This window comes from Stomoxys calcitrans, chromosome 5 (genome assembly GCF_963082655.1).
Source record: "Stomoxys calcitrans chromosome 5, idStoCalc2.1, whole genome shotgun sequence".
Classification (NCBI taxonomy): domain Eukaryota; kingdom Metazoa; phylum Arthropoda; class Insecta; order Diptera; family Muscidae; genus Stomoxys; species Stomoxys calcitrans.
This window is the reverse complement of record NC_081556.1, coordinates 75,331,026-75,619,383: the sequence shown is the minus strand read 5'-3', so window position 1 is coordinate 75,619,383 and position 288,358 is coordinate 75,331,026. Positions and strand designations below refer to the sequence as shown.

The window sequence follows — 288,358 nt, the reverse complement described above, 5'->3', positions numbered from 1 at the left end:
TATCATGTCAAAAGCGGCAGAGAAGTCAACAAAGAAAGCGTGTGTGTTCTTCTTCTTCTTATTATTGAATATGTAGTCAGTCGTCGAATAATCGCTGCTGAAACTCGCCTGATATTCGATTAAAATCTGATACCGCTCTATCTATAAAATAATACGGTTCAACACAATACCAGTAAATATCTTATAAAGACAAACCTCTGTAATTGGTTAACACATTGACATCGCCTTTTTTGTGTAAGGGGACAATAATAGATCTACGGAAGAATGATGGTATAGTCTCGCGAAGAAAAATGCAGTTTAGGAGATGTAAAACCTCTCGGATAAATGGAAGAGGATCGTATTTGTGGGAGCGTCCAATCATTATGCGTATGGTTACCACTTGACAATTACCGACTAAAATATACGCGTATCGAACCAGCATTTAGGTTGTTAGCTATTTTCAGAGGACTGCTCTTCAATTTATTTGCCAGTTACCACCAGTCAAACATCCTGAAACTATTTAAACGCTCAATGTCGGAGTTGTACAATTCTAGCTTCTTCCTATTGCATAGTTTCTTGTAAAAAGATCTGCTTTCGATGTACTGTTTCCTACAGTTCTGATTGTGGAATCTGTGATAGCAGTTTAGATGACTAAGCATACGCCTTCTAGTAGATTCACTTTAAACGTCAAACCATCTATTTCTATGCTCAAAATTTTTACCCATTCACCCCCGGCTGCACTATATACTTAGGATTTCAGAGTGTTGATATTGCTTTCCACATCGGAATGATCATATGGGTAGTCCGAGTTACATCGTTCGGCGATCGCTTTTCAATACATATCACACTTCGAAGCGTACCGCCTTAGTCTTTGTGGTAGTATGTAGGGCCACCCAGAATTTGCTGAGATTGACCTTATTGTGAGTTCTAAGGGCATATGATCCGAATACGGTTTACAAGAAACACGAAAACTATCCAAAAGTTCCAAAACATCCGCTGAACCCATAGCCCCACAAAACGTGAATTCACCCCCTTTGTCAACTTCCATAAAAAATCACTCCACTCAGAACCTGAATTCACCCATAGGAACATTTAAATCTCCGTTTATAATAAAAGGCGTCGGTCTAAGGTTTAAAGGAAATTGTTCCAAATTAGAAAAACTGTTTGCCCATTTATTACAATTCAGATAAAGGGGTTAGAAAATGCATTTTGCTTAGTGTAGCTGAAAGAAAAATATTTAACGATACATAATTAAATTCAAAAGAAAAAAGTTGTTGACTACAGACTTTCACTGCATCTACCCAGCACAAAACTCTCTTTTATCTTTGGTAACATGGGTCTCATATACGAAGAATACATCAAAATTATTAACATATCACTAAAATATAGCTATCGAAGTGTTCATACATCAAAGGTTTAACATTAATTTACGTCGCACTGCATTCAATGGCTGCCACTGATAACTAAAACGCAAGTTCAACTCAGACTGATCTTTGATGGTTAAACATTTTTATACCCTATCCGTCCTCAAATAGCATGTTATTTACCATCTTCCCCATATGCCCTACACATGCTATTACTTGTCGCATTGTTTTTGCATAAGTAAGCCTTAAGTAATCAAATTACATGACCGGCCGTAATTGTCAAACATTGGCATTAAATAACACAAAAAAAAAAACAAAAATGCCTTTTTCAGTTCATCTGTAATACGTCTTCAATAATTGAGCAAACTTTTGAATTTAAAACAGTAGATGTTGTTAATATACGGAAATGAAATAGCGGACGGAAATAATAGCTCTATATTGGCTAAAGCAGCAGTAATGCCAGTGTTCCCAATTTCAGCAGTCAAAAACTGTTGTTTTAGAAAACATTTTTGGGGCCTTGTATAACATATTTGATTGAGTGTAGGCGGTATACCCCCGTAGTTTCGTCAAGAATTGAATAGTGGCTATATCGCCAATACCTGTCGGTATTATTTTATTTAATACCAAAAGACATTAAACGCTTGATATTCTTCTATTCAACTCAACAGAAACATCTACTTCTGCCTTTAAAAAAATATCACGCCTGTGGCGAATGCAAGTTCATAAACATTTGAGGTTCATAAACATCGTTCTACCTATGGCTGATGTCATATATACATGGAACAAAACCGTCCATCCGTTAACACACATACGAGGATAACCTTTTATATTTCGCGATCGGATAACCCTTGTGTTGCAATCTGACAGCGCTATCGTAAAGCGTGACATTTTTGAGGTTATACGTACTCAGAACGTTTTGACATACGACCGCTATTTGTGTGGTTTACAGTAAATTAAAAGATTAATCTCGCCTAAAAAATGGAATTAAATCGTTAACATTTTCGTGCGATTGTTTTTTACAACTTTCGACGCGGATTCACTCAACAACAGTGCATCGTTGAACTTAATTCAATTTTTGGCTACGAAGCTCCATCAAGGACCAGTGTCTATGGGTGGTATGGTGAATTTAACCGAGGTGGTAGTTCACTCCAAGACGAATTTCATGAAGGCCTTCCAAAATCGGTTGTTGTTCCAAAAACCATTAATGCTGTGCGCCAACTGATATTGCAAAATCGTAATGTGACCTATCGTGAGATTAAGACAACCTAAGGCATTAGTGGGACCAGCATACATTCAATATTGCACGAACATTTGACCGTCAGCAAAATTTGTTCGTGTTGGATCCCGCACAATTTGTCAATCGCTCAAAAAAAGGCTCGTGTCGATTGGTCGAAAGAAATGCTCCAAAAATACGGAACAACTGAATTTTTGATCACTCAAAACATCGATTTGATGAGTCATCCACCGTATAGTCCTTACTTGGTAAAAAATAAAATGAGAGAACAACGTTTTTCGACACCTGAAGAAACCGTTGATGCGTTCAGAATGCATATGCTTCGACAAGTGGTTCAAACGCATTCAAAAGTGTGTAGATCTTAATGGGGAATATTTTGAAAAACAATAAAGCGATTTGCGATGGTCAATATTTGTTTTTGTGTTATCTAATCCCGAAATATAAAAGGCAACCCTCGTATTTGTGGCGAAAGAAGGTTCATAATCTTTTGATAACAACACGAATGTACCGAGCCACCTAAGGCTGCTGTCGGTCAAATACACATGGAGCAAAGCCGTCCGTCTTGGACTTGGCTACTTCTCATAAAATCATATCATAGCTATAATAGCAAGCCTAAATGTTTGCTAAAACTGCAGTCATGTCTGCTGAAGATGGGACAGCACATTTCCAGCAGACAAAAACTGCTGCTTTAACACAATCTTTCCTATTTTGAAGTACAAATTTGTGAATGAATTGTTTAGATAGCAAAAAGGGACAGGGTCAGTATTAACTCAGTATGATATCGATAAAAAAATAAGTAAAAGCGTGCTAAGTTCTGCCGGGCCGAATCTTATATACCTTCCACCATGGACCGCATTTGTCGAGCTCTTTCCACGGTATCTCTTCTTAGTCATTGTGTAAAATTTCAGCAAAATCTAGCAATTCTTTTGCGCTCTTAAGGGTCTGAAGAAGTAAAATAGGGAGATCCGTTTATAGGGGAGCTGTATTAGGCTATAAACCGATTCATGCCATTTTCGACATGTATAATAAAGGTCATAGGAGAAACCGTCGTACAAAATTTCAGCCAAATCGGATAATAATTGCGCCCTCTAGACGCTCAAGAAGTCAAGACCCCAGATCGGTTTATTTGGCAGCTATATCAAAACGTGGACCGATCCCAACCGACCTACACTAATAAGTATTTGAGCAAAATTTCAAGCGGCTAGCTTTACTCCTTCGAAAGTTAGCGTGCTTTCGACAGACAGACGGACGGACATGGCTATTTCGACTTAAAATGTCATGTCGATCAAGAATATATATTCTTTTTGGGGTCGTAGATGAATATTTCGTGGAGTAACAAACAAAATGACGAAATTAGTATACCCCCATCCTATGGTGGATGGTATAAAAATATAACCCCAGTATGATGGACATTGGTAAATAAATTTATAAAGCACCTACATGTCTTCCATGGACTTTTCCTGGCTGAAGTTAACGTTCTTATTCGCTTTACTCTCCAGTGATACTGCTAGATAATGGTAAAAATTTGCACATTGATTAAATTTCTAGACATACATATTTACATACCTATTCATTTTAATGCATTTTCTATTCTCGAAGAACTTTTATTTAATAGAAACCTAATGATGAATTGCCATTTTATTGTTTTGTAGTTTGAAAATTCACTTTATGCATATTAAACCCAAAAATGCACAAGGTAAGAAGGTTCTACCCTTATTGCTATTGCACGGCTGGCCCGGCTCTGTGCGTGAGTTTTATGAGATTATTCCTTTGCTGACAACTCCCAATGAGAAGCATGATTATGTGTTTGAAGTCGTTGCCCCCAGTTTGCCGGGTTACGGTTGGTCTCAGGTAACATTTACTGTATATTTCCTGGAAATTCTGAGACAAATAACATTTTCGTTATACTCTTAGGCAGCTTCGAAGAAAGGACTTGGCCCGGCTCACATCGCTGTTATTATGCGTTCTTTGATGGTGCGATTAGGCTACAACAAATTTGTAATTCAAGGTGGTGACTGGGGTTCTTTCATTGGCTCGCATGTGGCTGCCCTTTACCCTGAAAACACTCTCGGTTATCATTCCAACATGTGCGGTACTTCGGGCTCCTTGTCTATGATAAAAATGGTTCTATCCGGTTTTGTGCCAAGCTTATTCTATGAAAAACAACATTCCAAATTCTTCAAACCCTTGGGTGAACTCTTCTCTCATCTAATAGCCGAAACTGGATACATGCACCTACAAGCAACCAAGCCCGATACCATTGGCACCGTTCTTTCTTACAATCCTGTTGGCTTAGCCGCATACATCTTGGAGAAATTCTCCGGGTGGACAAATGGTGAATTCCAGCACATGGCCGATGGAGGCCTTACCAAGCGATTTACCCTCGACAGCCTGCTCGACAACATTATGATCTACTATGTGACCAACTCCATAACGAGCTCACAGCGCATCTACGCCGAACACTTCTCCACGTCTGAGATGGGTCTACAAATGGATAGTGTTGCCGTCAAAGCGCCAAGTGGGTGTGCCCGTTTCCTACATGACTTAGCCCACAGTACCGATTGTCAGCTTAAGGATAAATTCGTAAATTTGATCCACAGCACCTATCATGACGACGGAGGTCATTTTGCAGCAATGGAACAACCCAAGATTTTATATGAAGACTTCATTGAATTCGCGAAGAAAGCAAATTTGTAAATATGTACAGCGTTATTTGTAGATGTTAGTTAATGTTTCTTTTCTTTTCTTTTATATGTGGTGTTTTAAGACTTTTTGTATACGATCGCGTCCCAGTGATTTTAATTAGTTTTAATGAATAAAATTCTTGTTTTGGATACCAAATCTTACCGTATCATCTTTTTCTTTTAACCTTAGCTCTGAACAAGGTAAGTCATAAGAAAAAGAGTCAATGGTGAGTTTGCTAAGATACACTCAAAAACAATTAACAGGCATTTGCTTTGGCTGTGTGGCATAGCTTAAGTTTACGATTTAAAAAGGTCGTAACAAGTCCCCATGGGGTTTTTTTATTGTTAATTGTTAAAGTATGTTTACGCACTGCTCACTGAAAGATGATTTATGACTCATTCGTTATTTAAGTGTTAAATTCCGTTTTTTTTTCTATTGGGATGTTTTACCATGCAAAAATTAATCAAATTTTCGTTGGATTTATTTTTAAAACTATAGACCAACTTAGACCGTACAAGGAAAGATGTCATATAATAATTGGTTGCACGATAACAATTGGATGCACAGGATGTCAAATCGGGAGATCGGTTTATATGGCAGCTTTATTTCTTCGAAATTAGCATGCTTTCGACAGACATGGCTAAAACGACTGTGGCAAAAATGGTCCAAATCGGTTTATAATCGCATATGAAAATTTGCCCATGAACATACCATTAAGGAACAGGGGCAAACTTCTCACATATCAATGAGTGCAGTCCGATTCAAGTTTAAGCTCAATGATAAGGGCCTCCTTTTTATATCCGAGTCCGATTGGCGTGCCTCATAAATGTCACCAGCATTAGGGGGGGATAACCACCGCTGATAAATGTACCAAGTATAGTCTTAATCAGTTTATAAGCTGCCATATAAAGCGATCTTCACATTTGACTTCTTGAGTCTCTAGAAATATTGCACGTAAAGTTTTGATATAGCTTCCAACAGCCGTGCAAGTTTGATCCAAAGAGCCTTAAAACCTGATATAGCTCCCATATAAACCGATCGCCTGATCTGACTTCTTGAGCCTCTAGGGGGCGCAATTATTTTGCTGAAATTTTATAAATGGTGTTTTTTTTTATAACTAAATAATAATAGTCTTGGCATGTACGGTCCATCTGTATCTGTAGAGGAATATCCTATATATTTGAAAAAGTCTTTCAAAGAATATGGCAAATGCGGTCCATGTGTCTCAAATTCGTGGTATTGGTTTGTCATGAATTGGATTAGGTTGAAAATAGGGTGCGGATAAAAATCCGCCCTATGTCACAATGGGCATACACCTAAGCAAGTAATCGACTTGTTATGCACTCTAAATACTAAAAAAGTAACCTCGAAAAAGAAAAAGTCCGGAATTCTGTGCTACTAACTAAACCCCTAATTGTTTACCATGACACGCCACTAAGTCGGTTCATGTCTGGTATTGTGTCCCCACTTATGTACCGGTGTCTGTAAGCCGTGAAAGCCTTGCAATGATATAGGAAATGCTCCAACGTTTCATCATCCTGCCCACATGCCCTACACATGCTATCACTTGGCGCACCGTTTTTGCTCAGTTAGCTCGTAGTCCTATGTGTCCCGTTATGATACCGAAGGCTATACTGATCTCCTTCTTACTTCCTTCCAGTAATAGCCTCGTCTTTTCGTGATCTGGATCTCCCCACAGGATTTTCGTCGTTCTACCAACCGTTTCGTTGTTCCACAGTGTTACTTGCGTTCTAAGTCGTTTCATGTCTGGTATTGTGTCCCAACTAAGTACCGGTGTCTGTTAGCCGCGAAAGCCTTGCAATGATATAGAAAATGCTCCAACGTCTTATCATCCTCCCCACATGCACTACACCTGCTAACACTTAGCGCACCGATTTTGCATACGCTCACTCGTAGTGCTATGTGTCCCGTTATGATACCAAAGGCTTTACTGACCACCTTCTTACTTCTTTCCAGTAATAGTCTCGTCATAACATGATCTGGATGTCCCCACATCTCATGATCTGGTCGTCCTATCAACCGTTTCGTTGTTCCACAGTGTGACTTGCGCGTTCGTTGCCTACGCCCTTAACTCGGACTGCATCGACCCGAAAGGCTTCGAGTTAACCAAGTTTATTGTCAATAGTTCTCTGCCCATCACTGCCAAATCGTCTGCAATTTCATTTCCCCTTTCTCCGCTATGGTCCGGCACCCAAACGATACGGATCGTGCCATTCTCAGAGAAGGTGTTAATCTCCTTCTTACACTCCAAGACTGTTCGTGACCTTACAGTCCTGGTTGTTATTGCCATGGTGGGCAGTTTACTATCCGTAAAGATGTTTATAATCGAGGTCCTAGCATTAACACTACACCACCTCACCCATTCCATGATCGCCCGGATCTCCCCCTGCAGGATTGTATTATGGTCAGGCAGTCGAAAACAGATCTCAGTCCCTGAGTTCTCAATGAAGACCCCCGGAGCCACTCTGTCCTCTGGCTTTGATCGATCTGTGTAGCATGAACTTCCAGAGGGCAATACGAGGGTTCCGTCAATCCAAGACTGCGCCGCTGGTAGCAGTGCCTCGCACTCGACCACAAGTGTCGTCTCAGGTATCCGAACGGAAATCTCTTCCATTATACCGCGATGGTATGACCTATTTATATCCTTTATCCATTCTCCCATCGCCTTAAATCTCATAGCCACAGTGGCTGCCTCACATTTAATCTGTATGTCAATGGGTTGGATATTTAGAATAGTCTGCAGTGCCCTAGTGAGTGTTGTCCTCATCGCTCCGCCCATACCAAGACAACATGTTCTCTGAACCTGTTGTATTGTTGCACTTTTTGTCCACCAAACTACTGAGGCGTAAGTAAGTATTGGCCTAATCACACTCCTGTAGATCCAGTGGTATTCAGGCCCCCTTTCGAGTCTACGGCCCGTCTACACAGTGCCCAATATCTGTGAGTCTTCTCGGTACCCTCCTGCATGTGACGCTTCCAATTCAGTTTCCTGTCCAAGATCACTCCCAAGTATTTGACTTTGTCAGTTATCGAAAGCGTTCCATTGAGGAGACGTGGCGCGTCAAATTGGCCCACCTACGTCTTCCTCGTAAACAGGCAGATTTCAGTCTTCTCTGGGTTAACATTGAAACCCTTAAGTCTAGCCTAACCGTATGCCAGCCGCAAGACCCTTTCGGCCCTTATGCTGATTCGGATCCTTACCCCTTAGGAGTACTACTACAGCATAGCAGACGTGTTCAGATCAGTGTGTTTGTTGCATACGTTTTGGCATCGAAGGATTCTTCAATTTTATGCACAACATCGTGCAAGACAGTCTCCAACGACCATCTCTTAACATAGGCACGCTCTTTACCATGGTATCCACAATACGTTCCATGGTTTAGAGTAGAAAGGACGTAAGCCTTATAGCTCTGTAGGCCTTTGGTTTGGGTATAAATACCATTCTTACCTTCTGCCAGGCTTTCGGAGTATATGCAAGTCCTAGGCACGCTTTGAAATAGCACCCATCCCCGAGATGAGTCTATGCGTGACTTTTCGATATAAGATGGCTCCTATTTAGACTTATTTGCCGATTTGATTTTTGACATGTTTTTTGGAGAATTGTGATCCTGCTACAATAGACCCAAATCAAAAAATTGCACCCCAACACTAACCATTCAAATCTTCAAAGATTAATCTCCATCCGTAGTCAAACGGCAGCGTTTATACTTGTTATACCCACCACCGAAGATGGGGGTATATTCATTTTATCATTTCGTTTGCAACACATCGAAATATCCATTTCCGACCCTATAAAGTATATCAGCGTAAAAATCTAAGACGATCTAGCCATGTCTGTCCGTCTGTCTGTTGAAACCACGATACAGTCTTTAAAAATATAGACATTGAGCTGAAATTTTGCACAGATTCTTTTTTGTCCATAAGCAGGTTAAGTTCGAAGATGGGCCATATTGGACTATATCTTGATATAGCCCCCATGTAGACCGATCCGCCGATTTAGGGTCTTAGGCCCATAAAAGCCACATTTTTTATCCGATTTTGTGGAAATTTGGGACAGTGAGTTATGTTGGGCCCTTCGACATCTTTCTTCAATTTGGCTCTGATCGGATCAGATTTGGATATAGCTGCCATATAGACCGGTCCCTCGATTTAAGGTTTTGGACCCATAAAAGGCGTATTTATTGTCCGCTGTCACCGAAATTTGGGACAGTGAGTTGTATTAGGCTCTTCGACATCTTTCTTCAATTTGGCTCTGATCGGATCAGATTTGGATATAGCTGCCATATAGACCGGCCCCTCGATTTAAGGTTTTGGGCCCATAAAAGGCGCATTTATTGTCCGCTGTCACCGAAATTCGGGACAGTGAGTTCTATTAGGCCCTTCGACATCTTGCTTCAATTTGGACCAGATCGGTCCAGATTTGGACATATCTGCCATACAGACCGATCTCTCGGTTTTAGGTTTTGGTGCCATAAGAGGCGCATTTATTGTCCGATGTTGCGAAATTTGGGACAGAGAGTTAAGTTAGGCCCCTCCACATGTTTCTGCAATTTGGTCTAGATCGATCAAGATTTGCATATAGCTGCAATATAGATCGATATCTCGATGTTAAGTCCTGGCCCCAAAAAAGGCGCATTTATAATCCGATTTAACCAAAATTTGACACAGTGACTTATGTTAGGCTTTTCGACATCCATGTTGTATGTGGTTCAGATCGCTTTATTTTTAGATATAGCTACTAAAAATTGAAATTGAACAATGGCTTGGTCCAAATCGGAACATATTTCGATATAACTGCTATGGGGCATAAGGTATGTAATTTTCACCGGATTTTGATGAAAGGTGGTGTACATATATACCAGAGGTGGTGGGTATCCAAAATTCGGCCCGTACGAACTTAACGCCTTTTTACTTGTTTTTATTCGATACATTCGGTATATCCCTCATATAAACAGGCCTGCGGATTTTACTTTTTGAAGGTACTGATTTGCAACTGTATTCAAAATAAATTTCTGTATCAATCTCGATCTTAAGATTCTGGATTTGGAGGGTACATTTTCGATTCGTTTACAAATTGAAAATATAATTCAAAAGACTTCTAATTATCAAACAACTAATTCCAATAAATAATTATTTATTTTATTCCAGATTAAAGATTCATTTCATGCATATAAAACCGAAAAATACCCAGGGTAAGAAGGTTCTGCCGTTGTTGTTATTGCATGGCTGGCCCGGCTCTGTGCGGGAATTTTATGGCATCATTCCTCTGCTAACTACTCCTAGTGAGAAACATGATTATGTTTATGAAGTCGTTTCCCCTAGTTTGCCAGGGTACGGTTGGTCTCAGGTAATGATATATTAGTCTATCATTTCTATTGAATTCAATAAAGAAGAACACATCGTTTCTTTACTTGCAGGCTTCTTCAAAGAAAGGCCATGGAGCGGCTCAAATGGCTGTTATTATGCACAATTTAATGGTCCGTTTGGGCCACAATAAATTCGTAATTCAGGGAGGCGACTGGGGCTCAATGGTTGGTTCACACCTAGCGGCCCTCTTCCCCGAAAGCGCTTTAGCCTATCACTCCAACATGTGCAGCAATTCGTCTCCCGTGAGCGTTTTAAAGATGGTATTTCACTCGTTTATTCCCAGCTTATTCTATGAGAAACAACACGCAAAGTTTTTTAAACCTATTGGTGAATTATTCGCCCATATTATGGCTGAGAGTGGATACATGCATTTACAGGCCACTAAACCCGATACCATAGGCACAGTTCTTACTCACAGTCCCGTCGGATTGGCCACATACCTCCTGGAAAAATTCTCAGTGTTCACTGACGGCGAATTCAAGCATCTGCCCGATGGGGGCCTTACCAAAAGGTTCACACTCGACAGCCTGCTTGACAATGTTATGATCTACTATGTCACCAACTCGATAACTACCTCACAGCGTCTGTACGCTGAACAATTCTCAAAATCTCAAATGGAATTACAAATGGACCTTGTTGCTGTCACAGCTCCAAGTGGATGCGCCCGTTTCTTGCATGACTTGGCTCACAGTACCGACAGTCAGCTCAAAGATAAATTCGTGAACATGATCCACAGCACTTACTACGAGGATGGTGGCCATTTTGCTGCTATGGAACAACCCAAAGTTTTGTACCAAGACTTCCAGGAGTTTGTCAAAAAGGCTAATTTGTAAGAAAAATACTGAAAGGTCTACTGTTTTCGTTTTTTACGTTGTAAATTATAGGTAACTACTAACTAAGTTCACCAGTTCTTGTCAGAAAAATTTTATATTTGTTGTACCAAATAAAAATTTTATACCATATAAGAGACTATTTTTTTTTTGCAATGTTGGGTCATTACGTTAGTTTAGTATATACAAACTTCGCCATTCCATTTAAATTGAATTTTCTAAAATATTAGCTTTACTCAAACATTTCTAATAAACATTGGTTTAAATTGGTGAACATTTCTGGGTACGCGAACAGACTTAATACTAAGTTTGAGCAATTGAATTCAGCTTCATTAACTGGATTTGTCTAAAATAATACTTTTAATAAACTTTGTGGCAGTGGAGTTTTAAACAGGAAGTTGGGTAATAAAATTTTTTCGAGTTGTGATCTGAAACATAGTCCGGAATTTTTTTGACACATCCATAATAGACAGTGACCCACGGGATATTCCGTCACGGGATAGCGGTGCGCACCACACAGGGTGGAACATTGAGGTCCGATCTGTGTGCTGTCACAAGAAGCTTAGCTGCGAGCTACCGAGCGCGTCCACAGGTTGCGAATAGTAGAATGTTCCATACGGAGTAGCTACAACGGCAGTCGCAGGCAATCAGCGGTATCGAGCGGAGAGCCTCAGTGAGAGGCCGGGCGGCACCGTCTCTTGCATAAATACTGGCTGCCTATGATGCTCGACATGACAAGGCGGGTTGTTGGTGCCTTTAAATAACCAATGGACACCCTGTTTCCGCGGTGATCAGTCCTTTGGAGGGGAAGGAGCTTGCTCAACTACAGGAGCTTGACGAGGATCGCCACCTCCGTATGAAAATGTGGCTACAACAACAGTGATCCAGATTTGACTAACGAATCCGAAGAACGCTTTTGTCATTAAATTCTCAGTGCAATCACATGCATTAACTTCTCTAATGGACCATGGTCCAATAGCCTCAATAGACTAATCTTCTCAGATTTCATATAACCACTGACCCTAAGCGCTTCTTTTTCTCTATACTCTGAGACAGAAAAATCTTCGATCAATCATCAAAAAAATTTTGTAATCGCAACGGGGCACCGCCATCGAATGTTGGTGCGAAAAGCACTAAATTGGTTTCCATCCCCTTCATCCTATGGTAGTGGGAATAAAAATAGTCCAGATCCTACCTATACACAATACATTTTTCCCACCGCATACAAATTTGTCCATAAACACCCCATTAAGAAACAGCGGGGAATTTCTCCCATGTCAAAGGCTATATACCTCATCATTAGTGAGAGGAATCTGTGAACATTTTCTAATGTTTCATAAGCGGACAAAGCGTATGCTGATGACTTTTAGAGATATACTTCAGGAAGTACGAAGCGGACAAATGTCTAAGACGAATGTGTTTTTTTCAACAGGAATAGAAGGAACCTACCGTGGCACCTGTCTCCTTCGGAGAAGAGTCTCCATCCATAGGACTAGTGGCAATGATAGGTGGTATAAACCTCGTGTCATGCGCTGGTTGTGTACTGCTGTCGTTATGTTATACGGTGTTGTGATCTGGTAGACGCTAATACTGTCTATAGACATTGCGGCTAGACAAATTTTTGCTACTAGTGCGTGAGAATATGGGAGCTTTACCTCTTGGCACTGTTTTATTTTCGATGCAATGCCCGTTAACTAGGCATAATGATGGTTGGCATTAATAAATTCTCAGAAAGCCGCGCCGCCATTAAAATATATGCAGATCGTATTTCTGTATTCTAAAACCCCCCTTTGCTACCGCAGAGAGCATGGATAACTTTCTAATCGTATCTCCTATTTAAAAAAAGAGAAAGTGTTTAACTCCGATTTTCAAAAACCTTTCATCTCGGAAATGGGTGCACAGAGAACGAATCTGGTACACCAATTTGATATGAAGTATCTAGGAGACTAACCACCTCAAGAAACCCTCAAGAGAACGTGTTTACCGATATGGGCAATATGGGTATCAAATCCAAGTTATTTACGAGTAAAGTTCACATCTAAAGTCAAAAAATGTAGTCCAAAATGTCTGGGAGTCACTCAACCCCAAAAAAAAAGCCGTATATGTCAAAATGGGAATCAATTGAACGGTCTTGGGGAGTAGACTGTGTTATAAATATATGAAACAAAGTGTCTGTTGGCCACCCAACTTCCAAAAAACCTTCAACTGGACTTGTAGACCGATTGGGACACTTAAATAAAGGATCCGTGACAGAAGAGTACGAATCTGATAATAAATTTTGGGATCAAGTGTCTGGATTGCCGCCCTTAACAAAGAACATCACTAAGCAAGACATGTAGATCGCGCTAATATTGGACTTAAATAAAAGGTCTTCGACCGTAGAGATAATGTTATTTGGTACGTAGCGCCAGGGGGCCAACTGCCTCCATAAAAAGAAAAAAGAAAAGACAACCACCCAACGGACAAGTAAGCCTACCGGGACAATATGGAACCTTGATGAAAAGTCTATGGGTGTAGAATATGAATCCGATATCCAAATTTAGGCAAGTGTTTGGAGTCCGACCATCCAAAATAGTCTTATTAGAGTAGTGTAGAAACTAAATCTGTCGTCAAAATTTAAACAAAAAAGCCTAAGGACGTATACCATTGAAGGGTACAATTTTGAACACCAATTTAGGATGAAGTCAAAACGAAATATCCTGTGGATCCTGCCAGAGTGGCAAAAAGTGCCTTCTGGAAGCTTTTCTGCGAACAGGTGGATAGCGTTATTGCCCACACTTTGCACGATTGTGGGAAATCTTAAAAAATACTATGTGCGAAGTCGGAAAACAATTACGGCTTCCCGAAGCTTCAGAAGTAGAATCGGGATATAGGTTTGTAAGACCGATTTGGACCATACTTAGTACGTATATTGGAAGTTGCAAAAAACTCCATGTAAAATTTCATCCAAATCGGACAAAAATTGAGACTTCTGGTTGCAGGTTGGAGGCCACCTAGGGATCGGTTTATATGGGGACTTTATTCAAATCTGAACAGATATGGCCCACTTGCAATACCCAATGACCTACATTAATAAGAAGTATATGTGGGAAATTTTAAACTGTTATATTTTTCTTTCGAGCGTTATCGTGAGGGACGGACGCACATGACTAGATCGTCTTAGAATGTTAAGACGATTAGGAATATATGTACTATATGTGTCGCAGATCAATTTTTCGAGGTGCTTTATACGGAATGACTAGGCTAGTATACCCCATCCTATGGTAGTGGGTATGAAAATGTTGAAACTCACGTGGTATATTTATGATATGGGTTTGAGAGTAGATAACAAATGCTCTAAACAAATCAATTAATGAGTATCTGAGAGGGAACCATACATAGAAGAAAGTTGGCCGAAAATTCCTTACCAAAACCAAAATGAAGATGCTATCATTCAATTTAATTTCCTATTTACTCGTTTCAACTTTCGATGGATTCTTATAATACTTCACAGGTGACTATTCAATTATTATTTTTATAACCACCACCATAGGCTGGATACATCTGAGGCCTCTAGGTTAAGGAAGATGCTGTCCTTGAGACCTTTTACGGTGGGGTATATTCAGTAGTCAGAGAATGTATGGACAATGTCTAGTGAGGAAACACTAGAACTACTCGTTGATACACATTTCCCGGGAATAGGTTGTCACTGGTATGTATTCGGCGGAGACTATTAGGGACATTGTGTCTGAGCCGAAAATCCTTTGGGCGATAAAAAGGAACATCTCAAGGAGGTGTACTGTCTCCACTACTTTGTCTCTGGAAGAAAACGGTGTAAAAGTGGTCGCGTATGCTGATGACGTGGCAATTACGGTTAGGGGAAAGTTTCTCAGCACTCTAAGAGATATACTTCAGGAAGCTTTACGTGCAACAGCAAAGTGGGCTACCGAAAGTGGTCTAGGCGTAAATCCGTACAAGACAGAAGTAGCTCTTTTCAGCAGGAGATACAAATTTCCTACAGTGGAACCGGTCTCCTTGGGTGGAGAGAATGTTCTATTTACAGAAAGCGAAAAATACCTGGGTGTTTTCCTGGATAGGAAATTGAACTTCAAATCCAACATTTTGGAAAGGGCACGAAAATCAACTCTTGCCCTATACACCTGCAAGAGAGCCATTGCCAAAAGTTGGGGGTTTAGGCCGCGTGTCATGCATTGAGTATATACGGCAGTTGTCAGACCTATAATGCTATATGGTTTTGTGGTCGGGTGGACGGCGCTTCAAAAGTCCACCTAATGTTCAATACTTAACCGGATCCAAATGATGGCTTGTTTGTGCATCACAGCCGCACTGAGGACGACACCATCTGATGCACTTAATTTAATGTTACATGTTATGCTTCTGAACATTGTGGCTGGACAAATTGCAGCGACCACTGCCGTTAGGTTAAAAAGCTTTCTCATTGGTCATGTGGTGGCTACAGACACTGTGTTATCCTTGATACAATATCCGATGTTCCAGGCAGTATGGATTACACCCCACCTGAGCCGCTTTTTGATAAAAACTACTGTACCACTATTCCTGAGAGAGCCGATTGAAACTACGATATCCCTGGTAACAGAAGTGACATGACGGATGGTTCCAAATGAAACGACCAGGTGGGCTTTGGAGTGTACTCTAAAGATCTAAAACTGGTCATATCGAAAAGGTTACCCGACCACTACAGTGTGTATCAAGCGGAGATCCTTGCAATTAAGGAATTCTTGGAATGGATAAGATATAATGTCATTACGACGATGGGCATAAATATCTTCTCAGACAGCCAGGCAGCCCTTAAATCTCTAGAGAACGTATTTCTGAACACAAAAACCGCCCTCGACGGTCGCAGATCTCTAAACGAGACGGCTGAACAGTGCATCTGTTCTGAGTGCCGGGCAACAGAGATATACCAGGGAATTGTAAAGCGGACGAGTTGCTAGGGATACTGGAATCTGTGGGTATGCCTCTAGCGACATGTAAGCTAGTTTTCAGGGCCAGGCCCGAAGAACAACGAATGATAGATTGTCACGAAGAAGGGACTGTGAGCATTCCAAAACAATGTGGCCCAATATAGACTTGAAGAGGTCTACTGCTATGCTGTCATTGGCTAGAACAGTCATTGTGTCCGTCTAATTGGAAAACATGCTGACAGACTAAAAGTTGCATGCAACGACTTTTGCAGAAGCTGTGAGGACACCGAAGAAGAAGAAACTATAGACCACCTTCTGTATGTGTGTCCCACACTAGCAGTCAGAAAGAGTTCCATTTTAGGTTCTCATTTCTTTGAGAACCTGTCTGGTTTAGCGGATTTGAACAAGTTATTAGGCTTTTTAAATCGATCTGGGTGGTTTTAAGATAGGAACTAGAAAGCCTCTTCCTTCTTCTGTTCCTGTTGTATCACCGGCTTAAATCTAAGAATAGAAAAATCTTTGTATCGAAAAATAATATTTGGGTGCAGCAAAACGCACGGCACCAGCTAGTCCTACATCATCTACTATATTGTCATTAAAATAGGACAGACAATGTTGCCTAGTACCTGAAATGGGAATCTAGATGTTCAATAAAACTCTTTTTGCTTTCAAAATCTTAAACCGACATTTGATCTATAAGGTAGATATATCCACTAAATGAATAAAAATTGATTCGCGAGATATAAAAGGCGCAAATTTTTCCTATAACTATTCATTCAGTTTCTTGTGAAAGATGTAGCACAACTAAAACTTCTCTGAATGACAACTATGCCACCAAAGATCCATTAATCACCATTAAAAATGAATATTATTTGAGATTAGAATGTGACTGCTAAACAAAATGATTTGCTCGCATCTCTTTAATATTGTTAGAAAAAATGCACCTTTGGACCACTTGCTTTTCAACTTTTACACAAATTTTACTTTCTATCATCATGGCCTGAGGCTTTCTTTTCACCATAGAGCGAACACATACTTGTGCACACATCATTTTTCGTTAGTATTCTCTCTCTGATTGTTGTATGGAGCTCAATTTTGGTAGTTTCATTTCTATTTAAATATCCATCAATATATTAAGTTGGCTGAGATGTTTTCAAAATTAAAAAAAAACGATTTGAAAAAGTAAAATCGAATTTATTTTCACCCTTACCAAGGCGAAGGTTGTGCATTCAATTCCCAGCAGAGGTTTTGGCCTACCGCTATTGTGGTTTCGATGGTCTAGTGTATCTACAATGGACTGACTCTATAGTCTAATCATACCTTCAAGCCGTGGCTATGGGCACAGAGTGTTGATTATTTTTATGACCAAATATAAGACTGGTGATGAACCCAACATAACTGAATTGTGACGGACCCGCATTAATGTGCATAGCTTGGTTGGGTACAGAAATTTGATGACACAAAACTTTTCAAACGCATCACCATCAGTTGCAACGATAACCTTGAGCTGGAAGGTGCTACTTTGAGGTCAATCATTCGAATGAACGCAGCATAGACGAAAAATGCGTTTAATGAAGAAAACTTTAATAGTGGCCGTTGGCCTGGTTTTGGCATCTATAGTACAAAAATACAGAATATTACAGTACCCGATTGCACCGCCGGAAATGGATTTAAATAAATACTGGGGTTTTGGAAATGGGGCCGGCTACAGAGAAAATAGAGCTGTTGAGCCATTCGATATTTCTGTCCAGCCAAAGGTGAGCTACAAAATTTAATGCATAAGCCCTCTTCTTTTTTTTACAATTTCAAAACCTTTAATTTTATATCATGTCTAAGAAAAAATTAAAATATCTTTAATTAGGAGGGGGGATGTTGAATGTAGACCGAGTCGAACTTTGGATATCAACCACCCAGAAGGCTGGATTAGATTTAACTGACAGCTCACCATCAGACTTACTTAGACATTTTCGTCCATTGTGATGCCCTCTAGGAACATGATGCCCTCTAGTTCATACCGCTGAACCATTCTGATAGCTTTAAAAGGTCAACAACATGCGAATTTTCACTTCGGTTATTTCAGACAATTTCTCAACGAAATAAGGAATCCTTTTCTGCCTACCTATGCATGAAAAAGCCCAACAACTTGCGAATGTTCACATCCAGTTAATCAGAAGTTTTCAAAAACATAAGGACCTAAAGTGGAACTTCCCCTAACTACCAGTGCGACACAAACACACAACAGACGGTTAATGGTCTCCTCTTCCTCGACGTCCTCACAGCTTTTGCAGAAGTCATTACTTGCTACCTTCAGTATATCACCATGTTTACCAATCAGATAATGAGATGTAATGATGGATGCCTGTTCTATCAGCGACAACAAGAATTCTGAAAAAATTAACGCCAACTGTGACATTATATCTTAGCCAAGTGCTTTGGTCGGTTAACCTTTTCCTAGTTCTTCAGAGTAAACTCCAAAACTCACCTGTTCGTCGAGTTTGAAACTATCCGTATAGAAGTCTAAGTAGCTTCAATAACCTTTCGTATTGCAGTTACAATTGGTTCTATCAGGAAGAGTGGGAGGGTATTTTTTATCAAAAAGCGGCTCAGGCAGTGTGTAAACCACATTGCCTCTAACATCAGGCATTGTATCTAGGATAACAGAAAAAGAGTGCTAATTTCGGCCCGGCCGAATCTTATATACCCTCCATCATGGATCGCATTTGTCGAGTTCTTTTGCCGGCATCTCTACTTACGCAAAAAAAGGATAAAAGAAAAGATTTGATCTGCCATTAAAGCGATATCAAGATATGGTCCGGTTTGGACCACAATTAAATAATATGTTGGAGACCTGTGTAAAATGTCAGCCAATTCGAATTAGAATTGCGCCCTTTGTGGACTCAAGAAGTAAAATAGAAAGATCGTTTTATATGGAAGCTGTATCAGGCTATGGACCGATTCAGGCCATAATAAACAAGTATGTTGATGGTCATGAGAGGATCCGTCGTACAAAACTTGAGGCAAATCGGATAATAATTGCGCCGTCTAAAGGCTCAAGAAGTCAAGACCCCAGATCGGTTTATTTGACAGCTATATTAGGATATGCATTGATTTCACCCGTACTTGGCACAGTTGTTAGAAATCATAACAAAACTTATGCAAAATGTCAGCCAAATCGGATAAGAATTGCGTTCTCTAGTGGCTCAAGAAATCCAGATTCAAAATCGGTTTGTATGGCAGCTATATCAGGTTATGAACCGATTTGAACAATACTTGGCACATTTATTGGAAGTCATGACGAAACACATCGTGGAAGATTTCAGCAAAATCGGATAGGAATTGCGCCCTCTAGAAGCTCAAGAAGTCAAGACCGAAGATCGGTTTATATGGCAGCTATATCAGGTTATTGACCGATTTGAACCTAATTTAGCACAGTTGTTGGAAGTCATAGCAAAACACGTCATGCAAAATTTCATTCCAATCGGATAATAATTGCGCCCTCTAGAGGTTCAAGAAGTCAAGACCCAAGATCGGTTAATATGGCAGCTATATCAGGTTATGGACTGATTTGAACCATACTTGGCACACTTGTTGGCTATCATAAGAAAACATGTCGTGCAAAATTTAATTCCAACTTTATACTTTATGGGGTCTCAGACGATCATTTCGAGAAGTTACAAACAGAATGACGAAATTAGTATACCCCCATCCTATGATGGAGGGTATAAAAAGAAATCTCTCTCAGCCGCGTTGCAATGTGTTTAGCCACAATGTCCAGAGGTATAAGGTGTAGCATTAAGTTCAGTGAATCGGATGGTGTCGTCCTCAGTGAGGCTGTGAGGCACAAACAAGCCATCCTTTGGATCCGGCGGATTATTGAACAGTAGGTGGACTTTTGAAGAGCGGTCCACCAAACCACAACGCCATATAGCTTTATAGGTCTGACAACTGTAGTATACACCCACATGATTTATACCCCCCAACTTTTGCCAATGCCTCCCTTGCAGGAGTATAGGGCAAGATTAGCCTTTTTCTTTTTTCCAAAATGTTTGATTAGAAGTTCAATTTCCTGTCCTTCAAAACACCCAGGTATTTTGCGCTTTCAGTAAATGGGTCATTCTCTCATCCAAAGGAGAGTTGTGCCACTGTGGTTATATTTTAATATGGTACAATCTGGACCAAACTTGTCAGGGATGTCAAGAAGTCTAGTACATCTTATTTACTTACCCCAATTCGAAAGATCGGTCTATATGAGGCCTATAATATAAAGCCCATCTTCTAACTTAGCCAGCCCATGAGCCTTGCTCATCTCTTAGTCAGATATAAAAGAACTGAAATATGATAACATAAGATTGGCCCGGCAATTTTTTTATATATATATATTTTTTTTTTGTAGAAGTTCTCTTTACTTGTACTAATTCTAACTACATTTGTATCCATTACAGGTAATTGAAGATCTCAAATTTCATTTGAATAATCCAATAAAGCTGCATGAACCACTGGAAGATGTTGCATTTGAATATGGTTTCAATTCTAATTATTTACAAAGCATAATAAAGTACTGGCGTGATGATTATTTGCCTAAGTGGTCGGAGCGAGAAAGATACTTGAAGAAATTTGATCACTTCCAGACAGAAATTCAAGGGTAAGCATTAAGCTTCAAGCATGACAAACGAAAAATCCTGTAAGCTACTCTAAAAGTTTTGAACGGATAAAGGTATCGGCAATATTATTTATATTAGAGATTTTTTTATTTAATATTTCCTTATTAACGTTCCTGCGCCTTTTTTTAACTTTTTTTATTCAATATCTTGCTTTCCAGATTGAAAATTCACTTTATTCATGTGAAACCCAAACAAGTCGAGAGCAAACGAATTCTACCCATTTTGCTATTACATGGCTGGCCAGGATCAGTACGTGAATTTTACGACTTTATTCCCCTACTTACAACACCCAACGATAGAAGTGATTATGTGTTTGAAGTTATTGCTCCTAGTTTACCAGGTTACGGCTGGTCACAGGTAACCCCTCCAATTTTTCTGGCTAAATAGAATTTTAAAACTTCATTTCTATTCGCTTTTTTAGGCTGCTACCAAGCAGAATTTCGATACTACTCAAATTTCCATTATCATGCGTAATCTTATGATGCGTTTGGGCCACGAAACATTTCTTATTCAAGGAGGCGATTGGGGTTCTATAATTGGATCGAATTTAGCTGCACTTTTTCCAGAAAATACTTTGGCCTACCATTCTAACACGTGTTTGAATTTTAGTCCGATTGCAGCATTCAAAGCTGTGATTTCCAAACTCTTCCCTTGGCTTTTCTACGCTAAAGAACATTCAGTTTTCTTTAAATCACTGGGCAAATTCGTCGTCGATGCTATTGAAGAAAGCGGATATTTGCATATACAAGCCACGAAACCCGACACTATTGGTACGGCTTTGTCCCACAATCCTATAGGCCTGGCAGCATACATTCTAGAAAAATTCTCCTCTTGGACCAATAACGAATTTAAGCACTTGAATGACGGGGGCCTTACCAAGCGTTATACCCTTGATAGTCTTCTGGATAATGTCATGATCTATTACATCACCAATTCCATTACCACATCCCAGCGTCTATATTCGGAAAACTTTTCGACAGCTCATCGGCATCTGGAGATGGACCGCGTTGCAGTCAAAGCTCCGACGGCATGTGCGCGCTTTTTGTATGATGTATGTCATCAAACCGACTATGAGCTCAAAGACAAGTACGTGAACATGATCCAAAGCACTTACCATGAGGAAGGCGGTCATTTTGCTGCAATGGAAGTATCGAAGATATTGTATGACGACTTCATTCAATTTGTGAAAAAGGCTCATCTGTGATCCAGTGCTGCGACAAGTATTTCAGATTTTAATGTACACACATATACACATATTTTGTACACCTAGATAATTTAGTCTTGCCGTTGCTAGTAAACACTTTCTGATGATACTAAATTACAAATTTTCAACTTTTGAATAAAACCATACAAAATTTTTCACCTTTTAAATACCAATTGAAGTATTTGCTATATTTATACCCTACACCACTAAAGTGGTACAGGGTATTATAACTTAGTGAATTTGTTTGTAACACCCAAAAGCACAGAGATAGACCCATTGATAAGTATACCGATCGACTGAAAATCACTTTCTGATTCGATTTGGCTATGTCCATCTGTCTGTCCGTCTGTCCATGTTAATTTGTGTACAAATTTGGTACAGGCATGTTTTTCGGTCTAGAGACGAAGCCTATTGAAATTGTAAAAAAATCAGTTTAGATCTGGATATAGCTCCCATATATATGTTCGTCCGATTTTCAGTAATAATGCAATAAAATGGTCATTTGTTAAACGATTCTCTCGAAATTTGGCTGGAAGGTTTTTCTTACTACTATCGACATTACAGGTGAATTTCAGGGAAATCGGTTTAGATTTAGCTCTCATATGTATATATCGCCCGATTTTAACTTCTAGAGTCACAGCAAGCGCATTTTTTGACCAATCTTGCCAAAATTTTGCAATACACTTTCCTCGACGACTGCCACAGTATCTGAGGAGTTTGCTCGTTTAATATATATAAAGTTTTTCCAATTTGTTAACCGATTCTGTCGAAATTTTGCAGGAAGGATTTTCTTATGACTCTCAATATTACTGTTAAATTTAATAGAAATCGGCCCAGATTTAGATATAACTGTCATATATGTATATAGCCAGATTTTCACCCTAAGAGCCACTGCAAGCGCATTGTTTGACCAATCTTGCCAAAATTTTGCACAACGCTTTCCTCGACGACTACCACATTATCTGAGAAGTTTGCTCGTTTAATATATAAAGTTTTCCAAATTTTGGGCGTACATTTTTTGTTTAACCGCATATATATGATTTTAGTACTTATTTTTTCTGCTGTTATTAAAAATTGATTAAAAATGATCAAGTTGTCGAAATTCAGATAAAATGTTGCGCTACAAAAATTTTGAAGTTTTATGACGGTTTTAGGCAATTTTCAACGTTTTACCTACTTGAAACAGCAGAAAACGTTTGCTGCTGTCTCAATTTTAGCAGACTTTCTGTTGTTATAGCAAACATTTTTGCGGTTTTAACTGACAAATTTCTATGAGTATAAAAATACTCCTTAGGGCCAACCATTCTAGTTCCCTATTTTCCCGTTAGGCCCACATAACCAGTTGAGGTGGTTAAACTTTACATTCTTTGAACATTTTGAGTTCCACTATCCATAACGTTTGTCAAGTCTCTTGGCCATTGCTGTCAATTTTGTCAACTTCTTCGTTCCAATTTTCAATTAACTACTCGTAATTCAGATGTTTTACGCCTTCCATACCACTGTCAAACATTTTCGCGCCACTTTAAGAATTCCGAATTTAGTCGATTTGTTCTACTCTGCAAGACTCTATTATATTTAGCTTTCAGTTAGTTATAATTTTTTGCAAGCATATCTCACAACAACTTTGTTATCATTTTAAAAACAAATTTTTGGATTACATAGTATATTCCACGTAGTCTTCCATTCCAGACTTATCAATGCGATTAACCGATGTTAAATTTTGTTGAGTTATTTAGAACGAGTGAAATTTTTATAACATTTTACAGTGCTGGTCAAAACTGTTGGTCATTGTTTACTCATGGCATCCATAATGATATGGAAAGCGGTGAGTGTGAAAAAAACATTGCTATCTGGTAGTTGCGGTGACGAAGATACACTTAGGTCTAAGCATTGACGACGCCACTCACTATATACCGCGCTGATAAGTTAGGTCAATGCATTACCATTCTTGTACAACCTGGCTTGAAAATCGCGTACCTTGTGATTGATACATATTTTGTCGACTCTAGAGATCTTTCTCTAGTCTTCTTTAGGTACTTTATATTGGTGCAGGACTCTGTAAGGTATCTATTATTGATTGTTTTGAACTGCGTTCCACAATTGTTTTTAACCTTAGAAATAAGGTCTGAATTAATTGAAATGTCATGTACAAAAATCAATTTGTAATTGTTTGTTGGCTTATTTGTATAGATTCAAAAACGACTAAACCGATTTTCTTTAAATTTTCAGAGATCTTGAAAATCGGATAGTGTATTGTTTGATATCTGAAGGGGAGAGAGGAACCTTCCCTTACCCTAATTTTCAAAAACGCCAGATCACAGTCTTGGATAAGACAATTCAAACGAAATTTTGTTTGCGCTCTAACAGTGGCAAATTTGGGGTCAGTTACTTTGAGGGGCCGCCCCACTCCCGAAACGCCTCAAAAGAGTATATAGACAAATCATGACAACATGTAACTCAAATCAATGGTGTTTGAGAGTCGACTTTTGAAGCCCCCTAAAGTTCTCCTAAACCAAACATATTTACCGACTATGGCAATATAAGGCTCAAATAAAAAATTCGGATTAGAGCGCAGGACTAAGTGTCTGGGGGTCCTTCCCTCCCCCAAAACAACCCCAAAACTGTACTTTTTTACGGACCACAGCGCTCTTAATTGCATTTGAGCCTCAATTAAAGGTACTTGGGAGTAGAGCAGGAATCTGGTACGTATTTTTAGGACTAAGTGTCTGGGTGGCCAGTGGCTACCGGACATATTTACCGGCAATGGCAATATTGGGAAATTTGCCCCTGTTCCTTAATGTAATGTTTGTGGGCAAATTTGCAATTGAAATATTAGGGTCAAATGAAAGGTACTGGAGAGTGAAAGTGGAGCGGGCCCGGTTCATAAGTATTATAAAGCAGTCTTTCTGTGTCACATGAAAAAAAGCTTTCACTAAATTTCAGTTAATATATTCGTCTCTTTCTTTGCTAAGTGTGGCTTTTATGGATCGGCGGATCGGTCTATATGACAGCTATATCCAAATCTATTAAAGTAGAATGTCGAAGGGCCTAACACAACTCACTGCCCCAAATGCGCGCAATAATTGCTATGTCAAAAATTATTAAAACTATTAACAATTTGTTTGATTTTGTAAGTCATTAACATGTTTAATCGGTCTAATTTAGGTGTATAGTGTTTCTGTATAGATTCGCAAGCCCAGGTTCGAGTCACGCTGTGAAATTTTTTATGCATTTCTCATTTAAATTTTCATAACCTACACCACCACTGTGGTACAGGGTAATATAGATTTGTGCATTTGTTTGCAACGCTAAGAAGGAGAAGAGCTAGACCCATCGATAAGTATATGGATCGGCTTAGAATCACTTCCTGATTCGATTGGGCTATGTCCGTCTGTCTGTCTGACCATGTATTCTTGTAATCAAGGTACAGGTCGCATTTGTTGTCCGATTTTCACAAAATTTTATCCAAGGACAAACGTTATTGATTTTGAAAAAAAAATCGGTTCAGATTTAGATATAGCTCCCATATATACCTTTTATCCGATGTGCTCTTTAAAGCTGTAGAAACCACAATTTTGGTCCGATCATTACAAAATTTGTCACAAAGTGTTTTTTTTTTGACGTCCCAATATGTGTGCAAAATTTCATTGAAATCGGTCCAGATTTAGATACAGCTCCCATATATATCTTTCATCCGATATTCCCTTTTAAAGCTGTAGGAGCCACAATATTGGTCCGATCTTTACCAAATTTAGCATGAGATGTTTCGTGTGACGTCTTAACCCGTGTGCAAAATTTCTAAATCGGTTCAGATTTAGATATAGCTCCCATATATAACTTTCATCCGATTTGACCTATTAAGGCTGTAAAAGGCACAATTTTGGTCCAATCTTTACCAAATTAGGCACGAAGTGCTTTTTTTGACGTTCTAGTATATGTGAAAAATTTTATCAGAATCGGATTAGATCTATATATAGCTTCTATATATATCTTTCATCCTATATGACCTGTTTAAGCTGTAGTAGCCACAATTTTGGTCTCACCCTTAAAAAATTTTGCAGGAGATGTCTTATTTGACGTCGCGCTACATGCAAAAAATTTCATCAAAATCGAACCAGATTTAGGTAAAGTTCTCATATATATATATATATCTTTTATGCGTTCCAACTTTTAAGGCTGTAGAAGCCACAATTTTCATACCATCATAAGAAAATCGTACAAGGTTCTATTTGATATTTCAATAGGTATGCAAAATTAAAGTCTGACTAGATTTGGATATAAGTGCTATATATTAAGAGTATTACCTAGACTCGTTTTTAAAGTGATTCCTTTAATTTTTTTTATTTAAATTTAATTTCATTGAGAAACTCATTGCTGTGCAGTAATGCTTATTGCGTTATTTTATCATTAACAAAGTGATGTCGGTAGGCTAGAGGATGCGTGGAAGACTACCAAACATAAAATGATGAGTTCAAATCTCCTCGTCGATCACTGACAAAACTTGCAAAATTGTTTAAGTAGACAGATTGGCAAAGAAAAAACCGACAGCTAGCAGAAAAATAAAAAAATATTTTTTCAAACATTAACAAATGTCCAAAGAAATCAATTACGGAACTAGTTTGTTGAAATTAGCAGAAGTACTAGTTCCAGGGCCAACTGGTTACTCATGACAAACCCATGTTAAATTCACTAGTTATTTACACTTAAACAAACTTGAAACTAGATCTGATTACTTTGGAACTAGTGAATAAACAGGTTTCAAACTAGTGGCCTGGACTACTGGGTTACGGCCTTATCACAAAACTTAATAAAGCCTTAAATAGGTTTATTTGACAGTTCTTTCAAATAAACCTATTTCAAATCTATATTAAGTTTTGTGAATGCCGTGTTAATATACACATATTTTTTCCTAGTACGATTTTTGAAAGCTTCTTAGGTTTTTGTTAAGATATATGGCTATCAAACATGTTATATATCAAAATATTTCCCGTAGTCGTCGTAGATATAGGGTGCACCCCGAGGAAGTTGCATAACAGCTAGATGGGCTACATATATACTTTCTTTCTCATTAAGTTCGGAAATCTTGTTACGACCTCAAAATAGTGTTCTGCGAAAAGTTGAGTTCAGTTGCAGTTTCAGACATTTTTATTAGAAAATTGTATACCTTTTTGTACTCCACGGTACAAATCTCGCTCACACCAAAATAAATGAGCACTCAACAAAACGATAAGAATAAAATCTTAAATAAAAATGCTCAGCCTTCGAGTAGAAGTCAATGGTACACGTATCAAAATTCTATATTTCAACCATAATAGTGGCTAAAATTGATAGGAACAGCGTCGGGGTATATTGACGGCGATTGCCTGTAGAGATTGTTTTGGGGCTTAATGCAGTTATCATGCGATAACAATATTCCCATCCAGCTACACCAGTTGAGAGTGGAAAACTGAAACAAAAACAAATATACAAAATCCAGCTAATAATGACGATAATGGTCATAATAGCAACAGCAATCACGGCAATTGTCAAACACATCAGGTGGCAGTCGCTAAAAATACCTGGAGCATATCAGTGGCACACTTCTACGTTTCTTAGGTTCGTAAATCATCTTTAAACACAAACGGGTACAATGTCACCATTTACGCGTGTTTTAATCCTGTTACTCGCCATGGGCGGGGGTATGGTGTACAAGGAGATCTCTCACTTGGTGGGCGATGTTGAAGTTCCCCAGTTACCAATGAATCAGTGGTGGGGCGATGAAGAGGAACCAAAAGATTGGGAAGCCTATTTGGCCAACTCATCAGAAGTTATAGGCAATCGTTTATTGTATCCGGATACGGTAAGTTATTAAAAGACTTAAAATAGTTATCTTGCTAAATTTTATTTTTTTTTTTTTTTGTCACCGGCGAAATCTTCAATGTAGCCACATTTAAAATACTTTAGCCAATACTGCAGCTTAATCCCAATTAAATTGTTTATTATTTTTTTCCATAGACTATCGATGATTTGCGATCGCAGCTCAATCGTACGCTCCACCTTACGGAACCTCTGGAAGATGTTGCCTTCGAATATGGCTTTAATACGAAATTTCTAGAGGAACTTGTCACATACTGGCGCGATGATTATTTGCCCCGTTGGCGTGAGCGCGAAGTCTTTCTTTGGCAATTCAATCATTTTACCACCGATATTCAAGGGTACGTTGCCTAAGGCACTTCACACTGACCGATCTATGCCTTATCACTGGTCAGCATAATGTAAAGTGTCTGTTAATAGTCAATTGTTATCAATTGCTAATGTTTCTCTTACTAATTGATCGAACGTAGTTTACGTATGCATTTCCTACATTTGATGGTTTATGAGGAAAATGCAGTGGGCAAACATCACTACCCGGTACTCCTGTTACACGGTTGGCCTGGGTCTGTTCGCGAATTCTATAACCTTATTCATAAACTGCACCAGACCAAGCTCGACAAGAACAATAAATACATATTCAATGTTGTGGTGCCTAGTTTACCCGGATTTGCTTGGTCACAGGTAAGTGGAAATCCCACTAACTTAAAGTTAAGGTTATGAGATCCTACCTAGGTCAATATATATAAATTCAAGCCTTCTGATAAATAACACACAATCAACATGGCATAAACAATTTAAATTGAAATTAAATTTTTGTTTTGTTTGATTTTACATATCCGGATATAAGCAACCTGACGAGTTTACCATGATCGCCTATGAGAACTTTTGAAAATTTTTCAGTTGTGTTAAATTTCATTAATGTGACAATATTTGTGAAGTATTCGGGCGCAGGTAACCCCTTTCGGACGATAGAAAGAGACTGGCATGAGAGAATGGTTCCTACCTAGATTTTCCCATGAGAGAATGGTCCCTACCTAGATTTTCCCACGAACATTCCAATCAGGAACAGGGGATTCAAGTTTTGATATAGAGCGGGGATAACCACCGCTGAAGATATTTTTTTGACGTTCACGCAGATTTTTAAACACAGGCGTTCGGCGCCATATGCGGACATGCTTACCTCTGCGCCACGCTGGCCTCTGTCTGTCAATACCAGTATTTATTAGATCCATTGATCGTTAATATATTTCCGATAAGAATACTACATAATGGGGTAGCTGGCAAACTACCAAATTTTTTGTGTGAAAATATTTTTTATTGATTCAATTGGTTAAAATGTGTGAAAGTGATCTAAAATTCAGAATCTATTCATTCTAGCTCGATATGATCACTCTTTGCCTTGACTAATCTGCCGATACATTGAGTCTTTCCCCTACAATGGCTTTCTTCAGCGCATCCATAGTGGCATATTTTGTAGTCCTTGCTCTCTATAATGACCCAAATAGAAAATTCCATAGTTATTGACATATCATTATATAGTTTACTAGCCGAACCGGGCCCGCTCTGCGGCGCCTTCTTTAACTCTCGAATGTCTTTTTATGGTGGGGACACTTCGCCCTGAATGTGGATATTGAATTCGTGCCACTGTAGCCTATGTCCGCTAGGTAACGCTGAACGCCTGCGCACGAATCCTGGCGAGAACATCGAAAAAATTTAAAAGCGGTGGTTATCCCCTCTTAATGCTGGTGAAAGTTGCGAGGTACAAAGCCATGTATGACCGTGTAAATTCTCCCGAGAGAGGAGTTGCACTGCGTCACGCCGTTCGGACTTGCCTATAAAATACGGCGAATACGGTGGTTGTGGAACGATATTGGTTAAATTGTGGCGAATAAATGCGGTATACAAAAAATTTTGTGACTTTGGAACCAATCGTGATTTTACTTTTCTTAGGCCCAAATGATCTTTCGAAATGGCTTTCAATGATCCATCCGATATTCCAGTAAAGTCCTTGATTTTATTGACACAATGATCAGAAGTTGATGTTAGTGGCTGTCCTGGACTTGGTTCACGCCCTCTTTAAATAATTTGCACCAATCAGAAACTTTTGCAATTATCGCCGAAGGCTTTTTGCAACATTCTGAACCCTGCGGTACCAGAAATTTCATTCCGCACACAAAATCTAATGGAATTTCTTCGTTGAATAATTGCCCTATGGCACTTACGCAATACGTCTTAGTGATCCTGTGTTCGACAAAAGTTGTCACAGCTATCCTCTCTGCTGCACATCTTCATTGTTAGATTTTCCGCTCTTATTTCACCGATCCGCTTTTCTCGTAGCGCCAGCGTTGACAGCGGAAGACTGTATGCTCTGCATCATCCACCATCTCTTCTTCTTCGTAGAACGGTGAGCTGCATTTTCCCATTCTATGTAGGTACTTGCGGAAGTATCCATGTCCTGATATTGCCTGCGTCTAATAGAAGTTTGCGTCACGTTTCTTTCTACCGGTCCATTGTTTTATCGGGGATGAGCTTAATCAATCTGCCTCACGAGTCATTATTCCATCTTGAGCGCCAAATGCTCAGCGTGTCATGTCAAATATCTTCCAATAGGGACTCCTGTTGGGGGTTCAGTTTGACGTCATACACTTTGATCCGCTCTAGGTCCGTAGGTCTATTGGCACCATCCCGGCAATAACGAGAACTGGGGGTTCAGACATTATTCAGTAAGATACCGTAACTTTTAGAGCGGGCGTCTTCGGTACCGAAAGAAGCGCCTTAGCCCTACATCTGGCCTTTACCACAAATCTCGCTTCCATATTAAATAATACTATTGCAGGCCTCTATCATTAGCTTGTGCCTGACTGTTAGAGGCCCGTCAATGTTCGCCATTAATCGCCCTAATTGGGCCGTTATCTTCGCCGCTTTAGTTGCCTCGTACTGTGTCTGGGCTGTAAAAGTCTGCTTAGTGTCGAGTCGTTCCCCTAGGTATTTTACGTGCCTTCTAGTGGGTAAGAAGAGGACCTCCATCCGCATATCGATCTTTGTGAGTTGTTTTCTCGTGAGCAGGAGCAGCTCAGCCTTTTGCTTTGCAAGCTGTAGCCTGTGGGTTTCTAACAAACGTCTAGTTCTGATCATGACCTGATGTAGTCTTCGTTGCGCCTCGTCCGTAGTTCTTGCTGTGATGACAGCGGCGATGTCGTCTGCGTAACCGACCATAAATGTATTTACCGTCCTCAGTATTCCGTCGTAGCTGACGTTCCAGAGGTCGTGCCCAAGTATGGAACCTAGTGCAGCTCCCGACGTAACCTCATAACTTCCCATAGCCTCGGCGGATGTGTAGAACAGCACCAGGTCTCTCAGATAGCTTCATCTTCATGGCCCGCAAAACGTCCACCTACCTGAGGCTGTTAAAGGCGTTATTGACGTCCAGCGTTGCCAATGCTACAAGAGTTCAGACGTTAGCCTGCTTCCACGAGATTCTTCATCCTACGGCGATTGCCTCCGTGAGTCTAGGCATTATTAAACGTTTCACCAGCTGGCCCGCTATGTTCAGCATACACAGTGGCCTACAAGACGATGACGATTCTGGATCACCTTTCTCCTTACTGATCAAAGTCAGCCTTTGTTGTTTCCATACATCTAAGAATATTCCTTATGACAGACATCTGTTATATATATTCAGAAGCATTTCTGGTCTTTTCTCGGTGATTTATCTTTTCTTCTACTGAGACTCCGTCGTGACTGGGAGCCTTTCCGCTTTGAAGGCTACTTGCAGTGAGTTTGAGTTCTTCAAGTGTGAGTGTAGGAGCTTGTGTATCCACTCCAATGTTTTCGCCATTTGGTCTTGGATCATGTTCGGGGAATAGGGTGGTTACAATAGTCCGCATGGTTTTGTCATCTATCTCCATATTTGGACTTTTCATTCCATAACGACTTTGTATCCAAGTAGCCAGTGGTCTCGGTTGAGATCTTCTCTTAGTTCTTTCCATTTCTCGTTTTTGCTTTTGATAATAGCATTGCCGAATGCATTTTTTTGCCTTCTAATATTGAATATGTTCTGCTTCAATTGAGTCATTCCACCATTTTACTGGGGATCTGGTTGGTTGTTCTCGGGCTCTTAATCCTATCACATCCCTTAGAAAATATTGACATGGTGCGATCCGCAGATATTAAGGTGTTTCCGGATTCCTGCATATGTCGGTCGATCACGGCTAGGAGCAGAAATGGTTCTAGCTTTTTCACATTCCATTTGCATGTGTTTGACTTCGTCCTTTTTACTGGCTTGGCGTCTCTGGGCCAAAAAGAGAAGTCGATGTACTGGTGATCACTTGGAGTGTATGTCTCCAGTACCCGCCAGTTGTCGGTCTTATCTGCGATTCTCTCAGATACGAGCGTTATGTCGGGAATTGTGCATTAACATCCTGGGCGGCTGAATGTGGAAACGCTCCCACTATTGGCCACAACCAATCCCGTCCTTGCTACCATTTCCAATATCTTTCTACCTCTTGAGTTGGTCGATTGCATGCCACTCTACTGTTCGGGAGTTAAAATCGCCTGCCACTAAATGGTCGTCTCTCTCAGTGTATCCTCGATATCATAAAGTTTGGACTGGAATTCGTCAATAGCATCGCTGGGGGTAAGATAACAAATAAACAACCTAAAGTTTATTAGCCTTACCCATACGAATCCCTTGCCCTTTCCACTTTTTTCGGCTAAATGCTTCTTCTGGTTGGAATCCATTTAGCAGTAGTTTCAGTCTCGACTTCGATCCAGAACCCTTAGGCAACTTCTCTAATTTGCTCACTTACTACGGAGGCCACCGTAGCGTAGAGGTTAGCATGTCCGCCCATGACACTGAACGCCTGGGTTCGAATCCTGGCGAGACCATCAGAAAAATTTGCAGCGGTGGTTTTCCCCTCCTAATGCTGGCAACATTTGTGAAGTACTATGCCATGTAAAACTTTTCTCTTAACAGATGTCGCATTGCGGCACGCTTTTCGGACTCGGCCATAAAAAGGAGGCCCCTTATCATTGAGCTTAAACTTGAATCGGACTGCACTCATTGATATGTGAGAAGTTTACCCCTGTTCCTTGGTGGAATGTTCATGGGCAAAATTTGCAAATTAACTGAAAACACCCTTAAACACCTTATTTCTATGGGAATCTATTGAGACATGGAAAAAATTCGTGTCATCAAGAAAATTCGCAAAAACGTATATTGATAAACATATCGCTAGTGGTTGTCTCTGACTTTGACTCAGCATTACTCTTTTTCAACTCAAGTTATTTCATACATATTTAGTACGCTTACATGAAAATTCACTTGCACTATTGCTTTTTTGCTTAACTGGAAATAAATTTTACTTATCCGAATTACGCTTAATAAAAAATTACGAATAAGTGAAACCAATTTAATGCATTTTTAGCGTTTCAGTTATCCGGTTTCGACTGTGCACAAATGGAAAATTCATCTACAGCACTACCCACATTAGACATAGATATGTCCCTATCAAGTCCCCTTCGAGATTCCAATGAGATCTTGAAATATTTATTTTAAACATTTCCGATATTCAAATGCCAACATTTTCTTTTCCAGGGGACATCAAAACGAGGCCTGGGTCCGGCTCAAATCGCAGTTATGATGCGAAATTTAATGCTACGCCTCGGATACAAAAAATTCTTCATTCAAGGTGGTGATTGGGGCTCTGAAATCGGTTCAAATATGGCTACGCTATTTCCGGAAAATATCCTCGGCTTTCATTCCAACATGTGCTTTGTTTCAACACCAAAATCTCTAATAAAGGGGTTCGTTGCTGGAATTTTCCCCAGTATCTTTGCTCCCAGAGGTTATGAAGACTTTTTCTTCCCAACTTCAGAGAAAGTGAGTTACCTTCTAGAGGAAACTGGTTATGCCCACTTACAATGTACCAAACCGGATACAATTGGTTCAGCATTACACGATAACCCCGTTGGTTTGGCCGCCTACATCCTTGAAAAATTCTCAACATGGACAAATGCGTCATATCGCCACTTACCCGATGGCGGCCTGAAGAAACGTTACAAATTAGATGCCCTTTTGGATAATGTCATGATCTACTATTTGACCAACTCCATAACAACTTCAATGCGTATTTACAAGGAGATGGCATCACCAGAGCATAGAGCTCTGCAAATGGAACGCGTACCCACCAGTGTACTTACTGGATGCGCCCGTTTCAAGAGTGATATGGCACACTTATTGGACATACAACTGAGGGATAAGTACAAGAATTTAATCCACAGTACCTACTACAAAGAAGGCGGCCACTTTGCTGCCATGGAAGTACCGAACATTTTGTATCTAGACTTTATAAACTTTGTCAAAAGAGTTGAGGGAATTAAAAAAATTTCCGGATACAAAATGGAACTATAAACGATTTTAAGAAGTGCATTTTTTTTATAAATATTTTACAATAGACTTATTTTCAAAATATAATTGACTTAAGAAAATATATATACATTTTTAATTTTTACATTTTTTAATTAACAATTTTGCAATTCAATATGAAATTCTTAAAGCGAACATATCGAAGTAAGAGGAGGCAGATAAATATGAGCACATAAAAGGTACAACGATTGTGTTTCTTACGTTTCAACCGATCTTCACGGTTGCGCAAATACAAATCAGTGCACGCAAAAAAAATAGTACGTTTGAGATATTTTTACGAGAAACAAAATACTTTTATTACGAATTTTTATACCCTGCACCATAGGGGTATACTAATTTCGTCATTCTGTTTGTAACACCTCGAAATATGCGTCTGTCCGTCCGCCCATCTGTCTGTCGAAAGCACGCTAACTTTCGAAAGAGTAAAGCTAGGTGCTTGAAATATAAACCGATCTTGGGTCTTCTTGAGCCTCTAGAGGGCGCAATTCTCGTCCGATTTGACTGAAATTTTGCACGTGGTTTTTGGAATCACTTCCAACCACTGCTTTAAGTATCGGTGCATGTTTTGATATAGCTGCCATATAAACCGATCTTGGTTTATATGGCGCTATTCTCATCCGATTTGGTAGAAATTTTGTACAACGGCTTCTCTCATAACCTTCAACATACGTGTTAAATATGGTCTGAATCAATCAATAGCTTGATACAGCTCCCATATAAACCTATCTCCCGATTTTGCTTCTTGACCCCCATACAAGGCGCAATTCTTATCCGAATGAATTGAAATATTACACAATGACTTCTAGAATGTTCAGCGATCATTCATGGTCCGAATCGGACTATAACTTGATATAGCTCCAATAGCATAACAGTTCTTATTCAATATTCTTTGTTTGCCTAAAAAGAGAAACCGAGAAAAGAGCTCAACAAATGCGATCCGTGGTGGAGGGTATATAAGATTCGGCCCGGCAAAACTAAGCACGCTTTTAATTGTTTCCTTTATTGTAACTATGTAACGTTTCGCTTCTACATATGAAACGTTAGCCATAAGCATGGTATTATCAAATGTTACTGACTTTGTTTATAGTAACCCCTCTTTTGTTGTAAAACCAAAAACTCTTTAATGGCAAAAGTGTTTCAATAGCCGCAAAGGATTATTCGCTTACCGGACCAAATGCGCTAACAAAGTTGGATAGAAATCAATTCGAACTTGTATATTTCTCCCATTTTTATACCATTCACCTCCATTGTGCCACGGGGTATTATAAGTTTGTGCATTTGTTTGCAACGCTAAGAAGGAGAAAAGCTAGACCATTGATTAGTATACCGATCGATTCGGAACCACTTTCTGATTCGATTTAGCCATGTCCGACTGTGAGTTCATGAATTCGTGTATCAAGGTACAGGTCGTATTTCTAGTCCAACCGTATTTTGCACATGTCACTTTTTTGGCTCAAGGGCAAAGGCTATTGCTTTTGGTAAAAATTGGTTCAGATTTAGATATAACTCCCATATATATGTATCGCGCGATTTGCGCTTAGATGGCCGTAGTAACTACAATTTTCAACAGATCTGCACAGAATTTGGCTCAGATTGTTTTGTTAGCGATATTAACATATCTGCTAGATTTCATGAAAATCGACTCAGATTTGGATATAGCTCCCATATATATGTATAGCCCGATGTGCACTTATATGGCCATACTAACTAAAATGTTTAACCGATCTGCACAATTGGCACGGATTGTTTTGTTACTGATCACAGATTGTGTAGGTTGGTCTGGAAGAAAACATAGGCTAATGGGATTCAAATGAAAGATATTTGAAAGTAGATTACGAATATGACATCAAAATTTGCGTACGAGTTTAGGTGGCGATTTTCCTCCTAAAAAAAAGGCCAAATAGGTTAATTGACCCATTACGATGATATTGTACTGAAATGAAAGATATTGATATCCAATTTTGATTGAGGGTACGCCCTAAATCACCTCCTAAACTGAACTTCATTTCCGACTATAACAATATGGAACTCAAATTAACGGTATTTGGCAGTAAAGACCGAATTTGACATCTATTTTCAGGGCAAATTGCCAGTGGCTGCCCCAGCCCCGAAATACTCACCAAACAGTTCATACTACCAACCATGGCAATAATGGGCTCAAATTAAAGGGATTTGGGAGTCGGGCACGAATCGAAATGTTTCTCCTAAAAAGCACTTCTCATTACCCAAATTTTCAAAAATACCAGATCTCTGATCATAATACATCTGCAAGATTTCATCAAAATCGCTTCAGATTTGGATATCGCTCCCTTATATATTTATCGTCGGATTTGAACTATATATGGCCGTAGTAACAACAATTTTCAAACGATCTGTTCGAAAAAGTCGGTTCAGATTTCGATATAGATCTCATATAAATATATGTATTGCCCGAATTCATAATTGTAAGGTAGATGTAGGATATATTGTAATATAGTCGGTTCCGCCCGACTTAAGCCTCTCTTTACTAGTTATATATGGACCGATTTTCCGTTAAACCGGATCGCAATGGTTTTTTAATAGGTCAACGCAAAAAATTGTATGAGTTTTTAAGTACTTTTTCAGGACCAGGCCCGAAGGACAACAAACTATGGATAGTCACAAAGAGCGGGCTGTGAGCATTCCAAAACTATGTGGTCTAATCTAGACTTAAGAGATCTGCCGCTTTGCTGTCACTGGCAAGAACAGACGTCTCAGTCATTGTGTCCGTCAAGACCAGTGTTGCCGTTTTTGGTAGATTCCTACCAAAATTGGTAGGTTTTTATTCTCTTGGTAGGTTTGTAGGCTGACCTCAATTTTTGTGTAGGTTTTTCCAACATATAAATACCAAGTTTAATACCGAAAAAACCATCGGGGATGACTCAAAATTAATTCACTTCGCGTCGTTTCTGTGTAGTCGTTAAGAGTGCAGAATTAGGCAAAGGATAGACAGGGGCCAAGGGAGTTCCAAAGGGTTTCATTGCTTCAAATATCAAAAAAAGGACGTAAGTTGTAATATTGACCGTAATTGCTGGTACGAGGGATATCTTCCAAACTTCGTAAATGCTGTGTAAATGGCTATGTGCCAGCTGCATACAAATCTGGTATATACAATCTATAGAGTCTTTTGAAAAACTACTTCAGTGATGCCAATAAAATGTTGATGTATAAGAAATACAGGCCTATTTCAATAACCGCAATCGCAATAATTATGCGGATTCAACTTTAATTTATGTTCTGCTATTCGTAAATCGAAAAAATTTTCCGGTTTCAAATCGGCCAGACTCGGAACATGCCTGATATATTAAAAACAGATTTTAAAATTTCAAATTACTACACTGAAAAATGTTTGCCCTGACTTTAAAGATTGGAGCCAAAGATGAAAAACTTAATTATAGATACCCATCTTAATTAAAGACACCCATTGAGAGTCATCTGTGAAGTGACATAAAAATAACAGACAGCCGTCGAAAGCCGAAGCCTTTTTTCAATATTAACTTCATTCCTCCGTTCAAGGAAAATTCTTTAATTATATGTAGTCTTTTTTCTGTGTGTACTCGAAACCTCACGATTCATGAGCAATACTAATTTTTAAATGAGACCGCGACAATATGAATGACAATGGTCTAGCTATATAACATAGACAATAATGTAGCGTGGACAATCCATAATACATTACTTTAGCTATGTATCATGGACAATCCATCAAAGGAAATTAATAACTTACATTGATACGTCTAACCCTTAACCACAAATCAAGATGTATACGGTGAGCAATACGTATTTCCGAGATGGCCTATAATTATTTCGTTAATGCAGACCACATTGGGTACATGAACTCCTATATTAACCAGCAGTGATGCATTGTAAACCAGATACCTAGAAAAACATACTCTTACCAATGAATACGCAAAAAGCCTTAGTGGCTGGGTGTCCACAATTCTGTACTTTGGTCGGGCGGAACTTTAAACACCTACAACATTGGATGTATTTCTAATGTCATACATACATATATGTAAGGCGATCATACCAATTTGCCAATATAGCGGGATTTCCAGAGTAGAAAAGCGGGATTTGGCGGAAAACTATTCTAAAAAAGAGGGAATCCTGAAACCCTCCATATAGAATAAGCATTTACCAAATTTTAACCACAAATAATTATTTGTATACCCTCCACCATAAGATGGGGGTATATTAATTTCACCATTCCCTTTGTAACATATTCGTCTAAGACTACAATTTTCAACAGATCTGCACAGAATTTGGCTCAGATTGTTTTGTTAGCGATATTAACATATCTGCTAGATTTCATGAAAATCGACTCAGATTTGGATATAGCTCCCATATATATGTATAGCCCGATGTGCACTTATATGGCCATACTAACTAAAATGTTTAACCGATCTGCACAATTGGCACGGATTGTTTTGTTACTGATCACAGATTGTGTAGGTTGGTCTGGAAGAAAACATAGGCTAATGGGATTCAAATGAAAGATATTTGAAAGTAGATTACGAATATGACATCAAAATTTGCGTACGAGTTTAGGTGGCGATTTTCCTCCTAAAAAAAAGGCCAAATAGGTTAATTGACCCATTACGATGATATTGTACTGAAATGAAAGATATTGATATCCAATTTTGATTGAGGGTACGCCCTAAATCACCTCCTAAACTGAACTTCATTTCCGACTATAACAATATGGAACTCAAATTAACGGTATTTGGCAGTAAAGACCGAATTTGACATCTATTTTCAGGGCAAATTGCCAGTGGCTGCCCCAGCCCCGAAATACTCACCAAACAGTTCATACTACCAACCATGGCAATAATGGGCTCAAATTAAAGGGATTTGGGAGTCGGGCACGAATCGAAATGTTTCTCCTAAAAAGCACTTCTCATTACCCAAATTTTCAAAAATACCAGATCTCTGATCATAATACATCTGCAAGATTTCATCAAAATCGCTTCAGATTTGGATATCGCTCCCTTATATATTTATCGTCGGATTTGAACTATATATGGCCGTAGTAACAACAATTTTCAAACGATCTGTTCGAAAAAGTCGGTTCAGATTTCGATATAGATCTCATATAAATATATGTATTGCCCGAATTCATAATTGTAAGGTAGATGTAGGATATATTGTAATATAGTCGGTTCCGCCCGACTTAAGCCTCTCTTTACTAGTTATATATGGACCGATTTTCCGTTAAACCGGATCGCAATGGTTTTTTAATAGGTCAACGCAAAAAATTGTATGAGTTTTTAAGTACTTTTTCAGGACCAGGCCCGAAGGACAACAAACTATGGATAGTCACAAAGAGCGGGCTGTGAGCATTCCAAAACTATGTGGTCTAATCTAGACTTAAGAGATCTGCCGCTTTGCTGTCACTGGCAAGAACAGACGTCTCAGTCATTGTGTCCGTCAAGACCAGTGTTGCCGTTTTTGGTAGATTCCTACCAAAATTGGTAGGTTTTTATTCTCTTGGTAGGTTTGTAGGCTGACCTCAATTTTTGTGTAGGTTTTTCCAACATATAAATACCAAGTTTAATACCGAAAAAACCATCGGGGATGACTCAAAATTAATTCACTTCGCGTCGTTTCTGTGTAGTCGTTAAGAGTGCAGAATTAGGCAAAGGATAGACAGGGGCCAAGGGAGTTCCAAAGGGTTTCATTGCTTCAAATATCAAAAAAAGGACGTAAGTTGTAATATTGACCGTAATTGCTGGTACGAGGGATATCTTCCAAACTTCGTAAATGCTGTGTAAATGGCTATGTGCCAGCTGCATACAAATCTGGTATATACAATCTATAGAGTCTTTTGAAAAACTACTTCAGTGATGCCAATAAAATGTTGATGTATAAGAAATACAGGCCTATTTCAATAACCGCAATCGCAATAATTATGCGGATTCAACTTTAATTTATGTTCTGCTATTCGTAAATCGAAAAAATTTTCCGGTTTCAAATCGGCCAGACTCGGAACATGCCTGATATATTAAAAACAGATTTTAAAATTTCAAATTACTACACTGAAAAATGTTTGCCCTGACTTTAAAGATTGGAGCCAAAGATGAAAAACTTAATTATAGATACCCATCTTAATTAAAGACACCCATTGAGAGTCATCTGTGAAGTGACATAAAAATAACAGACAGCCGTCGAAAGCCGAAGCCTTTTTTCAATATTAACTTCATTCCTCCGTTCAAGGAAAATTCTTTAATTATATGTAGTCTTTTTTCTGTGTGTACTCGAAACCTCACGATTCATGAGCAATACTAATTTTTAAATGAGACCGCGACAATATGAATGACAATGGTCTAGCTATATAACATAGACAATAATGTAGCGTGGACAATCCATAATACATTACTTTAGCTATGTATCATGGACAATCCATCAAAGGAAATTAATAACTTACATTGATACGTCTAACCCTTAACCACAAATCAAGATGTATACGGTGAGCAATACGTATTTCCGAGATGGCTTATAATTATTTCGTTAATGCAGACCACATTGGGTACATGAACTCCTATATTAACCAGCAGTGATGCATTGTAAACCAGATACCTAGAAAAACATACTCTTACCAATGAATACGCAAAAAGCCTTAGTGGCTGGGTGTCCACAATTCTGTACTTTGGTCGGGCGGAACTTTAAACACCTACAACATTGGATGTATTTCTAATGTCATACATACATATATGTAAGGCGATCATACCAATTTGCCAATATAGCGGGATTTCCAGAGTAGAAAAGCGGGATTTGGCGGAAAACTATTCTAAAAAAGAGGGAATCCTGAAACCCTCCATATAGAATAAGCATTTACCAAATTTTAACCACAAATAATTATTTGTATACCCTCCACCATAAGATGGGGGTATATTAATTTCACCATTCCCTTTGTAACATATTCGTCTAAGACCGCATAAAATGTATATATTCTTGATCGTCATGACATTTTAAGTCGATCTAGTCGTGTCCGTCCGTCCTTCTATCTGTCGTAAGACGTACATAGAAAAACAAGTAAAAGCGTGCTAAGTTCGGCCGGGCCGAATCTTTTATACCCTCCACCAAGGGTCGCATTTGTCGAGTTCTTTTCTCGGCATCTCTTCTTAGACAAATAAAGGATAAAAGGAAAGATTTGTTCTGCTATAAAAGCGATATCAAGATATGGTCCAGTTCGGACCACAATTAAATTATATGTTGGAGACCTGTGTAAAATGTCAGCCAATTCGAATAAGAATTGGGGGCTCAAGAAGTAAAATAGGAAGATCGATTTATATGGGAGCTGTATCAGGCTATAGACCGATTCAGACTATAATAAACATGTATGTTGATAGTCATGAGAGGATCCGTCGTACAAAATTTTAGGCAAATCGGATTATAATTGCGACCTCTAGAGACTCAAGAAGTCAAGAACCAAGATCGGTTTATATGACAGCTATATCGGGGTAAGTCCCCAGATCGGTTTATATGACAGCTATGTAAGGTTATGAACCAATTTGAACCATACTTGGCACAGTTGTTGGATATCATAATAAAACACGTCGTGCAAAATTTCAGCCAAATCGGATAAGAATTGCGCCCTCTAGCGACTCAAGAAGTCAAGAACCCAGATCGGTTTATATGGTAGCTATAGCAAAAAGTGGACCGATATAGCCCATTTACAATCCTAACTGACCTACATTAATAGAAAGTATTTGTGCAAAATTTCAAGTGGCTAGCTTTACTCCTTCGAAAGTTAGGGTGCTTTCGACAGACAGACGGACGGACATGGCTACATAGATCGACATAAAATGTCACGACGATCAAGAATATATACTTTGTGGGGTCTCAGACGAATATTTCGAGCAGTTACAAACAGAATGACGAACTTAGTATACCCCCATCCTATGGTAGAGGGTATAAAAATAGCAAAAAATGGTCATTTCAAATTATAATTGAAAATAAATAGATTTTCATTTAAAAAATTTATTGATTCAACAATTGATTGATTAAATTTTTCTACCCTCCAGCATAAGATGGGGGTATACTAATTTCGTCATTCTGGTTGTAACTTCTCGAAATATTCATCTGAGTATCTTAAAGTATCTTTTCTTGATCGTCATGTCATTTTAAGTCGATTTAGCCATGTCCGTCCGTCTGTCTGTCGAAAGCACGCTAACTTTCAAAAGAGTAAAGCTAGCCGCTTGAAATGTTGAACGAATACTTCTAATTAGTGTAGGTCGGTTGGGATTGTAAATGGGCTAAATCGGTCCATGTTTTGATACAGCTGTCATATAAACCGATCTTGGATCTTGGATTTCTTGACCCTCTAGAGGGCGCAATTCTTATCCGATTTGGCTAAAATTTTGCATGAGGTGTTTTGTTATGTTTTACAACAAGTGTCTTAAGTGTGGTTCAAATCGGTTCATAACCTGATATAGCTGTCATATGAACCGATCTGGGGTCTTGACTTCTTCAGCCTCTAGAGGGCGCTAAGACAACAATAACAAATCTATAGTGCATCCCTAACTGACACCCGAAATTTTTTGGAGAACCCCCACGGACCTTTGCTCTAACAACGCACCTCAAGTTCTTGTTCCAGGAGATAAACATCTGGTACCAAATATAGAAATTTTTTGGAATTCTCAAATAATTTAACCCATTTTTTAATTTGGTCAATGAAGAAATTTATTGAAAATTTCAAAATTTTCAATAATTTTTTTAATTGGATATAATAAAAAATTATTTGAAAATTTCAAAAATGCTAATTATTTTTTAATTGAATGTGCAATTTTTAATAACTTTTTCAAAAACCGCAATTAATACTATCATTTTCGTAATTGAAGCAGTTTCAATTAGATTGCTAAAAACAGCAAACACTGTCTGCTGAAGGATAGGTTACGTTTAAGTGACAGTCCGCCATCAGATTCACTTAGACGTTTTCATCCATTGTGATACCACAGGAACAGAAGAAGGAAGATGCCTTCTAGTTCCTACCGTTAAATCATACAGACCGCTTTAAAAAGCCCAATAACTTGCGAATGTCCACATCCGCTAAATCAGGCACGTTCTCAAAGAACTGAGAACCTAAAGTGGAACTCCTTCTGACTGCTAGGACTTTTGAACCGCCGTCCACCAGACCACAACACCATATAGCATAATAAGTCTGACAACTGCAGTATATACCCAATACATGACACGCGGTTTTAACTCCCAACTTTTGCCAATGGCTCTCTTGCAGGTGTATAGGGCAAGAGTTTCCTTTCTTGCCCTTTCCAATATGTTGGATTTGAAGTTCAATTTCCTGTCCAGCAAAACACCCAGGTATTTTGCGTTTTCTATAAAAGGAACATTTTCTCCACCCAAGGAGACAGGTTCCACAGTAGACAACTTGTATCTCCTGCTGAAAAGAAGTACTTCTGTCTTGCACGGATTTATACCTAGACCACTTTCGGTAGCCAACTTTGCTGTTGCACGTAGAGCTTCCTGAAGTATATCTCTTAGAGTGCTGAGAAACTTTCTCCTAACCGCAATTACCACGTCATCAGCATACGCAACCACTTTTACGCCTTTTCTTTTTTGACCTTCTTGTCCCTCGATCCCACAGGTATGACATTCTGATACAACCAGAGTATATCTCCCTTAACCAGCGAACCAGTCTATCAGACACAGCTTGTAATTCAACCGGTGATACATCATCAGGACCTTGCGGCTTAAAGAAGTCGAAACTTTTTATCGACCAAAGGATTTTCTGTTTAGACACAATTTCTCTAATAGCCTCCGACGAATGCATACCAGTGACAACCTCTTCTAGCTCCACGTTGTCCGTTGAAGAATTTTCCCGGGAAATTTGTATCAACGAGTAGTTCTAGTGTTTCCTCACAAGACATTGTCCATTCTCTGACTTCTGAATATACCCCACCGTAATAGGTCTCGAGGAAAGAATCTTCCTTAGTCTAGAGGCCTCAAATGTATCCTCCACGGAGCTGCAGAACTCTACCCAGGATTTGTTCTAAGCCTTTCTAAGCTCGCGCTTATTTTTTCTTAGCTCAGCCTTATAGATATCCCTATCGTGTGGTGCTCATGTGGCTTTTACTCTGTTGAAGAGTTTTCTGAAGTCCTTCCTTAGACCAACTAGCTCTGGGGTCCACCATCGAGGTCGCCTTGGCTTCGCGCTAGGACATGCTGACACAAGCGAGTCATTCAAGGCATTCGTGATCCGCTTGACCACTATGTCTATATCCTCCGTATTTTCATTTCCTTTTCTGGTCTACAAAGAAAAGACTTGCAGAATTCGTGCCGAATTTTATCCCAATCTGCCTTTCTTCTGTTTAGCCAAGGGACCACTACTTCAGTATTTTCTCCAAGGCTGAAATTAATATAATGATGATCAGAAAAGCTGTGGTCATCCACATCCGTATATTCTTCCACTTATATCTTCCGATACAAAGGTAATATCTATTGTAGTACCTCTTGCCTGTTTCTGGTAATAAAGGTCGGTTTATCCCCTTTATTACAAATCGCCAGATTGCAACTTATAATATATTCGATAAGCAGCTCACCCCTTACCTTAACACCCGAACTTCCCCATATTTGGTGATGTGCATTATCATCACTTCGTACAATGTGGCTCTTCTTCCCTACAGAAGCGGCTTCAACTAGCGACTTAAGGTTTGAAGGCGGCGTCTCTAAATCGTGTGCCATATATAGACAACATGCTACGGCCTAATACCACCACCGCAGCTATCGGGTCTTTGGAGTCCATTCTAAGCCTACTCCCGGTTTCTAGAACTGTCGCTCCACTGGAAACAGACGCAGATCATCAACCACGTAATGGATACCGCTATCGTAACTATCCTTGAGTGACTTAAATTGTTCTTCCAAAAATAATGACCTATTTCGAGTAACAGGAAAATTCTTGCGGAGTGAAATAACAAGACCTCCGCTCCACTCAACGGTTCAAACAAGAATCCTGTTAAATACAAATATTAGTTAATTTTGCTGCTGCTGGAGGCCACCGTAGCGCAGAGGTTAGCGTGTCCGCCTATGACGCTGAACGCCTGGATTCGAATCCTGGCGAGAACATCATGAAAATTTTCAGCGGTAGTTATCCCCTCCTAATGCTGGCGACATTTGGGAGGTACTGCATTTGGTATGGCAGCCATGTAAAAACTTCTCTCCAAAGAGTTGTCACACTGCGGCACGCTGTTCGGACTCAGCTATAAAAAGGAGGCCCCTTATCATTGGGCTTAAACTTGAATCGGACTGGACTCATTGATATGTGAGAAGTTTGCCCCTGTTCGTTAGTGGAATGTTCATGGGCAAAATTTGCAATTTGCATAAAATGTATCATCCCTGCATACCACTTATTTGTTCTTTTCCTTTCTTTGCATCTGTAGACAGATTTGTACGTTAAAATGCCATATGATTTCAGAGCATGTGAAAAATTTTATTGTACGTTATTTTTTGTTTGTTTTGTGAGTCGTGAGTGTCTCGTGAGTCCTTAGTTTCTCGTGAATCGTGAGTGTCTCGTGAATCGCGAGTGTCTCATGAATCGTGAGTTGTGAGTGTCTTGTGAGTCGTGATTTTCTCAAGAGTCATGATTAGTTTCGTGAGCATGATTTCACTCACTTACGAATCACGTGATTCACGCATGACACGACAACTCACGTGCACACCTCTACTGCACAAATAACAATAATAAAATAAAAAATTTACCATTAGTAATGAGGGAAAGTCCTAGTGAATGAAAACAGCAAGTTTTTTTGCTTTAAAAATTTATTATCTAAAAATGCAACCCGCGAAAAATATCGCAAAAAGCGAATATAGTACCAGCATTTATTTGCCAAAGATGCATTTCTTTGTTTTAACGTACCTATGTATTTAATATTTCTCCGCAAAAATCGTACTTATCATCGACTCTGAAAGTAAACCAAACATTTAAAACTTCCATCTCTGCATGTGTTCTCAAGAGAGTCCTAAGAATAGAATGCATTGAGGCTGATCAGGAGATGGTTTGCATTGCAAAAACCAAAAAGCAAGCACAAGTCATCGAACAAAGGCGGAAAGAGCAACAGTTCAAGCGGATCTGCGGAAGGTACATATGTGCGTAGAATAAAAGGTACATTTGTACTTTTCTTGTTGTGAATGAATATTTTAAATCAGCAAGTTTATTATGAATATAACATTTTTACTCTCAATCAAATTGTGTAAATTAAAAATTTATGGTATATAATCAAACAAAAAGGATTGAAAAAAATCTGTAAAAAACAAGTTGCAATACTTTTCTGAATTGTATTAAGTGTTCTCTGAAAATGAAGTACAAATGGTACCTTTGGTTTTGCAAAAATGTTTTCTTTAATATTTCAAGGACTTTATTTCTCATCCCTGGTAAGAGGATCCATTTGCAGTGTTTTTCATACGTACTTTTGCCGAAAATAAGCAAGTCAAACATACAACTCCGGCTGCAAATTAATTCGAATCTAAACTTATTACAGAACTTGGAGGTTTTAATTTAGTTATTAATTAAAATTAAAACAGTCTTCAAAATTGCCAAAACGATATTAACTTTATAAATATACTCAACAGAAATAGCGGAATAACGTAGCGGGTGGTGTCTACAACTTGCATTTACATTGTGGTTTGTGATACCGTTAGACATCAATCTACAATAAATTTTATATGCTCAATATTTTTTAGAATTTCTGTACGAGCAAATTCAAGGGTTATGCATAAAACGGAGCTTAAGCCAACAGTGGCCTTGACGAGTGCCACCGTGGAAAAAATGTCACGCCACGAAATGCTGGAATGGGTAAACAGCACTGTGCATGGCCAACACAAGAAGATCGAGGAGCTGTGCTCCGGTAAGTCTACATACATATCTATCCACCTTTGCTATGGTTTTCATTTCATTTAAACCTTTAGGTGTCGCCTACTGTCAAATGATGGAGTTGCTTTTTCCCAATTGTATTGGTTTGAAGAGGATAAAAACCACTGCCAAACTGGAACATGAATTCCTATACAACTTAAAACTTTTTCAAGCTGCCTTTATAAAATTGAATTTTGACAAATCTGTGCCTATCGATCGCCTGATGAAGGCAAAATTTCAGGATAACTTTGAATTTCTTCAGTGGTTTAAAAAATTCTTCGATACTCATTCGGCCGGTAAGGAAAACTTAAGGGTTCCCGCAGCCCATGCGGCCGCTGCACAGAATGCACCAAAGCCCATAAGAAAGCCTGGCGCCCAGACTCTCGGTACTGCAAAACCCTCTGCCACAAAACAAGAGCTTCTGAAGACTCCTAAAGGAACCCAGCCACACGAGGAAAGGCAAGTCTCACCATCATCCATACAAACGCTACAGCAGACCCAAGTCCAATTGGCCGAACAAATCTTAACCACGGAACATGAAAGGGACACATACTATAAGAAGCTGGCTGAAATAGAAGCCATGTAAGTTTGTTAAAATCAAATGTCATAATTGCAGATTTAAGATGGTAAGAGCATTGTTATGTGCCGACTAATGTTTAGGATAGTTTGATATTTGAAGATGTTTTAATTTAAAATCGACCCATGTCACTATAGTCATGCACCTAGTTGAACTCCTACAGAGCAAAAATTGATATTCTGAAACCTGTTCCAATTAGATAAGGTTTCTAGTATCGCCTTGAATAGCCCGCGATTTTATGGTCTGCTTCTATTTCCTACCCACTCCCCTAATCGACGTAAGCCAATGCATCTACCTAATGTTCAACTTAATATCTATAGGTCGAACATTCAAAATTGTCTACAGTGCCGAGTAGGCTTGATACTCATCGCCTGGCCAACACGTTATCTTAACCTGTTACTCAGTGTTTCCAATGTATACATCTACACAAGTTCTCTTTAAAATTTTAATTTCGTTCAATTCAAGTTTATAAAGCACCGAGGCGTAAAAAACTAGATATTCATAAGTATTATTCATCGACCCCATATTCCACATAGTTGACGATCATCATTCATTATTCTTACAGTAGAAAATCGAAGTCCATATAATATAAGTGATTAAAAACAAAAAAAACATCCTCTCTGTTTGGGAACAACATTTTCTGCAAATAGAGGAGGAAAGTTTCGAGCACAATTACAGGGACCTATCCCCTTTTAAAATCGAGTCCGAAATGTTGTTGTTGTAGCAGTGTTGTACACTGAGGTTGCAGCCCTTGCCGATGAAGAAATCAATCGGGTCAATCTGGTACGTAAAACCGGCTGGCATGGGAAATGTCGCCAGCATTAGTGTGTGGAAAACATTGTTGAAAATTTCTTCTGTTATTCTCGTCAATCGATCTTATATAATAAGAATGGGCCTCACTCCCACATTTCCCGAACAAAACAAAAAAAAGTCGAATTAGATACCAAAATATCTTTGTATTAATGAAAATAAAAAGTAAACATTTATTTTTCCTTCATCTCTAGCCTTAATGCCTCGCTGCAAAACAATGTTCATATGGATTGGTGTAATCGTGCTTTGACAATACTTTATGCAACAGATGATGGCCCAGCTACCTCTCCTGCAGATGAATTAGCCCACGAACACATAGAAGGCATTTCTTTGGAAACAGATGTGTAGCCTTTGTTAATATTTTTCTTTTTGTATTTTTCATTATTTCTCTGCAACTTTGATAAATAAAATGGAATATTTATTATTATCATAATAGATCAGTCATTCCCATTTTCTGAGTGCGATGAAGGCGACGAGACCGAAGAATTCGAGCTTGCATAGTCACAGACTAAAGATAAACTTTTAGGCAAATCTACTAAGACTGGTTTGTCGTTGGCTAGGCTTAAATGTGATTCATCCGATGTATTTGTCTCCTTTGTAAGCTCGTCTGCTACATTCGGTATTTGTTCATTTGTACTATTTTCATCATGACTGGTTGGGTTTTCGCTTGATGTGGCCTTTCTCTTTATACCCAGTTGTTCATATTGTAGTTGATTATTTAAAGCCTTTTGTCTTTTTAAACCACCAAAAGTGGTTTGTGTTGCACTTGGTAAAGCGGGCTTTAATAGGATATCTAAACGTTTTTCTTCTTCGCGCTCATATGCTGATTTGCTCTGCAGTTTCATTAGGGCGGCCATTTGACGATCCTGCTGCGTTTCTGGCAATAAGGCAATATCCAAACTGCTTTTGCTAAGCAATTTCTCATCGACATCTTTCAAAGCTTTCAGTTCCTTTTTCTTTGTCTAAAATTAATTTTTTTTTTAAGTATTTTTTTTTTAATTCAGCCTTTCTTACCCTAAACTCAGCTCTTAGTTTACAATTCGCTTCGTAGCTATCGTTCCACACAGTTTTGTTACGATCAATCAATTTCTCAAGCATCGGTTTTGCTTGTTCCCCCGCATTAATATCCTTGGCCTGATGCTCCAGCTTATACATGGCATCATCAAACAATCGCTTTTGAACTTCCTTTGTCTCGGGAACAACTTGTTCATTTTGAGTTGGGTCCCAGCGGTTTTCTTGCCTTCGTGCTCCCGATAGTATGACGTAGTCCAAGTTTCCGGGATCAGTTTGTATTTCAAAATGGTTGTCACACAGGTGGCACTTCATACGGAACTTGTAGATGGGCGTGGAGTAGTACATGCCTACTTTAGTTTTTTCCGCATTGTATCTCACACCCATTCCAATGTGATTTTTGCAGCCTTCACACCAGATATTGTAGGGCATTTCAAATCGGATGATCAGGATACCCAGGTGAATTTTCCTCGCCCGTTCGCGAAGGGCATGGGTTCCCCGGAATTTGTTAAGTCCACCCTTTTTTGGATCATAGTCCGGGGGATAATATTTATTTTGTCCTTTTCGTTCGCCCATATTTTCTTTAGTTAAAAATAAATTGAAGAAATTAGAAGCACAGATTGAAAAACAGCACCGAAAAACGTTTGATTGCAGCAAAATAAACAAATATTCGTCCAATCAGCTGTTAAAAAAATTAAGTTAGGCCAATCATTCACATGTAATGGTAGTTGTACACATTGGATTGTACCAGCATATGAAGAAAACAATTCAATCGAATAACACAAGCTGGTTTAAAAAAGAGCGTGTGACAATTTATTGCAATATGAAAACACCACTGCTAAAACGCGGATCCTAGGCAAATTTTTACACGGTAAAGTCATTGCACAACTGATGAAATTTTCTAATTCCAGAGAGAGTGTGCGAAATTTATCCTGATGCAGGGACATGTCGCTACTACTTTGCTCATAGAACTCAGTACCACTTGTACGGAATGTGTTTGCACTATCTTCCTCACCATTTTTTTATAGTGCGTTTTGACAGTTGTTCGTGTGAAAAGTCGAAGTCAGTACTAGGCTTATGTTAGCAAATCCGCAAGACTGGTATTCTGATTGGCAGTTGAAAAAGCATGTTTTTCGCGACTACGTTTTGAAATACTACAAAAATCTCAATGATAAAACCCCGTTTACACTGTTCATCAAATCCGGATTTGGGGTTCCCGTCAGCTGATTTTATAAAGTGAAAACAGATGATCGAGACTTTAAAAAGCAGTGTAAACGGGGAATGTCCTACTGTAAGAAATCAGCAAGTTTTTGCTTCAAAATCGATTATCTAAAAAAGTATTCACAAAGTAAATTTCCGCGGAAAGTGTACATAGAATCAGCCAATCATGGCACGGGATATCTGTGAGATCCACTCAAGCTGGAACGTTGAGATCTGATCTGTGTGGTGTTCATTGCTGTCACAAGAAGCTCAGCTGCGAGCTACCCATGACATGATTACCAGGTAGGGTACCGTCAGGATTCACTAATAGAAGGTTAGGTCACATGCAAAAACACAAAGTGGATAGGCCCCATAAACATCATTAAGGATGTCAAATCTGACGATTGAAAATGTCATCATATAGGAGAAAACGTAAACAAAGAATGAATGTAAAAAGAGAACAAGTTGACATCCTCAATGCCAAGTACTGCCAAATATTAAAAAAAAAGTATATCGGCTGATCGCTTGGCTTAACCTTATTCAGTGAATCCTGGGGTACCGTAAACAGCTGCATTAAATTTTTTCTCGCGTAGTGCACTATCTGTCAACGAGTTTTAGTTGCGTGTGTGTGTATTATAGCTAAATACCATGCCACGCACAAACAACGAAAAATGGAGCGAACTAGTGACAGATAGTGCACTCAATATTTTGTTGTTGGGCAACTGCCACTACCTCTAAATGAATATGACGTGGAGCTACTGGGAGCGTCCAATGGCAACCCTGTTCCCGCAGCGATCGATCCTTTGCCTCGGATCGAGCTTGCTCACCTACAGGAGTTTGATGAGACCGCATGAAAATGTGGTTACAACAACAACAACCACGCTTGTGTTGAAATCTTTATGAGAGCAGGTAACACTACTACTTCCAATTTCATTCACAGGAATTGTTAGCTTAACCGGTGAATGAATGAACCAAGAACAAGACCAATCGTGACATTCGGCCACCCCAATAGTTGCTAAATACTTCCAATTGGAGACGTCTTTAGGCGACTATTTCTCTAAATTTGTGTGGAAAAGATTAATAGAAAGTTAAGTGTTTAGCATCCCCACTGGTTTATAAAGAGACACTATGAAAGTCTATACAAATGACGGGAATCCCTTTGGCCTGAAACTGCAAATGCTGGCCAAATTTGCAAAACGTGAGGTGGTCGTGGAAAAAGTTAACCTAAACGGTAAGTGTGTGTTGAGTGTTCTTATTAGCTCTGGTGGGGATAGGGAAGCATTGCCACAACAAATGTTTGACGTGTGAATAAGTTTTGTGAATATGTGAACCTTCATTCGTATCATTTTAGATGCTAAGGGAAAAGAATTAATGCTATTACCAACATTAGAGCTGGATGGTGGTATACAATTGTTTTCTACCGATGCCGTCGCCAAATACTTTTTTCCCAACGAAGGGCCACTACGAGATGAGGCAAGTATTCAATTAAACTGATGACCTTGAAAAGGTTGAATTTTTAAATATTTTTTTTTCTAGTGGTTGGAGTGGTCAACTACAATTCTGGCTCCTGCATTGGTACATAGCATGGGTGTCGGTCATCGTGCTAACCCTAATGCAATGCCTGTCCTTAATGCATTAGTAAAAAAGTTAGAAGTAACCCTCTCAAAGTCGTCATACCTTGCTGGAGATAAGCTATCAGCTGCTGATATTTCTGTGTGGTCTTTATTAGCTCCAGATGGCACACTTAAGGGAGCTCAACAAATTGACAACATAATGGCGTGGTATCGTAAAATCAATGCTTTGCCTGAAGTTCAAGCAGTGCTTGCATCGGAACCCTTGAAGGATCTTACATTCAACGCATTACAAAATTCAAATCGTTTTGGTGGACTTTATCATGTTCCTCTTAAAGTATCTGCCTCCTCCAATGATGCTGGCAAACTCTTAGCAGATACGGGTTCAAATTTGGCTGATACTTTAACGGACGATGAACTTTCTGCGGCTCGTGCTAATTTTGTATTCACCCCACCAAACGAACGCAAAGAGCCCCGTACCGTTTTGCCTAAAGCTGGGGAACGTAATGTGTTGATCACATCTGCTTTACCTTATGTTAACAATGTACCACATTTGGGTAATATAATTGGATGCGTTCTGTCTGCAGATATTTTTGCAAGGTTTGTATATACATAAATATGTTTGCAAGTAGACTGCTGGTTGAACTTTCAAATGTCATGTATCGAAATGTTGTGAATATCTGTAATGTAGTCCCAAAAAGGCGTGCAAATAGCGATGCATTAACACCTCAGTTTATGAAAATATGACATTAACCAATCAGAATTTAGGAGTAAGAGAAATTTTTTGGTTTTCCTTGATACGCAGGAATTGCGTATAAAAAAGTACAAATAAATGAGGCTTCTAGGGAATCAAAAATTCAATCAGGGAATACAAGTACTCTGAGTGGGCCTACATGAGTTATATTAGTTTGGCTGTCTTGAGTCATATATGCACTACACATTTCAAATACCCGCTAAATCAGACAATATTTAAGACTTCCAAGGAGTTAAAAAGTGAGTGCTTAACCCATTTCACAATTTCGTGACGTGACATTTTTCAACGGTGGCACTTATTGTATCGACAGTTGGCTTAAGCATGGGTTTGATTCCTATGTTTCTTGAAATTCGCATTATATTCGTAGAAATTCTAAAAAAATTGAGCATATAAAATTTATTGTAGATAGATGTCTAGAGGTAGCGCAATATGGAAAGAAAGTTGTAGATACCACCCGCGAGTTGATTTGTTTGTTTTACAAAGTTTTCTGGAAAAGCCGTCTTTGATAAGATCCTTATTAATAGTATGCGTGAAAATGGATTCGGTAAACATTTAAAATTCAATGTCCACAATTTGATTGAGAGAAAAATTTTAATACTAATTTTTAGCACCCCATACCGTCAATATAACGTTTTACAAGAAATGAAAATATGAAAGTGCTTTTGTAGATGATGGCTTAATGTAAAAAGGGCCTTGCTCAATTTTTTGTTTCTTTGCAGGAGAAGGTAAAACTTAGTCCGTTAAATTGTTCATATAACATACATTTTAATACAAATTGCAATAAAAAACCATTAATTATATTTTTTTATTTTATCTTAAATTTTACGGATTGCATCAAGTTCGTTAGAGTATATACAGTGTTGGCCAAAAACTAAGCACCCCCAACGTATTTTTATTAAATGCTAACTTTATTAAGAAAACAATGTTATAATTTTTTTACATTTTTTTACTAATTTATATCTTTATTATTGAAAAACACAAACTTTTGTGTCCGGCACGGTATAGCTGTGAGCACCACAAATGCTAGAAAATCGAGATCCGATCTGTGTAGTGTTCATTGCTGTCACGAGAAGCTTAGCAGCGAGCTACCGTAGCACAGGTAGCGGATAGTGGAATGCTCCATACGGAGTAGCTGCAACGGCAGTCGCGGACAATCAGCGGTATCGAGCGGAGAGTCTCAGTGAGGGACCGGGCGGCACCGGCTCTTGCACAAATGCTGAGTGCCTTTTATGCTCGATATGACAAGGCGGGTTATTGGCGTCTTTAAATAACCAATGGCCACCCTGTTTCTGCAGCGATCGGTCATTTGGACCGGAAGAAGCTTGCTCACCTATAGGAGCTTGACCTCCACATGAAAATATGGCTACAACAAAAACAACAGCAACCAGACATATGGTAGTTTGTATATAAACGAAAGGGGTGAGCTGCTTATCGAATTTATTTTAAGTTGCGATTTGTAATAAAGAGAATAAAGCGACCTTTATTACCGGGACCAGATAGGAGGTACTAGATGTTACCTTTGTATTGGTAGATCTAAGCGGAAGGAAAGCGTCTGGGAAGTGTTGGATGACCACAGCTTCTCTGATCATCGGTATATTAATTTCACCCTTGGGAAATATACTGCAGAAGTGGTCCCTCGGCTAAACAGAAGAAAGGCGGATTGGGAAGATCCTATCCCCGAGACCGATTACAGTGGGATCAATTCAGAAGTCAGAGAATGGATGGATAATGTTGTGAATTATACCTTGGCTGAGCCGCTTTTTGATAAAAAGTATTGTACCACTATCTCTGATAGAACCGATTGGGGCTACTATATTCCTGGTAATAGAAATTCCATAGACTTCTACACGGATGGTTCCAAACTCGACAACCAGGTGGGCTTTGGGGTGTACTCTGAAAAACTAGGACTGGCCAAATCGAGAAGGTTACCTGACCACTGCAGTGTGTAGCAAACGGGGATCCTTGCAATTAAAGAAATGGTGGAATGGCTAAGATATGATGTCATAACGACAAGTGGCATAAATATCTTCTCAAACAGCCAGGTAGCCATTAAATCCCAGGAGGACGTATTTCTGAATTGACTCTGAGTATTCCAAAATGATGTGGCCTAATTTAGACTTGAAGAGGTCTACCGCTTTGCTCTCACGGGCTAGAACAGACGTCTCAGTCATTGTATCCGTCATGACAGGTCTCTGTCTGATCGGGAAACATGCTGACAGACTGCAGGTTGCCAGTAACGACTTTTGCCGAAGCTGTGAGGACGTCGAGGAAGAAGAGACAACATGTGTGTGTGTCCAGCACTGGCAGTCACTCAAGGTTCTAATTTTCTTGAGAACTTGTCTGATATAGCGGATGTGAACATTCGCACATTGTTGGGCTTTTTAAAGCGATTTGGATGGTTCAACTGTAGGAACTCGATGGTATATTCCTACTCCTGTCCTGTGGTATAACAATGGACGAAAACGACTAAGTGAATATGATAGCAGACTGCCACTTTAATCTAACCTAACCAAGCTTTTATATTGGCTATATAAATAACAGGAAGTTCGTGAACATTCTTTTAAACTCATGGCCGAGCTCTTTTCCAATAATTAACGACTTGCACTTGTGCGCCCAATAATGTAGTTGATATCTCTTTACCACCTTATGCCCATTTACGACCACATCTACATGGTATACTCAAGACCAAAGTGCTTTCGGGCAAACATTTCCAGATTCGTTTCCTTTCATTGTTCAAAAGTAATCGTAATACTAGCTCTGAGGTTAGCATGTCCACCTACGACACTGAGCGCCTGAGTTTGAATCTTGGCAAAACCACCAGAAATTTTTCCGAGTTGGTCATCCCCTCCTAATGCGGGCGATATTAGTGGGATAGCAGCCACGTAAAAACTCTCCACTGCGCCACGTTTTATGGGCTCGGCTATAAAAAGCTTAAATTTGAATCGGTTAGCACTCATTGATATTTGAAAAGTTTGTCACTTTTCCTTAATAGAATGTTCGTGGGCAAATTTTCAATCAAAATGTGCTTATACTCCCGGATAATAGAGACAATCAAGGCCAATCGAGTTAATTAAAACAAGTAAGAAGGCGTTAAGTTCGGCCGGGCTGAACTTTGGATACCCACCTTTACTTTACTTTAATTGGCTATGACAGAATATTTGTTCGACTAGCCGAACGTAAAATAGCGTTCCAAGCGCCTCGATCTTCTGCGCTAATTCTAAAATCTCTGACACCAAGTGTCAGAGGTGTCTCCCACAACTTCTTTCCATCGGGTTTTGGGTCTTCTCGGTTTGCGTGTACCACCGTGTTTGCCTTCAAATGACTTCTTTGCTGGAGCTTCTTCATCCATTCTGACAACATGGATCCGTTGTATTTTGATGCGTGTAACTATGCTATCGTCGTCATACAGCTCATACAGCTCGTGGTTCATACGTCGCCTATATTCTCCGTTAACGCAAACTGGTCCATATATTTTACAAAGAATCTTTCTCTCAAATACTCCAAGCACTGCCTCATCTGCTTTCACAAGTACCCATGCTTCAGAACCAATAACAGCACAGGCAGTATCAGTGGCTTGTATAGTGTAATCTTCGTCTGTCGAGAGGTGGGCTTGTTTCTAAACTTCTTACTTAGTCCAAAGTAGCATCTGTTTGCCAGTATTATTCTTCGCTTAATCTCAAAACTGATGTTGTTGTTGTTGTTGTAGCAGTTTATTGTGTACTATCTTTCGTCTGCTTGATTCTGTTGAGTGTCAAGACCCAGGAACTCCGCGACTAAGATGGGGTGCGTCCACAGGGATCTGGGTCTGAGTCGAGTGGGTCTGGCCGGGCAGTTAAACAGGTGACGTGTATCGTGCGGTCCCTTGTTACAGTCGGGACATACATCTTGCACGTCGGCATCAATCCTAGCTCTGTGGGAATTGAGGCGGCTGCATCTGCCGGAACGTAATTGAGCCAGAATCACTCTGGTTTGCCGGGGGAGGTCGATTTCTTCGGGTGCAATGGGTGGCGGTCGTTCTCCAAGGACTACATTCACCCGGTAGCCAGTTAACGCGTCTGCTACCGTGTCTGCATGAATGTTGTTCAGACCCGCTTGATATGCCGCTTGATCTAGAGGTTCTCTCTTGTAGCGCTGGACCTCACGCTCTAGATCATGTAGATCTACCTTAAGGCTTCTGGGCGGTGGGTATCTATCCACAAGATGATGATTTGGATGATTTCTGCGATAACAGTCCAAAAGGTATTGCTTAGACAGCATGTAGTTATGTCTTCGCACTGGTAGGATCTTTGTCTCCTGGTGGAGGTGGTCCACATGAGAACTAAGGAGGCAGCCCGTCGCAGTTCGGAGGGCGGCATTCTGACAGATCTGAATATTATTCCACTGCGTGTCACAAAGCTGACGTGACCACACTGGCGCTGCATAACTTACCACAGACCGGCCAATTGCTTTGTACGTGGTCAAAAAGGTTTCTTTGTCTGCACCCCAAGTGCTGCCAGCGAGTGACTTGAGGACCTTGTTTCTACTTTTGACTTTATTGCAGATTGCTGTGGCATGTGGGGAGAAAGTGTAGGAGCTGTCAAATGTGACGCCAAGTATTTTGGGACACTTGATGGTCGGAATCAATTCTCCATCGACCATCACAGTCAGCTCAGAATTCACCTCACGCGTATTTGTAGTGAACAGTGTGGCTGAAGATTTGGTGGCGGATATCTTCAGATTTCTTGCAGCGAAATATGAGGCAAGCTCGTTGAGGTAGACGTTCAACCTATCGCAGATGTCATCAATGGGTGGGGGGCCTGATGCCAAGATCGTACAGTCGTCCGCATATGATACGATCTCTATGCCGTCTGGAGGAGGTGGGATGGAGGATAGGTAGAGGTTAAACAGAGCCGGAGATATCACCCCGCCTTGGGGAACTCCCTGTTTCACTCTACGGTGTTTTGACTTCTTATCCCTAAATTCCACAAATGACTGGCGGCCACACAGATAATTCGCGACCCAACGTTTAAGGCCTGGCTGGAGGGACGTGTTGGCGATGTCCTCAAATAATTTGGCATGGCTGACCGTGTCGAATGCCTTCGATAGGTCCAATGCCACGAGGACCGTCCTATCACATGGCCTGGGTTGATTGAAGCCACGGCAAATGTGTGTGGTGATGGCATGCAAAGCTGTTGTTGTGCTGTGCAGTCTCCGAAATCCGTGTTGATGCTCGGCGAATGGAAATTCTCCTACGAGGCTCGGGAGGAGTAATGCCTCAAGCGTCTTAGCCACTGGTGAGAGAAGGGAGATCGGTCTGTACGACTCCCCCAAACTCGGGTCTTTACCAGGCTTCAGTAGCGGGATCACTCTGCCCATTTTCCAGACATCGGGAACTATAAGAGTGTTCAATGACAGGTTAAGGACAGTGGTAAGGTACTCAACTCCAGGTAAATCCAGATTCTTCAGCATCAATGTAGAGATTCCGTCGGGGCCCAACGCCTTGGAAGATTTGGCGCCACGGATGACATTCGTAACTTCGCCCACGGTAAATTGTGATGGCTGTTCATCGGCTCGGAGACCACGAATACGGCGAATGGCTCTCCTCCTTGCCCTGTCTCTCTCGGGATGCACGATAAATTGACGGTTGAACAACCTGGCGCATCTCTTCGGATCAGTCACGGTTAACTCGCCAAAAGTGACTGAGGTCCTGTCGTCCCGTCTACCGGGGTTCGAGAGAGACTTAACAGTGGCCCACAATTTGCCTGCACCGGTGCCTAAGTTACATTGCTCCAAGTGTTCCAGCCACAAATTCCGCTTATGTTCGTTGACTACCCTGTTTATTTCCAGATTCAGCTCGCTGATTCTGGGGTTAGCGGGGTCCATAGCACGAATCCCATCACGCTCGTCTGCGAGTACCACTGCTTGCGCCGGGAAATTGGGTCGCACTTGCGGTATTCGACCGGCTGGTATAAAGCGAGCGGCTGCTGCGTTGATGATGTCTCGGAATTTCCTCTCGGCCACAAGCACATCAGAGGGGGGTGGCAGTTCATTGAAGCGGCGATTGGTATACTCTCTGAAGCCAGTCCAATTGGCCTTCTTGTAGTTGATGAACGTTCGGCGCTCAGAGGTTATGAAGTCGGGTGGTCGGTCGATGGTGAGGATTATGGGGAGGTGGTCTGACCCCAAAGAGATGACGGCTTGCCAGGATACGTCACTCAGGAGATCAGGGGATGCGATTGAGATGTCTGGCGAGCTGCTGCACCTCCTCGTAATCCTAGTGGGGGCATCCTCATTCACCGTGCAAAACGTGGAGCTATCTATCTGCTCTGCCAAAGCTATGCCACGCTGGTCGTTGCCTAGGGGAGAATGCCATGACGAGTGATGTGCATTGAAATCCCCCAGAACCAGACGACTATGGCCAGATAGCAACCCACTTATGTCGGGGCTGTAGGCCTGGCCATTAATCGGGACACAGCTGCCAACCGGCGGTATATACACGTTGTATATCTCTATCTCGGCAGTACCAGACTTGACTGCTACCCCCATACATTCCATGTATGGGTCACTAGCGTCAAGCGCAGGCGAGATAGGTCTATACTGCACGGAATGGTGTATAACGAAGGCCAATCCCCCACCTCCATTCCTTGAGCGATCCTTACGTAGCACATTGTAGCCGTGACAACTGTGCAAGCTGCAGGTGTTAGTCAGCTTTGTCTCCTGGATCGCTGCGACCGATATGCTCTTCCGACTCATAAAATCCACAATCTCATCAATCTTGCCTTGCAGTCCATTGCAGTTTAACTGCAGGAACGATACATTTCCCGACACTGGCCTGGCAATAGTAGGGCTAGGGTGCTGTCTTTGCATAAATTGCCGTACGGGAGAGGTCGGGGGGGTCACATAGTCCGACGACGAGGACGCCGAAGGCGACGACGGCGACGCTTGTGACCCACTGCTGGCTGTGTTCGCACAGCACCTAGCGACATAGCCAATATGACTATACTCCCGTAGCGAAGTTAGGCCAGAGCAAGAACGGAAATGTACCCACTCCAAGCACCCGTTACACCTCACCGACACTGACCGATGATGAAGGCGGTTCTGGCAAACGGAACAGAACCAGGGTCCGGGGTTCTTTTCAATCCCGGCACGGACCAAAAGCATACGGAGAAGGCACTCCGGGATGTGCCTCTCCCATGACGAAAAAAGACGAACACGTACACTGAGGCGGCAGCCCTTGCCGATGAAGATTCCATCGGGTCAATCCGGTACGTACAACCGGCTGCCATGGGATTGAAACTGAAAACTGATGTCATTCGTTTCGGTTACGGCGGTGCCGAGGTAGATAAAGTTACTGACTGTCTCAAAGTTGTGGTTCCCAACTTTCTCCATTTTCTTTATCTGCTCGATTGTGCAAGGCTTTTTTGGGAGTTGAAACCTTCCATTTCGTCTTATCTCCATTTACTGCCAGACCCATTTTCACTGACTCTCTTTCGATTCTTTCAAAGGCTGCAGTTACTACTTCCGGTGACCGACCTATGATATCGATGTCATCGGCATAGGCGATTAGCGTGTGTTCTCTTGTGATTAGTGTGCCATATCTATTCACATCTCCATCTCGTATAATCTTCTCCAGCAGGATATTAAAGAGATCACACGATAGGCTGTCTCCTTGTCTGAAACCTCGTTTGGTATTAAATGCATACCCACCACTTCGGATATATATGTATAACACCTTTTGTCATAATTCGGTTAAAAATGCATAATTTATGCCCTCATAGCAGCTTTACCAAATATGGTCCGATTTGGACCAAATTCGACACAGATATTGAGAGGTCTAATAAGTACAAGTTATTGTTCAATTTTGTAGAACAAAATATTGGTCTTTGTGGTAGCCATATCCAAATATAGACTGATCTGAACCATAAACGACACGGATGTTGAAAAGCCTAACATAAGTCACTTTGTCAAATTTCATATTGAAGAGGGATGTCGAAGGGCCTAACACAACTCACTGCCCCAAATTTTGGCAAAATCGGACAATAAATGCGCTTTTTATGGGCCCAAGACCTTATATCGAGAGATCGGTCTATATCTAAATCTGGACCGATCTGGATCAAATTAAAGTGGGATGTCGACTGGCCTAACACAACTCACTGTCCCAAATTTCAGCAAAATCGGATAATAAATGTGGCTTTTATGGGCCTAAGGCCCTAAATCGGCGGATCGGTCTATATGGGGGCTGACAATAATTGCGAGGTACTATGTCATGTAAGAACTTCTCCCAAGGTGATTTGGCACTGCGGCACGTTGTTCGGACTCGTCTACAAAAAGGAGGTTTTTGAATGAGAAACAGGCCACTGAGTGGTCATAATTGGCGACTATGGAAATATGGGGTTCAAATGAAAGGTATTTAGGAGTAGACCACGAATCTGACATCAACATGCGAGACCAGCTGTCTAGGGGACGTCCCACATCAATAACAACCCCCAAATACGTCCGTCGTTCAAGACAATGGATCTCGATATTGATAGTTATTAGGGCCCATACCCCAAACCGGACATATTTGCTGACTTTTGCAATAAGGGGCTTAAATGAAAGGTATTTGAGATAAGAAAACGAATTTGATATCTAATGTCCAGGCCAATGGCAATATGAGGTTTAAATAAATGATATATAGATATATGAGAATAGAGCACGTTGCTGATATATATATATATATATATATATATGTATATATATATATATATATATATATATATCTGATATTCAAATGAGGGACCATGTATTTGGGACACAGCCCCTTTCCCAAAACACCCCCCAAAGGGTAAAAATTTACCCACCATGCCAATATGTGGCTCAAATTAAAGGTATTTGAGATTAGAAAAAGAATTTGATAACCAATTTGTAGCCAAGTGTTTGGGGGGACACCTATAAACTCTCCTTTAAGCAATGGCAATATGGGGTTTAAATAAATGATATTTGAGAGAAGATCACAGGGGGACCACATCATCCCCAGAAACACCCCTTAATCGGACATCATGAGAATATCGGGCTGAAATAAAGTCTTTTAAGAATGGAGTACCTCTAACATCCAAACTTAAATAACATTAAAACCTACGAGCGAATTCGTAGTCCAATAAACATCATATGGGCATTTATATTGTTATACTGTTAGTCAAGCGATATGCACATACTCTCTTTAATATAATAATAACTATTCAATCTCTGCTTATATTTCAATGTGTTGCAAACGGATCGAATATACCACCGTCCCGTACGGTCGTGGGTATAAAAATAAAGGAAAAAAAACAAAATTTTTGTCAATTACAGTTTTTGGATGGTTAGGACTCGCTATTATTTGTTTGGTCGAATTGAGCGAATAAAAAATATAACACACAAAGTTTCTAGATACTCAAGGTCTACTATTGCAATTTAAGTTTTCCCAGATACGAGTTTGTACTGGAAATTGATTAAATCATGTTGTGGTATAAAATACTTTTCACAGATATTCCCGAGCTGCCGGTTATAATACTCTCTTGGTTTGTGGCACTGATGAGTATGGTACAGCAACCGAAAACAAAGCTCTAGCTGAAAACCTTACTCCACGAGAAATATGTGACAAATACTTTGAGTTGCATAATGCCATATACTGTTGGTTTGGCATAGGATTCGATTATTTTGGACGTACCACAACGCAAGAGCAAACAGAGTAAGTAACTCAGTTTATGCGATCTGACATAAATCTAAGGAGAACGTGGCATTTTCTTCGTTTTTAGTATCGTGCAAGAAGCTTACCTTGATGTATACAAAAATGGTTATATTATTACCGAAAGTGTGGAACAATTGCTGTGTCAAAAATGCGATCGATTCTTGGCTGATAGGTAAGTAGTCTGGTGGCCTTCATAAAGTTTATTACGATCATTGCAATTCGGTTTAGATTTGTTGAAGGTACGTGTCCCCATGCTGGTTGCGGTTATGAAGATGCTCGTGGTGACCAGTGCGATAAGTGTGGCAAATTGGTGAATGCCACAGAACTGATAAGACCGCGGTGCAAGGTGTGCAATACAGCTCCAGTAGTACGCTCCTCTGAACAATTGTTTCTGGATTTGCCGAAAGCCGAGGCACAATTACGTGAATGGGTAGATCGGTCGGAGCAAGGATGGACAAACAATGCTCGTGTTATAACGCGTGCTTGGCTGCGTGAGGGTTTAAAGCCCCGTTGCATTACTAGAGATCTAAAATGGGGAATACCAGTTCCCCACAAGGGTTTTGAAAATAAGGTCTTTTATGTGTGGTTCGATGCACCCTTCGGCTATGTTTCCATTACAAAACGTTACACCAAGGAGTACAAACAGTGGTGGCAACCCGAAAAAGGGGTTGACGTTGAACTTTTCCAGTTTATGGCTAAAGACAATGTGCCATTCCATTCGGTGGTTTGGCCTAGTGCTTTGTTAGCCATCAATAAGGGTAACACAATGGTGTCTCACATTATGGCAACAGAATATCTAAATTACGAAGACGGCAAATTTAGTAAAAGTCGAGGTATTGGAGTGTTTGGCAATGATGCCCAGGTAATACTCGTTTCTTAAGCTTAGATGCCTAAGCGAAAAATCTAAATTTAGAATCTAATATTTTAGGATACTGGCATACCTGCAGATGTTTGGCGTTTCTATTTGGCTTCCGCCCGCCCAGAAGGTCAAGATTCCAGCTTCAGTTGGAATGATTTGGCGGCTCGAAACAACTCTGAATTACTCAACAATCTTGGCAACTTTGTTAATCGCGCCTTGGTATTTTGCGAAAAGAACTTTAAAAGTACTGTTCCTGTCATGAATCTCACCAAAGATGAAGAAGTTCTCTTGGCTCTGATTAATCGTGAACTGCGAGGTTATATAAATTCTCTGGAGAAAGCACGTTTGCGAGATGGTATACGTCACCTGCTTTCAATATCCCGCCATGGAAACGGCTACATGCAAAGTCAGCAACCTTGGGTATTGCTTAAGGGCAATGATGAACAGAAGGCCAGAGCTGCGACGATAATTGGTCTGTGTACCAACATAGCTTGTCTACTCGCTAACCTCATATTCCCTTACATGCCCACTACCGCTCGCACCATGTTTGAACAGCTGAATACCAAGCAGGGCAGCATAAATGCAGAGTAAGTTTTGAAACTCGTTGTGAGCTCGGCCTAAAAAAGCATTACTTTTCCAGGAAACCTTTCATTGGCATTCTCTTACCATCGGGCCACAAGATTGGCAAACCAGCCCCATTATTTGCTAAACTGGAACAATCATTTATTGATGAAATGAAGAAGAAATATGCAGGTCCACAAGTTTTGAGCGAAGAAAACAGTTCCCCAGCAGGACCTTCAGTGGCTGACTTAGAGAAGGCAATACAAGCTCAAGGAGATAAAGTGAGACAGCTAAAGTCATCCACGAAAGACAAGGCCGTGTTGCAGCCAGAAATAAATATTTTGTTGGATTTGAAAAAGCAGCTAACTGAGGCTCAAAGCAGGGTTCAACCTTCCGCTGCCAGTGAATCTAAACAAGATGGGTTATCCGTCAAAGAACTTGAGGCTGCTGTACAAGCTCAGGGCGAAAAAGTGCGCCAACTTAAGGCTCAGACAAAAGACAAGGCTGTGTGGCAGTCAGAAGTCAATAAGCTCTTAGAGCTGAAAAAGCATCTGGCAGCAGCACAGTCCAGTACTTCACCTGCCACTGCCAATACCGCTTCGGTCGGCTCTAGTCAAGTAAAGGATTTGGAAGAGCAAATCGCTAAACAAGTAATTTTTTTTAACACCTTTAGCTTTGCAGAATCAAGAGTTCATTCTATTAATCTTTTCTAGGGAGAAAAGGTGCGAACTTTGAAAGCTGGTGGCGATCCCTCTATTTGGAAACCTGAAGTAGAAATTCTTCTATCTCTAAAGAAGCAATTATCTTCAATCACCGGTGCCCCTGACACAAATACTAACCAAGGCAAAAATAAGAAGAAAAAATAATTACTTCCAGATATTGTCCGCCCCGTTTAAAGACTTGTTTCACATGTAATGTTTGTGTCCTCTTTTTGTACTTCGCCTTCACCTTTTTGTATCACATTGAATCGATCACATGCCGCGAAATCAAAGAATTTGTTCTTTATTTCTTTGCGAAAATCTTCACATTTGTATCTGCTGTTACAAATATTTAGTAAATTTATTTATTTTTCTTTGTATTGAAGCCGAAAAGAGTTTCTACTTTTTTATACATACGTTATTTCACTTCCTAACACATGATCTTATTTATTTAAACTCTGCGATTACGTAATGCTCAATAAATATGATTTAAAAACACAATACAACAACACCAACTGTGCCCAATCCCATGGCAGCCGGTTGTACGTACCGGATTGACCCGATGGAATCTTCATCGGCAAGGGCTGCCGCCTCAGTGTACGTGTTCGTCTTTTTTCGTCATGGGAGAGGCACATCCCGGAGTGCCTTCTCCGTATGCTTTTGGTCCGTGCCGGGATTGAAAAGAACCCCGGACCCTGGTTCTGTTCCGTTTGCCAGAACCGCCTTCATCATCGGTCAGTGTCGGTGAGGTGTAACAGGTGCTTGGAGTGGGTACATTTCCGTTCTTGCTCTGGCCTAACTTCGCTACGGGAGTATAGTCATACTGGCTATGTCGCTAGGTGCTGTGCGAACATAGCCAGCAGTGGGTCACAAGCGTCGCCGTCGCCGCCTTCGGCGTCCTCGTCGTCGGACTATGTGACCCCCCCGACCTCTCCCGTACGGCAATTTATGCAAAGACAGCACCCTAGCCCTACTATTGCCAGGCCAGTGTCGGGAAATGTATCGTTCCTGCAGTTAAACTGCAATGGACTGCGCGGCAAGATTGATGAGATTGTAGATTTTATGAGTCGGAAGAGCATATCGGTCGCAGCGATCCAGGAGACAAAGCTGACTAACACCTGCAGCTTGCACAGTTGTCACGGCTACAATGTGCTACGTAAGGATCGCTCAAGGAATGGAGGTGGGGGATTGGCCTTCGTTATACACCATTCCGTGCAGTATAGACCTATCTCGCCTGCGCTTGACGCTAGTGACCCATACATGGAATGTATGGGGGTAGCAGTCAGGTCTGGTACTGCCGAGATAGAGATATACAACGTGTATATACCGCCGGTTGGCAGCTGTGCCCCGATTAATGGCCAGGCCTACAGCCCCGACATAAGTGGGTTGCTATCTGGCCATGGTCGTCTGGTTCTGGGGGATTTCAATGCACATCACTCGTCATGGCATTCTCCCCTAGGCAACGACCAGCGTGGCATAGCTTTGGCAGAGCAGATAGATAGCTCCACGTTTTGCACGGTGAATGAGGATGCCCCCACTAGGATTACGAGGAGGTGCAGCAGCTCGCCAGACATCTCAATCGCATCCCCTGATCTCCTGAGTGACGTATCCTGGCAAGCCGTCATCTCTTTGGGGTCAGACCACCTCCCCATAATCCTCACCATCGACCGACCACCCGACTTCATAACCTCTGAGCGCCGAACGTTCATCAACTACAAGAAGGCCAATTGGACTGGCTTCAGAGAGTATACCAATCGCCGCTTCAATGAACTGCCACCCCCCTCTGATGTGCTTGTGGCCGAGAGGAAATTCCGAGACATCATCAACGCAGCAGCCGCTCGCTTTATACCAGCCGGTCGAATACCGCAAGTGCGACCCAATTTCCCGGCGCAAGCAGTGGTACTCGCAGACGAGCGTGATGGGATTCGTGCTATGGACCCCGCTAAACCCAGAATCAGCGAGCTGAATCTGGAAATAAACAGGGTAGTCAACGAACATAAGGGGAATTTTTGGCTGGAACACTTGGAGCAATGTAACTTAGGCATCGGTGCAGGCAAATTGTGGGCCACTGTTAAGTCTCTCTCGAACCCCGGTAGACGGGACGACAGGACCTCAGTCACTTTTGGCGAGTTAACCGTGACTGATCCGAAGAGATGCGCCAGGTTGTTCAACCGTCAATTTATCGTGCATCCCGAGAGAGACAGGGCAAGGAGGAGAGCCATTCGCCGTATTCGTGGTCTCCGAGCCGATGAACAGCCATCACAATTTACCGTGGGCGAAGTTACGAATGTCATCCGTGGCGCCAAATCTTCCAAGGCGTTGGGCCCCGACGGAATCTCTACATTGATGCTGAAGAATCTGGATTTACCTGGAGTTGAGTACCTTACCACTGTCCTTAACCTGTCATTGAACACTCTTATAGTTCCCGATGTCTGGAAAATGGGCAGAGTGATCCCGCTACTGAAGCCTGGTAAAGACCCGAGTTTGGGGGAGTCGTACAGACCGATCTCCCTTCTCTCACCAGTGGCTAAGACGCTTGAGGCATTACTCCTCCCGAGCCTCGTAGGAGAATTTCCATTCGCCGAGCATCAACACGGATTTCGGAGACTGCACAGCACAACAACAGCTTTGCATGCCATCACCACACACATTTGCCGTGGCTTCAATCAACCCAGGCCATGTGATAGGACGGTCCTCGTGGCATTGGACCTATCGAAGGCATTCGACACGGTCAGCCATGCCAAATTATTTGAGGACATCGCCAACACGTCCCTCCAGCCAGGCCTTAAACGTTGGGTCGCGAATTATCTGTGTGGCCGCCAGTCATTTGTGGAATTTAGGGATAAGAAGTCAAAACACCGTAGAGTGAAACAGGGAGTTCCCCAAGGCGGGGTGATATCTCCGGCTCTGTTTAACCTCTACCTATCCTCCATCCCACCTCCTCCAGACGGCATAGAGATCGTATCATATGCGGACGACTGTACGATCTTGGCATCAGGCCCCCCACCCATTGATGACATCTGCGATAGGTTGAACGTCTACCTCAACGAGCTTGCCTCATATTTCGCTGCAAGAAATCTGAAGATATCCGCCACCAAATCTTCAGCCACACTGTTCACTACAAATACGCGTGAGGTGAATTCTGAGCTGACTGTGATGGTCGATGGAGAATTGATTCCGACCATCAAGTGTCCCAAAATACTTGGCGTCACATTTGACAGCTCCTACACTTTCTCCCCACATGCCACAGCAATCTGCAATAAAGTCAAAAGTAGAAACAAGGTCCTCAAGTCACTCGCTGGCAACACTTGGGGTGCAGACAAAGAAACCTTGTTGACCACGTACAAAGCAATTGGCCGGTCTGTGGTAAGTTATGCAGCGCCAGTGTGGTCACGTCAGCTTTGTGACACGCAGTGGAATAATATTCAGATCTGTCAGAATGCCGCCCTCCGAACTGCGACGGGCTGCCTCCTTAGTTCTCATGTGGACCACCTCCACCAGGAGACAAAGGTCCTACCAGTGCGAAGACATAACTACATGCTGTCTAAGCAATACCTTTTGGGCTGTTATCGCAGAAATCATCCAAATCATCATCTTGTGGATAGATACCCACCGCCCAGAAGCCTTAAGGTAGATCTACATGATCTAGAGCGTGAGGTCCAGCGCTACAAGAGAGAACCTCTAGATCAAGCGGCATATCAAGCGGGTCTGAACAACATTCATGCAGACACGGTAGCAGACGCGTTAACTGGCTACCGAGTGAATGTAGTCCTTGGAGAACGACCGCCACCCATTGCACCCGAAGAAATCGACCTCCCCCGGCAAACCAGAGTGATTCTGGCTCAATTACGTTCCGGCAGATGCAGCCGCCTCAATTCCCACAGAGCTAGGATTGATGCCGACGTGCAAGATGTATGTCCCGACTGTAACCAGGGACCGCACGATACACGTCACCTGTTTAACTGCCCGGCCAGACCCACTCGACTCAGACCCAGATCCCTGTGGACGCACCCCATCTTAGTCGCGGAGTTCCTGGGTCTTGACACTCAACAGAATCAAGCAGACGAAAGATAGTACACAATAAACTGCTACAACAACAACAACAACCAACTGTGCCAATGATAAGTTATGTAAATAATGCAAGAGGGATTTAAATTTAATTTTTATCGAAAAACTACACCCATATAATCTAGATCGCAACTATTTTAAAGGTCTTTTCGGTACAAATACGAGATCGTTCCACAGATTTCGACTATACAAACGAGCAACGATTGCAAATCTTTGAAATTTATATTTGGCAACCCTATGTCTGAGTAGAGGTTTATTTGTTAATCAGTTGATCGCTCTGCATTAATTGCAATTGTCTACCATCGACTTTATAGATAAAGCTGCCATACAGCTCGATCTTTTAGAATCTGATTTTGCTGAAACTGTTACTTTTATAAGAGTGCTCGGGACCTTAATGAAATATTATCCTGACCAGCTTCTATTTAGGTATACAGCTATGGATATGGTAGTGGAGTTATAATAAAATAGTATGATTAATATATCCATGGTGGTGGGTACCCAAAGTTCGGCACGCCAGAACTTAACACGTTTTTACTTGTTATTTGTCTGTTCTATCCTCAACTCATGTATTCTTGACTTGAAGCCTTTTGGATATTTTATTTCTACTGCTGATGTTACGAAGAACTCTATTTTAGTTTACTGCAGACTTTCAGATAGTTATAAGGGGGTGTTTGTATTTAAACGTAGAAGTGAAAACTAAAATATTGTGTTGCCCAAAAAGTAATTGCGGATTATTTAAAAGAAAGTAAATGCATTTTAAATTAAACTTAGAATGAACTTTAATCAAATATACTTTTTTTACAGTTTTTTTTCTAAAGCAAGCTAAAAGTAACAGCTGATAACTGACAGAAGAAAGAATGCTATTACAGAGTCACAAGCTGTGAAAAAATTTGTCAACGCCGACTATATGAAAAATCCGCAATTACTTTTTGGGCAACCCAATAGATAGCTGATGGACAGTTTAAAGAAGTAGGGGAGAGGAAGCAGTATCATTATTATGTAAAAGTCTATTTTTTTTTTGTCTTTATGTCCATAAAGACTTAACTATGACGCAACCGATTTTCTTGAAATGTTCGCAGCGAAGAGTGATTCTATGATGAATTACGGGATATGTTGAAGGTTGCCTATTCCCTAACAACCCCAAAGAATACATGTGGCGAATTTAACATAGAAATAATGCTTCAAGTGCCTGGGAGTCATCCTAACACCAACAACCCCGACCATGCCAAATTACAGCATGTTTATGCCAATCTGGGTCTCAAATACACGATTTTTAGGAGTGGAGTACGAACTAGCATTAAAACATGAAATAAGATCATTATAGACTGTTTCGCGCACCTGCAAAAGACTCTAATAAGTTCTTAATTTACACCTGAAATTACCATATAAAGTAAAGTATCTAAGCGTCCACCTCTCCTTGGATCGGATCTATAGTTTCATCATAATATTGATCTTAAATTAAAGTCATTTAGAAGTGAAGACACAAACGTTTTGGGCCAAGTATCAGTACGTCTTCAAAAAAATACATCCCAAATAAAACATGTTGCCTGATCAAATGAAAAGTTGTGAAAGGTTTATGAGGATAGAGTACGAGTTTAATGATTAGTTTTGGACCAGCCATAAAAAAGTATAAAAATGCAGACCCAGACAAACCTACAAAGCCTTAAAAATATTTAGTTTCGAACCCTGCAGGAAACAGTTAACGCGTTTCTTAGATTAGGCTGAAAAGAAGGTGCAGATATTAATACGACCCATATAATCTAGATTGCAACTACTTCGCAAATACGAGATCGTTACACAGCAACGATTGCAAATCGTTGAAATTTATATTTGGCAACCCTATGCCTGATTAGACGTTTATTTGCTAATCAGCTGGTCGCTCTGCATTAATTGCAATTAAATAACTAGTGCATCTGTTGTCTACCATCGAAATTATTAAAAGTTTAAACATTAATTTAGTGTACATAATATAAAAGTAGCCGTTGAGTGGAGCTGAGGTGTTTTCATTTCGCTTCTCAAAGAAAAATATCTGTTTCTCGGAATAGGTACTATCTATTAGAAAAAAAATTAAATCTTTTTTGGAGTAGGCCCAAAATGAACTCCAAAGATCTTGGTGGTAGTGTTAGATCGCAGCATGTTGTCCTCCCCTCCTACAGGTGTGGGTGCCTTGGCACCTGTAGTCGAGAGTAATGCTTCAAGGGAACAACTAGTCGTCAGACTAATTAATAAGGAAGAGACGGATAAACCAGAGGGATGCACAGTTCGTCCCCAGCCTTTAAGTAAAGGTAGTGTTTCCGACTCGGATTCAGACAGCGACAGTGTCAATGAAACAGTCATCGCAGCCGAATCGAGAAATGAGGGCAGCGGAATGACGGCAGAGGTGAGCGATGGCTTCGCGTAGCTCACAAGCAGACCGGGAAAGCGATTCGGGGCACGACGAAGGAGACAGAGGAGTTTTTACCGGCAGCGCAATCGGGCGAAAGTGCAGGATGCTTGAAGGGACAGAACTGACATTCCAAGAACTTCTACGGAAGCTGGAAAGAGAATCAGATGTTCTGAAGAGCATAACACTGCTAAAGTGCTGAAGAAGGAAAAGGGCTCCCGTTTTCAAGTACCCTGGGAATACCAAGGCGGTGGCTATGTTGTTGTTGTTGTAGCAGTTGTAGGGTGACTTGGCGCTGGTTTTCTGCTTTCTGCTTTATATTTTTTTGCTACAATTTAGCTAAAAATTTTGTTCTATTTTTTTCTTATTTTCTATTTTTTTTATTTTTTTTTCACGCGTTTGAATAACATCAGGCGTTAGAACAATAAAATTTATTTCGACCGGTCCGGAATTGCAGGGCGACGTCACTAACCGCGGATTGCAGGGCGACGTCACTAACCGCTAGGCTATTCCTATAGTGTGGGTGGGTCTGTCGGAGTTGTGGTTTTCCTCTAAGTGCTTGTATAGGACCTCCGTGGGGCTTGATCTGGGCCTTGAGATCCATATTAGCATTGGCTTGATTGTGTTGAGGAAGGTTTTATTTTTGTATTGGTTTTTAGTACGTATACGTATACGCAGTTCCCGCAACAATTTAACGAAAATTAGCTGAATTAGCGCATTATTTCCAAGGCTTTTTATTTTATAAATAGAAGTTAGGCTCAGTGAAATTGTCTATTTCAATAAATTTTCTGGAGCCATTTAAGGGGTGAGACTATTGAATCCCGTCGCTAATGATTTTTTTTAGATTCTATTTTTTTGTTGTTTTTTTTTTGCTTTTTTTTTCTTTTTGATTTTTTTTTGCTTCAGCAATATATTTTTTTCTGCTGCACTTATTGGAGCCTTTTACTATTGCATCTTGACTGCTCCTGCTGCAATTTTTTTTTGGAACTTTTAACCTTTTTTTTTGGTTGATCCCCATTCGCCTGGCTGGACTAGCTTTGTTTGAGATTGATGTTAGCGGGAACGGGAAACCCTCATCGACAAACCCGCATATCCTTTCGATGATGAATTTGGGAGAAATTCGCCAACGGCTTTTGGGCATTTCATCGAGTAATTTGTGAAGATTGTGAAAACTTGGCCCTGCGTCTGGTTACCAGACCAAGAAGTGTTTTAGAAAGTGTAAAATTTTGTTGACTAAGTCTCTCAAACGTCCAGAACTAAAATTTTTAAAGAGAATATATCAAAATTGGTTAAAGACAAAAAAAAAAAAAGTATTATTTAAAGTAAAAATAGATATAAATATTGATAGGAAAAAATTAGAACTCAAACTTTTGTAAGTGTTGTGCAATTTCAATGGTAAAAAGAAAAAGTCTAGAGACAAATAAAATAAAGAAAATTAGCTAAAACTGTTGTGCTAAAAATTAAATTTTTTTTTTAAAAAGAAAGTAAAAGACAGTGGTTAAAGACAAAAAAAAAAGGAAAAAAAAAAACATAGACATTGAATGCGTGAGTGTGTAAGTGCTTTGTTGCTGATTTCACCAATTTCCTGTCCATATCCGGTTTTAAATACCTCCTTGGAATCGCTGTGTTGGAAAATATCCCGGAACCGGAACACTTGAAAGATCTTTCAACGGGGGACATTTTTCAAAGTTATTAAACACCCTTTTTGATTAGATTTTAATACCCACCGAAGTTCAACGTGGTATTCACCTTGTTTTTTTGGTGTAACTAAGCAAATATCATTCAAAGTGATCAAATGGCCGCTTAGCCATCATCCCATCAAGTGGTTGGTTGGCTCAGTGGTGGGGGTCGCTGACTCTGAAGTGAGAGGTCGTGGGATCGAGCCCGGGTTCGGTCATTTAATTTTTCTTTTCAAAATTTATTTTTTTTTTGTCTAATTAATTAATTAGATCAATAATTTTTGTTTTTTTAAATAATTCCATTTTGGTTTGGATGATATTTGTTTGGTAACTCTCGTGGGTAAGGCAGTATATGGGAGGAAGAGGAAGCACTTGGTGCACTTTAATGTACCATACAGAGAAATAATTCTGATTAAAGCTACATACATACATCCAATGCATTTCGAATGTAATCCACCACGGCACAGTGGGTCGCAGGTTCATATCCCCGAACCAGAATGAAATTTTAAATGGATTTCCATTCTTAATTAAAGTTTTTGCCATTAACTTTTCTTTTACATTTTCTTTTATTTTTAAATTTTGCATGCACATTTGATTTAAATTAACCCCATGATATCCGAATGGGATATATTTCTTTCAGTTTTTTTTTTTCTTTGAAATTGCACATACACCGGTTAGGTTTATTTGTCATTTAGCTAGGCTGTTAGCCTTTTAGTTTTGTTTCCTGTTTTTAAAGTAAAGGGATAGTTGTTTTTAGAATCATTGTTGCCTAAATTATTATTGGACTAGTTGCTACCTAAATAATTATTGTTACTTGAATTAGATTTGGTCTAGGCCACAATGAACGTCAATTATCTGGAAATTGTTTTAATGAATTTATTAATGCTGTTTAGGATTAAGGTTATGTGAAAGTTCAAGTTGGCTTTTTCTAGAATTTTAATGGATTATTTTGGATTTTGTTTAATAAACAACATAATGAATATTAGCTAAATTTCCGTTTTGTGATTCCGGGGCTACAAACATTTGAAGGGTAGGTACAGTGGGACCAATGGATAAATATGATATAACTTTGGGTTTTAGTCCTGGTCATGGATGGGCGGGCGTATTACGATGTGAACATCTCTGCATCGGTGGTAGACAAAACCCTCTCTTGAAAATTCCCCCTTTTTTTTTACTTTCCTCTCTCTATTTCTCTCTCCCTCTCTTCTATCTTTCGCACGCACACTTTTAAAATAATATAGTGTAGACATCCCATAGTTTGAGTTTTCAGCCTTAAAGAACCTCCCCATTGCCGACGAGACAGAAGCCGGAAGCTAGCTGCGTGCTGCTGATTTCAGCTCAACCATTTCAGACCATCTTGGGGTTTACTAGACCTAGCGTTGTATGCTACACAGTTTATTGTGTTCTATCTTTCGTCTGCTTGATTCTGTTGAGTGTCAAGACCCAGGAACTCCGCGACTAAGATGGGATGCGTCCACAGGGATCTTGGTCTGAGTCGAGTGGGTCTGGCCGGGCAGTTAAACAGGTGACGTGTATCGTGCGGTCCCTGGTTACAGTCGGGACATACATCTTGCACGTCGGCATCAATCCTAGCTCTGTGGGAATTGAGGGGGCTGCATCTGCCGGAACGTAATTGAGCCAGAACTACTCTGGTTTGCCGGGGGAGGTCGATTTCTTCGGGTGCAATGGGTGGGGGTCGTTCTCCAAGGACTACATTCACCCGGTAGCCAATTAACGCGTCTGCTACCGTGTCTGCATGAATGTTGTTCAGACCCGCTTGATATGCCGCTTGATCTAGAGGTTCTCTCTTGTAGCGCTGAACCTCACGCTCTAGATCGTGTAGATCTACCTTAAGGCTTCTGGGCGGTGGGTATCTATCCACAAGATGATGATTTGGATGATTTCTGCGATAACAGCCCAAAAGGTATTGCTTAGACAGCATGTAGTTATGTCTTCGCACTGGTAGGATCTTTGTCTCCTGATGGAGGTGGTCCACATGAGAACTGAGGAGACAGCCCGTCGCAGTTCGGAGGGCGGCATTCTGACAGATCTGAATATTATTCCACTGCGTGTCACAAAGTTGACGTGACCACACTGGCGCTGCATAACTTACCACAGACCGGCCAATTGCTTTGTACGTGGTCAACAAGGTTTCTTTGTCTGCACCCCAAGTGCTGCCAGCGAGTGACTTGAGGACCTTGTTTCTACTTTTGACTTTATTGCAGATTGCTGTAGCATGTGGGGAGAAAGTGTAGGAGCTGTCAAATGTGACGCCAAGTATTTTGGGACACTTGATGGTCGGAATCATTTCTCCATCGACCATCACAGTCAGCTCAGTATTCACCTCACGCGTATTTGTAGTGAACAGTGTGGCTGAGGATTTGGTGGCGGATATCTTCAGATTTCTTGCAGCGAAATATGAGGCAAGCTCGTAGAGGTGGACGTTCAACCTATCGCAGATGTCATCAATGGGTGGGGGGCCTGATGCCATGATCGTACAATCGTCCGCATATGATACGATCTCTATGCCGTCTGGAGGAGGTGGGATGGAGGATAGGTAGAGGTTAAACAGAGCCGGAGATATCACCCCACCTTGGGGAACTTCCTGTTTCACTCTACGGTGTTTCGACTTCTTATCCCTAAATTCCACAAATGACTGGCGGCCACACAGATAATTCGCAACCCAACGTTTCAGGCCTGGCTGGAGGGCGATGTCCTCAAATAATTTGGCATGGCTGACCGTGTCGAATGCCTTCGATAGGTCTAGTGCCACGAGGACCGTCCTATTACATGGCCTGGGTTGATTGAAGCCACGGCAAATGTGTGTGGTGATGGCATGCAAAGCTGTTGTTGTGCTATGCAGTCTCCGAAATCCATGTTGATGCTCGGCGAATGGAAATTTTCCTACGAGGCTTGGGAGGAGTAATGCCTCAAGCGTCTTTGCCACTGGTGAGAGAAGGGAGATCGGTCTGTACGACTCCCCCAAACTCGTGTCTTTTCCAGGCTTCAGTAGCGGGATCACTCTGCCCATTTTCCAGACATTGGGAACTATAAGAGTGTTCAATGACAGGTTAAGGACAGTGGTAAGGTACTCAACTCCAGGTGAATCCAGATTCTTCAGCATCAATGTAGAGATTCCGTCGGGGCCCAACGCCTTGGAAGATTTGGCGCCACGGATGACATTCGTAACTTCGCCCTCGGTAAATTGTGATGGCTGTTCATCGGCTCGGAGACCACGAATACGGCGAATGGCTCTCCTCCTTGGCCCATCTCTTCGGATCAGTCACGGTTATCTCGCCAAAAGTGACTGAGGTCCTGTCGTCCCGTCTACCGGGGTTCGAGAGAGACTTAACAGTGGCCCACAGTTTGCCTGCACCGGTGCCTAAGTAACATTGATGTGCTTGTGGCCGGGAATTTCCTCCCGGCCACAAGCACATCAGAGGGGGGTGGCAGTTCATTGAAGCGGCGATTGGTATACTCTCTGAAGCCAGTCCAATTGGACTTCTTATAATTGATGAACGTCCGGCGCTCAGAGGTTATGAAGTCGGGTGGTCGGTCGATGGTGAGGATTATGGGGAGGTGGTCTGACCCCAAAGAGGTGACGGCTTGCCAGGATACGTCACTCAGGAGATCAGGGGATGCAATTGAGATGTCTGGCGGGCTGCTGCACCTCCTCGTAATCCTAGTGGGGGCATCCTCATTCGCCGTGCAAAACGTGGAGCTATCTATCTGCTCTGCCAAAGCTATACCACGCTGGTCGTTACCTAGGGGAGAATGCCATGACGTGTGATGTGCATTAAAATCCCCCAGAACCAGATGACTATGACCAGATAGCAACCCACTTATGTCGGGGTTGTAAGCCTGGCCATCAATCGGGACACAGCTACCAACCGGCGGTATATACACGTTGTATATCTCTATCTCGGCAGTACCAGACCTGACTGCTACCCCCATACATTCCATGTATGAGTCACTAGCGTCAAGCGCAGGCGAGATAGGTCTATACTGCACGGAATGGTGTAAAACGAAGACTAATCCCCCACCTCCATTCCTTGAGCGATCCTTACGTAGCACATTGTAACCGTGACAACTGTGCAAGCTGCAGGTGTTAGTCAGCTTTGTCTCCTGGATCGCTGCGACCGATATGCTCTTCCGACTCATAAAATCTACGATCTCCTCAATCTTGCCACGCAGTCCGTTGCAGTTTAACTGCAAGAATGATACACTTCCCGGCACTGGCCTGGCAATAGTAGGGCTAGGGTGCTGTCGTTGCACAAATTGACGTACGGGAGAGGTCGGGGGGTCACATAGTCCGACGACGGCGACGCTCGTGACCCACTGCTGGCTATGTTCGCACAGCACCTAGCGACATAGCCAGTCTGACTATACTCCCGTAGCGAAGTTAGGCCAGAGCAAGAACGGAAATGTACCCACTCCAAGCATCGGTTAAACCTCACCGACACTGACCGATGATGAAGGCGGTTCTGGCAAACGGAACAGAACCAGGGTCCGGGGTTCTTTTCAATCCCGGCACGGACCAGAAGCGTACGGAAAATGCACTCCGGGATGTGCCTCTCCCATGACGAAAAAAGACGAACACGTACACTGAGGCGGCAGCCCTTGCCGATGAAGATTCCATCGGGTCAATCCGGTGCGTACAACCGGCTGCCAGCGGTGGCTATCCCCTCCTAATGTGCCGACGTTTGTGAGGTACTATGCCATGTAAAAACTGAGTCATCAGGCGGTGCGGTGGCGGGACACTCAAGAACGCCTAACGGACATGGGGCGGACAACGAGATGATCACCGACTTTCTATATTAGGAGGACTAGGATAAGTAAAGATCCTAATACTAAAACATCAGGCAGTCCTGGGTCGAGAGACCCAACACAGCCTAACGAACAGGGACCCGACGACGAAACCAACAACGACTTTCTCGAGATTTGGAAGACTAGGATGGATAAAGATCCTAATGCTGAATATTGCCTTAATTCAGAACCCATCGATCACCCGGAACAAAGTTTCTGGGCTGAACCAGAAACTAGCAATTATTCTACGCTTACACTGGTACTCGGCCGAGAACGTGCGTTATTTGTCATAAAATAATAAATTTTGTGTTTTCTCCAGAGTTGTCAACGTCGGATGCAACAGCGATGAGACAGGGAGACGGTGGAGCATCATTTTATTTGCCTTTCGACTCTCCGACACCGCCGCCTACGTTGGAGATGTAACGCTTGGTGAGGAAACCAAAACAGACAGAAAATGAGGTACTAATAGGGTGCGGTGCGAACTCTCATCACATTTCGTGGCGAAGTACCAATATTAATAAGCGGGGCCAAGCCCTGGCAGCATTCTTGAATACTAATGACCTAATAACACGAAATATTGGTAGCATTGCTAACTTTGTTAATAGTAGGTTTTAGATATGACAATACGTTCGGAAAATCTAATCGATGAGTTTCAGGATTGGATGGTCTCCATGGAGCACTCCTTCTCAGAAGGCTATTCAGAAGAAGGCTTGGGCAAGATAATTTATTCGTAACATTGAGAAAGAGGTTCGCAGACTTTTTAACAGAGCACGTCGTAAAAAAGCGGAAGATTATCAGAGCGGCAAAACGTGCCTCCTGAAAGCTATTCTGCGACCAGGTCGATAGCGTTAATAACGCCCCCAAGATGAAAAATCCATGTCCAAACTGAAACGTTTGTAGACGATATTGGACAGAGAGAAGAAACAACGGAGGACATGTTGAGGCTTTTGCTGAAAACCCATTTTCCACAGGATACGACGGGACTCACGAAGACACCGGAATCTTGGAATTATGACGTTGATCGGAGGTTTATCATAACGGAATTTATGGTCAAGGAAGCTTTGAGGAACTTCAAACCATTTAAATCACTCAGACCTAATGGAATATTTTCGGCGTTAATACAAAAGGAGGCCCAAAATCTGACGCCTCACCTGGGCACTATTTTCACAGCGTGGTTAGGACTTGCATATACTCCGAAAGCCTGGCAGGAGGCAAGGGTGGTGTTTATACCCAAGTTATGGGACACCATGAGCCTACAGGCCTATAAGCCGAACGTTCTTCTACTCAAAACCATGAAACGCATTGTGGATACCATGATCAAGAGTAGGACATCCAGCGAACTGCTTATATGCATGCCTATGTCAAAGGAAGGTCGGAGGAGATTGCCCTGTACGAGTTTTTGCATAAAATAGAAGAATCATACCCAAAAGGTATTTACCCAATTTACCATGCCATATAAAAACTTCTCAAAAGAGGTGTCGCACTGCGGCACACCGTTCGGAATCGGGTAATAAATAAAGCTTTAATGAGCTTCAGACTCTTAATTGGCATAACGGTCTATATGGCAGCTATATCTAAATACAGTCCGATCTGAACCATATTTAGGTCGGGAGTCAGGAGGCTTAAAAAAGCCCACTGTTTTAAATTTCAGCGAAATCGGGTAATAAATAAAACTTTTGTCGTCTTCAGACCCTTTATCGTGAGATCGGTGTATATGGCAGCTATAGCTAAATATTGTCCGATCTGAACCATATTTGGGTCAGTTGTCGGAAAGCCTTAAATTACTCACTGTTTCAAATATTAGTGAAATCGTATAAACAATTATGGGCTTTAGACCCTTTATCGGAAGGTCGGTCTATATAGCAGCTATATCCACATATGGTCCGATTTGGCCCGTTCAAGAACTTAACCAGCGTGCATCAAAAAGACGCATCTCTGCCAAATTTCAGCTCAAAATCTCAATTTTTGAAGGCTCTAGAGTGATTACAACAGACGGAGGGACAGACACACTGACATCGTTAAATCGTCTTAGAATTTTACAACGATCCGATATATATATATATATATATATATATATATATATATATATATATATATATATATATATATATATATATATATATATATATATATATATATATATATATATATATATATATATATATATATATATATATATATATATATATATATATATATATATATATATATATATATATATATATATATATATATATATATATATATATATATATATATATATATATATATATATATATATATATATATATATATCATGTTGCAAACGGACTAAATGAATATATATCCTACGGTGGTGGCTCATTACACTATATTTTTATTGGCTTATTACACTATATCGGAAGATCGGTCTATATGGCAGCTATATCCAAATATGGTCCGATCTGGACCACATTTGCCAGGAATGGGTAGGGGTCTATCAGAATACACTGTGCTTAAAATTTCATCGAATTCGGTTAATAAATAGACCTGTTATGGCCTCAATACCCTATATCGGCAGATCGGTTGGTCGATCAAATACTTAGGAGTGATCTTGGATGAGAAACTTAATTGGAAGTGTCACATTCAGGAGCATACTGAGAAGGCTCACAGATGTAGGGCACTATGTAGACGGGCTATGTAGGTTCGAAATGGGGCCTGAACCCTAGGATAGTCCACTGGCTCTACAGGAGCGTGATTAGACCAATACTTACATACGTCTTAGTAGTTTGGTGGACTGCTATGGATAAAAAGTGCAACGTAAGGACCATACAACAGGTTTAGAGAACATGTTGTCTTGTTGTACCCATAGTGATGAGTACCACGCCCATGCCACGCTCACCCCAGACATGGGGTAGTTCAGATATAAACGAAAGGGGTGAGCTGCTTATCGAATTTATTATAAGTTGCAATCTGGCGATTTGTAATAAAGAGAGGCAGGAGGTACTAGATGTTACATTTGTATCGGTAGATCTTGAGGATGGATATGTGACTGGGAAGTGTTGGATGACCACAGCTTCTCTGATCATCGGTATATTAATATCACCCTTGGAAAAAATACTGCAGAAGTGGTCCCTCGGCTAAACCGAAGGAAGGCGGATTGGGATAGATTTTGACACACATTCTGTACGACTATCCCTTACAGACCAGAAAAGGAATTAGAAATTACGGAAGCTATAGAATTAATTGTCAAGCTGATCACGAAGAACGTGAATGACTCGCTTGTGTCAGCATGTTCTAGTGCCAAGCCAAGAGCCAAACAGCGACCATTGGTCTATGGAAGGACTGCAGAAAACTCTTCAACAGAGCAAAAGCCACAAGAGCACCACACGATTGCGACATCTATAAGGCAGAGCTAAGAAAATATAAGGGCGAGCTGAGAAAGGTTTAGAACAAATCCTGGGTAGAATTCTGCAGCTCCGTGGAGAATACATTTAGGCTAGGCTAGGAATATTCTGTCCTTGAGATCCATTACGGTGGGGTATATTCAGAAGTCGGAGAATGTATCGGCAATGTCTAGTGAGGAAACACTAGAACTACTCGTTGATACACATTTCCTGGGAAATTCTCTTTCCATCCCCATCATCCTTTATGCTGAAGACTCTTGAGAGGTTAATAGAAACATATGTTAGGGCAAAAATCCCTGTAGATCGCCTGTCGCAGCAGCAGCATGCATGAAACACTGAATCAGCCCTTCACGACCTAATCGGCTACCCAGAGGGTTCTCTCGCCGCCAAGGAATATATGATGGTAGCATTTCTTGACATTGAAGGTGCTTTCAATAATGTAAAGCCGACGTCTATCACGAAGGAGTTGGAGTTTTTATGCATCAACTCTTCCGTAACAAAGTTTACTAATAACTAACTTACTATAGATGCATTACGGCAGGCTTGGGATCTGTGGATCTAAACAGATGGGTCAGCAGAGGAACACCTAAAGGAGGTGTACTGTCTCCTCTACTTTGGAATACATCCATTAAGGAGAAAAAGGTGTAAAAGTGGTCGCGTATGCTAAAGACGTGGCAATTGCGGTTAGGGGAAAGTTTCCCAGCACTTTAAGACATATACTTCAGGAAGCTCTACATGCAACAGCTACGTGGCCTACTGAAAGTGGTCTTGGTATAAATCCGTGCAAGACAGAAGTAGTTCTTTTCAGCAGGAGATACAAGTTGCTTACAGTGGAACCTGTCTCCTTGGGTGGAGAGAATGTTCCATATAGAGAAAACGCAAAATACCTGGGTGTTTTGCTGGACAGGAAATTGAACTTCAAATCCAACATTTTGGAAAGGAATAGAAAGGCAACTCTTGCCCTATACACCTGCTAGAGAGCCATTGGCAAAAGCTGGGGGTTTAGACCGCGTGTCATGCATTGGGTATATACTACAGTTGTCGGACCTATTATGCGATATGGTGTTGTGGTCTGGTGGACGGCGCTTCAAAATCCACCTACTGCTCAATACTAACCCGGATCCAAAAGATGGTTCGTTTGTGCATCACAGCCGCACTGAGTACGACACCATCTGATGCACTGAATTTAATGCTACATCTTATGCCTCTGGACATTGTGGCTACCCAAATTGCAGCGACCACTGCCGTGAGGTTAAGTGAGCTTTCTCATTGGCGGCTACGGACACTGTGTTATCCTTGATACAATATCCGATGTTCTAGGCAGTGTGGATTACACCTTACCTGGGCCGCTTTTTGATAAAAAGTACTGTACCACTATTCCTGATAGAACCGATTGGAACTACGATATCCCTGGTAAAAGAAGTTACATAGACTTCGACCAGATGGGTTTTGGGGTGTACTATATAGATCTGGAACTGGTCATATCGAAGGGGTTACCCGACCACTGCAGTGTGTATCAAGCAGAGATCTTTGCAATTAAGGAAGTGGTGGAATGGCTAAGATATAATGTCATTACGACGATTGGCATAAATATCTTCTCAGACAGCCATTAAATCCCTGGAAACCGCTATACTATAGAACACCTTCTGTGTGTGAGTCCTGCACTAGCAGTCAAAAGGAGTTCCACTTTAGGTTTTCGTTTCTTTTAAAACCTGTCTGATTTAGTGGATGTGAACATTCGCAAGTTATTGGGATTTTCAAAGCGATCTGGGTGGTTTAACGGTAGGAACTAGAAGGCATCTTCCTTCGTCTGTTCCTGTGGTATCACAATGGACAAAACGTCTAAGTGAGTCTGATGGCAGACTGCCACTTAAACCTAACTCAACCTAACCTAATGTTGTTTATATCAAAAGGTTGTGAAGACAATTTTATTAAGGGTTGCTTTCATTCAACTGACAACAAAAACAGCTGAATTCTTTATGTTTTTGTCAGAAGAAATAGAGCCTCGCTCTAATCGAAAAAATAACAGTGCTATTTTGAAAAGTGATTTTAATGTGTTAGATTCATTCGGATTACACTATGTGTGCAACTTTAACAATAGCAAAATTTGACATGTCATACGACAAGAACATGTAGTGCGATGGTACCTTAAGCAAAATATGCCATATTGGTCAGACCCAAGGCGGATTTAAAAAGGTGGTCTCACGCGAACAGCAGTTAACAGTCGGCCAGATTTGACGGTATTAAGATGTCAGATTTTTGTTTTCATTCTTTTTATTGTTATCTTCTTTTCACATATTCTCTGCTCATTTGCGCACACGTATACACACACGCACACAAATTTCTGTGTGTGTGTGTCGAAAAAACTTCACTCAGCTTGATATGAGACCAACTTTAATTGTTTCGCCATGGGTCAGGCCAAAGATTTTAGGAATTGTACAACATAGTCAAACTGCTTTGTCTTCTTTTTTAGTGAGTCGCACAGATAAGGTTCATACGTGTGAGAAACTCCTTTTTTTACTTGCGGTATGATGTTTACATTTTAAAATATTTCCATTAAATAAGAAATAGTCCTTTAAATTTGCTATAAATGGTGCCAAAACATAAAGAAAAATTTTATTTGCAAATTTCGCAAACTTACGAAGGACCAAAAAGACCTTGAATATAACCTGTGGAAGAAAGACCAAGATTTTAGGAAGACCAAGCAGACCGTATGTCTTGGTCATATACGGTCTTTGGGTCAGTCAGCAAACCACATGTACTCCATGAGTCAACATTGCATCCCGAAAAAATTACGGTATGATGCGGTTTATGTGTCGGCGGCGTCATTGGGCCGTACTTCTTCCATAACGATCAAGACCGGCACATTAATGTGAATGGGATTCGCTTCCGTTCAATAATAACAGAATATTTTAAGCCCCAAATTGGATGATATGGACATGGAGGACATGTGGTTCCAACAAGATGGCGCCACTAACCACATAGCGAATTTCACAATCAATTTATTGGAAACCAAGTTTGGAGAAGATGTTAATTCAAGCCATCGTTCAGTCGATTGGCCGCCTCGGTCGTGCGATTTGAAGCCGTTGGACTGTACCGTAAACGGCTGAGTACATTTTTTTCTCGCGAAGTGCACTATCTGTCAACGAGTTTTGGTTATGTGTGTATTATAGTTTAGATCTATTCCGCAGAAAGAAAAAGGAAATGTAAAGACGTGAGTGTGAGCGAATTGAGAAGCACAGGAGTCAGAACGAAGTCCGAAAATTCTACCAAAGAATTAAACATCAAACCGATGGCTTCGGTGCAGGCACATCCTCCTGCAAAGACAAAGAAGGATATCTGGTAACTGACACAGATAGCATGCTGAGGATATGGAAAGAACATTTGAGAGAAATATTCTTCGTAAAATATATGGACCAGTTTGCGTTCATGGAGAATATAGGCTACGTTTGAACCACGAGCTGTATAACGACGATAGCTTAGTTATACGCATCAAAATACAACGGCTCCGTAGGCTAGGTCATGTTATCAGAATGAATGAAGAAGCTCCAGCAAAGAAGCCTTTTGAAGGAAAACACGGTGGTACACGCAAACCGGGAAGACCAAAAGCCCGATGGTGGGAGACATCTTAAAACTTGGTGTCAAAGATTTTAGAATGCACGCAGAAGATCGAAGCGCTTGGAACGCTATTCTACGTTCGGCTAGTGGAACAAATGTTCTGTTATAGCCAATTAAAGTGAGTAATATCTAATAAGATACAATCAGACATAATTAGATAGATATTCATCTCAAATTTTTCGAATTATAGACTTTTTTACGTACTAGGGATTTTAATGGCTAACGCCACTCCAAAGTTAGCATATAGAGTTAATAAATAGGTGTCCGGATTTATTTGCCCTCTACTGTACTTTAATTTGTGTAGGGTTATTTAAACAAAAACCACCTCTTAAACATGGAGGTTAATTTTTGTACCCACCACCAAAGGATGGGGGTATAATCATTTTGTCATTCCGTTTGCAACACATCGAAATATCCATTTCCGACCCTATAAAGTATATATATTCTTGATCAGCGTAAACAACTAAGACTATCTAGCAATGTCCGTCCGTCTGTTGAAATCACGCTACAGTCTTTAAAAACAGATATATTGAGCTGAAATTTTACACAGATTCTTTTTTTGTCCATAAGCAGGTTAAGTTCGAAGATGAGCTATATCGGACTATATCTTGATATAGCCCCCATATAGACCGATCCGCCGATTTAGGGTCTTAGGCCCATAAAAGCCACATTTATTATCCGATTTTGCTGATATTTGGGACAGTGAGTTATGTTAGGCTCTTCGACAGCCCTCATCAATTTGGCACAAATCGGTCAAGTTTTGAATATAGCTGCCATATAGACCGAACTCTGGATTTAAGGTTTGGGGCCATATGTAGCTGCAATATAGACCGATCCGCCGATTTAAGGTCTTAGGCCCATAAAAGCCAAATTTATTATCCGATTTTGCTGAAATTTGGGACAGTGAGTTGTGTTAGGCCCTTCGACAGCCCTCATCAATTTGGCACAAATCGGTCAAGTTTTGAATATAGCTGCCATATAGACCGAACTCTGGATTTAAGGTTTGGGGCCATAAAAAGCGCATTTATTGTCCGATTTCGCCGAAATTTGGAACAGTGAGTTGTGTTAGGACCTTCGAAATTTTTCTTAAACTTGACCCAAATTGGTCCAGATTTGGATATAGCTGCCATATAGACCGATATCTCGATCTAAAGTCTTGGCCCCATAAAAGGCGCATTTATAATCCGATTTCACTGTATCGTATATGGTTTAAATTAGTTTATTTTTAGAAATAGCTACTAAAAAGATCAATATTTTGTTATACAATATTGAACAATGACTTGTACTTAGTAGTATTTGGATCAAATCGGAACATATTTCGATATAGCTGCTATGGGGCATAAGGTATGCATTTTTCACCGGATTTTGACGAAAGGTGGTTTACATATTACCCGAGGTGGTGGGTATCCAAAGTTCGGCCCGGCCGAACTTAACGTCTTTTACTTGTTTTTTAACCGATTTCGTTAAGATTTGAAACAGTGAGTTATTTTTAGCCTCCTGACACGTGACCTAAATATGGTTCAGTTCGTACTATATTTAGATATAGCTACCCTATAGATCGATCTGCCGATAAGGGGTCTGAAGTCAATAAAAGCTTTCTTTATTACCTGATTTCGCTGAAATTTGAAACATTGAGTAGATTAAAACCTCCCAACATCCGACCTAAATATGGTTCTGATCGGACTATATTTAGATATAGCTGCCAAATAGACCGATCCTCGGATAAGGGGACTGAAGTCTATAAAAGCTACGCGATTTCGCTGAAATTTGAAACTGTGAGTTTTTCTGAGCTTCACGATATCCGAATTTCTACAAAATTGAAAAGTGACATATAATTAGACCTCTTAATGTCCGTGCCGAATTTGAGTGCTTAAGTTATCCAATTTTCACCGGATTGAGACGAAATGGGGTTTATATATATACCCGAGGTGGTGGGTATCCAAAGTTCGGCTCGGCCAATCTTAATGCCTTTTTACTTGTTTTTACTCAGACGTTTAAATTTGGGAGAGCAAAACCTCATTTTTACACCAGGATTTCAACCCATATGTTCGACGCAATAAGCGATCTGAATTATTATAGCATTTTTAGGGCTAGGCGTTGGCCAGGCAATGAATGCTTCACCTCCTGATCCAAGCTTAAGCATTGATAACTTCTGTTGCATAACTTAATAATGCGGAAATTTATTTCCTATTACCGACATTTAACTTCATTGTCTTCTTTTGCTATATTTGCAAAAGTGATGTGAACACATGTTTATTTGGTTAATTAGTCTATTTACATATCTGGAAATGTTATTATTTTGTTAGCTTATGGCATTCTATGAGCTCTCCCCCATTTGATATAAAAAGCCTCAATATGAACGCTGATCATCAGTTGCAACATGAAGTACTTCGTTTTTATTGGAATTATAGCTCTGTCGGCTGTTAGCCAGGCCCAAGTAAGTATTATGATCTGCTTCTAAAGATAATGGTGGTGATAACTTGTTCAACCTCTTTTAGAATGGCCGGTGGCAAGGAGATTTGCATGGATTGTCCGGCCACAGGGGTTCAGGATTGCCTGGATTGTCCGGACACAGGGGTTCAGGACAGCCAGGATTGTCCGGCCACAGGGGTTCAGAACAGTCTGGTGAAGCAGGAGCACCAAGTTATGATTATTTCAGTCAACCTGGATTATCTGGAAGCAGGCGTCATGGCCAACGAGATCTTGAAGTTGAAGATTCCCGGCCAGCGCGTAGTTTAGATCCCCTCAACTCGGTACCTGAATGGAATGAAAATGATGAGGACGATCATGAATTTGGTCCATACCGAAAACCCCAAGATAATCAACAAGATAGGCGCAGACCACAGCGTTCCTTTGATTCATTTTACTCGGTTCCAGAATGGAATGAAGACAATGAGGCCGACCAAGGCTACAGAAAACGACAAGATAACCAACAAAATAGGCACAGAGCACAACCACAACGTCCCTTGCATCCACACTACTCCCATCCAGAATGGGAGGAAGAAGATGAGGGGGACCAACAATTCGGACGTTACCGTAAACCACACGACAATCAACAAGATAGGCGTAGGGGCAAAGCACAACCACAGATGCGCTTGCATCCATTCAACTCACATCCAGAATGGGAAGATGAAGATGAGGGCGACCAACAATTCGGTCCCTACCGAAGACCTCAAGACAATCAACAAAATAGACGTGGTGAAAGTCGTCCAATCCGTTCAAACGGTGATGAACTCTCCTCAGATGATCAGCTTGCTTCCTTCTTTGGTTTCCCAGCTGGGGATGTTCCCGAAGATTTAAAAAATTTCGTCAGACTTTTCTCAGGACCAAACAACGATTTCGGAGGTAACAATCAGTTTGAAGAAGATTAGATGATAATGACGAATCATCATCTACCTCTTCAGCTGCTGAGGAATAAACAAGTCCATATATATTTTATATGTACATACTTTGGAAACTATGGTCATAAATAATACCAATAAACAAACAATGAATAACTTGATTAAAATACAATTTTCATATCAGCAATTAATTTATGCAACTTGATGTAATTTTGATTTACTTAGTAATTTTGCTTCTATTGTAGCAGTAGTTCTGCAATTTCGGAGTAGCAAAAAAAGTCTGTTGTTTGCTGAAAATTACTGTAGCTCAATTATAAAGGGGGATGTTAAAGATGTTAAAGACGTACAGTTCGGCCTGGCCGAACTTTGGATACCCACCACTTCGGGTATATATATAAACCACCTTTCGTCAAAATCCGGTGCAAAAATGCATACCTTATGCCCCATAGCAGCTATATCGAAATATGTTTCGATTTGGACCAAATACTAATAAGTACAAGTCATTGTTCAATTGTGTATGACAAAATATTGATCTTTTTAGAAGCTACAATATATCTAGAAATAGAAAAGCCTAACATAAGTCACTGTGTCAAATTTCAATGAAATCAAAATATCGGTCCAAATGGCAGCTATATCCAAATCTGGACCGATCTGGGCTAAATTAATGAATGATGTTGAAGGGGCTAACACAACTCACTGTCCCAAATTTCCACAAAATCGGATAATAAATGTGGCTTTTATGGGCCTAAGACCCTAAATCGGCGGATCGGTCTATATGGCAGCTATATCCAAATCTGGACCGATCAGAACCAAATTGAAGAAGGATGTCAAAGGGTCTTACACAATTCACTGTCCCAAATTTTGGCAAAATCGGACAATAAATTTGGCTTTTATGGGCCTAAGACCCTAAATCGGCGAATCGGTCTATATCAAGATATAGTCCGACATAGCCCATCTTCGAACTTACCCTGCTTATGGACAAAAAAAGAATCTGTGCAAAGTTTCAGCTCAATATCTCCATTTTTAAAGGCTGTAGCGTGATGTCAACACACAGACGGACAGACGGGCGGCCATGGCTAGATCGTCTTAGATTTTTACGCTGATCAGGAATATATATACTTTATAGGGTCGGAAATGGATATTTCAGTGTGTTGCAAACGGAATGACAAAATGAAAATACCCCCATTCTTCGGCGGTGGGTATAAAAATGCCTAAAGTATCAGACAACCATAAAAGTAGCATACAAATTTGGTTTTTATCAGACTTGTGTAGCAGATTTTGTAGTGTAAGTTGAAACAGCAGTAAGAAATGTTTGCTAATACAGCAGCACTATGTTTGCTGAAACAGCAGTAATTTCTGCTTTCCCATTTTCAGCAAACGAAAACTGCTGTTTTAGCAGACATTTTTCCTCTTTTAAATAACAAATTTGGTTGAGTGTATGTTTTTATACCCTCCATCATAGGATGGGATACACTAATTTCTTCATTCTGTTTGTAACACCTCGAAATATGCGTCTAAGACCTCATGAAGTATATATATTCTTCATCGTCGTGACATTTTAAGTCGAACTAGCCATGTCCGTCCGTCTATCTGTCGAAAGCACGCTAACTTTTGAAGGAGTAAAGCTAGCCGCTTGAAATTTTGCACAAATACTTCTTATAGGTGTAGGTCGGTTGGGATTGTAAATGAGCCAAATTCTCAACAAGTTAAATATTCGATAGGAAACCTGGAAGGAAGGAAAGAGGTTTCCGATCGGATACCTGAGAGGAACCTTGAAGTCGAGTACGAGGCACTGTTGCCATCGGCACAGTCTTGGATTGACGGAACCCTAGTATTGCCATCTGTAAGATCATGTTACACGGATGGACCAAAGCTAGGGGACAGAGTGGACCTGGGGGTCTACATTGAGAGCCCAGGGACTGAGATCTGTTTTAGACTGTCTGACCATAATACGGTACTGCAGGCTGAGATCTGGGCGATCACGGATTGCGTGAAGTGGTGTGGTGCTAACGCGAGGACGTCGAGTGTGAACATCTTTACAGACAGTAAAATAGCCATACGGTCAATAACAATCAGGACGGTAAGGCCACAAACAGTCCTGCCTTGTAAGAAGGAGATTAACGCCTTCTCTGAGGATGGCAAAATCCGCATCGTTTGGGTGCCGTGCCATAACGGAGTAAGGGGGAGTGGAAGGGCAGACGATTTGACGATGAAGGCCAGAGGGCTGCCATCAATAAACTAGGTTAACCCAAAGACTGTCGCGTCGACACAGTCAGAGTTAAAGGAGTGGGCGACGAATGCTCATGCAACATTGTGGAACAGCGAAGCGGTTGGTAGGACGGCGAAGAACCTAGGGGGGGATCCAGATCATGAGAAGACATGGCTTTTACCGAAAAGAAGTAAGAAGGAGGGCATTTCCTTTGTCATTGACGGCTTTCGCGTCTAACAGATTCCGGCACTTTGGTGGGGACACAATACCAGACATGGACCGGCTAAGGTGAGTGGTATTGAAAACAATTAAGGATTTTGTAAGTAGCACGGAATTCCTAACTTAAAATTGTCTTTTTAGAGGCTACTTTATAGTTTTTAGAGCGCACAAGAAGCCGATTACTGGATTAAGGATTAATATGCGAATAAATTGTACATTTATAATTTAAAGAATTGTATTTTCGTTATTGACCAATTTTTTATGTTATTTAATGGAAGGGTTTCATGGGCTTTATGGTCATGTTTTTGTAATGAATAAAACTAATTTAATTCATTATTTTTTCCCAACGTAACGTCAGTTTATTTTATTTGTTTAGTTTATTAATTAAAAGAATTATTTCATGCGTATTAGTTAAAACTGATCGAAATAGAAGCAGAGATTTTGCAAAAAGTTAGTACAGATGTATTAGCACACAGCAAATATTTTGAATGTTTTATTCCATCAATTGTTCAAATTGTCTTTCACGATTATTCATCATATATACTGAATAAAGAATAATTTAGTTTCATTTAGTTAACGTTGAACCATAACGAAGTTCATTTAATATAATTATTTTTTAGAAATGCTTTAACTAAAAACGAAAAAAATTGTTTTTAGCGTTATATGAAGTTCAACTTTATTCGAAAGTAGTTTATTTTAACTCAGCCATTGGGTAACTTTTTTTAGAGTGTGCTGAAAATGGGATGGTTGCAGGCAAAACATTTCAAAAATACTTTAAAAAGTTGTATATTACATCTTCAGGGTTCATTATCTACTCTCAACTATGTTGCATTTGTTCAGACTATATGTTATCTTGGGGAGGCCACCGTAGCGCAGAGGTTAGCATGTCCGCCTATGACGTCGAACGCCTGGGTTCGAATCCATGCGAGACCATCAGAAAAAAATGTCAGCGGTGGTTTGTGAGGTACTATGCCATGTAAAACTTCTCTCCAAAGAGGTGTCGCACTGTGGGACGCCGTTCGGACTCGGCTATAAAAAGGAGGTCCCTTTTCATTGAGCTTAAACTTGAATCGGACTGCACTCGTTGATGTGAGAAGTTTGCCCCTGTTCCTTAGTGAAATGTTCATGGCCAAAATTTGCAATATGTTCTCTTGGGATGTTTTTTTGCTTAATTGACACTTGTTACAAATTTTTGCCACTACTTCTAAATGACTTTAATTTCAGCCGAATACTTTTATGATCGGATTATAGTTTCGCCAAGTTGTAGTTTTGGGCTCAGTACTTGACTTTACACGATCATTTCAGGTGTAAAGTAAAGTAAGGCCCTTTGAACCTTGAATCCATGTTTTAAAGTTAGGTTCGTACTCTTCTTGTAAAACCCTCGCAATTGAGTACCACCTTGTCATGATCAGCGTTGTCGTTTTTCGTACGATTTTATTCTCTCGGTAGGTTGGGAGGCTGACCTCAATTTTTGGTAGGTTTTTCCATAAAATACCAAGTTAATTACTGAAAAAATTGGCGGGGATTACTAAAATTATTTCACTCCATGTCGTTTCTGTGTGTTTATTAAAAGTAAAGAATAAAACAAATACTGTTACAAGGTTTCTCACTGCTTCAGGCAAAAGGTGGTAAGTTCTGAGATTGATTGTAGCTAGTATTGTGTTGAAGGATCTCATCCAAATTTCGTAAACAATAGGTAAGAAATGTGGCTTTTTGTTTTCCGTCCAAATAGGGCTATATGGCAGTTGCCTATAAATATGGTCAAATCTGGTCCAAACTCATATGTTGAGGGGTCCATGCAACTCACTGTAACAGCCAAAATGAGTAGTAAAGCGTATTTCTGGGCTCAACCCCTTACATCGGGAGATCGCCTTACCAAATTCTGCAAGGTTGTTCGTTGAAATCAAAGCAAAAATACTACTTTTATGACTGATTTTATTTCAGTTCTATATCAAGATATATGCCATCTTTGAACTTAAGGCTGTAGAGTGATTCCAACAAACAGACAAACGGACATGTCTAGATCGTCTATGAATATAACAACGGTCGATCTAATATGTATACTACTTTGTAGGGTTGAAAATGTATAATTTGATGTGTAGCAAATGAAATGGCAAAATGGCCAACTCTTCGGTGGTGGCTATAAAAACATATTTCGCATTTTTGGTTTGTAGAACGTTTGGTAGATTATGGTTGGATTTGGTAACATTTTTCTTAAATTTTGGCAGGAAATAATTTTCTTGAGTGGCAACACTGGTCATGATCAGCGGTTTTAGAGGTTGGGATGACCCCCAGGAACTTGAAGCCATATGAGATCGCGCCTTTCGTCGCATTACCCCCCCCGAAACCACCGTACTCTTTGTTAGGGCAAAGGCGACCGACCTTCCACGTATCTCGTTTTTTATCACATAATCATTCTACCTGCGAACATTTCATGAAAATAGGTTGCGTCGTTGTTGTATATATGCAAGATATATTCATTTATAGGTAGTGATTTGAGTATGTTACTAGTTCGCTTCATTTTTCGTTGTTTGTGTGTGTTGTGGTTCTTAACTTTAATACACACATACAACCACAACTCGTTGACAGATAGTGCACTCCGTGAGAAAAAATTGTACTCAGCTGTTTTCGGTACACTACCTGGTAATTATGTCATGTATACCTGGGCAAACAAATAAAAAGAAATCAATTTTTAAAGCAAAATACTCCCTTGCTTCTTTAAACTTTCCAAAAACTAAATACAATATTTCGTTCATTGAGCGCCACACATTAAGATACTTTGACTGAGCAGAATCGTTAATAACTGGATATCTCTTTAATTGTCATTCAATTTTGCAAATTACCTGTGCTTGTTACAACATTTTTTGTCTCTTTTGTGCAAACTCAATAGATGCATATGCTAATTTGCCCATGAACATTTCATTAAGGAAAGGGTGCACACTTCTCACTTTTCAATGAGTGCTGGCCGATTCAAGTCCCAGCTCAATGTTAAGGGGCTTCCTTTTTATAGCCGAGTCCGAACGGCGTGCCACAGTGCAACACCTCTTTGGGGAGAAGTTTCATCGCTGCCATACCATTTGTTCATATGGCATAGTACCACATAAATGTCTTTAGCATTAGGAGGGGATAACCACCGCGGAAATTTTTTCTGATGTTCTCGCCAGGCGTTCACCTTCATAGGCGGACATGCTTATCTTTGCGCTACGGTGTCACCAAATCCAATCAGCCGTTTGGCCATAATATGTACCACAAACTCGCCTTTATAAAACCCGTTTAATAATGTACCTATACATGAATAAATTTTCAATCACAATCATGATTGAAATTTTTTTCAATTTTTATTTGAAAAAGTAATTGAATCAATAATCATACCCTCCACTATAAGATGGGGGTATACTAATTTCGTCATTCTGTTTGTAACTCCTCGAAATATTCGTCTCAGACCACATAAAGTATACATATTTTTGATCGTCGTGACATTTTAAGTCGAACTAGCCATGTCCGTCCTTCCGTCCGTCTGTCTGTCGAAAGCACGCTAACTTTCGAAGGAGTAAAGCTATCCGCTTGAAATTTTGCAGAAATACTTCTTATTGGTGTAGGTCGGTTGGGATTGTAAATGGACCATATCGGTCCATGTTTTGATATAGCTACCATATAAACCGATCTTGGATCTTGACTTCTTGAGCCACTACAGAGCGCAATTTTTATCTGATTTGGCTGAAATATTGCATGAAATGTTTTTTTAACAACTGTGCCAAGTATGGTTCCAATCGGTCCATAATCAGATATAGCTGCCATATAAACCGATCTTGGATCTTGACTTCTTGAGCCACTACAGGGCGCAATTCTTATCCAATTTGGCTGAAATTTTGCACATAGTGTTTTTCTTCCAACAACTGTGCGAAGTATGGTCCTAATCGGTCCATAACCTGATATAGCTTCCATATAAACTGATCTTGGGTCTTGATTTCTTGAGCCTCTAGAGAGCGCAATTCTCATCCGATTTGGCACAAATTTTGTATTGTATTGGGTTGCCCAAAAAGTAATTGCGGATTTTTCATATAGTCGGCGTTGACAAATTTTTTCACAGCTTGTGACTCTGTAATTGCATTCTTTCTTCTGTCAGTTATCAGCTGTGACTTTTAGCTTGCTTTAGAAAAAAAGTGTAAAAAAAGTATATTTGATTAAAGTTCATTCTAAGTTTTATTAAAAATGCATTTACTTTCTTTTAAAAAATCCGCAATTACTTTTTGGGCAACCCAATATAACGGCTCCTCCCATGGCCTTCAACATACGTGTGCATTATGGTCAGAATCGATTTATAGCTTGATACAGTTCCCATATAAACCGATCTCCCGATTTCGCTTCTTGAGCCCCGAATCGGACTATAACTTGATATAGCTGCTCCTCCGTCCTTATTCATTATACTTTGTTTGCCTAAAAACAGATACTGCGCAAAGAACTCGATAGATGCGACCATGGTGGAGGGTATATAAGATTCTTACTTGTTTTTTTATTAAATCTGAAAACTTTTTCATTCTCAGTCGTGATTAAAAATTTTGTTGTTTTCAACTAAAAAAAACCTTAGTTATTGAAAATACTATTTTATTCAATTAGAATGTCAATTGTATTAATCATTTTTTAATTGAATCGAAAGATATTTGTATACAATAAAAAAAACACGGTATACATTGATTCACAAACGTCGACAATATTAGGAGGGTATAAGCACCGATGAAATTTTTTTAATCATTTTCTCAACAAGATTCGAACCCAGGCGTTAAGCGTCATGGGCGGACATGCTAAACTCTGAGATACGCTGGAAAAGTACAAGGCAGACATTACCGCCTTACTGGAAGTGCGATGGATCAGGAAATGCGTCTCAATAACACCAATTGGTGACGAACTATACTAAAGCTGTCATGTGACGAAACATGAATTTGGCTGTGGAATAATGAGAGGCTAGCCACAATCCCGTACAGACAAAATTATTCAACATCAACCTTTTGTGTGCCTATGCCCCGACGGAAGTCAAGGACGAGCAGACCAAAGATATTTTTATCGAGCGCCAAGAAAGAGAATACTACCGCTGAACCGCCCATGAAAATAAGATCGCTCTGGGAGATTTTTCATGCGCAGATAGGAAAGGAAAATATCTTTGGTCCAAAAGTCGGAAAATTTAGCCTCCACGAAACGACATCCCATAATGGGTTGAGGCTGATAGAAAACTCATGGTAGTTAGCAACACCAAATTTCAATATAAACAATTCTCAAAGCTATATGGTTATCCTCAGATCAAGAAGTAAGGAACCAAATTGATCACGTTGCAATAGATGGAAGGCATTCATCCAGCGTGTTAGGTTAGTTTGAAAAAAGGGTACGGATATTAATCCACCCCATACCAAAATGGACATACTTCTAAGCCAGTAATAATTTTTTTTTTGTGCGCTCTAAATCCTAAAAAGTAACTTCAAAAAAGAAAGTGTAAGTTAGGAATTCCGTGCTACTTACAAAATCCTTAATTGTTTTCAATACCATGCCCCTAAGTTGGTTCATGTCTGGTATTGTGTCCTCACTTAAGTGCCAGTGTCCGTTAGATGTACGATCGAACCGAGGCGAACATTTGGATCATTACTTTATTGCAGTCAAGGTTCGCATCCGGCATACTCCGCCCGCCTTACCCAACTGCTTGATGAAAGCACTCGTTGTCCCGTTGATATAACGCAACTCGCCAGATGTAGGAGAAATATCGGAAGAAAAGGAGAGAGGAGAAACGTCTTTTCTGCAGAAAGAAAAAGGAAATAGAAAGACGTGAGTGTGATCGAATTGAGATGTACAAGAGTCGGAATGAAGTTCGGAAATTTTACGAAAGAATCAAACATCAAAGCGATTGGTACCGACACATTCTCCTGCAGAGACAAAGAAGGATATAGAAAGAACATATATCATAGCTGTTAGTGCACGACCTGACTGAAGAACAGCAAGGCATCAGGAGCCGATGGGTTGCTCGTTGAACTATTAAAAACCGGAGGCGACACGCTGATAAGGCGTATGCATCAGCTCGTCTCCTTCCCATTGCATACAAATACTCTTGTGTGAAAGATTAAAACCTAAAGTCAATTAAATTAAAACCTAAAGCCAGGTTTTAGACCTGGTAAGTCAACTTTTTTAACTGTTTTTATTTTGGTATGTTGGTTCAACCAACGCAAAGTGGGCCAGGCGGCGAAAAAAATTGGAAATAAGCCCACAATATCTTTATTTCAGGGTTTTCAAGTTGGCCATTTTCCACTTATGCAACTTTCAAGGACGATAACTTTTGATCTACTGAACCGATTTGCATGATTTAGGACTTTGGAAAAAGAGCTCGAGATCTAAAAACATGCATTATGTGTCATACCATAATGTACCGTTAAGGATGTAGAATAGTTTAAATTTTAAAATATTAAAAGTTTGCCTTGGTTTATTCAGTGATTTCTTAATGACTCCTTCAATTTGTATGCATGCACAAAATAAAAACAGAATCATGTCAATATCTTTCGCGGTTTAAAAATGGCATCGTTTCAATACGAAAAATATTTTTTTTGCCAAAAAGTTTGCAAAATTTTCCCAAAAAGATACTTCTATTTGCTTAAATTTTTCGTAAACTTTGGCCATCAAAGCATCAAAGCGTTTTCATTTCGTTATCAAGAGACGGTATAAAGAAAAGTTTGAAATGCTAATTTGACTCATTTCGATATCAAACCACCCCGTTACCATAAGAGCCATATAACCAATTTTTTTACTAAATTTTAAAAGTTTCATACTGGAAAAAGATTTCCACGGTGATTTGTTTACACAGATAGAAAAATTACTGTTCTTTGCCAATGCCGCCTGGTATTATTTTGTTCGCGTCATTGGCAAAGATTTTTAATATACCATTTGGTGTCAATTCAATACCAGACAAAGGAGGCTAGGAGAATTGACGGCGTCACATTTACATTCTTGTCATAAAGCCAGAAGTGTTGTTGAGTTTTGTACTTAAAATATTGTCGCCATTATAAAATATTTGTTAAACAAATAAATGAAATGTTTTGATACAATTTGAGTGCGTAAAAGCCTGTTCAAATACTCGAAAGCGGTGAAAATCGAAATTGTACAAATTTGTGTGGAAAACGATGTTGTGTTGAAAACCACTTTTGGGAATCGATGGATATTGAATCGATTGAATGAATACAAGGATTGAGGTTAGTCACGGTGATCAATTTTTTTTGTTCATTAGGGGGTGGAATAATCAATAACGGTTTGGTATTAAAACCAATAACGGTCTGGTGCTAAAATAAATAACAGATTGGTATTAAAACCAATATCAGTTCGGTAATAAGGCTAGTACCAAACGTTACTAATCATGTTATGATTCATCTTTACCATCCGGTATTGTTTTTGCACCATACAGTGTTGTTTTACAATCTATTAATACCGTATGGTACTGAAATTAGCACGTTTGATATCAAAGTTTCCCTGGGTGTACTTATTTTTACTTAATATTAAATCTTAAAATTTTCTCAACAACTTAAGGTATATCTCGTCATATCTTAGCCATAAATGAGGTCGTGCCAGTCAAAATACTGAATCAATCAATTTTCAAGTTGCGCTATTTTCACTGTTAAAAACCATGTACTACATCACATTTAATGTTAATGGAACTATTGTTTTGTTTCACTTCTTCTACAAAATACAAAAAAAAAACATGAAAATATCCCCATTATATACGATTTAATGTAACCGGAACATAAAGTAAATTTTTTAAAAAGTAGAATTTTCTAAATACTTTTGGTTGTCCTAACCATTACGCATAAAAAACATAATATTTTTTATTTAAAGTAAATCACTATAACTTTCCAACGATCTATAAAACCTTTCCCAATTCGGATGCTATCTACTCTAATTCCATCTAGAGTGCACTAAACTTGTTGTTAAAATCTCTATTTGTGAAAGATATCCTTGTATGGGAGCTACATCAAATTATTGATCGAGTCGTCCAGGGTTGGGATATGCTATTGGCCTAATATCTTAAATAGGCACATCAGTCTATATGGGGCTATATCAAGATAAAGTCCGATATAGCACATCTTCGAACTTAACCTGCCTATGAACAAAAAAGAATCTGTGCAAAATTTCAGCTCAATATCTCATGGCTAGATCGTCTTAGATTTTTACAACAATCAAGAATACATATACGTTATAGTGTCGGAAATGAATATTTCGATGTGTTGCAAACGGAATTACAAAATGAACATACCCCCATCCTTCGGTGGTGGGTATACAAAACAAGTAAGAACGTGGTAAGTTCGGCCGGGCCGAATCTTAAATACCCTGCACCATGGATCGCATTTGTCGAGTTTTATGCGCGGTATCTCTTTTTAGGCAAACAAAGGATAAAAAAAAATTGCTATGTTATTGGACCAATATCAATTTATGGTTCATTTCGGACAATAATTGAACTGAATTTTGGAGACCATAGTAGAAGTCATTGTGTAAAATTTCAGCCAAATCTAGTAAGAATTGCGCACTTTAGAGGCTGAAGAAGTAAAATAGAGAGATCGGTTTAAAGGAGTCTTGTCTTAGGTTATAAACCGATATATGCCATATTTGACTCATATGTTAAAGGTCATGAGAGAAGCCGTTGTACAAAATTTCAGCCAAATCGGATAATAATTGCGTCCTCTTGTGGCTCAAGAAGTCAAGACCACATATCGGTTAATATGGCAGCTATATCAGGTTATGGACCGATTTGAACTATTCTTAACAAAGTTGTTGGGAGTCATGACAAAACGCGTCGTGCAAAATTTCAGCCAAATCGGATAGGAGTGGCGCACTCTAGACACTCAAGAAGTCAAGACCCCAGATAGGTTTATATGACAGCTACATCAGGTTATGGACCGATTTCAACCATACTCAGCACAGTTGTTGGAAGTCGTAATAACACATCTCGTGCAAAATTTCAGCTAAAATTTATAAGAATTGTGTCCTCTAGTGGCTCAAGAAGTCAAGATGCCATATCAAAACGAGTGCTTTCGACAGACAGACGGACGGACGAACAGACAGACGGACGGGCATGGCTAGTTCGACTTAAAATGTCATGACGATCAAGAATATATATACTTTATAGGGTCTTAGACGAATATTTCGAGGAGTTACAGACAGAATGACGAAATTAGAATACCCCCATCCTATGGTGGAGGGTATAAAAATTACAGTTATCAAACACACACACTTTTTGGCCCGCAAACAAATGAGTCTAGCGACAGTTATCAATACACACACTTTTTGGCCGGTAAACATAAAGGTGATTAATTTTCCAACTTTTTAAAGAGACATTCCCTTTGGTAAAAAATATTTTCCTTCATATTAATGGTTTTTTAATTTAAATGGTAGGTTAGGTTAGGTTTAGACGTTTTCGTCCATTGTAATACCACAGGAACAGAAGAAGGAAGATGCCTTCTAGTTCCTACAGTTAAACCATCAAGATCGCTTTAAAAAGCCCAATAACTTGCGAATGTTCACATCCGCTAAATCAGACAGGTCCTCAAAGAAATGAGAACCTAAAGTGGAACTCCTAACTACTTGTACGGGACACACACAAGAAGAATACATTCTCTATTCTAGCCAATGACAGCAGAGCAGCAGACCTCTTCAAGTCTAGATTAGGCCATAGTTTTGGAATGCTCACAGCCTCCTCTTTGTGACCATCTATCATTCGTTGTCCTTCGGGTCTGATCCTGTAAACTTGGCTTATATGTCGCTAGAGGCATATCCACAGATTCCAGTGTTCATGGAATATGTACGGTAGTTCCTAGTCTCGCAAGCAGATCCGATTTACAATTCCCTGGGATATCTCTGTGGCCCGGCACCAGAACAGGTGAATTTTGAACTGTTCAGCCATCTCGTTGAGAGATCTGCGACAGTCGAGGGCGGTTTTTGTGTTCAGAAATACGTTCTCCAGGAATTTGATGGCTGCCTGGCAGTCTGAGAAGATATAAATGCCAATCGTCTTAATGACATTATATCTTAGCCATTCCACCGCTTCCTTAATTGCAAGGATCTCTGCTTGATACACACTGCAGTGGTCGGGTAACCTTTTCGATATGACCAGTTCTAGATCTTTAGAGTACACCCCAAAGCCCGCCTGATCGTTTAGTTTGAAACCATCCGTACAGAAGTCTACGTAACTTCTGTTACCAGGGATATCGTAGTTCCGATCGGTTCTATCAGGAATAGGAGTACAGTAATTTTTATCAAAAAGTTAGGGTGTAATCCACACTGCCTGGAACATCGGATATTGTATCAAGGGTACATCAATCCATCATTTGGATCCGGTTAAGTATTGACCAGTAGGTGGATTTATGAAGCGCCGTCCACCAGACCACAACACCATATAGCATTATAGGTCTGACAACTGCAGTATATACCCAATGCATGACACGCTGTCTAAACCCCCAACTTTTGCCAATGGTTCTCTTGCAGATGTATAGGGCAAGATTGGCCTTTCTTGCCCCTTCCAAAATTTTGGATTTGAAGTTCAATTTCCTGTCCAGCAAAACACCCAGGTATTTTGAGCTTTCTGTAAATGGAGCATTCTCTTCACTCAAAGTGACAGGTTCCACTGTAAGCAACTTGTATCTGCTGCTGAAAAGAACTATTCCGTCTTGCACGGATTTATACCCAGACCACTGGCGGTAGCCCACTTTGCACGTAGAGCTTCCTGAAGTATATCTCTTAGAGTGCTGGGAAACTTTCCTCTAACCGCAATTACCACGCCCTCATCATACGCGACCACTTTTACGCCTTTTTCTTCCAGAGACAATAATATATTGTTAATGGCTCTATACCAAATAAGAGCAGATAGTACACCTCCTTGAGGAGTTCCTCTAATAACCATCTTTTTAGATACACAGATCCCAAGCCCGACGTAATGCATCTTTTAGTAAGAAAGTTATTAATAAACTTTCTTATGGTGGAGTTGATGCTTAGAAACTCCAACTCCTTCATGATTGACGTCGGTTTTGCATTATTGAATGCACTTTCAATGTCAAGAAATGCTACCATTGTATATTCCTTGACAGCGAGAGAGCCCTCTATGTAGCCGATTAGGTCGTGAAGGGCAGTTTCAGTGGTTTTACCTTTACTATGTGCATGCTGCTGCCGCGACAAGCGATCTCCAGGGATCTTTGCCTTAAGATATGTTTCTATCAACCTCTCAAGAGTATGTCAGCATTAAGGATGACAGACTAATAGGACGAAAATCGTTCGCCTTCGTGTGGTAGGGTTTTCCTGCTTTCGGAATGAAAATGACCTTCGTGCCTCTCCATCCCACAGGTATATAGGACATTCTGATACAAGCAGAGTATATCTCCCAAAGCCAGGGAAACAGTCTATCAGACACAGCTTGTAATTCAACCGGTGATGGTAAGTTAATAAATCCTTGATTTTGCTTGCGTCTTGTTATTAAAGATAAAAACCTAAAATAGAGGTCAAAATATCGTTGAAGGTTAGGAACCGTAGTTAATGACGCAAAATAGCCTTACAAACAGTAGAGCCTTTAAATTAATTTTTTTAGGTTAAGGAGAAAGGTTTAAATTAAGAATTTTTCATAACAAAATTATTGAACTGTCATCTGTGAAGTAAATAAAAATCAATCGGCGATCAAAAGTTGAAATGTATGGTCATGTCCCATAGTAAGTATGAAATTAAATTTAAGGAAATCATCTTTATTTTAAAGTTTTGTTTCTTTAGCTCGTTGCATTGCTAAAATCCTACGAATAAGGAATAATCATTTCCAACTTTTTTTTCAGTATAGAAAAAAGGCAATTATTTTTGTTATTTTGGACTTTATATTAATCAAAACTATTTTATTTATTTAAATAATGATTTTAAATATTTACAATATTTTTTTATATTAATTACAATGCTAAGATGCGAAGGTACAGCTAAATAATTATTATGATTAGTACAGTTTGTGTGATTATAAAATTTCTAGAATTAATTCTTAAGTTCAAAAGTTTTAAACGTTCTTAACAAAAAATATCGTTAACATTTAAGACGATTTGAATAGTTGGTAATTGGTAATAAATATTTAAACGTACATTGAGATTTTTACACTAACGTATTTACAAATACTACTTAGGGGACTAGTTCTAGAAGGGAAATGGATGCTTCCAGTGATAATAACTTACTACACTATTATATTTTAGTTGTTACTTGTTTATGCCTTATCATAAAATTGCATTTCATATGTATCTACAATAAACTATTGCTAATATGTTTATTATAAGTAGTTTTTATATTTCTCTTACTCTTGTTTAGGATTTATCATAGGATTTCTACACGTATTACTTTGCTTTTTTACTTATACCCTTAATTCATTTCATGTAATAACTGCTGGGTGCTCGTCCCGAGGTGTACGTACTCATGGGTATTCCCTGTGGACCAGGTATGTGACTGCTGCCCATATGTGAGTGAGTGCTTGATGGGTTTTGGGATCCATACAATCGATCTACACTGCTACTGCCAATTCCATTGGCCGAAGGTTCATAGTCGACATCGTAGTAAATTCCAGATTGATTCTGAGTGAAAAATGTTAAAAGAATTATATTATTATTAAATAAGCACGCTATCTTTAAGCGAAGCTTTGCTAAGCTTCGTACAACTGGAGCCAAAATTAGTTTTATTCAAAACTGATATACTATATACTATAACTGAAACTAAGATCGGTCTAAATCGTATATAAAAGGCATATAATCCTGTTCTTTTCATATGGAGGTGGCGATCCTTATCAAGCTCCGGTAGGTGAGCAACAGCGGAACAGGGTGGGCATTCGTTATTTAAAGTCGCCAATAACTCGCCTTGACATATCGAGCATCGTAGGCACTTAGTATTTGTGCAAGAGCCGATGCCACCCGACCTCTCACTGAGACTCTCCACTCGATACCCCTGATTGTCCGCGACTGCAGTTACAGCTACTCCGGATGGAGCATTCCAATATTCGCAACTTGTGGACGCGCCCAGCAACTCGCAGCTAAGCTTCTCGTGACAGCAATGAACACCACACAGATCGGATCTCAATGTTCCAACTCGTGTGGTGCTCACAGCTATCCCGTGCCGGGCCTGTTCTTTAGTATTCCAAATGTGCATTTTGGAACTGATTAATTAAATGTTTTAGCTTCAGCTATTACACACAAATTAATTCAGTTCAAATATTCCAGAACAATTAATGAAATTGCGAACACTATACAGATTATATTTTATGGGAACTTACCGCTATACTGCCATTACTACGTGACTTTGGTCTGGGCACTTGGAAATTTCTCCCCAGCAGGTCTGTACGATCTTCTTCTTCACTTGAACTAGAATTGTCCAAAGTTCGCATGCCATTCGAACGTGAACCAAGTCCCAATCTTCTGAAAGAAAATCTCATTAAATAAAGAAAAGCAGTTGGATTGACTGAAGGCCCAAAATTTTGTACGCACTCATACCGTGGCAACGGAACAGGAGGTGCCAATGTACTGTTATGATGGTGCATCTGCTGCATGGTGCTCTGCATCGATATACCGCCCATGGTACCCATACCCAGGGTCTGTAAGTTGGGGTAAGCGAACATAGCCGATGAAGGTCGAGTGGGTCCTCCAATTGGTTCAGCCTATAAATGAAAACGAGGATTGGTTGTTGATGTGCTAGAATTGAAGGAATCTGGTCTTACGCCATAATGATTAGTTTGAGCCATAACATCTGCTATTTGAGCCCAACGCATACGATCTTCCAGAGTCACTTGATAGCCAGGTTGTGGTAGGGCGGCTGATTTTAAGGGAGCGGTATTCATATACCCAAATACGGGAGAGCCAATGGCATTCTTTTGTTCTCGCTGCCATCTACGTGACCACATAATTAAACAGACCAGAGTCAAAACTATTATGATAACAGCCAACACTGAAGCCCCAATGGCCACGCCCAAGACTTCGCCATCGATTTCACATTGGCCACCATAATGGCTTGAATCACAGGTGCATATTTGAGTACCTTCCTCATTGTAACTGCAAACACCACGACTATTGCAATAAGTTTCGGGACAGGTCTGGCATTCGCGACCAGAACGCAGTGGTTGTTCAGACCAAAGATCTTTGGTGCCTTCCGGACAGGTGCAGCGATAACTACCCCAAGTATTAATACAAGTAGCAGTGGGATGACAATCATTAAGGTCCCGAGCATGACATTCATCTAAATCTCGTAGGGCAGAAATGGCACCTTCTGGAGAGCTTACAAACAGAACGGAATTGCCGATGTTGTTATTGCGTCGATGTAAAACGCCCAGCAAATGTTTTTGTACATCACTGCGCAGATTCGGGCGCAAGGTTTCAACACTTTCATCCAGCTGCAAGATAATGGTATCATTATTTTGAAATTCGAAACCATCGTCTGACTCACCTTAATGGTAAGATTGACAAACACACCACTGCCACCGAGATTAGGGTCTCCACGGTAGATGTTGTTGACTTTAGCTTCCATAAATTCGTCGGAGTATGGTGTCATGGACATGGCAGAATCGATCTACAATCATAAAATATTTAAAGATTAGCAGCCAAAGCTTTTTAATATCGGTAACAGCAGGATGGAGGGTATTTTTGCATTGTTCGACCATTTGGGTGAATAATCAAATTATATATTTTTCACCATATAACGTTGTGTGTCCATCAGTTGGATCATCGGCTCCACCCCCTCCAGAGTGGGTGATAAATGCTTCAGCCATAAAAACATATTAGGCTAAAAATTACAAGGGAGAATGTGCCACTACTGTCTCTGCCAAGGCGAATAGATTTATTCAAAAGTCGCTGGGCACATACAATTGGTACTTTATTTACGTCGCTATTCCACGATAAGACTTTTTATTTAAGCTGTCACTTTCTATATCCATGGGACTTGTCTTTTGTATGTCAAATACGAATAAATCGAAAAAGTTGCATACTCATATTTATTCCGAAATTCATTTGCCATATAAAAATTTTCGGACGTAACACACGATGTGTACAACTTTCAGAGTAACTATTTTTATACCCACCACCAAAGGATGGGGCTATATTTATTTTCTTAATCCGTTTGCAACGCATCGAAATATTCATTTCCGACCCTATAATATATCCTTGGTCCTCGTAAAAATCTAAGAGGATCTAGCCATGTCCGCCCGTTTGTCTGTTGAAATCACGCTACAGTCTTTAACAAGTAAAAAGGCATTAAGTTCGGCCGGGCCGAACTTTAAATACCCACCACCTCGGATATATATGTAAAGCACCTTTTGCCACAATTCGGCGAAAATTGGATAACTTAAGCACCCAAATTCCGCACGGACATTGAGTGGTCTAATATATATGTCACTATTCAATTTTGTAACACAAAATATTGGTCTTTTTTGCAGATATATCCCAATATAAACCGATCTGAACCATATTAAGGTAAATATACCTTTTATGGGCTTCGGTCCCCTTATCGGTCCCCTATTGTGCGATCAGAACCATATTTAGGTCAGATATCGGGGGCTTAAGATAACCCTCTGTTTCAAATTTCAGCGAAATCGGACTATATCTATAGTCCGATCAGAACCATATTTAGATCCTGTGTTGGAGGTCACCGTCCGCCTATGACGCTGAACGCCTGGGTTCGAGAGACCATGGCGAGACCATAAAAAATTTTTTTCACCGGTGGTTTTCCCCTTCCAATGCTAGCAACATTTGTGAGGTACTATGCAATGTAAAACTTCTCTCCAAAGAGGTGTCGCACTGCGGCACGCCGTTCGGACTCAGCTATAAAACGGAGGCCTCTTATCATTGAGCTCAAACTTGAATCGGACTGCACTCATTGATATGTGAGAAGTTTGCCCCTGTTCCTTAGTGGAATGTTCATAGCCAAAATTTGCATTTTTGTTGAGGGGCCTGAAACTACTCACTGTTTCACATTTCAGCGAAATCGGATAAAAACTAAAGCTTTTATGGGCTTTAGACCCTTTATAGGTAGATCGGTCTTTATGACAGCTATATCTAAACATAGTCCGATTTGAACCATATTTAGGTCAGATGTCGGGAGGCTTAAGATAACCCACTGTTTTAAATTTCAGCGAAATCGGTAATAAATAAAGCTTTTATGAGCATTAAACCCTTTATCGGCAGATCGGTCTATATAGCAGCTATATTCAAATGTGGTCCGATTTAGCCCGTTCAACAACTTAACCAGCGTGCATCAAAAAGACGTATCTGTGCCGAATTTCAGCTCAATATCTCAATTTTTGATGGCTGTAGAGTGATTACACCAGACACTGACTGACGGACAGACCGACGGATAGACACACGGGCATCGTTAAATCGTCTTAGAATTTTACGACTATCTGAAATATATATACTTTGTAGGGTCGGAAATTGATATTTCGATGTGCTGCAAACGGAATGACTACGTGAATATCCTACGGTGGTAGGTATAAAAACGAAGATGTTGAGCTGAAACTTTGCACAGATTCTTTTTCGTTTATAAGCAGGTTTAGTTCGAAGACGGGCTATATCGGACTATATCTTGATGTAGCCCCCATATAGACCGATCTTCCGATTTGGAGTCTTAGGCTCATAAGCCAAATCGGATAGTAAATACAGCTTTCATTATCCGATTTGGTTGAAATTTGGACAAACGATTTGTGTTTGTGATTCCCGACATCTGTACCAAATATGGTCCAGATCGGTCAGTACTTTAGCTGCCATATAGACCGATCTCCGGATGGAACGTCCTTTACCCATAAATAGTGCATTTATTCTCCTATTTTGCTGAAATTAAGTAGAGTAAGCTATGTTTGCCACTGTTCTTAAATAGAATGTTCATGGGAAAATTTGCATTTCTAAGCTATGTTAAACCATTCCCCGAATATGGTGCAGATATATTTTGATCTCCCGATTTATAGTCTTGAACCCATAAAAGATTCCTTTAATATCAGATTTTGATGAAATTTTGAATATTGGATTGTGGCGAGTTTGGTCCAGATCGGACTTTATTTCGGTATAGCTGATATAGTTTCAGAATCGTGTATTTTTCACCGGATTTTAACGAAATATTGTTCATATAGACCCTAGGTGTTGGGTTTCCAAAGTTTGGCCTGGACGAACTTAATGCCTTTTTACTTATTGAAATTACATATGACAAGTCTTATCGTGTAATAGCAGCTTTAGTACGAATAACTTCAAACTTACTTTGTTTCAAAATGTCAACTATATCGGATGTCAGAACGATGTCGGCAAGACTTCCCTCAATTTCTATAGAGTTTTCTCAAAAGGCTGGTACTATATTCGTTTTGTTACTTTTTTGAAACACTACACAACTCTCAATGATATTATAATACTTGAAAAATTTTTCATAAATAATGAGGGAATGTCCTACTGAATGAAATCATCAATATAAAGTATCACCCAAAAGATGGGATTGTATGAGTTGTTGTAGAAGAATTTTTATCTGATGAATATAAATTGTCCGCAGGTTGTGATATAAGTTTTGCAATTCCTGTGTGTCTTTTTTATACCCACCACAGAAGGAAATATTCATTTCCGAACCTACAAAATGTTTCCACTAGAGTGTGTTTTTCTTGTTGGTCCCAATAAACGATCGGCAATGAATTATGGCGATCGGTTAACGATAACCAGATATGACAATATGACGTCTTAAAACGAGAATTTTGGATATTAGATTGAAATTCGTAAACAAAGTACACATATATACTTATCGTAAAAACAACGAATGATAGAATTTTGGTGAAAATCCGATTCAAATATAGCTCCCATATATAATGTCCAATTTTCACTTATAAGGATGAAGCAACTAAAATGTTTAAGAGATGTGCACGAAATTTGTTATCTAAAGCCTAACCTAACCTAAGCGACATTTGTTAGCTAATATATATCCTAGAAATATTGAAGAGTTAGTAAACAAGCCTTCAAACATTAATTGTCTGTTTTTGAATGCTAAATCACGGTAGAGAATACACCATACTCACAGCTCTGACAGATTCAAAACTTAGCTGCCCATAGGGTTCACTGGTGCGATCCGCTAATTTGTTATCCCAAACAATGCGATGCTCATAGATTCTGTCAACTCGCATACCAATGTAGAATGTAATAACCCTTCGACAAGGTTCGCGATGTTTCCGACGGGAATAACCTACAAAGAAGGAGAATGAGTTGTTAAATTCGCAGAGACATGTTCGCCCTTACCAGGTCTACAGTGGCAGCTGGAAACACCATTTTCCGTTTTGCAGTACTCATGTTGGGCTTGGTCGCAGGTTGAATCGTCTCCCACTATACAGGTATCAATGCGCACTGGAGGCTGTGTAGTTCGTGGTCTATAATGAGGTCGGGTTGTTCCGACGTTCGTTGTCGTTGGCAGAGACTGTGGAGGTTTCGCGTGTTGAGGTTTGTTGGTGTGTATATCCACAATTTCTGTCTCGGCCACGCCATAACCTACACCGGGCGTATTTTTTTGTGTCACTGGAGTGTTGCCACTACCACCACTACTGACGGCTGTACTAAGGCTTTGATTTGGCTTAGTTGTCGAGGACAAAGTCGTGGCGGGCGGGCCAATTGGAGCGCTGGGAAGTTGTGGTATAGCTGTGGCTGCCATTGGTTGCTGTACATTGCTTGGAGGATCTGTGGGATCACCAAAAAGATTGATGTAAGTACGCTTACCATCTATAGAAACAAAACCATCTTCACCTGAGGCCGACACAATGATATCAGCACCGGCACCACCTCCTGTATCGTAAGCACCATAGGGTTTTATGTTAATTGTTTGCTGGGAGCCACCTTGGGAGCCTGGGCCTTGAATGGCCGAGAGGGTGACATCGAAAATTTCTCCATAGCCAGGTGGCAATTGTTGTCGGGTGGGTTGTATATTTACAGATGGCACCGCAATGTGAGGAATTTGAGGTTGAGGTGGGCGCTGAGGCCGTGGTCGACCGCCAGGCTTAAATTCTGGATCATCCAAAACAATGCCAGGGCGTGGTTGGTATTGAGCCGGCACCGGGGGTGTTGGAGTTGTTAGGTGGGCTTGGTTTTGGTTATTGGAGATGGGTACAGTCTCAGTTGTAGTGGTAGTAGTAGTGGTGGTGGTAGTGGAACTAGTAGAGGTGGTTGAGGTACTGGAGGTGTAAGTGGTTGTGGTTATGGGAACAGAGGTTATTGGTGTAGGAACAATCGTTGTCTCTAAATCTACATGAGACATCGAACTAAGGATACTTGTTTTCAACTGCTGCTCTTTCGTCGTCAAGGGCTTGGTGGATATTGTTGGACTTTTGCCCTTAGTAGCCGGCAAAGTATGCATGGAAGTTGTCGTTACCAATTCGGGTGTTTTACTGGCTGTCATAAAAATAACCTCGTCACCTGTTACATCGGGTCCAGTATTCTCAGTCGCAGCCATGGGCATTGGCAGATACTGTGAACTCACTTGTACCACTGACGGGGGAACATCAGCATTGGCGTTAATTTGCTCTGGAGAGTGCTTCTTTTTATCCGAGTTTTTATGCTTGGTGGGCTTCTTCTTTGTGGTATGACTTTGCTCATCTTTCTTTGCTGGCAAGGCGGGTTGTGTGGGAGGTGTCGTCGAAGGGGCTGCTGGTGTGGGAGGAATGGGAGGTTTATATTCGGCGATTACATCCCTATCTGATGGCGCATTATCGCCATCATTGTCCGACACTTCAATGTATTGCGTATTTAAGTCTTCTCCTGAAAATTCGGAGTCATATGAGGTATCTGTAGGAGATGGTCCATCAATAGTTTCGCTTTTGTCCGATTCTGCGGATGGAATCGCAATGGGACCACTAGCTATGGTGCTGGGTAAGCCGCCTATAGGTTCCTCTTCTTGAGGTGGTTGCATTTGTGCAGTCGGTATGGGTTTGTATTGAGGTATAGGTCTACGCCCCCCAATGGACGTGGTTATAGGTGGGCGGGGCTTATTACGGTGCCATGGCGGTCGGCTACTCACAAAGCCTGGTCTTACGGGCACTATTTGTTCTGGTATAGGCACTCCCGTTATAAACGGTCTTTCGGGTCGGTCGAAAGGATACGGTGCTGGTCTGATAGACGAAGGTCCCTGGTTTTTATGGCCCTCGTACTCAATAGGCAGGGGCTGAGTATCCGAAATTCTGGGTGGTCCCCGATTGTTAATGCGACTAGCTGTGGGTCGACGACCACCCTGAGTATTGGCATGAACGTTAACATTGCCATTGAGCAACTTTACAATACCTGTAATAATGTCTTGGATATCGGGGTTGGGATTTTGGCGCGAATTATGTGTCGATGCGGTAGCAGTAGCTGCTGTCGATGTCACAGAGCTCATGTTGACCAAGGGAGTGTGGGACCCCGACATGGGTTGTCGAAGGTCCCCATTCACTAAAAAAGGACCGGTAGTACTGGCAGGCGTTGCTGCTACGTTAGCCGATTTTCCGCTCCGTAATTTCTTGCTTGTCTCCATATTCTCAATCTCGTGCTCAATGGAACTTGTGGGCTTAATGTTATATTGGAAATAACGTCCAGCCGCAGCTGCATCCTTTTCGGACTCCTTTTCTGGAAACTGAACGTTATTTTGAGCCGATGTAGGGAATTTTTCATTGACAATGGGTAAAGCTGAACGAGGGACACGAGAATGAGTGGTTTCATTATCCCCGGACATCTTAGTGGATTCCACCAGCACCTCTGTCGTGGTTAGTTGATCGCTAATGCTGGCCGTCAAAAACTGTTCCGAAGTTGATGTCAATAGTGGATTGATGGCAACAATTCCCTCATGGCTGCTTGATTTTGGAGACATTTGTGATATGTCATGGACACAATCTGCAATAGAAAAATGTCATGAGTAGTGAGTATTAAAATTTAAAACCATGCAGATATGTTGTTGAAGTAATTAAAGCAATGAAAAAGCCATTTAGCTTCATTACTACTAAGTAACAAAGTCATTATGTGTAAAAAGAAATACTTTAAGAGTTCATGGCCACACAAACAATTGCGAAACTAGTTCTTGCGTAGCTAATAAAAGCCAGGCAAGCCATAGTAACACTTAACAACTTAACTTGTTTTGTACTTTAGTTTTAAAACTTTAACATTGGCAAAAAAATTTATATCAACATCTCACAAATTCTCTACTATTAGAATTATTGACTCTTCATTCCTCGGCTAGGCGGCACAGGAAATGGCGATTGTAAAAGTCAGTAAATTGTAAATTCTTTTTGAGCTTCAGTTGATCAAACTACTTGAGGCGGACGCCAAATTATTGGTAGGGAGGAAGCAGTTCACGGTCGTAGTGGAATACCAAAACAATTTGCATGAAAGTTTTCGAAATTTTACACTGCCTAGTAAGGAAACACTGGAACTTCTTGTTGGCACACATTTCCCGGAAAACTCTCCAATGCACAACGTGGCGTCTGAAGAGGTTGCCCCTGATATGCATTCGTCGGAGGTTGTTGGGGAAATTATGTCTGAGCCGAGAATCCTTTGAGCGATAAAGAGTTTTAACTTCTTTAATTAACTAGGCCCTGATGATGTATCACCGGTTGAATTACAAGCTGTGTCCGATAGACTGGCTCCTTGTCTTATAAACATATACTCTGCTTGTATCAGCATGTTTTATAAAACTGTGGCATGGAGAGACACAAAGGAAATTTTCCTTGTGAAAGCAAGGAAGGCGAAAGATTTTCGTCCTATTAGTCTGTCATCCTTTATGCTGAAGACTCTAGAAGGATTGATAGAAACATTATCTTAGGATCGAAGTGGGTCAGCAGAGCAACAACTCAAAGTTGGGCACTGTCTCCTCTACTTTGGAATATAGCCATTAACTCTCTGGTCTCTGGAAGAAAAATGTATAAAAGTGGCCATGTATGCTGATGGCGTAGCTATTGCGGTAAGGGAAAAGATCTCAGCACTCTTAGAGATATACTTCATGAAGATTTACGAGCGACAAAGAAGTGGACTACCGAAAACAGAAGTAGCCTTTTTGGCAGGGGATACAAGTTACCCATAGTGGTACCTGTCTCCTTAGGAGGAATGAATGTTCCGTTTACAGAAAGCGCAAAATACCCGGGTGTTTTGCTGGACAAAACATTTTATTTCAAATCAAACTTTTGGGAAAGGCAACTCTTGCCCTTTACACCTGCAAGAGAGCCATTGGCAAGATTTGAGGGTTTAAATCCCATGTCATGCACTAGGTAAATAGCAGTTGTTAGACCTATAATGCTATACGGACCTATAATGCTATGGTTTGGTGGACGCAGCTTTAAAAGTCCATCTACTGGTCAATACTCAGCTGAATCCAAAGGATGCCCGCGCTGGGGACGACACCATCAGATGCACTGAATTTAATGCTACATCTAATGCCGCTGGGCGTAGCGACTAAACTTATAGAAAAAAAGTTTACTGAAAATAGCAAACACTGTCTGCTGAATATTAGCAGTTCATTTTGCTGCCATTGTAGCAGTAGTTCTGCTATTACAGTAGTAGTACTGCAATTTCAGAGTAGCAGGCTTACTGATGAAAAGTCCGTTGTCTGCTGAAAAAGACTGCTGCTTTATTATGAAGTGGATGTCAGAAGAAAGCCTAGAACACATATGTAAATGTGTGTCTCAGTGGATGTTTATAATCACCTCTGACCTTTTTGCTTAAATTTAGATACAAAAGGCCATGCCAGTCATGTGCACATTAGTAGAGCAATAACAAAAAATGCGAGCTCGCTCAGCCACATTTCGAAATGTATACCAATGGGCAATAAATGGATCAGGTAGCTGCTTTACAGTTATATTCCACAATTTAAAATCATATCTTCCAACAAAATTTGAAAAAAAATTCCAAAAATACCTATGTATTGTAATTAAAACAAGTAACAGACAACCATAAAAAGTAGCATACATTTTTTTTTCAGCAGACTTGTGTACTCAAAACAGTAGATTTTAGTTGAAATAGTAGTTAAAAAATGTTTGCTAATACAGCAGTCCTATGTTTCTTGAAACAGCAGTAAAGTTTGCTTTCCCATTTTCAGCAGACAAAAAATGCTGTTTTAGCAACCATTTTTGTTGTTTTTAATAACAAATTTGGTTGAGTGTATCTAAATTGCTGCGACGGTCATTTGGACAACATTGGTTGGGCTGCCTAATGCCATGATCGTACAATCGTTCGCATATGAAACGATCTCTATGCCACCTGGAGGAGGTGGAGTGGAGGATAGGTAGAGGTTAACTGGTGCTGAAGATATCACCTTGCTTTGGGGAACTCGCTTTTTGAGTCTACGGGGTTTCAACATCTTATCTCTAGATTTCACAAACAACTGGCGTCAGGTCTGGCTGGAGGGACGTGTTGGCGATGTCCTCAAATATTTTGTTGACATGGCAGTGTCACTAGGACCGTGTTATCACATGTCCTGGGCTGATTGAAGCCACGACATGCAAATCAGTTGTTGTGCTATGCAGTCTTCGAAATCCATGTTGACGCTCGGCGTATGGAAATTTTTAAAACGAGGCTTTGGAGGAAAAGTACCTCAAGCATCTTGGCTACTGGTGAGAGAAAGGAGATCGGCCTGTACGACTCCCTCTTGCTCGGGTCCTTTCCGTGCTACAGTACTGGGATCACTCCGCCCACATTCCAGACATTGGTCTGAGTGTTCAAAGATAGTTTAAGGACACTTGTAAGGCAATCGACTAGAGGTAGATCCAGATATCTTAGTTCCACGGGTATCATTCATAACTTTGTCCACGGTAAAGGGTGATGACTGTCCATCAGTTCGGATACCACGGATACGACGAATGGCTCTCGGGATGCTCAATAAATTGACGATTGAACAATCTGGCGCCCCTCTTAGGGTCAGTCACAATTATGCCGCCAAAAGTGGCTGAGGTCATATCATCCATTGTACAGTTCGAGAATAACTTAACATGATGCAGTGTACGTGGATTCGTTTAAAAATATTATGGTATTTCGTATTTTTCGTATTTAGGAAAAGAGGTAGATCAGTATTTAGGAAGAGAGGTAGAAGTATGCCGATAGACTTAGAATCAATTTCTGATTCGATTTAGCTATGTCCGTCTGTCTTTCTGGCCTTGTTAATTTGTGTACAAAGTAAAGGTCGCAATGTTCGTACGATCGTTTTAAAATTTGGAACAGGTATGCCTCGAGAGAAAGCCTATTGAAATTGGAAAAAATCGATTCATATTTCGATATAGCCCCCATACTTATGTTCGTCCGATTTGGAATAATATTGCAATAATGTGGTAATTTTTTAATCAATTCTGTCGAAATTTGGGAGAAAAGGTTTTCTCTTGGTGAATTTCATAGAAATCGGTTCAGATTTAGATATAGCTCACATGTATATGTTCGCCCGATTTTGACAAATAATAATAAATAAAGTGCTCATTTTTAACCGATTCTCTCGAAATTTTGCAGGAAGGATTTTCTTATGACTTTTAAATCGGTTCAGATTAAGATACAGCTGCCATATATGTACTTCTCCCGATTTTTACTCCTAGATATAGCTCACATATACATGTTCGTTCGATTTTGAGAAATAATGCAATAAAGTGCTCATTTGTACCGATTCTTTCGAAATTTGGCTGGAGAGATTTTCTGATGACTTTTAGTATAACTGTTGAATTCCCTATAAATCAGTCCAAATTTACACATATAGCAACCATATATGTATATCACCCGATTTTCACTTTTAGAGCCACTGCAAGCGCATTTATTGGCCAATCATGCCAATATTTTGCACAACGCTTTCCCCCAACGACTACCACATTATCTAAGAAGTTTGGTCGAAATCGGTTCAGAATTAGATGTAGCTCCCGCATATATGTTTGTCAGATTTTGGGTAGTTTGCAATAATGTTGTCATTTGTCAACCATAGTTATTACAGTTTGAACATGTTTGCTTGAAATTTGATACGGATTGTTAAATAACCCATCTTAAAACATCCGCCGAGGTTCATCAACTTTGGTTCAGAATTGGATATAGCTCCCACACTGTACTTATAGGGTAGGTATTACACAGTCGACAACGCCCGACTTTTGCCTTTCCTTACTGGTTCTTATTCTTAAAAAGTGAAAATATGAAGGGGGGCGTTTCAAAAAATTAAAAAAAAAGAAAAAGCGAGCTAAGTTCGGCCGGGCCGAATTTTACATACCCTCCACCATAGATCGCATTTGTCGAGTTCTTCTCCCGGCATCTCTTCTTAGGCAAAAAAGGATATAAGAAAAGATTTGCTCTGCTATTAGAGCGATATCAAGATATGGTCCGGTATAAAATTTCAGCCAATTCGAATAAGAATTGCGCCCTTTGGGGGCTCAAGAAGTAAAATAGAGAGATCGATTTATATGGGAGCTGTATCGGGCTATAGACCGATTCAGACCGTAATAAACACGTATGTTGATGGTCATGAGAAATCCGTCGTACAAAATTTCAGGCAAATCGGATAATAATTGCGACCTCTAGAGGCTCAAGAAGTCAAGATCCCAGATCGGTTTATATGGCAGCTTTATCAGGTTATGAACCGATTTGAACTTTATTTGACACAGTTGTTGAAAGTAAGAATAAAATACTTCATGAACATTTTCAACCAAATCGGATAGGAATTGCGCCCTCTAGAAGCTCAAGAAGTCAAGTCCCCAGATCTGTTTATATGACAGCTATATCAGGTTATGGACCGATTTGAACCACACTTGACACAGTTGTTGGATATCATAACAAAACACTTCGTGCAAAAATGCATTCAAATCGGATAAGAATTGCGCACTCTAGAGGCTCAAGAAATCAAGACCCAAGATCGGTTTATATGACAGCTATATCAGGTTATGGACCGATTTGAACCATACTTGGCACAGTTATTGGATATCATAACAAAACACGTTGTGCAAAATTTCATTCCAATCGGGTAAGAATTGCGCACTCTAGAGGCTCAAGAAGTCAAGACCCAAGATCAATTTATATGGCAGCTATATCAGGTTATGGACCGATTCAAACCATACTTGGCACATTTGTTGGATATCATAACAAAACACTTCGTGCAAAATTTCAATCCAAGCGGATAAGAATTGCGCACTCTAGAGGCTCAAGAAGTCAAGACCCAAGATCGGTTTATATGGCAGCTATATCAGGTTATGGACCGATTAGAACCATACTTGCCACAGTTATTGTTTATCATAACAAAACACGACGTGCAAAATTTCAATCCAAGCGGATAAGAATTGCGCACTCTAGAGGCTCAAGAAGTCAAGACCCAAGATCGGTTTATATGGCCGCTATATCAGGTTATGGACCGATTTGAATAATACTTGGCACAGTTGTTGGATATCATAACAAAAGACGTTGTGCAAAATTTCATTCTAATCGGATAAGAATTGCGCACTCTAGAGGCTCAAGAAATCAAGACCCAAGATCGGTTTATATGGCAGCTATATCAGGTTATGGACCGATTTAAACCATACTTGGCACAGTTTTTGAATAAGAATTGCGGTCTGTTGTGGCTCAAGAAGTCAAGACCGAAGATCGGCTTATATGGCATCTATATCAGGTTATGAACCGATTTGGTTCAGTTGTTGGATATCATAACAAAACACGTGGTGCAAAATTTCATTCCAATCGGATAAGAATTGCGCCCTCTAGAGACCCAAGAAATCAAGACCCAAGATCGGTTTATATGGCAGCTATATCAAAACATGGACCGATATAGCCCATTTACAATACCAACCGACCTACACTAATAAGAAGTATTTGTGCAAAATTTCAAGCGGCTAGCTTTACTCCTTCGGGGAGTTAGCGTGCTTTCGACAGACAGACGGACGGACGGACAGACGGACGGACATGGCTAGATCGACATAAAATGTCGCGACGATCAAGAATATATATACTTTATGGGGTCTCAGACGAATATTTCGAGTAGTTACAAACAGAATGACGAAATTAATATACCCCCCATCTTATGGTGGAGGGTATAAAAAAATGTGTTTTTGGGACACTCTAATGTATATGAATTAACCGATTTACACTTAAAAGACTGCAGTCATGACGATTTAGCGAAGATTTGCTCGTAATTCTGTATTAATTGTTTTATAACCCGAAATCGATTCAGATATCGTCCAATGTGGGGTATTATTAAGTCGGCACTGCTCGTGTTTTTCTTGCATTACTTACCATTTATTGATGATTTGATTATTGTTGTAATAGTTACCCCGACTTGCTCTCGTATTAGTATCACCTATGTCATTGGGATATGGGAGGGTGGGGGCATTGTGACAATATTTCCATTTTCCTTTCATTTTTCAATTTTCACTTTCATTTGATAATGCAAGAAAAAAAACACAAACAATATAACATTTACAACATAATCGAACAACAACGTTTACGTCAATGATATACAATATCTGGTTTTTGAGTCTCCTCCTGCGATCTCCCCCAATGGTTATTTGTAGACGACCATGAGCATGCCTATTTTCCAAAGAAAATGAAATTATTTCATTTGTTTTCTACAAAAAATGCCTAGACAATATTCGTAATACCGTGAAATTGTCAATAAGTAAAAGTGGTTTAACCGCAACCCAGTGTCACGGCGAACAATCAACCAGCCATGCGATCGAATAGCCCCTTAGTTGGGGTCCAGCATGGACAGCCAACCACAAGCATTGCAGGAGAAATGGCTGCATGCTCCAGGTAAATGAATATGGGTTGTTGTCAATATGGTGATTGTCAATCGTTTTGAACTCGGCGCACGCGTACTCTTGTGCCAAACTTTGATAATATGTGTTAGTGCAGCAGTATGTGAATCTGGGAGGCAGATTGAGATGAATTGATAGATAGATAAACTAAGTCGGTAGGTTAATTAAAAACTATGGCACTTTTCCACTTAAAAATAAATGGTTGCCTAAAGCAATTTTTATCGAAATACATGTGAAAATCATGTTAAAAGTAACAGTGATTACGATTAATGGATATGTACGAAGTATATCGCCTAAGTGAATAGCTTTTTTCTCAACAATCAGGTACCAAAGGCGTTTCCAAAGTGAATGTGAAGTAAATCTTTACTCTCGCACAATAAAATTGTTGCCAACAAAAGTCGCAATAGATTGTTTTCACCAACAGTTACTACTAATTTAACTTAGTTTGAAGAATGGAACATATTTATTGTAGTTTATTTTGTCATAAAGTGGAGATTGCAGCCTAAAGTTTTCTACCGAGCTACAATACAAAAGTTGACGCATATAGCCCGGTGTCCGCAGGAACTTCTGTCTAACTAGAATTATTACAAGTAAAGGCGCGTTAAGTTTGGCCAGGCGAATGCTAAATCATTGATCACATGTGTTAAGTTCCCTGAACGACATATTTTTGTAAAGGGATATCAAAATGAAATAAATGAAAAAAAAACTTTTTTGCATTCGGATAAGAGTTGAGCTTGTGTGCTAAGTTCGGCCGGGCCGAATTTTATATACCCTTCACCATAGATCGCATCTGTCGATTTCTATGCGATTTTCTTTTTAGGCAAACAAAGAATATTGAATAAGAAGTGTTATGCTATTGGAGCTATATCAAGTTATAGTCCGATTCGGACCATAAAGGAATGCTGAACATTGTAGAATTCATTGTGTAATATTTCAGTTCTTTCGAATAAGAATTGCGCCTTGTAGGGGCTCAAGAAGCAAAATCGGGAGATCGGTTTATATGGAAGCCGTATCAAGCTACTGATCGATTCATATGGTTTGAATCGAATAGATTGAATAGACACGTATGTTGAAGGTCATGAGAGAAGCCGTTGTACAAAATTTATTTTCCAAATCGGATGAGATTGCGCCCTCTAGAGGCTCAAGAATTCAAGATCCAAGATCGGTTTATATGGTATCTATATCAGGTTATGTACCGATTTGCGTCATACTTAACACAGTTATTGGAAGTCATAACAAAACACTTCATGCAAAATTTCAGCCAAATCGGATGAGAATTGCGCGCTCTATTGTCTCAAGAAGTCAAGATCCAAGATAGGTTTATATGACAGCTATACCAGATTATGAACCGATTTGAACCGTACTTAACACAGTTGTTGGAAGTGATACAAAAACACTACGTGCAAAATTTCAGTCAATACGAACGAGAATTGCGCCCTCTAGAGGCCCAAGATCGGCTTATATGGCAGCTATATCAGATTCTATACCGATTTATGCCAAACTAAACTCAGTTATTGGAAGCCATAACCAAACACTTCATGCAAAATTTCAGCCAAATCGGATGAGAATTGCGCGCTCTATTGGCTCAAGAAGTCAAGATCCAAGATAGGTTTATATGACAGCTATATCAGGTTATGTACCGATTTGCGTCATACTTAACACAGTTATTGGAAGTCATAGCAAAACACCTCATGAAAAATTTCAGCCAAATCGGATGAGAATTGCGGGCTCTATTGGCTCAAGAAGTCAAGATCCAAGATAGGTTTATATGACAGCTATATCAGGTTATGTACCGATTTGCGTCATACTTAACACAGTTATTGGAAGTCATAGCAAAACACCTCATGAAAAATTTCAGCCAAATCGGATGAGAATTGCGGGCTCTATTGGTTTAAGAAGTCAAGATCCAAGATAGGTTTATATGACAGCTATACCAGATTATGAACCGATTTGAACCGTACTTAACACAGTTGTTAGAAGTGATACAAAAACACCACGTGGAAAATTTCAGTGAAAGCGCCCTCTAGCGGCTCAAGAAGTCAAGACCCAAAGTCGGTTTATATGGCAGCTATATCAAAACATGGACGGATTTGGCCTATTTATAATCCCAACCAACCTACACTAATAAAAAGTATTTGTGCAAAATTCCAAGCGGCTAGCTTTACTGCCTAGAAAGTTTGCGTGCTTACGACAGACAGACGGACGGACGGACAGACGGGCGGACATGGCTAGATCGACTTAAAATGACATGACGATCAAGAATCTTTATACTTCATGGGGTGTCAGACGCATATTAGATTTGGATTAGATTTGGCTAAAAAGAGGGTACGGATTAATCCATCCTAAGCCACTGTGAAAATAGACCTAAGCCAGTAATCGGCTTGTTGCGCGCTCTTAATTCTAAAAAGTAACATCGAAAAAGAAAATGTTTGTCAGAAATTCTGTGTTGCTTAAAACTCCATAACTGGTTTCCATACCACGCACAGTGTTGCTTCTTAGTGTATTCGTTGTACAAAAATACGTATAGCTCCCATATAAACCTATCACCTGATTTAACTTCTTGAGCCTCCAGAGGTAGCAAATACTTCCTGATTTTGCTGACATTTTTTACAAAATAAACTGTCGTTAACAAATGAATTTTTAGTTATGTCTTCTTTAAGATCTTATTCTACTTCGGTACCCCAACAAATAAAACTAATTTTGATTACATAAACAAAAAAATTTTAATTTCTGGGAAAAAGTATGTAGCATTTATTTCAAAAAAAAACCTTCGTGCCAAAACATCGATTAGTTGAAAGGGGACCTAAAATATAAATTGAACGTCTTATCATCTTCCCTACATGCCCTATACATGCTGCCAATTGCGGCACCTATTTTGCATAAGTGAGCTCGTAGTCCTATTTGTCCTGATACCGAAAACCTAAATGACCTCCTTCTTGCTTTCTTTCGGTAATAGCCTCGTCTTCTCACTATTCGGATCTCCCCATAGGATTTTCGTTTCGCTGTTCCATAAGCGTGTTCGTCACTCATGCCCTTAAATCAGACTGCGTCGACCCGAAAGGCTTCGGCCTTCGGGTTCTTTTTCTTTTCTTCTTTTAACCTTTGTTTGCCTAAAAAGAGATACAATAAATATAAATATAAATATAAATATAATTATAAATATTTAAGAAAATTAAGTTCCCGTAGTCAGAGTCGAGTAAAAATTGATCCACTCAGCAGCCTGGTGTTAACGTTCGCGAGAACCTCACTGCATGCAAAGAGGCCCTCGGGGTCAACACAAAGGGCGACTACATTTTCGGACACAGATAACGGCTTCAAGTTGGGACCATATTGCACTGATAGAAACACCTACAAACCAGATAGAAGAAAACCGGACTATGTCCGACTTTAATAGCAGCCGGAAGACTTTACGTTCACCAGTGGAAACACCGAGATGCTCGGTGTCCACCCTAGGTGCTGCTGCAGGAGAAAATATACCCACAAATCGCGACACTGCTACTTTCGACTCAAATAAGGCTGCTAAGTCGTGCATCTTGGCAGCAGTTCATGCTGAAGATGAGGTTCTCCGAAGAGGAATCACTAGAAAATTGTAAAAAGGATTAGACAGGCCATAGGAAGACAGAGGAACATCAGCATGGACGTGCAAAACGGAATCTCTGAGCTAGAGGAACTCCTGGATATCGTCCGAAGCTATTGAAGAAACTGGAAGACAGCTGAGTCGAAAGGAGAAGCTAGCAGGGCAGCTAGTGGACAGTCCATCCAAAGTGGGATAGCGAAATATGAGCAGGGATATTCAAAGCTACCAACAAAACACAGAGAGAGAGAGAGAGATAAGCGACCTGAGAAATAAGCGACATTAAAAAGAGCCATATTAAGCTGTCATTACTCAGCAGCGGGGCATAGTTATGACGACGTGCTTAGAAATCTCAGCAAAATGGGAATCCTAAGGGGACAGACGTTACGGTGCAATCCATCAGGAAGACGAAAATGGAGCAATTCCACTGGTGATGGGGAAGGGAGGCAAAAAGGACAAGTTTCAAGATGCACTTAAAGACAGCCTTCATGAGTAAGCTGTGTATCACGGGCTTAAATCAATGGCGACTGCATAAGAGATCGCGGCCGCCACCAACGCGGTAACCGGTGCGACCGAAGATGCAATGTCTGTGCACCTGATGGTTATTAACAACTGGGTACAACAAGGATCATTCGTGTCCTTACCGGTAGCAGCAGCAGCCAACGAGCTCCGTAAGGCAAGCAGAGAAAAGATAGCAAAGACGAACTGTCGTATACGGTACAAAGAAGATCGCAGACGATGTTTCCGATGCTTCGGAACAGGCCATATTTAGTGGGAATGTCATGAGCCTAATAAAAGGACATGGGATTATGCATCCGTTGCGGCGAGAAGGGTTATAAATTGAAAGAATGCTGTATATTCTCACTAGAGAGCAAGAACTAGGCAAACCATCTACCCAGTTCATCAAGTTGGAAGAATATTACACTAAAGGCGCGGTAATAATTCTTCAAAGATATATGTATAGGAGTAAAGCGGCACAATCTCTTCCACCACAAATAACAATAGATCAAGAAGCTAATATCATACTTACCAAAATACAGAAATCACCCAAGGGTTCTGTGTGGAAGATGAGATAAAAACTACTGATATATGGATTCCAACCAGCAGTACTATTCAGCTGATAAAAAGTGGAAAGGGGAAGGGATTCGTGTGGGTAAAACTAATTAAATTGACGCTCTTAATTTGCAACCTTACCCCCAGCGATGCTATTGACGTATTTCAGTCCAATTCAAATGGTAGAAGGATATTGCAGATGGCAACAAAGACTGGATTGGTTTTGGCCAATAGTGGAAACGTTCCTACAATCAGACGCCCCGGATGTGAAGGCACAATCCCCGATATTACACATGCGCCTGAGAAAATCGATGAGAGGATCCACAACTGGCAGATACTGGAGACATACACTAAAGGCACAATTTCCGACATAACACTTGTGTCCAGACACAAGAATCGAAAATAAGATCGACAACTGGCAGGTACTGGAGACATACACTGCAAATGACTCCTGTTTTCGACACAGAGATGCCGTGCCAAAAGATACAGGAGATACACAGTGACACCTGTCAACTTGGGAGAAGAGAATGCTCGAAACCATCTGATGCACTGAATTTAATGCTACACCTTATGCCTCTGAACATTGTGGCTAGACAAATTGCTGCGACCATTGCCGTGAGGCTAAGGGAGCTTTCTCTTTGGTCAAGTAGCGCTTACGGACACTGTGTTATCCTTGTTACAATGTCCGATGTTTCAGGTAGTGTGGATTACACCCTACCTGAGCTGCATTTTGATAAAAACTATTGTACCACTATTCCTGTTAGTACCTATTGGTATCACGAAATCCCTAATTATAGAAGTTATATAGACTTCTATACGAATTGTTCCATACTAGACGATCAGGTCGGCTTTGGGGTGTACTCTAAAGATCTAGAACTGGTCATATCGAAGAGGTTACCCGACTGAAGTGTGTATCGGGCGGAAATCCTTGCTATAAAAGAAGTGGGGGAGTTTCTGAATTCAAAAACCGCACTCGACTGTCGCAGATATCTCAACGAGATAGCTGAACATAGAGAATGTAGAGCGGACGAGCTTGCGAGACTTGGAAATATCTTACACATTCCAGGAGATCTGAATCGGTGAGTATGCCCCTAGCGATATATTATCTAGCTCTTCAGGATCAGGTGCGAAAGCCAAGGAATGTCAAAATAGGGGTTATGAGCACTCCAAAATTATGTGGCCTAATCTAGAGTTAAAGAGTTTATCGTTTTGTCGCTGGCTAGAAGGGACGTCTCAGTCATTGTGTCCGTTATGACATGTCATTTTCTGATCGGAAAACATGCTGACAGACTGAACCTTGCAAGTAACGACTTCTGCAGAAGCTGTTAGGAAGGAAAACAAGTAAAAGCGTGATAAGTTCGGCCGGGCCGAATCTTATATACCCTCCACCATGGATCGCATTTGAGTTCTTTTCCCGGTATCTCGTTTTAGGCAAACAAAGGATAAATGAAAAGAATTGCTATGCTATTAGAGCTATATCACGTTTTAGTCCAATTCGAATCATAATTGGAGACCATCGTAGTAGAAATTATTGTGTAAATTTCCAATTTGAATAAAAATTGCGTCCTTTAGGGGCCCAAGAAGTGAAATAAGGAGATCGATTTATATGGGTGCTGTTTCAGGCTATAGACCGATTCTGACCATATTTGGCACGTGTGTTGAAGGTCATGGGAGAAGCCGTTACATTAAATTTCAGCCAAAACGGATGATAATTGCGGTCTCTAGAGGCTCAAGAAATCATGATCCCAGATCGGTTTATATGGTAGCTATATGAGGTTATGGAACAGACTTAGCACAGTCTTAACGAAACACGTCATGTAAAATTTCAGCAAAATCGGATAGGAACTGCGCCCTCTAGAGGTTCAAAAAGTCAAGTCCCCAGATCGCTTTATATGGCAGCTATGTCAGGTTATGGACCGATTAAAACCATATTATACACAGTTATTGAAAGCCATAACAAAACATGTCATGCAAAATTTCAGCCAAATCGGATAGGAATTGCGCCCTCTAGTGGCTCAAGAAGTCAAGATTCAAGATCGGTTTATATGGCAGCTATATCAGGTTATGGACCGATGTAAGCCATACTTAGCACAATTGTCAATTGTCACAACAATCAGGAGATGGAATGTTTATCTGATTATAGACCAGTTTGGACCATACTTGGCACAGTTTTTGCAAGTCGTTACAGACCACTTCGTGCAAAATTGCAGTCAAATGGGTTAAAAATTGCGTTTTCAGGGTCTAAATATGTCAAAGAGGAGAGAGGTGTTTATATACCCCTTATATCATGTTATAAGGCGTTCCGGTAGCAGAGTTGCTAAGATGCTCGGATTTCCTGTGAGTTCGTCGTGGGTTCGATTCCCAGCAAAGACTTCGATCTGTGGTATCACAATGGACTTGAATTATCTAAGTAAGTCTGTAAATGACTGCCACTCTAACTTGACATATTTCACCATGAATGGCATACAAGTAATTTTATAAACCCACATCGATTTACACAAAAACATTAGCTCATTTAAAAAAAAATACTCCTAAGTACATAAGTGCTACATTGCGTCAAGAGTGAAAACCATTTGGAACGAATTGTCATACTTAATTAGATTAAGTTAGCTCAAAATGTTGAGCCATTGAAAAAAATTGTTTATCTATTTTTAAGCCATCAGTTCCACCATTTTAAACAACAGACCGGCAAGCGAACACACAAAATTACCAACCTACGCAAAGCGTAAATCTTCAGTCCAACGAAAAAAACGAACATGGCATATCCCAAAATGCGTGACTTTGTTTGGTATTATTCCATGCCTCAAATGGCTGAAAACATACTTTCTATTTCGTTCAAAGCCATGCTTCGAATTAAAATACCAGTAAAAATCAACTACCTTAAACGGCACTGCAAGTTGTGCCCATACTGTTGCTGGTGGTGGCACTAAGGCAATAAATTAATCTTTGTTGGGGAAACAAAAACACCGAGATAATCTGCCATAAAGAGTCAACAACGATGGTAGTCATAACAGAATCTAGATAATTATTATACTATAATTTACATATTCTTATTTTGATTGTGATATTTTTTTTGCAACTGCAAATTTTTTCGAAGTTTTGAAAATGAATAAATGAGGTATAATTGATTTAACAACTTATTATTTTATATGACTTTATATGTAACAACTTTTGATATTTTCAATATTCCTTTTACGAAATCTACTTAAAATTTTAATATAATTTTTTCAGGACCCATGGGACGAATTGTTGGACCTTGAACTTTTCGTTGAAGTGGTGAGCTGAAAAGAATTGTGGTTTTGAGTTCCTATCATTCCCATCCCTGCACTGAGGGAAGATGCCACAAATATATTTTTAATGAAGCTATAGATCTGAAATTTGTTCCACAGGCTTCAAATAGGAAAAAACACTGTCACAAAAATATTATCAAAGCGGTTCACGATTATGTGTAGCCTTGTTATATTTTTACATATATTTTGTGTATGTCATCCAATTTTCATGATCCAACATTTTGGGAAGAGTAAGAAAGGCCACTCTTTCCCTATACACCTGCAAGTGGGCCATTGCCAAAAGTTGGGGGTTTAGACCACGTGTCATGCATTGGGTATATACTGTAGTTGTCAGGCCTATAATGGTATATGGTGTTGTGGTCTGGTGAACGGCGCTTCAAAAGTCCACCTACTGCTCAATACATAACCGGATACAAAGGATGGCTTGATTGTGCGTCACAGCCGCACTGAGGACGACACCACCTGATGCGCTGAAGTTAATGCTACATCTTATGCCTCTGGACATTATGGCTACCCAAATTGCATCGCCCACTGCCGTGAGGTTAAGGGAGCTTCTCATTGGTCATGTGACGGCTACGGACACTGTGTTATCCTTGATACAATATCCGATGTTTCAGGCAGTGTGGATTACACCCTACCTGAGCCGCTTTTTGATGAAAAGTACTGTACCACTATTCCTGATAGTACCGATTGGAACTACGATATCTCTGGTAACAGCAGCTACATAGACTTCTATACGGATGGTTCCAAACAAAACGACCAGGTGGGTTTCGTGGTGTACTCTAAAGATCTAGAACAGGTCATATCGAAAAGGTTACCCGACTACTGCAGTGTGTATCAAGCGGAGATCCTTGCAATCAAGTAAGTGGTAGAATGGCTAAGATATAATGTCATTAGGTCGATTGGCATAAATATCTTCTCAGACAGCCATTAAATCCCTGGAGAAGGTATTTCTGAACACTAAAACCGCACTCGACTGTCGCAGATCTCTCAATGAGATGGCTGCACATTTCAAAATTGGCCTGTTCTGGTTGCCCCGCCACAGACATATCCTAAGGAATTTTAAAGCGGACGAGCTTGCGAGACTAGGAACTACCCTACACATTCCACGGTTAATGGAATCTATGGGTATGCCTCTAGCGACATGTAAGTTAAGTTGTCAGGACCAGGACCGAGTGATGGTCACAAAGAGGAGGCTGTGAGCATTCCAAAACTATGTGTTCTAATCAAGACTTGAAGAGGTCTGCTGCTTTGCTGTCATTGGCTAGAACAGACGTCTCAGTCATTGTGTCCGTCATGACAGGTCACTGTCTAATCGGAACATGCTGACAGACTGAAGGTTTCCAGCAACGACTTTTGCAGAAGCTGTCAGGACTTCGAAGAAGAAGAGACTATAGAACACTTTCTGTGTGTGCGTCCCGCACTAGCAGTCAGAAAGAGTTCTACTTTAGGTTCTCATGTCTGATTTAGCGGATGTGAACATTCGCAAGTTATTGGGCTTATTATTCGCGGTATATCGCTCATACTATCGCGGTATAATTGAGTCGACGATAGGAAACCTGGAAGGAAGGTAAGAAAAGAAAAGAAACCCTAGTATTGCCATCTGGAAGATCATGTTACACGGATGGATCAAAACTAGAGGACAGAGTGGGCCTGGGAGTTTACATTGAGAACCCAGGGTCTGAGATCTGTTTTAGACTCCCTGACCATAATACGGTCCAGCAGGCGGAGATCCGGGCGATCACGGAATGTGTGAAGTGGTGTGGCGCTAACGCGAGGACGTCGAGTGTGAATATCTTAAACGACAGTAAAATTGCCATAATGTCAATAACAACCAGGACGGTAAGGTTACAAACAGTCTTGCAGTGTGGGAAGGAGATTAACGCCTTCTTTGAGGATGGCAAAATCCGCATCGTTTGGGTGCCGTGCCATAACGGAGTAAGGGGAAATGAAAGGGCAGACGATTTGGCTGTGAAGGCCAGAGGACTGCCATCAATAAACTTGGTTAACCCGAAGCCAACGCAGTCCGAATTTAGGGAGTGGGTGACGAATGCGCATGCAACGTTGTGGAACAGCGAAACGGTCGGTAGGACGGCGAAAATCCTATGGGGGATCCAGATCGTGAGAAGACAAGGCTTTTACTGGAAGGAAGTAAGAAGTAGGTCAGTATATATATTGCTATCATAACGGGACACATAGGACTACGAGCTCACTTATGTAAAATCGGTGCGGCAAGTGATAGCATGTGTAGGGCATGCGGGGAAGATGATGAGACGTTGGAGCATTTCCTATGTCATTGCCCGGTTTTCGCGGCTAACAGGGTACTTGATGAGGATAAGATACCAGACATGAACCAACTTAGGGGAGTGGTATGGAAAACAACTAAGGATTTTGTAAGTAGCATAGAATACCTAACATAAATTTTTTTTTGAGGTTACTTTATAGTTTTTAGAGCGCACGACAAGCCGATTACTGGCATAGTTGTATGTCCATTGTGGCATGAGGCGGATTGATATCTGCACCCTCTTTTCAACCTAACCTAATAGTTTAAATCAAATATCAGCAGACAGTGTTTGCTGATATCAGCAGACTAATTTTCCTGAGTCTTCTATACAATAGAGTGCATCAAAATTTGTGTGGAAATGAAGCCTATTGTGAATAACAAAATAAAATTTAAACTAATTATTTATAAAATTATGTGCACATATCTCAATAAATTTCATTTCTCTGCTATACCGGGACGTGTTTTGTTACTTTTTCAAATTTTACAAATACGTTTTTCCTCGTATGAAGTTCCAAGGTAATCAGCAGTTCTGAGTCATCCAAGGAGATAGGCCCGGGCGAAATCTCTACACTGATGCTTAAGATATGAATGTACCGGGAGTCGAGTACATGACAGATACCAAACTTATCTATAAGCACTTTTATAGTTCACGATGACTGGAAAGTGGGCAGAGTGATGCCGCTATTGAAGCATGGAAAAGATCCAACTTAAGGATCCTACTTACCGTATTTTGTCAATTCGTTTGCTACACATTGAAATATTCATATCAATTCAATATATTCTTCATCGCCGTAAGAATCCAAGACGATCTAGACATGGCCGTCCGTTAGTCTGCTGAAATACATTCCTAATAAAAGGAGATATGGATTATTTTTGTCCGTAGACAGCCAAAGTTAAAAATAAATATGCAATATCGGACTATATCTTGATTTGCCGACTTAGGGTCATAGGTCCATTAAACCATATTTATTGCCCGATTTATCTGAAATTTGGCACAGTGAGTTGTATCAAGTATGGTTCAGATCGGTTTATATTTGGACATAGCTGCCAAATTAAGTTTTAGAAGCCATGAGAGGTGGATATATTAAGAGTGTTGGTGCACTTAAAAATTTGTGCAAATTTGCACAAATTGTTACTAGAAGCCGTTCACGTGCCTTATTTGCTATCAGAAGAGAGCGGGAGATTTTGAGAGAGCAGATTAAATTTTGAGAGTTTGGTAATTGAGAGCTTGCAAATACTCTACTGGAGGTTTTTTCCCAGCAGAAATTTGCAGTATCGAAAAGCTGTTTTTTGAAAACCAGCAGTTTAATTAAAATAAATAGCTAAAGTGAGTAAAAACTATTCGTACTACTACTAAATTTCCAATGAACATTCCATTAAGGAACAAGAGATACCTCTCTCATATCAATGAGTGCAGGCCGATTAAAGTTTAAACGCAATGATTAGGAGCACCCTTTTTTTATGCCGAGTCCGAACGGCGTGCCGCAAAGTGACATCACTTGGTAGAGAAGTTTTAACATGGCGGGGTGCCTTCACGCCGGGATTTGAACTCAGGCCTTTGGCGTCATAATGCTAACCTCTGCGTCACGGTGGCCTCCGAATGGCTATTCTTACTTTACTGCAAATTTTTACTGGAAAAGTACGTAGAATATTTATTATTGGAGGGAATATGGTGAAGATCAGACTATATTTGGGGTAAAGCTGCCATAGAGACCGATATCCCGTTTAAAGATCTTGAATCTTTAATTGCGTTATTCTGTGCCGAGTTTGGTCCACGTTGTACCAAATTACGATATTGCTGCCATTGGATCATAAATAGACAATTTTTCACTGGATTTTAACGTCACTAGCCCCTGAAAGCCGCAATTGCTACGGTTTGGGCTGAAATTTTGAAATTTTGGTCGATTTGGCACATAAAAGAGGCCACTGTAGCGCAGAGGTTAGCATGTCACCATATGACGCTGAACGCCTGGGTTCGAATCCTGGCACATAAGGTAGACATACTATATTTTGTGTCTGTGCTGATTTCCTTAAATACATTAACGAATATCCATTGAAAACTTGCCACTTTTCCTTCCGTTTTCCTACAAAAAATAGGCGGTACTTGCCAAAACTTACTGTACTTTAGTTGGCCATTACAAGATATTTATTCCTATAGCCGAACAGAGAATAGATGACCAAGTGCCTCCTCCGCTGGAGTGACTAGCGGAGTTTTGGTCGTCTCCTTTTGTATGTTCTATTACGGTCGCCTTCAAAAGACTTCTTTGCTGGAGCTTCTTCATCCAGACTGACAACATGACCTAGCCAACGCAACCGTTGTATTTTGATGCTTTGATACGACGCCTATATTCTCCATTATTGAATACTGGTCCATATGTCGTATTATTTTATTCACATTATTGGCAAAAATTTTTGATATCTTTTGGTATTAAATCAATACCAGACATAGTAGATTATTAGGATGTGACGGAATCACACTTAACGAAATACTTAGACGATCTAGACTATAACATTAATGTTGTAACCCCATTCCATTGAGGTTGGTATAAAAACAGCAAATATTTAATTTTGATTAGAGTTCTTTAAATTTAATTTAATTTTTAGTTATGACTTTGACATACATTCTTCATATTTTAAGCGAAGTTTTTAGATTTCAACAAAACTTTTCGCTGTACTGAAATCCACAATAGAGCACTATTTCCTCAATAGAGCAGCACTCAAAATGTTGTAGGGTAGGTAATGTACATCGTCAACATAACCTACCTCAACAAATTTTGTAGAGGTTGACGTTGTGGTAAAGCACAAATCGTTGCAGCACGATTCCTTCATATAACGTAACCTACAGATAAATCATCTATCCACACTAAGTGAACTTAACAAGCGAAAAGCGGAGGCAACAAACCTTTGAAAGCAACAAATTAAATACCCAGCTAGTGTTGAAGCAACAAGGCAACAAGAGTGGAAAAAGTATCATTAATATTCGGTCGTAATGACATTAATTAAATGTTTCGGTTGTTGCATACGAGAATCAGTCGTGGAATGTATTTTTGTTCGCGTTACAAAAGCGCCCAACAACTGATTCACATGTACATGTGTGTTTATGCACATAAACATAAAGTCATTCACACATGCAAAGGTACTTACTACACATAGCACATACACACGATTAAACGAATTGAAGCATCTGCCAGTCTGAATTTCCTACATGCGGCGACGAATGTTATGAAATCGTTCCTAAATTGTCTTTAATTAAATAATAGTTAAACAATGTCACTTTTACTAGTGTTTGTTGTTGTGTATTTGTGCGTTTAGCAAAAAGTGCTTAAAAACCAATTAAACCAACCATAATATGAGCCAAAGAAACATTGTTATCGTTGTTGGGGCCAACAAACCGTTACAACGTCAAACTACCGGCATTGAATTTTCGATGTTGTCTAATGCGTTTACTGTCATTTACAAGAAGTTGTGCAATGTTTCTATGTGTGATTGCGAATTCTCAAGTGTTGCTTAAATGGTAATTCCGAACCTTGAATTACACCTACTTTTGAATTAATTTAGACGAAAAATTGGGAATAAGAATTTTGGAATAATTGCTACAAGCTTCTCTTAAGGTCAAATGGGGAATATGTGAAGACCAGAATTATATTGAAATTGAGAAAATAGTAAAAAACGGCACACGGTGGTCCAGAATCGTAAACATTAAACTTTTAAGTATTAAATAAATAATTTTTCCAGCTGCTGCTATTCGATAATAAAAGCATATATAGGTTACCTGAAAATGATAATGCATAATCAATTCCTAGCTTTGCATCCGCAAGGCCTCATCTCCACATTCCATATTTATATCCTTTTAACATTAAGTGACATTGTCAGGTTAGTACTTTATTTTATGGAATACTTCCGAAGAAATACATAAAGACGGTAGAGGCATCCCTTGTCAAACTAGTAGTTAGAAGTTGCAAGGTAGTCCTCGTGTAAACTTCAATTTATATTAGAAGGCTTTGAAGCACTGTTATCACGCCGGATTTAAGTAGCCCTTACTAGATTTCCCATTGGGTAGTTCCGTACATAAGAAAGAAACCCATCACATACATGATACTGTACTATTTGAGGTATTTAAATTTACATCCATCTAGTGGGCTTATAAATTGAGAGCGATTTCTTCAAGCTCATGGAGTGAATTCGAGGATCATTTGCAACTCTTAACGATCTGCATCAATAGAAGTATTTGTGAAAAATTTTAAGCGGATAGTTTTCTTTATTCAAACACTATTGGGAATTAGCACGGAAATGGTCAGATCGATTTAAAAAGTCAAGACGTCATGAATGTTTAATATGGGGCGTAGATAGAGGTATCAAAAAAAGAATGAAAATAATAGCTTGCCACCACCCTAGGTAGGAAGTACCATAAAAAAAATTCCATGCATTTACCATCATGCAAATTTTGCCCATGAACATTCCACTAAGGAACAGGGGCAAACTTCTCACATATCAATGATAAGGGGTCTCCTTTTTATAGCCGAATCCGGACGGCATGCCGCAGTGAGACACCTCTTTGGAGAGAAGTTTTACATGACTTGACCGCCGCTGAAATTTTTTCTGGAGATTGCTCTATATTAAGATATAGCCCGATCTTGACCATGGTTGGCTCATATTTTGAGGATCTTTGCGCAACTCAATGTGCCAAATTTCAGTAAAAACGGGTAATAAATGTGATTTTTTTGAGCCTAAGACTTCAAATCGGTAGATCGGTCTATATGGGTGCTATATATTAATATGTAACGAATTTGAACTAATTCGGCACGGATATCAGAGAACTTAACACAACTCATTGCGAAGATCTTAACACAGCTTATTGGGCTTAATTTCAGCGAAATCAACTAATAAATGTTGCTTGTATGCGCCAAAGACCTTAAATTGGGTTATGGGTAAAAATGACAGCTATATCCAAATACAGTCGGATCTAAAATATACTCGGAACGCATATAAAGGGGCCTGATGCAACTCGTCAATTTTAAGCGAAATCGGTTCATAAATGAGCCTTGCAAGAGCCAAAGACTCTAAATCGGGAGATTGGTCTATATGGCGACTATATCAACACATAGTTCGATATAGCCCATCTTCGAACATAACCTGCCTATGAGCAAAACAAGAATCTATTCAAAGTTTCACCTCAATATCTTCATTTCTAACATTTGACTGATAAGGTAGATTTTTTTGGGTATATTTTGACGTGGTAGTTAATTTTTACAACCTTTCTTATAATTTTTTAAGAAATCATACTACTTTTAAAACGTGTTGTATTAGTTGATTAGATTACATCATATAGAGTTAAAAAAAAACAAAATTGGGAAAACTAAAATGCTTTTCAGAAAATACCAGGCACTTTATTTAGCAAGCCTTATGTTTAATACCAAAACGAAGCAAAACAACAACAAAATAAAATATAATCCGTACTTATGTTTGATGTTTTACAAAACTATGTGATTGTGCACTACTTTTAACCCATGTGACAGAAATTTTCCACGCCAACTTCTGTTATAACTTTCAACCCATATCCCCATACTTATAATAACTTAAAAAGGGATTATTAAAGCTGATCTCACAATTTGACTTCTTGAGCCACTAATGCGCACAATTTTTAACCGCTTTGGCTGAAATTATATAAGTCAACTTCGGTTTTGAGTCTTACCATAGGTGCCAATTGTGGCCCAAATTGGTTCATAACCAGATATAGCTCCCACATAAACCGATCTCCCGATTTGATTTCTTGAGCCCTTAGATGGCGAATTTATTGTCTGAGTTGATTGCCACCATCCACGCTAAGTGTGACCCAAATCGGTTTATTACTTGATAATAGCTTCCACAGAAACTTATCTAACAATTTGACTTCTCACGCCTCTACAGGACGCTATTACTATCCGATTTGGCTGAAATTTTGTACGATGACTTCCGGCATGAAGAGTAGAAAAAAGTTCAGCGATGGATATTCCCTTCCTAATGCTAGCTACATTTGTGAGGTATAGTGCCATGTAAAAACTTCTCTAGCAAGTTGGGATGGTATGCGTCACACGCCGTCGGACTAGGCATAAAGAAGGAGAAGTAACCCTGTTCCTTAATGGAATGTTCATGGGAAATTTAGTATTTAGTAGACTTATGGTAAAACTTCCAGACTTCATTATTTCCAAACAAACCGACCCCCGAATTTGCTCTTAGAAACGTGACGAGGGGTATGTTATTTTCTTCTGAATGCTTACCTTAATTAATGTCATAAACGTCCACGTGTGGTAAATTTTACACAGCACATGTATTACCCCGCACATGTTGCACTCACAGCGACCAAAACACATCGGTCTAACCAAGACAGTAAAATGAAAAGATATACCGAGAAATGTAGCGCAAAATTGAGAAAGAAGGGAGTTATTAAACAAAAATGGGTTGAGGTTGTATAAATTACAACCACAGACAGACGGAGGCACGGACAAACATGGCTAGATCGTCTTAGATTTTTACGATAACCAAGAATATATATCCGTTATAGCGTCGGAAGTGAAAATTTTTAAGTTTTGCATACGGAATGACAAATATAATATACTAGCTGACCCGGGCCCGCTCCGCTGCGCCTTCTTTTACTTTATATGGAACAAAATTTTCCTTGGAATATTTATTTTCGACAATTAAAGAGCTTTTAGGGAAATACCATGCTAAGAAAATAGTATATCGCTTGACTAACAGTTTAATCTGAATCCCACGTGATCTTAATTAGTCTACGAATTTAATTTTGGATGTAGGGTGTACTCCATTCAGCCCGAAATTCTGTGTTGGGGGTGTTTTCGGAGGTGAGGTGGTCCCCCAGACGCTTGGCCCTGAAAAAATATCAGCATCGTGCTCTTCTTTCAAATACCATTTATTTCAACCCCATATTGCCATTGGTTTAGGGGAGTTTACACGATGAGCCCCATATTGGCATGGTCGAAAAATGTTTACCCTTTGGGGGGTGTTTTGGGGAATGGGTGATGCCCTAAATACATGATCCTACATTTGGATATCAAATTCGTATTCTACTCCCAAATACCTTTATTTGCGCTCCATATTCCTATAGTCAGTAAATAAATCCTGTTTGGGGGTGTTTTGGGGAAGGGGTGGACCCCCAGAAACGTTATCACATTTGGATATTAGATTCTTATTATACTCGCAAATACCTTTCATTTGAGTCCCATATTGCCGTGGTCGGTAAATATGCCCGATTTAGGGGTGTTTTGGGTGTTGGGGTGGTCCCCCTAACACTTGGTCCGACAATTGGATATCAGATATGTTTTCTTATCCTAAATGCCTTTCATTTGAGTTCCATATTGTCGTGATTGGTGTAAATATATGTTTGGTAGGTTTTAGGGTGGGGCGGTCCCCCTAGGTACCCTATCCGAAATTTGGATACCAATTTTTATTTTTAGGTTACCATATGAGAGCACACAAAATTTCGCTTAAACCGCACCACCCATCTCCGAGATCTGGTGTATCTGAAAATAAGGGTAAGGGGGAGGGTCCGCCCCTCCTTCAGATATCAAAAAATGTAGTACCCTATTTTCACCACGGGATCATTATGCACAATCTGTGAAATTTTCAAGAAAATCGGTTCTGCCGTTTCTGAGTCTATAAGGAACACAGAAACAAACAGAACACAGAAATTACTTCTATTCTCCGATGGTGAGTTTAAAAATATTGAAAGTCACTTTGCACTCTTCTTTCCATCGCTCCACACAAAACCTTTAGTGACGTTGTTTTTTTGCCATTGATTTTTACCGTTCTCAGTTCATAACATAAATCATTGTAGCAACAATGTCTTTAAACGTCAGCCTTAAGTAGCTGCAAATGAATGTTTTGCACTGAGGTGTACACAGACTTGAAATGTCAATTGTTTGAATTCCAAATGCACTCGTATAAAAATATCCAAGCTGTACAGCTATATGCCACACAATTCCCAACAAAAAAATAAAAAAAATACTTAATAAAGCCTTAAGGAGTAATTGTGGTTCCGATGAAAATAAAATTAAAAAGTACCAGACACAGGTCAGGAGGTAATTTGCCACCGCTTTAACATATCGGTTAAGACAGCTGAATTGAAACTTTCTCAAAATATACACTGCAGGAGTGTAAGTTCAAAGAAAAGATTTAAAGAAGTCAGTGCAATATGGTTCTATATGTCAATGTGAGCCGAATTTTTAGAATATTTTACACGTAAAGCCCAGTGGAGGCTTCGAATTTTCTCCCGAACTACTGCCAACCAGCATTAAAAAATGGTGACAAAGAAAATGCGAAAACATACCGCAGAAGTGAGACTGAGTTCTTTGAGCAAAATACCAGCGACATGTCGCTGCGCCAATACAAATTTCGCTTCAATTAATTGCAAATGTATTTAAATGCTAACGAACTTGGTCCAAGCAACTCTGTTTCATCATAATTGCTTTAGTTGTGTGGTTTTATTTGACTTTTGTTTGTGTTATGTTGTCCAATAGAATGCGGCATATGTCTCCAACAATTAATAGGCAATTTTCGAGTGAATGAAGTTAAAACTAGGCTTAACTACTAACTAGGCAATGTGTAATTAGACTGCCCTATGCTATCATCATTCCAAATAGGACAATTCGAAATATGATGGATATTTGATAACGATAGCCCTCGCCGACACGAAATTGTTTCTGGTTTAGGGAAGCACAGTGGGAGAAAAAAGAAAATCTAGTTAAATATTTGCCATGTGAGAACGGGTAGAGATATATCTTTGAACTTTGAAATGGTTAGAGCTGAGGTGTTATCGATGTCGTGTATAAAATTTCAAGGTGGTTCGGGCGCCTTTTGGCTGGCCCCGAATGTTGGTCACCTCGGTATTTCGAAAATTTTTTGGGGCTGCCAAATTTTCATTTATGGTCCGATTTCATTTTATTCTTTTTTTGCTGCATAGTGCTCAAAAATCCTTGCAAAAAAGGTACGCTTGAGGTAGCAATATCTCCGCTCCATCACATATGAATAACGAATTTTTATTCTCTATCACTTCCTCTATAAACAGAGACAAAGACGGAACAGGAACGAAGGAAGCACGCATGGCCCCTACGGGTTCATGGGAGACTGTGACTTCCAAACGGTGGCCACAGCTATCATGGAAGGGGAAGATAATGAAGATATTTTGGTGGGCATTGATCAAGTCTCAGTGACAAGTTTGGTTAAGATTAAAGGTGTGGCGTTCTACGGGACCAAGGTTGTTTCTTTTAAGATTGGGAAGACTAGAATCGACGATTCTCATATTGAGACTTCAGGCAGTGCCATAGAATAAGGAAAGATCCTAATATTGAAACATAAGGCAATGCAAAAAAGCTAAACGAACAGGGATCCGACGATAGAACCATTAACTAATTTCTTAAAATTCGTAAGACTACGATAGGTAAGGATCTTAATATTGAAACATCAGGCAGTGGAGTGACAGGAATCTCATTGCAGCCTAATGCACAGAAAGCCAAAGATGAGATTATAACCTATACCCAAGAAGCCCATTTACTCAAGATTTGGAAAACTAGGATATGCAAAGATTCTAATTTTGGATCATCAGGTAGTGCAGGGATGGGAGACTCAATACAGCCTAACGTACACGGACGCAAAGATGGAATCATTACCGACTTTCTCGGAAGACTAGGATAGGCAAAGATCCAAATTTAAAAAGATTAGGAAATGACAGGAAACTCTATGCAGTCATCCAGATAAACCTTCACCAGAGCGAGACGCTACAAACGGTCTGATGGAGTAAATCAGCAAGAGAAAGGTTAATATTGCTTTAATTCTATGGACGACCCAGAACAAAGTTTCTGGACTAAACCATATCTACTACCAATTATTCTATGCTAACACTGGTATTCGGCCGAGGACCTGAGGTATTTGTCATAAAAATTTAAATCATGTGTTTTCCCCAGAGTTGTTAACGTCGGATGCAACAGAGATGAGACAGGGAGACGGTGGAGCATACCTGACATCAATTTATTTGCCTTCGGACTCTCCGATATCGCTATCAACGTTGGAGCTGCTAGTGAGGTAGGCAAAACAGACAGGAAATGAGGTACTAATAGGGTGCGATGCGAACTCTCACCACATTTCATGGGGTAGTACCAACATTAAAAATAATCCAAGCGGGATTCTTGAATACTAACGACTTAATAACACTTAATATTGGTCACACCGCTACCTTTGTTAATAGGAAAAGGGAGGAGGCTTTAGATGTGATAATATGTTCGGAAAATCTAATCGATGCGGTTCAGGATTGGAGGGTCTCCATGGAAAATTCCTTCTTTGACCATCGCTACATAGGTTTAGAATAGCACGGCCAGCGCCAAATAAGTTTCCGTAATAAGTTGAAAGCCAAACGAAAGACTAATCAGAAGAAGACTTGGAGAAGATAATTTAGATTGTCCTTGCATAGAAGACATTGACGACAATGTCAACAGTATTTCGACTGCAATAGTGGGGTCCTTTGAAGATAGTTGTCCTCTTCGATAAAGGAAATCAGCCAAAGAAGTCCTTGGATGACCGGGCAGATTGTTTATATTGGGAAAGAGGTCCGCAGACTTTATAACAGAGCAAGTCGTAAAAAAGCGGAAGTATATTGAGATGTGTATTACACACGGCTAAAGGAATACAATAAGAGCAGCAAAACGTGTCTCCTGGAAGCTATTCTGCGACCAGGTCAATAGTGTTAATGGCGCCGCCAAGATGAAAAAGTTTCTCATAAGAACCCATGTCCAAACTGAAACGTTAGCAGACGATATGGGATTTAGAGCAAATACAACGAAGGACACAGGATGCGATGGGACTCACAGAGACACCAGAATCTTGGAAAAAAGATGTTGATCGAAGGCGTATCATTACGGAAAGTATGGTATAAGATGTCTTGAGGATCTTCAAACCATTTAAGTCACCTGGACCTGATGGAATATTTCCGGCGTTACTACAGAAGGAGGTCGCCTGCTGAATGAGGAGGGATTTGAACCCGTCTGATATGCAGACGATGTTATAATACTTCTTAGTTGTAAGGATCTGAACCAGCTATACAGAAGGGCCGACAGGGTCTTGCATATGACATATGACTGGGCTAAATCCAGGGGTCCCTATGTTAACCCAGGGAAGACAGAAATATGCCTGTGTACCAGGAAGACGAAAGTGGACCAATTTAACGCACCACATTTCCTCAATAAAACGGTTTCGATATCTGACAAGGTCAAATACTTAGGTGTGATCTTGAACAGGAAACTGACTTGGAAGTGTCACATTCAGGAGCGTACTGAGAAGCCTCACAGATATTTGGCACTATGTAGACGGACCGTTGGCTCGAAATGGGGCCTGAATCCAAGGATAGTCCACTGGCTCTACAGGAGCGTGATTAGACCAATACTTGCTAACGACTCAGTAGTTTGGCGTTCTGCGATGGAGAAAAAGTGCAACATAAGGACCATACAACAGGTTCAGAGAACATGTTGTCTTGGCATAGACGGAGCGATGAGGACCACGCCTACTAGGGCACTGGAGAATATTCTAGATATCCGACCCATTGACATGCACGTTAAGTGTGAGGCAGCCACTGCGGCTATGAGACTTAAGGCGATGGGAGAATGGATTGAGGATGGGAGCAGCTCATACCATCACGGTATAATCGAGGCGACGATAGGAAACCTGGAGGGAATGGAAGAGGTTTCTAAACGGATACCTGAAACGTATCTTGAGGTTGAGTGCGAGGCACTGCTGCCAGCGACACAGTCTTGGACTGACGAAACCCTAGTATTGCCTACATTGGATCTACACTGAGAATCCAAGGTATGAGATCTGATTTAGAGTGCCTGACCATAATGCAGTCCTATAGGCGGAGATCCGGGCGATCACGGAATTCGTGAGGTGGTGTGGTGTTAACGCGAGGACGTCGATTATTAACATTTTTAAGGACAGCAAACTGCCCACCAGGGCAATTACAACCAGGACGGTAAGGTCACGAACAGTTTTGGAGTGAAAGAAGGAGATTGACGCCTTCTCTGTGAATGACACGATCCGCATCGTTTGGGTGCCGGCCCACATCGGAGTAAGGTGAATGAAAAAGCTGACGATTTGCCAGTGAAATCCAGAGGACTGCCGTCCATAAACTTGGTTAACCCGAACTCTTTCGGGTCGACGCAGTCCGAGTTAGGGAAGTGGGCGACGAACGCCCACTCTGTGGAACAGCGAAATGGTCGGTAGGACGGCGAAAATCCTACGGGGAGATCCGGATCGTGAAAAAATGAGGCTTTTACTGAATGGAAGTAAGTAGGAGGTCGGTATAGCTTTCGGTCTTATAATGGTACTCATTGGACTAAGAGCTCACTTTTGGGCAAGCGGGAAGATGATGAGATGTTGGAGCATTTCCTATGTCATTGGCCAGTTTTCGCGGCCAACAGACACTAGCACTTAGGTGGAGGCACAATGCTTGACATGAACCAACTTTGGGGCATGGTACGGAAAACAATTAAGGATTTTGTAAGTAACACGGAATTCTTCTTCTTTTAGTATTGAGGGCATACAACAAGCCAATTACTAGGTGTATTCCTATACTGGCAATTGGCGGATTATTATCCGCACCTCTTCCAACCTAACCTTAATAAACTTCTCTATAAAACCCCGAGAGGAAACACGAAAAATCTCTATGCTATCAGATTTTATGTACCCCCCATAATCAAAGACAATTTTTACAAAAATTTCGAAATTTCCAATTTTAGTCGTTAACATCACCATCAAATATTGAAACAAACGGCTTTATTTACGCAATACAGTCGAAACCATTTAATTAAAAACAGCAATATACATGGACGTTATTTCCAATTATTCGATGTTTTCAATTATACGAAGTCCGGATAATTGGAAAACTTTTCAATTAAGCGAAGTTTGTACAATTAAGAATGTCTTCCATTAGCAGAACTTCAATAAGTTAAAGGCTTTGTAATTAACCGATCTGGAATTTTTAAATTTTGAGGAGTAGATGCTATGAAACTAGTGCACATTGACAAAACGCATAAAATCGTAACATTGACAAATCGCAGAGGTTTGCATGTCCGTCTGCGACGCCGAACACCTGAGTTCGAATCCGGGAGAAAACATCAGAAAAAAATTTTAGCTGTGTTTATCTCCTCCTATTGCTGGCGACATTTGTGAGGCACTATGCGATTTGAAATGGTATGGCAGCCGTGTAAAAACGTCTCTCCAAAGAGGTGACGCTGTTCGGTCTCGGCTATAAAAAGGAGGCCCCTTATCGTTGAGATTAAACATTAATCGGAGAGCACTCATTGATGTGTGAGGAGTTTCCTTCAAGCTTGCATTTAACATACCATTTCATAACTTTCCAACTCCGATTTTAGGAATGTTTTATACATTTCCCCAAATCGGAGTCCAACTATTCTAAATTCCATCTAGACTTAGTTAAATTTGGTGCAAAAATCTCTATTTTTGAAATGTACCCTTATATGGGAGTTCTATAAAATATTGGTCGATTCATCCATGGGTTGGAATATACTTTTATTATGCCGAGAAAATATAGCTTGCAAAAAATGTTGGCTTCAGAGCCGAAAATGAGACCTACACCTAAAGTTGGACCGATGTGACCCAATATTCTATATATTTTCATTTTATGGACTTTAAATGTTTAATCTGGAGATCAAGCTTTATGGCAGCTATATCAAAATATGGATGGGATGAGTATGATATATTTTTTTTTTTTTAATTTCAGCAAAATCGGAGATTAAATACGCCTTTTAGGAGCTGAAGATTTTATACCGAGAGTCCAGGCTTTACGGGAGCAATGAATAGATTTTGCAAAATTCAGTTTCCATAACAGAAAAGCATTAAGCATCTGAATACTGCTGCCAAATCGATTCAAACATGTAATGATATTACCAAATGTTGTCTTCCGTTTAAATTACATTTAAACGATTAACTAACTATTCAATTTCAAATATATATTTATGGCAACAAGAATAAACTAAAGAGCAATGAATTGTAGCACTTGAGAATAAAGTACATAAATGCATCTCAAAAAATGTGGAAAAAATTCTTACCTAGCAACCTAGGCATCCCAAACTATAACAATATTAATGCAAATCAGACAAGCATACATATATTTGAGAGCTATATTTAGAGCTTAACCGATTTCCTTCAATTTCAATTAGCTTCGTCTCCAGGCCAAAAAATATGTCTGTGCCTAATTGCAAGAAAATCCGATTTAAACGTTCATCAATAGTTTGTACACCCATTGATGATTTAAAAGTGGATCATCATTTCCACTTTTGCGTGCTATGAATAAATTTACTATGTTATAGTACCCTGTACCACAATGGTAAAGTTGAATACAGATTTTTATATTATATATTTATAACAACATGTTATTATATTTATAACAACATGACTCCTCTATCATTATATTGAATATGCATTCGTGGTTCTAAAATTTATAATTTTGCGATAATAATTTTAATCGGTATTTATATAGAGCCAAATTATCATAATTTGTATTTGTGTGGGGGAAAAGGTAATTTGTATTTGTGAGGGTGGTAAAGTTTAACCCAATTTTCCTAACATGTGCAATTTCTGTCCCCATTATTATATCATACTATAACAGTAGTGTTTTGAATCAGACACACCCCAGACATTTCAAACGGCACAAACATTGACGTTAGCACTTTTTCATGTGAACAATAAATTTGATTAATATGCTCAGTCATGTTCACGCACTTTTTTCATATGAACCAATAAAGTAAAGTGCACACTTCAATGGTATATTATTATTTACATTTAACAAATTTCTTCGATATGTGTTATTACTATTGTATTATGCAATACCAATACTATATTGGTTTTGATTCATAAATTCCAAACACATGCGAGAATTATGGGCGTAAACCAGATAGTGTTATTATTCGTTTTAAGCATAGGCAATTAATCAAAACAAATTGGGAAATTTTCAATTAATATCATTTTGTTTGTTATTCATCATGTGTCAGTGGGGCATATGCCTGGGATTTTTGATTCGACGCTTTGCAAACGAAAGACTTAAGACACAAACCTTATGCAATACATTGTGTGATGCAGGAGCAGAGCTGACACAATTTCGTCCCTTGAAATGGCCACCGTAGGGCAGAGGTTAGCATGTCCGCCTATGACGCTGAACGACTGGGCTCGAATCCTGGTAAGACCATATAAAAAGGAGGCCTCTTATCATTGACCTTAAACTTGAATAGAATTGCACTCATTAATATGTGAGAAGTTTGCCCTTGTTCCTTAGTGGAATGTTCATGGGCAAAATTTGTATTTGTTTGTATATGGCTCGATAATAAATTTTACCCCATCAGATGTATGACTACTTTAAATACACATTATTTTCAAAACTATCTTGCACTTTTCCAGATATGAAGATATGTCCATTTATATATCTTCGGAAAACAGCTCTTTTTACTACATACATATAATTAGCTATTTGATATAAAAATCCTGGCATTGCCTTTATTGACAAGAAAGGAGTTACACTGTGTTTGAGTATTGTGTACAAGTAGTAGAACTCAAATTACCCTACCTGTCCTTAAGTAAAGGGTGATTTTTTTGAGGTTAGGATTTTCATGCATTAGTATTTGACAGATCACGTGGGATTTCAGACATGGTGTCAAAGAGAAAGATGCTCAGTATGCTTTGACATTTCATCATGAATAGACTTACTAACGAGCAACGCTTGCAAATCATTGAATTTTATTACCAAAATCAGTGTTCGGTTCGAAATGTGTTCATTCACCGTTCAGCGATGAGGCTCATTTCTGGTTGAATGGAGGTGGTGGAGGTTTGGAGTGAAGAGCAACCAGAAGCCGTTCAAGAACTGCCCATGCATCCCGAAAAATGCACTGTTTGGTGTGGTTTGTACGCTGGTGGAATCATTGGACCGTATTTTTTCAAAGATGCTGTTGGACGCAACGTTACGGTGAATGAACACATTTCGAACCGAACACTGATTTTGGTAATAAAATTCAATGATTTGCAAGCGTTGCTCGTTAGTAAGTCTATTCATGATGAAATGTCAAAGCATACTGAGCATCTTTCTCTTTGACACCATGTCTGAAATCCCACGTGATCTGTCAAATACTAATGCATGAAAATCCTAACCTCAAAAAAATCACCCTTTACTATTCGCATTTAATGATCCCTCTGAACCTTGTCTTTTCATTGCCTCCAAGTATCTATTTACCATTTTAATTGTGTGTCATTGCAGAGAAGACTTATGTTTTTACCACACTCAGAAAAATATTTTTCGTAAATAAGAGTTGATTATACAATACACGTTAGTTCATGTTCTTCAATCATGTTTAGTTAAAAATTCGTAAGGTGTTAGAAAATTAACTTTGTACAAATAAAACTTACTTTTCATGAGTATAGATGAAATAGTTAAAATCTCAGGCGGTGTTAGTAATTTTACTTATTTTTTTTTTCTTTGGAATAAGCAAGCACTTTGCAAAGCATGGGTAAAGGCATATTATCATCGAAGATACCTCTTCTGATACTTATTACTGAATGAACTACTCAAAGAAATTTGAAATTTTAGTTCAATATATGCAACTAAAATGTTTACAATTTTCATGTTTTTTATAACATTTTATAACATGATCGGAAGTAAGCATAATTTAATAACTGTTAGTTAGTATTGAACTTACATTCAATTTGCTAACTGTGGCATTGTCAACTCGAAAACTATATTCTATTATTTCTTTTAGCTCCCCACAAAGGCGCGGAATAATGTCGAACATCATTTTAAAGTATGAAATAATTAAAAATTAGTTTGCTGGCTCGATACTTGAACTTGCTTGTATAGAGAAGCAGAAACACATACTCTGTGCCACAAAAGCTTATGCACTTTTTCTGGCTAAATATTTTTTTTTAATTATGCTCTCTTCCACTGCTGATAACATTGTGTCTATAAATGGAATATGTCAAACTTAAACTAAAAACCATGGCCATCTTTGATGAAAATGTGTTAGAAAATGTTTTGCTTTTGTGTGTGAAGAAAATAGTCGACGACTCAAATATAAGTGATGTGGATGAATGCGTAGAGCATCTGCTTTGTAAACGGAAGGTTCTTGGTTCAACACTCGGTTGTAACATAAGGTAAGGTTTTATTAAATTTTAATGTGTCCACCAATCTCCAATTAGATACTTCATAGAGTTTGGAAATAGCTATTTTTATACCCTCCACCATAGGATGAGGGTATACTAATTTCGACATTCTGTTTGTAACTCCTCGAAATATTCGTCTAAGACCCCATAAAGTATATATATTCTTGATCGTCATGACATTTTAAGTCGAAGTAGCCATGTCCGTCCATCTGTCCGTCCGTCTGTCTGTCGAAAGCACGATAACTTTCGAAGGAGTAAAGCTAGCCGCTTGAAATTTTGCACAAATACTTCTTATTAGTGTGGGTCGGTTGGGATTGTAAATGGGCTATATCGGTTCACGTTTTGATATAGCTGCCATATAAACCGATCTGGGATCTTGACTTATTTAGCCGCTGAAGGGCACAATTCTTATCCGATTTGGCTTAAATTTTGCATGATGTGTTTTGTTATGACTTTCAACAACTGTGCTAAGAATAGTTCAAATCGGTCCCTAACATGATATTGCTGCCATATAAACCGATCTGGGGTCTTGACGTCTTGAGCATCTACAGGGCGCAATTCTTATCCGATTTGGCTGAAATATTGCGTGATGTGTTTTGTTATGACTTCCAACAACTGCATTAAGAATGGTTCAAATCGGTCCATAACCTGATATTGCTGCCAAATAAACCGATCTAGGGTCTCGACTTCTTGAACCACTAGAGGACGCAATTATTATTCGATTTGACTGAAATTTTGCATGAGGTGTTTTGTTATGACTTTCAACAACTCTGCTAAGAAAAGGTCAAATCGGTCCATAATCTGATATAGCTGCCATATAAACAGATCTGGGATCTTGACTTCTTGAGCCCCTACAGGGAGCAATTCTTATCCGATTTAGCTGAAATATTGCATGATGTCTTTTGTTATAACTTTCAACATCTGTGCTAAGAATAGTTCAAATCTGTCCATAACCTGATATAGCTGCCATATAAACCGATATGGGATCTTGACTTCTTGAGCCTCGTATAGGGCGCAAGTATTACCCGATTAGGCTGAAATTTTGTACAGCGGCTTCTCTCATGACCTTTAACATACGTGTCGAATATGGCATGAATCGGTCTGTAGCCTAATACAGCTCCCCTATAAACCGATCTCCCTATTTTACTTCTTCAGCCCCTAAAGTGCGCAATTCTTACAAGATTTGGCAGAAGTTTTACACAATGACTTCTACTATGGTCGCCAATATTCAGTTCAATTATGGTCCGAAATGAACCATTTATTGACATTGTTCCAATAACACAGCAATTCTTTTCTTTTATCCTTTGCTTATCTCAAATGAGATAACGTGGCAAGAGTTTGACAAATGCGATCCATGGTGGAGGGTATATAAGATTCGGCCCGGTCGAACTTAGCACGCTTTTACTTGTTTTTAATAATTTTACCTATCAGTTTAATGCTCCTTAGTTCATATTTTACCAGTGGGAAGTAAAAAGTGAACTAATAAAATTCACTGTTATAAAATTATTGAACTCGTAGCGAGTACATAATTTTTTAGCGCCATAGGTAGTTCAATATATCCCAAAGTTTATCATTCTCACTAGTATTGAGGTTCAAAATTTTTCCGAATATGTACTAATTGTACACCTTAAGGAATTTTTTAACCATATAGACAAACTAGCTGGACAGGGCCCGCTCCGCTGTGCCTTTTTTTATTTATATGGAACAAAATGTTACTTTGAATATTTATTTTCGACAATTAAAGAGCATATAGTGAAATAACATGCTGCGAAATTGGTATGTGCCGCTTCACTAACAGTATAACAATATATATTCTTTTTTCTGAATCCCATATTATCTTTATTGGTCTATGAATTCGGGTTTGGGGTCATCTAAATTAAGACGTTAGATGTACTCCATTCTTAAAAGACCTTATTAGAACCCGATATTCTCATGGGGATTTTGGGAGTGAGAAGGCCCCCAGGGTGGTAGTTGGAGGGTTTAGGGGGTGGTGTGGACCCCCAGAAAGGTGGTCCTGAAAGTGGGTATGAATTTCGTGCTCTACTCCCAAATGCCTTTCAATTGAGTCCCATATTGCCATGATGGATAAATAGGTACGTTCGTTTTAGCGGTTTTATCTGAGTTGAGGTGGTCCCCAGACACTTAGACTGAAAAATATTAAAATCGTGCTCTACTCTAATATACCATAACATTTATTTAAACCCCATATTATCATTGGTTTAAGGGAAGTTTATGCGATGAGGAGTCACCCAAACACTTGGCCACAAAATTGGTTATCAAATTCGTCGGTAAATTTTAACTCTTTGTGGGGTTTTTAGGGGAAGGGGCGGCGCCCCAAACGTATGGTGCAACATTTGGATATCAGATTCGTATTTTACTCGCAAATACCTTTATTTGAGTACCATATTACCATGGTCGGTCAATATGTCCGATTTAGAGGTGTTTTGGGGGTTGGGGTGGTCCCCCAAACACTTGATCCGACAACTGGATATCAGATAAGTTTTCTAATCTTAAATACCTTTTATTTGAGTCCCATATTGTCGTGATTGGTATTTATATATATTTGGTAGGTTTTGGGGTGAGGCGGACCCCTAGGCACCCCATCCGAAATTTAGATACCAAATTTTTGTTTTTAGGTTACTAAAATAGGGCACACAATTTCGCTTAAATCGCACCACCCATCTCCGAGATCTAGCGCTTATGAAAATAAGGGGAGGGTCCGCCCCCATTCAGATATCAAAAAATGTAGTACCCTATTTTCACCATCATTATCCACCATCTGTGAAAATTTCAAGATAATCGATTGAGCTGTTTTTGAGTCTATACGGAACAGACAAATTCAATTTTATACCCACCAGCGAAGGATGGGGGTATATTCATTTTGTCATCCCGTTTGCAACACATCGAAATATCAATTTCCAACCCTATAAAGTATATATATTCTTGATCAGCGTAAAAATCTAAGGCGATCTAGACATGTCCGTCCGTCTGTCTGTTGAAATCACGCCACAGTCTTCCAAAATAGTGATATTGAGCTAGTGCAAAGTGCACAGAATCTTTTTTTTTTTGTCCATAAGCAGGTTAAGTTCGAAGATGGGCCGTATCGGACTATATCTTGATATAGCCCCCATATAGACCGATCCGCCGATTTAGGGCCTTAGGCCCATAAAAGCTACATTTATTATCCCATTTTACTGAAATTTGGAACAGTGAGTTATGTTAGGCCCTTCGACATCCTTCTTCAATTTGGCTCAGATCGGTCCAGATTTGGATATAGCTGCCATATAGATCTATCCTCCGATTTAGGGTCTTAGGCCCATAAAAGCCACATTTATTATCCGATTTTGCTGAAATTTGAGACAGTGAGTTATGTTAGACCCAACGACATCTTTCGTCAATTTGGCTCAGATCGGTCCAGATTTGGATATAGCTGTCATATAGACCGATCCTCCGATTTAGAGTCTTAGACCCATAAAAGCCACATTTAGTATCCGATTTTGCTAAAATTTGTGACATTGAGTTGTGTTGGGCCCTTCGACATCCCTCGTCAATTTGGCTCAAATCGGTCCAGATTTGGATATAGCTGCCATATAGACCGATCTTCCGATTTAGGGTCTTAGGTCCATAAAAGGCGCATTTATTGTCCGGTGTGGCCGAAATTTGGGACAGAGAGTTAAGTTAAGCCCCTTGACATACTTCTGCGTTATGGTACAGATCGGTCCAGATTTGGAACAGTGATTTGTGCTAAGCCCTTCAAGATTAGATCGATCAAGATTTGCATATAGCTCCCATATAGACCGATATATCGATTTAAAGTCTTGGCCCCAAAAAAAGCGCATTTATAATCCTTTTTCGATATCCATGTTGTATATGGTTCAGATGGGTTTATTTTTAGAGATAGCTACTAAATAGACCAATAGTTTGTTATACACAATTGACCAATGACTTGTACTTATTAGTATTTGGTCCAAATCGGATCATATTTCGATATAACTGCTACGGGACATAAGAAATGCAATTTTCACATGATTTTGTTGAAAGGTGGTTTACATATATTCCACAGGTGGTGGGTATCCAAAGTTCGGCGAACTTAACGCCTTTTTACTTGTTATATTTAAGAAGAAGATATGTTTTGGTACAAACAAATACAAAACGTTAGAAAATGAAAAATTTGAAGAGCATACACTCAAATAATTTTGAACTTCAACTCTAATTAACTAGATTTGAGCAATATTGAACTTCATATGGCGCAAAATAATTATATGCTCATTATGATCTTAATCACTTCCTAACAGCTACAACTTTGGTTTCACATAGCACTAGTTCACTTTAAGTAACAAGTAAAATATCTAGTAACAAGCAATGAAACTGAAATGTGCACCAAAAAAATGTTTGTCCTAATTTTAAATATTCGAGCCAAAGATTAGCAAACTTAATTTAAAGATGATCAATTTTCAAACTATTTAAGGAAAGTTTCCCTTTGGTGAAGAATATTTTTCTTCATGTTAAAGATTTTTTATTTTACATGGTAGGCTAATGAATCCTTAGCTTTGCGTCTTGTTATTAAAGAGAAAAATCTGAAATGATGGTCCAACTTTCGTCGAAAGTTAGGGAATTGACTTTGGGACAAGACAACAGTGTACCGTAGTTAAAGACGCCTTATAAATAGAAGCGTCAATAAATATTTAGTTTTTTTATTTTAGGTTAAAATGGTAAGTTAAATTTTTTTCCAAAACTAATTACTGGACGATCATCTATGAAGTAAAATAAGAATCAATCATCGACCAAAATTTGAAACGGTTGATCATGTCCGTTAGTAAAAAGGAAATTTAATTTATAGATAGAATATTTATTGCTAAGATTTGGTTCTTTTGCTCGTTTTCATAGCTAAAATACTACGAATAAGGAAAAATCGTAAATTGTTGGCCAACTTTTTTTCAGTGTAATGCCACGACACATTTCGCTCAGCTGTTTTGAAAAAGGCAGATTTAGTATGAAACATTGCAATTATACCTGCGTTTTGCTCTAAATTTATTCGGAAATAATTTATACAATCGGATTTTGTCCGGCTGTAGTCGAAGGGTAACCTGTTTCTATTACAAATAGAAAAAAAGCTTTGTTTCTTAAAGTTAGGCAGAAAATGTGTTTTTGCTTTGTAATAGCATCTTTACTAGTTTCCTAGATCGCGATTTGGTTGGTACCACACCACATCTTGCCAAAAAGATATGTATTCTAGGTTACATTTATTCTTTTAAGAGTATTTTCCATTTGTAGCGTAGCAAGAAAGAAAATTACTCCACCTCATATATAGTTCAACCAAATGAAGACATCCAACTATGGGATACAACTCCTTCAGACTTTTTGAGGTCTCCTTCAGACTTTTTGAGGACGGTCGGAATATAGTACGGATACTGCATGTCTCCGGTCACCATCAACCTCATCTTAGCTCTCAATCTTCAAGTCAGTGGTTGAACGAGAATGAATAATTTCATTCATGGCTAAATCCAGTGCCGCGACCGACTGAACGTTGATCCCTGAAAGCAATTCGTTTGTATCGGCCTCAATACCAGTTTGCATCGTCACAGACTGGATGAGGCCCTTGTAATTTCGCAAGGTCATCGGAGCAACAGATGACAGTCCACAGACTATCCCTCTTCAAATGATCTTAAGTTTGCATTCCTGTTCTTCTCCCTTGTCGACAACTACCATCACCAAGCTGTCCTTAGAGACATTAGCAAAGGTCTTTGGACCCGTATTACTATTGTTCACCTTAGTTCTTTTGGGCATGGAATGACCTCCAGGTGACTGCAGTAGTTTGGCGCACTGCGGTGCAGTTTCCGAATCAAGGTTACAACCTTTGGGGAAGCCGATTCAACATATCTCAGCTCGTATCTGGCCCAGTAAAGGGAGCCTCTCTCCTTATTGGTAAGAGTATTAGGATCATTCGCGACAAGCCTTTTAATAAACTTGAGAGTGATGCGCCTTTTATTATTCCAACCTCTTAAAGAGCATAATGGTTTGCCGGAGAAGGCCGATGGCCTAGGCAAATTATAGGTATGCGAAGATAGAATAGATTCGGCCTTGTCCTTAAGACTCGAACCAGGTGTCTTCGTTAAAAGCCCCTGCTGACCAGTCTTCTGTTAGCCAGTAGGGGCTGGTGTAGTAGCGCCATCAGAAATTTTTTCACGCTTTAAGAATTTTTAATTACAAGTGAGTAAAGATCATTAACTAACGTGTATTATGTAAATAACACGTATTTACGATAAGTATTTTTTGAGTTTATCATCGTTGACGATACCTTTTGTGATAATTATTACTGAATGAACTACTTAAAGAAATTTGGATTTTTTATTCAACATAATTAAAATATTCACTCCATTTCCATTTCTTGAGTTCACAATAGTATGCTCCAAAGTATGAACACTTTAATAACTGTTAGTTAGTGTTAAAATAAAATTTAATTTGATAATTGTGGCATTATTAGCCCCAAAAATATATTTTATGATTTTTTTGGCTCCCCACAAACCCGCGGAATAATTTAAAATGTGAAAGGAAACATTTTCTTTAATTTATCATTGCAATGTTTCATACAAATTTGTCTTCCTCATAACAGCTAAGCGATTAAGAGAGTTAATAAAATTTTTCCGCCAAACTCCAATTGAATGCTGCGAAGGGTCAGGAAATTGTGTTTTTTCAATATTTTTACCTATCAGTTTCAATGCTCATATTTTACCTGCGGGAAGTTAAAAGTGAACTAATACTATGTAAAAACAATTTCGTGGCTGTTATGAAATTACTCATAACGAGCATATAGTTCTTGAGCATCATAAGAAGTGCGATATTTCCCAAATTTAATTGATTTTAACTAGTGTTGATGTTAAAATTTTTGGAGTATATGATTTAACATACGTTCAGTATAGTTATTGCTTAAAAAATGCAAAAAAAAATATTTTAAGTACAATTACTAACTCCTGCTGAATTAAAAACTATTTCATCTATAATCATTTTATGCTAGTTTTATTTGTACAAAGTTAATTTTCTAATTCTTTTAGAAGGTTTTTACACAACAAAGGTAAATATCATTAACTAACGTGTATGATGTAAAAAACTCACATATATGATAAGCATTTTTTTAGTACACTTGTTTTGAGATGAGTTAGTATGACAGTTGCCCGGGAAACTCTCCTTGGTATGCATTCGTCGGAGGTTATTGGGGAAATTGTGTCTTAGTCGAAAATCCTTTGGTCTAAAAAAAGTTTCGTTTATTTCTCTTTCGAGATGAGCTTAGTGATCGGAAATTTTTGTACAATGGAAAAATGAAACTCACAGGAGATACACCACACCAACCATGATTTTACGCGTTGCGACCCCTTGGTAGGGTGGGTCATCATGAGAAATCTTTAGATATGAGGGCTTCAAAGGTCGTACATTGGTAGGCTATATTTATCTCGAAGAAATTGCGAAAGAATCTCTGAAATTCATTCAATACACACCTCAATCCCGACACTTTGTCCTACTAGTTGTGTCACTTTTTCACTGCATGTGTGTTTGTTTATTGCAGCGTGGATTTCTTTTCCACACCCTATAATTTGTTTCCAGGGCATACATATGGTTCTGTGCACCGTTTGCAAGTTGTGTTGATGTCTCAGAACGCTTAGACGACGGCAACTGTCCATTGTTGCCCGGACGTAGTGGGTTCAAATCGCGGCCTGACTCAGCTGAATTTTTTAATTTCTAACTTTATTTGCCCGTTAGGGCGAAGATCATTTTTCTATGACGTGTTCATTTCTCTTTTAAGATAGCCTAGTGATCGGAAAAGATTTTCGACTTCTTTAAGTCGCCAGATCCTGATGATGTATCACCGGTTGAATTACAAGCTGTGTCCGATACAATGGCTCCTTGGCCTAGGGAGATATACTCTGTTTGTATCAGCATGTCGTATATACGTGTCAGGGGTTGGAGGGACACGAAGGTCATTTGCATTCCCAAAGCAGGAAAATCTTAATACACGAAGGCGAAAAATTTCCGTCCTATTATTCTGTCATCTTTAAGCTGAAGACTCATATCTTAGGACAAAGATCCCTAGAGATCTCCTGTCTCGGCAACAACGTGCATATAACCCTTCACGACCTAGTCGGCTACATAGAGGGTTCTCTCGCTATCAAGGAATATACAATTATTGTATTTTTTGACATTGAAAGTGCTTTCAAAAATGTAAAACCCACGTCAAACATAACGGAGCTGGAGTTTCTAGGCATCAACTCTACCGTAAGAAAGTTTGTTAGTAACTTACATACTAAAAGATGCATTACGACAGGCTTGGGATCTGTGGATCTAAAATGATGGAAGAACTCCTTAAGGTGTACTGTCTCCTCTACTTTGGAATATTTCCATTAACAATATATTATTGTCTTTAGAAATAAAAGCTGCAAAAGTGGTCGCGTATGGTGATGACGTGGCTCTATCGGTTAAGGGAAGTCTCCCAGCACTCTTAGAGATATATATACATAGAGAGCTCTAAGTGCGACAACGAATTTGACTACCGAAAGTGGTCTGGGCGAAAATCCGTGCATCTTACCCTATACACTTATAAAAGAACTATTGGCAAAAGTGGGGGGTTTAAACCACGCGTCATGCACTGGGTATTTACTGCAGTTGTCATACCTAAAATACTATATGATGTTGTAGTCTGGTGGAATTTTCAGCGGTGGTTTTCCCCTCCTAATGCTGGCAATATTTGTGAGGTACAATGCCATGTAAAACTTCTCTCCAAAGAAGTGTCGCACTGCGGCACGCCGTTCGGACTCGGCTATAAAGAGGAGGCCCCTTATCATTGAGCTTAAAACTTGAATGGGACTGCACTCATTGATATGTGAGAAGTTTGTCCCTGTTCCTTAGTGGAATGCTCATGGGCAAAATTTGCATTTTTACCTAATACGCCTGGACATTGTGGCTAGACAAATGGCTGCGACCACTGCTGTGAGGCTAAGGGAGCTTTCTCTTTGGCCATGCGGCGGCTACGGACTCTATATTATCCTTGATAAAATGCCCGATGTTCCAGGTAGTGTGGATTATACACAACCTAAGCAGCTTTTTGATAAAAAGTACTGTACCACTATTCCTGAAAGAACCCATTGGAATTACAATATCCCTGGCAATAGGAGTTATATAGACTTCGAGTTTCAAACTAGACGACCAGGTGGGTTTTGGGGTGTACTCTGAAGAAGTTGGACTGGTCATATCCACTGCAGTGTGTATCAAGCAGAGATCTTTACAATTAAATAAGTGGTGGTGGTGGTTAAGATGTAATGTCATAACGACGATTGATATAAATATCTACTCAGACAGCCAGGCGGCCATTAAATCCCTTGAGAATGTTTTCAAAAAAGTTGTTTGGCTTTTGAAAGCGATTTTAAAGCGGTAGGAACTAGAAGCCATCTTCCTTCTCCTGTTCCTCTGGTGGACTAAAACGTTTAAGTAAGCCTGAGTCACAAGCCGTTGAAAAAATTTGTCAACGCCGACTATATGAAAAATCCGCAATTACTTTTTGGGAAACCCAATAACTTTTGAATTCTTTTCAAAAAAAAAAAATAATCGTGCTTTATTATAAGAGAACATCGTGCATCATATATAACAAAGTACGGCTATTGTGCTGAATCTCTCGTCTCAAATCCTGTAGAGAACATCAACAAATTTTCAAATTCTGCCGAGAATATTGAATTCCCCAATAAATTCTGGCGATATAAAGGGTGATTTTTTTGAGGTTAGGATTTTCATGCATTAGTATTTGACAGATCACGTGGTATTTCAGACATGGTGTCAAAGAGAAAGATGCTCAGTATGCTTTGACATTTCATCATGAATAGACTTACTAACGAGCAACGCTTGCAAATCATTGAATTTTATTACCAAAATCAGTGTTCGGTTCGAATTGTGTTCATTCACCGTAACGTTGCGTCCAACAGCATCTTTGAAAAAATACGGTCCAATGATTCCACCAGCGTACAAACCACACCAAACAGTGCATTTTTCGGGATGCATGGGCAGTTCTTGAACGGCTTCTGGTTGCTCTTCACTCCAAATGCGGCAATTTTGCTTATTTACGTAGCCATTCAACCAGAAATGAGCCTCATCGCTGAACAAAATTTGTCAAAATTTGAACACATTTCGAACCGAACACTGATTTTGGTAATAAAATTCAATGATTTGCAAGCGTTGCTCGTTAGTAAGTCTATTCATGATGAAATGTCAAAGCATACTGAGCATCTTTCTCTTTGACACCATGTCTGAAATCCCACGTGATCTGTCAAATACTAATGCATGAAAATCCTAACCTCAAAAAAATCACCCTTTATTTGAGCCTTGTACAAAAATGTAACACGCATTAGTAAGCACGCATTAATTCCGACCGAACTAAATCTTATGTACCCTTCACACGAAAAAACAAAAAAAAAAACATTTGGTACATTTTTACGACAAACAAAATACTCTTATTACAAAATTTTTCTTATATTTTAACTATATAACGTTTCCCTTCAACATACCAAACGTTAACCATAAACGTTGCATTAGGGCCGAAACTTACTTTGTAAACCTTCTAGCAGCTCCGCATATGGTGAAAGTACCTTTCGTTTGTTGTAAAAACGAAAAACTTTTTATTGACAAAAGAGTTTTGATAACCGCAAATGATTATTTGTTAACCGTACCAATAATTATTCTCTTGTATCTCTCCTACTTAAATCTTTCATTGTGAACACAGTGCAACGTTTTTCACAAAGGCGATTTACTAGTCGTAAGTTTCGTTTATGTGAAACGAATTATTTTTTTGCGTGCATACGGCAAGTTTCTTTGAATGCCTTTTTTAAATAGGGAGATGGGGCTGTATATTTTAGATTATGTATTGATTTGGACCATATTTGTCATGGCCTGAATATTGAAAGACATGGCAAAACACCAGCTGCACAATTGCACTCAAATAGGACAAAAATTGCGGCTTGAAGAAGCTCATGGAGCCAAATCGGGAGAACGGTTCCGGATTGGACCGATTTGACCCCCAATTAGACCGTGATCGACTTTAAATGTAGGTTAGGTAAGAGTGGCAGTCCTTCACAGACTCACGTAGACAATTTTTAGTCCATTGTGATACAACAGTAACGACAGACCAAGGCTTCTGGCTGGAATCGAACCCATGCACGCTATCAACTCGGCTACCGGAGCGACTTTAAATGTAATGGTGAACAAAATTATACATACCTAGTGAGGAAGGAAACAACCTGGCTTAACAATATACAATCGAGTACGTGAAATCGAGACGCAGACAGACTTCTGAGCGACAGTGATACCTTTGGTGAAATGATAAAAATACTATAACAGATTGTAAAGAATATCTAATTGTAATTGTATTGGTCGCTAACATTTCGAGAAGAAGAACTATGGTACTTAGACCAATATTTATTGACGTGTTACAAACTGTATGATGAAGTGAAGATACTTTGTTTCAGGGTACCAAAAATCGTAATTTGACAAAATGTTTCGATAAGAGAATCAAATGTGTTTTATAGCATAAATGTTAGACCCGTCTAATGTCGCGTCATTGGCATTTTCATGCATTGTTCTTCTATGTATTTATTGTAATTTATAGATTTATGGCACAACTTAAATCTTCATTTCCTCTGCGAAAAACTCTCCAATAACACTCCAATAACAATATGTACCTGCAAAAAGTTCATCGAGAAAGTAAGTGAGAACGTGTGTAATATCTTAAAGTATAATAATAACAAAAAACTGAGCAGAAAACAAAACAGAAGACTTAAGAAACATACTCAGGTTGGCTCAATTATTTTCAACAAGAAACTGGCGAACAGCAAAAGCATGTTCATTATGAAAATTGCCAACTAATATACCGCAGCTACTGCTCTTCACTTCCCTTCCTAGAGAAAAATGTCTTCATGCTTCAATTCCTAAAACGAAATAGGCAAAGCAGACGAAAAAGTGCAACCAGCCTAATGTGCATTAATTCACAACAATTCCAAAACGATTTCTACGTAAAAACAATGACGACGATGAAAGTGTACAACGTAGAAATGCACACCCAAGACCAGAAGCGAAACGAAAAGCGCAAAACACCACCGACATGGTGACTGAGTGAGTGAGTGAATCGAGATAGATATGGCCAACATGACTTGGTATCAGAGTTACACGTGTGGCTTGCAACACTAGTAAGGTCCGATATAGCGTTCCTAGTGTTCACCATCTGAAAATGCCAACCAGGCTTTGGACCGCGAAAATACATGGATGTGTACAACATAGATGCTGAAATATGCATGTGGCATGCAACAGCGTAACGAAAACAATCTCAAGTAGGAGGAACAATTCCCTACAACCAACTTAACTTGCAAGGAATTCGAAATGGTCCAACACATGCAATCTATGGGTCTCCAGTATTCGATATTTTCCATCCTCCCTGTGCTTTGTTCCTCTTTGGGCATTGACTTGCAAGTGTTAGATCAGACCTTGATAAAGGTCATTCGCTTCTTCAACAAGACTATCAACATTGAGAGAATAGCTAAGCATCCAATCGTTGGTTGTTGATGTTGGTGTTTTTAGCTATCAGGTCTGAGAATTGTATGTAATTGAATTTACATTTAATACCCAACGCCTTACAACGATTCAGAGGAAACATTGTCGGACTATAAAATCAAGCGAGCGGGAGGTGGGGGCATGTTGTAATGGCCCCAGGAGAATTTCGTGTGTTTAGAGATTGATATCTTAGAAATATGTGATGTTTATCCTATCATAAGGCAGATCACATGGCGTAACTTTGCCTACATACTTTATGTAAGCATGTGGGAATGAGCTTTTTAAGGGTGAATACACTACATTTTCGTTTCAGAACAAGAAGAAGTTTTTATTTATTTTTGATTTCGAAAAGATAGAGAAAGAAAATTCTAGCTTGAACCGCTATGTGGAGTGGCATATCACTTCAACTAGTAATGGTTTTTTTTTTCATGGATCGCTACAAATAGTGTTATCCACTGAGTGGTTCTGGTCTATGTCACACCTAAGGCCGGGAATTGGGTTAGAATGGATTCCAATGACCCAGCAGCGATGGTGGTGGTGGTAAAAGACCGTAGTTGTCTACTACTGAAACCTTGACTGATGAAGTGTTTGCGACTCTGACGAAGACTTCTTGTACGGGTTTTGAGAGCAAGACCAACTTATCTTATATGCGAATGCCATTGTCAGGCCAGACTATGGGATAGCAGGAAGCTTTTTAATAAGATCTAGAGGGCTGGGATGTATATCGTGTCTTTCAGATTCCGAAACTAAACTTCAGAGAGACTATGGGACTGCAGGAAGCTTTTTAATAAGGTCTAGAGAGAGAACACAGTAGAGGGCTGGGACGTATATCGTGAGGCCCTGGGCCAGTTCAAGAAGCAGACGAGGAAGGCGAAGAAAAGTTTTTGGGCGAAGTTCTGTGGAGATTTGGAAAGCACTAGTGAGGCATCTAGGTTGCGCAACGTCCTCTCGAAATATCATAGCACGCATAACTCTCTAAAGAGGGAGGACGGAACTTACACCGAGAGTGGTCAGGAGACGGTGGAACTTCTGATGGAGACACATTTTTCGGACGGCCAAGATGTCCGAAATCTAGATATCGTAATTCCTACAGAAGCGGCTTTGGCGGATGATATCATCAGAGACATCGTTGACGAAGGGACGAAAGTGTGGGCAGTCCACACTCTGAAAAGACTTATATACCTAAGGATGAGTGAGGGATTGACGCCGATGAACTTCACTGAGGCACAACCCTCATATCCAAAGGCACGTTGGTGGAGAAAACCCTCCGCCAAGTGATGCAAGAGGTTGAGACGTACCTTCTTCTTCCTTCTACTTCGGCCTTCGTTAACGTGGAAATAGGACCAATAGCCGCCGCTCCGGAGAGCATGGGGTTACCTTATTTGTACGTGCTAGAATTCTTAATGCAACTTGGGAGGTAGTGTGGGCAGAAAGCGGGTAAGAAATGAAATGACCCATGGGCGAATGGTCTCGAAGATACTGTGTATCTGCATGATAAATTAAGTACTCTTGAATCTTGGCGGAGATGGCACGAAAATAATCGCTTATGCACACGACGTCGTGCTGCTGGTCAGAGGCAGGTTTCTGTCGAGAATTAGCAAGATCATGGAAGAGCCACTGAGGAGATTGTCTCGATGCCTCAACAAGCCTAAAGGAATTGTCTCTTACGAATCCAGCAAAGCGAGGAAAGTTGTGAGTTTGAGCCTAAGAAGATGTCGTAGTATCCACATCGATTATATCTGGCAGATTGCTGAATGGGTAAGATTCTTCTTCCTCGCACCCGATCTAAAGAGATGCAATCCGATATGCCCTGTGTGAGTAAGTCATTTGATTGGAGTAGTTGTTTGGACAGCAACAGGAAAGCATCTAAACAGATATCATTTAATCTATACATACCATTTAAAATTTGTGTCTAGTATTTGTCAAACCAAAAACATGTTCCTTCTTTACTTACCTGAAAATAAATATAAAAAAGTTTTTTGAAAGACAATCGATTTACATTTTACGAAAATACGAAAAGGAATAAAAAACCAAAACCATATGTTAACAAGTAAAAAGGTGTTAAGTTCGGCCGTGTACCCACATATATGCCCACCACCTCGGGTATATATGTAAACCATTTTTTGTCATAATCCGGTGAAAATTCATAATTTATGCACCCATAGCAGCTTTATCGAAATATGGGCCGATTTGGACCACATTTGACAAGGATGTTGAGTGGTCTAGTAAGTACAAGTCAATGTTCAACTTTGTAGAACAAAATATTGGTCTTTTTGGTAGCCTGATCTGAATCATATACGACACGGATGTCGAAAAGCCTAACATAAGTCACTGTGTCAAATTTCAGCGAAATCGGATTATACATGTGCCTTTTATGGGGCCAAGACTCCGATCCAATCCAATCCAAATCTAAAACGATCTAAAACGAGGCCAAATTGAAGAGCGCTGTCGAAGGGCCTTACACAACTCACTGTCTCAAATTTCAGCTAAATCGGACAATAAATGCTCCTTTTATGGGCCCAAGATCTTAAATCGAGAGATCGGTCTATATGGCAGCTATATCCAAATCTATACCGATCTGAGCTAAATTGAAAATGGATTTCGAGGGGTCTAACACAACTCACCTAAATCGGCGGATCGGTCAATATGGGGGCTATATCAAGATATAGTCCGATATAGCCCATCTTCGAACTTAACCTGTTTATGGACAAAACAAGTAAAAAACCTGCTAAGTTCGGCCGGGCCGAATCTTATATACCCTCCACCATGGATCGCATTTGTCGAGTTCTTTTCCCGGCATCTCTTCTTAGGCAAAAAAGGATATAAGAAAAGAGTTGCTCTGCTATTAAAACGATATCAAGATATGGTCCGGTTCGGACCACAATTAAATTATATGTTGGAGACCTGTGTAAAATTTCAGCCAATTCGTATAAGAATTGCGCCCATTGGGGCTCACGAAGTAAAATAGAGAGAACGATTTATATGGAATCTGTATCGGGCTATAGACCGATTCAGACCATAATAAACACGTTTGTTGATGGTCATGAGAGGATCCGTCGTACAAAATTTCATGCATATCGGATAATAATTGCGACCTCTAGGGGTCAAGAAGTCAAGATCCCAGATCGGTTTATATGGCAGCTATATCAGGTTATGGACCGATTTCAACCATACTTGGCACAGTTATTGGATATCATATCGAAATACTTCGTGCAAAAATTCATTCAAATCGGATAAGAATTATGCCCTCTAGAGGCTCAAGAAGTCAAGACCCAAGATCGGTTTATATGGCAGCTATATCAGGTTATGGACCGATTTAAACCATATTTGGCACAGATGTTGGGTATCATAACAAAACACGTCGTGCGAAATTCCATTCCAATCGGATAAGAATTGCGCCCTCTAGAGGCTCAAGAAGTCAAGACCCAAGATCGGTTTATATGGCAGCTATATCAGGTTATAGACCGATTTGAACCATACTTGGCACAGTTATTGTATATCATAACAAAACACGTCGTGCAAAATTTCATTTCAATCGGATAAGAATTGCGCACTCTAGAGGCTCAAGAAGTCAAGATCCAAGATCGGTTTATATGGCAGCTATATCAGGTTATGGACCGATTTGAACCATACTTGGCACAGTTATTGTATATCATAACAAAACACGTCGTGCAAAATTTCATTTCAATCGGATAAGAATTGCGCACTCTAGAGGCTCAAGAAGTCAAGATCCAAGATCGGTTTATATGGCAGCTATATCAAAACATGGACCGATATGGCCCATTTACAATACCAACTGACCTACACTAATAGAAAGTATTTGTGCAAAATTTCAAGCGGCTAGCTTTACTCCTTCGGAAGTTAGCGTGCTTTTGACAGACAGACGGACGGACGAACGGACAGACGGACGGACATGGCTAGATCGACATAAAATGTCACGACGATTAAGAATATATATATTGGGTTGCCCAAAAAGTAATTGCGGATTTTTCATATAGTCGGCGATGACAAATTTTTTCTCAGCTTGTGACTCTGTAATTGCATTCTTTCTTCTGTCAGTTATCAGCTGTTACTTTTAGCTTGCTTTAGAAAAAAAGTGTAAAAAAAGTATATTTGATTAAAGTTCATTCTAAGTTTTATTAAAAATCCATTTACTTTCTTTTAAAAAATCCGCAATTACTTTTTGGGCAACCCAATACTTTATGGGGTCTCAGACGAATATTTCGAGTAGTTACAAACAGAATGACGAAATTAGTATACCCCCCATCTTATGGTGGAGGGTATAAAAAAAGAACCTGTGCAAAGTATCAGCTCAATATTTCCATTTTTGAAGAAAGTAGCGTGATTTCAACAGACAGACGGACGGACATGGCTAGATCGTCTTATATTTTTACGGAAATTGAAATTTCGATGTATTGCAAACGGAATGACAAAATGAATATACCCCCATCCTTCGGTGGTGGGTATAACTACAATAGATGGGTGAATAGCTGTATGAACAGCATGTTATAAAAAGAAAAAAAAGAAAAACCACTACTGCTAGTTTGACATAAGAGACATGCTGGACCAAGTTTTGGAAAGATCGGTTAATAAATACTCATACTACATTTATATGAATGCAAATTGCGTATTACATATATTTATTTGCAGCGATTTCAGAGAGTCAACGTATATGAAGAGAGATAAATGCAGGCCAAGCCCCTTATGAAATCCCCTGGAGAAATTTTTGAGGTATTCAGCCATGTAACACTTTTATATGAATAGAAATGTACAAACAACGAGGAGATTTCAGTCATGGAAGGAAAAAGGATGTAAGTGAAAAGCCCCAGAGCAAGATTTTAAATCTGAAATTTTTGTCTGATGCTGTTATATTTTTGACGGGATTTTTTATCAGCCATTCAATCTCATTGGCGAACATCCTAAATTATGACCCACGGTGGGCTGCATAACATTATAACTTCAACTTTTTCTTTAACCCACTTTAAGATATTGGTCTATGCCACTTTAAGATATTGGTCTAAGCACATCCAAAAAATATTTGCCCCTTTTAGAGACACGATTTTTATACCCTCCACCATAGGATGGGAGCTACTAGAGGGCGCAATTATTATCCGATTTGGCTGAAACTTTGTGCACTTTGTGTTTTGTTATGACTTCTAATATTTGCTGTGACAATTATATGGTCCTAATCGGTCTATAAACCGATCTTGGGTCTTGACTCCTTGAGCCATTAGAAGGCGTAATTATTATCCGATTTGGTTGAAATTTAGCATGATGTGCTTTGTTATGACTTTTAACAATTGTGTCAAGCATGGTTCGAACCCGGTTCATAACTTGATATAGCTGCCATATAAAACGATCTCCGATTTGCCTGCAATTTTGGATTTGGTATTTTTCCATGACTTCTGACAAGAACGGTCCATATTGGTCTATTACTAGATATAGCTGTAATATATTTGAAAAAGTCATTCAAAGAACTTGTCACATGCGATCCATGGTGGAGAGTATATAAGATTCGGCCCGGCCAAACTTAATACATGTTAAAACTAAAAGAACGGCAATATTTGATTGATGAAAGATATGCATTTTTTTCAAATTACTTGAGATTCTTTTAATAAGGTTGTCTCTGTTATTAACTTTTATGGCACATAAGACGTTATATACATGTTGTTTTCCTCCAAGGTGGGGGAATCAACCTTTGTGCTTATAATCGCTACGTCGAAACCCCATTTTAAAACAAAATTGATCTCGTTCTAGGTTTCTGCAATGTTTAAATGTTCACAGTTTGTTTCCATTTTAGAGTACTAACTATAAATGAAGCAACATATTCATCTGTAAGCTTCTGAAATTTAAATCTATTAAGTTGCTGAGATCCTTACCGATATTTTGATGTACAGTAAACTCGTCTATACAAAGTACGAAAATTCTACATGCATATTGAGAAATTCAAAATCTGTGTCGACTTAGGGTAAATGATGCCACACACTCATTGGCAAACTTCTTCAGCTCACATCAATTAAGGTGCTTGCAGATATTTTAATGAATAGTTTGTCATGCACCTAGGGTATCGAATACACAGGGAACTTTGTCTTAATATTTAACCCATGGCAATTTAACTTAATATGCATGGAGGTTGACTTTGTGTAAATTATGCCACACATTCATCTCATCAAATTTCTGCAGCTGAAATGTGTTTAGTTGTAATCTATAGATCTCAGCCGGCATTTTGGTCTAAAGTTTGTCAGCAAACTCTTCATCAATATTGAAAAATATTGTTTAATGTGATCTACTCAACCAATTCATGGAATGTATTAAGTTTTAATTAAAGATTTGAATAGCCATCAAAATGGCATTTACATATTTTAGAAAGTTTCATTCTTTGTCCGCTAGTAGATCTTATATAACACAACCTTTTTTAATCTGTTTTTATTATAAATTTCATCACTTTGATAGGTCATATTTGAAACGTTTTGGACAATGTACCGTTATAAAATACTAAAGTTGAATCAATAAAATTTAATGGTTTTTTATACCCACCTCCAAAGGATGGGGGTGTATTCATTTTGTCATATCTTTCCTCAAAACATCGAAATATCAATTTCCGACCCTACAAAGTATATATATTCTTGATCGTTGTAAAAATCCATGACGATCAAGCCTGATGTTACAGTCTTTAAAAATAGAGATATTGAGCTGAAACTCTGCACAGATTCTGTTTTTGTCTAAAGACAGCTGAAATTCGAAGATGGACCACATCTGACTATATTTTGATATAGCCCCCATATAGAGCGATCTGCCGATTTAAGGTCTAATGACCATTAAAGCGACATTTATTACCCGATTTCGCTGAAATTTGGTACAGTTAGTTGTGCTAGGCCTCTCGATATCCTTATTCAATAAGGCCCAATTCGGTTCCGATTTGGATATACCTCGATTTAGGGTCTTGGGCTCATAAAAGGCGTATTTATTGTCCGATTTCGCTGAGACAGTGAGTTGTATTAGGCCCTTCGAGATCTCTGTTTAATTTGGTCAAGATCGGTTTTTATTTGGGTATAACTGCCATATGGACCGATCTCTTGAGGTCTTGGACGCATAATAGGCGCATTTAATGTACGATTTCAGTAAAATTAGGGAGAGTGAGTTGTGTTAGGCCCTTCGACATACAAGTTCAATGCGGCCAAGATCGGTATACATTTGAATGTAACTGCATTATATACCGATCCAGTTTTAGGCCTCTAAAGGTGAATTAATTAACCAATGAGTTTGTGTTAGGACCCTCGACATTCGTACCAAGTATGCCACAGATCGGTCTATATAGTTCGGTCTATACAGTTCGGTTCCGATTTGGATATAGCTGCGATATAGACCGATCTCCCGATTTGAAGCCTTGGATCTATAAAAGGCGCATTTTTTGTCCGATTTCGCTGTTAATTGGCAAAGTGAACTCTGTTCAGCTCAGATCGTCGTTCTATAATTGGATATAGCTGCCATAAAGAGGGTGATTTTTTAAAACCTATAGGAAAGTTAAAAAAAGGTAAAAACGTGCTTGGATTCTGCTAAAAATGTATACATAAAAAAATGAAGTTGTAGGGCATAATTTATTCCACATACCAAACTTCTGTCAAACCAGCAAAAATTAAAGCTTCTGGGAACCGAACAAGGATGATCGAGAGACCGAGAGACATGGGAGCTATATCACATTGTAGAATGATTTTGGCCGTATTTGGCACAGTCGTTTAAAGTCGTAACAAAACATCGCATGCATAATGTCAGCCTAATAGGACAAAAATTGAGGCTTGCAAGGTCTCAAGAGTTGTAAGGTCTCAGTAGTTTGGTGGACTGCTATCGAGAAAAAGTGCAACATAAGGACTATACAACAGGTTCAGAGAACATGTTGTCTTGGCATAGGCGGAGCGATGAAGACCACTCCTATTAGGGCACTGCAGACTATTTTAAATGTCCGACCCATTGACATACAGATTAAGTATGAGGCAGTCACTGCGGCTATGAGACTTAAGACGATGGGAGAATGGATTGAAGATGGGAGCAGCTCATACCATCACGGTATATTCGAGGCGATGATAGGAAACCTGGAAGGAAAGATAGAGATTTCCAATCGGATAACTGAGATGAACCTTGAGGTCGAGTGCGAGGCACTGATGCCAGCGGCACAGTCTTGGATTTACGGAACCCTAGTATTGCCATCTGGAAGATCATGTTACATGGATGGATCAAAACTAAAGGACAGAGTGGGCCTAGGGGTTTACCTTGAGAACCCAGGGATTTATATCTGTTTTATACTGCCTGACCATAATACGGTCCTGCAGGCGGAGATCCGGGCGATCACGGAATGCGTGGAGTGGTGTGGTGCTAACTCGAGGACGTCGAGTATGAACATCTCTACGGACAGTAAAATTGCCATAAGGACAATAACAACCAGGACGTTAAGGTCACGAACAGTCTTACAGTGTATAAAGGAGATTAACGCCTTCTCTGAGGATGGCAAAATCCGCATCGTTTGGGTGCCGGACCATACCGGAGTAGGGGGAAATCAAAGGGTAGATGATATGGCGGTGAAGGCCAGAGGACTGCCGTCAATAAACTTGGTTAACCCGAAGCCTTTTGGGTCGACGCAGTCCGAGTTAAGGGAATGGGAGACAAACGCTCATGTAACACTGTGTAACAGCGAAACGGCCGGTAGGACGGCGACAATCCTAAGGGGGATCCAGATTGTGAGAAGACGAGGCTATTACTGAAAGAAAGTAAGAAGGAGGTCAGTATAGCTATTAGTATCATGACAAAATACATAGGACTACGAGCTCACTTATGTAAAATCGGTGTGGCAAATGAAAGCATGTTTAGAATATGCGGGAAAGACGATGAGACGTTGGAGAATTTCCTATGTCATTGCCCGACTTTCGCATCTAACAGATACCGGCAGTTAGGTGGGGACACAATAACAGACATGAACCGACTTAGGGGAGTGGTTTTGAAAAAAATTAAGGAATTTGCACGGAATTCCTAACTTAGATTTTCTTCATTGAGGTTACTTTTTTTATTTAGAGCGCACAACAAACCGATTATTGGCTTAGGTGTATGTCCTTAGTGGCATGGGGCGGGTTAATATCTGCACCCTCATTACAACCTAACCTAAGGTTTCAAGAAATCAAATCGGGAGATCGGTTTATATGGGAGCTAATCAGGTTATAGACCGATTTGGACCGTACTCAGCACAGTTGTTGGAAGTCATAACAAAAGACTACATGCACAATTTCAGCCAAATCGGACATAAATTGTGGCTTGTAAGGGCTCAAGAAGTCAAATCGGGAGATCGGTTTATATGGGACACCATTTTGACCGTACTTGGCACAGTTGTTGGAAGCCAAAAAGAACACCACGTACAAAATTTTAGCCAAATCGGACAAAAATTGCGGCTTCCAGGGGCTCAAGAAGACTATTGAGGAAGCTATTTGAGGTTATAGACCGATTTGGACCGTATTTGGCACAGTTGTAGGAAGTCATAGAAAACCACTACATGCAAATATCAGCTGAATCGGCTTCCAGGGGCTCAAAAAGTCAAATCGGGAGATTGGTTTATATGGGAGCTATAACTAAATCCAAATCGATATGGCCCATCTGCAATCCTTAAAGACCTACAACAATATTAAGTATTTGTGCAAAATTTCAAGCGGCTAGCTTCACGCGTTCGATCCCTTTCATGATTTCGACAGACGGACGGGTGGTGGGTATAAAACCACATCAAATTCAGAGAGATGGATGCAATCTATTGGGTTGCCCAAAAAATAATTGCGGATTTTTTAAAAGAAAGTAAATGCATTTTTAATAAAACTTGGAATGAACTTTAATCAAATATACTTTTTTACACTTTTTTTTCTAAAGCAAACTAAAAGTAACAGCTGGTAACTGACAGAAGAAAGAATGCAATTACAGAGTCACAAGCTGTGAAAAAATTTGTCAACGCCGACCATATGAAAAATCCGCAATTACTTTTTGGGCATCCCAATATATGAATCGATAATTTAATATTTGAAGATTATATCATGCAAATGTTGATCGTGACTGCGCCTCAAATGGTCCATCAGATTAGTCCAATTTTAGCATAGTCTTGCCAACTTCTCAGCCAGTATCTCACAAATAAATGCTTCAATGTTGTCTTCCTATGCGTCAACTAAAGCGGACTTGTCTGTATAGACATGAACTTTAACATAGCCTCACAAAAAATAGTCTAAAGACGTTTAAACGGACGATCTAGGTGGCCAATTGACCGGTCCCGAACGTGAAATAAAATGTTGACCGAACTCGCCTCATAATAAGTCCATTGTTACGCGAGTTGTGTGGCATGTGGCTCCGTCTTGTTGAAACCACATGTCACGCAAATCAAGCTCTTGCATTTTGGGCAAAAAAAAAGTTGGATATCATCTCACGGTGGCGCCCACCATTGTCAGCTATATGGCAATTCGCATAATTTTTGATGAAGTACGGTCCAATGATGACACCAGCCCATAAACCGCATCAAACTGTGACTTTTTCTGGTAGCATTGGATGCATTGGTAGCTCTTGAAATGCTTCTGACTAACCTTCACTTCAAAATGGACAATTCTGCTTATTTACGTACCCATTGAGCCAAAAATCAGCTCCGTCGTTTCTTAACAGAACACAAATTTTAATAATAAAATTCAATAATTTGCAAGCGTTGTGAAGATGTTTGGCAGTGAAACAAAACACGAATCGCGTGTGAGCTGTTTAAACCAGTGTTTCCAAAAAGATCATAGCTAAAAAATAGCAATTTAAATGTACCGATCTCCCGATTAAAGTTCTTAGGCCCATAATAGATGCGTTTTTTAACCGATAAATTTGGTACAAAAAATTGTGTTGCTATAGGTTTATAAATGATTCGTTTTCACCGTACCGTGACGGAATGTGGTTAATATAGATATTCGAGGTAGTGGATTACCAAAGTTCGCCGAGGCCGAACTTGATGCCTTTTTACTTTTTAAAATATATAATTAATTTTTCAACAATATCGCGATACATATCACTTTTTGTGGCATGGTACGACACAGCAAAAAGGAAAGAAAAAATAAACCAACGCAGAAGACAAGAATACGCATATTCAGGCCTCTACAGAAATTCCGAATGATAAAAGCACTAAACGCCTGAAGGAAATCCAGGCACAGAAACAGGCGTTTACCCGTTGTCCTGTTCCTTCTCCTTCCAATTGGGTGGTGTTCGACCATCTTCAACTTCTCCTCGTCATTTGCCATCCCACTGAAGTTTGCCCCTCCCTACGTTCAGCGTGACTTGATGTTGCAATGACACCAATCAACATTCCGAAGTCATACTTCCTCAAACGCAGTATTAACGACGCACAGTGGGCCAAATGGCAAAAAAATTGGAAATAAGTCTACAACTTTTTATCTGTTGATTTTAGCCATACAAAATGTTCTAGACATTTGTAGAGGAGGACATAGGCTTTCAGAAAAGTGCTGTTGTTGGTCCATATCTTTAATACAGGGTGAGCTACAGGGTGTCAAAGTTGACCACTTTTGACTTCTCCAAGCTTCTGGGGGCCATAACTTTTGATCTACTCAACCGATTTACATGATTTAGGACTCTAGAGAAAGAGCTTGACAAGATCTAAAAAACTTATGCATAAAGTACCATGCCATCGTGTACTGTTAAGGAGTTATGAATTGTTTAATTTTAAAATATGAAAATTTGGCCTTGGTTTTTTTCAGTGTTTTTTTAATAACTCCGTCAATTTTAAAGCTATAAACTTCATACTTCACACAAATTATGCCAGCATATGTGTGCATAAAATACAAAAGGAATCACGTGAATATCTTTGGCGGTTTAAAAATGGCATCGTTTTCAATATGAAAAATATTTTTTTTGTCAAAAAATTGCAAAATTTTTCAAAAAAGATACTCCCATTTCCTTTAAGTTTTCGCAAACTTTGGCCGTCAAAGCATTATCATTTCTTTCCATTTTCACAAAGTCGAGGTATTAAGAAAAGTTTTAAGTGCTAATTTGGCTAATTTCGATATCAAACAACACCGTTATCTTAAGACCAAAATGGCCAATTTTTTTACTAAACTTCAAAAGTTTCTCACTGGAAAAAAAGTTCCACGGGGATTTTTTCGCTTTTTTTGAACTTAAATGAAAGCTTAAAATGTTCCCAACATTTTAAGGTATGTCTCGCCATATCCTAGCCATAAATGAGATCGTAGCGATCAAAATACTGAAAAAAGTCAATTTTCAAGTAGTGCTATATTCATTGCTAAAAAACAAGTATTACGTCACATTTTATTGCAAAGATGTTAAATAAACTTTTATTTGGTAACACTTCTTCTACAAAACACAAAAAGAATCATGGAAATATCTCTATTCTATTCCATTTTATGGAACCGGCAATAAAAAAGTCAATTTTTCAAAAAAGTCGAATTTCCCAAATTTTGTTTTTGTTGTCCTAATTGCACATGACACACTATAGCCATATTTACGCAACATACCTTATCGTAAAGGAAATTTTCATACCTTTCCAACGATGTATAAAACATTTCTCAACTCGGATTCTATCTACTCTAAAATTCATTTACACTTCATTAAACTCTATATAAAAATGTCTATTTGTGAAATGGAACCTTATATGGGGCCTACACTAAAACATTGATAGATTTGCCCAGGGTTTACAATACAAATGTGTTAGAATAAAAAAAGGTCTCCTGCCAAAGTTTAAAAAAATTGGAATAAAAATATGTGTTTTAGAGCGAAAACACTTCGCATCGGCGTGCGTTTGTATAGTACCTACATCTATTTTTAATGTAAGCTGATGATTTTTGAATAAAAAGTAACCTAGAAATATACCTGCATATATATATATATTTGTGTTAAGATTTGATGCAGACAAATGTTACCTGTTTCGCTATGTCGAATTCCCAGGAAATCCACCGTATCAATGAATGTGAAAAAACCTACCCATAAAAAATTCATTGTCATTTTTTTTAACCAAATTCGAGTCCAGGTAAATAATTATAGAAGAGTAAGTAAAAAGAGGCACTTTGGACCCCTTTTTACGATTGCGTCTGATACCTGAAATGGGTTATTAATTGTGAATATATTGCATAAATATTTGAACAAAATCCAAATTTTCTTCATTATATTTTGTAGAGGCGTAAAGGACATTTATAAGTTATGGAAGTCATACTGAAGTATTCCACTCTTTCGAAAATTGTATGGGACATCAAAAATGATTCCAAATCATACACGGAGTCATTTAAGGAACTTGTTTACACTTTGGACCACATATATGGAATAAGGCTAAATAAAGACGCTTTAGACAAACTTGAAAAATTCTACAAATCATTTGAGAGAAGGTTGCCAGAATGTTCATTCGCAAAAATCAAGTTTTTCAAAATGTATGAGAAGTGGCTGAAATCGGATCTACTTATTGAAATTAAACCGCTGATTCCCGGCCGGCCTAGCAAAGCATACGACGAAGTTACGGAGAAAACCAAAAAGAAAAAACAAGAGGAACTATTGGCGGCACATCCGCCAAATTTAATAAAAGATACGTTCAAAACAGCATTGTTAAAAACACAACCAAAAAATGTTGGACGAATTGTCGATGTTTTACCATTAGCATCTCCGAAAAGGGTAAAGAGAATGGTAGAAAGTATTCCAACTCCAAAATCGACTACAGAATTCACGGAGGAAGATGCACTGGCCCTGATTTTGAACCTAGGCCTCTCAAGAAACAAATACTCAACAATGAGGAAGGCTCTTCGTGAAAAAGGATGGGGTTGTTTACCCTCAAAACATAAATTGTACAACACCAGGACGAAAATGGTGCCATCAAATATATACGTGGACGAATTAAAAGCAAGAGTGAAACTTGCTGATCTTGTTGAAAATACAGCTGTTAGAATTATTTCTAATTTTACTGAAGAACAGTTGAACACATGTAATAATTCCGAAGTGGTTTTGATCAGCAAATGGGGTTGTGATGGATCATCTGGATTTTCCGAATATAAGCAACAAACAGAAATAGATACCAACTTCGCATCAATTTTCATGGCATCATTAGTACCATTGAGAATGAGATTGTACAAGGACCAATCTTCATCATCGAAAGAAAATGCATTTCAAGATATATGGATAAATAGAACACCTGGGTCAAAATATTTATGTCGCCCAATTCGGTTTGAGTATACAAAGGAAGACCGGAACACAACACGATCTTTGGTGAACGAAATAAAGGAAGAAATTGCTGCATTACCCATGATTGTTATAAACCAATTGGGAAGAAATATAAAAGTTTCGTTTCAACTACAACTCACTATGATCGATGGAAAGGTGGCAAACGCATTAACTGGCGTTATGTCCAATTGGAGATGCAATATTTGTGGCAAGAAGAATGGGCAATTCGAGGACAAGTCTGATGAAAATTTAGTAAACGAAAATGCGCTCAATTTCGGTATTTCGCCCCTGCACTGTAGAATTCGATTCATGGAGTATTGTTTGCATTTATCGTATGACCTTAAATATCGGACTAGCCCTGGAAACCGCGATGTCTCTGCTAGAAACAACCAAGATCTTCACAAAATGAGGCAGGAAGAGAAGAATCGAATCCAGTTGGAGTTTAAACAAAAGGGACTTATAATAGATAAACCTCTTTACGGATACGGAAGCACAAATGATGGCAACTCGGCAAGGCGGTTTTTTGAGGACCCCGTATCGACATCTAAAATAACCGGTCTTGATGAACACTTGCTAAGACGATTCAAAGTGATTTTGGCTGTAATCAATAGCAAAAAGATGATAAATTCAACCAAATTTGAAGCTTATAGTAATGACACAAAAAACATTTTATCTGATTTATATTCGTGGAAAGCTTTAACACCGACAGTACATAAAGTCTTACATCATGGCAAGGAAATTGTGGAATACAACATACTTCCGTTAGGAGAACTTACAGAAGAAGCTCAGGAATCCCGTAATAGAGATGTTAAACAGTTCCGGCTTTTCAATACCCGAAAGAGCACCAAATTTAACCAAAATTATGATTTACTTCAATATTTATTGTTATCGTCTGATCCGGTACTATACAGCATCAGAACTAAATGGCTACCAAAAATATGTGACGATATAGATAAGGACGATCCCGATGCCATTCAAATTAAAGAGCTTTTAAATTTTGATACCTTAGATTATTTGGTAGAGAATAAAATCAAATAATACAAAACTAAAATGCTTTTTTATTTTGGGAGTAGCTAATATACATATAAACGCACGCCGATGCGAAGTGTTTTCGCTCTAAAACACATATTTTTATTCCAATTTTTTTAAACTTTGGCAGGAGACCTTTTTTTATTCTAACACATTTGTATTGTAAACCCTGGGCAAATCTATCAATGTTTTAGTGTAGGCCCCATATAAGGTTCCATTTCACAAATAGACATTTTTATATAGAGTTTAATGAAGTGTAAATGAATTTTAGAGTAGATAGAATCCGAGTTGAGAAATGTTTTATACATCGTTGGAAAGGTATGAAAATTTCCTTTACGATAAGGTATGTTGCGTAAATATGGCTATAGTGTGTCATGTGCAATTAGGACAACAAAAACAAAATTTGGGAAATTCGACTTTTTTGAAAAATTGACTTTTTTATTGCCGGTTCCATAAAATGGAATAGAATAGAGATATTTCCATGATTCTTTTTGTGTTTTGTAGAAGAAGTGTTACCAAATAAAAGTTTATTTAACATCTTTGCAATAAAATGTGACGTAATACTTGTTTTTTAGCAATGAATATAGCACTACTTGAAAATTGACTTTTTTCAGTATTTTGATCGCTACGATCTCATTTATGGCTAGGATATGGCGAGACATACCTTAAAATGTTGGGAACATTTTAAGCTTTCATTTAAGTTCAAAAAAAGCGAAAAAATCCCCGTGGAACTTTTTTTCCAGTGAGAAACTTTTGAAGTTTAGTAAAAAAATTGGCCATTTTGGTCTTAAGATAACGGTGTTGTTTGATATCGAAATTAGCCAAATTAGCACTTAAAACTTTTCTTAATACCTCGACTTTGTGAAAATGGAAAGAAATGATAATGCTTTGACGGCCAAAGTTTGCGAAAACTTAAAGGAAATGGGAGTATCTTTTTTGAAAAATTTTGCAATTTTTTGACAAAAAAAATATTTTTCATATTGAAAACGATGCCATTTTTAAACCGCCAAAGATATTCACGTGATTCCTTTTGTATTTTATGCACACATATGCTGGCATAATTTGTGTGAAGTATGAAGTTTATAGCTTTAAAATTGACGGAGTTATTAAAAAAACACTGAAAAAAACCAAGGCCAAATTTTCATATTTTAAAATTAAACAATTCATAACTCCTTAACAGTACACGATGGCATGGTACTTTATGCATAAGTTTTTTAGATCTTGTCAAGCTCTTTCTCTAGAGTCCTAAATCATGTAAATCGGTTGAGTAGATCAAAAGTTATGGCCCCCAGAAGCTTGGAGAAGTCAAAAGTGGTCAACTTTGACACCCTGTAGCTCACCCTGTATTAAAGATATGGACCAACAACAGCACTTTTCTGAAAGCCTATGTCCTCCTCTACAAATGTCTAGAACATTTTGTATGGCTAAAATCAACAGATAAAAAGTTGTAGACTTATTTCCAATTTTTTTGCCATTTGGCCCACTGTGCGACGTCCTGTTTCGTGAAATAGTCGGCCACAGGATCTTTGCCACCCTTCAATACACAGCACCAGCCCACGCCTCAATGATAGTGAATTAATACTAAAACGATATCGTAGGGTATGGATAAACGTTATACCTATCATCCGGTATTGTTTTGGTATTAGTTCACGGTATTGCTTCACTATCAATAACAAGAAGCTGACACGAGGAGGGATGATTAATTCCGTAGCACGATCTGTGGCAATTAGCGATCAATTCATGGCCAGCTTTTCGGCTGCTTCATTCCCTGCTACACTTTGATGGCCCGGTACCCAGCAGAGCCTTACTGGCTTTTCCATGGTTTGAAGAAGCTCTTTTCATATTATGATCAGTTCCGAGCTCACTTGGATTGACGCCAGATTCTTTAGCTCTGCCTGAATGCCGCTCTTGCATCGTCGTGGTCTCCAGTGCCCGAACTATTCTGCACCCATACACAAACCTTTAAGATTCCCTGTAACCAAGGAAGACAGTGAAGATTCCTGCTCCGGTGCCCCCATCCAATTAAACTAATCTCTGTATAAAGAGAGTGTTGGGAAGGGAGGACTCCCTTGGTATATAATTAGTCGCGTCGCACACAGCATTCCGCCACGACGCATCTCCATCCTCCGGCAGAACAAAAGAGTGAACATAGTTTACCTAATTTACCTGACCGCCTGATTCTTATGGCGATCTTCGAGCCGCACATCCAACATTCAGATGAAAAGACCTAAGAGCGAGAATGTTATTTTGTGCCTCTATCAGGGCACTTTTCCTTGCCCCAGAGATCATACATTCTAGATCACCTTGCGGAAGTCATAAATATCCAGAGCTTTAACCTTTAAAGAACATATATTTTTGATAGCCTGGACATTCTAAGCCACCCATGCCCGTACGTCTGTCTCTCTAAGCTAGCGGCTTAAAATTGTTCGCGGCGAGAACATCATAAAATTTTCAGTTGTGGAGGCGGCATTTGTTAGCTACCCATTAATGTTTGACAAAGAGAATTCCCGCTGGGAAATTTTTCATTTTTCCCGGGAATACAGGAATGAACTATATTGTGGAGGCCAACGAGGCGTAGAGGTAAGCATCTCCGCCTATGACAATGAAGGCCTGCTTTCAAATCATGGCGAGAATATGTTTGAAAAAGTTTTCGGAGTTGGCGACATTTGTGAGGTACCATTCCATATAAAAACTTCCCCACATAGAGGTGTCACATGACACTCCGTTCGGATTCGGCTATAAAAAGGAGGCTCCTTATCATTGAGGTTAAACTTGAATCGGACAACTATTAACAAATGCGATCCGTGATGGATGATATATAAGATTCGACCCAACCAAACGTCTCTCTTTTTTTTTAGTTTCAATTGACGCCAATTGTCATTAAGTACTGGCTACTTAAGACATTTAAACTTGCATACGACTATAAATTTTTCAAAAAAACACCAACTAGTAGTAGACATCATTTCAAACGGTAAATTAGGGTCATGTACATCATTTGCGCATAACTGACTTATTGGCAAATCATCTGAACAAGTTTTTGCTCATTAACTTATTTTACTGCAATCAAAACCATCAATAGCTCCCATCTTGACCAGTTTAAAACTGCAAAATTACAGTTTTAGCAAGTAAGAAATGTTAAATCATGTTTGTCGTATGCACGGAAACCGCAATGGCAAAATTATATTCAATCTAAACAGTTATGAATCAAGAATTTTCTCAGCATCTTAAGATTGGTTATTAGGTGCTTTTCTTCTGGTCTTATTCAAATGGAACTATTCGCGTTGACAAAAAGTCTAAAGATTCTTAAATGAGTCAGTAATTGCGTCTTGTTGTTTGATTGGGTTAACAGTAAGAGAACACTGAAAAACTACTCAACCATTAAACCGTTAAACAATTGACATGTGTATCAATAATCGTTTCCTTAAGTTTTTCTGCGCATTGTTGCCCCTTTTTTGCTGCATAGGGCAAATTCTTCAAAAGTTTGTTGCTTAAGTCTTTTGTTTTGTGTGTTTACAAATGAAATCTCTCACTGTCATCAATTTGAATGGATTCTCTCGGGGGTATAGAACAAACTTTTTAATTAGAGCAAATGCCGTTAATGATGTCAGCCAACGTGAAGGCATTTTCAACCAGTTTTCAATTTCTTTCGGTCACATGGCCGACAAAGTGTGTTACTCTACTCTCGGTAATAGTGTCAGATAAACACGTTTAAATGTGGAGGCCGGACGGCATTTCATATTGATTTAATGATTCAAAACAATTATTGAATTATTTCCTTTATGTTGTTACTGTGGTTTGATTTTTTTTTTTCTCTTTCTGGAAGAAGTGGAAGAAGATCAATATCCCAAAGATACGTTTGGACAGACGTAAATAGACATACACATATGTATGTGGCCATATAACCATATGTATGTACAAAGCTAATAAAATATAGGTAAAAAATGTCTTTGAGTTAAGATAAACAAGCGGTTAGGAGAGAGAAACAAACAACTAAAAACTGTAAAAGCGCCTAAGCTGACAAGTGTTGTTGCTGTAGTGGTTGTTGATGTTCTTCTTTGTAATGTATGTCGTCGCTTTTGTGGTAAAAACTGTGTCAACCATATATTCTTCTCGTAGTGGCATTAGTGCTGGCGCTCTGCTGCTGTTGTTTAGGAACGATGACGTCTATTGGGGCGATGGGGACTGCAACAACAATCTCAGCAGGGGCAGCAGCCGAAACATAAAAAACCAACAACAACATGTATAAAACTTTTCTAAGCACACCAATGACATCTGTAATCATGCGTACGAAGAAATTTTTAAAGCTGTCAGCAGCAGCAGCAAAAACTACTAAACAAACGCTACGCATGAGCTAAAGTGAAAGAAAGTCGTCTTTGGTCCCATATTTGGCCAGGCGTCTTGGAATCTCTAGGGCAATGCAATTTGAGTTTCGATAACATACCGATACCCATTAATACAAAATAATTTAAATATATTTCGAATATCTCTCTAGCCTACATAGTTTGCAATACGGCCTCCATTTTATTTATTTTTATTTCTTTATTTAAATCCAAAATGCACCAAGGCCAATTAAATACATATACACTAAAATATATTTAAATTTTAAATACTAAGCCAGTAACGAGTGGTTCCTCAACCACAATTAAAATAATGTAAACAGTCCAAACATAACTATAATTTTAAATCGCAGATAAGTTGGTGAATATGCAAAGAAAAGTTTTTGACCAAAAAGCATTATCGGTGTGAAAAAATATTCTTAGTTCTATAGGTAATTGTTTTCAAACTGATTTTGAGAAGAATAATTTAAGTATTCCGAGGCGAATGAGAAAACATTAACATCTGACGGACTAGTTCAGGAGCATGACGCTTTACAACTTTACAAAATTAAATCAGATTCCAATTTTGATCAACAAAATTCTTAGAGCTAAGGCCAAGGAAACATTGAACGAAATATAGCAACGTCTCTTTAAATTGTAAATAAATCGAACCACAGCACTAATAATACGTCTCATCGTCTAAAAGACTCGATCAAATGTTCCAGCTACCGCTTCAAGTTCATATAGAATTAATGGAATCAGAACTGCGTGTGCCAATCTTGTCTTCACGTATGTAGGTAAATATATATTCGTGGAATAAATCCTACGCAAAACTAAGCCTATTGTCAATAATGACACCCGCAAGCACAAAAATAAAACGTTTGGGATTTTTTTACGACAAACAACTTTTGTCACGAAATTTTTCTTTTATTGGAACCGAATAACGTTTCGCTTTAACAAATCAAACGTTAGCCATAAACAAGCATTATTGATAGTAAATAACTTTGTCTATTGTAAACCCTTAAGCAGCAGCTTCGCCTACGGTATAATTACCTTTCTTTTGGGATAAAACCAAAAACTTTTTAATTACAAAAGTGCTTTTATAGGCTCAAACGATAATTCGTTTACCGGACCAATAATTATTCACTCCTACTACTCTCATGTGTCTCTCCTACTAGAGAAAAAGAGTGTGTATTTGAGCGTATAGACCAGTGGTTGGCAAAAATAATCACTCTACTGCACATTACTTTGTACGTGTACAAAAATCCCAAGCTGGCCCATGGGCTTGCAAATAATAGCACTTGCGTGCTCGTCACTGGTATAGACACATTCTCACACACAATATTTTTCCGTTTTATACCCTCCACCATCTGGGGTATACTAATTTCGTCATTATGTTTGTAAAACCTCGAAATATGCGTCTTAGACCCCTTAAAGAATATATATTCTTGATCGTCATGCCATTTTTAGTTGATCTAGCCATGTCCGTCCGTCTATCCGTTTGTCTGTCTAAAGCAAGCTAACTTTTAAAAGAGCTAGCCGCTTAAAACTTTGCCCAAATACTTCTTATTAGTGTAGGTCGGTTGGAATTTGAAATAGTGAGTTATTTTAAACCTCTCGACATCCTACCCAAATATGAGTCAGATCGGAAAATATTTAGATTTAGCTGCCACATAGACCGACCTGCCGTTTAAGGGTCTGGAACCCATAAAAGCTTTATTTTTTATTCGATTTCACTGAAATTTGAAACAGTGTTTTAAGCCTACCGACATCCGCCCAAATATGTTTTGGTCCATATGGCAGATATAGCTGCCACATGGACCGATCTGCCCTTTTAAGGATCTGAAGCTCATAAAAGCTTTATTTATTACCCGATTTCATTGAAATTTCAAATAGTAAGTTATTTTGAGCCTCCCAACATCCGACCCAAAAATGAGTCCTTCAGACTATATAGATATGGACCGATCTACCAGTTCTGGGTCTTAATCCAAAAAAACAGGTTTATTGTCTGAAAATGTTATTTGGTCCAGATCGGTCCAGATTTGGTTATACATGCCATATAGAACGATCTCTCGATTTAAAATCTTGGGCCTATAAAAGGAGCATTTATATGCGATTTCGTTGAAATTTGACGCAGTGACTTATGTTAGGCTTTTCGACACCCGTGTCCTATATGGTTCAGATCGGTTTTTGTTTGGAGATAGTTGCCAAAAAGACCAATATTTTGTTCAACAAAATTGAACAATGACTTATATTTATTAGACCACTCCATGCCCGTGCCGAATTTGAGTGCATAAGTTATCCAATTTTCACCGGATTGTGACGAAAGGGAGTTTACATATATACCCGAGGTTGTGGGTATCCAAAGTTCGGCCCTGCCAAACTTAATCCCTTTTACTTATTTTGTTATGTTGTGACATATGTCTGTCATTTTTGTATGTTGGCAATATCAACCATTTTGGATTGTCAGTTTGTTTTTGATAGATAAACAAGTAAAAAGGCGTTAAGTTCGGGCGGGCCGAACTTTTGATACCCACCACCTTGGGTATATATGTAAATCACCTTTCATCAGAATTCGGTGAAAATTGTATACCTTACATCCTATATCGAAATATGATCCGATTAGGACCAAATACTAAAAGTACAAGTCATTGTTCAATTGTGTATAACAAAATATTGGTCTTTTTAATAGCTACAATATATCAAAAATAAACCGATTCGAACCATATATACAACATAGATGTCGAAATGCCTCACATAAGCCAATGTGTCAAAATTCAGTTAAATCGGATTATAAATGCGCCTTTTTGTGGCCAAAACTTTAAATCGCGATATCGGTTTAAATGGCAGCTATATGCAAATCTTACTCGATCTCGACCGATCTGAGTGAAATTGAAGAAAGATATCGAAGGGCCTAACACAACTTACAGTCCCAAATTGCGGCGACATCGGACAATAAATTCGCTTTTTATGGAACCAAAACCTAAAACCTAGAGATCGGTCTATATGGCAGCTATATCCAAATATGGACCGATCCGTGCCATAATGCAGAAGTATGTCATGGGACTTAACTTAACTCACTGTCCCAAGTTTCGGCGTCATCGGACAATAAATGTGCCTTTTATAGACCTAAGACCCTAAATCGGAAGATCGGTCTATATGGCAGCTATCTCCAAATCTCAACCGATCTGGGCCAAATTGACGAAGGATGTCGGAAGGCCTAACACAACTCACTGTCTCAAATTTCAGCCAAATTGGATAATAAATGTGGCTTTTATTGGCCTAAGACCCTTAATCGGAGGATTGGTCTATATGGGGGCTATATCAAGATATAGTTCGATATAGGCCCTTTTCGAACTTGCTTATAAACAAAAAAAAAGAATCTGTGCAAAGTTTCAGCTCAATATCTCTATTTTTGAAGACTGTAGCGTGATTTCAACAGACAGACGGACAGACGGACGGACATGTCTAGATCGTCTTAGATTTTTACGCTGATCAAGAATATATATACTTTATAGGGTCGGAAATGGATATTTCGATGTGTTGCAAACGGAATGACCATTCTCCAGGGGTTGTTAAAAAGTGTGCTATTCGAGAAAATATATCAAAGAAACTGTATTAAGGTCTGTGTAACCAAAAAGCGCGTTTCAGAAGTGTTTTGAAAACGGGAAAAAATTTCTGAGGGGGTTAACTTCGAAGGGGACAATATAGTTACTAACGACTAAATGAATACTTTTTGAATAAATTTAAAGTAACGGTTATTTTTTGATCAGACCTCGTATATTGGGTTGCCCAAAAAGTAATTGCGGGTTTCAGATCATTACTTCCATAAGTTACAAACGGAAGGACGATGTTAGTATTACTTAGAAGGGGACAAGATAGTTGTCGATGAATAAATACAATAAATAAATTAAAATTTAAGATAAGGGTTATTTTTTGATCAGACCTCGATTTGGGAAAAAAAATAAATAGACCCACCCTAACTCACATAAACATTGTTTTGCATAGACTATAATATAAAAAAGCCAATTTTTTTATCAATTAAATCAAAACGCTGATACATTTTGTGACGTGACCAATTTTATCTCTGCCAATTTTAAAAACTACATATTTATTATATTTTTTTCATTTGGAACATAAAATACAAAGAAAATACTATAGAGGTCTGCGAAGCAATGAGAATTCATGAAAAGTCGTAAAACGGCATTAAACCGGCTGAAGACAAAATTAGTTGTGCTCCAATACTAAACTGTTTTTTGAAGTAAAATATTTCACAATCACAAAATGTTAACCGGCTTGAAATACGAATAGAACAGGAGAACAACACCAACATCATTGGAGTAGTGTGGAAGTCCAAGAAGTGTTCTCCTTAGTTATGGTTGATTTAGTGTGGACTATTTTTATGGAGACCAAATACACGTATACTTAAGATAACTTTCGTAGAGGGTTATTTTGTTGAAAATTTACCAAATGTATTTGTAAGTCACTTTCATCTTAAAAATATCATCAATTATTCAAAACTCGGTGTCTGGTTGCAGTAATGAGGATAGTCTGTCCATATATTGAAGAATATAAAAAACGGGATACATTTCGGCATTAGAGGTACGTTCCCTCCCACCTCTTGTACGTTTTAAACCTCATAGAGCGTAATATCTCGTGGCGACTATAATTTATGCCACAATCTAAAAATTCATTATCCATCCATACAGCCTTAGTATAGTTCACCAATTTCGGAATATTTTGTACTTTTTGTTACCAAAAGTATAAATTTGAAAAATAATTTATATGCTTTTTATACCCTCCACCATAGGATTGGGGTGTACTAATTTCGTCATTCTGTTTGTAACTTCTCGAAATATTCGTCTAAGACCCCATAAAGTATATATATTCTTGATCGTCATGACATTTTAAGTCGAACTAGCCATGTCCGTCTGTCCGTCTGTCCATTCGTCAGTCTGTCCGTTCGTCCGTCTGTCCGTTCGGCCGTCTGTCTGTCGAAAGCACGCTAACTTTCGGAGGAGTAAAGCTAGACGCTTGAAATTTTGCACAAATACTTCTTATTAGTGTAGATTGGTTGGAATTGTAAATGGGTCATATCGGTCCATGTTTTGATAAAGTTGCCATATAAATCGATCTTGGATCTTGACTTCTTGAGCCACTAGAGGACGCAATTCTTATCCGATTTGGCTGAAATTTTGCATGACGAGTTTTGTTATTACTTCCAACAACTGTGATAAGAATAGTTCAAATCGGTTCATAACCTGATATAGCTGCCATATAAACGGATATGGGGTTTTGACTTGTTGAGCCACAAGAAGGCACAATTATTATCCGATTTAGATGAAATTTTGCATAAGGTGTTTTATTATGACTTTTAACAACTGCGCCAAATATGGTTGAAATCGGTCCATATCCTGATATAGCTGCCATATAAACCGATCTGAGGTCTTGACTTCTTGAGCCTTCACAGGGACCAATTCATATTCGATTTTGCTGAAATTTTGCATGACGGGTTTTGTTACGACTTCCAACAACTGTGTTAAGAAAGGTACAAATCGGTCCATAACCTGATATAGCTCCCATATATACCGATCTGGGGTCTTGACTTCTTGAGCCACTAGAGTTCGCAATTATTATTCGATTTAACTGAAATTTTGCATGAGGTGTTTTGTTATGACTTCCAACAACTGTGTTAAGTATGGTTCAAATCGGTCCATAACCTTATATAGCTGTCATATAAACCGATCTGGGATCTTGACTTCTTGAGCCTCTAAAGTGCGCTATTATTATCCCATTTGGCTGAAATTTTGTACAATGACTTCTCCCATGACCTTTATCATACATTCCAAATATGGTCTGAATCGGTTTAAAACGTAAGACAGCTCCCCTATAAACAGATCTCCCTATTTTACTTCGTCAGCCCCTAAAGGGCGGAATTCTTACTAGATTTGGCTGAAATTGTACACAATGACTTCTACTATGGTCTCCAATATTCAATTCAATTATGGTCCGAAATTTTCAATAACTTGATATAGTTACAATAACATAGCAACTGTTTTATTTTACCCTTAGTTTGCTTAAAAAGAGATACCGGGAAGAGAGATCGACAAATGCGATTAAACCCGTCTGCTACGCAGACGATGTTATAATACTTATAAGACTTAAGGATCCGAATCAGTTATGCAGAAGGTCCGAAAAGGTCCTAGAGCTAGACCTAGGGGTCTCAAACAAGTAAACGCGTGCTAAGTTTGGCCGGGTCGAATCTTATATACCCTCCACCATGGATCGCATTTGTTCTTTGAATGACTTTTTCAAATACATTTCAGTTATTTCAAGTTATCGACCGATATGGACCGTACTTGCCATGGCTGTTAGGAGTCAAAATTTCAGCAAATCGAGTAATAATTGCGCCCTCCAGAGGCTCAAAAATTCAAATTAGGAGATCGGTTTATATGGCAGCTATATCAGGTTATATAGCTGCGTTTTGGTCCATATTTAAAACAGTTGTTGGAAGTCGTACCATAACGACATACGCATTGTATTAGAATTGCGCACTCTAGAAGCCTAAGAAGTCTAATCGGCAGATAGGTTTATATGGCGGCTATATGAGGATATGGACTGATTTAGACCAACTTAGCACAGTTGTTGGAAATCATAACAAAACACCTCAAGCAAATTTTTAGTCAAATCGGATGAGAATTGAGCCCTCTAGAACCTCAAGAAGGCAAGACCCAAGATTGGTTTATATGGCAGCTATATCAGGTTATCAATCCATTAAAACCATACTTAAAACAGTTGTTGGAAGTCAAAACCAAAACGACATATGCAAAAATTCGATCGTTTTGTAAAGAATTGCGGCCTCTAGAAACCCAAGAAGTTAATCGATAGATTGGTTTATATGGGGGCTATATCAGGATATGGACTGATTTAGACCATACTCAACACAGTTGTTGGAAGTTAAAATAACACTTCATGCAAATTTTTTGGCCAAATTGGATAATAATTGCGCAATTTAGAAGATCAAGTATTCAAGGCCGGAGATCGGTTTACATGGCAGCTATATCAGGTTATCAATCGATTAAAACCATACTTAAAACAGTTGTTGAAAGTCATACCAAAACTACATATGCAAAATTTCAACCATATTGGATAAAAATTTCGCCCTCTAGGAACTCATGAAGTCCAATTGGGAGATCGGTTTATATGGCAGCTATATCAGGTTATCAACCGATTAAGACCATACTTGAAACTGTTGTTGAAAGTCATACCAAAACAATTCATTCAAAATTTCAGCCAAATAGGATAAGAACTGCGCCCTCTAGAAGCTCAAGAAGTCAAGACCCAAGGTCGGCTTATATGACAGCTATATGAGGTTATCAATCGATTAAAACCATGCTTAAAACAGTTGTTGGAAGTCATACCAAAACAACATATGCAAAATTTCAACTATATTGGATAAGAATTGCGCCTTCTAGAAGCTCATGAAGTCCAATTGGGAGATCGGTTTACATGACAGCTATATCAGGTTATAAACTGATTAAGACCACACTTGAAACTGTTGTTAGAAGTCATACCAAAACACTTCATTCAAAATTTCAGCCAAATCCGATAAGAACTGCCCCCTCTAAAAGCTCAAGAAGTCAAGACCCAAAGTCATTTTATATGGCAGCTATATCAGGTTATCAACCGATTTAGACAATACTTGGCACAGTTGTTGGAAGTGATACCAAAACATCACGTGCAAAATTTTACCCATCGCTTAAGAGTTGCGCCCTCTGGAAGCTTAAGAAATCAGGACCCAAGATCGGTTTATATGGCAGCTATATCAAAACATGGACGAGGCTATTACCGAAAGGAAGCAAGCAAGGTGTCAGTAAAGCTTTCGTTATCATAACAGAACACATAGGACTGCGAGCTCACTTAAGAAAAATCGGTGCGGCAAGTGATAGCATGGTTGTGAGAGGGAGCATTTTCTATGTCATTGCCCGGCTTTCGCGGCAAACAGACCCAATACTAGACATAAACCTACTGTGGTGCGTGTTATGGAAAACAATTAGGCATTTTTAAACAGCACGGAATGCCTAACTTACATTTTCTGTTTCGAGCACACAACAAGCCGATTACTGGTTTAGGTGTATGTCCATAGTGGCATGGAGCTGTTTAATATCCGCACCCTCTTTTCAACCTAACCTAATCGGTTACTTAGAAAACCGATAATGAAATTATTGGACTATAGGCCATTCGATCACTGTGATTCTGGACGTTTTGGCTGAATTTCAACTTGAATTGGCATCAGGAAAAATTTGCTATTTAATTATTTATATTTGATATGTACCTATTATTATATGTTTTGCTCTTTCTTAGGTTAGGTTTAAGTGGCAGTCTGCCATCAGACTCACTTAGACGTTTTCGTCCATTGTGATAACACAGGAACAGAAGAAGGAAGATGCCTTCTAGTTCCTACCGTTGAACCATCCAGATTGCTTTAAAAAGCCCAATAACTTGCGATTGTTCACATCCGCTAAATCAGACAGGTTCTCATAGAAATGAGAACCAAAAGTGCAACTCCATCTGGCTGATAGTGCGGGACAAACACACAGAAGGTGTTCCTCAAAGCTTCTGCAAAAGTCGTTGCTGGCAACCTTCAGTCTGTCAGCATGTTTTCCGATTAGACAGTGACCTGTCATGACGGACACAATGATTGAGACGTCTGTTCTAGCCAATGACAGCAAAGCAGTACACCTATTCAAGTCTAGATTAGGCCACATAGTTTAGGAATGCTCACAGCCCCCTCTTTGTGACCATCTATCATTCGTTGTCCTTCGGGCCTGGTTCTGAAAATTTAGCTTACATGTCGCTAGAGGCATACCCACAGATTCCAGTGTCCCTGGAATGTGTAGGGTAGTTCCTAGTCTCGCAAGCTCATCCTCTTTCTTACTCACATCACGCGTTGAATTATTATTTCATATTTATTTAATCTATATTTAGTTCAATGACAAAAACAGTTTTTTTCCAAAACTCCTAAACTTAGATATTAACATTGGACTCTTATTGGATACCCCTTAAAAACCAATGTATTGAGGTATTCATTGGACAAACACATAAGCAAGTGTGTGTCCGTTTCTTTCATTCTTTCCCCACCAAAGAAAACTTAACGGATTTATATTTCTGGTTTGACTCTATTGGAGTGAAGGCATTGTTTACTTCAATCCAGTCCAGTCTTTCTGCATTCATTTGAGTTTTGACGTTAAAGCAGAAACTCTCCACTGGCGTTTAACAATAAACGTTTTGCACTTGTTCATTGGAGTTCAAGTTCTCCACTGGCTACTGCCAACATTTGCCTGTCCGTCTCACCGTTCGTCAATTTCTGAGCTGTTTTACGCATGGTCTCTCGTTGGCTATTTTGACATTTTAATGATGAGTCTTTGTTTCCAGTTTTAAATTTAGATCATCGCAATAAAGCAATGGCCTTTGGTGTTGGAGTCTTATGTGCGTATGTTGGAGTCGAAGCCGGTGCCATAGCCATTTATTTATAAATACAATGTTTAGAAGAAACATTTAGAATTCGGAACCAATTGCTTACTTAAATATCTTCTCTCTGAGTGAGTTGTTAGACAAGGTCTATTGATTGCCTGGTAAACAGAGTGGCACACATGAAAATCTAGGTAATCGCAATTACATGTGGGCCATGCTCCAATTTCATTTCTTTTGAAGTTATCAATCAATCCAACGGAAATAGACACAGAAGTTGTATTTTCTTTTTACCCGCTTCGAACGATGGGAAGTTTTATAACCCATAATTATAAATGAAAAACTTTGCTATACCACGAATTTGTGGGAGACCATCTTTAACCCGTGTCGGCCTGACGTTGCAATATGGCCCAAAAGTTTACGCAGCTTTGTGAGTGTAAAATTGCAACGGTTTGTCGTTATTTTGAAAAAGAGGCATGTTTCTGAAAGGTGACAAGTGCCTGTTTCTAACAAGTGGTCGTTTGTTTAAGTCGTGCGATTGATTCTCATATAAAATTGTTGCCAAATTGGGCTCTAAACAAAAGCATGTAAAAATTGACAAATTGGGCAAGTGTTTATGGTAAATGTTTATATTACTTTTAATAGAGAAGACATATTATACAAAATTTTATAAATATCCTGTTTTCACTAAATTTTATATATTTTAATTCCTTCTTCAATAAAATGCAGCAATATCTGAAATTTTCCTGAACAAAGAAAACCTGTACCCTAACAGCCTTGGTGTTAACATATGCCAACAGGATATTTCTCGCTTCAAAGGAAGCTTGCGGGTTAACGACCAAAAACATTCGGCGGAAACGGGTGATTCGGGTTAAAAAGTTGGGAAGACACTTTATGTATTTCAGTATTCATTGTTAAAGGATATCGTAGCCCTAATGACAATCAAGGCAAAACAATTCCATCAAGGGAGAAAAGAGCAATTACAATGTAGAACTGAGGATTTTTCTCTTCTTCCCAATTTAATTAAGAACCATTAAGAAAAGCAAACGTTGGATGGATTCGTAACGTCTACGGTAATATACCACAAAGGCGATGGAAATGTATAAAGAGACGACTGTAACAAGAATCTAATGGCCAACATGGGGTGTAAATCATATAATAAACCCTAAAAAAACGTCACCATTTTTAGTGAAAAGTCTCATAGAAATTGGGATGTTTCTTTAGGAGTATTATATATCTGTATTATAATCACATAGACTATATTGCCACGTAAGATAGTAAGAAGGAGCTTGAATCGACAACAAATTTGCTGGCATATTGAGACGTGAAGAAAATGCCTTCGGACAAGGGGGTCTTGTTTTGCGAATCGATAAAGAGCGTCCTATTTAGCAAATCGATGAAAAGGGTGTATGAATCATTCTGGTTCCTAGCTACCGGCTGCAAAGCACTTCTTTGGTTGCTCAAACTTGACCAGCTCGTCGATGTACTTGGGTGATATCGTGGTCTTTCTGAAACAATACAGTGCCGAAGCACCGTCTTTGGTTAAGGACAAAATAATGGGGGAAAACAATGTGTGGGCGGTAAATTTTTTTGAACTGCTATGTTGCATACACCGAAAGTAAAATTGATACCTTATGATATCAATGGTATTGATAGTAAAGCAGCACCGTGAAATAATGCCAAAAAATACCGTGTGGTATTTAAAGTGCTTTACATCATCCGTGCCATACGGTATTGTTTTGGTATTACTTAATTATCAATGACTTTGGTATCAATTTATCGTTCGGTATGGAACTGGGCCGTATGCGTTTGCTTGAGTAGATTTTTAGGTTTTGTATTTTGGATTGTTTTCTTTCCGAATGCGTAGAAACCGACCCTTTTCATTGCGAAGGACTGCTGGCCAATTAGTGTCTCATACTTGGTCTCAATGACCCTAGAGACAGTAATGGACGCCTTAATTAGAAGCCTTCTCTAGGTTAGCAGCTACAACATGCTTACACAAATGGTCGGTCGGTTGACGCAAAAAAATAAAATGTTTGGAACGTATTTACGACAAACAAAGTCCTTTTTAACTAAGTTTTATTATACCTTCCACCATAGGATGGGGGTATACTAATTTCGCCATTATGTTTGTAACTCCTCGAAATATTCGTCTAAGATCCCATAAAGTATATAAATTCTTGATCGTCATGATATTTAAAGTCGATCTAGCCATGTCCGTTCGTCTTATCGTCCGTCTTTCTGTCGAAAGCACGATAACTTTCGTACGAGTAAAGCTAGCCGCTTGAAATTTTCCACAAATACTTCTTATTAGTGTAGGTCGGTTGGGATTGTTAATGGGTCATATAGAGGGCGAAATTCTTATCCGATTTGGCTGAAACTTTGCATGAGGTGTTTTGCTATGATTTCCAATAACTGTGTTAACTATGGTTGTAATCGGTCCATAATCTGACATAGCTGTCATATGAACCGATCTGGGGTCTTGACTTCTGGAGCCTCTAGACGGCGCAATTCCTATCCGATTTGGTTGAAGTGTTTGGTTATGCCTTCAAACAACTGTGCCAAATATGGTTTAAATCGCTCGATAACCTGATATAGCTGTCATATAAATCCGATGTGAGATTTTGACTTCTTGCGCTTCTAGAGGACAAAATTATTATCTAATTTTGCTGATATTTTTCCAACGGCTTCTCCCATGACCTTCAACATACGAGTCAAATATGATTAGAATCGGTGTATAGCCTGATACAGCTCCTATATAAACCGATCCTCATATTTTACTTCTTAACCCCCTAAAGGGCGCAATTCTTATTCGAATTATCTGAAATTTTACACATTGACTTCTATTATGTGTCTTCAACATTCAATTCAATTATGGTCCGAATCGGACCATAACTTGATATAGCTCCAATAGCAAAGCAATTAGATATTAAAGTAGATATTTAAAGCATGGTTGATCACACTGTATCCAGAATCTTAGAATGATATCCAAATTTGTTAAAAAATATAAAAACTCACGGAATGGGAAGAATTAAGTTACCGTCGTCTATTAAGGTTGCGGCGAAGTAGTGGCCTTTCCACTTATTGACACAACTACAATGACCACGAAAATCAAACGATAGACGTTTAAAATTTGTTTATTGGCATTTATCGAAAATTTTAATTATTTATTTTAATATAAGGAAGAAATGACATTAATGCTTGCAAAAAATATATTAATTTTATATAAAGTACAACAATCAAGATTCCACAAATTATAATGAAGACTACATTTAACTTCGAGGTAATTCAATAGTTACATTTCAACCATGGTTTGAGGCACTATTTTGGCCACAACTCAAAAACAAACAACCCGATCTGGCCAATTTTTGTCTTTAAGAAAGCTGGATAGCACAAAGCAAATTTAAGCCATCTAGCTTTATTTGTTTTTATGATATTAATTTTATACAGCTAGATTGGTCATTTCGTTCACTGTGCGGTGAGAACTTTAAAAAAAGACAGCTAGCCAGTGCTACTTCAACCACACATTTGCCTAATTTGTCAAAAGGGTTTTTGTGGATGGTTCAAAGCTGTTCAGTATCCTGCTGGAATCACAAAACTTAGAAATAATTTGTGTAATTTTATTCTTTAGAACAAAGCCTTTACTAGTTTCATATCGATGGTAAACAGCATTTCGAATGGGAAGTTCTCTCTTATCTCTTTCGCGCGTTATTATTATATTCTCCCATATAGAAAATAAATGTTGATTTAGTGAATCGTTCTTCCGTGTGGATAGAGTTTTCCCCTCCAAAGCATTCACAAGTACTTATTATATATGTAGGTCGTTTGGGATTGTAAATGGGCCAATTCCATCCATGTCTAAATATGGCTCAAATATAGACAATTCTCTCGAATTCAGTTCTTCGCATATGATGTTTTGTTATGTCTTTCAGTATTCGTGTCAAGTGTGCTTCAATTGAGTCAGTGCCCTAATGTATGTTTCCTTATTTTAATTCGTGAACATGCAGAGAACGCAGTTACTATTCGACTTGGCTGAAATTTTCTCATATCAATACTTATATGTGCATCCCATATTAACTCATCCTTGGAATCGAATTCTGAAGCACTTTAACCGTCGCAGGTGCAAAGACGTTTATGTACGTAGCTTTCCAAACCCCACGCGGGTCTGTCACATGTATAATTTGGAGGAAACTACCATATATATTCCGAAATTTCATACCTGTGGAAAGAAAAAGTGAAGAAGACACTGAAATACAAAATTCTCTCCAACCACTTCCCCGTCCAATAGGGGTTTTTAGGAAGAAAATTGGCCAAGTAAACCAACTTCTTCTCTAAGACAGTTTCCGTGCATAGACTTATGGGAACAAATTCTTCATCCCACAAGTACAAGCTATATGTATATACTATTGGATATATTACTCTACAGATCGCAATCGCAACGCAAAATCGGATGAAAAAGGCTCAATACTTTATACCTAAGAAGCCACCGTAGCGCAGAGGTTAGCATGTCCGCATGTGACGCTGAACGCCTGGGTTCAAATCTTGGCGAGACCATAAGAAAAAATTTTCAGCAGTGGTTTTCCCCTCCTAACTATGTGAGGAACTATGTCATGTAAAACTTCTTTCAAAAGAGGTGTCGCACTGCGGCGCGCCGTTCGGACTCGGCTATAAAAAGGAGGCCCCTTATCATTGAGCTTAAAAAAACTTGAATCGGACTGCACTCATTGTTATGTGAGAAGTTTGCCCCCGTTCCTTAGTGGAATGTTCATGGGCAAAATTTGCAATTTGCATTACTCTATATCGGGAGCTACATCCAAATATGGTCCGATCTGGACGATATTCAACAAAACGATTTAGAGGGGTACCAAAACTCGCTGTGCCAAATTTCTTCAAAATAGGATGAAAAATGATCCTTTTATTGGCTCATTACTCTATATCGTGAGATCGGTCTATATGACAGCTATATCCAAATATAATCCGATCTGAACCACATTTTCCAGGAATGGGTAGGGATCTACCAGAACACACTGTGCCAAATTTCTTTGAATTCGGGCAATAAATGTATCTTATATGGCCTCAATACCCTATATCGGGAGATCGTTTGGTCGGTCTATAGGGTAGCTATATCCAAATATTGTCCGATCTCACTGTGCTAAATTTCGTAAAAATCGGATGAAAAATGACCAATATATTGCCTCAAGACTTTAAGTCTGGAGATCGGTCTATATAGCGGTTTTATATAACTAAAACCCGATACAAAGAATACGAAATTATCAAAAATTGTTCGCAAAATGTTTTTATACCCAAAATATCTGCAAAATTATAAAATTATAAAAAAAGGTATTTATTGGGTAATTACCCAATAAATACCCAAGCTTTGGGTATTTAGCCTGTAGAAACCCATTTCTACCGATCAGTTATTCTAACCAAATGACAAAACGCTTCTCATAGTGGTTGTTGTCTGTGGTGATCTCTGGCTTTCCTTTTCCATCGCAAAAATCTCCGATCATTGAGCTCGCTTAGAAAAAGAAACTAACGAAAAATATTAAAAACCATAGTTGACGGAAATCAAGGTTATCGTTTAGATGTTATTTTCTTCTAGATAAACAAATTTAGCCACAGAGTTCAATTTTTGATTTCATAAAAATTTGCTGATTTGTTGATGTTTGAAAAATGAAGATTCCACCCGGGTTGGTTTTAGGCTTGCAACGGTTAAAGGCACCATTCTTATCCCAATTAATAAATGTATTTGCATTTTGTTATAATTTTAATACATGATGATCTATTTAGTTTCTGCCTGTGATAAAATCATCAAGAGAACATGACAAATGTGATCCATGGTGAAGGGTACATATGACTCGACCTGGTCCAATTTATCGCGCTTCTACGTTTTTTTTTTTATTTTACGCCATTTTTACGATTTTTAGTCTTCGTTAGCAGTCTTTTATGAACAAAGATGGGCAAGGCACCATACGTATTTCAAAACTGGAAAGATCTTGCAATATGTGGATGATGGCAAAAAAATGTGTTTGAATATTTAAACCCTGTTTAGGATAAACAGAGTGAAACCTATAATAGGATTCATATGCAAAACAAATGCCAACATTTGCTTATATATCTCTGCAAACACATATTAACACGCATTGTTTGCGCATGTGCAGAGGAAAAAATCGTTCACTTAAAACTTTCCCTTTTAATTTTTTTTCTTTCGGCAGAATGGATTTTCTTTACTAACGATATTATTCACGGGCACATATCCTTAAGTTGGCATGACGAAAAGGTTTAACATAAGAAAAAAGCGAACGTCCAACCAACAACAGTCAAAATTCCATTCAGCTTTCGTTCAGTTGTATGCAACGAGTATTATTATCGGTATGTAAAGGGTGATTTTTTTGAGGTTAGGATTTTCATGCATTAGTATTTGACAGATCACGTGGGATTTCAGACATGGTGTCAAAGAGAAAGATGCTCAGTATGCTTTGACATTTCATCATGAATAGACTTACTAACGAGCAACGCTTGCAAATCATTGAATTTTATTACCAAAATCAGTGTTCGGTTCGAAATGTGTTTAAATTTTGACAAATTTTGTTCAGCGATGAGGCTCATTTCTGGTTAAATGGCTACGTAAATAAGCAAAATTGCCGCATTTGGAGTGAAGAGCAACCAGAAGCCGTTCAAGAACTGCCCATGCATCCCGAAAAATGCACTGTTTGGTGTGGTTTGTACGCTGGTGGAATCATTGGACCGTATTTTTTCAAAGATGCTGTTGGACGCAACGTTACGGTGAATGAACACATTTCGAACCGAACACTGATTTTGGTAATAAAATTCAATGATTTGCAAGCGTTGCTCGTTAGTAAGTCTATTCATGATGAAATGTCAAAGCATACTGAGCATCTTTCTCTTTGACACCATGTCTGAAATCCCACGTGATCTGTCAAATACTAATGCATGAAAATCCTAACCTCAAAAAAATCACCCTTTATATTAGGGCGTATAGCGAATAAAATTTGAAAAGTGTAACTGTTTTACTTAAAAGCATTAAAATATTAAGCAACATAACATAAGCAATCTACCGTGAAATTGTGTCAACACTTCAGTCGCAGAATTTTTATAGCCACCACCGAAGGATGGGGGTATATTCATTTTGTCATTCCGTTTGCAACACATCGAAATATCCATTTCCGACCCTATAAAGTATATATATTCTTGATCAGCATAAAAATCTAAGACGATCTAGACATGTCCGTCCGTCTGTCCGTCTGTCTGTTGAAATCACGCTACAGTCTTTAAAAATAGAGATATTGAGCTGAAACTTTTCACAGATTCTTTTTTTGTCCATAAGCAGATAAAGTTCGAAGATGGGCTATATCGGACTATTTCTTTATATAGACCCCATATAGACCGATCGGCCGATTTAGGGTCTTAGGCCCATAAAAGCCACATTTATTATCCGATTTTGCTGAAATTTGGTAAAGTGAGTTGTGTTGGGCCCTTCGACATCCTTCGTCAATTTGGTTCAGATCGGTCCAGAGTAGGATGTAGCTGCCATATAGACCGATCCTCCGATTTAGGGTCTTAGGTCCATAAAAGCCACATTTATTATCCGATTTTGCTGAAATTCGGGACAGTGAGTTGTGTTAGGCCCTTCGACATCCTTCGCCAATTTAGCTCAGATCGGTCCAGATTTGGATATAGCTGCCATATAGACCGATCCTCCTATTTTGGGTCTTAGGCCCATAAAAGGCGCATTTATTGTCCGATGTGGCCGAAATTTGGGACAGTGAGTTAAGTTAAGCCTCTTGACATACATCTGCATTATGGCACAGATCGGTCTAGATTTGGATATAGCTGCCATATAGACCGATCTCTCGGTTTTAGGTTTTGGGGCCATAAAAAACGCATTTATTGTCCAATGTCGCCGCAATTTGGGACAGTGAGTGGTGTTAGGACCTTCGACATCCTTCTTCCATTTCACTCAGATCGGTCGAGATATGGATATAGCTGCCATATAGACCGATCTCTCGATTCAATGTTTTGGGTCCATAAAAGGCGCATTTATTTTCCAATGTTGCAGAAATTTGGGACAGAGAGTTTAGAGTTAAGCCTCTCCACATATTTCTGCAATTTGGTCTAGATCGATCAAGATTTGCATATTGCTGCCATATAGACCGATATCTCGATTTAAAGACTTGGTCCAAAAAAATGCGCATTTATAATCCGATTTAACTGAAATTTGACACATTGACTTATGTTAGGCTTTTCGACATCCATGTTGTATATGGTTCAGATCGGTTTATTTCTAGATATAGCTAATAAGAAGTCCAATATTTTGTTAAACACAATTAAACAGTGACTTGTACTTATTAGTACTTGGTCCAAATCGGATCATATTTCGATATAACTGCTATGAGACATAAGGTATGCAATTTTCACCGGATTTTGATGAAAGGGGGTTTATATATATACCCGAGGTGGTGGGTATCTAAACACCTTTTTACTTGTTTTTAAATTAAATTGAATTGATATAATCAAAAATAAGAGAAGTGTTTTATGGCGAAATAAATAGAACAGCTGTACTTAGTTCTTGCCTATGAAAACTTACTAAAACCAAGCATTAAGCTCGGCTTGGACGAATCCTATATACTCCGCATCACGAATCCTTTTATGTGTTGATTCTTTATTTTCACTCCCATGAAAATCAACTTTATTGGCAGCAATAATGCTTATCACATGTTTTCAAGTCTGGCCCCACTATAAATGGGTATAAAGACGAAGGTAAATAACGTGAAACAAGAAAACGACAGAAGAATGTACGATAAAATCAATACTGCCACCAAAATTTATAAATAATAATAATATTCAATATTGAAAGTGATCCCAAAAAAAAGATAGAAAATATCTGCATAGCTGCACCTTGCTCGCTGCCACAACACATATGGGGTATGGCGCACTTTTAATAAATTAAACGATTGATCTGGAAGAAACAACAACAAAAACAATTGAAAGATGCTTTGAGGTATTTTAAGATTCATGTGGAATGCAGACAGCACCTTGGGGGCCATGCAGCAAGATTATTAAACCAGTTTCCCGTTCCATGCCTCAAAAGTTTAGAGGAGTAAATACCTGAGCTCCCGCCAGCATCAGCGCTTGCTATCGATACCACGTGAAAGCGATCGAATTTTGAGTTTAAACAACTTTGAGCGGTGACTTTGGTAGAACCAAAAGTCATACAAATTATTGATTTTGTTTTATTTTGGGGAAAAGCGGCTATTGATAGCGAAAATTAATTATTTGAAATGTGTTACAGGTGTTTGGAGGGCAAAACCTCTTAAGGGCTTTTTGATTTAATTTATCGAAATTTTCTTTAGATTGAAAAGAAGAGTAGCCCCAATAATGACAAGTAGAAATCTAAGTTAGGGGATTGGAATTAAAAACATAATTAATTCACCAAGAGTGATGTACAAATGTAGTTGAATACATACAGCTCCTTTTAATTCATACAATGCGAATCATCTAAGCTCCAAAAGAACAAAATGTATTTTAGTCAAATGGTAATATTGTTGTTCCCATTTTTAGCATGCCAATGTATTTGACATATTTTTGAAACTTGTATAAAAGTAGGTCAAACATGGTAAATTTGAATGTCGGCAAGCAATTCACATCAAGATATGAAGCAAATGTTTATTGGTCCCCAAATTATTCATCCTATTAGTAATTCAAACAAGCAACAACAATATGATCACATAAACGGATATTTAAAAGAAATCCACCAAAAATTGTTTTTTAATGGAAAACAAATAAGAGTGTGCTAAGTTCGACCGGGCCGAATATTTTATACCCTCCACCATGGATCGCATTTGTCGAGTTCTATGCGCAGTATCTCTTTTTAGGCAAACAAAGAATATTGAATAAGAATTGTTATGCTATTGGAGCTATATCAAGTTATAGACCGATTCAGACCATAAATGAATGCTGAACATTGTAGAAGTCATTGTGAAATATTTCAGTTCATTCAGATAATAATTGCGCCTTGTAGAAGCTCAAGAAGCAAAATCGGGAGATCGGTTTATATGGGAGCTATATCAAGCTATTGATCGATTCATACCATACTAGACACGTATGTTGAAGGCCATGAGAGAAGCCGTTGTACAAAATTTCAGCCAAATCGGGTGAGAATTGCGCCCTCTAGAGGCTCAAGAAATCAAGATCCCAGATCAGTTTATATGGCAGCTATATCAGGTTATGTACCGATTTGCGCCATACGTTGCGGCACAGTTATTGGAAGTCATAACAAAACACCTCAGGCAAAGTTTCAGCCAAATCGGATAAGTACTGCGCGCTCTATTGGCTCAAGAAGTCAAGGTCCAAGATCGGTTTATATGACAGCTATACCAGATTATTAACCGATTTGAATCATACTTAATACAGTTATTGGGAAAGATACCAAAACACTATGTGCAAAATTTCAGTCAACAGAATTTCGGACAGAAATTGCGCACTCTAGAGGCTCAAGAAATCAAGACCCAAGATCGGTTTATATGGCAGTTATATCAAAACATGGCCCAATTGAACCATACTTAGCGCAGTTGTTGGAAGTACTACCAAAATACCACGTGCAAAATTTCAGTCAAATCGGAATAGAATTGCGCCCTCTAGAGGCTCAAGAAGTCAAGACCCTAGATCGATTTATATGGCAGCTATATCAAAACATGGACCGATTTGGCCCACTTACAATCCCAATCCGACCTACACTAATAAAAAGTATTTGTCCAAAATTTTAAGCGTCTAGCTTTACTCCTTCGAAAGTTAGCGTGCTTTCGAAAGACAGACGGACGGACAGACGGACGGACGGACATGGCTAGGTCGACTTAAAATGACATGACGATCAAGAATATATATACTTAATGGAGTCTCCGACGCATATTTCGAGGTGTTACAAACAGAATGACGAAATTAGTATACCCCCATCCTATGGTGGAGGGTATAAAAAATCAATGGTGGATCTATAATAAACCGGTAAGCATCTTCTATTTAAATTAAAAAAATATGTAGGAGAGTATCAGCCGGCTTAGCCGACAATCTCTAGATATTCTTATCTGTTGACAGAACTTAGAAATCTTGAATTTCAAACAAGAACAAAGATGAATCAGCTAAATTCAAGCTTGCCAGCAATCAATGATGGGTACATATGTTTTGTTAGATAGGCACCAGAAAGGGTAGGTTAGGTATGAGTGGCTGTCTGCCATCAGACTCACTTAGACGTTTTTGTCCATTGTGATGCCACAGAAACAGGGGAAGGAAGATACCTTCTATTGTAGTTCCTACAGTTGAACCATCCAAATCGCTTTAAAAAGCCCAAAAACGTGCGAATGTTCACATTAATCAGACAAGTTCTCAAAAAAATGAGAACCTAAGGTGACTGCCAATGCAGGCAACACACACAGCAGATGTTCTATAGTCCCTTCTTCCTCGATGTCCTCACAGCTTCGGCAAAAGTCGTTCTCAGCAACCTTCAGTCTGTCAGCATGTTTTCCGATCAGACAGTGACCCGCCATAACGGACACAACTCCTTCTAACTCCGAGAGCAGGATACACACACAGCAGATGTTTTATAGTCTCTTCTTCTTCGACGTCCTCACAGCTTCTGCAAATGTCGTTACTGGTATCCTTCAGTCTGTCAGAATGTTTTCTGATCAGACAGTGACCTGTCATGACGGACACAATGATTAAAACGTCTGTTCTAGCCAGTGACAGCAAAGCGGTAGACCTTTTCAACTAGATTAGGCCACATAGTTTTGAAATGTTCACGGCCCCATCTTTGTGACCATCTATCATTCGTTGTCCTTTGGGCCTGGTCCTGAAAACTTAGCCTACATGTCGCAAGACATGTCGCTTCCTTGGAATGTGTAAGGTAGCTCCTAGTCTCGCAAGCTCTCCCGCTTTATAATTCCCTGGGATATCTCTGTGGCCCGGCAACCAGAAAAGGTGAATTTTGAAATATTCAACCATCTCGTTGAGAGATCTGCGAGAGTCGAGGGCGGTTTTTGTGTTCATAAATACGTTCTCGAGGGATTTAATGGCTGCCTGGCTGTCTGAGAAGATATTTACGTCAATCGTCGTTAGACATTATAATTTAGCCATTCCACTTAGCACTCCTTAATTACAAGGATCTCCGCTTGATACAAACTGCAGTAGATTTTTAGAGTACACCCCCAAGCCCACTTAGTAGTCTAGTTTGGAACCATCCGTGTATAAGTCTATGTAACTTCTATCACCAGGGATATTGTGGTTCCAATTGGTTCTATTAGAAATAGTGGTACAGTCCTTTTTTTTTAAAAAAAAGCGGCTCAGGCAGGATGTAATCCACAAGGAGTAGGAAACTTAGAATGCTGGGAAACTTTCCCCTAACCGAAGAATGGCTAAAATATCATGTTTTGAACTTCATTTGGTTCAAACGAAGGCTGTCCAATTTGCTGGATGTCAATTCGGTGGACTTTTCACTGAGTCACTTAAGAGAGCAAGGTAACGACTAAACAAGTAAAACGCGTGTTAAGTTCGGCTGTGCCAAATTTTTACACTGTCCACCCTGGATAGCTTTTGTCAAATTCTTTGCATGGTTCCTCTTTATAGGCAGAAACTAAAAAAGTATAATGGGAAGCCTAACAAGAAATTCCCACGATTTTGTATGTACTTAGATAAGAATAGCTTTCTGTAGGTGCTATATCGACGAGATCGGTTTATATAAGACCTACATCAGGTTATGGACCCATTAGCGTCTATATATTGCAGGTCATGGCAGAAGCTATCGTGAGAAGTTTCAGCAAAATCGGATAAGAATTGCTTCCCCTAGAGTTGTAAAACCTGGAGATCGGTTTATGTGGGAGCTTTACCAGGTTATGGACCGATTCAGACTATACTTTGCATAATGTTGAAGGTCATAGGAAAAGTATTCTTGCAAAATCATTGTGTCCGTCATGACAGATCACAGTCTAATCGGAAAACATGCTGACAGACTGAAGGTTACCAGCAACGACTTTTGCAGAAGCTGTAGGGACATCGAGAAAGAAGAGACTATAAAACACCTTATGTGTGTGTTTCCCGCACCAGCAGTTAGACGGAGTTTCACTTTAGGTTCTCATTTCTTTGAGAACCTGTTTGATGTGAACATTCGCAAGCTACTGGGCTTTTTAAAGCGATCTAGATGGTTCAACGGTAGGAACTAGAAGGCATCTTCCCGTGGTATCACAATGGACGAAAATATCTAAGTGAGTCTGATGGCAGACTGCCACTTAAACCTAACGTATATACGGCTTTGGACCAGTTCCTACCATCCATTGAATATTGTAGAAAACTTTCAAGACCCAAAATCGATCTATATGCCAGCTATATCGAAACATGGACCGATATGGCCCATTTACAGCCCCAACCGACCAACAATAATAGGAAAAATTTCAAAATTTCAAGCGCCTAACTTACTCCTTGAAAGTTAGCGTGCTCTCCACAGACAGACGAATGGACGGACATGGCTAGATCGACTTAAAATGTCATGAAGAACAAGAATATATATACTGTATGGGGTCTTAGACCAATATTTCGATGTGTTACAAACGGAACGGTGAAGTTAATGTAGCCCCATCCTATGGTGGAGGGTATAATAATGGTCTGATCTAAATCATACTTGGCATGGCCGTCCACTAATGTATCTCACAGCTTTCAAATGCGCCCAAGATCCTAAATCAGAGCATCGGCCTTTATGGCAGCTATGTATATCCATAATGGTCCCATCTGGACTATACTCGGCGCGGGCATCAACTTGTTGTGCCGAATTTCACTCGAATTGGATATTCAATGCGGCTTTTATGAGCCTAAGAACCTAAATCGGCAGATCGGTCTATATGGAGGCAAGATATAGTCCGATGTCGCCTTTCTTCGAACTTATCCTGCCTATGGACAAAAAAAAAAATCTGTGCAAAATTTTAGCTCTACATATCTACAGTTTTAAAGACTGTAGCGTGATTTCAACAGATAGACAGACGGGCGGAAATGGCTAGATCGTTTTAGATTTTTGAGATGACGCACTGCGGCACACCGGACTCGGCTATAAAAAGGAGGCCCCTTATCATTGAGCTTTATCTTGAATCGGACAGCCGCCAACACTGTTATTCATGGTATTAAAACTTAGGGCATATGTCTGCAACACCCGAAAGGAAGAGAGATAGACCGACCCATTGATAAATAAAACAGATCGACTTCAATTTCTCCCTAAAAATGAAAGTGGTTGCACCTAAAAATAGTTGACATTAAATATTTTTGGGATATTCTTTGTTGATCCAAAAGTGATAATTTGTGTTATGGTTATATACCTCATCTATACCCAAGAATGTAAACAAAAATTTTCTTTATTACCTTTTGACCGTGTCGTCTTGGGAAACTGCCTTCATTATATTGGCCGGCTTAAGACTGGTAGCTTTACTTCTTCCCAAACATTTTGAATGGATGTGAAGACAAATATTGGCTTCTCCTAATGGGGCAATCGTAAACATTGATTCTTATCCCCAATCACGAGTCAAAAAGCCATCGATGACCAAGAAAGATTTTCAACAAATTTTCAATTATAGAATTGCTATTGTGTTTACTCGATGCGTTTTCATCCACACGTTTGGAAGTGGCACAGGCGAAAGACAAACCAACAATACAACGAAGTTAGCAGCAAAGCCAATGAAGAAAATCTAAACAATAAAGCCGCAATTTACACAAATGGGAGGAAAGTTTTGGCTCCCTTTGGAAATATTTTTCTTTTAATTTCTCACCCACCACTAACGGTGTTTGACGGCGTCAGAAATAAGATTGCAACCAATTGCAGGTTGAATGTTGGTTAGTAGCATAAAACGCAAAACGGTGAATAATTTCTGATTTTTGCCGCCATATGTAAATGATTGAATGCTGAAAGCTGTTGGCTGGAAAAGAACAGTTTCTTACAGTAATTAATTGGTATGCCCATGCCTCCATGGGGTATTTACTGTATCGATGGTACTTAACACCATCTGCTTAAGTACCTGTTGCCTCCGAGAGCCGCGAGTACCTCTACTTGATGTGTGTGCTCAAGATGGAGTTAGCGGTGGTGTATTTCTCAAATTTAAGCCCCATTCTTCTTTGGTGAACTCAAGTGAAATAAATGGCCGAAGAGCGCTAGAATGAATGCATGGTTAAATGAGGATGATGTTAATTAAATTCAACAGGTACTGGCGTATCGCATGGAGCATAGCATTCCAAACACGTCCCCATCTTCTTCTGTTTTTCATATTTTTGTGTGTTTCTCTTAAAATTGAGCTGCATGCTGCAAAGAATTAATAGAGTCGAATTCGTGTTGATTTGTAGTAACGATGAATGGAAAACGTTTTGGAATTTCATGTGGAAAAAGTGAAATCTTTGAATAGTAATTCGCCTTCAAGTCATCATTTTATACTTTTTTTTACATTTGTGTTGAAATCAAATGGTTAATTGATTTAAAGCCTCTAATAGAATATTGAATTAAGTTGGATTTTGGGAAAATGGAAACAGGAATCTCCATTTAGAAAATCCATTAATTTCCTATAGTTCTTTACGTAACAAACGATTTCATAAAAATTCGAGTTTTAGATAAAGTGTTTAAGCGAACACTTATGACAACTCACATGTATTTTTGGATTTTTTTTGAAAGGCGGCAACTAAAACGAGTCTCCGATCATTGAGCTCGTCTCGAAAGAGAAACAAACAAAAATTGTAAAATTTAATGATCTACGCCCTAACAGGCACAAAACTTGAAAAATGAAAAACTTCGGCAGAGTCCGGCCGCGATTCGAATCTAGGCACACGAATCAACAACGAGAGCCGTTGCCGTTGACTAGCGTTCGAAGACATCAATACAACTTCCAACAGATGCACAGAATCATGTGTACCACGGAAGTAGTGTAATTGTCACAGAAAAAAGTCTGTCATTACACAAAAACACATGCATTGCGAAAAAGTACAGCTAATTGACAGGGTTGTCGAGTGTGGTTAATGTGGCAATTGTATCATTGAGACGTAAGAAATTTTATTAATAACTTACTTACTAAAAGATGCATTACGGCAGGCATGGGATCTGTGTATCTAAAAAGATTGGTCAGCAGGGGTACACCTCAAGGAGGTGTACTGTCTCCTCTACTTTGGAATATAGTCATTAACAATATATTATTGTCTCTGGAAGAAAAAGATGTAAAAGTGGTGGCGTATGCTGATGACGTCGCTTTTGCGTTTAGGGGATAGTTTCCCAGCACTCTCAGAGATATACTTCAGGAAGCTCTACGTGCAACAGCAAAGTGGGCTACCGAAAGTGGTCTGCGTATAAATCCGTGCAAGACAGAAGTAGTTCTTTTCAGCAGGAGATACAAGTTGTCTACAGTGGAACCTTTAAAGAAAGCGCAAAATACTTGGGTGTTTAGCTGGACAGGAAATTAAACTTCAAATCTAACATTGTGAAAAGGGGCATGAAAGGCCTCTCTTGCCCTATAAACCTGAAAGAGAGCCATTGGAGAGCCATATCCTTGATGGAACCGATTGGAACTACGATATCCCTGGTAACAGAAGTTACATAGACTTCTATACGGATGGTTCCAAACGAACGACCAGGTGAGCTTTGGGGTGTACTCTAAAGATCTAGAACTGGTCATATCGAAGAGGTTACCCAACCACTGCAGTGTGCATCAAGCAGAGATCCTTGCAATTAAGGAAGTGGTGGAATGGCTAAGATATAATGTCATTTCGATGATTGCCATAAATATCTTCTCAGACAGCCAGACAGCCATTAAATCCATGGAGAATGTATTTCTGAACACAAAAACTTTCATCGATTGTCGCAGATCTCTCAACGAGATGGCTCAACAGTTCAAAATTCACCTGTTCTGGGTGCCGGGTCACAGAGATATCCCAGGGAATTGTAAAGCGCGCGGAACTTGCGAGACTAGGAACTACCTTACGCATTCCAGAGGGACTGGAATCTGTGGGTATGCCTCTAGTGACATGTAAGCCAAGTTTTCAGGACCAGGCCCGAAGGGCAACGAACGAACGATGGCCATAAAGAGGGGGTTGTGAGCATTCCAAAATTATGTGGCCTCATCTAGACTAGAAGAGTCTGTCTAGTCGGAAAACATGCTGGCAGACTAAAGGTTACCAGCAACGACTTTTGAAGAAGCTGTGAGGACATCGAAGAAGAAGAGACTATAAAACACCTTTTGTGTGTGTGTGTCCCGCACTAGCAGTTAGAAGGAGTTCCACTTTTCGTTCTCATTTCTTTGAGAACCTGTCTGATTTAGGCCACCGTAGCGCAGAGGTTAGCATGTCCGCCTATGACGCTGAACCCCTGGGTTCGAATCCTGGTGGGACCATCAGAAAAAAAATTTCACCGGTGGTTTTCCCCTCCTAATGCTGGCAACATTTGTGAGGTACTATGCCATGTAAAACTTCTCTCCAAAGAGGTGTCGCACAGCGGCTCGCCGTTCGGACACGGCTATAAAAAGGAGTCCCCTTATCATTGAGCTTGATCGAGCTAAATCGCTTGAATCGGACTGCACTCATTGATATGTGAGAAGTTTGCCGCTGTTCCTTAGTAGAATATTCATGGGCAAAATTTGCATTTTTTGCATTTGCAATTTGAACATTCGCAAGTTATTGGACTTTTTAAAGCAATCTGGATGGTTCAACGGTAGGAACTAGAAGGCATCTTCCTTCTCTTGTTCCCGTGGTATCACAATGGACGAAAACGTCTAAGTGAGTCTGTCTGGAGACTGCCCACTTAAACCTAACCTAACCATCATTGATAAGTTAATACGTTTCAAATACAACATACCAACGCATTGCCCTTGAAGCCATCACACTTAATATGGTTGAAAAGTTTTAACCAAAGACGAAACGCGTCCCATAGTGGATGGTGTGTGTTGCCATCACTGGCTTTCCTTTTCAATTTGCAAAGAAAATCTCCGATCATTAAGCTTGTCTCCAAAAGAGAAACAAACTAAAACGAATTTAGTTAAAAAAGAATTAAATAAATTGTGCCTTTAGTTGTTGTAGAAGTCAAATTGGAAGTTTTACCAATTTCAAGTAATGGAGGGGTTCAAACCAAACTTGTCATAGATATTGAAAGCCATGAGAGAACACCATCTACAAAATTTAAGTCAATTTGGTTAAAAGTTACGTAAAAGAGGTCAGACCGCACTTGGGACAGATAATGGAGGCTAAAGTGCGACATCACCAAAACATTTCTGCCAAATCGCCGCAACTTTTTGCACCCTCTGTATGCTCATGAAGGCCATAAGGATTATCGGTTTATGGGACCTATATCATATTATGGACTGATTCGGAAACTTGTGGAACGGTTTATGTGGCAGCAACCGACCTACACTTATCAGAAGTTTTTGAGCGGAATTTCAAACACCGAGCTTTAAGTTAACGGATGTACCGACATGAGCTAATCCACTAAGACTAAGTTAAGATTATCTATTATAACGTAAAGGCATATGCATGGGAATCGAATGAAAATAATTATCTAGAAGAATGCAGAAGATGGAACGCCGGTTGCAATAATTCCTCCTTCTTCAAAGAAAAAAATCTCAACTCATATCAACAGTTACATCTTAAAGCTAACACTTTTTCAACTTCCGTTCCTTACAAAAATTTTGAATATGATTGCTTTCATTTGAAAACGCTATTCAGCATTATTAAAAGAGCTAATTCGCAAAACTTATCAACAACGAAGAATCTCTAAAAAAGTTTTGTGACTTTGATGAATGTGTTGTGACACAAACGCAAAAGTTACACAATCTTCCGCTGAAAATGCCATGGGTAGATTAATCAAAAAAGCTGCTTCAATCCATGGAATTATGAAAAAACAAAATATTTTTGAACAAAAGAAATCTTAACATTGGCGAGGTGAATGATATAAATGGCTGCCAACTGGCTGACTGTCAGTCTATTCAGATAAAAACTCTTAAATGTTGTGAGTCATTTGTTTGCTGAAATAATGGAGCGTTTGTGCAATCATCTCACATAGTGTTGTACTGTACAGCAGACACGTACCAGGGCAATAATTGGAATTGAAATTGAAAACAAAGTGGTAGAAATTCAAAGAAATCTAGGACATACTCGTACTGAATTTCTTATAGAATTTACATTCTATTTACGAGAGGTGTACATGCAACTCATCATCCAACACAGAAACCATCCACAATTTCACAATTCATAGCAAACATAAATCCAAGAAAAAAATACATTTTAAGTATTTACAGCAGTTATGGAGGCTTTATAAAGCATTTATGAGCATTTGCACCAAAAACAGTATTCCCTAACATTTAATAGCCTATTAAGGGATTAAAAACCCTTTGTTTAGTGAGCATAAGTTATCGCAAGCTCTGACCTACTTTAAACAAATAATTATTCATTATTATTATTATTATTCATTTGTGTTTGTTTGTGTGTCTGTTGAGTATAGACTCAAAAACGGCTGAACCGATTTTCTTGAAATTTTCACAGATGGTGCATAATGATTTCAGCGAAATCGGACAATAAATGCGCCTTTTATGGGCCCAAAACCTTATATCGAGGGATCGGTCTATATGGCAGCTCTATCCAAATCTGGACCGATCTAGGCTATATTGCAGGAAGATGTCGAGGGGCCTAACACAACTTATCGTCCCAAATTTCGCCGACATCGGACAATAAATGTGCCCTTAATTGGCCCAAAACCTTAAATCGAGATAACGGTCTATATGGCAGCTATATCCAAATCTGGACCGATATAGGCCATATTACGGGAAGATGTCGATGGGCCTAACACAACTCACTGTTCCAAATTTCGGCAACATTGGACAATAAATGCGGCCTTAATTGGCCCAAAATCTTAAATCGAGAGATCGGTCTATATGGCAGCTATATCCGAATCTGGACCGATCTAAGCCAAATTGAAGAAGGTTGTCAACTGGCCTAACACAACTCACTGTCCCAAATTTCAGCAAAATCGGATAATAAATGTTGCTTTTATGGGCCTAAGACCCTAAATCGGCGGATCGGTCTATTTGGGGGCTATATCAAGATATAGTCCGATAAAGCCCATCTTCGAACTTAACCTGCTTATGGGCAAAAAAAGAATATGTGCAAAGTTTCAGCTCAATATCTCTAATTTTAAAGACTGGAGCGTGATTTCAATAAGCAGACGGACGGACATGGCTAGATCGCCTTAGATTTTTACGATGATCAGGGTTGGAAATGGATATTTCAATGTGTTGCAAATGAAATGACAACATGAATATACCCCCATCCTTCGGTGGTGGGTATAATAAGGGACCAAGTGTTTGGGGGCCGCCCCTCCCACGGGAGACAAATTTACGACCATCATAATATGGGGCTCTAATGAAAGCTTTTTGGGAGTAAAGCATGAATCTGATATCAATATTCGGGAACAAGTGTCTACGGAGCCAACTCGCACCCATAACACCAACCAAATATAACGTATTTGCTGACCATTGCAATGTGGAGCTCAAATAAGAGGTATTTTCGAACACGAATCTGATATATTGTCAGGGGTCAAGCTACTGAGTGGATGCCCCATCCCCCAAAACTACCCCCAAACAGGACATTTATGCCGAATATAGAAATATGGGGCTCAAATGAAAGGTATTTGGGAGTAGATCACGAATCTGATATCAACATTCGGGACCAATTGTCTGGGGGACGTCCCACCCCCACAACAACCCCCAAATAGGACGTATTGGCTCACCATGAGAATTTGGGTTTAAAGAAAGTGAAGCTCGATATTGATAGTTTTTAGAGCCCATACCCCGAACCGGACCTACTGTTAACTTTTGCAATAAGGGGTTTAAATGAAAGTTTTTTCAGATAAGAAAACAAATTTGATACTTAATTTTGAGGCCAATGGCCATATGGGTTTCAAATAAATGTTTTTGAGATTAGAGCACAATGCTGACATATTTTCAGGGTTAAGTGTTTGGGGGACCACCCCACTCCCCAAAACACCCCCAAACTCTGACATATTTACTGACCATGACAATGTGGAGCTGTAAATGGAAATGAAAGTTATTGGGGAATAGAACAGGAAATTGGTACCCACTTTCGGTACCAATTTTCTGAGGATCTACCTCTTCCCCAAAACAGCAATTATTTACTGATCATTTGATATCCAAATCTGAGACCATGTCTTTAGGGCACCGCCCCCTTCTCAAAAGAACCCCCAATAAATTTACCGATCATGGCAATATGTGGCTCAAAAGGCATTTGAGATTAGAAAACAAATTTATGCAAGTGTTTGGTAGACGGCTCATCACATAAAATTCCCTTAAACCATAAAATTCCCAAAAATGTTGTCCCTAATTTAAAGATACGAGACAAAATTAGCAAAGATGATAAATTTTCCAGGAAATATTCCCTTCGGTGAAAAATATTTTCCTTCATGTTAAGGATTTTTTGTTTTAAATGGTAGGTTAATAAATCCTTAACTTTGCGACTAGCTATTAAAGACATAAATCAAAATTGATGGTCAAAATATCGTTGAAAGTTGGGAAATTGACCTGGACAAGACAATAGAGAATCGTAGTTTAAGACGCAAAATAGCCTTACAAAGAGGAGCGTCTTTAAATGTTTAGATTTTTTAAGTTAAGATGTTTAGTTTAAAAAATAAATAAAGAATTTTTCAAAAATTAATTATTGGACAATCATCTGCAAATTGCAGTGCAGTCCTATTCAAGTTTAAGCTCAATAATAAGGAGCATTCTTTTTAAATCCGAGTCCGAACGACGTGCCGCAGTGTGACATCTCTTTGAGGAGCACTTTTGACGTACATTGCATAGTACCTCACAAATGTCGCCAACATCCAGAAGGGAAAGGTTAGGTTAGGAACCTAAGGCGAACCCAGGCGTTCAGCGTCATAAGCGGATATGCTAACCTCTGCGCCACGGTGACCTCCATCATCTATGAAGTAAAATAAGAATCAATCACCGATCAAAGTTTGAAACGTTAGAAAATTAAATTTAAACCTAGTATCTTTATTTTAAAGCTTTTGTTCTTTGACTCGTTTTCATTGCTAAAATCCTACGAATAAGGAAAAATCCTAAATTTTGGGCCAACTTTTTTTTAGTTTTTTGACATAGATCAGACTTGAATATAGCTCCAATATAAAGTGGTCCTTCTATTTGAATTCACTAAAAGCCTAATTTTTTTTTCGGAAAATTTGCAATCATTTTTCTTTTGCCACTTCCAACAAACGTGCCAAATACGATCCAGATCGCTCTATAACCTGATATAACCCCCACATTAACCAACCTCCCGATTTGAGATCTTGGAAGCAGCATTTGTTTTCCGATTTGGCTCAAATTTTGCAAGTAGTATTCTGTTATTATTCTCAAGGTCCAGTCTGGTCGAACTAAGCACAGTTTTACTTGTTTTACTTAACAATTGATAAATAATTTTTCTATTTTCATGCCTAAGTCTTTTTGTTTTACTAAGAAATACTCAGTATTATATTTTCCCAACCACCATTTCCTTTGTAACACCTCGTAATATTAATCTGTGACACTTTAAAGTAAATATATTATCATCATCGTTCTGGTATTCTAAGTCGATCTACGATCTTTTCAAGTGTATGAGTAACATATTCTGAAATTCAATTGGTAATTTCTGAATTACACTTGAAAATGTTATAGCCATCTCCTCAAGTCCGCCAGTCCGTCCGTTTATCTTGACGCCGAACGCCTGGGTTAAAATCCCTGCGTGAACATCAGAAAAAATTTTTCAGTGGTGATTATCCCCTTACTAATGCTGGCTACATTTGTGAGGTATCCTGCCATGTTAAAACTTCTCTACTTAGTGGTGTCGCTTTGCTACACTCCTTTCGGACTCGGCATAAAATAAGAGCTTAAACTTTAATCGGACTGCACTCGTTGATATGAGAAAAGTATCCCCCGGTTCTTGAGATGTTCATGGGAAATTAAGTAGTATATCAATATATTGAGTGATATTGACCTTACTTTTCATGGCTGTTAGAAGTCATAAAAAAATAACACCTCCAAAATTTCTGGCAAATCAAGTAATAATTGCGACTAAGAGGCTCAGAAAGTCAAATTGGGAGATCGGTTTCTATGGCAGCTATATCAAGTTATTAACGGATTTAGACCATACTTCGGACGGTTGTTGAAAATCATACCAAAACAACATTTGCAAAATTTTAACCAATTGGATAAAAATTGCGCCTTCTAGAAGATCAAGATGTCCAATCGGGAGAACTGTTTATATGGCAGCTATATCAGGATATGGACTGATTTAGACCATACTTGACACAGTTGTGGAAAGTCATATCCAAAACAATATGAGCAAAATTTCAGCCAAAACGCATAAGAATTGCGCTCTCTAGATGCTTAAGAAGTCAAGTCCCGAGATTGGTTTATATGGCAGCTATATCAAAACATGGATAGATTTGGCCCATTCACAATCCCCACCGACCTACACTGACAAGAAGAATTTGTGGAAAATTGAAAGTGCCTAGCTTTACCCCTTCGAAAGTTAGCATGACGAATATTTTGAGGTGTTTGAAACGGAATGAGGTACTTAGTGTACCTCCATCCTATAGTGGAGGGTATAAAAACAAAATCTCTTGGTCTAAAGTGGACGCAATTCTAACAACAAAATGAAAAACAAAATTCATTCATCGAGTATAGATATGAGAGTTCAGTTAACTCAATCCGTTACGGAAGTACCAAATGACACTAATTGCAGCCCTAAAGGTAGTATATTTTTCATATCGCTACTACGTTTTTATATTTTGAGACTTTCAACATTTCCACAAAAGTTTTGCATTCCAGCTCTCCCCTTCCCCCTCCGTTCGGTATGGCGAAGAAAAGCTGTTTTGAACTCTTTAGTTACAAAGTATTCGAAAAAACAAGTAAAAAGGCGTTAAGTTCGGCCGTGCCGAACTATGGATACCTACCATCTCGGGCATATATGCAAAATGTATGCACCCAAAGCAGCTTTATTGAAATATAGTCCGATCTGGACCACATTTGTAACGGATATTGAGTGGTCTAATAAGTACAAGTGATTGTTCAACTTTGTAGAACAAAATATTGTCTTTTTTGGTAGCCATATCTAAATATAGACTGATCTGAAGCATATACGACACGGATGTCGAAAAGTCAAACATAAGTCACAGTGTCAAATTTAAGCGAAATCGGATTATAAATGTGCCTTTTATGGGGCCAAGACTTTAAATCGAGAGATCGGTCTATATGGCTGCTATATCCAAATCTGTACCGATCTGAGCCAAATTGAAGAAGGATTTCGTAGGGTCTAACATAACTCACTGTTTCAAATTTTGGCAAAATCGGACAAAAAAATGCGCCTTTTATTGGCCCAAGACCGTAAATCGAGAGATCAACCTATTTGGCAGCTATATCCAAATCTGTACCAATCTGAGCCAAATTGAAGAAGGATTTCGAAGGGTCTAACATAACTCACTGTTCCAAATTTTGGCAAAATCGGACAATAAATGCGCCTTTTATGGGCGCAAGACCTTAAATCGAGAGATCGGTCTATATGGCAGCTATATCCAAATCTGTACCGATCTGGGCCAAACTGAAGAAGTGTGTCGAAGGGTCTAACACAACTCACTGTTCCAAATTTTGGCAAAATCGGACTATAAATGCGCCTTTTATGGGCGCAAGACCTTAAATCGAGAGATCGGTCTATATGGCAGCTATATCCAAATCTGTACCGATCTGGGCCAAACTGAAGAAGTATGTCGAAGAGTCTAACACAACTCAACGTTCCAAATTTCAGCGAAATCGCATAATAACTATGGCTTTTATGGGCCTAAGACCCCATATCGGCAGATCGGTCTATATGGGAGCTATATCAAGATATAGTCCGATATAGCCCATCTTCGAACTTAACTGCTTCTGGACAATGAAAGAACCTGTACAAAGTTTCAGCTCAATATCTCTATTTTTAAAGACTGTAGCGTGATTTCAATAGACAGACATACGGACATGGCTAGATCGTCTTAGATTTTTACGCTGTTTAAGAATATATGTACTTTATAGGGTCGGAAATGGATATTTGGAAACGGAATAACAAGTGTTGGAAACGGAATGACAAAATGAATATACCCCCCATCCTTCGGTGGTGGGTATAATAAAACAAATATTTTCTCATCCAATATATATTGCAGGGTGTGACTGTAAGCCTTATTTGAAAGCTACACCTCAATCCACAAAGAATGTATTGTACCAATTGCACCACTATAGTAACGTTTTCTCCCGCTTAGCGACACCTCTTCGTATCGAATTTTTAGATGGGTGAATACCTTACAAATTTCTTCAGCATTGGTGAGGCAATAACCACCGCTGAACCTTTTTTTGATATCTGAGTCGGGTATTGAACCCAGGTGTGCTTATGTGTCAACAAAAACGATAGCAGGGAGGTAAAAGCGAACACATGCGAGAGCGAAGCCCCACTATTTTGCATCTATTCGTACCCTGGTTGTAAATTTTTGGACTCTTTTGGTCTAAAATTCAAATTCTAGTCCACGATTGTAAATATTTGTAAAATTTTCCAAATATCTAAGTTAGTGCTTTTTTAAAACATGATTTTACTCTTTTTACCATTTTTAAAAATTTTGTTTCACTTTTTGATGATAAGTTGTTGGGATCAATGATAACGGTACACATTGGACTACGAGCTCACTTATGCAAAATCGGTGCGTCAAGTGGTAGCATGTGTAGAGCTAGGGAAGATGATGAGACGTTAGAGCATTTCCGCGACTAACAGACACCGGTATTCAGTTAAGGCCACCACACCAGATATGAACCAACTTAGGGGCGTGGTATGGAAAACAATTAGGGATTTTGTAAGTAGCTCGGAATACCTAATTTAGATTTTCTTTTTCGAAGTTACTTTTTAGAGCGCACAACAAACCGATTACTGGCTTGGTTGTATGTCCATAGTGGCATGGGGCGGAATAATATCCGTACCCTATTTTCAACCTAACCTAACCATTCATTAACATGTAAATGCAAATACCCACAACTTTCACAACAAAACGAAGTACAATTAGGAATAACCGCCTACATATAAATTGAAAACTTAAGCCAAATTTATAAAAAAAAATACACTTAAACGGGCTTTTATGGCGACATGCAACAATTGAATAAAAAACGTAACCCGCAGTTTTTTTCACGAGGAAACCAGCAACGTTGCTGTTGTATATAAATTCGAGCAACTTAACTTAAATTTCATTTCACCACTTACCCACAATATTTGCCAGCAGCACAATACTGATAAGCACTGCTGATACCGCAAATTGTTGCCAACATATCGAGGCAATGAAAGATCTGTAGTGTTTTTGATGTTTGGACATTTTGTACGGCATTTGGCTGCAAATTGGGCTGGTTTTTCGAAAAGTTTTCCGACGCATCTTTAGCCAAGTAGTGTTGTGTAGACTTGTAGTTGATTGGCTTAATATTTTTTTTTCAATTGATTATTCTATTATGGTTATGACTTCACGACAAATTAAAAATTTAGGTACTATTGTTTAACATATTCACCACAGACATAAAACAATTATGATTTATGTCAGCCCCAGCACCCATGCTGAAATGAGAAGCAAACGAAAAAGGCATATATTAATTACAAAAGATTCCTGTAAAAAATAATAAATGAAAAATTGGTTTTTATACCCACCACCGAAGGATGGGGGTATATTCATTTTGTCATTCCATTTGCAACACATCAAAATATCCATTTCCGACCCTATAAAGAATATATATGGTCTTGATCAGCGTAAAAATCTAAGACGATCTAGCCATGTCCGTCCGTCTGTCCATCTGTCTGTTTAAATAACGCCACTGTCTTTAAAATTAGAGATATTGAGCTAAAATTTCGCACAGATTCTTTTTTTGTTCATAAGCAGGTTAAGTTCGAATATGGGCTATATAGACCATATAGACCTATCCGCCGATTTAGGGTCTAAGGCCCGTAAAACCACATTTATTATCCGATTTTGCCGAAATTTTGGACAGTTAGTTGTGTTAGGCCCTTCGATATCCTTCTTCAATTTGGCCTAGATCGGTCCACATTTGGATATTGTTGCCGTATAGACCGATCTCTCGATTTGAGATATTGGGCCCATAAAAGGCGCATTTATTGACCGATGTCGCCAAAATTTGGGAGAGTGAGTTAAGTTAAGCCCCTCGACATACTTCTGCAATATGCCACAAATCGGTCCAGATTTGAATATAGCTGCCATATAGACCGATCTCTCGATTTAAGGTTTTGGGCCCATAAAAGGCGAATTTATTGTCCGATGTCGCCGAAATTCGGGACAGTGGGTAAGATTAAGCATTTCGACTTCCTTCTGCAATATCGCCCAGATCGGTTCAGATTTGAATATAGCTGCCATATAGACCGATCTCTCGATATAAGGTTTTGGGGCCATAATAGCGCATTTATTGTCCGATTGTGCTGAAATTTGGAACAACGAGTTGTGTTAGGCCCTTTGACATTTTTCTGAAACTTGGTCGGTCCAGATTTGGACATAGCTGCCATATAGACCTATATTTCGATTTAAAAGGCGCATTTATAATCCCATTTCACTGAAATTTAACACAGTGACTTATGTTAGGCTTTTGGAAATCCGTGTCGTATCGGTTTATTTTCAGATATAACAATGACTTGTACTTATAAGTATTTGGTCCAAATCGGAACATATTTCGATATAGCTGCTATGGGGCATAAGGTATGCATTTTTCACCTGATTTTGACGAAGGTGATTTACATATATACCCGAGGTGGTGGGTAGCCATAGTTCGGCCCGACCGAACTTAACGCCTTTTTTACTTGTTTTTAAACAACTGATGCACTCAACACATAAGCGGCACTCAACTCAGACGAAATAACTACTTTTTTCGATTAATTATCTTCCTTTTAATTCAACAATTTAAAAACGTTTTGTGCTAACAGCTAGTATATGGTTCATCGAACTATTTAATCATCAAAAAGCTATTTTTTGAGGAAGACCACATTCGAAAATGTGCTTGAACTACTACACGATAGCGTTAGTATACTACACAGGTGAGTTGGATCGGAATCAACCCTGGATGGAATCAATTTTTGGAGAAGACACATTAAACATAATCAGAGGATTAGCATTGTCGACTACCTGAATTACAAGTCCACCCATCCAATTTGTATAGCATTCCTTTAGTTAAAAACTTCAGAAAGATGAAAGACTATAAGGCGCCTTCAATAATGCCAAATCATGGTCAATTATGGAAAGGTCAATGAAATCACTCTATTGGTTAACATCCGTTAACTTGAATACCGAAATTGTGCTACACAAATGCCTTTTTTTAAATCCACCCGCTTCTTCAGGGTCCATCGGGTCCAGAAGATAGCTACTCTCTTTTCATGAAATTTCATCACACTTTCTCTCTTTCCATCGATAAACTGCCACTGAGGGATGTCATATATCTTGTAATTGTCAATTTGATTAATTGCTACTCAAAGTCATAACTACATACATTCTTGTCATATGCTTTTAGTTTTGAACGATGCAAATTGGAAATGTTTACTTTATCATATAACAATCAAAAAATCTAGATTGATTTCCAATATTGATATGTGTTCACAAACAAATTTATCATTATATTATTTTTAGCTAGCATACCCTAGAGTCTTTTCTCCACTCAGCTAATTAGCGGCCAACAACAACATCAGCAAAAAAAAACATGTTCGTTGTCTGAGTCTTTTGATTGTTGCAAGCATTAATTATGGGAAAATATTCATAGTGAAGGGTTGTTGACCAAACATTAGACGATTTTTTGTTGTTAACATTCATAATTTGTTAATGTTCTTCAATTTCTTCGTTTACGACAAGACAAAAAAAAACACACACATAAATTCATATATTTTCGGCAGCGAATAATTTTCAAAGTGTGTTAACCTTTTGTTCAAGAAAACACAATAAGCTGTTGTTCATTATGGTACACAAGAGGGAAAATTGGAGAAGGATTTACAAGTCACTTTTGTTCAAGTCAGAAGTTTGAGAAACCTGGTTACCTGGACCTAGTTACACATAATAAAATAAAATATAGTTGAGCCTCGATTATCCTGCTCGAAAACACGGTTAATAGAGGTTTTTTTCTTAAATTCATTATTTATGTATTTTATTGATGTCTCTTAAAGTGGCATATAGATGCAAATGCCAATTTTGCCTATGAACATTCCACTAAGGAACAGTGCAGTCCGTTTTCAGTTTAAGCTCCATGGTAATAGCCGAGTCCGTACGGCGTGCCGCAGTGCGACATCTCTTTGGAGAGAAGTTTTACATGGTATAGTACCTCACAAATGTTGCCAGCATTAGGAGGGGAAAACCACCGCTGAAAATTTTTTCTGATGGTCTCACCAGGATTCAAACCCAGGCGTTCAGCGTCATAGGCGGACATGCTATTCTCTGCGCCTCGGTGGCCCCCTATCTATAGTGGTATATAGATAGCTTTTTAAAATACATATACATACATAAGTATTCAATTTATATTGATATAACAGTCACAAAGCTGTCTTGATATTCAAATTTGGTAATTTCATGTTAACTGTCTGAAGACAGAAGTTTTTGAATGATTCATTTACTCCCGTTGATGCTTAATCCATAGGCTGAATTACATCTAAGCAACTTTTTTAGATGTTGTCTTACTTCTGGCTTTTTTTAATCATAAATAGATTAATTTCTAGAGGAACATTTTAAAGTTATTCAATTATTTCTATTGATTCGCATGAAGTTTGTTTGCCTTCATCATATTTTTCTGATAACAAACCAATGGAGATGGGTTTTTACTGTGATCTTTAATCAGTTCTAATTTTTCCTGCATTGAAAAAACTTTTACTTTAATTGGCTATGACGCAACATTTTTCCCACTAGCCGAACGTAGAATAGCGTTCCAAGCGCCTCGATCTTCTGCGCTCCTTCTATAATCTATGACACACAGTTTGCGGTGTCTCTCACCACTTGATCTTTCCATCGTGCTCTTGGCGGTACTGGTTTACGTGTTCCACAGTGATTGCCTTCAAAAGACTTATTTGCCGGAGCTTCTTCATTCATTCTGATAACATGACCTAGCCAACGCAACCGTTGTAATTAGGTCCGTTTAAATATGCTAAGGTCGTCATACAGCTCATAAAGTTCGTGGTTCATATGACGCCGATACTATCCATCAGTGCAAACTGGCCTATAAATTTCGCGAAGAATCTTTCTCTCAATCACACTCCAAGCACTGCCTCGTCTGCTTTTACAAGTACCCATGCCTCGAAACCATATAAAAACACGGATAGTACCAGTGTCTTGTATAGTATGATCTTCGTCTGTCGAAAGGTGGTCTTGTTTCTAAACTGCTTACTCAATCCAAAGTAGCATCTGTTTGCCAATATTATTCTTAGCTTTATTTCAAAACTGGGCAACTCGGGGATATTGGAAACCAAGGAACGGTTCTGATTGGTTTTGACTTGGCAAAATCCAGTCTTATATTGATCTTTCTTCACCTCAAATGTGGACACAAACCTTCTCGCTGTGTCACCTGGGAAGCTCCATTTAACATCCGTTAAAGGCAGTGAGCTAAAATGTGCCGAGTGCACCTATATAACGATAAAAAGATAAGTTTGGGCGTCGGGTTAGAAGCCCACGCCGGAAAAACTTAAAGAAATTACTTTGAAAAAACGAAGAAGAATAAACACGTATTCCCCCTAAGTTGACGACCCCCACAAGCGTTTCAATGTTTTGCGTATCTGCACCTGGAATTTCCGCACTCTTTATAGAGAGGGTGCAGTGTCAATGCGTACACTGATTTATTGAAGAAGTACCGGGCAGACATTACTGCCATACAGGAAGTGCGATGGCTCGGGAATGGCACCACAACAACATCGAATGGTGACACCCAATATTATAGCTGCCATGAAACGAGGCATGAATTTGGGTGTGGATTTGTGGTTAGTCGGAGACTGAAACCCCTTATATCCAGGTTTACTCCGGTGGATGAGAGGCTAGCTACAATCCACATAAAGGCCTAATTCTTCTACATCAGCTTTTTTTTCTACGAGCGCCTAGAAAGATATTATGACCACTGTCCAGCCCATGATATTAAAATCGTTCTGGCAGATTTTAATTCGAAAATAGGAAAGGAAATAACAGTCACCAATGCATGGTTCGTACTAAAGACCTGCTCAAAACCATTCATTGGTGATTGTTTTTGCTGAACTCGTAGCACTCTGAACACACATTATGTTGTACCTTGAGTCTACTCATGAGCGAGATACTTAAGATAGAGTAAAAAGAACAAGATGCTGTAGAGTATATAATTTTGAAAAAAACAACCACCATCCAATGCTTGGGAGTATTTTTATCTTGAATTCTCCGCCGCTACAGTGAGAATTTTTAAAAAATTCACCAGTAAGAGTAAGAGTCATAAGAGTCCTTCTTGCCCAATTTTGGGAGAATCGGTTAACAAATGAGAACTTTTTTGCAATATTTCTCAAAATCGGACGAACATATATATGGGAGCTATATCTAAATCTTAACCAATTTTGAACAAACTTCTTAGACAATATGGTGGTCGTCGAGGAGACAGTTGTAAAAATGTTGGCATGATTGGCTCTAGGAGTGAAAATCAGGCGATATGTATATATATATAAGAGCTATATCTAAATCTGAACCGAAGTTCACTAGCAATGTCGAGAGTCAAAAAAAACTTCCTGCCATATTTCGTGTTTGCGTGTAGGCTGAATGTACCTTGGTTGTCTTTAGAATTATGAACTGGAAAACATCAAACAAGACTTAAGACACCTTTCCCTTTGGACGAATGTTTCCTCAGAAAAAATAGATAGAAATTGGAAAAAGGAAGGTTTGGTTATGTATGGATAACCCCAGGTTGAAGATAAAAACTCTTACCGATGTGGTTCGTTTCGTTGGTAAATTCAAAGTGGGAGTTTATTTTAATAATGGCTTATCATCTAACATATGATTTTGTATGTTGGCTAACTTAACGAAAGCAAAAGAAGTTACCTGTCAACTTATAGTTAGTAAACTTAGAGGTAAGAAAGAAATAATTGGGCAAAATTGTAATAGATTATATCATTGGCATAAACATTCCGGGCCCCTTGATGGGTACCATCGAAATAAATTGAAAAAAGAACTTGTCTAATGTAATATGTTAAGATACAATTCAAGAATAATTCTGAAATTCTATTTTGAAATACAAATTGATAATAAAATCAAAAAAAAAATAAAAATATTATACTTAGCGTAAAAGATATTGTTTTAATCTTAAGGCGAGCAAATTCCAGAAACCAGCCATCCTAGAATTGAATTCTGAGCCATCGGTATCCCTTCATGATTCGGCATAACACCCCCAAGGATTATTTTGGGGTAGACATCTGAGCCCAAAACCATAGAAATTGGTGCGCTTTCATAAAATGCGGGGTCTGCAAGAATAAGATTTATAAATTTGTCCTTGAAAGTTGAAGGTAATGAATGTGATGGGGTTTTCATTGACATTCGATTGTCAACTCGAAAATTTGCTGAAAATCGAGCTTTAGGATCAGAGTTAGCTCGAATGGTTAGTTGGCACATTAAGGTATCTTCGACATGAATGGTTTTGATGCCAATTTTAGTGAGAGTAGATTTTATTACGCGGCTGACTGCACATCCTGTGTCAATTAGAGCTCGAACTTGGTATAGGCGTCGATCGTGTACTATCTTAACCAGAGCAGTGGGAAGTACGGTAATTGTTTGTGGTGGCAAAGCGCTTGAAGTCACAACGCGTACTGCTTCCGATTCCCGTTTTATTGACTCTTGATGCAGTAGAGTGTGATGTGATCGTCTGCAAATGTGGCATCCTGTATTTGAGAAACATCCAGACTGAGAGTGCTTATGGGCCAAGCAATTGATACAATACTTATATTTTTCCACAACTTGTTTTCTTTGATTGGCACCCATTGAGAGAAATTTCCTACAGATTCTTAGTGGATGAAATTTTTTGCAGATTCGACACTGAAAGGGTCGTTGTTTTTGACGGCTGACTCGGTTAGGAGTGCTAGAACGGTTTTGAACAATTCTAGGCATTCTGAAAATAAAGGTTTCTTAAAATATGGAAATATTGCCAAAGATAATGATATTGAAAAGGAATCGTATATGATATGGTAAGGAAAGGAGTCGGACGGAACTATTGGGTGGGAAGTAGAACGAGTTTTGTAATTGGACGAGTAATCACACCCTTTGATGTGTAAACGGAGGCTACTCGTACACGCTTATCTTTTCCTGGATGAACATGAGTAACTCGACCAATTCGCCATTCGTTTGGTGGAAGATTTTCGTCGCGGATAACGACAATGGAATCAATTTCTACGTTCTTTTCTGGATTTTTCCATTTGTTCCTCTTATGGAGCTCCTTTAAATACTCGGATTTCCAACGTTGGCAAAAATGTTGCTGAAGGACCTTGACACGTTGCCAACGATTAACCACAGACTCAGGATGAGTGTCGTAATTAGGCTCTGGAGGAGCCAAAATTGGTCCTCCTATGAGAAAATGTCCTGGTGTGAGCGGATTTAAGTCAGTGAAATCCTCTGACATTGTGGAAATAGGCCTCGAATTAAGACAAGCTTCTATTTTTGTCAGAAGAGTACAAAATTCTTCGAAGGTGTAGGTGAAACCGCCAGAAATTTTCTTCAAATGGGTCTTAAAACTTTTCACCCCGGCTTCCCATAGGCCACCCATATGGGGTGCGCCTGGGGGAATGAAATGCCACGAGAGGTTTTGGTGGATAAATTGGGACACAATATTGGATTTAGATGCTGCAACGAAGTCCCTAGCGATATCTCTTGAGGCACCAACGAAATTAGTTCCGTTGTCGGAATATATATTAAGAGGACAGCCACGCCTGGAGACAAATCGGTGAAAAGCTGCGAGGAACACTGGGGTGGATAAAGAGGACGTAGGTTCCAGGTGAATTGCTTTGGTCGCAAGACACACAAAAACGCAAACGTACCCTTTGGAAATTTTGGAACCACGACCTGAAAAGCTCTTAACGTCGAACGGACCTGCAAAGTCAACGCCTGTGTTATGGAATGGGCGCTTTAAGGTTGTTCGTGTTGGGGGAAGAGCTGCCATGAGCTGTGTTTGAATTTTCTTCTTATGTAAAACACACACCTTACACTGGTGGATTATAGTTTTGATGAGGTTTTTTAATTTAGGAATCCAAAATTGCATTCGAATGAGGTTAAGTACTTGCTGGTTACCACCATGAATGCTAAGAATATGAGTGAATTGGACTAAAAGGCGACTAAGATGGCAGTTATAGGGGAGAATTATTGGATAACGTTCATCGTAGCTAAGGGATGGCGAATACGCGAGTCGACCAAACGCGCGAATAACTCCATTCTCATCCAGAAATGGATTTAAGTTAAGAATGTTAGAAGACTTTGGGACAGCTTTCTTTAGTCGTAAAGCTTCAACCACCTCTGGAAATCCTTCCGCTTGAGCTAGAACTATTAATCTATTTCTAACTGCCTTTACTTCTGTAACCTTTAACTCGACAGAATCGAATGTGACTGAATCGCGGTGCTTTGGATGAGTCTTGTGAAAGAATCGGAATATATAACAAATGACTCGAATAGCCCGATGAAAAGAAGAAAAGCGACCTATAATTTCGTGATTATCGGAGTTGGTAGCAAGATGTACTCGTAGGGCTTTCTGTTCCAATTCAGTATCGTCTATGATATCGTCTGATATAGGCCAACTGTTTCGAGATTCGGACAGCCACTTAGGTCCGCACCACCAGAGATTATTTTCAATTAAATCTTTGGGATAAACTCCGCGGCTAGCTAAGTCCGCTGGATTGAATAGGGTATCAACATGGAACCAATTGTCAATTCCTACCTTGCTGCTTATGGTGGATACGCGGTTTGCAACAAAAGTTTTCCAGTTGCATGCGGGCTTTCGCAGCCAAGCCAAAACAATAGTTGAATCAGTCCATTTGAATATTTCATAACTTGGAAGATTCATTGAAGGAATTACTGACTCGACAACTTCTGCGAGCAAGGTAGCCCCAAGGAGTTCAAGTTTAGGAATGGAAAGGCATTTGACTGGTGCTACCCTGGATTTGGATGTTAGCAAATTTACAGAAACATGTCTGCTTTCATCCTCCACACGGGAGTAAATGACTGCTGCATATGCATTTTCCGATGCATCGCAAAATGCGTGAAATTGGATACGAAATGAGGGTGCGTAGGAAATCCAACGTGGGATTTGGATTGAGTTGATAGTTGAGAAGTCATCTAGAAGATTTTTCCAATCTTGGAAACATTTGGAAGTAATTTTCTCATCCCAATCAACCTTGGATAACCACACATGTCGCATAAGAATTTTCGCTAGGACGACTATGGGTGCTAGCCATCCAGCTGGATCGAAAATCTTAGATATTTCGGAAAACACCTCTCTTTTCGTGTAACTCTCCTTACATGGCGTTGCCTGAATTACGAATAAGAACTTATCTAACATGGCATTCCACCGCACACCTAAAGTCTTGGTTAGGCTGCTGTCATCGAAAAGAAGGAAATCTTCCTTCAAGATGTGCTCTTTGGGTAAGGACTGGAGAATCTCCTTAGAATTGGATGCCCATTTTCTAAGTGGAAAACATGCGGAATTAAGGGCTGAGATCAATTGATCTTTAGCCTTTAAAGCCAATTGGAGATCGTGGCAACCAGTTAAAACATCGTCCACGTACATGTCGTCTCGAATAATGTGGCTTGCCAAAGGATAAGAACTGCTGCAGTCTTCTGCGAGCTGCATTAGAGTTCTAATAGCCAAATATGGAGCTGCATTTACACCAAAGGTTACGGTTTGCAGTTCGAAATCTTGAATCTGTTCATTTGGCTTTGTTCGAAACAGAATTCTCTGGAAACAAGAATGATCTTTATTAATCCTTATTTGCCGGTACATCTTTTCGATGTCGGCACTGAAAACATAGCGATAGAGACGCCAGCGCAAAAGAAGAAGAGTCAAGTCATTCTGAAGTACTGGGCCTGGATAGAGAATGTCATTAAGTGATGTTCCCGAGGATGTTGGACATGAGGCATTGAAGACCACTCTGACTTTGGTAGTGGTTCTATCGGGTTTTATCACCGCATGGTGGGGGAGGTAATAGTGCCTTGGAAACTCTTCCTCAACAGGAATAGGAACCTTGGCCATATGGCCTAGGTCTAAATATTCCTGGATGACAGAATCATATTCGTCTTTTAACGACATGTTTTTGGATAGTCGAGACTCATTTCTCAAGAATTGAGCACTAGCTATGGACCTGGATCGTCCTATCTGTGGAGAGTTATATGAAAAGGATTCCTTGAACGGCAGAGACACTATATATCTCCCATCAGAGTCACGTTTGGTTGTTTCCGAATATAATTTCTCGCAAAATGAATCGGATTCGGAGAGTAGAGGCTTTTGCGGAACTTCCTCCACCTCCCAAAAACGCTTTAGCTGTTTTTCTAAATTCGTTTCTGAAAAGTAGGAAACTATAGTAGAATAGGATGATACTTTAGGATTATTCCGGATAGGTCCTGTAATTATCCATCCGAATATTGTCTCTTGAGCGACAAGAGAGCCGCAAATGTTTCGACGAACATTGTCCAAAAGAATATTATTGAATATGTCCGCGCCAATAAGCAGATCGATTCGGCTACTTTCAAGAAACTTTGGATCAGCAAGCCGAATGTTCGGAAATTCTACAAGAACCGAAGGATTAATGGAACTTGTTGGAAGATCTCCTGAAAGTTGCGGCACGACCAAAGCTGTTACATTGACATGCAAGTCGGAGTCAAAACGAGGGCTTATAGAAAATGTTGCCATTTTTCTGGATTTTGCTGACGTGACACCATTGAGACCCGCAATGTCGGCCTCGATTGGTTGGAAAGGCAGTTTGAGGATATTGAAGACACGTTCAGATATGAACGTTCCTTGTGAACCTGAGTCTATCAGGGCTCTCACAAAATATTTCAGTCCGAGATGACTGATTTCAACCAGCGCAGTGCCGAGAAGAACATTTTGAGAATGTGCAGCGAAACATGATTGGATGTTACTTGCAGAGGACGAAAAAGGCGGGAAAGATACCTGTTCGAGGCTTGCGTGATGAACGGAAGATTGGGGGATTGTGGACTGTATCTGTTGGAGTTCAGAATTTTGAATTTGGGAGTGACTTGAGGCAGGATTCGTATCGTGAACAGGCTTAACGTCACGATGCAGGAGAGTATTATGCCTCTTTCCACACGAGTAGCAGTTGTGAGGACTTTTGCAGTCCTTTACGCTATGGGCTTTTGCGAAACAATTGAGACATAAATTCAATCTTCGGATACAAGATTGTCTATCATCTATTTTCATGTTAAGAAACTTAGGGCATTTGCGGATTGTATGAGGCTCATTTGCACATAAATTGCATGGTGGATTTGAAGTGGGGGGAGAAACCTTCGCATGGTTGCTATTAATTTTCTTATTCAAGGGCGTTGCCTGTTTCTTACAGCTTGAATTCGTCTTATCTGCATTGAAGGGACCGTTTATTTCACAAATTGTCTCCAACGTCTGGTATCTGCTTGACAAAAACGAATCTAAATCTGTCCATTTTGAAATATCTTTCTTGTTTTTAATGGATTGCTCCCACAGAGAAAGAGTAACACGAGGAAGTTTCGTAGAGCAGACAAAAACAAAAATTGCGTCCCAGCTTGAGACGTCAATATCATATAATTTCAAGGACGAAATGCAGGAGTTGATGTCGCGTTGAAGGCATTTAATATCTTCACTTGACTCCGTAGTAATCGTGGACAAATTAAATAGAATTCGAAGCTGACTATGGACTAACATTCTTTTGTTTTCGAATCTATCTTTAAGATTCGACCATGCGATGTCAAAGCCGTTGTTTGTCAGGGGACATTTTTTGACAATGTCATGTGCCTCTCCCTCTGTCTTCTTCCTCAAATGAAACAATTTTTGAACCTTGGAAAGACTGGAGTTATTCACGTATATGGCAGAGAACATGTCTCGAAACGAAGGCCAGGATTGGTAATCTCCACGGAAAGATTCCGTATCGCAAGCTGGAAGGTGAAAATTAGAAGGCTGGACGGATGCTTGCTGAGTGGGAGTTACATTTGTTCGTCTATGAATATGGGCACTAAGTTTTGAAACAATTCTGACGTAGGTTTCATAAGAAGCGTGAAATCTTGCATTTATGCTGTCTAGGTCAGAGCCTTCGCTATCAGAATCTGATTCAGGGGAGTTGTTCCCATCATCATTGGCTTCTCCGGATGGCTTTTTGCTCTGACTGTCGAAATGATCTATACATTTGTCATAAAGGCTTTTGACAGTTGCCCAAATTGATTTAAGCTCATCGCGGTGTATCTCTAGAGCGAAAATAGATGATTCGGAAATATTTGCCTCAGTTAATCCCTGTTCGAAATTAACTAGCTTATCATTAGCCCGGATGAATCGTTCTAAGGAGCTCATGATGAATGTTGGAATTTAAGAGAATTAATTGAATGAGAAACCACGAGAAGAAAAGACTTAAATATCGTTAAGCTGTAGATATATAAGGCAAATTCCTAATATATGAAATCAGGCTTCGAAATAGGCTTCTTCGAATTTCTAATGGGAAAGAAGCTATTTGTACAACGTGATTGAAATGGGTGTGGAATTCCTGATTATCTTGTGTTTCCCTTTCTTTGCAAAATGAAAAACAGGAAACAAATTTAGGTAAAAGAAAAATACGAATGAAAAAAAAACCTAATTATTTTTTGGAAAAGCGTTTTGTGAAAAAAATGTGTAGACTTCTCTATTTTCCAAAGTAAATTCGCAATAAAAATTCACAAAAGAATTTTATATGGAGTGCTTTCTGATTGTGTTTTTTTTTTTTTTTTTTTTTTTTTTTTTTTTTTTGAAAAAGGATGGAAACGTTGTCTTTTTAAAATTTTTTCAAAAAAATAGTTTTAATGTGGAAATTTAATCATCTATTTTACTTTTATTTATTTATTCACTTTCTCCAGTTTGTATACACTTGCAATTTGCAGATTAAAAATTTTCATTACAAAGAAAAAATATTGTAAATCATGCGGGATTTTAATTTCGGAATTGTATTAAATTAAATGGAAAAGGGTCCACCCTAATATATCGCAGTCATGCGAACTTTCAATGCGCAGACCAATTCAACTTTCTATAATAGAACTTATGAGCCCAAATTCACTTCGCTCAAAGGTTTTAAATTGTTGTATTATATTTTATTAAACGCTGTAAGTAGATCTTCATGGAAATATATGGATTTGTTTATGTAGCAAAAATTCTTTCATCTATATTTCTATTTACATTTGTCAATAATGTTATCGATTTTTACACAATCGAAGGGAACTACGAAATAAAAACGATTACTTATTTTGCGTGGGATCTGATGAATCCGATGAGTTGAAATATTTTTTATATGAGAGGGAATGAGAAAAACAAATCGAAGTGTATGGACAATATCACTCGTTCCCTTTTCTAGTGTTTCATTCCATCGAATGTGTTATACAAATTTGGCACTTAGAAATTGGGGGATAGAGATAAGCAATTGGAGAGAGCACGGATAAAAAGAAGTATGGATAATTGGGATGGAGGAATAAATGAGGAGAATTGTAGCATATATATGTAAATATGTATGTACGTACCAATTAAGTTACAGGTTTATATGAAGTAACGGAAAATATGATGTGGGAGCTTGGATTGAATATCAGCTTCTCTATTTGTTGTATATCCACATTTTTTTGTTTTACATATGTACACTCATTCACGTGGATATAAGTATTTATGTATATTCGTATGTAAATTGATTTTTTAGGTTAGGATTTATAACCCAATTTTATGCAATAAAACACAAGGCTTTTTTTTTTTTGGTATGTTTCAAAAAAACTTTTTTAAACACTTATGGAGTAGGAGGTTTAATTTTCTTTGCGGAATTTTAACGTTAATTTCACCAAAATTAACTGGAAAAAATAACTTTTAGCACCGCCTTTTTTTCAATTTATTGGGAACATTTATACATATTTATAAATGAATCAAATATATGAACATGTCGAACACTTGTCACTTATGGATTTTTTTTTTTTTTTGCAATTTTTCACGTTTTTCTCAAATTCGGACGATCAGACTAACTTTAATGAATTTCTTTAAAACTTAACTTTACTAACTTTTCAGTTACTCAGTTTTGTTTAAAACGAAGAACATTGGTATATAAAACAATTTCTTCTTTTTCAATAATTTGCTTGTGCAGCTGATAACTATGATTTTAATGCGGACTGACACTTGTTACAATACACAGCGAAACTATAGGAATCCGATTGAGTTTTTGTGCTCTCTTTTATCTGCCTGTCAACTCTAAACTAGTTTCCCAATCGAAACGTACATAACATAAATAAGAATTGGAAGTTATTTCAAACCTGGGACAATCTGGAATGTGGGAGATATTCCTTAGCGATGGACGTAAGAAGTGATGATGTCTTTAGGAATCAGACTTATGCAACCCGGTACCAATGCGTATAGATATCCGGTTCGAAGGACCATAAAATGTTTGCGTGTAGGCTGAATGTACCTTGGTTGTCTTTAGAATTATGAACTGGAAAACATCAAACAAGACTTAAGACACCTTTCCCTTTGGACGAATGTTTCCTCAGAAAAAATAGATAGAAATTGGAAAAAGGAAGGTTTGGTTATGTATGGATAACCCCAGGTTGAAGATAAAAACTCTTACCGATGTGGTTCGTTTCGTTGGTAAATTCAAAGTGGGAGTTTATTTTAATAATGGCTTATCATCTAACATATGATTTTGTATGTTGGCTAACTTAACGAAAGCAAAAGAAGTTACCTGTCAACTTATAGTTAGTAAACTTAGAGGTAAGAAAGAAATAATTGGGCAAAATTGTAATAGATTATATCATTGGCATAAACATTTCGAGAGATTCGGTTAGCAAATGACGATGTTATTGCACTATTAATGCAAATCAGACGAACACGCACTTATATCCAAATCTGAACCGATTTTTTTCAATTTCAATGCATTCGTCTCGGATGAAAATTGCGACCTGTACTTTGTGCACAAATTAACATGGACAAACGGACATAGCTAAATCGAATCAGAAAGTGATTATGAGTCGGGTCTATCTCTCTTCGTTCTGGGTGTTACAAACAAATGCACTAAGCTATAATATCCTGTATCACAATAGTGGCGTAGGGTATAAAAAGTTGGCGCGTGTGTGTTCACCCATTCGTTGCCTTCGTACGAGTCTCGTGCTACGAAAGCATACGACAAGAAAAATTACACTTTATCTGAAGCAAAATGTACCCGAATACATGAATTGTACAACGTGCATTCACTGAAGTCTTAATCAATCTTTCTTTTTGCTGAAGGTCTCTTTTTTGCATTCTCTCATCTCGATGTCATGGTGTCTTGTTACCTGTTTTACTCAGTTCTCAATTGTCTCATACAATGTTGTATATGATTTCTGTTCTTGAAATACTCTATGATTGTAAGTATGTCTTGAAAGAAGAAATTAATGGTCTTGCTCAGGCCTTTGGTTCACACACGTCTTAGTGCGGCGAGAATAGAACGATCTGATACCGCACGGAAACTGGACGTCGGAAAACTGCAAACACATCAAGTGGCAACGGCATACTCCACTCGGCTGACCCAATTGCTTGAAGAAAGCACTCCCTGTTCCGATTGTATAGCAACGCAATTGCAAACCATTGTCCAGTCCATGAAAAGGGCTGCTACATCCGTACTTGGGTAGCAAAAGCCTCCCCCAAGGAACCCATGGTACAGCCAGGAGTGCCATAAAGCTACTGAAGCAAAGAATAGGGCATACAGGGCAACATTACTGTCTGTAGCAACGCGTCAGATGAAAGGGAGTATCGGAAAAATAGGAGGATTAAAGCGGTTTTGTCTGTATAAACTTTAACGTAGCCCCACCAAAAATAGTCTAAAGGCCTTAAATCACACAATCTAGGCGGCCAATTGACCGGTCCCAAACGTGAAATAAAATATTCACTGAACTCGCCTCTCAATAAGTCCACTGTAACGCGTGCTGTGTGGCATGGGGCATCGTCTTGTTGAAACGACATGTCACGCAAGAATTGAAGCGGGCTTCTCTGTATAGATATGAGATTTTACATAGCCCCACAAAAAATAGTCTAAAGGCGTTAAATCGCATTACCTAGGCGGCCAATTGACCGATCCCACACGTGATATAAAATGTTCACCAAACTCGCCTCTCAATAAGTCCATTGTTACGCGTGATGTGTGGCATGTGGCACCGTCTTGTTGCAACCACATATCATGCTAGTCAAGCTCTTGCATTTTAGGCAAAAAAAGTTGGATATAATCTCACGGTAGCGCCCACCATTCACAGTTACGTTACGATTCCCATCATCTTTGAAGAAGTACGGTCCAATGATGCCACCAGCCCATAAACCGGACCGAACTGTGACTATTTCTGGATGCATTCGTAGCTTTTGCAATGCTTCTGGCTGATCTCCACTCCAAAATCGACAATTCCGCTTATTTATGTACCCATTGAGCCAAAGATGAGCTTCGTCGTAAAATGGAAGAATCGCGCGGTGATCTTTCTTAACGGAGTGAGCATTTTGATAATAAAATTCAATAACTTGCAAGCGTTTTTCGTTTATATAGTTAAATTATAGACCAACCTGAGGATATTTGACAGTGGAACAAAATACGAAACGTGCGTGGGCTGTTTAAACTTGTGTTGCCAAAAAGATTGTATCTAAAAAATCACCCTTTATTACCCGATTTTGCTCACATTAAGTGCTGTGAGCCTTATTAAACCCATCCTCCCCGATTATGGTGCATATCGGATCACATTAAAGATAATTGCTGCAAAAATTACACAGATTGCTTAAGCCTAGTCTTAACTTACAGCTTAGTGCATACGTCACATGCAATTAAAAAAAAAGTTGTACACATCGTGTGAAACGTACGAAAAATTTAATATGACAAATGGTTTATGGAAGAATTGAACATACACACATGTCTGTAAAAAAAGTACAATCGTATGAGAATTTATGCCGATTAGATCGTGCTCTATTCATATTTGACGTACTTATGTACAAGACAAGACCTATGAAAGCAGATAGATTGTTGTTATTGTGTTAAAGGCAAAATATCTGGAAAACCAAACAAATGGAGCTCAGACACGGGAGGTAAGAAAGTACAACATGTAGGTAGACCAAAAATCTTTGGGCACTCGCAAATTTAAGGAAGTTTCTTAATGAAATATTGACCAGTAAGTAGGCAAATGGAAATGTATGTCTCTCATAAGTAGAACAAAAATATTTTCACACAGCCATATTTAAGGAAGTTTTTGAGGATCTGTTGATCAGGTAATTTGCTTTCGGTAATATTCCCCAAATTAAAATCTTCTCATCCAGCATAATTTGTCATGGTCATTAGTTCAACTCCCTTTGTTAAAAAAACACAAAGTAATCAAAACCCATAACAGGCCATAAAATGCAATCATAAATAAAAGCATCCAATAAAGATCAAACAAAAATGTCATTTCAGCAGACTTCAGACTTTTAGCAGACTTCAGACTTTAAGTATTTTAGGAGATTTTTATACCCTCCACCATAAAATGGGGGGTATACTAATTTCGTCATTCTGTTTGTAACTACTCGAAATATTCGTCTGAGACCCCATAAAGTATATATATTCTTGATCGTCGCGACATTTTATGTCGATCTAGCCATGTCGGTCCGTCTGTCTGTCGAAAGCACGCTAACTTCCGAAGGAGTAAAGCTAGCCGCTTGAAATTTTGCACAAATACTTCTTATTAGTGTAGGTCGGTTGGTATTGTAAATGGGCCATATCGGTCCATGTTTTGATATAGCTGCCATATAAACCGATCTTGGGTCTTGATTTCTTGAGCCTCTAGAGTGCGCAATTCTTATCCGATTGGAATGAAATTTTGCACGACGTATTTTGCTATGATATCCAACAATTGTGCCAAGTATGGTTCAAATCGGTCCATAACCTGATATAGCTGCCATATAAACCGATCTTGGGTCTTGTCTTCTTGAGCCTCTAGAGTGCGCAATTCTTATCCGATTGAAATAAAATTTTGCACGACGTGTTTTGTTATTATATCCAACAACTGTGCCAAGTATGGTTCAAATCGGTCCATAACCTGATATAGCTGCCATAAAAACCGATCATGGGTCTTGACTTCTTGAGCCTCTAGAGGGCGCAATTCTTATCCGATTGGAATGGAATTTCGCACGACGTGTTTTATTATAATATCCAACAACTGTGCCAAGTATGGTTTAAATCGGTCCATAACCTGATATAGCTGCCATATAAACCGATCTTGGGTCTTGACTTCTTAAGCCTCTAGAGGGCACAATTCTTATCCGATTTGAATGAATTTTTGCACGAAGTATTTCGTTATGATATCCAACAACTGTCCGATTTGGCTGAAATTTTGCAAAACGTATTTTATTCTTACTTTCCACAACTGTGTCGGTTCATATCGGTTTATAACCTGATATAGCTGCCATATAAACCGAACTGTAGAGGTCGCACTTATTATCCGATTTGCCTGAAATTTTGAACGACGGATTCTCTCATGACCATCAACATACGAGTTTATTATGGTCTGAATCGGTCTATAGCCCGATACAGCTCCCAAATCAATCTCTCTATTTTACTTCTTAAGCCCCCAAAGGGCGCAATTCTTATTCGAATTGGCTGACATTTTACACAGGTCTCCAACATATAATTTAATTGTGGTCCAAACCGGACCATATCTTGATAGAGCGATATCAAGATATGGTCCGGTAGCAGAGTAAATCTTTCTTCTATCCTTTTTTTCCTAAGAAGAGATGCCGGGAAAAGAACTCGACAAATGCGATCCATGGTGGAGGGTATATAAGATTCGGCCCGGCCGAACTTAGCACGCTTTTACTTGTTTTCACTAAAGCAGGGCACTCTGTGTTTAGTTGTGAAAAATTTCAACACAACGCCTTCCTCAATTTACTTAAATAAATTTACGGCCAATTTTAAAATTTAGTCTGAAAATAACATTTTGATTTTTCACGCATATTTCATTCATAGTTAGTATACCCTACACCACTACTGTGGTGCAGGGTATTATAACTTAGTGCATTTGTTTGGAACACCCAGAAGGAAGAGAGATAAACCCATTGATAAGTGTACCGATCGACGATTTAGCTATGTCCGTCTGTCTATCTGTCGGTCTCTCTGTCCGTCTGCCTGTCTGCCCATCTGTGTTCAAAGTAAATATTTGCGCACAAAGTACAGGTCGCAGTTTTCATCCGATCATCTTAAAATTTGGTACAGGCATGTTTTTCAGCCTAGAGACGAAGTCTATTGAAATTGGAAAAAATTGGTTCAGATTTGGATACAGCTCCCATATGTTCGTCCGATATGTAGTAATAATGCAATAAAATGGTCATTTGTTTACCGATTTTCTCCAAATTTGGCAGGAAGGATTTTTTCTTGACTCTCAGAATTACATATCGCCCGTTTTTAACTTCTAGAATCACAGCAAGCACATTTATTGATCAATCTTGCCAAAATTTTGCACAACGCCTTCCTCGACCATTACCACAATATCTGAGAAGATTGCTCGAAATAGGTTCAGATTTAGATATAGCTGCCATATATGTATGTCGTCCGTTTATCACTTCAGCTCCCAAATCAATCTCTCTATTTTACTTCTTAAGCCCCCAAAGGGCGCAATTCTTATTCGAATTGGCTGACATTTTACACAGGTCTCCAACATATAATTTAATTGTGGTCCAAACCGGACCATATCTTGATAGAGCGATATCAAGATATGGTCCGGTAGCAGAGTAAATTTTTCTTCTATTCTTTTTTTCCTAAGAAGAGATGCCGGGAAAAGAACTCGACAAATGCGATCCATGGTGGAGGGTATATAAGATTTGGCCCGGCCGAACTTAGCACGCTTTTACTTGTTTTCACTAAAGCAGGGCACTCTGTGTTTAGTTGTGAAAAACTTCAACACAACGCCTTCCTCAATTTACTTAAATAAATTTACGGCCAATTTTAAAATTTAGTCTGAAAATAACATTTTGATTTTTCACGCATATTTCATTCATAGTTAGTATACCCTACACCACTACTGTGGTACAGGGTATTATAACTTAGTGCATTTGTTTGTATCACCCAGAAGGAAGAGAGATAAACCCATTGATAAGTGTATCGATCGACGATTTAGCTATGTCTGTCTGTCTATCTGTCGGTCTCTCTGTCCGTCTGCCTGTCTGCCCATCTGTGTTCAAAGTAAATATTTGCGCACAAAGTACAGGTCGCAGTTTTCATCCGATCATCTTCAAATTTGGTACAGGCATGTTTTTCAGCCTAGAGACGAAGTCTATTGAAATTGGAAAAAATTGGTTCAGATTTGAATACAGCTCCCATATGTTCGTCCGATATGTAGTAATAATGCAATAAAATGGTCATTTGTTTACCGATTTTCTCCAAATTTGGCAGGAAGTATTTTTTCTTGACTCTCAGAATTACATATCGCCCGTTTTTAACTTCTAGAATCACAGCAAGCACACTTATTGATCAATCTTGCCAAAATTTTGCACAACGCCTTCCTCGACCATTACCACAATATCTGAGAAGATTGCTCGAAATAGGTAGTAGTTATTACAGTTTCAACATATTTGCTCGAAATTTGATAGGGATTGTATAATAGCCCATCTGAAAACGTTCACCGAAGTCCATAAAAATTGGTTCAGAATTGGATATAGCTCTCACAGTGTACTTATGGAGTAGTTGTAGGGTATTATACAGTCGGCACCGCCCGACTTTTGCCCTTCCTTACTGGTTTTATTTGGACTTTGACAGTTGTTCACGTGGAAAGCTGAATAGAGTACTAACCCCATATCTTTACACAAAGGTGGCGTTTTCTAAATATGTTGCGTTTATTTATTCTTCCTGAATACTTTCTAATATCGCATTACGAAAATATTTTATATTGCAAATTACATTCTAACAATGTTGTCATTTCACTTTCATACCTTCTCTCTCGGATATTAACACATTAGTAAGAAATTTCACTTTTTCATTTCTAAATACCAAATTAGGCAGACACGCAATCAACGCACAATCGATATTTTCGATTGATTTGATTGATTTTTTCAGGCTTTTCACAGAGTTCACAGACAAGATCGTTGTGTATTGAACATCTTTATGTCTGCAGGCAAGTTTAGAAAGACCAACATACGTACATACACATTGTATCTACAGTACGTGCTGTCAAATTCATCAACATTTCGTTTTTTATTTGGCTAAGTTAACAGTCATGAACTAATCGACCAAATAAACAAAAATTCACAAAACATCTGTCTATTTAATGGGGGTAAAAACTTTCGCTTGCGAAATTTAACAATTGAAAACAGGTATTGCATAGTAGCCGATTAGGGATCAATGTGCTCAAAAAAAATGTATGAGGCGTATGTTTGATAGATCTGATGGGGAAAATCAAAGCGAAACTGGAAATATAAGTTAGTGGGGTGATTTAAATTTGTTTACGGTGAAAATATGTAGCTTAGTAGTACCCATTGTGAACGACACAATCTCAAAGAGAATTGAATCAAATATTTCTTTTATATTATGATGTAACTTCCCCCTATTAATTCTGGCATTGATAAGGAGTGGTAACGGTTTTAATTATGTTTGTCGTAGACCTAATGGGTCTAATACAATTTGTTGAGATATTTAGTTGCAGATATTCATTGGAAAACTATGAAATTATCAAATGCTCAAAACGTAAATTCATTTCCGATCGAGTCTCATATTTAATGAATAGACTTTGCATAAAAACTCTTATGACATTTACCATATATCCAAGTATTTGAGGTCAAAGGACGTCCTTTTTTCTCTTACCCATAAAATTCAGCCAAACCGGATAAGTATTGTAGCCTATTGGTCCTTAATAAAAAGTTTAAGTAGGTAAAAAAGTTCGAATCTTGGCGAGACCATCAGAAAAAATGTTCAGCGGTGGTTTTCCCCTCCTAATGCTGGCAACATCTGGAAGGTTCTATGCCATGTAAAACTTCTCTTCAAAGAGGTGTCGCACTGCGGGACGCCGTTCGGACTCGGCTGTAAGAAGGAGGCCCTTATCATTGAGCTTAAACTTGAATCGGACTGCACTCATTGATATGTGAGAAGTTTGCCCCTGTTCCTTAGTGGAATGTTCATGGGCAAAATTTGCATTTGCATTTGCAAAGTTTACGTACTAAAGCCTACCACATTTAGCAGTTGTCTAGGAATTATTTAGTAGAATAAATTTGCTCCGTATTTGAAAAGATGGAGAAAGAGTCCTTTGAACATCAATTTTTTATATCTGAATTAAATTGGCTTACACTTTGCATTGCATTTGAGTTAAATAACTTATATTGCATTTCCACACCCTTTAACCCGATGATGTCATATTTTGGTATGCATCATAAATTTATCTGGCATTGAATTATCTCGCATGCTGTGATCATTTTACTTTCGCACAAACTTAAAAATACTGACCTATGGTTTGTGTCTTAAGTCTTTCGTTTTCACCAATCCCTACCACTACCAATGAACCCAAACTGAACACCTATCAAATTGTAAGCCACAGCACCAGCAAGCAACAGTCAAAACAAAACACAATGCGAGCCTTCATGATTAATTTTATTTTCCCAAAAATACAAAAAAAAAAAAAACAGTACAAAATCGATAAAAGTCCATAATAAACAGAGGGCACTTTAACCGTATGTTCGACTCTTATGTAACCACAAACAAAATGAACACACAATTATGGTGATGTCGGTGGTGATGGCGGCGGTAGTGACGGTGTTGGGGAAAAACGCCATTAACCAAAACAACATTCATTGTGTGTTAAAAGAAATGCCGGTCAAAAGCAGTCGAAATACGAAACGCAATGAAATGAATCATTAAAATATTTCACATACGAAACCACAAATAAAGCCAAGCGCTAAATTTAGTTGGAAAAAAACCCTCAAGGGCTTAAGTTAATCATGATAATACCCATTATTAGGGGCAGAGTGCATCAGAGCTTTAGCAAGAAACGAATAACGATGGGGGAACACCTATCACTCCATAGCAAATAAGTAGAAGAGCAGCAAATGTATGTAAACAGATTCAATTGAAGAGGTGTTGTATGTGCTATGACAAGTCCAAAATATCGGTGACTGGGAAACCAGTTTTCAAAGCCAAGAGGTTAATAGATCCTCAATAGTAAGTAATAATTAAGGAAAATGCATTAAAAGGCAGAGGAAATGAAGGAACACATAACAGTTAAGTTCTGACAAACTCTCTATAGATAATACGTCATAAACAAGTAAACCCGTGCTAAGTTTGGCCGGGCCGAATCTTAAGAACCCACCAGTATGGATTCTGCTAAAAATGTCCACAAATGAACTACGTTGAAGTGCATATGTGTACTTTACATACTAAACTTATTTTTTCAAATCAAGGAATAATTTAAGCTTCTAGGGGCCGTAAAGAGCTACTCAGGACATTGGTTTCTACGGGAGCTATATAAGGTTACAGACTGATTAAGACTAATTAAGATATATAATATATGGGCACTTGGCCCATATATTGTATATCAGATTCAAACTGTACTCTGAAAGACATTTTATTTGAGTTGCGTATTAGCTCGATCGATCTACATGCCTACCCGGTCAATTAATGAGAGTGGGACAGCCCCAAATATATTTTCTTTGAAATGGGCTCACTAGGGGTGGTGGGAGGTGTCCGAGACATTTGGACTTAAATGTTATCAGACAAACTACCTTTGATTTCACTACCATATGGTCCCGATTAGTCCATATGCTCCCATGGCAGACTATATGGGTGTTAAACGGCGGCCTGAAAATATTTGGCGCCAAATTTTGATATCGTATCCTTATCCGTCTCACAAAGTCATTTCATTCTAATTCTATTTTATACCGATCGTCCACATGCCTGCAGTGTGGATTTTTGGAGAGGGGAGAGGTGCACCAGACACTTTACCCCATTATGGATACATAATTGGTATTTTAACCATAACATTATCACACACGACCTATATGCAAATTTGGTGGATTCCAACTAATTTTTACACCCACCATCGTAGAATAGTGGTATATTCATTTAGTCATTCCGTTTGCTACACATCGAAATATGCATTTCCGAAATATGCATTGTCGTAAAATTCTAAGACGATTTAACGATGTCCGTGTGTCTGTCCGTCCGTCTGCTGTAATCACTCTACAGGCTTCAAAAATTGAGTAATTGGGATGAAATTTGGCACAGATACGTCTTTTTGATGCACGCTAATTAAGTTTTTGAACGGGCCAAATCGGACTATATTTGGATATAGCTGCTATATAGACCGATTTTCCGATAAAGGGTCTGAAGCCCATAAAAGCTATATTTATTACCCGATTTCGCTGATATTTAAAACAGAGGGTTATTAAGCGTTCCAACATCCGACCCAAATATGGTACAGATCGGACTATATTTAGATATAGCTGCCATATAGACCGATTTGGCGATAAAGGGTCTGAAGCCCGTAAAAGCTTTATTTTTTAACCGATTTCACTACAATTTTAAATAGTGAGTTAGTTTTAGCCTCCTGACACCCGACCCAAATATGGTCCAGATCGAACTATATTTAGATATAACTTCCATATAGACCGATCTGCCGATCAGGGGTCTGAAGCCAATAAAAGCTTTATTTATTACCTGATTTCGCTGAAATTTGAAACCGTGTATAGGTAAGGAGCTTCCAACATCCGAACTTAATATGGTTCTGATCGAACTATATTTAGATATAGCTGCTATATAAACCGATCTGCCGATAAGGGGACTGAAGCCTATAAAATCTATATTTATTACCCGATTTCGCTAAACTTTCAAATTTTAGCCTCACAATATCCGACCTTAATATGGATCAGATCGGTTTATATTTGGATATATCTGCCAAAAAGACCAATATTTTGTTCTACAAAATTGAATAGTGACATATATGTCCGATGTCCGTGCCGAATTTGGGTCCTTAAGTTATCCAATTTTCACCGGATTGTGACGAAATGGGATTTACATGTATACCCAAGATGGTGGGTATCCAAAGTTCGGCCCGGCCGAACTTAATGCCTTTTTACTTGTTTTGTTTCAATTTCTTGTTTTTTGATAACCTTTATGGCACCAGTCAAATTAGAACTCTACTCTCAAAGGCCTTTCATTTAAGTACCAATTTTTTCCGATCGGCCTACATGTAATGTTGGGAAGTTTTTTGGGATGGGTGGATACTTGGTCGCGGTTGTTAATATCAAATTCGTACTCTACTTAACAAGGCCTTTAATTTGAGTCCTATATTGCCCCAATCGATTTATATGTCTGTTTAGGAGTTTTTTTGGGGTTGTGGCGGACATCACATACATGTGGCCAAATTCGGATTATACTGTTAAATAAAGGGTGATTTTTTTGAGGTTAGGATTTTCATGCATTAGTATTTGACAGATCACGTGGGATTTCAGACATGGTGTCAAAGAGAAAGATGCTCAGTATGCTTTGACATTTCATCATGAATAGACTTACTAACGAGCAACGCTTGCAAATCATTGAATTTTATTACCAAAATCAGTGTTTTGTAGCTGAGTCGGAAAGAGGAGACGTTTTTACATGACATAGTACCTCACAAATGTCACCATCATAAAATAACCAGGCTGAATTTGTTTTCTGATGTTCTCGCGAGGATTCGAACCCTGGCAAAAACATCCGATACGGAGTTCATAAATCGTTCAGAATCCTATCGAACTTTCGAAAGAAAAATTAAAAAAAAAAACCCATACGATAGGACGTTCAGAATTTAGAACTGTCGGAACAAAAATTGCTACAGACAAACAGTCCAGAAATCGTTCAGAATTCCTTCCGAACTGTTGGAAGAATTATTTAAAAACCCCATACGGAAATACGATCAGACATCGTTCAGAATTTTTTCAGAACTGTCGAAATAAAAATTCCCCCAGAATGTTGAATAGAATTCGGAATTATTCAGCAAGATCCTGTCAAAAGATTCAGAATTTCTTCAGATTTATCTGATAATTTCTTCAGATTTATCTGATCTGATTTATCTGGGTAATTGCTTTTCGAGGAGTTATAAATGTGTTGGGTTATTTAGCACGAATTTCATAGTTTGGTGGTGGAAAAGCTCTTAAAATTTTGGAGTATTGACACAACTTTTTTCAAAACAAAGTTCTCATAACTTATCATACGACCCCGTTAAAGTTTCGTACAAACATAATATGAACGGAAAATTGGCTGTCATGAGCGCAATAATGAAATTATCTAGAAATCATTTTTTCACTCTAATTTCATCAAGACGACAAAAACCACTGACGCTATCAGCGAAGACGTCTATGACGACAGTCTTGGCAACGAATGACTGGCTGACAGTCAGCATCTGCATACTTTTCGTTAACGCCGTCGATGTGACAGAAGAACAATGTTAACTTAACTTAATTTACCTCTAACAAATGATGTGATGTTCCCGGTAACGAAACACTGCACAGGCCAAGATGGGAACCCAGCAACAAATTCACTCAATTGGAACAAAAAGACAACAAACAACTCATAGTAGCGGTGTGAAATATGTACACATTGTGAAGGCGAAAAAAAGCCCCCGGAATGTATGAAAGGGGAGTAGATTTTTAACTTTCTATTTCGTTGGCATACGGCTCAAAGTGTGAGACAATTAGTCCGTAACTTTTGTCTTGGATTTGGTGAGATGTTGCATTGTTTGTTTGTTTTGATTTTGTAGATGTTAATTTTTATATGGCCCTTTATGTGGATGGCAATTGAATAAAGTTTATCTTCATGAGGAGATTAGTTGGAGTTAAACAAAATTCAAATTTTTAATCGGCGACCTGTGGATGATGGATTGGTTACCGAGAAGAACAAAGATATGCTAATATCAGTTTTGTGTTGTAACAAGGTAAAACTATTTCCTGAGACACTTTGCCAATGCCATTGTGAAATTATTCCAAATGAAATTATGTTGAAAGAAGAAAGCAACACAAGCCTAGCTTTGTTTGAATCCAGCTACCTCAATAACCATTAATTAGTTGTTACTCCCAAACTTCGGGAATATGTTTATCACCTTGAATACCCCAATATCCCTGGGAAGAAATTACGTAAATCGTATTTACCATATCAAATAGACTTCCTGTGAGGCTCACTGAGTCATATCAAGAGATCGGTTTATATGGGGCTATTTTCAAACACAAAAAATTGTGAAGTTAGTATGTCCCCATATTTGTTGATGGGTATTATAAAAGTGTTCAACTTACGAAGTACTCGGAAAACTATGTAAATTAAAAACAAGTAAAAACGTAATAAGTTCGGGAGGGCCGAATGTTAAGAACCTACCACCATGTTTTTGCTTAAAATGTACATAAATGAAATTAAGTTGATGGGCATAATTCTACTCTACGTGCCAAATTTAATGCCAAACCAGGCAAAAATTAGAGCTTCTGGGAGCTATATCAGGTTATAGACCAATTCGGACCATTCTTGGCACGGATGTTGGAAGTCATAACAGACCACTACACTCATAAAAAAAGCCTGTTGAGAGAAGCAAACACGTAGTAGTTAATTTTACTGCTATTACAGCAGTAGTTCTGCTAACATGATCAGTGCTGCCATTTTTGTTGGTTTCTGCCATAATTGGTAGGTTTTTATTCTCTTGCTAGGTTGGTAGGCTCACCTCAGTTTTCGATAGGTTTTTCTAACGTATAAATACCAAGTTAATTACTGAAAAAATCGCAGGGGATAACTAAAAATTAGTTCACTTCTTGTCGTTTCTGCGTATTCGTTAAGAGTGCAGAACAAAATCATGGATGTCGAGGGACCAAATACTGTTACAAGGGATCTCACTGTTTTACATTTCGGTAAAAAAAACCGTAAGTTCCGATATTGACTGCAACTGGTACGACTGTTAACGGATCTCTTTCAAATTTCATAATTCTGAGTAAGAAATGCGGCTTTGTGCCTTCTAGGCCTATACTGCAGCCGCATATAAAGATATTGAGGGGTTCATGCAACTCACTGCAACAACGCAAATTGGTAATAAAAGCACATTTCTGGGCTCAAAAATTTAAGTCGGGAGATCGCTTTATCCAAACTGGGCACGGTTGTTCGTTGAAATCGGGGCAAAAATACGGGTATAATGGGGGCTATATCAAGATAAAGGCCATCATTGAACGTAAGGCTATAGAGTTATATCAAACAGCAGATGGACGGTATAAGATCTTTGTAGCGTTTAAAATGTATAACTTGATGTGTTTCAAATAAAGTGGCAAAACCCTAAAACCAGTTTGCACAGCAGTTAGTACAGATCCCATGCGGAGATACTCCGTGATTTGTCTATGGATGATTTTCTCAAAAATTTTCGAGAGATAAAAAAAAATGGCAAGTGGCCAATATTCTTTACATGTTTTGAGTACTGGGATAATTTTTGCATGCTTCCAATCAGATGGATAAGTTCTAGAAGTGAGGATATTATTAAAGAAGTGAGGATATTATTATGAAGGCTATTAGACGAGAAATGAGAATTCGTATAATCCTAGGGTTGACTCCATCGAGATCTATAGCGGTAGATTTGATTACCGTAAAACATTCTAAAACCTCCTCACGCGAGAGACACTGAAACTCAAAACCGCCTTCGCCAAGCATGTTAATAGGAGTTCTATAATCAACGCCATAATGCGAACGATCTGTATGTACCCTTGTACAGTGGGATGGGAAAAAAATGAGTGGAAATCAGTCTGCCATTTTGAAACAGAAAGAGATATCGTAAAATTTTACATGGTTATAGCTGAGATGTTATTCAGTTTATATGCAGGGCCCTAGAAGTCCCAGGGGTCCATTGGTGGGCCTTCAAAGTTGGTCACCTCGGCACTTCAAAATTTTGTGCGGGCTGTCAAAATTGTCCGATTTTCAAATTCGTTTGAAAGTGCTTAAAAAGCCCTACAACAAACCTATTAGTGCGGGATATCTTTTATAGTGTCCAAGAAATTTAATTAAATTTTATTTTCTTGGAAATGTTTGCAAAGGCTTTTCTCTTATTTTGTTGCTTGTTAATGAATTTCTGAACTGATTTAAAATTTTTTAATTGATTTGGTAAGCTAATAAAATTTTCTATTTTTTTTTTGTCGCGATGTATGTCAAGTTCGGATTCTTTAGACAAAATTTATGCGAGTTATAAATCCAAAAAGTGAATTTTTGGCATTTTTTCGTAAAAGAATGTCATTTCATTGTTTCGTCTCATACAGAAAACTTGGCCCAGCACTATCAATTTTGCTTACTGTACTGTAAAGTCTGTACTGTAAGACTTAATGTAGATGCATTTTAAGTGTAATTTTTATAAATTGTATTAACTCTGATTGGAGATCAGCGAAGAACAATATTGGCATTTTTTAACAAACAAAAACTGGGAAAACCATTCGAGCTTTAAAAACGCAAGGCTGAGACCCCCAACTTCATAACATATTTTCATTGCCCCAAGTAATAACTAATGGCATGCAAAAAAATGCCAATTTTGGAAACATCTTTCCCCAGTATGGGGATTTTGGGCGTTTTTATCAAGAAATGTGGCCAAATTTTTACTAATTTTTTTAAAGATATTCATCTACAAATTTGTGGAAAATTAGAACGATATCTTTAGTAGTTTTGGTTTTATGATACTTTCAATTTGAATTTCATTTATCACAAAAGTGTATTTTTGGCCTCATATATATACATATATAGGACTAAAAAAATTTGAAAATCGGGCCAGCTGAAAAACAATTTGTAGTGCCGAAGTCGTCAACCTCGAATGGGCCCCTGGGACTTCTGGGGCCCTGAAATTTTGCATATAAACTGGATAATACCTCATGCAAATATCTGTGTACGCTCCAAAATGTCAGACTTATTTCCACTTATTTTTTTCCCATACCACTATGCGTATACATATTCTGTTCAGTTCTTTAGGGTCTTCGTGACAAATACCAATCTCATTAGTCTTCGCAATTCCCATATAATTCTCCATTTACCTTTGAAGTCTAAGGCTGAACTGAATTGATTGGAATAATATTCAGTTGTCGCGGCTTTTATCAAATTATTAATACTTCTCCTACACCTTGTCCCTATCTTTAATGGTACTCCTAATATATGAGTTTTGTTGGAAGAGATGATTTAATTTATGGAATATTAGTGTAAAGAAGCTACCTGATCCATCCATTGGTATACATTTCAAATAGTGGTTGAGCTCGCTCGCATTTTTTGTTATTGCTCTACTAATGTTTACGTAACTGACATTGCCTTTTGTTTTTAAATTTAAAGAAAGAAAAAAGATCATGGGAACTACACATTACAGTGGTGATTATAAACATCCACTGGGACACACATTTACATTAGTATTTTATTTGTTCTTCCCCTTCATAATTAAACAGAAGTCATCTGCAGCAAACAACAGACTTTTCAGCTGTTTGCTTCTGCCTATGATATTGCAGAACTAATGCTATAATAGCATAGCAATTGCTGTAATATCAGAACTACTTCTATAATATCAGCAAAATTAACTACTAATATTCTGCAGACAGAGTTTGCTACTTTCAACAAACTTTTTTATATGAGTGTAGGAAATTGAGTTGCTCATCCATAGATACTAATGGATACAATTCACCCCAAACGATTCGTTCATATTTATTATCTAAATTGTCCACACATCTGCGATAGAATAAACGTCTATCTCTACGAACTTGCTGCTTATTTCGCTGCAAGATATCTGCCACCAAATCTTCAGCAACTACACACACGCCTTAGATGTGTAATGACTGAATGTGATAGTCGATGGAGTAACGATTCCGACAGCAGTAATTTATTGCTAAAACAGCAAACATTTTTTGCTGTTTTCAAATTTTGAAAAGTTAAAAAAAGCTCAAAAATGTCATAGATATTTAAAACAAGTAAAAACATGCTAAGTTCGGCCGGGACAAATCTTATATACCCTCCACCATGGATCGCATTTGTCGAGTTCTTTTCCCGGCATCACTTCTTAGGCAAAAAAAGGATAAAAGAAAAGATTTGCTCTGCTATTAGATTATATGTATCATAATTAAATTATATGTTGGAGACCTGTGTAAAATGTCAGCCAATTCGAATAAGAATTGCGCTTTTTGGCGGCTCAAGAAGTAAAATAGAAAGATCGATTTATAAGGAAGCTGTATCAGGCTAAAGACCTATTCATAACATAATAAACACGTATGTTGATGGTCATGAGAGGATCCGTCGCACAAAATTTCAGACAAATCAGATAATAATTGCGCACTCTAGAGGCTCAAGAAGTCAAGACCCCAGATCTATTTATATGACAGCTATATCAGGTTATGAACCGATTTAAACCATACTTGGCACAGTTGTTGGATATCATAACAAAATACTTCGTGCAAAATTTCATTCAAATCTGATAAGAATTGCGCCCTCTAGAGGCTCAAGAAGTCAAGACCCAAAATGGGGTTTATATGACAGCTATATCAGGTTATGGACCGATTTGAACCATACTTGGCACAGTTGTTGGATATCATAACAAAACAAGTAGTGCAAAATTTCATTCCAATCGGATAAGAGTTGCGCCCTCTAGAGGCTCAAGAAGTTAAGACCCCAGATCGGTTTATATGGCGGCTATATCAAAGCATGAACCGATATGGTCCCAACCGACGTACACTAATAAGAAGTATTTGTGCAAAATTTCAAGCGGCTAGTTTTACTCCTTCGAAATTTTGCGTGCCTTCGACAGACAGACGGACGGGTGGACATGGCTAGATCGACATAAAATGCCACGACGATCAAGAATATATATAAAGGGTGATTTTTTGAGGTTAGGATTTTCATGCATTAGTATTTGACATATCACGTGGGATTTCAGACATGGTGTCAAAGAGAAAGATGCTCAGTATGCTTTGACATTTCATCATGAATAGACTTACTAACGAGCAACGCTTGCAAATCATTGAATTTTATTACCAAAATCAGTGTTCGGTTCGAAATGTGTTCAAATTTTGACAAATTTTGTTCAGCGATGAGGCTCATTTCTGGTTGAATGGCTACGTAAATAAGCAAAATTGCCGCATTTGGAGTGAAGAGCAACCAGAAGCCGTTCAAGAACTGCCCATGCATCCCGAAAAATGCACTGTTTGGTGTGGTTTGTACGCTGGTGGAATCATTGGACCGTATTTTTTCAAAGATGCTGTTGGACGCAACGTTACGGTGAATGAACACATTTCGAACCGAACACTGATTTTGGTAATAAAATTCAATGATTTGCAAGCGTTGCTCGTTAGTAAGTCTATTCATGATGAAATGTCAAAGCATACTGAGCATCTTTCTCTTTGACACCATGTCTGAAATCCCACGTGATCTGTCAAATACTAATGCATGAAAATCCTAACCTCAAAAAAATCACCCTTTATTTTATGGGGTCTCAGACGAATATTTCGAGTAGTTACAAACAGAATGGCTAAATTAGTATACCCTCATCCTATGGTGGAGGGTTTAAAAATTTTATATTATCTTATTTTTCAATTTTACAAGCACTTAACTTAATTTTTTTCAAATTTGATACAATTTCCCAATTTTTGGTCTAATTTAATTTAACAGCAGACAAAATAAGTACTACATTTTAATATATGATTTTTAACAAAAAAATTAATGTCCAAAATTGCCAATTTTTTACTAATATATAACAAAGGCCTCAATTGTTATTTCGAAGTTCCAAAATTGTGAATGGATTTATTAAAAACTTTGAAATTTTTAATTTACTGTCAGCAGACAGGGTTTGCTGATATCAGCAAACTGATTTTTCTGGGTGTAAATTTTGTTTTGCCTCCTTACCACAATGAAACAACATTCAACTAACACATTTGAACTAGCAGTATGAAAAGGGTTTATAAGCGTTCATTTCTCATCTTCAGGCATTTGCAGTACAAAGAGTCATCTTTAAATGAAATATAAAAATAGCTCGACATTATTAACGCCAACACTCGCTCTCATTACACTTCACTTTACTTTCTCAAGGTGAAATATTTTTTCCACTTCATAGAATAAAAGAAGTGTGCCAAATGTAATACAATTCCATGCATTGCATGTGATTGTGGTTTAAATATCGGTTACCTTACTCTATCCTACCCACCATACCTGAAACATATACATACATATGCATACCCACAATAATAGCATGAAAAAAGAAAACAACTCAAACAAGTAAAAGCGTGCTAAGTTCGGCCGGGCCGAATCTTATATACCCTCCACCATGGATCGCATTTGTCGAGTTCTTTTCCCGGCATCTCTTCTTAGGCAAAAAAGGATATAAGAAAAGAGTTGCTCTGCTATTAAAACGATATCAAGATATGGTCCGGTTCGGACCACAATTAAATTATATGTTGGAGACCTGTGTAAAATTTCAGCCAATTCGTATAAGAATTGCGCCCATTGGGGCTCACGAAGTAAAATAGAGAGAACGATTTATATGGGATCTGTATCGGGCTATAGACCGATTCAGACCATAATAAACACGTTTGTTGATGGTCATGAGAGGATCCGTCGTACAAAATTTCAGGCATATCGGATAATAATTGCGACTTCTAGGGGTCAAGAAGTCAAGATCCCAGATCGGTTTATATGGCAGCTATATCAGGTTATGAACCGATTTGAACCTTATTTGACACAGTTGTTGAAAGTAAAAATAAAATACGTCATGCAAAATTTCAGCCAAATCGGATAGGAATTGCGCCCTCTAGAAGCTCAAGAAGTCAAATCCCCAGATCTGTTTATATGACAGCTATATCAGGTTATGGACCGATTTAAACCATACTTGGCACAGTTATTATATATAATAACAAAACACGTCGTGCAAAATTTCATTCTGATCGGATAAGAATTGCGCACTCTAGAGGCTCAAGAAGTCAAGACCCAAGATCGGTTTATATGGCAGCTATATCAGGTTATAGACCGATTTGAACCATACTTGGCACAGTTGTTGGATGTCATAACAAAACACGTCGTGCAAAATTTCATCCCAATCGGATAAGAATTGCGCCCTCTAGAGGCTCAAGAAGTCAAAACCCAAAATCGGTTTATATGGCAGCTATATCAGGTTATGGACCGATTTGAACCATACTTAGCACAGTTGTTGGATATCATAAAAAAACACGCCGTACAAAATTTCATTCCAATCGGATAAGAATTGCGCACTCTAGAGGCTCAAGAAGTCAAGACCCAAGATCGGTTTATATGGCAGCTATATCAAAACATGGACCGATATGGTCCATTTACAATACCAACCGACCTACACTAATAAGAAGTATTTGTGCAAAATTTCAAGCGGCTAGCTTTACTCCTTCGGAAGTTAGCGTGCTTTCGACAGACAGACGGACGGACGGACGGACAGACGGACGGACGGACGGACAGACAGACGGACATGGCTAGATCGACATAAAATGTCACGACGATCAAGAATATATATACTTTATGGGGTCTCAGACGAATATTTCGAGTAGTTACAAACAGAATGACGAAATTAGTATACCCCCCATCTTATGGTGGAGGGTATAAAAAGATTGTGTCCTAAATCTTTCGTTTCAATGACAAATGTTATAACAAAGCAACAAACATGCGGGCACATCACAAGAATGTCGCATTGTCACTTTATTACATTTCTGGTAAAGTGAGTCACAAGGAAAGTACTGTTACCATGACGAGGCAAATATCTTGACTGTGGATTGGATACAATTCAACAAACTTTGTTTCATGAAAAAAAACTCCAATCAATATTCCTCTTTGATTGCACAAAAATATTGAAGTCATTACCTTTTCAATAAAATTAAAATTTTCGGCCATAGTTGACTTGAACTAATTACAGTTTGATCTAAATAACATGGTCAGCTTTCGAAGTCTTACAACTAATTATTTCATACACTAAAACAAAGTAGGCCGAAAATTTAAGATTTTTCCTCATTCGTTGGATTTAAGCAATGAAAACTTTAAAATAAAGGTGCTGTATTTAAATTTAATTTCCGATTTACCAACGACGTTGATTCTTATTTTACTTCATAGATCACCTCCAATTACTATTTTTTGAAAAATTCTTTTTATACCTACCACCGAATTGAACATACCCCCAATTCATTCTGTCATTCCGTGTGTCTGTTGAAATCAGGCAACAGTCTTTAAAAATAGAGATGTTGAGCTGAAACTTTTCACAGATTCTTTTTATACCCTCCACCATAAGATGGGGGGTATACTAATTTCGTCATTCTGTTTGTAACTACTCGAAATATTCGTCTGAGACCCCATAAAGTATATATATTCTTGATCGTCGTGACATTTTATGTCGATCTAGCCATGTCCGTCCGTCTGTCCGTCCGTCCGTCCGTCTGTCCGTCCGTCTGTCTGTCGAAAGCACGCTAACTTCCGAAGGAGTAAAGCTAGCCGCTTGAAATTTTGCACAAATACTTCTTATTAGTGTAAGTCGGTTGGTATTGTAAATGGGCCATATCGGTCCATGTTTTGATATAGCTGCCATATAAACCGATCTTGGGTCTTGACTTCTTGAGCCTCTAGAGTGCGCAATTCTTATCCGATTGGAATGAAATTTTGTACGGCGTGTTTTTTTATGATATCCAACAACTGTGCTAAGTATGGTTCAAATCGGTCCATAACCTGATATAGCTGCCAGATAAACCGATTTTGGGTTTTGACTTCTTGAGCCTCTAGAGGGCGCAATTCTTATCCGATTGGGATGAAATTTTGCACGACGTGTTTTGTTATGACATCCAACAACTGTGCCAAGTATGGTTCAAATCGGTCTATAACCTGATATAGCTGCCATATAAACCGATCTTGGGTCTTGACTTCTTGAGCCTCTAGAGTGCGCAATTCTTATCCGATCAGAATGAAATTTTGCACGACGTGTTTTGTTATTATATATAATAACTGTGCCAAGTATGGTTTAAATCGGTCCATAACCTGATATAGCTGTCATATAAACAGATCTGGGGATTTGACTTCTTGAGCTTCTAGAGGGCGCAATTCCTATCCGATTTGGCTGAAATTTTGCATGACGTATTTTATTTTTACTTTCAACAACTGTGTCAAATAAGGTTCAAATCGGTTCATAACCTGATATAGCTGCCATATAAACCGATCTGGGATCTTGACTTCTTGACCCCTAGAAGTCGCAATTATTATCCGATATGCCTGAAATTTTGTACGACGGATCCTCTCATGACCATCAACAAACGTGTTTATTATGGTCTGAATCGGTCTATAGCCCGATACAGATCCCATATAAATCGTTCTCTCTATTTTACTTCGTGAGCCCCAATGGGCGCAATTCTTATACGAATTGGCTGAAATTTTACACAGGTCTCCAACATATAATTTAATTGTGGTCCGAACCGGACCATATCTTGATATCGTTTTAATAGCAGAGCAACTCTTTTCTTATATCCTTTTTTGCCTAAAAAGAGATGCCGGGAAAAGAACTCGACAAATGCGATCCATGGTGGAGGGTATATAAGATTCGGCCCGGCCGAACTTAGCACGCTTTTACTTGTTTTATCTATAAGCAGGTTGAGTTCGAAGATGAGCTAAATATCAATATATAGCCCCCATATAGACCGATCCGTCGATTTAGGGTCTAAGGCCCATTAAAGCCACATTTATTATCCGGTTTTGCTGAAATTTGGGACAGTGAGTTGTGTTAGACCCTTCAACTGCTTTCCTAAATTTGGCTCAGATCGGTCCAGATTTAGATATAGGTGCCATATAGACCGACCTCTCGATTTAAGGTCTTGGGCCCATAAAAGAAGCATTTATTGTCCGATTTTGCTTAAATTTGGGACAGTGAGTTGTGTTAGGTCCTTCGGCATCCCTCTTCAATTTGGCCCAGATCGGTCCAGATTTGTATATGGCTGCCATATAGACCGATCTCTCAATTTAAGGTCTTGGGCCCATAAAAGGAGCATTTATTGTCCGATTTTGCCAAAATTTGGGACAGTGAGTTGTGTTAGGCCCTTTAATCTTCTTTTGCAATTTGGCTCAGATCGGTCCAGACTTGGATATAGCCGCCATATAGGCCGATCTCTCTATATAATGTTTAGGGCCCATAAAAGGGGCATTTATTGTCCGATGTCGCCGAAATTTGGTACTTTGAGTTGCATTAGGCTCTTCAATAACTTTCTGCAATTTGGCCCAGCTCGGTCAAGATTTGGATATAGCTGTCATATTGACCGATCCCTCTATTTCAGGTTTTAGACCCATAAAACGCGCATTTATTGTCCGATGTCGCCGAATTTTGGGACAGTGAGTTTAATTAAGCTCCTCGACATAATTCTGCAATATGGCACAGATAAGTTCAGACTTGGATATAGCTGCCATATAGACCGATCTCTTTATATAATGTTTAGGGCCCATAAAAGCGCATTTTTTGTCCGATGTCGCCGAAATTTGGGACAGTCAGTTGCATTAGGCTCTTCAACAACATTCTGCAATTTGGACCAGATCGGTCAAGATTTGGATATAGCTGCCATATAGACCGATCCCTCGATTTTAAATCTTGCCCTCCTAAAATGCACATTTATTATCCGATTTCGCTGAAATTTGTCACAGTGACTTATGTTAGGCTTTTGACATTCGTGTGGTAGATTTAATATGAAGGAAAATAATTTTTATGAAAGGAAGAATTTCCTTAAAAAGACGGAAAATATATCATATTTAAATTAAATTTGCTAATCTTTGACTCGGATCTTTTTCACTAGGACAAACATTTTTTTCAGTGTACTAATAGAATTCAATCGTATGTATTTATATCGTAATTCATACGATTGAATTAAAAAACAAAAAAAAGTACCTCATTTTGGACGAGGCCATTCTACATTCTGTAAAAGATTTAGGAAAATCGAATAGTTGAATTTTCGGATTTGAACCCAATATACAAAACTAATTAATATTTTGACACAAAATTGTAAACTTCAGCCAAGTGGAACGTTTTCTTCCAAATTACGTTAAAAAATTATCCTTTCGAAAAGGTTGCCTTAAACCAGCCGTCCTACTATGCGATGCTAGCCTGATTCAGCTCTTCTATCTATCTAGACAATAATAAGTTGACTCCTATATACACACAGCAATAACTTTTGAAGCAAAATTTTTCAATACCGTGTGGTTAATAAACAATACTTTTAAACACACAGAGTTATTGAATGACAATTTGGACTTTTGCATTGCCACCTCGACTTTTTTCTGTGACTATTGTGAAGATATATACCGAATCGCTGGGAGAACTCACCATACCACAACTACTTCAAGCATTCGAAAAAACTGGATCAAGTGCATAATAGTTCCACTCAGAACCAAAGATCAAATTGATGAAGACTTGACAAGCTTCAACGTCTGCATGGGAAAGTACTCCTAATATAAGTCATACCAACCCTACTAGCAATTATCCGAAGGTAATAAAAGACCTTTTATCGAAGAAAAGAAAAGCCAGAAAAATGGCAAGGAGGAAAAACAATCGAAAATAAAAGATTATTGAACAGGTTTACTAACGAACTTAAACATATCACACAAGAGTCAAAAAATAAGGTTATGTCTAGATACTTAGGAAACCTAACAACAACCAAAGAAACCAACTACAATCTATGGAAGGCCACGCGGCAATTAAATCAGGCTACCCCAACAATCCGACCACTTAAAAATGAAGTTGGATTATCGATAAAAAAAGCCGAGGAAAAGGTAGAACTGTTTGCAAATCATTTAAGAAACATATTTAAACCATATGACTGCAGTTCTGACAATGATGAAATTTATAAATTAGAAAAATATGACAACCAAGTCATCAAACCAGCGACATTTAAAGAGCTACAAATCTCATCGCCAAAGTTCTGAATGCTAAGAAATCTCCAGGTTATGACTTCATAACCGGCAAAATATTTAAAAAACTTCCACCTATAGCTGTAAAAAAACTTTTGTTTATAATAAATGCATGTTTTCGTCTACGATATGTTCCATTAAAATAGAAAGTTGCAGAAGTTATCGTAATCAAGAAACCTGGAAAACCTGGCCATGAAATAACATACCGTCCGATATCGCTACTACCTATTATGTCAAAGTTTTTGGAAAATTTCAATTGAAAAGACTGTGTCCCTTATTAACAAGAACATACCAGTTTGGATTCCAAAATAATGATTCAACAATACAACAATTCACCGAATAGTTGATGTAGCCGAAAAAGCCATTGAAAATAAACTCATCTGCTCTGCCGTGTTTTTAGACTTGGGACACGCATTTAACAAAGTTTGGCATCAAGGGCTCTTAACCCAAATTCACAACGATTTTCCAAAGGAATTCTATGAAATTTTAGAGTCATACATAACTAACTGGTACTTTCGAGAAAAAATAGAAAATAAGTATTCAAAATTGAAACCAATACCATCTGGAGTACCTCAGGGGAGTGTCCTAGGCCCTGTTTTATACCTTCTTTACACTAGAGATTTCCCAAAGCCCCCTGATGCAACAATTGCAACATTTACCGATTACACTGCAATTCCTACGACTGTCAATACTGAAACTGAAACTACAAATAAACTTCAAGCAGCTCTGTTAAATATTTTATTTTGGATAAACAAATGGAGAATGAATCTAAACGAAAATAAGGCAATCCACATACCGTTCACAAACAAGGAGCCTCGTTATTTACGATTGCATCTGAATGGTAAAGTAATACCATTTGCAAAATTAAATGGAAAGAGCACGTGAAGAAAAAAAAAATAAGGAAATAAAAATAAAATTCTCCGAGTTGTACTGGATGCTAGTTGACAATAGATTATCGATTCAAAATAAACTTCTTTTGAATAAACAAATGATCAAACCAATATGGGCCTACGGAATACAGCTTTGGGGTTGCGCTGCCAATAATGAAACAGAAAAGATCCAAAAAACTCAAAATTTAATAGTTTGTACCATAGCTAATCCACCTTGGTACATACGAAACACCGAAATACACAGAGACTTAGGAGTGAGGACAATATCGGAAGAAATGTCCATCCACGCCCTGAAACATTCGAACAAACTACAGAGTCACGTGACTCTGACTTAAACCATATGGTTCAAAACTATACAGTCACCAGAAGACTCCAAAAAACTATATTAGTGGATCTAGTCCCTTATTAGGCCATAAATCCGAGGAGAAACTAGAATATAGTTACTGAACTATTTCCACAACATGAATTCGAACTAGGCTAAATTTTCTAGTTCATATTATATATCTACACGTTGTTTTAAAATTACTAGATGTGTGACTAGGAGGAGGAAAATTTTGAAATGAACCAACTAGAAAATAATGAATAAATAATAGTTTTTGAGGAAAAAAAACTAATTGCATTTTTTGCAAACTTTTTTAGGTGATCTAAGCCAGATTCCAAAAAACAAAATAACCACCAAAACATGGTTATAACAAAAATGGTTCGTCATACACAACAGTTTTTCTTGACAATGTAAAACACTAAGCCATCATAGATATTGAACGCTGAACATATTATTGTATTAAAAATTTCTTTCTTTATCCTATAAAAATTCGTTAAATTGCAATAGAAATTGTTAATCTTCAAATACAATTAATGGAAGCTTTTTAGAAATCTGTGAAGACAAAAAACTACATTCCACTCTAACGAGGTTTACATAATCTTCAATCTTTGATCTGCTACTAATCCCTTTGTCCAATATTCCATTACAATGCCACCAAGTGTCTCTTGTTCCAGATTAAAGCCACTTTCCTGAACATTGAGCTCATACGTGAAAAGGCTCCCTTAACAATGCCGGAAATAACATCAACTAACTATGGGCCTAACTAAATGGCTGTTTCATCCCACCATCCAACCATTTCTCCACAAATAAATGTGTTTGAGGAGGCTTCTGTTTTGCATTGCTTCCAATGTCTGGTCCCCATAAAAACTAATGGAGTTTTGTTTTTTTTTATTTTTATTTCAACAAAGATCTATGCACAGACAATTATTAGGTTTTAACCTTTCCCAAATGTGAATAACAAAACTGATATAAAAATAACAAAAAGTGAGCAGAAAATACAAAGAAAGGAAAATAAAAATCAAACTAACCAAGAGTGGAGTGGCTGGTGGAGCACGCTGCTTTCACTTTCATTTTGCAATAAAGCGATCTCGTAATTGTGTTTTTGTTTTACCCAAAGCTTTTGGCCTGATCCATTGTGCTCCAGTGCTGCTCTAGACATGGTTGGGTTGAGGATACGAGCTGTGTTAGTCTGCCCATGAGGAGTGTGGGGTTGAGAGTTCGAGTATATGTGGTCTGGTGTGGTGGCTGTAGACCACGTACTACGTAAATGGGTTGCTAGAGATGGGCAGATATGGAAGTTGGGCCGGAGCAGTTGGTCCCGTACTTTGCTCTCCACATGTGATGATCTCTTCGAATGGAGTTTAAGGCCATTGCTTGCATTTTATTATGCGATTCATTGCGATTGCTGTTGCGGTACAGCAGCTTCAGCATTTTATATTTTTGCTTTCATTTGTTTCAAGTAAAATTGTTACTTTTGGACTATTTCTTTTGCTCCCTATTATGATTTCATCGCCTCCTTGCCGTTTCTGTTTTTGTTAAGGTCGAAAACTACAGCAACATCAAGCAGTGGAATAATGAAGTCATAAAAGGCACTTTTATTTGGCAATCAACTGCAAATGGATCCCAAGATGGCCCCGTTGTCGATCGACTGGTTTTTATTAAGTAATTGTTGCAATCATACCCCCTTCTTCCTACCCTGCTCTATCAAGCATCTTTGTCGGTTCAGTCGAGTATGGAAGGAAAAGATAATTTTTATTGCACTTCGCTTTGTCTGGCATTTGAAAGGTTTTAGAAAGGTTCATGAACTTTGTGGAGTTTATGCGAAGTACAACAACATCGCCTTGTCATGGCAAAATCCATATCATTCCCACACTTAAAGTTAAGGGAAACTCCTTTGTAGTTCAAACACTAAAATGAAGTAAGTAAGCAGCTTTAAATACCAGCCATTAAATGAAATGAAAAAAAAAACAACACTTTGTAATTCATGAGCAAACGGAAAGGGCAACTCGTATTTTATAAGAATTTGCTAACAATTGTCTCAGTTACAATATTTACAAAACTATTAACACATTAGGAAGGTGCAATTGACCAACAGGAGTCCGGTCAACTGGCCAATCGAGGGCTCCAAGGAGGGCTTTAGAGCCCCCGCCCATACATGGGAGTTATATTCCATCTTAGGCCTCATGTAGGTTATATAAACATTGAAAAGATCAGAGGAAGTGAAATACTTTTTGGACCGCTTAAGAAAGCCGAAGCACCCAAGAGGATCTGAATGCTCAACATTAATACCACCGAGAGATAATGACAATCGTTAAGGGTCAGTGAATCGTTTATGTGTCAAGAAAGAGTATTGGGTCTTACGTGCCTTAAAATCTACTCTGTTCAATCGTCCCCACTCTGAAATGTTCAGCAAGTCCTGGCAGAGTGAAGTCTCGACCTATAATCCATAGCAAATGAATGACAGAGGTTGCTGTCATCCGCAAATGGGTAGATGATATTCTGATTCTGATTATGAAGTCTGATCCAAGAGATCGTCAATGAAAATTAGGAAAAGAGAGGGAGAAAGGACAGAGCCTTTGATCAACTGATGACAACCCATCTATAACAACTCGTATAGTGCGCTCTCTAAGAAAGCCAAAACCCAAAACCTAAAAGAAAGCCTATCAAAACCGACTAGCACTGTGCCAAACCCTATCAAATATCTTGGAGATATCTAGAGCCATGACTTTACTCTCCCCAAACTGGTGTATAGATCGATTCTAACGTTTCGACAAAAATGCCATCGGATCTACCAAGGAGCGATTTCGGCGGAATCCATACTGTCGGTCACTAAGTAGCCCATTTGACTCTAGGTACATCACAAGATTGTAGTTAACCATTCTCTCCATAACCATGGAAAGCGCGGAGCATAGTAAAATTGGTCGATAATTCGCAGGATTATTCGCCTTGCACATCTTGGGGATCGGCTGAATGTTCGCAATCCTCCAACAAACCAGGAAAACTCCCACACGGTAAACAAGGTTGAAGAGGTTGCGCACTGGACGAGCAAACATCGAAGAACACTTAGACAGGGCAAGTGTTGATATGCCATCCGGGCCTGGGAATTTATTTACGTCGAAATGCGCAAGAATCCTTTTAACCCCTCGTGTTCGAACTAATATCTTGGGCATCGAACCAGATACGCCTTCAATCACAGGGGGTCGTTGATTGCTTTCCGGCAAGGAAGAATTTCCTGCAAAAATCACAGCCAGTAGGTTAGCCTTATCAACCGGGTCAGTGAATATCTGGAGATCATCTTTATCTTTATCAGGGGTTCGTTGATTGCTTTCAGGCAAGGAATAATTTCGTGCAAACATCACAGCCAGTAGGTTAGCCTTATCAACCGGGTCAGTGAATATCTGGAGATCATCTTTATCTAGATCCGGAAAAGTCAACGAGTTGCGCCTCACACTTTTTACAAATTGAAATGACTTTGTTCGTAAATAAACTTTTCGCGTCTAAGTACCTTGACACACGATGTTCTTGCCTGTTTGCGCAGCAGTTCAGTGTTGGCGTTCTTCTTCGGGCGCCAGTTCCTGAATTCCTCATCTTTTGATCTCACAGAACTCCTGCATGTCTGGTTAAACCAACTGTTATCTTTTGATGAGTCCTAGTGGGAATAAATCATTCCATCTATCATCATTTCAGTTGCAGCATTTATGTCGTCATTTAAGAAACAAAGCTTCCAATAAAATGCTAAAAAAAACCATTGAGCTTTGCACAATTTCCGTTTTCGTATATGAAAATTGTATGCTTCGGGGTTGGGGATGAATCGTCGCGAAGTGCAGAGTACGAAAAAGATGCTGAAATATTGCAATGATCCGAGTTGCCAAGAGGTGCAAGAATATTAACTTCATACTTCTCAGGGTGCAAAGTTAGGAAGAGGTCCCCCAACCGCAGTAGCCACGTTATCAGCATACGCGACCACTTTTACACCATTTTCTTCGGGAGACAATAGTATGTGGTTAATGGCTTTATTCCAAAGTAGAGGGTGCACTGTCACCTCCCTGAGGAGTTCCTCTATTGGCCCATCCTTTTAGAACTACAAATCCCAAGCCTGCCGTAATGGATATTTTAGTAAGTAAGTTTTTACTAAGTGTTGATGCCGTGGAACTCCAAATCATTCATGATTGACGTCGTTTCTACATTATTGAAAGCGCCTTCAATGGCAAGAAATGCTACCATTGTGTATTTCTTGAAAGCGAGAGGGCCTTAGATGTAGCAGACTAGGTCTTGAGGATCTGGTTCAGTAGACTCGCCCTTAATGTATGTATGATGTTGCCGAGTCAGGTGGCCTCCAGAGATCCTTACCCTAAAATATGTTTCTATCAACCTCTTTAGAGTCTTCAGCACAAAGGATGACATACACAGTCCTTCTCTTTGAATACTTGGGCACATATAATGGAGATGTTGTGAATTATGATTAATTGCCATATGAAATAAACAGCGCTACCACCATAAAAAAATTATATACCTCTTGTCCTATGTTGGTAATCATAATGGTCGCTTTTCGAGAATCACTTACACTATGAGTTCTCTCCATTGTATATGTATGTGTAAAAATTCTTAAATCTCTCAAGTTCCGTTTCATCTCACAACCTGATCATTTTGAAAACTAAAAAAAAATCTTCCTGACTTTTACTTGAATTTCGTACATTGTGTTTTCTTTTTACTTTGCACCGTTCAGACCCCAAAATACCAAAAGTATGTGGGGTCAAAGTCATTTCTAAATATACGATAAACTCTTGCTATGCAACTTCAAGAAGAAAAGTCTCATTCAAAAATTGGTATTCAACCTGATGTTGATGCGAATGCTGCAAGGAAAGTGTTTAGCTAACTTTCTCGCACAAAACAAAATAAACGAAAAACAAGGCAAGCGATTGTTTACCCAGTAGAAAAAAAAACAAAAATCTCCGATATGTGTATATTGCCTCCCCCTTTCTTACTTGGTGGAAGTCAGTTTCTTGAAAATTTCTTTGGTCATTTTTGCCAAGGCGGCAAAAAAATAAACAATTCGACATTAACTTTATTTTAGCTGCTTACCTTAAAATACAGCCTGGCTGGACCACATTTCTATGGCTTGCACTTTAATCCACGAGCACAGCTAGTGAGACAGAACGTTAACAAGTGTCCGAGCCAGAAAATGATGATGTTGTGAAATGTTGTGGCGACCTCTTATTGAATCTGCGATTGAGAATTATTTGGATTGATGTTGGTTTGTTGTTTGGCTATTGAGTTTTAGTTGATTGGCTTATTATTTTTTAGTCAATTTCTTGTTAATTTTTTGTCGTTTGTTTGGTTATACAGATAATCACTTGTTTGTTTCCGAAATTTCCACCTTTCTGAACCTCTTTAATAAGTATAATCATGGAATTCAGCAAATTGAAATTTTCTTTTTATCACTTCTTTGCATCAAATTGTTGAAGAGCAATATTGTCGGTAGCCCCAATTTTTCCTATTATATTTTTTTCATCAAAACATTTCTCTTGCTGGTATGATCTATTTAGTTTTGTTTTCTAAAGTCATCTGTACAAGAAAAAGAACTAGAACGGCAATAAATAATTAAGTGTTTGCATATGTTACACAAATTCACGCTACTCAGTTTATAGAACAAAAATGTGTTTACAAATTTATTGGTTGACCCGTTTTGCAATGCAGTTTTTCTAGTTTGCCTTTGGCTCCCAACTCCCGAAATGACACTTGGGGGAAAATTTGAGGCTTTTCACACTCTAGACGGCCGGCAGTGGACAGTTGCTATGTCTCAAATTAAGTTCTTCAGCCATGGACACTATTTTTCATTTCAAGTTAATGTGGAGAATTACTCACATTGGGGCAATACCAATGGCCAACGACCGCTGACCGCGGTCAACAAAACCTCAATGGAACAGATGATGCCAAAAAAAAAGTTGACTTAAAAGTTGATACCTCAACAAGTGGTGGCTGTGCTTAAGATGGAAACCACAAAAAATAGAATTTTGTTTTTTTTTTTTGCTATTAGGTATTGCTGCATTCCTAGACCTACTTGCCAATTTGAGAAATCTTGTTTAGAGAATAACTTTTCGTTGTGTCCCAATAAACGGCAAAGTATTGAGGTCACACATTTATTTTCTAGGTTGTGCATAACTTTTAATTTTCACTATTGAACTGAAGAAAAATCAAACGCAAATAAGCAAACGGACAATGATAACACACAAACCAATAAAAACCAACAGACATTTGGATCAGTTCAAATAGAAAAATATGTACATTGAAAGTATATTACACCCCAAGTCCAAAATGAGAATATGGCCCAAACTGAAAATATTTTTCACCTGCGGCGCTTTTTGCTTTATCAAAAAATTCATATCGTGTTGTCGAAAGTTGTTCTATGGCGAGAAGACAAAAAAAAAATCAAATAATGATCCTTAACCCATTAAAGATGAATGGGTAGAATGTACCCAAAAATAGGACTGTCTTAGACAAATTCTAGGTCTAGTAGGAAAAAGGTGTCCTAATGTAGTTTGGATTAGTGTAAAGTGGACGAATGAAACTATTTAAAAAAAATTTCCCGTCTTATAAGATTATGCTTTGGAGGAATATTGACTGGCCTCCGAGTGAACTCACCTTTGGTGGGCAAACCACTCAACCTAACTTAACCTAACCTTCATAATGAAAAGGCACCCCATTTTTCATTTTCAGGGCTTTTTACCCTACCCTACGCCACTACTGTGGTACAGGGTATTATAACTTTGTGCATTTGTTTGCAACGCTTACAAAGAGAAGGGCTAGACCCATGGATAAGTATGCCGATCGGCGTAGAATCATTCCTGATTCGATTTAGCGACGGTCCGTCTGTTTGTCCATGTATGTTTGTCGCATTTGTTGTCCGACTGTCATGAAATTTTGCGCAAGTCTCTTTTTTGGCCCAAGGACGGACGTTATTGATTTTAAAGGAAATCGTTTCAGATTTAGATACAGCTCCCATATATAACTTTCATCTGATATGTCCTTTTAAGGCTGTAGAAGGCACAATTTTGATCCGATCTCCACAAAATTTGGCATGTGGTGTTTTATTTAACGTCCTCATATTGTGCAAAATTTCATTTAAATCGGTTCAGATTTAGATATAGCTCCCATATATATCTTTTATCCGATATGGAGTTTTAAGGCTGTAGTATCCACAATTTTGGTCCAATCTTTACAAAATCTGGCGTCCTCATATATGTGCAAAATTTCGCCAAAATTGGTCCAGATTTAGATATTGCACTCATATATATATTTTATCCGATATGGAGTTTTAAGGCAGTAAAAACCACAATTTTGGTCACATCTCCACAATATACGCCGTGAGATTTTCTATTTGACGTCCCAGTATGTGTTATCAAAATTGGCACAGGTTTCGATATAACTCCCATATAAACTTTTTTCCGATATGGCCTTTTACGGATGTGTCTGTCTGACTAGATTACGAGTTAAGTTCTACATATAAAATGTACTACGTACACCAGGTGGTGTAGGGTATTATATTTTTTGTTTTAAATTTGGGGTGCAATTGTTTGGGGCCCACTGTCATGGTGTAGAAAAATTACATTCTTTATACAAATTGGTAGTTAATTGCCAAATCTAGGAAACAAGGTGTTTTGCTGGGCAGGTTTATGAATTTTGAACATTTTGGAAAGGGTAAAACATGTGACCCTATACATATACAAAAAGGACCGACATAATCGATGGGGGGTTAAACCACATGTCTTGAACTGGCTGTATACTGCAGTTTTTTAAACCGGTATACTGCCGTTTTTGGTAGGTTCCTACCAAATTGGCTTGGTTTTTTCCCTTGGTAGGTTGGTCTCAATTATCCACAAAACTTATGGTGATTTTGACTTTGAAAAAAAAATGTTACACTAATGTTGCACTAATACTAAAGTACATACAAGATGTATATAATAATTTTTTCAGATAAAAATTCTGGTTATTTCCAGCTAAGATTGAAGTAGTGTAATTTTTATCAAATCGTTTATTTACACCAATATTTCGTAGTTCCGATTTATCAGTGATTAATTGGAGTCCAAAAAGTTGTTTCGGGTGATGAGTACTGCTGGACCACAAGCAGCATGGATGTCAAGGGGCCTAATACTTTTATGACGAGTCTCGCCGTGCAACATTTCTGCAAAACCTTTCCGACATTTCCTGTAATTGGTACGAGAGTCAAGAGATTAAATACGTCCATTGCTTCAAATTGCCTAAATTTGTATGTTTTATGTGTTCAGTACCTTAAATCGGGAAATCGGTCTATATGCCATCCACATTCAAATATGGCCCGATCTAGACTCAAACGTTGAGGGTCCAATGCCTATGTACCAAATTTCATAAAAATTGGGAGATCGGTCGATCGGATCAAATACGATGCACTGTTTCAATGAAATCTCGGTGTAAATCTGACTTTTATGAGCTAAAGAACTCTATTCAGGAGATTGGTCTATAAGGAGACACCGTTATTTTAACTGATGGACAGAAGCTAAACGTTTTAGTATGTAAACTCGAAAGTTTGGAAATTAATAACTCGATGCGTTGGAAGGGGAATGAGTATGCCCAAACCTTCGGCGGGGATATAAATAAACCGCATTTTCTATGTTATAGAAGCTTTGATAGGTTAAGGTCAGTTTTTGTGAGATTTTGTTTGTGTTTGTCAGATAGTTTATTAATAACTTACTTACTAAAAAAAAGCATTACGGCAGGCTTGGGATCTGTGGATCTAAAAATATGGGTCAGCAGAGGAACTCCTCAAGGAGCTGTACTGTCTGCTCTACTTAGGAATATAGCCATTAACAATCTATTATTGTCTCTGGAAGAAAAAGGCGTAAAAATGGTCGCGTATGTTGATGACGTGGCAATTGCGGTTAGGGGAAGGTTTCCCAGCACTCTAGGATATATACTTTGAGAAGCTCCACGAGCAACAGCAAAGTGGGCTACCAAAAGTGATCTGGCTATAAATCCGTGCAAGACAGAAGTAGTTCTTTTCAGCAGGAGATACAAGTTGCTTACAGTGGAAACTGTCTCCTTGGGTGGATAGAATATTCCATTTACAGAAAGCGCAAAATACCTGGGTGTTTGCTGGACAGGACATTGAACTTCAAATCCAACATAATGGAAAGGTCAAGAAAGGCCACTCTTGCCCTATACACCTGCAAGAGAGCCATTGGCAAACATTTGGGGATTTAGACCGCGTACCATGCATTGGGTATATACTGCAATTGTCAGACCTATAATGCTATATGGCGTTGTGGTCTGGTGGACGGCGCTTCAAAAATCCACCTACTGCTCAATACTTAACCGGATCCAAAGGATGGCTTGTTTGTGCATCACAGCCGCACTAAGGGCGACACCATCTGATGCACTGAATTCTACATCTCATGCCTCTGGACATTGTGGCTACCCAAATAGCAGCGACCATTGCCGTGAGATTAAGGGAGCTTTCTCATTGGTCATGTGGCGGCTACGGACACTGTGTTATACTTGATACAATATCCGATGTTCCAGGCAGTGTGGATTACACCCTACCTAAGCCGCTTTTTGATAAAAATGACTGTACCCCTATTCTTGATAGAACCGATTGGATCTACGATATCCCTGGTAACATAAGTTGCATAGACATCTATACGGATGGTTCCAAACTAAACGACTAGGTGGGCTTTGAACTAGAACTGGTCATATCGAAGAGGTTACCCGACCACTACAGTGTGTATCAAGCGGAGATCCTTGCAATTAAGGAAGCAATGGAATGGCTAAGATATAATGTCATTAAGATGATTGGCATAAATATCTTTTTAGACAGCCATTAAATCCCTGGAAAACGTATTTCTGAACATAAAAACCGCCCTCGACTGTCGCAGATCTCTCAACGAGATGGCTGAACAGTTCAAAATTCACCTATTCTGGGTGCCGGACCACAGAATTCTAAAGCAGACGGGCTTGCGAGACTAGGAACTACCTTACACACTCCAGGGACACTGGAATCTGTGGGTATGCCTCTAGCGACATGTAAGCCAAGTTTTCAGAACCAGGCCCGAAGGGCAACGAGTGATAGACGGTCACAAAGAGGATGCTGTGAGCATTCCAAAATTCTGTGGCCTCATCTAGACTTGAAGAGGGCCACTGCTTTGCTGTCATTGGCATAACTGAAGATTGACAGACTGAAGGTTGCCAGCAACGACTTTTGCAGAAGCTGTGAAGACATCGAGGAAGAAGAGACTATAGAACACTTTCTGTGTATGTATCCCGCACTAGCAGTTAGAAGGAGTTCCACTTTAGGTTCTCATTTCTTAGAGAACCTGTCTGATTTAGCGGATGTGAACATTCGCAAGTTATTGGGCTTTTTAAAGCAATCTGGATGTGCCGTACCACTATAACTGAGAAGGCCGAGAAAGATTCGACAATGGACCGTATCCTACCAATACCGGCACCCAAAAGTACGTTAAAATTGCCAACTAAAACCGGTCTTATGGCCTTTTCGAGATTTATGTGCTAAATCCTGTGTGTTTTTGCAGGTTTAAATCCCATTTTTGCAGGATTTATTTTTTAATCCCAAATAAACCGGATTTCAAGGCTGAATAGTCGATAAAAGTGCGAAAATATGCAACAGTTTTCAAGAATTCATGTATACGCATGTATGATCACTAAAAAATCCGCAGTGTAAACGGACAGGATTTATTTTTGAATTTGAAATTTCAATGTAAACGTGCTATGAGTCACAATGCCTCAAATGAACAAGTCATAAATTCCCTTTTGATCGTTGAGCACCGTAATCAAGGTCAGATTAAATCTGCGACTTCAGAAAACATAAGTATAAAGCTCATTATCTTGCGGACTATAAAAACACCCTGTTTTTCAGAGACATTCTCGTTCAAAATTCTGAAAATATCATAAAATTAATCTACATTAGACTGTCCAACGCTATAAGGAGATTTTTTTGCAAATAAAGAAACTCATAGGCTCCATTTTTGTTTTTGGTACCAAAAACCACAATATGAGATATTATGGTGATCGGTTAACAATAACCGCAGCGCAGAGGTTAGCATGTCCGCCGAACGCCTGGGTTCGAATCCTGGCGAGACCATCAGAAAAAATTTTCGGCGGTGGCTTTCCCCTCCTAATGACGGCAACATTTGTGAGGTAATATGCCATGTAAAACTTCTCTTCAAAGAGGTGTCGCACTGCGGCACGACGTTCAGACTCGGCTATTAAAAGGAGGCCCCTTATCATTGAGCTTAAACTTGAGAAGTTTGACTCTGTTCCTTGGTGGAATGTTCATGGGCAAAAAATTTGCAATTTGGTTAACAATAACACGTGCCGACACGACATCTCAATTTGGATGCAGTACTTTTCAATGGATCGAGTTACGATTTAAGGTCGTAGCATGCAATTCGTAAACAAAATACATTTTTATAAGTCGTTTATGGCCTTAAAAATTTACTGGGTACAGTGCATGTTTTAACCATAAATGATATATGTGTACTTTGTTTACGAATTTCATGCTAAAATTCTCAACCAATGATTTCATTACTATGACCAGGCATTGTTGAAAAGATTGTCAACAAGCGGGGATGATTTTATTAACGCGCGTTGCACGGTGGGAAAATTTCGAAAAAAAAACTAGTAAATAAAAAATATGCCGTGTGAGAACGGGTTGATACATCTCATCGAAGATTGGAATGGTAAGCGCAGAGATGGAGAGGAGAAGATAGTGTGCAAAATTCCAAGGACCTGATTTGTCCGGGCACCTCTTAACAGGCTACAAAAATTGATCACCTCGGCGTTTCGAAAAGTTGTTCGCGCTGCCGAATCTTCATTTGTTATACGATTTTAAAACTTTTTCTGGATAGTACTCACTAGTTTCCGGGTTTTACGAGTTTTAATCTTTATTTGTTGAAATTTTGGCCGAGATCGGCTTCGTATTTTGCAAGTCACAACGGCATTTGTGGTTTGATTTTCATATTTATGCATGATTTTTGCGGAAAGGATTTTGCCGCGAGCAAAAGTGAATTTTTAACTGATTTTTAAAAGTCGAGTTTTTTTTTGAAATATATTAAGACAATAATCGCAAGAGAATTCTTTGTGCCAATTTTCATAACGATAGGTTTAAAATTTCCACATCAACGCAATATTAATCGAAAGCGGGCGTTTGACCTTGCTCAACAAATGCCATTGAACTATGCCATAATCAGCTGTATTCCCATCTAAGCTTATAAATATAAATTGCTATTACAAAACATCGCCAACAAATGATTAAAATAAGAAAAAGAATGTTAGATAACTATTGAAGAAGAAAAAATTTTCGTTTCTCACTACACAAATTACTTTAATTATTACCAGCTATCAAACAAGTGGTCTCTCATTCCATAGCCCTCTTATTTTGCTGTCGGTCTTCAAGTACAAAGAGTGTAACCTTGAGTACAAGACCGGCATTGGTCATTACCATGGAAATGTGCTGTCTTTCTTTTCATCTTCGACGAATGAACACTTTTCAAAAGTGACCATGATCTTGGGTACCACATTTACAATAGACATGGGGTAAGAAGTTTTCGACAACACTCATAAGAACCAGGCATCAAGAGAAGGAAGACAAAAAACAGATGAAAAATCTTAACGATGTCAACGCTTAACTTCAGCTCATAGCCAAAGAAATAAAAGAAATCCCGGAATAAGAAGATTTACCATTTGGTGTAACCAATAATTTCTGGTTTGCAATGGCGTTGACCATTTCAGCTCATTACCTTCAAAATGTACCAATTGTCAGAGACGGCAAAGACGAAACACAATGGTCAAATGAGTGCAAAAAGGAGTTGTATGCCATGACTTTGATATGGAAGCCACTGAGTGATAAATGCAGTTTGCCAAACCAGCTTGTAGCGGATTTTTCGTAGTTTTCCTTGGCGCAAATCGAGGCTAGCCAGCACCAAATAAAACAGCGCCAATCCATATCGATAGTGATTCTGGTTTTGTGTTTTTATTTTTTCTATCGTCCAACTTGGGCACGTTATGGTTGTAAGCCGCCGTTGAACGCCTAGTAACACATGTAGCATCGTCGTGTCCATGTAAGCATTTGTAGCTATTTCCCTGGTACCTGTATCCGTGTTGCCTGCAGAGTTATTTAATGGACAGGCGATTCTTCTCGGCCAACGCCATTGGCCATAAATCGTTGGCCAGCTAGCGCAAAATTTTGCTACGATTTCCAATTGTATTTTATTTGCGGAGCCATTAACAAGAGCTCACAAAAAATGTCGGCCAATTAATCATGGCTTTTATAGATTACGTCTGTTTGTAATTAGAGGGAATTCGTTATTAGCCGTAAAAACATATTCCAACTTTTGCAAGTGGTCACTAGGAAATTTTTATTGGTCGAAATTTAAAGATATTCGATGGATTGAAAAGAAAGCAAGCGTGAATTATAATCTATAATATAAAACAGATTTGATTTAAAAAGGATCTTTGCTTAGATTAAAAGGACGAGTCTTTTTGTTAACCTCAAACAATTTTTTTCCACGACACAAAAACAAATAGAGTATTTCTATAAATCGGCCATGTTCTACAATTCGATTTTGGTCGAATGTAAAACGATTTCTATTTTGTGTTATTCCGCATAACGATTCTGCCAAAAAAATGAGGTCTCAGTCCGATTGCATATGCCTTGTCAGATTGATTTTTATTTCGCTCTTCTTTCCATTAAAAAATAACTTTTTTCATAGGAAAGCTTTATAAAATAAACAAGTAAAAGCATGCTAGGTTCGGCCGGGGCGAATCTTATAAACCCTCCACCATGGACCGCATTTGTCGAGCTCATTCCAGGTTATCTCTTTTTAGGCAAACAAAGGATAAAAAAATATTGTGAATCATTGTGTAAAATTTCAGCCAAATCTAGTAAGAATTGCGCACTTAAGGGGCTGAAGAAGTAAAATAGAGAGATCGGTTTACAGGGGAGTTGTATTAAGCTATAAACAGTTTCATGTCATATTCGACACGTATGTTAAAGGTCATGGGAGAAGCCGTTGCACAAAATTTCAGCCAAATCAGATAATACTTGCTCCTTTTAGAGGCTCAAGAAGTAAAGATCCCATATCGGTTTATATGGCAGCTATATCAAGTTATGGACCGATTTGAACTTTTCTTAGCACATTAGTTGAATATCATAACAAACCACCTCATGCAAAATTTCAGCCAAATCGGATCATATTTGCGCCCCCTAGTGGCTCAAGAAGTCAAGACCCCAGATAAGTTTATATGGCAGCTATATTAGGTTATGGACCGATTTTAACCATTTTTCATACAGTTGTTGGAAGTCGTGCAAAATTTCAGCCAAGTCGGATAGGAATTGCCCCATGAAGAAGCTCAAGAAGTCAAGACCCCAGATCGGTTTATATGGCAACTATATCGGGTTGTGGATCGATTTAAACTATTCTTAGCACAGTTGCTGAAAGTCATAACAAAACACCTGATACCAAATTTCAGCCAAATCGGATAATAATTTCGTCCTCTAGTGGCTCAAGAAGTCAAGACCCCAGATCAGTTTATATGGCAGCTATATCAAAACTTGGACCGATATGGTCCATTTACAATCCGAACCGACTCATACTAATAAGAAGTATTTGTGCAAAATTTCAAGCGGCTAGCTTTACTTCTTCGAAAGTTAGCGTGCTTTCGACAGACAGACGGACGGACGGACATGGCTAGATCGACTTAAAATGTCATAACGATACTTATATATACTTAAGGGGTCTTAGACGAATATTTCAAGGAGTTACAAACAGAATGACGAAATTAGTATACCCCATCCTATGGTGGAGGGTATAAAAATTCAAATGTATTATTTTTATACCCTCCACCATAGGATGGGGGTATACTAATTTCGTCACTCTGTTTGTAACACCTCGAAATATGCGCCTGAGACCTCATAAAGAATATATATTTTTGATCGTTATAACATTTTAAGTCGATCTAGCCATGTCCGTCCGTCTGTCTGTCGAAAGCACGCAAACTTTCGAAGGAGAAAAGCTAGGCGCTTGAAATTTTGCACAAATACTTTTTATTAGTATAGGTCGGTTGGGGTTGTAAATAGGCCAAATCGGTCCATGTTTTGATATAGCTGCCATATAAACCGATCTTGGGTCTTGAATTCTTGAGCCCTTCGAGGGCGCAATTCTAGTCCGATTTGATTGACATTTTGCACGTGGAGTTTTCGTATCACTTCCAACAACTGTGTTAAGTATGATTCAAATCGGTTCATAATCTGGTATAGCTGTCATATAAACCGATCTTGGGTCTTGACTTCTAGAGCCCATAGAGTGCGCAATTCTCATCCGATAGGGCTGAAATTTTGGACGAAGTGTTTTGTTATGACTTCCAATAACTGTGCTAAGTATGGTGCAAATCGGTATAGAACCTGATATAGCTGCCATATAAACCGATCTGTGATCTTGGCTTCTTGAGCCTCTAGAGGGCGCAATTCTCTTTCGATTTGGCACAAATTTTTTACAACGGCTTCTCTCATGACATTTAACATACGTGTCTAATATGGTCTGAATCGATCTATAGCTTGATACAGCTCCCATATAAACCGATCTCCCGATTTTGCTTCTTGAGCCCCTACAAAGCGCAATTCTTATCCGAATGAACTGAAATATTACACAATGACTTCTGCAATGTTCAGCATTCATTTATGGTCCGAATCGGACTATAACTTGATATAGCTCAAATACCACAACAGTTCCTATTCAGTATTCGTTGTTTGCCTAAAAAGAGATACTGCGCATAGAACTCGACAAATGCGATCCATGGTGGAGGGTATATAAGATTCGGCCCGGCCGAACTTAGCACGCTCTTACTTGTTGAAGAAAATAATTTTGACAAAGGGTGCGCACATTTTTAGATTTGTAATCAGCTGTGATAAATGATAAAATAAAGCAGAAATCATTATATTTCAGCCAAGAAACATGTAAGTATTTAATTTATGACTTTAAACGAAAAAAAAAAACAAAACTCTTTATTATTTTTGGCTTGATTTTTTTGAGAAATCGTCAAGATATCGCAAAAGGGTTTGTTAAAGGGGACAAGGTTGTTGTGGAAGAGCAGTGGAAAGAATTAAGCGGACAACTAAATACGGCAGGTCCTCCATCTAAAGAAATATATAATTGGAAAAATGTTTGTTAATGGAATTTTAATGCCGCATTGATTTTATTTCTTTCTTTATTTTACTTGGAAAAATCTTTTACAGACTTGGATTGACTTACAGTGCAACATCAGGAAGAAGTTGTGACACAACAAAATATAAACGAGTACTACAGGAGGAGGCCAGTTTAACCAATTTGTGCTTACATGCATGGAACTAACAACCTAAGCTAACAAAGCTACACACTGCACAATTGAACAATGACTTGTACTTATTAGTATTTGGTCCAAATCGGAACATTTTTCCATATAATTGCTATGGCGCACAAGGTATACAATTTTCACCGGATTTTGATGAAAGGTGGTTTACATATATATACGAAGTGGTGGGAAAATCAGATCCAAATCAGACGAATCATATATGATCGGGTGAAAGGAGAGGCAGACAGACGATCTGTACTTATATGAATCGATCCTTATACTTTTTAATGGATTTTTTTTTTATCAGTAAGATTTTCCATACGTTTTAGTATTTTAGGTGTAAAATTAAACAACGCTAACGCGCAGTGTAATTTCGATGGATTATATTGTATTTAAGCACTAAAAGAATTGAAGACAACTATTTGCCACGGGATGACCAGGAGCTCCAAATGGATTGGGACTCTCAGCTCCGATTTGAGCGGCGTTTATCGTCTTCATGAGAAACTTTGCTGATAGTTACCGCCCGGCGTCCACAGATTGTGCATAGTGGAAGGCACCGTATTGAAATCATGTCGCTGACAAACGCCGGTATCGAGTGGGGAGTCTCAGTGAGAGGCCAGGCAGCACCTGCTCTTTCTTAAAAACTGGGTGCCCATGATAGGAGGCGCAAGTTATTCGTGTCTTAAAATAACCAATGGCCATAACGTTCGCGTGGTGATCGGTCCTATGGAACTTGACGAAGATCGGTGCTTTCATATAAAAATATTTGGATACAACTACAACTCTTTTAAAGACGAAAATTCATTTGTTAAGACAATAAACTCTTACAGCAGAACAATTTGTTTGTTATGTACCATCACACTCACTTAGACGTTTTCGTCCATTGTTATATCATAGCAACAAGAGAAGGAAGACACATTCTCGTTTAATCATCGAGATCGCTTTAAAAGCCCAACAATTTGCGAATGTTCAGATCCGCTAAATCAGAAAAGTTTCTAAAAGAAAGAGAACTTAAAGTGGAACTCCTTCTGACTGGCCTGTCATGACGGACACAACGACTGAGATGTCAGTTTTGGAAAGTGACAGCAAAGCGGTAGACCTCTTCAAGTCTAGATTAGGCCACATAGTTTTGGAATGCTCACAGCTACTTCTATGTGACCAAATACCATTCGTTGTCCTTCCGAACTAGTCCTGAAAACATAGCTTGCATGTCGCTAGAGGCATGTCCATAGATTCCAGTTTCGCAGGAATGTGTAAGGTAGTTTCTAGTCTCGCAAGCTCGTCCGGATATCTACGTGGCCCGACCCTCAGAACAGGTGAATTTTGATCTTTCCATCTCGTTGAGAAATCTGCGACAGTTGAGGGCGAAAAGTTTAAAAAAAAAAAGGTCATGTATGCTTCCCCATTTTTGAGTAACAACTTTCGTTGAACGTGGCTATTTTAACGATCTATTTTAAATACCTTTTCAAAACGTCTTCTTGTCATGAAATAGAAATAGCACAGCACATATGGGAGTATTTAAAAAAGGGGCCAACGTTGAAAAAAATCTAATATTTATAATTTAAAGCACTTTCTGGTATTAAGAGAGTTTACATACCGTCCATGAGATACATAAAAAGAAATAAGTTGAAATAAATTTAACTATAGATCCCCCATTCTCACAATTAAAGTCTTAATTACTAGAGAAGAGTTTTCCATGTACATTTTTGGGAGGCTCTAGAACTTCAATAGCATTGCAAAACTTATATATAACCATTTTTTGTTTGTTTTTTGCTTCCATGGCATGGAATTTTTAATTATTTATTATGGCAAACAAATATTTAGCACAACTACAGCCACTAGTTTCCAATAGTCGTACTACATGCAAGCATATGCCGTGAAATACAGTTGCACATGAAAATGTATCTTCTGCACTTGATTTAATTACAAAGATATGGGGAATGAAATACGAGATACACTTGCAAAAAAATCAGTTGTTTTTTTTTGGCAACACTTCATTTAGGGAGAAAACTTAATTTTTTATGTCTTCCAATTCGACGAAGCACACACACTTTTGTTTTGCTTTTCTCTGCCTCTGGCGATTAATTTTCTTTCTTCTCTTAGCAATTTATTCGACGATTTCCATTGCATTGTTGTATTCCTATCGTGTTTCCAAATATAACACTGGAGTTATTTCATTTCTTGTTTCCTTTTGGTAAATTCAATTCACATTCGCGCATTCGCATGATCTTTTTTGCGTTTTGTTTCACTTTGCCTTTATTTCGTTTTTTTTTTTGTTTTGCATGGCAATGCAAAGAAAATAGAGACAAGAAAGATGTAATGGAGAAAAACAGAAGGCGAAAAAAGAAAGTTTTTTTATAATCGCATTTTGAAATATGTATCTTTTCAAACAATACTCGCAACTATGAGCGATTTTAAGTTGGACTACACACGAGTACGGATCGAAGTTTGTGAGTTTGGCTATATACGTCATTTGCGTGATACGAGAGTGTGCCCGTGTATGAGTGGGTCTCTGAACGAAAAGCCATTCATGCACTCTGCTTTTGCGATATGCGTTTTACACCACATCGCACATCACGCACACACCGTCACTCACTCGCCTGCACAAGTTGATGTTGTTTATTCACTTTGCCACAGTGTGAGCTCCACAAAATGAGTGTGTGATGGATGGAGCACACTGGCACTGACACACATACCCAAACACTTGTTTCTAGGGAAACAAACAAAACTGCCGGTTTCGAAGTTGTTGATGGTTTTTTTTTTCTTGTTATTTTGCTCCAATCTCTCCGTTTTTTGTCACTAACACTGTTTGTGGTGGTCTCTTCACTTTTTCCCGTCGGTTGCTTAGTCCGCGTTCCATTCACTTACCAAATAGTAAAAGACGTTGTTAACTCAAGCACGGTTCGCAATAAACTGGCGGTGAGCTCCACAGTCTGCTGATGGTAAGGCAGACAATCCCATGGAGTGGTGGCATTCGTAGGCATGGGAAGGAAAGAAATGAAGAAAAAGCAAGAAAGTGTGGTGAGATTCTTGTGATTTTGCATGGGTGTTTTGGCTTTGAGCTTCTCAATGGTAGTCTTAACTGCTCTTCATGGGCGATGGACAAACAACAACAACTGCTGTGCAGCTTTTGAGACACCTTTAAAGTGAAATATATTTTGAGCTTTTCCCAATGGCATCTGCTGATGTAATTTGCATATTTCTTATTGCCCTATGTCGTCTTCTCATCGTCTTGTGGTTGTTTTTGATTATGAATAAACGATTGGTAGAAATTTTGTTCAATCTTCCAATTTTAAAAATGTAAGACTTAAGACACAAACTTAATTTGGTGTTCTCTGTCTGCTCCAACAGCACAGAAAAGACTTAAGACACATGCATATTATTTTTTAATCAATGCTTATTTTTGTTGTTGTCCATAGTTTTGTTGTCTTTTTTAACGGCATATAGTGAACTGTTACCAGCATTCAAGAAAAACAGGCATTCTAATTATATAACACACAGCAACTGTTTTACCTTTGGCTATGACAATTTAAAAATGTTTGCTAGACATATTACGTTTAGGGTTTTTATATTTTCATATAAAAATTCTTTATCTTTACTACACTCAACCAAATTTGTTAATCAATACAGCAAAAATGTTTGCTAAATCAGTAATTTTTGTCTGCTGAAAATGGGAAAGCAGACATTGCTGCTGTATTAGCAAACATTTCGGTCAGCTAAATCACCAAACAAAATCTGCTGTTTTAAGTAAAAAATCAGTTGAAAAAAATATATATGCCATTTTTTATGTTTGCCTGTTACTTGTTTTGAATGCTTTAGGCATTTTTTTTACAAATTTTCTTAAAAAAAATGATTTTAATTTGTGGAATATTACTGTAAAAGCTATCTGATCAACAGATTCCTTGCACACATGACATCACATCTATTGGTATAAATTTCGAAATGGGGTTGAGCTCTCTCGCATTTTTTTTTGCTCTACTAATGCGGCCTTCTGTTTCCAAATTTTAAGAAAAAACATTATGGAAAGTATACATTCAGTGCTGACTATAAACATTCACTGAGACACACATTAACATTTGTATTCTATTTTTTCTTCCAAATCAAATAACATACTTTTCAGCAGTCAACCTGGTGCTCTGAAATTTCAGAACTACTGCTATAATAGCAACAAAATTAACTACTAATATTCAGCAGGCAGTGTTTGCTATTTTCAGCAAACTGTTTTCTATGAGTGTATTAGAAATGAAATGTAGGGACATACATTGACAAAACATACCAGTAAACTTAGGTGTAGTGGGAACCCATGGATACCGCTAAAAATTTACACTAATTACAGTTTACATTTCAATTATTTTATAAAAATCGAAACGAAAATGATTGAAGTAATTGGCGTCTCATGCAAATCAGATGAAATTTAAGGCTTCCTGACTCTTTTTATACCACAGGAACAGAAGAAGGAAGATGTCTTCTGGTTACTACCGTTGAACCATCCAGATCGCTTTAATAAGCCCAATAACTTGCGAATGTTCACATCCGCTAAATCAGACATGTTCTCAAAGAAATGAGAACCTAAAGTGGAACTCCTTTAACTGATAGTGCGGGACACACATACAGAAGGTGTTCTATAGTCTCTTCTTCCTCGATGTCCCTACAGCTTCTGCAAAAGTCCTTGCTGGCAACCTTCGGTCTGTAAGTATGTTTTCCGATTAGACAGTGACCTGTCATGGCGGACACAATGACTGAGACGTCTGTTGTAATCAATGACAGCAAAGCAGAAGACCTAGAGAGTCTAGATTAGGCCACATAATTTGGAATGCTCACAGCCCCCTCTTTGTGACCATTTATCAATGGTTGTCCTTCGAGCCTGGTCCTGAAAACTTAGCTTACATGTCGCTAGAGGCATACACAGATTCCAGTATCCCTGGAATGTGTAGGCTAGTTCCTAGTCTCGCAAGCTCGTCCACTTTACAATTGCCTGGGATACCTCTGTGGCCCGGCACCCAGAACAGGTTAATTTTGAACTGTTCAGCCATCTCGTTAAGAGATCTGCGACAGTCGAGGGCGGTTTTTGTGTTCTGAAATACGTTCTCCAGGGATTTATTGGCTGACTGGCTGTCTAAAAAATATGTATGCCAATCATCGTAAGGACATTATATCTTAGCTTCTCCAGCACTCCTTTAATTGCAAGGATCTCCGCTTGATACACACTGCAGTAGTCAGGTAACCTTTTCGATATGACCAGATCTAGATCTTTAGAGAACACACCAAAGCCCCTCTGGTCATTTATTTTGGAACCATCCGTATCGAAGTCTATGTAACTTCTGTTACCAGAGATATCGTAGTTCCGATCGGTTCTATCAGGAATAGTGGTACAGTACTTTTAATCAAAACGGCCCCGTTAAGGTGTAATCCACACTGCCTCCTGGAACATCGGATATTGTATCAAGGATAACACAATGTCCGTAGCCGCCATATGACCTATGAGAAAGCTCCTTTAACCTCACGGCAGTGGTCGCTGCAATTTGTCTAGCCACAATGCCCAGTGGAATAAGATGTAGCATTAAATTCAGTGCATCAAATGGTGTCGTCCTCGTGCTACTGTGATGCACAAACAGGTAATCCTTTGGATCCGTTTAAGTATTGAGCAGTAGGTGGACTTTTAAAGCGCTGTCCACCAGACCACAACACCATATAGTATTATAGGTCTGACAACTGCAGTATATACCTAATACATGACACGCGGTCTTAACCACCAACTTTTGCCAATGGCTCTCTTGCAGGTGTATAGAGCAAGAGTTGCCTCTCTTGCCCTTTCCATTATGTTGGATTTGAAGTTCAATTTCCTGTCCAGCAAAACACCCAGGTATTTTGCGCTTTCTCTAAATGGAATATTCTCTCCTCTCAAGGAGACAGGTTCCACTGTAGGCAACTTGTATATCCTGCTGAAAAAAAACTACTTCTGTCTTGCACGGATTTATTCCTAGACCACTTTCAGTAGCCCATTGCTTTTTGCTGTTGCTCGTAAAGCTTCTCGAAGTATATATCTTAGAGTGCTAGGAAACTTTCCCCTAACCTCAATTGCCACGTCATCAACATACGCCACCACTTTTACACCTTTTTCTTCCAGAGATAATAATATATTGTTAATGACTATATTCTAAAGTAGAGGAGACAGTACATCTCCTTGAGGTGTTCCTCTTCTGACCCATCTTTTTAGATCCACAGATCCCAAGCCTGCCGTAATGCATCTTTTAGTAAGTAAGTTATTAATAAACTTTCTTACGGTAGAGTTGATGCCTAGAAACTCCATCTCCTACATGATTGACGTCGGTTTTACATTATTGGAAGCACCTTCAATGTCAAGAAAGAAAGAGAACCCTCTATGTAGCCGACCAGGTCGTCAAGGGCTGCTTCAGTGGATTTGCCTTTACTATATATTGTACATGCTGCTGCCCCGACAAGCAATCTCCAGGGATCTTTGCCCTAAGAAATGTTTCTATCAACCTCTCATGAGTCTTCTGCATAAAGGATGACAGACTTATAGGACGAAAATCTTTCGCCATCGTGTGGTAGAGGTTTCCTGCTTTCGGAATGAAAATGACCTTCGTGTCCCTCCATCCCACAGGTAAATATGACATTCTGATACAAGCAGAGTATATCTCCCTAAGCCAGGGAACCAGTCTATCAGACACAGCTTGTAATTCAACCGGTGATACATCATCAGGAAACTTAAAGGAATGGCGACTTAAAGGAATCCAAACTTCATATCGCCCAAAGGATTTTCGACTCAGACTGCTGAAAAGTCTGTTGTTTGCTAAAAATTACTGCTGCTTAATTTTGAAAGGGATGTTAGAAGAAAAAATAGAACACATATGTAAATGTGTGTCTCAGTGGATGTTAATAATCACCACCGAATGTATACTTTCCATAACCTTTTTTCTTTAAATTTAGATACAAAAATTCATGCCAGTCATGTTCATATTAGCAGAGCAATAACAAAAATGCGATCTCAGCCATATTTCGAAATGTATACCAATAGGTGGATCAGGTAATATTCTACAATTATATATATTATCTATCTCTTCCAACAAAGTTTCTAAGAAAATTCTAAAAAATGCCTGAAGTAATCAAAACAATTATCAGGCAACCATAAAAAGTAGCATACAATTTTTTTCAGCAGACATGTGCACTCAAAACAGCAGATTTTAGATGAAATACCAGTAAGAAATGTTTGCTAATACAGCAGGCCTATATTTTCTGAAACAGCAGTAAGGTCTGATTTCCCATTTCCAGCAGACAAAACCTGCTGTTTTAGCAAACATTTTTGCTGTTTTCAATAACAATTTTGGTTGAGGGTAGAGTCTCAAAAGTTAAATTCGGGAATCTGTTCATATAAGGGCTATATCTTTTTAGGGACCTATCTGGAAGAGATTTTGAGTGAGTGTTAGAGGGCATAAGTGTACTTAGGAGGGAGTCAGCTACATATGTTTATAGAGCTATCTGAGTCAGATTTGGTGTCTGTGTTGGAGGGCACATACTAAACTTCAGCTAAAACGGATGCAAATTGTAGAGTCTATGGCCTCAGAAAGTGAAATCGGGTAATCGGTTTATGTGGGTCTATATCCATTTGTGCACCTACCCGAGCGGTATTTAGTGTAGGTGTTGGAGGACATAAATTTGCACAATGTCAAGACGATCAAGAATATATCGATGACCTTTTTGAAATCATTATAACTCCGTTACTTGCAAATGTATGAAAATTTAAAGCAAGATTCGTCTGGAGTTTATCTCCCAGAATAAATAAAAACGCCTGCTATATTTTTAGTTTCTTTATAGGAGAAGGAAAATATTTGACCTAGGTCTTTTTTGAAATCGTTATAAATCCTTTATTTACAATTGTATCCACAAGAAAATTTGGAGGAAGGTGCATCTGACATTTGTCATTCCGAATAAATAAACAAACGCCATTTTGAGAACAATTTTGATAGGCACTTTCTATATTACGCCATCGATATGAACTTTATAGGATCGTAGATCAATATTTCGAGGTGTTGCAACCATCTTATCATCTTATGGTAGTGTATAAAAAAATGCCAATCCAAAATCGTGTAAAGAGGAAGTTAGATTTCATATATCTTGTTTGTTGAGGCCCCGATAATGGATTGCACTTGTTGGATTTCAAGTGTAAAAATGTTATTGAGTTATATTTGTCTGAATAATCCAAGCGGCTATTGTCGCTCAAGCCCCTCAAAGTGAACAAAATGTTTGTGTATCGGACCATAAATCTTCATAATCTTGTTGGTGCTGGCAGTGTTCCCAAACGTCATGAACTGCGCCCTCTAGAGGCTCAAGAAGATCCCAGATCGGTTTATATGGCAGCTATATCAGGTTATGAACCGATTTGAACCATACTTAGCACAGTTATTGGAAGTCATAACAAAACACCTCATGCAAAATTTCAGCCAAATCGAATAATAATTGCGTCCTCTAGTGGCTCAAGAAGTCAAGATCCCAGATCGGTTTATATGGCAGCTATATCAGGTTATGAACCGATTTGAACCATACTTAGCACAGTTATTGGAAGTCATAACAAAACACCTCATGCGAAATTTCGGCCAAATCGGATAGAATTTCGTGCTCTATTGGCTCAAGAAGTCAAGATCCCAAATCGGTTTATATGACAGCTATACTAGATTATGAACCGATTTGAATCATACTTAACACAGTTGTTGGAAGTGACACCAAAACACTACGTGCAAAATTTTGCGCCCTCTAGAGGCTCAAGAAGTAAAGACCCAAGATCGGTTTATATGGCAGCCATATCAAAACATGGACCGATTTAAACCATACTCAACACAGCTAATGGAAGTCAAAACAATGCAAAATTTCAGCCAAATCGGATAAGAATTATCTGACAAGAAGTCAAGATCCAAGATCGGCTTATATGACAGCTATAACAAAATATGAACCGATATGGCCCATTATCAATCCCAACCGACCTATACTAATAGAAGTATTTGTGCAAAATTTCAAGCGGCTAGCTTTACTTCTTCGAAAGTTAGCGTGCTTTCGACAGACAGACGGTCGAACATGGCTAGATCGACTTAAAATGACATGACGACCAATAATATATTTATGGGGCCTCAGACGCATATTTTGAGGTGTTACAAACAGAATAACGAAATTAGTATACCCCCATCCAATGGTAGAGGGTATAAAAAAAACAGCAAAAACACATGAAATGGCTCGGGGAGTTACGGCTCAAATTAAACGAAATCTATGCTGTAGTGGCTAAAGATCTGAAATATCCCGTAAAAAGATGCAACAAGTATTGAAAAACGAATCGAGGTAATGCCGGTGTTCGGGACTAAAATTGGGCAACCCGAATAATTTTGATGGTATGTGCAGCTTTGATCTCCGATGACCGCTCTCCAATCGTTTTTATCGAGACTGGCGTTAAAATAAATTCGACTTATTATCGGGAGAATATTTTGGATGGTGCTTTGGAGCCGTGGGTTCGCAAAAATTTAAGTCGTTGACCACGGACGTGCCAACAAAACTCGGTGGCGCTGTCACATTAAGCCCGGGTTAGCCAGGCGCCATTGCCATTTCAGAGATCAAGGCTATTTTAACTTGGGATTCTTCTTTGAACCGTTGAGTGGAGTCAAAGTTTTGTTATCTCGCTCCACAAGAATATTCTGTATCTCGTAATAGGTAGTTTTTTCGGAAAAATTTCAAGTCCCTCAAGGAAAGCTACGATAGGGTTATCCATTAGGCGGTTGATGATCTTCGTCTGTTTCAAGTGGAGCGGCACACATAGATCCCGGGAGTAGGCTTAGAAGGGCCTCCAAGGACCCAACAGCTGCAGTGGTCGTAGCATACCGTCTGCTAATGAGACCTAGACTGGTTGAGTGGCTGCTCCAGACTCCACTTCGCGTCTTAAGGACAAGGCCAAACCTATTCTATCTTCGTAAGCCTATAATATGCCCAGGCCATCAGCCTACTCTGGCAAACCAATACGCCCTTTACGAGGTTGGAAAAATAAAAGTTGCATCGCTCTCAGAATTATTGAGAGGCTTGGTGCGAATGATCCTTAAAGTCTCACCGATAAAGAAAGAAACACTCTACATTGGGCTCAGAGATTCGCTGCACAGACTACTCCAAAAGCTACATGTCTAGTTTAGGATACAGCACCTCAGTCAGATAAAAAGCTGCAGTCACCTGGAGGGCATCCCATGCCCAAAAAAACTAAGGCGAACTATAGTAATACGAGTCCAAGAACCTTTGTTTATGTCGCTAGGGACAGTTTGGTGATGGCAGTTGTCGACAAGGGAGAAGAACAGGGCTGAATGCCTAGGAACAATTGAAGTGGGATAGTCAATGGGCTATCATCTGTATATTCTGATATCTTTGCGGAATTGCCTGGGCCGCCTCTAGTTTGTGACGATGATTCTCTCTTCCTAAGAGAAAGATCCATCAACTATAGCACAAGAAAAATGTATTTAGATTTGCAAATCAAAGTAAAATTTATTTTTATTCACTGCTGCTGACTAAATTTTACTCATTTGTTTTGCTTCTAATTCGCATTTTGATACTGACAACGTTGTACAAAATGGAAGCAAATTTCGACCGAATGCCGAATATGTTTTCGTATCGACAATTTGTTCGAAGCAAAAGCGAATACGTTATCGAATGCTGTGATTTGGCCCCAGGTCGCTATAAAAAATCCGACAACATTGCCAATGTTCACACCCACTAAATCAAGAAATGAGAACCTAAAGTCGAACTCCTTCCGACTGCTAGTGCGGGACACATACACAGCAGATGTTCTATAGTTTCTTCTTCCTCGACGTACTCTCAGCATCTACAAAAGTCGTTACTTTCAATCCTTACTCTGTCAGAATGTGTTCCGATCAGACAGTGAGCTGTCATTACGGACACAATGACTGAGACGTCTGTTCTGTTCCAGTGACAGCAAAGCGGTAGACCTCTTAAAGTCTAGATTAAGCCCCCTTTGTGACCATCTATCATCCGTTGCTCTTCGTGCCTGATCCTGCAAACCTATCTTACATGCCGCCAGAGGCATACAGTTCCCCTAGAATGTTTAAGGTATTTCCTAATCTGGCGAGCTAGTCTGAAGGCATCACGTTGAGAAATCTGCGACAGTCGAGAGAGGTTTTTGATTTTAGAAATATGTTCTTCAGGGATATTGTAATTACCAGAGATATTGATGTTCCAATCGGTTCTATCAGGAAAAGTGGTACAGTATTTTTTGTCAAAAAACGGCTCAGGCAATGTGTTATCCACGCTGCTTGCAACATCGGGCATTGTATTAAAGATAATACAGTGTCCGTAGCCGCCGCATGACCAGGGAGAAAGCTCCCTTAGCCTCACAGCAGTGGTCGCAGCAATCTGTCTAGCCACAATGTCCGGAGACAGTTGGTGTAGCATTAAATTCAGTGCATCAAATGTGTCATCCTCAGTGCGGCTGTGATGCACAAACAAGCCATTCTTTGAATTCGGTAGAGTATTGAAGCATGTGAACTTTTGAAGCGCCATCCACCAGAACACAACATTACAAAGCATTATAGGTCTGACAACTGTAGCATACACCCAATGCATGACACGAGGTTTTAACCACAAATGTTTGCCAATTTTTTTCTTGCAGGTGTATAGGGCAAAAGTTGCCTTTCTTGCCCTTTTCAAAACGATCGATTTTAAGTTCAATTTCCTGTCCAAAAAAACACCCAGGTATTTTGCTCATTCAGTAAATGAAGCATTCTCTCTCTCCTGACTTCTTGAGCCTGTAGTGTGCGCAATTCTTATTCAATTGGAATGAAATTTTGCACGACATGTTTCTTTATGATATCCAACAACTGTGCCAAGTATGGTTCAAATCGGTTTATAACCTGATATAGCTGTAATATAAACCGATCTGGGATCTTGACTTTTTGAGCCGCTAGAGGGCACAAATCTTATCCGATTTGCCTGAAATTTTGTATGAGGTGTTTTGTTACGACTTCCAACAATTGTGCTAAAAATAGTTCAAATCGGTCCATAACCTGATATAGTTGCCATATATACCGATCTGGGGTTTTGACATCGTGAGCCTCTACAGGGAGCAATTCCTATCCGATTTGGCTGATATATTGCGTGACGTATTTTTTTATGACTTCCAACAACTGTATTAAGAATGGTTCAAATCGGTCCATAACCTGATATAGCTGCCATATAAACCGATCTGGGGTCTTGACTTCTTGAGCCACTAGAGGGCGAAATTATTATCCGATTTAGCTGAAATTTTGTACAACGGCTTCTCACATGACTTTTAACATACGTGTCGAATATGACATGAATCGGTTTATAGGCTAATACAGCTCCCCTATAAACCGATCTCCCTATTTTACTTCTTCAGCCCAAAGTGCGCAATTCCTACTAAATTTTGCTGAAATTTTACACAATGACTTCTATTATGGTCTACAATATTCAGTTGAATTATGGTCCGAAATGAATCCAAACTTGATATTGTTCCAATAACATAGCAATTCTTTTCTTTTATCCTTTGTTTGCCTAAAAAGAGATACCGTGGCAAGAGCTCGACAAATGCGATTCATGGTGGAGGGTATCTAAGATTCGGCCCGGCCGAACTTAGCACACTTTTACTTGTTCTTATTCACGATTGTTAGTCTTAGCATAACACATTAGATCATACGGCTGACAGTCCTTAAAGAAAAGGAAAGAAAATTCAGAAGATGTCTTGTGGGACCTTCGGCATAAACAACAAGTTCTTCTCAGTTTGTGGTTATATTTACCACGAATATTGAATATCGATTCAAACGCCACCCAACCATCACACATCAACAACAATGTCAGTGAAGTCCATGGCCATGACGGAGGGAAATTTGATATTAAAGTCTTAAGCTTAAACTTATCTTAGCAAAGAATAACTTACAAATTTCTCGCAACCGTAGGAAACACCGGTGATGATTGATCTTTAGATTGATTCGCAGCATAATCACTCAAACGCATCAAAGAAAACTAATCCAATGGAATAAATAACCACAATAAAAGTATTACTAAAGTAAAACTACAACTAGAAGTAAAAGCGGAAAATACTTTCAATATTTTGTTTTCAATTTCAGTTGGAGGTGACAGATCACACATATCGTAATATGTTCCTGATCCCTTGCTAAGGAAGCCACATAACACATTGTTCGTAGTATTTTTAGTTAATCAATTTATTCATGGATATGGTCAATATATGTTTAGTTGCAATTCGCATGTAGTTGTTCACAAGTAACAAGTAAAAGCACGTTAAGTTTGGCCGGCCGAATCTTAACTTGTGACATGTTCTTGAACGACTTTTTCAAATATATTAAAGCTATATTAAGTTATGGTCCCATATAGACCGTACTTGTCTTGACTGTTAGAAGTCATAACAAGTAAAAGCGTGCTAAGTTCGGCCGGGCCGAATCATATGTACCCTCAACCATGGATCGCATTTGTCAAGTTCTTTGCCCGGTATCTCTTAATAGACAAACTAGTAAAAAGACGTCAAGTTCGGCCGGGCCGAACTTTGGATACCCACCACCTCGGGCATATACGTAAACCATCTTTCGTCAAAATCCGGTGAAAAATGCATACCTTATGCCCATTGCAGCTTATCGAAATATGGTCCCAATTGTACCAAATACTTATAAGTCATTTTTCCGAATTCAAATTTCAGTGAAATCGTATTATAAATGCGCTTTTTATTGAGCCAAGACTTTAAATCGAGATACCGGTCTATATGGCACCTATATCCAAATATGGACCGATTTAAGCCTAGTTAGAGTCTTACACAACTCACTGTCCCAAATTTCAACGACATCGGACCATAATTGCGTCTTTTCTTGGCCCAAAACTGTATATCGAGAGATCGGTCTTATGGCAGCTAAATCCAAATCTGAACCGATCTGAGCCAAATTGAAGAGGAATTTCAAAGGGCTTAACCTAACTTACTGTCCCAAATTTCGGCGACATCGGACAATAAATGCGCTTTTTATAGGCGCAAGACCTTAAATCGAGGGATCGGTCTATATGGCAGCTATATTAAAATCTGGTCCGATCTGGACCAAATTGAAGCTGGAAGTCGAAGGACCTAACATAACTCACTGTCGCATATTTCGGCGACATCGGGCGATAAATGCGCCTTTAATGGGCCCAAAATCTTAAATCGAGAGATCGGTCTATATGGCAGCTATATCCAAATCTGGACCGATCTGTGCTATATTGCAGAAGTATGTCGAGGGGCTTAACTTAACTCACTGTCCCATATTTCGGCGACATCGGGCAATAAATGCACCTTTAATGGGCCCAAAATCTTAAATCGAGAGATCGGTCTATATGGCAGCTATATCCAAATCTGGAACGATCTGGGCCAAATTAAGGAATGATGTCCAGGGGATTAATATAACTACCTGTCCCAAATTTCAGCAAAATTAGATAATAAATATGGCTTTTATGGGCTTAATACCCTAAATCGGCGGATCGGTCTATATGGGGGCTATATCAAGATAAAGTCCGATATAGACCATCTTCGAACTCAACCTGCTTATGGATAAAAAAAGAATCTGTGGAAAATTTCAGCTCAATATCTCTATTTTTAAAGACTGTAGCGTGATTTCAACAGACAGACGGACGGACATAACTAGATCGTCTTAGATTTTTACGCTGATCAAGAATATATATACTTTATAGGGTCGGAAATGGATATTTCGATGTGTTGCAACAAAATGACAAAATGAATATACCCCCATTCTTCGGTGGTGGGTATAAAAAGGGTAAAGAATAAGAATTGCTATGCTATTGAAGCTATACCAAATTATGAACCGATTGGGGCCATACTCGGTTTGGCTCTTGGAGACCCAAGTAGAAGTCATTGTGCAAAATTCAAATCGGATAAGAATTGCGGCCTATAGTACGTATTTGGCACGTATGTATGTTTAAGGTCATAGAAGAAGTCGGATGAGAATTGATCTCTCTAGAAACTCAAGAAGTGATATCAGTATATCGGTTATCATGGCCATCGTGGCACAGAGGTTAACATGTCCGCCTATGATGTGGAACGCCTGGGTTCAAATCCCAGCGTGGCAGAAAAAAAAATATTTCGGACTTTCAGAAAAATATTAATCGGACTGCACTCATCGATATGAGAGAAGTATCCCCAGTTCCTAAGTGGAATGTTCAGAGGAAATTAAGTAGTATATCAGGTTAAGGGCCGATTTAAACCATACTTGGCACAGTCAAAACAAAACGCAACGTCACAATTTTCAGCCAAATCAGATAAGAATTTCGCCATCTAAAAGCTCAAGAAGCGAAATTGGAAGGGTAGGTTAATATGGCAACAATATCAAAACATAGACCGATTAGGCCATTTGTTCTGAATTTAAAACTCCTCCCTTTAATCTTTTAATCAAAATTTAGCGAGTTTCCGACAGCCAGACGGGCCTACGCACATGGCTACATCGACTTAAAATGTCATGGCGATCAAGAATATATTGAAACTTTGCACATATTCTTTTTTTGTCCATAAGCTGGTTAAGTTCGAAGATGGATTATATCGGACTTTATCTTGATATAGCCCCCATATAGACCGATCGGCCGATTTAAGGTCTTAGGGCCATAAAATCCACCTTTATTATCCGATTTTACTGAAATTTGGAACAGTGAGTTGTGTTAGGCCCTTCGACATTCTTCGTCAATTTGGCCTAGATCGTTTCAGATTTGGATATAGCTGCCATATAGACCGATACTCCGATTTAGGGTCTTAGGCCCATAAAAACCACATTTATTATCCGATTTTGCTGAAATTTGGGACAGTGAGTTGTGTTGGGCCCTTCGACATACTTCGTTAATTTGGCCCAGATCGGTCAAGATTTGGATATAGCTGCCATATAGACCGATAATCCGATTTAGGGTCTTAGCCCCATAAAAGCCACATTTATTATCCGATTTTGCTGAAATTTAGGACAATGAGTTGTCTTTGGCCCTTTCACATCTTTCTTTAATTGGCCCTAATCGCGATATCTCGGTTTTAGGTTTTGGGGCCATAAAAGGCGCATTTGTTGTCCGATTTCGCCCAAATTTGGGACAGTGAGTTTTGTTAGGCTCTTCGACATTTTTCTGCAACTTGGCCCAAATCGGTCCAGATTTGGATATAGCTGTCATGTAGACCGATATATCGATTTAAATTCTTGACCCCATAAAAGGCACATTTATAATCCGATTTCACTCAAATTTGACACAGTGACTTATGTTAGGCTTTTCGACATCCGTGTCGTAAATGGTTCAGATCGGTTTATTTTTAAATATAGCTACTAAAAAGACCAATATTTTGTTATACACAATTGAACAATGATTTGTACTTATAAGTATTTGGTTCAAAACCGGAACATATTTCGATATAACTGCTATGGGACATAAGTATGCAATTTTTACCGGATTTTGATGAAAGGTGGTTTACATATATACCCGAGGTGGTGGGTATCCAAAGTTCCAAAGAACTTAACGCCTTCTTACTTGTTAAAGACTGTAGCGGGATTTCAACAGACAGACGGATCGTCTTAGATTTTTACGCTGATCAAGAATATATATACTTTATAGGGTCGGAAATGGATATTTCGATGTGTTGCAAACGGAATGACAAAATAAATACACATCCATCCTTCGGTGGTGGGTATAACAAGTAAAAGCGTGCTAAGTTCGGCCGGGCCGAATAGTATAAACCCTCAACCATGGATCGCATCTATCAATTTCTTTGAATAACTTTTTCAATATATATATGAGCTACATCATGTTATTGATCGGTATGGACCGTACTTGTCATGGCTGATAGAAGTCGTAGAAAAATATCACCTCCAAAATTTCAGGCAGAATGAGTAAAAATTGTACCCTATTGTGGCTCAGAGTTTTAAATAGGGATATCGGTTTATATGACAGCTATATCAGGTTGTCAACCGACTTAGACCATACTTAACATAGTTGTTGGAAGTCATACCAAAACGACATGTAAAAATTTTTAACCAAATAGGATATGAATTGCGCCCTCTAAAAGCTCAAGAAGTCTAATCGGGAGATCGGTTTATATGGCGGCTATTTCAGGTTAGGGACTCATTTCGACCATACTTGGCACAGTTGTTGGAAGTCATTCCGCAACAATATGTCCAAAATCAGCCAAATCGAATGAGAATTGCGCCCTCTAGAAACTCAAGAAGTCTAATCGGGAGATACGTTTAAATGGCAGCTATATCAGGTTATGAACCGATTTGAACCATACTTAGCCCAGTTGTTGAAAGTCATAACAAACACCTCATGCAAAATTTCAATATTTCTATATTTAAACATGGACCGATTTGGCCCATTTACAATACCAACCGACATACACTAATAACAATTATTTGTGCAAAATTTCAAGCGTCTAGCTTTACTCCTTCGAAAGTTAGCGTGCTTTCGACAGACAGACGGACCGACAATTATGGCAAGATCGGCTTTAAATGTTATGACGATAAGGAATATGTATACTTTATGGGGTCTTGGACGAATATTTCAAGGTGTTACAAACGGAATGATGGAATTAGTAAAACCCACCCTTAGGCGGAGGGTATAAGAAGTAAAATCTTACTTCCCTTATTCAAAACAAATTTCCCTTAAACAAACAAACACAGTTATGCCGAACTTATTTGTTCTCTAGGCGTCTCGGTAGCTGAGTTGGTATCGTGCTTGGATTATCAGTGAAGGGGTCGTGGGTACGATTCCCGCCAAAAGCCTTGGTCTGTCGCTACTGTAGTATCACAATGGACTTAAAATTATCGAAGTGAGTCTGTAAAGGACTGCCACTCTTACCTAACCTATTTGTTCTCTGCACTGAGATCAGCCATCGGCTGATGCTGCCAGTATTGTTTTGTGTATAAGCTGTGATACCTACATGCGACCTGCCTTTCGTTTGGTTTGTTTGCGCTTTCTTTTTTAGTCTCAAAATCTTA

General features: G+C 39.0%; 8 protein-coding genes and 1 long non-coding RNA gene across 21 annotated transcripts in view; 5 read left to right on the top strand and 4 right to left on the bottom strand.

Annotated features, from left to right (window-relative positions):
• LOC106085238 (juvenile hormone epoxide hydrolase 1) overlaps nt 1–11,615 on the top strand; it is a 37,782-nt gene extending 26,167 nt beyond the window's left edge. Inside the window, exons 3-4 of one of the 2 annotated variants that reach the window (XM_013249369.2) lie at nt 10,432–10,630; nt 10,701–11,615. In XM_013249369.2, the coding sequence (XP_013104823.2) occupies nt 10,432–10,630; nt 10,701–11,483 (982 nt within the window). In that variant the 3' untranslated portion in view covers nt 11,484–11,615. Of the gene's footprint in view, nt 1–4,229; nt 4,429–4,491; nt 5,424–10,431; nt 10,631–10,700 lie in introns of those variants that run through there. The other variant, XM_013249368.2, reaches the window with a different exon arrangement.
• The window catches only part of LOC106085242 (uncharacterized), a 137,706-nt gene extending 49,096 nt beyond the window's left edge, over nt 1–88,610 (top strand). The window contains exons 2-3 of one of the 2 annotated variants that reach the window (XM_059368389.1): nt 87,450–87,515; nt 87,577–88,610. In XM_059368389.1, coding sequence (XP_059224372.1) covers nt 87,459–87,515; nt 87,577–88,449 — 930 coding nt within the window. In that variant the 5' untranslated portion in view covers nt 87,450–87,458 and the 3' untranslated portion in view covers nt 88,450–88,610. 2 annotated transcript variants of the gene reach the window in all.
• On the top strand, nt 17,528–34,616 carry LOC106085229 (uncharacterized). The gene is made up of 9 exons (XM_059369821.1): nt 17,528–18,162; nt 20,848–21,047; nt 21,225–21,423; nt 21,488–22,268; nt 27,747–27,808; nt 27,885–28,109; nt 28,265–28,464; nt 28,594–28,804; nt 33,720–34,616. Exons 1-9 carry the CDS (start codon nt 17,968–17,970, stop codon nt 34,533–34,535), a joined length of 2,889 nt encoding a protein of 962 aa, XP_059225804.1. The 5' UTR covers nt 17,528–17,967; the 3' UTR covers nt 34,536–34,616.
• LOC106085244 (microtubule-associated protein RP/EB family member 1) lies at nt 46,553–49,250 on the top strand. Of its 6 annotated transcripts, none has more exons than XM_013249390.2 (5): nt 46,594–46,659; nt 47,151–47,199; nt 47,262–47,425; nt 47,487–48,012; nt 49,012–49,250. In XM_013249390.2, the coding sequence occupies exons 3-5, from the start codon at nt 47,290–47,292 to the stop codon at nt 49,163–49,165; spliced, it is 816 nt and encodes a 271-aa protein (XP_013104844.1). In that variant the 5' UTR covers nt 46,594–46,659; nt 47,151–47,199; nt 47,262–47,289; the 3' UTR covers nt 49,166–49,250. The 6 variants fall into 6 exon arrangements, with proteins under 6 accessions (XP_013104839.1, XP_013104844.1, XP_013104840.1 ...); XM_013249386.2 differs by having other exon boundaries at nt 47,151–47,202; XM_013249388.2 differs by lacking the exon at nt 46,594–46,659 and adding an exon at nt 46,966–47,068 and having other exon boundaries at nt 47,151–47,202.
• On the bottom strand, nt 48,944–50,489 carry LOC106085243 (coiled-coil domain-containing protein 130 homolog). The gene is made up of 2 exons (XM_013249384.2): nt 49,832–50,489; nt 48,944–49,779 (listed from the first exon to the last, which is right to left on the bottom strand). Exons 1-2 carry the CDS (start codon nt 50,402–50,404, stop codon nt 49,255–49,257), a joined length of 1,098 nt encoding a protein of 365 aa, XP_013104838.2. The 5' UTR covers nt 50,405–50,489; the 3' UTR covers nt 48,944–49,254.
• LOC106085240 (methionine--tRNA ligase, cytoplasmic) lies at nt 52,007–65,532 on the top strand. The gene is made up of 9 exons (XM_013249382.2): nt 52,007–52,259; nt 52,380–52,501; nt 52,565–53,199; nt 62,838–63,041; nt 63,109–63,213; nt 63,270–63,903; nt 63,970–64,487; nt 64,541–65,111; nt 65,175–65,532. The coding sequence occupies exons 1-9, from the start codon at nt 52,157–52,159 to the stop codon at nt 65,325–65,327; spliced, it is 3,045 nt and encodes a 1,014-aa protein (XP_013104836.2). The 5' UTR covers nt 52,007–52,156; the 3' UTR covers nt 65,328–65,532.
• A 14,215-nt stretch (nt 88,611–102,825) lies between the features above and the next one.
• LOC106085239 (mucin-2) lies at nt 102,826–259,342 on the bottom strand. 5 transcript variants are annotated; one of them, XM_013249380.2, is made up of 10 exons: nt 259,041–259,342; nt 213,927–214,268; nt 109,612–111,723; nt 109,114–109,545; nt 108,897–109,060; nt 105,305–105,427; nt 104,583–105,251; nt 104,359–104,522; nt 104,142–104,283; nt 102,826–103,449 (listed from the first exon to the last, which is right to left on the bottom strand). In XM_013249380.2, the coding sequence occupies exons 2-10, from the start codon at nt 214,090–214,092 to the stop codon at nt 103,246–103,248; spliced, it is 4,176 nt and encodes a 1,391-aa protein (XP_013104834.2). In that variant the 5' UTR covers nt 214,093–214,268; nt 259,041–259,342; the 3' UTR covers nt 102,826–103,245. The 5 variants fall into 5 exon arrangements, with proteins under 5 accessions (XP_013104834.2, XP_013104830.2, XP_013104828.2 ...); XM_013249376.2 differs by having other exon boundaries at nt 104,142–104,280; nt 104,353–104,522; nt 109,114–111,723; XM_013249374.2 differs by having other exon boundaries at nt 104,142–104,295; nt 109,114–111,723.
• Nucleotides 220,886–226,210, bottom strand: LOC131997935 (uncharacterized). Its single transcript, XM_059369820.1, has 2 exons — nt 222,040–226,210; nt 220,886–221,448 (listed from the first exon to the last, which is right to left on the bottom strand). The coding sequence occupies exons 1-2, from the start codon at nt 226,208–226,210 to the stop codon at nt 220,886–220,888; spliced, it is 4,734 nt and encodes a 1,577-aa protein (XP_059225803.1).
• Nucleotides 259,343–259,352: 10 nt separating the features above from the next.
• Nucleotides 259,353–283,417, bottom strand: LOC131997759 (uncharacterized). 2 transcript variants are annotated; one of them, XR_009398398.1, is made up of 3 exons: nt 283,288–283,417; nt 273,032–273,268; nt 259,353–259,540 (listed from the first exon to the last, which is right to left on the bottom strand). It is a non-coding gene; the product is annotated as an uncharacterized LOC131997759 (long non-coding RNA). The 2 variants fall into 2 exon arrangements; XR_009398397.1 differs by having other exon boundaries at nt 273,204–273,268.
• Between the last annotated feature and the right edge of the window lie 4,941 nt (nt 283,418–288,358).

Coding starts and splice junctions, on each gene's coding strand:
- LOC106085229 (XM_059369821.1), top strand. CDS start 17,968: ATGCGTTTAATGAAGAAAACTTTAATAGTGGCCGTTGGCCTGGTTTTG. Junction 18,163..20,847: donor ATATTTCTGTCCAGCCAAAG/GTGAGCTACAAA, acceptor TATCCATTACAG/GTAATTGAAGATCTCAAATT. Junction 27,809..27,884: donor GCAATTGTCAAACACATCAG/GTGGCAGTCGCT, acceptor AATCATCTTTAA/ACACAAACGGGTACAATGTC.
- LOC106085244 (XM_013249385.2), top strand. CDS start 46,574: ATGGTTTGCATTGCAAAAACCAAAAAGCAAGCACAAGTCATCGAACAA. Junction 46,660..47,261: donor TTCAAGCGGATCTGCGGAAG/GTACATATGTGC, acceptor AATATTTTTTAG/AATTTCTGTACGAGCAAATT. Junction 47,426..47,486: donor GATCGAGGAGCTGTGCTCCG/GTAAGTCTACAT, acceptor TTAAACCTTTAG/GTGTCGCCTACTGTCAAATG.
- LOC106085243 (XM_013249384.2), bottom strand. CDS start 50,404: ATGGGCGAACGAAAAGGACAAAATAAATATTATCCCCCGGACTATGAT. Junction 49,780..49,831: donor AACTAAGAGCTGAGTTTAGG/GTAAGAAAGGCT, acceptor AATTAATTTTAG/ACAAAGAAAAAGGAACTGAA.
- LOC106085240 (XM_013249382.2), top strand. CDS start 52,157: ATGAAAGTCTATACAAATGACGGGAATCCCTTTGGCCTGAAACTGCAA. Junction 52,502..52,564: donor AAGGGCCACTACGAGATGAG/GCAAGTATTCAA, acceptor TTTTTTTTCTAG/TGGTTGGAGTGGTCAACTAC. Junction 63,214..63,269: donor GATCGATTCTTGGCTGATAG/GTAAGTAGTCTG, acceptor AATTCGGTTTAG/ATTTGTTGAAGGTACGTGTC.
- LOC106085239 (XM_013249374.2), bottom strand. CDS start 214,092: ATGCGTCGGAAAACTTTTCGAAAAACCAGCCCAATTTGCAGCCAAATG. Junction 111,724..213,926: donor GCTGCTGGCAAATATTGTGG/GTAAGTGGTGAA, acceptor TTTCTATTGCAG/ATTGTGTCCATGACATATCA. Junction 104,523..104,582: donor CTCAAACTAATCATTATGGC/GTAAGACCAGAT, acceptor TTTCATTTATAG/GCTGAACCAATTGGAGGACC.
- LOC131997935 (XM_059369820.1), bottom strand. CDS start 226,210: ATGAGCTCCTTAGAACGATTCATCCGGGCTAATGATAAGCTAGTTAAT. Junction 221,449..222,039: donor ATCCCTTAGCTACGATGAAC/GTTATCCAATAA, acceptor TCATTCCCCCAG/GCGCACCCCATATGGGTGGC.